Here is a 261638-nt window from a genome sequence, read left to right as displayed (position 1 = left end):
TATGTTCAATATTGAGAACTTGGCTGCAGAAATCGGGACTTCATCTCTGGCAGGCAGGCTTTTCTTGCTTGAAATCGAAGCCGGTTGCTCTGCTATTCGCGCAAGAGCAACTTTGAAAAGCCCACCCTCTTACTACCGTAGAACTCTAAACTGATTGGCTCACAGGTTCTTTATAGTATGCTGAGTTTCATTCACAAAACTCAGCAGCCAATCATCGCGTGTGAAAATTCTCAGCAGCCAATCAGAGCCAAGCTGGCTAGAAAAGCGGGGTCAGCGGGAAATCTGAAATTGCCAAGAGACATGCGCAAGTTTGCCACCTCCGTCTCTGGCTATCTCAATGCCACCCACTGGGGCAGGCTCCACCAGGTCTGGCAGAACAGATGACAGCCCGGGTGACTGCCATTGTTCTCCGGATCTTGGTACTTCGCCCTTCCCCGCTGCCCATTTGCTTTTCACACCTCTGGCATCCTCTGAAGGCTTTGAACTCCGATGTCCAGCAGACTTGCCGGCGGCGCCTATGGGTTAGCTCAGGCAGCCTGTCTGGACATGGGTTCCGAATGCAACAAGCACATTACATTATAGTACATTTAGTAAAGTATATTTTAATACACTAAGGTATCTGTTTTAATATACTCCTGAGTCTCTGGGTATGGGGGACAGAATAAGAAAGAAGTCTGTACTTTTATTCTTAGCTGCCTTATTCCCCAAACACTATCTTATAGACTCATGCTGGACTCTCAGAGTCCCCCCCAACCTTAAGTAATGGTGTTCCCCACCCCCTTCTGGGAGATTCTGCCATTACACAGTGTGGTGCATACCTGCTGCTCACAGTAGATCTGAGTCTCCTGCTGTGTTGTTGAGGAGAACAGGACAGGTTTCTGGGGTAGTAACTGATTCTCACGGTGACAGCGCCTCCATCTGTTGCAGGCCCCAGGGATGTGGGGACAATCCCTGCTGGAGAACTTACTTCCCCTCCCCCTGATAGATTGTAGTCTCAGGCAGGAAGATATCTTTAAACAGGATCACTTTATTCTGTACACTGGCAGATGGAACAGCATACACAGCATACATCACTTTGTGGGGCTTCACCCTCAGGATGTACCCTGGACCTCCACTCCTGGCCAAAGGGCCTGAAGCAGTCTTTGCACTTCCCTTACTCCCTGGTGGACTAGGCTGATTAGCTGATTTGCTGCACCTGCAACAAGCCTTTCCAGGGGAGGTTAACTCCCTGTAGGCTGGAAAGCACACTAGCTGCACCACTCCAGACCGTACAGAGACAGTGACTGAATCACAGGTCTTAGAGGGAGATTTACAGTTACTTCAACAGTCACAAAAACGTATTGTTGATGTAATGCAGGGATGGGCAACTCTAGTCCTCAAGGGCCATCAACAGGTCAGGATTTCAGGATATCCCTGCTTCAGTAAAGGTGGCCCAATCAGTGGCTCAGTCAAAGACTGAGCCACCTGTGCTGAATCAGGTATATCATGAAAACCTGACCTGTTGGTGGCCCTTGAAGACTGGAGTTGCCCACCCCTGACTTATACTGTAGTTTCAGGTAGTATTGAGAATTGATGGGTGACTGGAACGCACGTATTTAAAACAGAGCACATAATGGGGTGCGTAGTATTGTTCCATAAGTTATATAGAAAGTATCTAATTAATGAATGAGGAGATACTCCATAAATGTCTTTAGTTACAGTCTTTACGGGTGTCTGAAGATGCAAACTACATAAAATAGGGGAACCATTAACATTATCCTACGCTCTTGCTCTGCACCCAAACAGAACATTGTAAATTAATAATATGTTTATCTTGCATATGTTGTTAAAACTGAAATCCTTACATGACATACTTATCGCCTCCAGCCGCAAGTAATGAAAGAGCAATACAAGTCAGGCAAAGAATATGCAAAGGATGATTACAAACATGGCTGACTGGGTGATGGAATATTTGTTATTATTTAAATTGGAATATGTTATATGAGCCGGTTACTCGTTGGACAAACTAGGAAGGAACTGCAGGGAAATCTGCATAAAATAATTGATTAATGTATTGGTTTGCAGAAGTACCAGTGGGATGGGTTTAATACTTCCTCCTGAGACATGTATATCTAAAGTCCAAGCTGCTGTTTTAACCCACCCCCCCTTTAATATGTGCATCAATACAATCCACACAATGATAAATAATTAGCTAACTTGTCAATCGATCCGTCCTCCTGTGATCGATCGGCGAAGATTCTCCCATCCACTCCCCTAGGGGAGGGAATACAGATTGTCAGAGCCCTGCACAATTGTTATGGGTAGATCGGCCTCTCTCAAGGAGGTAGAGGTACTGACTAAAGTTAGCAGCGCAGCTCCTTAAATACAAGGGAAGTAGGTACCAGGTCTGAGTCCCTGATTGGACGCACACAGGCCTAGTCCCACCGCCTCCCTGTCAATCAAGAAGCTACAGGGAGTGGGGAAAACCCATGATAACTCCTGGCAGCCTGTTCTTACCAGGGCTTACTGCCAGGAGGGGCCAGACTGGTAGCCAAGGAAATCAGTCCTGGCTACAGAGGTAATAAACCTTTTCATTGGTGGCGATGCCACTTTGCAGTATGTTGGCAATGATGGGTTTAAAGCAGCAGAGTCCAAGCTGCCGGTTTATTTTTTTAATATGTGCATCAATAAAATCCACACAATGATAAGTAATTAGCTAAGTTGCTGATCGATCGGCGAAGATTCAACTCAGGGGCTCACTAAATGGCAGTGCAGCAGAAGAGGACCAAATATACAAAGTTCTGTGAGGAAGATCATGTGACCGGGCACTCACTAGATACAATTGGTGCACTGCTAGAGAGAGGGCAGGGTTCAAAAAGGGGTGTGCCAGAGCCTATTTCAGAAGAGGAAGGGGGTGTGACTTTGTAAATGGTTGCTATAGAAACAAAAAATGCTTGTTACATTATAATACATAAAAAATGTCATTCAGGGTTGTTTAAAAAAATGCTACAAGTATTTTCTCATAGTACAGAACTGATTTATTTAAAAAAAAAACACGTAGGCTATTGCTTGGTCTGCAGCTTTAAATGCTGATCATACTCAGGTAGGAGCCAGAATTACCAGCGCTTATAAAGGGAATATCAAGAGTTTACCTACAGAAGGTTGTTGGAAATACAGAGCACATAATGATCCAGATCTGCATAGTATCAGTCTGGTCCCATGTTACGGCTAGCCTGGATTAGTGAGATATTGTACAGCGGTAACACTAACCTGTGACTAGGGATGGCCGATTCCGCCCGAACCCGTTTCCCGGATTTTCGCTAATGTTACCCCCAAAATCCGTTATGCGGTGTAAAATCCGCAAACGGATTTGGGCGGTTTCGATCCGCGCGGATTCATCGAAAACACAACCCATGGGCGGATTTGTAGAATCCAATCCGTGGATTCAGCGGATTCTTAACAATCCACCAACAGACCGCTGAGTCCACGGATCGGATTCTACAAATCCGCCCACGGGTTGTGATTGGGATTGAATCCGCGCGGGTCGAACCCGCCCAAATCTGTCACCGGATCGCGGAATTCGCAGAGTATATTGGCAATAATAATAATAATAAATCCGCAAACCGCGAATCGCCCTTATTCAGATTGATCCGCTGAAACCCACGGACCAAAGGCTTATTTAAGAATAGTAACTTTCAATGTCCGACCTCATTTAAACGGGATTATGCCAATTGTTTAGGTTTACCATTTAGTGCAGGGGTGGACAACTCCAGTCCTCAAGGGCCACCAACCGGTGAGGTTTGAAGGAGATCCCTGCTTCAGCACAGGTAGCTCAATCAAAAAGACTGAGCCACTGGTTGCGCCATCTGTGCTGAAGCAGGGATATCCCTAATACCTGGCCTATTGGTGGCTCTTGAAGGCTGAATTTGGCCACCCCCGATGTCAGTGTGTGTAACAAGGCAGTGCGAGTGTAGCTCGTGAATTAGCTCGATTGAGGAAATCAGGCAAGAAATGTTGCCCACAATAGTTTATTTTAAAGCTAAAGTACAATTGTATATTTTCCCCAGAAGATATTATGTGTTAGAAAAAAAATAATCACACGTTTGAAGGTAATATTAAGCCAAGTGAACGCATTTTTTAATCCATGTGTCAGCTCTCCTTGAGCAAGTCATATTCCGGTATCTCTCTGTTACCCAGGCAGCGGATTGTAAGTTCTTCAGGGCAGGAGCAATGTGCCTGTCAAAAATGCACAGTAATGTGTACACTGCCAGCGCAATATAAGAAAAAATATATATAGTATTGTCATTACAATATGAATCATAGAGACTATCCTCACTCTTTCTTTGCTGCTTATGAAGCGGGACACAGTAATGTAAACAGATAAAAGCCCTCTGCTTTAAATAGATGTTACCGGGTGATCTTCTGTCTCCAGTGGATTAGCTCTATTTTTAAATTAACCCTTAGCTTTTCTTGTCCTTTCTTCCCCTAATGGGACGCTCCTTCCTCATAGAATCCTAAAGAATGTGCTTGGTCATTATCTAAAGAGAACCACGTACACACTGTGTGCAAAGTGCCACACTGTTACAGCCTCAGCATCACTCGTTGGTATCTTTGTTGATGGTGTTATAGTGATTGACTATTTACTTTTAATGTTTCGGTTCTTCAATCCTGCGTTTGGAATAGACCAGGAGTAGTCAACTCCAGTCCTCAACAGGTCAGGTTTTAAGGATATCCCTGCTTCAGCACAGGTGGCACAACCAGTGACTCAGTTGAGTCACCTGTGCTAAAGCAGGGATATCCTAAAACCCTGACCTGTTGGTAGCCCTTCAGGACTGGAGTTGCCCACCCCTGCCTTAGAATGTTGAATATGTCTAGTCATACACAGTGCTGCTATATGCTACTGCATGCTCCTTTCAAAGGGGGTGGATGTCCTGAAAACCTGACCTGTTGGTAGCTCTTGAGGACTGGAGTTGGCTGCCCCTGGAATAGATGGCTATTGCTATTTTGTGTGCCTTCTTCTCCCATCTCTGACATATGTTCATCTGATTGTGGTCCAATGACATTACATACTCTCCTTTCATTGATTCGAGGGGGGGGGGGGGGGGGAGTGTCACCTTTTCTAAGAACCCCAGTCCTGGAATGAAATACAGGTACGACAGAGCTCCCAGAAACGGGACGGCATTTAGAATGCGAATAGTACACACGCCGCATGTTTGATGTTTAGATAAATCAAAGCTCAATGTTTATATGGCTCCGAACATCTCATGTGTGTATAACATTCCTCTGAAGTGTGCAACCCCTGATATTATTCTAGGGCTCTTTATGCGTTACCTTGTAGGTGAAAAATCTTGTAGATCAAAGACTTCTATAAAACATCATTATTATTATAGCTACCCCTGGATTAAAGACAAACAAAACCTGTATGGGGTTGACTTCAATGGGAGTTTCTGTGCCACTGTGCCCTGATCGGCACTATCAAAGTTTAATGAATAACCACTCACTGTATCTCCGGAACTAAAATGGAGGAAGTACTAGACCTGAAGAACATGTGGTTGAATTAGCTGGATTATGTACAGTAGGTTCGGTGAAGCGTTGTGAGCCGCACTGCACATTCCAGTCAATACATGCCGTACTGTACAATATAAAAACACAACTGAGTATGACTATACATTTCTTGCAATCTGGCAATTTGTTTTCTAGGAAACAGCGCCTTGGAAAATACTATTAAGGGAACCTCCAATTATTACCATCCCTCATACGAACATACCTTTAATTAAAGATACCTCGTAGGGAAAACTGGTCAGTTCTGTGGGTTTAGGGATGGGCAACTCCAGTCCTAAGGGACAGGTCAAGTTGTCAGGATATCCCTGCTTCAGCACAGGTGGCTCTACCAGTGGCTCAGTCGTCGATGAGTCACTGGTTGAGCCACCTGTGCTTTAGCTGGGGGTATCCTAAAAACCTGACCTGTTAGTGGCCCTTGAGGGCTGGAGTTGCCCAACCCTGCTTTAGAACATTGAATTTGTCTTATACAGCGCTGCTATATACTACTGCATGCTCCTTTCGGGGGGGGGGGGGGATATCAAACTTGAAATCCTGCATCACACTTCCTCCTAAATATTCCCACCAGCCTCCGTTTGGTGCGACTGTCATACGTTTTTTCTTCACTTTTTGTCAGCGCTCGCCTCTGTTTCGCTTTATATTTAATACAAAGAAATCTCCGAGCAGAGGAAGCCCTTTCATGCATGTCATAAAAAACCGCGAACAAATGCAATCCCGGCTTCATCTGAAACACTCGTTCCTGACGTATCAGGTTTTATTTCGCCTTTTAAACGGGTTTTGGGAACTTTGTGAGACAGGACTCAAAGGATCAATTAATGCATGCAATTTTCTTTACAGAATCCCTCTTCAAAGCGATGTAGGAAGAAGCAGGATTTTATCATGCACACTGTGCAGTAAACGGTAATGACTATTTAAATGCTCTGTGCAGGACCCTGTGGGGGATGGGATTAGTAGGAAAATTACTCCAAACCAGTGATTCTGACAGTCATTTAAAGCTGCAGACAAAGCAATATCGTACATGTGCGTTTTAAAAAAAAAAAAATCAGTTCTGTACTATGAGAAAAAACAACAACTCTGAATGGCATTTCTAATGTATTATAATGTAACAAGCATTTTTTGTTTTTATAGCAACCATTTACAAAGTCACGTCCCCTTCCGAAACAGGCTCTGGAACGCCCCCTTTTGAGCCCTGCCCTCTCTCTAGCAGTGCACCAATTGTATCTAGTGACTGCCTGGTCACATGATCTTCCCCACAGAACTTTACATCTTTGGTCCTCATCTGCTGCACTGACTGCCATTTAGTGAACCCTCGGGAGTAAGGGAAGTGCAAAGACTGCTTCAGGCCCCTTGACTTGGAGTGGAGGTCCAGGGTACATCCTGAGGGTGAAGCCCCAAGAAGTGATCTCTGAGGTGCATGCTGTAAGAACTGAGTGTCAGAATAAAGTGATCCTGTTCAAAGATATCTTCCTGCCTGAGACTACAATCTATCAGGGGGAGGGGAAGGAAGTTCTCCTGCAGGGATTGTCCCCACATCCCGGGGGCCTGCAAGAGATGGAGGCGTTGTCACCGAGAGAGAGAATCAGTTACTACCCCAGAAGCCTGTCCTGTTCTCCTCCACAACACCGCAGGAGACTCAGATCTACTGTGAGCAGCAGGTATGCACCGCACCACACTGTGTAATGGCAGAATCTCCCAGAGAGGGGGGAAAAACCTCATTACAACTACAAGACTAGTATAATGTTCATATTAACAAGACAAAACACGTAATTTACCTACTGAAAATGTTCTATTTGGTGTTGTCACCATGGAAAAGCCATATTAACAAATGCAATGTCTTCCACCTAGAATAACGTGCTCTGTTTCCAGTAAACGGCAACACAAAGAATGAATTCTGAATGTCTGCTTCAGTAATCCATTCACTCATTACACTTCTCAGCACCAAAATGCAGCCCTGGTTCTAAACACACACACACACACACACACACACACACACACACACACACACACACACACACACACACACACACACACACACACACACACACACACACACACACACACACACACACACACACACACACACACACACACACACACACACACACACACACACACTAACACTAACACTAACACTCTGCAGCTTGCTTGCTCACTAGGAGGGGAAGTTTAGTATCTCCCATGGAGGATTGTGGTTTTAATTTAGGGGAACAACCACAACAACAAAATCTCTTTGTTTGGAGCAAGAGCAGAAAACATCTGCTTCGGTATATTTAATTAAATGGTCCTTTGTTCTTGTCCCTAATCCTCATAAACTCATTCAAATGATATGCAAACAGAAGTACCAAGGTAGCAGACAGGCATAAAACAGAGGGTGACTCTGAAACAATTTTCCAACTGAGAGGCCTAAGATTTTCTTGACAGTCGTGAAGGGGTTTAACTGTACAGGGGTTAAAGGGGATCTCCCATGTAGAACTAAATTACACTAATGGCAGTGATGTGATTGCTAGATAATAAGAAACAAAATCTACATGACCGATGTGCAGTTTTGCCAAACTAGCTTCATATTACCAGGACAGTTTGTCATTCTTTGTTCTGTATCAAGCTCCCTCACCATGCTGGTCCTCCGTTATTCTGTATTGTTGTTGAAAACTGAGAACTTGGACTCTATGAGCTCAGGATGATATTAGTAGGTTGATAATACTGTTGATATTTTCAGAGACAATTACACACTTCTATATTTTAAAGTTATTTGACAGATATTTATGAAGAGGAATGTGAGATTTGGGGAGCTGTTTTTTTTTTTTTTGCCTTATGTGAAGCACCTCATGTCTGCCATTCCCCTTTGTTAATCTGAATTTGGTGTGGAGCAAACTAGACGAACCCCCTCTTCATCTCAGGAAAATGTTCATGCTTCCAAAAATGAGTTTAAAATCCTATTTTTAAAGCATCAACCATCAGCCTTTAAATGTTAGGATGTGGTCTAAACCACTTACATTTCAGCCTTTCATCCAAAGCTTGGCTAGAGTTTATCCCCCTAAGCATTTTACTGGCACAATAAAAAGTGTGGTTGGGGTCTGCATTGTTTTATCATTTTAGTCACCCCTGCAAAAGTTATATACAGGCATAACCCGCACTAACGTACGCAATGGGTCAGGAGCATGTATGTAAAGCGAAAATGTACTTAAAGTGAAACACTACCTTTTTTCCACTTATCCAAGCTTCGGTACTGGAAGGAAGCCGATATTGCTGTTCAGGACGTGCTGACAGGCGCATGCGCGAGCTGCTGTTTGCCTATTGGGCGAGGGGAATCAGCGCATCACTACTACGGCGATTTGTAGGGCAGAATAAGTGTCCGTACTCGCGAAGCGAGTGTATGGACACAGGGGTATGGTGCTATTGAAAATATGACATTACTCACGAGTGTACTTAAAGTGAGTGTCCTTAAACCGGAGTATGCCTGTATGGGTGTGTAATGCTGAGCAATATTACCTAAATTAATCTAAAAGTTTTATTGAGGGTGCTTTTGAAAACAATTTTAATCATTCCAAATCAGCGATTCCAAAACTTTTTTACACTGTATACCCTGGCTAGAATAATATTTGTTCCGCAAACCTCTAATTAATTAATTTTGCTTACTCATCAGACTATTGCTAACAAAAGTGTTTCACAGATGTCAGGCAGTACAGGATTCTGATCTTGTGGGGGGAAACACACTTAAAAAGGTCTGTAAGGGAGTTGTCCTGGAACAGGATTATGTTTTTTCCCTGATCTCTGGATGCCAGCACACTTGCCCTGAAACTAGTTGTGCATTACTCGCGGCATGTGATTCCTGTGTAACATTACAACAAATGTATCCTTCCCTCCCTGGGTTGCCTGTTATCTAGCAACTACAGCACAGACCCCTGTAAGTTTCTCCCAGAAACGCTGGTTGTATAGTTAGTCCTACTATATCCTGTGTGTACAGACTAGCTCACTTCCTTTTGGATCCAGCAGTCTGTGAGAACACATCTCTTCTTGCCTCTCCCATACAAGGCATTCTTAATTTACCTCTCCCCCACATATGCCACTCACCCACAGTTCCCCATATCTGTTGTTATTGTTTGTTTTGCAATAAAAGTACAGAAAGAAAGATGGGCATCTAAAGGGAGTGAGTTAACCTGCCTGACCCTACCCCTTTGCTACAAGGGGCTTGAGGACCAGAGCAGGAGTGAAGGAGTTAACTCCCTTTATAAGGCAGGAAACTACACATTAGTGTCAGGTTTCCAATCTGAGCTAGGAGGTGTGTGGAATGAACTCCTGATTAAACAGGGTTTAAAAGACTGGAAGTGAGCACCTGTCAGTGTCCCTGTTGGAGGCTCTGTTAGACTTCCGGTTCCTAGTCTGCAGGAGAGGAGGGTCACAGAGGATAGCCTGTGACCCAGTTGGGATTTATACCCAGATATAACAGAGCTCCAGCCCACAGGGATCCAGGCTCGTTCACCAGAGGGATTTGCCTGCAAACAGTGGGGAACCCAAAGCCCCACCAAGCAGAGACGCCTGCACAGAGATAATGCAAGAGACTTCCTGGGAGCAGCAGGACAGCAACGCCTGCATCTGGAGAAACCGGAGATGCCGGACCAGCACAGTCAGATCAGACTTTCATATATATTGCTCCCTGATAAATTGTTATATGTTTTTGGGACTGGGAACTGGCCTATTCAGCCAGTAAGATAGTTGGAGACTTGTCAGTCTAGTAAGTCTCCAAAATGGAGTAGGCTTTGATTTTATGCTTTATGTTTTGGCTTAAAGGGATAGTACCCAATACTTTATATTGCTTGGTTGTAAATAAACTCTGCCGAGGGCTTATTTAAGCACAAGATCTACGTGTATGTGTTTCTCTGACCTCGCCTACTGGCCGCTCCATCACCAGGTCCCAAACTGCACCACAGTGTGTGCAGACAGCATGGGGGGTATAGCTGTCGGTTACTATAGTGCCTCCAAAAGTCACGCCCTACAATACGCTGCTGCTGTGGATACAACGCATTGTGGGGAGCAACTTTGGAACCTCCTGCTGTATTAGACAGCTACACCACACGCTAAGGTGCAGTTGACTTATCTTTTTTGAAGTTGCTCCTCCTCTCCCACACTGCCAGTGCCCCGCTTTCCCTCTCCCACACTGCCAGTGCCCCGCTTTCCCCTCTCCCTCACTGCCAGTGCCCCGCTTTCCCCTCTCCCTTACTGCCAGTGCCCCGCTTTCCCCTCTCCCACACTGCCAGTGCCCCGCTTTCCACTCTCCCTCACTGCCAGTGCCCTGCTTTCCCCTCTCCCACACTGCCAGTGCCCCGCTTTCCCCTCTCCCTCACTGCCAGTGCCCCGCTTTCCCCTCTCACTCACTGCCAGTGCCCCGCTTTCCCCTCTCACTCACTGCCAGTGCCCCGCTTTCCCCTCTCCCTCACTGCCAGTGCCCCACTTTCCCCTCTCCCTTACTGCCAGTGCCCCGCTTTCCCCTCTCCCTCACTGCCAGTGCCCCACTTTCCCCTCTCCCTCACTGCCAGTTCCCTGCTTTCCCCTCTCCCTCACTGCCAGTGCCCCGATTTCCCCTCTACCTTACTGCCAGTGCCCCGCTTTCCACCCTCTCTTACTGCCAGTGCCCCGCTTTCCCCTCTCCCTCACTGCCAGTGCCCCGCTTTCCCCTCTCCCTCACTGCCAGTGCCCCACTTTCCCCTCTCCCACACTGCCAGTTCCCTGCTTTCCCCTCTCCCTCACTGCCAGTGCCCCGCTTTCCCCTCTCCCACACTGCCAGTGCCCCGCTTTCCCCTCTCCCTCACTGCCAGTGCCCCGCTATCCCCTCTCCCTCACTGCCAGTGCCCTACTTTCCCCTCTCCCTCACTGCCAGTGCCCCACTTTCCCCTCTCCCTCACTGCCAGTGCCCGCTTTCCCCTCTCCCTCACTGCCAGTGCCCCACTTTCCCCTCTCCCTCACTGCCAGTGCCCCACTTTCCCCTCTCCCTCACTGCGAGTGCCCCACTTTCCCTCTCCCTTACTGGCAGTGCCCCGCTTTCCCCTCTCCCTCACTGCCAGTGCCCTACTTTCCCCTCTCCCTCACTGCCAATGCCCCGCTTTCCCTCTCCCTCACTGCCAGTGCCCCACTTTCCCCTCTCCCTCACTGCCAGTGCCCTGCTTTCCCCTCTCCCTTACTGCCAGTGCCCCACTTTCCCCTCTCACTCACTGCCAGTGCCCCGCTTTCCCCTCTCCCTCACTGCCAGTTCCCTGCTTTCCCCTCTCCCTCACTGCCAGTGCCCTGCTTTCGCCTCTCCCTCACTGCCAGTGCCCCGCTTTCCCCTCTCCCTCACTGCCAGTGCCCCACTTTCCCCTCTCCCTCACTGCCAGTGCCCCACTTTCCCCTCTACCTCACTGCGAGTGCCCCACTTTCCCTCTCCCTTACTGGCAGTGCCCCGCTTTCCCCTCTCCCTCACTGCCAGTGCCCTACTTTCCCCTCTCCCTCACTGCCAATGCCCCGCTTTCCCTCTCCCTCACTGCCAGTGCCCCACTTTCCCCTCTCCCTCACTGCCAGTGCCCTGCTTTCCCCTCTCCCTTACTGCCAGTGCCCCACTTTCCCCTCTCACTCACTGCCAGTGCCCCGCTTTCCCCTCTCCCTCACTGCCAGTTCCCTGCTTTCCCCTCTCCCTCACTGCCAGTGCCCTGCTTTCGCCTCTCCCTCACTGCCAGTGCCCCGCTTTCCCCTCTCCCTCACTGCCAGTGCCCCGCTTTCCACCCTCTCTTACTGCCAGTGCCCACTTTCCCCTCTCCCTCACTGCCAGTGCCCCGCTTTCCCCTCTCCCTCACTGCCAGTGCCCCACTTTCCCCTCTCCCTTACTGCCAGTGCCCCGCTTTCCCCTCTCCCTCACTGCCAGTGCCCCACTTTCCCCTCTCCCTCACTGCCAGTTCCCTGCTTTCCCCTCTCCCTCACTGCCAGTGCCCCGATTTCCCCTCTACCTTACTGCCAGTGCCCCGCTTTCCACCCTCTCTTACTGCCAGTGCCCACTTTCCCCTCTCCCTCACTGCCAGTGCCCCGCTTTCCCCTCTCCCTCACTGCCAGTGCCCCACTTTCCCCTCTCCCACACTGCCAGTTCCCTGCTTTCCCCTCTCCCTCACTGCCAGTGCCCCGCTTTCCCCTCTCCCACACTGCCAGTGCCCCGCTTTCCCCTCTCCCTCACTGCCAGTGCCCCGCTATCCCCTCTCCCTCACTGCCAGTGCCCTACTTTCCCCTCTCCCTCACTGCCAGTGCCCCACTTTCCCCTCTCCCTCACTGCCAGTGCCCGCTTTCCCCTCTCCCTCACTGCCAGTGCCCCACTTTCCCCTCTCCCTCACTGCCAGTGCCCCACTTTCCCCTCTACCTCACTGCGAGTGCCCCACTTTCCCTCTCCCTTACTGGCAGTGCCCCGCTTTCCCCTCTCCCTCACTGCCAGTGCCCTACTTTCCCCTCTCCCTCACTGCCAATGCCCCGCTTTCCCTCTCCCTCACTGCCAGTGCCCCACTTTCCCCTCTCCCTCACTGCCAGTGCCCTGCTTTCCCCTCTCCCTTACTGCCAGTGCCCCACTTTCCCCTCTCACTCACTGCCAGTGCCCCGCTTTCCCCTCTCCCTCACTGCCAGTTCCCTGCTTTCCCCTCTCCCTCACTGCCAGTGCCCTGCTTTCGCCTCTCCCTCACTGCCAGTGCCCCGCTTTCCCCTCTCCCTCACTGCCAGTGCCCCACTTTCCCCTCTCCCTCACTGCCAGTGCCCCACTTTCCCCTCTCCCTCACTGCCAGTGCCCCACTTTCCCCTCTCCCTCACTGCCAGTGCCCTGCTTTCCCCTCTCAGTCACTGCCAGTGCCCTGCTTTCCCCTCTCCCTCACTGCCAGTGCCCCACTTTCCCCTCTCCCTCACTGCTGGTGCCCTGCTTTCCCCTCTCCCTCACTGCCAGTGCCCTGCTTTCCCCTCTCCCTCACTGCCAGTGTCCTGCTTTCCCCTCTCACTCACTGCTGGTGCCCTGCTTTCCCCTCTCCCTCACTGCCAGTGCCCTGCTTTCCCCTCTCCCTCACTGCCAGTGCCCCACTTTCCCCTCTCACTCACTGCCAGTGCCCCGCTTTCCCCTCTCCCTCACTGCCCCAGTAACACGGTGAGCTTTCTACATTCTCCTTGCACCGCTCCTCTCTTGCTGATAGCATTTTCTCTACCCGCTCTCTCCCTAATTGAACCTACGGTGCACCATTACTTTTAATTATTTCCAAGGACTCGGTTTCAGCTTAGTCGATGATTTGAGCAAGTTACAATGTCTCCCTGGGAAAAAAGCATCGATCAGGCATTAGCATGATCACGTTTAAGAAAAGTACCACCCCCCTTTTTGCATTTACATCCATACCTGCAAAGCACTGCAAGCTCATTCTCCTGACAGTGCTTAGGAGGCACCTTGAAAATACAAGGGACTCAGGCCCATATTTAGTAAGTGTGCTATGGTGTCTTATAATGCCAGAAGACAACTTGTGGCCCATTCAGTTGAATGAACCGTGAGGGGTCTTGAGCATCCCTCAGTAAACATGGCTCTCACTCATTACCTAGAGCAGGGGTGGCCTACTCCAGTCCTCAAGGGCCACAAACAGATCAGGCTTTAAGGATATCCCTGCTTCAGCACAGGTGGCTCAAATCAATGGCTCAGTCTTCGACTGAGCCACTGATTGAGCCACCTGTGCTGAAGTAGGGATATCCTTACAACCTGATCTATTGGTGGCCCTTGAGGACTGGAGTAGGCCACTCCTGATCTACTGTAGAACCTGAGACACAGAACGTTGAATTCCCCTGTAAACTGGATCCTACTATCACTGTTCTTCAACATATCACTGACAGCGAGGGGTCCGGTAGAGAATTCACTGAGAAGAGAAGCGGATATGAGAGAGGTAAAAAAAACGTACGAATCCCACCAGGGTCATGAAATTTAATTTGAGGACTTCGACTTCAATGAGCCATTTATGTGACAGGTAATTTGTCCTGAAATATAATAGATATCCCAGCTTGGTGATTATTCATTTCTTTGGCAAAGCCTCAAAGTTGTCATTGCTAATATTAAAAGCCATTAACAAATATGTTGCACTTTGCAGTGTCCCATCTAATCCCTCAAATATATACATTTAGTGCTGTTATTCTCTATCAGTGTGTCATCAAAAGAAATTATAGAACGCGGACAAACTTTAGAAGGGTTTAAAACCTTCATTTTAAACAGACACATAAATATGTATCAAACGGAATAAAAGAACTGAGACTCCATGTTAACTCTTTGAATGCTGGATGGGCCAACAAAAAGGTCATGTTGCAGGGTCAATGCAACAACACGTGGGTTTCTTAGAATGGGCTTGTTTATTCAGCCTCAAAATATCGCATACAAAAATCATACAGCTTCTTTGCAGCATATGCAAACAAACAGAAAATAAGTCCTGAGCAGGGCTTTGCCGTTTTCCCCACAAGGGCTGTTTAAAGTCCAGAGTAGCAATGAGCAATAATATATCATAGGAAAATACAGACCTTGTAGCAAGCAGTTTTCCTCCAGCATTCCAGTCTCTCACTGTTCAGACAGCCAGGCATGTGTGTGCAGCCTGGGTTATTAAAGCCCCTTAATGAGGCAGCTGGGACCTGACCAATTAAACAAACCCTTTCCCAGCTGAAATTTAACGTGGTCACTGCAGACCTAAACGTAGGTCTGGTGTCTTATATTCACCCTATTACATTCCTCCCCTGTTAGTGTGTGGCTGGGGCCATGCATGGCTGAAGCCCGACCATCCAACCTTTCTCAAGAGAAGAAATCAGCATTTGCATTTTCCTTTCCAGGCCTGTGTTGAATCTCAAATGAGAAAGGTTGGAGGGCCATATACCACCTGGTCAACCTAGAATTGGAGTCTTTCATTGTATTAACCACTTTAATGGAGTATGGTCTGTCACCAAAGTAAAATGGACTCCTGCCAGGTAATGCCTCAAGGCCTCAATTGCCCACTTTACTGCAAGGCAAACCTTTTTCCAGCTGAAATTGAACCTGGTCACTGCTGCACTGCAGACATAAACATAGGTCTTCCAGGCATAGGTCTGGTGTCTTATATTCACCCTGTTACAGGTTACAAGGTGACAGAAATGTCACAAGTCATTGATTTAGTACAGGATTGGCAGACTCCAGTCCTCAAGGGCTACCAGGTTTTCAGGGTCAGGTTTTCAGGATATCCCTGCTTCAGCCCAGGTGGCTCAATCAGTCCCAGCTTCAGCACATGTGGCTCAATCAGTCCCTGCTTCAGCACAGGTGGCTCAATCAGTAGCTCAGTCTTTGACTGAACCACCTGTGCTGAAGCAGGGATATTCTGTAAACCTGACCTGTTGGTGACCCTTGAGAACAGGAGTTGCCTACCCCTGGTCTAGTAGACCTGCAGTAGCTACGTCATAGCAGATTCTGTACATTTCCAGTATGTCATTCACAGGCAGAGTGATATCTGGGTGAGAACCTCTTCCAATGTTTTTGTAATTGCTTTGATTTGATCACAGGACACACTGGTTGAATTAGCGAATGGGGGTCCGCGGAACAAGAAGATTGTTGATCACCCCCAGCACACAATAAGTGTATATCTACACATATACTTACACAGACACACATCAATACATGTGACCACTATGCATAATATTATTTATTTACCCTGTATATGATTAACATGTGCATAGATCATATTTGTAGAGTGTATGTGAAAATGTACATTGGAATATATGTGCACTGATTGTACAATGTGTGTCAGGACGAAGGGACACCCTGTGTGGTCTGAGTGTGAGCAGGAATGATGCCACCACGACTCACGAAGTGCTAGCGCTGACACATAGCGGGAAACTGCCAAGCTGCTTGCGGACTGAGCGCGGGAAGCAGCGCTCAACAGCAATGCCACGTCCGCGCTTGAGCCTGCCACGGGGCACTGCTACCCCCCTTGACCCCCTACCAAATTTGTAAGTTGGGCATTCCTGCGTTTTGTATTTGATCTAAAGCTGGGCCTGGCCGCTACAGCCTCAGTGCAGGGGTACGCGCTAGTGGGAACCTTATATAGGGTGACCAGACGTGCCGCTATTTTGGACCTTGTGCCGGGTCCCGACTTTTTTGAAAAATGGCCCAGCTTGTCACGGGGAAAATATGGCCACCCTGCCCTTGAAGGACCAATTCATGCGCTTTTTAAAAAAAATTATTTTTTTTAAACATGTGGTTGAAGCAGGGGGTCTCGGGAGCTGAACCCCGTTAATTTCAGCTCCGGGGTGCCTCTGCTTCCCGAGATAGAGACCTCCAAAGGGGACGCCGGTATCTCTGCAAAGTTTAAAGCTCCTGCATCATGTTGGCCAATAGGAAGCCGCACTGGATGACGTCACGACGGGGAAGATAGCAAGAAATGTGCTGCCAAGATTCCACCCCAGATGAGGCGACATGCATTGTGTGCCTATATTACTTTAACTATACAGCATACGTATGATTTATTGTTACACTGTCTTCCTACGCTGCCCTTTTGGTAAGAGCTCTTGGTCAAGTTTTCTGTACGATCAGGGATTTTGCTTCGCCAGGCTGACACTTAGCACTGCAGAAAAGCTTGACAGCAGGGGCGGCAACACCAGTCCTCAAGGGCCACCAACAGGTCAGGTTGTCAGTATATCCCTGCTTCAGCTCGACTGAGCCACTGATTGAGCCACCTGTGCTGAAGCAGGGATATCCTTAAAACCTGACCTCTTGGTGGCCCTTGAGGACTGGCGTTGGTCACTGCTGTCCAACAAGAATCTTTACATATGCACTAACTGCTCTTTAAATACATCTTCAAACAAACGTGCTAAATGCCAGTGGTCACTACCTATAATTGCTCCAGTTGGATCATGGCAATTGTAGGTAAAAGCAGCGATGTCCCGACAAGGAACATAACATACAATTTAGCCGGGCACATTGGCAATGACTGGATTTGTATGGTTTTCTAGTCTCCATAATGAATGGCCACATTTAAACATGGTTTGTGCGGTTAACGTGTGTTTGTGCAAATGGTCACTCAGTAAGAAAAGACGTGAATATTCAGGTAGCTATGAAGATGCCATCGTTAGGGCCTAACTTAAAAAAATTAGTAAGACTAATAACAGAACATGATTAAGTGTTTGGAAGGCGGTACCCTCAAAATGTACCTATGTACAGTAGCAAGTACGGCAACTATTTTTGGATCATGTACCTAATGAAGACTTACTGTACCTCTATTTTCCAATGTGTCACTGTCATTTTGGCATATTTGAAGTTTGGATGCTGCAGCTAATTAGATCAGCTATGGATTGGTGACATTGGTGACACCGTTTACTGGTAAAACGAGGAGAAAAAAAAGGAAAAAAAAGAAGATTGTTTGTATGCATGTATGTATATCTTTATTTATATAGCGCCATTAATGTATATAGCGCGTCACAGCAGTAATATACGTGACAATCATATAAATAACAAATAAAACAAATAACACATAATGGGAAGAGGCGCTTCAGATATAAAAGTGACATTTAGGAAAAGAAGTCCCTGCTCCGAAGAGCTTACAATCTAATTGGTTGGTAGGAAGAACGTGCAGAGACAGAAGTAAAAATAAATATTCGTTTTAAATAAATATTCCTGGGCTCAATATGTGTATATAAGTACATACAGATATATATTCAAACGTTTTATTGGTTAACTGCATACAGTATGTTAAGTGACCTCCACAGGACTCAGCGTCCTGGAAATATCTCTATCCCAGGTAAAACAAAGTAACTATTTTCCTGTGTAAAGTGTTGGAAAGCCTGTGTTTGGACGCAGTGAAACATGTTTACATTCACTAAACCCCATTATTGTATGATATGGTTCAGACAGCCAGTACTGAAGCTCTCGGACAATAAATAGGAGTGTATGACTGCGAAAAAGCGATATACTGTGTATATATATTGTATATCTCAGTCCAATGATGAGATGGAGGAGTACTGCGCTCTCCCGGCAGGCGGCGCTGGAGAGAACTCTGCCTTGCAGAGAGAACGTGCGCAGATCTCCGGGAGACGCTCAGTGCTCTCCGTGCAAACTGCAGCTTTACCCCGGGATCCCAGCACCGAAAACACCCTCTGCGACCTCCCAGCGGTAACACGGTAAGGGACATTGTCACTGAGTGCTCCCCCCCCCACACCTTTAACTCGCCGTGTCTGGGGGCACCCTCAGCATATCTGCACCTAGAAACACAGCACTACAACATATGTGCACCCCTCCACCCTCTCTCACTGCACGTTAGCACTACACCTCCCTCATTGTTACTGCTTCCTCGCCCCCTGCACCCTCAGTCACTGCTCCCTCTCCCCCTACTCCCTCTGTCACTGCTCCCTCTCCACCCTCATAGTTACTGCTCCCTCTCCCCCTGCACCCTCATAGTCACTGCTCCCTCTCCCCCTGCACCCTCTGTCACTGCTCTCTTCTCCCCTTGCACCCTCTGTCACTGCTCTCTTCTCCCCCTGCACCCTCTGTCACTGCTCTCTTCTCCCCCTGCACCCTCTGTCACTGCTCTTCTCCCCCTGCACCCTCTGTCACTGCTCTTCTCCCCCTGCACCCTCTGTCACTGCTCCCTTCTCCCCCTGCACCCTCTGTCACTGCTCCCTTCTCCCCCTGCACCCTCTGTCACTGCTCCCTTCTCCCCCTGCACCCTCTGTCACTGCACCCTCTGTCACTGCTCCCTCTCCCCTGCACCCTCTGTCCCTACACCCTCTGTCCCTGCATCCTCTGTCCCTGCACCCTCTGTCCCTGCACCCTCTGTCCCTGCACCCTCTGTCCCTGCACCCTCTGTCCCTGCACCCTCTGTCCCTGCTCTCTTCTGTCCCTGCTCTCTTCTGTCCCTGCACCCTCTGTCCCTGCTCTCTTCTCCCCCTGCACCCTCTGTCACTGCTCTTTTCTCCCCCTGCACCCTCTGTCACTGCTCTTTTCTCCCCCTGCACCCTCTGTCACTGCTCTCTTCTCCCCCTGCACCCTCTGTCACTGCTCTCTTCTCCCCCTGCACCCTCTGTCACTGCTCTCTTCTCCCCCTGCACCCTCTGTCACTGCTCTCTTCTCCCCCTGCACCCTCTGTCACTGCTCTCTTCTCCCCCTGCACCCTCTGTCACTGCTCTCTTCCCCCCCTGCACCCTCTGTCACTGCTCTCTTCTCCCCCTGCACCCTCTGTCACTGCTCTCTTCTCCCCCTGCACCCTCTGTCACTGCTCTCTTCTCCCCCTGCACCCTCTGTCACTGCTCTCTTCTCCCCCTGCACCCTCTGTCACTGCTCTCTTCTCCCCCTGCACCCTCTGTCACTGCTCTCTTCTCCCCCTGCACCCTCTGTCACTGCTCTCTTCTCCCCCTGCACCCTCTGTCACTGCTCTCTTCTTCCCCTGCACCCTCTGTCACTGCTCCCTTCTTCCCCTGCACCCTCTGTCACTGCTCCCTTCTCCCCCTGCACCCTCTGTCACTGCTATCTTCTCCCCCTGCACCCTCTGTCCCTGCTCCCTCTCCCCCTGCACCCTCTGTCACTGCTCCCTTCTCCCCCTGCACCCTCATTGTTACTGCTCACTTCTGCCCCCCCGCACCCTCATTGTTACTGCTCTCTTCTGCCCCCCCGCACCCTCATTTTTACTGCTCTCTTCTGTCCACCCGCACCCTCATTGTTACTGCTCTCTCTTCTCCCCCCTCCTCATTGTTACTGCTCTCTTCTCCCCCCCCTCCCTTCCTGCACTCTCATTGTTACTGCTCTCTGAATGGGGTGACTGTGCTCCCCTCTTAGGTACAGGAGAGCAGCTCAGATCCTGTAACAAACAGGAGGGAGGGGGGGGGGGGGGGAGAGGGGCAGGGATTTTCTGTTTGGTTTATGCTGCCTTTTCATGTTAATCCAGACAGGTTTGTGCTGTGCTCTGCAATCCCCTCCAGCATTACAGAGCCCGGATGTGTGCATATGTAACAGGTGTGCGTGCATGTGCATGCAAGAGGTAGATGTGTGCGTGTGTAAGAATTGTGGATGGTCAACATGCATACTAGAAATTATTGTGTTTTGACCTTTAATGATTTTTCTTAGTAACTAAACACTGATGTCTGTATATATCTTTGCAACTCGGGGTGACGAATATAGTTAGATCATAGACCATGGGTGGGCAATTCCAGTCCTCAAGGGGTCAGGTTTTCAGGATATCTCTGCTTCAGCACAGGTGGCTCAGTCTCTGAGCCACCTCTGCTGAAGCAGGGATATCCTGAAAACCTTACCCCTTGAGGACTGGACTTGCCCACCCCTGAGTTAGATCTTTCCCTCAATGGACACTTTCACCTATTTTGTATTATTCTTCACTGTATTTTGTCTTGTATAATATCTATGCCAAACACGGCATACAGACTGGGGCTCTATAAATACAATACAATATAATACAACACAAGCAGGCAGTGGTCGCTCGCTCCATGTGCTGCCAGCAGAGCAGCAGGGGGTGAGCTGCCAGTCACTGACCCAATATAACATGAAACAAAAGAAATACTGCAGGGCAACTTGTACTTCACTTCCATGTCCCAACAGGCCATATAATTAGAACCTGGAATTAAAAGCATAATTAGATTGGTGTAACTTGAAGGGCCCCCCCCCCCCCCCACCAAAGAAAAACTGAATGTTCTTTAGAAAATTACTGTCTTTGAAATCATTATCTTTTTTTTTTTTTTTTAATTAAGGGATAAAAAAAACTGTAAAACTTATTGTGTTGATAATATAGTGACTGGGTATTAGCACATCTATAGACACACACATACACACACACACACACACACACACACACACACACACACACACACACACACACACACACACACACACACATACGTGGGCTGATTTTTTCTTTTTTTAAATATATATTGTGTTCGTTTCTCATGATCACAACGGTCAATAATTTGCTTTTTCCCTTATGTCCATGAGCAGTGGTTGACAAATCACCAAAAAATCTACTCGCCACACAAAAAAATCTACTCGCCACCTAATACCAAACGTGTGCTGCTTGGGCCAATATTTACTCGCCCGGGGGTTAAATCCACTCGCCCGGGGCGAGCAAATGTATAGGTTTGTCGAACACTGTCCATGAGACATTGCTATTGAAGTCTCCCCCTCCTCTCTTTCAATGCAATACGCATCACTAACTGGAATCATGCTGCTTGGCATATCATTCAGGGACAATCCACATACAAGTAGAGGTACTAATGGCATTTAGACATCTTAGGCCTTGGCCATGTTTGGCGCTTGCTGGCGGAAGCGTGCTGATGCGCGCTCCCGCTCAGCACTGAGCCCCTACAGTCGCAATTAGAGTGGCTTTAGTAGGGGCTCACCTGCGCGTCCGCGCGCTTGAGGAAGCGTAGGTCTTAAGGGAATTTAAAATTCCCCCGCTTGCCGGCGAGACAGGCCGGTCACATGAGCGGTTCGCCCAATGAGGGCGAACCAGCTCCGTGACATCACTGGCCCGCCCCCGGCCAGTGACGCGCCCGCCCCCGGACCGCCCCCTGATGGCTGCTGAGAGCGCTTGCGGTAAGCAACCGCAAGGCCAGGGAAAGCACCCGCTTTCCCTGAGCCTCAGCGCGCCTCAGCACGCCAGCGGTAAGCGTGTCTGAGGCCTCACTTTTGCTGGCTTTGTTTGAAATGCTAACTACAGCATTTAGTGTATATGTTCTTTCTACAACACATGGTCACTTTTGTGCCAGTTTAAAACCCCTGCTGTTACTCATTCTAAGGCTGCATCTTTTCTGTTGATGGAGAGGGGAGATGTCAGATTTAAATCTCTGCTTATAGTAAGATAGTAACTAATTACATCTTTGGTTTTCCCATTCATTGAATTGTATGTAACAGATTGAATATCGCCTCCATGCATTTAGATTATGAAGGGCATATATATCCTATAAGAGAATATTTTAAAAGCCTCTGTAGCCCAGATTTACCCAACGTTACTAAGCTTTAGGACATGTAAAAGGCCACTCATTTGAAGTGACCATGCCAAAGTGTTCTAAGGCTGTGCACCATTTTTTGTGAATGTCAGAGTAACACCCTTGTCTAATATGGCAGTAGGTTGTTAACACCTAGTTAACAATGTAAATGGAAATAGGCACATAATTATCTATGTGTTATTGGCTTCTTGACATACTGTATATGGGTAAGAAAGGAGTGGCTCAGTGAGGTAAAGGCACAGACTCTGTTGAATTGGGTTCAATTCCGGTCTCAGCTCCTTGTGACCTTGGACAAGTCACTTTATCTCCCTGTGCCTCAGGCACCAAAACACAGATTGTAAGATCATCTGTCGGTAAAACTCCTAAGTGCTGCGTTCCACGCACAATACTGTAATTGTGAAGCACTTTGCGTTCCATTGGGAGAAAAGCGCTATATGAAATAAAGTTGTTGTTGTTATTATTATTAGAGACTAGTTTCTTGGGATGTCCATCCTGGCCAATGGTTAGTCCTTTCAGTAGAGGTATGTCGGACCTGGAGAATGGTGAATACTTTCACAGATATTGATTCCTTTCACATGTATAAGATGGCACATGGAAAATGCACAGGTATAGGTGTTCTACATGGGGACATTTTGAAATAAAAATGAATAACACTCACGTGGACTTGTGCAAAAGTGTTTAATACAATGGTTGATGGTTTCGGTCTTAACCTGGACTTTTCGTCAAGATGTATTTCATGTGTGCAGCATAGATTTGATCAATTTATGCATCTGTCTGCACCCGTGGCAGCAATCCTATGACGTGAGGGCTCCACTTTCTCTAAATAACACAGGGACATTGACATACTCGTCCATCAACTTCACATCAACCGTGTGTGTCCGGTTCAATAATCCCCAATGCTAGTCTATTAGAGACTTTGGTATAATAGACAAAGATCCCAAGAAAGACTAAACTTGATCATTATCATACATACTGTTGACCTTGGGTTAATTGGCAGGTAGTAGATAACTCAAGGTCCCTAGCAGCCAGGCTGCCATCTTTGTTTCCACGCACGATCATGGAAAACTTTTATCTCCAGGACCAAATCTCAGTTTAGAAAACAAATTGCACCTCCTGGGTCGCCGACGGTTAACATTGTAATCGGGTAAAATGCTTCAGTGGAAGGGACGGCCCAGACTGAAGAGCTCTTCATACAGTAGATGCAGTTGCAAGTCTCCTACTCAGGTTTATAGCAATTTAATTGAAGAATTCTCAAGTCTAGTCAATGAAACAGAAGTGTTAAAAGGATGATGCTCAAAAAGAAATGAAATGCACACAGGAGACTAAAATATGAGTTGCCTTCCATGTCAGACAAATGAGATTCTACATACTAACAGAGATAAAATGTTGGTACAAATTTCATAATTAGGCAAGTAATTCATTTGGTTTACTCCATTTTGGTAAATATTTTAGTCTTGCATTAAACGGGCATTCACTCATAATATATACATTTTTGCATGACAGATGCTCCAATAATAAGAGAATGGAAAATGTGTAGATGGTTATACTCCAAGATAATTAGTGGTAAAGATTAGGGGGGGAGGGGGGAGGAGTAATGATGGCGGATTTGACTCCGCAACCCCCTAGCAGATTTTCTGGGAGTTTATTTTATGTACTGCTGAACTTAACGTTTTGCCCACAGTGCAAATATGTCTTACTGCGGATCTTCGCGAAATAATCCAATTCAGTATTGTTCCATTTGAGAAGTTCCTGGTTTCTGCAAGTGGTATATTGAATGACTCCAGCTGATATAAAGCTGGGTCCAGCAGCACTCAGAACGGCTGAATCCGCGGATTGGATTCTACAAATCGGGCTGCGGAATGCAGAGTGTTTGGGTAATAATAATAAAAATCGCTCTTCTTGACATTGATCCGCTGAAATGTGCAGACCAAAGGAACGTCCGATTCGCTGCGGATCCAAATTCACAAAAAAAATGCGTCCATCTTTAGCTTTAACTGTGGTTTGGGATGAAAAAGCAGAGAATAGTCATTACCTAATTTCCATAAGAATCCAATAAGTGCGCGGAAAAAGGGCACAGGTACATTTTAAATGTAGAAAAAAAATTGTGTCGTGAATAGATATCTTTTATTACATGCAATGATATCATTTGTTTCAGAGCAGATACACTGTGGTGAGTAAAGTTCACCTGGGTATTGTTCGTCTATAAATCAGGATTGTATTAAAACCACTAATAAATGTTTGAAGCCAGAAGCCTTTAAATGCATATTGGCGCCGTATTGCATGTTTGACTATTTCGTCAGAACCCACTAAACAAACGGCCTTTGTATTTAAATGAGCTAGAACCCAGTTTTATAGGTATTGTTCATTTTGCAACGGGTTCCACAAGTACATGACACGTTGTAACCTATGAAAGTCGCAGTGGCATATACACATGCATTGCCACACTTGTACCGAGAATCTCCTGCGCTTGCAACATTGTGTACACCTTGAGTTACCTGGAAATGGATGTTTATTCTGATGTGTGATGGATCTCGCGATGTACCGCGGTTTGCTGTTAATTTCCTGAGGGAGACTTTGTGAGTAAGTAAGACACTGGTTGTTATGGACTGGTACTTCAGTCTGAGGATCCGGGCTATACAAAGAAGACCTTCTTCTGCAGTGACTGTGGCAGCCGGAACGAACCCCTTATGGTTTTTCTTACCATTTCTGTTGCCCAAACCTGTTTGATGTTAATAGGCTTTGACAGGCATATGCTGTACCTTGGCACCGGAAGCGTTATTGGAGTGCGCACTGTTCGATGAAGGACGTTTTGTACCCCCAAAATGAAGTGTATCGATTTGGTATGTGATGTATGGTATCCATTATTATTTGGTCCACAGTTATTCTGTAATTCCCTACTCCAATTGAAAATGCCGTTTGATTTGCTAATTTAACTCTTACACAAGTGTCTTTGTTGTGCAGTGATTATTTTTGCCTCCGGTGATATCATCTTTTTATATTCAGGTTTCTGAGTATGATAAATGCTGATCACTTGTTCTTTGTTGAGTTGGAGCTCCAGGCTGTAAGATACAGCTGGATCTCACATGATGAAAGAGAGAGATGGTGGTGCACTGCTGAAAAAACTCACCAAGGGTAGGTCGATAACAGCAAAAATAAACTTTATTGGCACATTGACAGGATTAAAAAAAACACTCTGAGTTTTGCTGTTATCGACCTACCCTTGGTGAGTTTTTTTAAGCAGTGCACCGCCGTCTTTTTCATCAAATCACCGGAATCCGGCTGGAGCTCGCCAACCATGGTTCATCTTGCAAGAGAACACTCCGTGAGTACGTTTTAAGTCCATCACTTCCCGTCGTTTGCTCGGTTACTCTACACACTGCAGAGACTGTTTTCCTTGGTGAAATTGTGACGAAGAGGCTTTACACAGACTGGGTCTTGCAACTTTTCAATTGGGCCTGTATTTCCCAAGTCACAGTGTATCTATATCTATCCATTGAATTATACATCAAATGCTACAAGGATACAACTCACTGAGAATTATGTATCAATCGCTACAGGTGAACTGACTTCTTTACATGTGTCTGGCTACACTTTATAGAATTGTTTGTCCTTTTATGCGGTTTAGAAGCGCTGTTCTCGCTTGGAATTTCCTAAGCACATTTTTTCTGGATCTCACATGAGATATGGTGAAAGGGGGAAGGTTGGTTCCTTGTGGAGCCATGTTCACTCATTTTAGTAAGTTATTGAATCCTATGTGCTACATAGTGACGGGAAGATGTAGGTTGTAATGTCGGTTTATGTGTTAGTCCTCTTCCAATTGAACAGGTTCTGCAACATATTCAATAATCTGAGATGGTGCCGATTGGGGCACGATGGCACAGAAACTCATTGACTTCACTGACTGAATAAATGATGATTATATTATTTTTTTGCGGATAATATTGAAAAAACTGTGGTGATTCATTTCAAAGCTGTCATGTTTTATTTCAGGACATATTTTTTCAGACATGTTGCTGCTTCATATACATTTTTTATATAATTTTGTATGAATTTTGGTAATTCTATAGACTGCATTTCTATAGAAAAAACTACTCAAAGAAAGCACATTTTAACCCAAATAATAAGATATGACCATTTGAAAGCTCTATCTAGTGAAGTTGGCTTAGATTTACTGAAATGCAACTTCACACAAAAGCTTTTGTTACCAAAACCAGTAATATTTAGTAATTGTTCCATCTGTTTTACGAATCAATTGCCAGCATCTAGTTTTAATGATAACAGCATGTTCTTGTATAGCGCTGCTAGTTTTAGCGCTTTACATTGATATTTTGCAGGCACAGGTCCTTGCCCCGTGGAGCTTACAATCTATGTTTTAGGTGCCTGAGGCACCAAAGGAGATAAAAGGGAGATAACGTGACTTGCCCATGGTCACAAGGAGCCGAAATTGGGAATTGGACCAGGTTCTCCTGCTTCAATCTCAGTGCCAGTCAGTGTCTTTACTCACTGAGCCGCTCCTTCTCTCATGTATTACCTTTTAGTATTATACTTGGTATCCACAACATTGCTCTATCCTGGTCAGAGCCAGCTTGATGTCGGTGCCACGGTGCCCCTGCACAGAGCCCCACGTGTAGAGGCCCCCGCGCTCTTTCCCAAAACAATTAAAATGATTGTCTGGGGAGAGCACGAGGCTTCTGTAAGTATCTCTTACCTGGTCCGCCGGCATCTCCCAGCATCTCCTCCTGCAGGGAGGTCATGATGCCGCGACGTCTGAGGAGATGTCGGACCAGGTAAGGTGCCCCGCAAAAGCCCTATAGCACCAAGCCTCACGCAATACCGAGCCGGCCCTGATCCTGGTTATCATCATACCTCTCCCATCGAGCATTTTCTGTCTCTGTTGCTAACATGTCTGTCTTCTGTTGGTGAACCTCAGGGCTCTATTCTGGGACCTCATCATTTCTCTCTACACACTATCATTTGGTGACCTCATCAACTCTTTTGGCCTTTGGTATCATCTCAATGCAGATGATACACAGATATTCACTGCTACCCTCACTCCTGAAATCTTGTTACAATCTCGGATTGCCTCCTGGCTATATCCTCGTGGGTGGTACTCAGTGGCCTTAAAATTAATGTCTAAAACTGAGCTCCTCATATTTCCCCAGAAACCTGGCCTAATTCCCATCACAGTAAACAGAACTACCATCTATCCTGTCACCAAAGCACGTTGCCTAGGAGTAACATTTGAGTCCACCCTCTCGTTCTTCTCCATTCACAGCATGGCTAAATTTGTCGCTTCTTCCTCTGTAATGCCAAGATCTGCTCTCTCCACTGTCAATCCACTGCTAAAACTCTATTGCATGCCCTTACCCTCTCCCATCTGGATTATTGTAACATGCTAATAACAGGCCTCCCCGTCTCACAACTTTCTCATTTGCAATCTATCCAAAATTCTGCTGCTAGAGCAATTTCACTTTCTCCCAAAACAGTCTCTGCTCATCTCCTCCTTAAATAACTCTCTTGGCTTCCCATCAAATTTCAGATCACCTACAAAGTTCTCCTCCTTACCTTTTTAAGGCTCTCCACTCATCTGCTCCTCCCAGCATATCAGCTTTGACCCCCTCTGCTAGTCTCCTGCACTCTACCCATAACGCTCTCCTCTCCCACCCTTTCACCTCTACTGCTCTCTCTCGCATTAAACCATTTTCCCTCACTGCCCCTTACCTGTGGAACTCCCCTGCACTCTGTATATGCCAAGCACCTTCTCTCCCCACCTTTAAGTCAAACCTTTAAAAAAAACCTCCTAAATTAAGCATGGTAGAGAAGGAGCGGCTCAGTGATTAAAGACACTGACTCTGTAAACCATGACACTGGGAATTGAATCAGGTTCCCCTGATTCAAACTCGTGTCAGCTCCTTATGCCCTTGGACATGTCACTTTTATCTCCCTGTGCCTCAGGCACCAAAAACATAGATTGGTAAATCACTTGGGCAGGGACGGTGTCTGTAACATTCCTATGTGCTCTGTACCGCGCACTATACTGTAATGGTGACGCGCTTTGAGTCCCATTGGGAGAAAAGCACTATATGAAATAAAGTTATTGTTATTTCAATAGCCTGGAGTCATGGCGACTGTCCCACACCCACAGTCACTCCTACTAAACATTGTGGCCAAGTACTGCCATCTCCTGCACTTATTCCCTCACCGGCTGTCTCTGTAAGCCCACGTCCATAGTTAGTGTGACATCGCGCTCGCAGCACACACAAGCCTGTATGGCAGTGCACACGGCCATAGAGCGGGCGCGACCGATTTTTCCTGAGTCAAATTCATTTGTTTGTGTCTCGCAATGGCCAGGTCACGTGCGCAGTTCAGCCAATGAGGGCGAAGCGCTCACGTGATGTCACGGGCACGCCCCCAAGAATTTAATTGGAGCTGCTCTTGGTCACGTCTCCTCCTCCAGACCCCACAAGCCATGGATCGCGTGATGTCACGCGCTCCGTCGAGTGCGCGCCTACAATTGTACATGGCCTTAGTCTCCCGACATACCACTTAGCGTGTAAGCTCTCTGGAGCAGGGATTTCCTTTCCTACTGTTTGTTTTAGTTTTCACTTATAGTATTATAATTTCCTGTACTACATTGTCTCTTTGTAAAGCGCTAAGTACATTAACGCTATATCTATATATATATATATATATATATATATATATATATTACTATAGAATACTAATATTAACAGTTGCTGCCTAATGTTCAGCTACACACAATAGCATATATATGGGGAAAGGGGGGAAACAACGGCGCAAATGACTGTTAACTGTATAATAATTTGAGCACAAGTAGAATGGGTGTATAGGTTAGGTTTGCCAATGATTCTGAAATGAAATGAAGAGAAACAAAATATAGTGAAGTACGTTTAGTTAAAATATATGCGCAAAAGTAGATCGCTACTTACAAAGTAGCAGATGTAAACAAGCATGTAGGATATTATAATCCTCTCCGTCCTGCTGCCTGGAGTTGCTGTATGAATCCTTCACGTGGAGCGCCAAGAAGCGCCGTGCTGGTTCTCCTCTGCCTGCAGCCCTTCTCCGTGACTTCCTGGTTGATCCTCTGGTCTCGCGGGACTAGCCCGCTGACGTCACTCCGCCGAGATTTTGGCCGAAATTTGGATATAGTCTCCAGTAATGAGCAGGGGGTTTTGCTGGAATGTAATGTTGGATAGGGATGCTGTCCTAGTTCCAGGACGAAACTAGTAGGGAGGAGGCTCTAAGACAAACTTTCAGCATCCCTATCCAACATTACATGCCAGCAGAACCCCCTGCTCATTACCGCAGGACGGAGAGGATTATAATATCCTACATGCTTGTTTACATCTGCTACTTTGTAAGTAGCGATCTACTTTTGCGCATATATTTTAACTAAACGTACTTCACTATATTTTGTTTCTCTTCATTTCATTTCAGAATCATTGGCAAACCATACCCCCATTCTACTTATGCTCAAATTATTATACAGTTAACAGTCATTTGCGCCGTTGTTTCCCCCCTTTCCCCATATATATATATTTATATCTATCAGCTTAATTGTAAAGTAAAGTATATTAATCAGCTATGCAAAAGAGAATTTTTTTTTTTTGTGGTAGAATAAAGTTCAGAAGAACCATTATTCAAACCTTTAGCTTATTTTCTGCTCAATTATAAAGCTGTGATAGTTGAAAGTGAAAGGTGATTGTTGATTGAATGGAACTATCAGAGCAGAAGCTTTTCTTATGGATGCCAAAGTGTCGTATAAAAACATTGGCGTGTCAAAGCCAGGATGCAAGAACAATGTTTTCTTTTCATTGGAGATGTGCATAAGAATCACAAAATATGGGTTTGATTTCATGTATAAAATAGAAAGTGACACATGAGCGAACTGTTTTAGTCCCAGTCTTTCCAAGGTTCTGGTATTCTTTTATATTGCATTCTGTCTCTTTCAGATAGTGATGTGGGTCTCATGGTCCCTCTATGAAATATATATATATGTATATATATATATATATATATATATATATATATTTGCAAATAAAATTATTATACGCATCTAACTATTGGGCACCCAAAATGCACTCCCCAAAATGTAAAAACCCAAATAAAGGCGCATACATCTGGAGTACTAAAGAATGAATCCTGAGCAATTTACTGCCCCACTGTAAAGGTTAAGAAGAATGGAAATACTCTTTTAAATAGTAGTTTTGCTTGCTTGGTTACTTTGAAGTAAGTGGCCAAGTAGGTAGATGAAGCCTTCCTAAACTACAAAACCTAGTGCAAGTTGTCTCTCCTGAGAGGAGCAGTAGGAGTTTCTCCCGTGCCCTTCCATTGGTAGAGTGGTCGGGGGAGAGAGCCTGCTATTATATGCATTCCTGAAGGGTATCAGAAACTAGATGTGTCACACTGCAGCTTTAACTTTAAAGTTTTACACAAGGATCACACGTACAATTGGCTAGTTGTTTAGTTACTGTAGTATTTAATAACCTGTAAAACATTGGATTTGGGATCAGTGAACCACAAACTGAAAGCAACCAAATTTCCCTTATTATTATTATTATGACACAGTGCTGCACAGACGCCGTGAAAACACTGTCTGCTATTTAATAGCCGGCATAACACGACTTGTAGCAGGTCTGGTTCATAGCCTCGTGTCTGCCATGTTCTGTGAAGCACGTTGGTAAATACTTTTGCTTAAAACAACCAATTACTACTGCTGTACATCAGCATTGTTACACTTCTTATATGATCTGCTGCTGCTGTTGTTTCTATCACAAGCCGCAGGTTCTGAGTTTGCACTAAAAAAAAAGAACGAGGAGCGAGTGTTTAATTAAAGCAGCAGTTACCCTCTCCCTCCCCCCCTCTCCCTCCCCCCCCCCCCCCCCCCCTCAACTTGATTTTTCATTTTTTTTTTGTTAAATAAAGCTTCCCCTGAACCAGGATGTCCCACAGAGCTAATCCCTGGTCCCCTAACCTCTGAGGATTCCTGGTTCCCTAGCAGCAAGACACAATGATTTTTGCATTTTCTAATAAAACTATGGCCACGTCTCAGGTAAAAGCAGCCTGGATTCGTGCTTTTCCAGAGAATACATTAGACGGTATTTTATAGAGCGAACCCCTGGGACACATATATATTATAACCTAGCTCCGAGGCATACTTACTCAGTACCAGAGTTAGATTTGTAGCTTTTACCTCTTATAGCTAATATATCTTATATCAGAGATAGTATAATACAGTGCAATGAGCTCTGGGACTTTTTAAAGTTTAATCTAACCACATAAAAAATGATGACCCCGGTACCGATAAATCCCACGTGTTTGAGAAACAGGGGACCCCACAGTAGGAGATTTGCTGTTCTTTGATCGGCTATGCACCTTTTGGGGAAGGAGGAGAGAGACATAAAGCTCCTACAAAGGAGGAGATGTTTAGACCAAGGGTGCACAATCTTTCCCCCCTGCATCCCCCTGCCTGCTGTCCTCCCCTGCTCATGGGGAAGATGGAGCCATTAATAGGATTCCTCCATGATACGCTAGGGAAAGTAACCAAAACATGGGAGCAAAGGTGTAAACCCTTCCCCCGACCTGAAAGCACTGGCAAACCTGCTGACAATATAAGACGATTGAGAAATGGCCTGTCACGATGCGAAGCGATGGTGTAATGTGTATGAACGAGAAGTTTTGTATGAAGAAATAGCCTCTGTCAAATCATATATCCAAGTGCCTCGTCACCCATCCCCCTCCCCCACAGCAAATAACATTGTTCACCCTTCCCTTCAATGTGCATGTTATTACCATGAAAGGAACCATACAACAATGGTTGGAAATATATATATTATCATAGATCTTGTACTGCTGTTTCTGCCATGGCTCACCACTGCGCTGGAACACGTTGCTCCAGGCAACGGTCCATACAAAAGGGACTTCCATTTTTAGCCTTGTTTTACCGTTTTTTATGGCGTTTTTTTTCTTTCCGAACAGATTTGATTTTCTTCCTTCTGAGCGACGATACAGAAATCATACGCTGTACTGGGCGGGTTACAGACCTCCCTGGCTTGTTATTGTTTTGATTAAGGCGTAGATTCACTAAGATCTCGGACAGGTAAAATAATGCGACTTAAATAAAACTGGTACGGATGTTATTTAGCGCCTTTTTATATACTAACATAATTACAAACAAAAATAATGTCCGTACATGACCTCCAGTCCTGGTATGTTATGATAATGCTACACTCTCCATTAAATAACGTGACGTTGCTACAGTCTTTGTGTTACTCCCAACCAGACCAGGAGAAAGGGCTTGGAGGGTAGAGAATACTAGATGATACAAGTTCATAAAATAACGGTTATGCACTTTTTTCATGTATTGACCACTTAGCAGCCCAAGTGGCCAGCTAGCAATGGGCAACCTAGTGAATTTAGGCCTAAATCTACCAGGGAATAAATCCCTCCATATGACCGTTTCCCAGATGTCCTGCTCTGCAGAGCAGGGATCTGGAGACGATATCACGATAAGGGTTGCTTGAGGACAGGGGCACCTAAATGAACTGGAAGACATGCATGCATTTTTGAGGATTACAATTTTAAGTTTCTAATGATATGAAACCTCTTTTTTTAAGTTTTGTGAATCTGTTGCTTAGATGGTTTATTGAAGCAGCCCTAAACCTAATAGGGTGCAGAGATATATAGTTACATAGTAAAACGATAAAAGCAGTGGAGGCGTATAATTAATGGGCAGCATATCGTGGTAATAATTCTTACATATTGGATGTCTAGAGGCAGATCAGAGTGGCAGTGCTTGGGGTTCACTTCTTGGGGACTGGAGTTGGGAACCACTGGTAGAGCATTGTGTTCAAAATTTGTATATCTTAATTCAATTGCCACAAGGGGGTTGGAAACCTCTCGGGGTCTGTGAGATGTCTCCAAGGGGTTTGGCAAAAAGAAAACTATACTTGCAGGTCCCATGCATTGTATTGTGTTCCAGAACCCGTGTGAGGCCTCCAAACTGCACCTTAACATGGGTGGTATAGCAATCAATTACAGCAGGAGCTTCCAAAGTTGCTACCCACAATGCTTTGCATCCACAGCAGCAAGGCCTTGTGGGGCGTGAGTTGGAAGCTCCCTCAGTAATTGACAGCTATACCCTACCATGCTGTCTGCACACTGAGGGACAGTTTTGGGCGTTAAGCGTATGTTCCTCCCATAAGCACAGGACACTATGCAGCAGTAAGATTAATCAATTGGGGATTCACTGAACAAACATTTTCTAGTAGGGTGGGAACTGCTCTTTAAGCAGCACTACATGCTGCATTGCGGGGGTGGGGGGGGGGGGTTCATTATTATTATTTTTTTTAATTGCAGGTTTTGAAGTAGGGAGTTTCTGGAGCTGAACTGTGTTAATTTCAGCTCCGGGGATCCCCTGCTTCCAGAGATACCTCCGTAGGTGTGCCGGTATCTATACAGCCAGGGAACTGGTGTGCCTAACGAAATGGTGGCATTTAAATGTCCCGCGTCACGGGGGGCCCAATAAGAAGCCGTGAGATCATCCGTTTCCTATTGGCCAGTGTGCCCGGGACAATTAAACTGCACAGGGATACCAACACCCCCTACCGAGGTAAGTATTTATGGAAGCATGGGGTCCCGGATCTGAAATTAACTCTGTTTAGCTCCGGAGACCCCCTGCTTAATATAATAATAATAATAAATGCAATGCAGCATGGTATGTGGCTTTAGTGCATAGAACTCTGCATGAAAGTCATCTCTCTAAATGTTGTGAAATATCACCTGTTTTTGTAGTCTGGCCTTGCAGCATAGATTGACAGAGTAGGGCGGATCAACATTACTTTGAGGTCATTGGCTCGTCGCTTTTTCACGTGGTAGAATATTTATTTGGTCTGTTTGGGGACAAGGAGCAACGCTAATCAAGTTCACAACTTACTGCGGCTTGTTCTATACTAAAATGGACATTTTCTCAGTGGCAAAGTGTGGCGATTCTGGGAAATTGCATGCAAATGAGCACCCATGCTGTAATATAAATTGCAGAACATTCTCTTACATTTTATGGTCCCACTCAAATAGGAGTAGAAGCAGAATTGCAAGACATAGCTATGTATATTAATAACATAATAGACAATAGATATAATACAAGGGTTTGGTAGACTTGGAAAATATTTTCAAAATATATGTATGTAACCCTCCATGTCCGGCTTCTAGTTAGATTACATCGGTATGCAATATTTAGCATAGATTATGGACGCATGTCTTCTTTTTCAACCTCATCTACTATGTCAGGGGTGCGCAACCTGGGGGGCACGGGATTTTGTTGGGGGGCGCAGCGCTTGCAGCAGCCCCGCGCTCTTCCCCGAGGCATTTAAGTTGAATGCTGGGGGTCCGCGTGAGGCCTCTGCAACCTCAATTTACCGGAGTTCTGTAGTCTTCTATAGCAACGCAGCGTCAAATGACGCTGGGTCACATGACCCGCAGCGTCATTTGACGCTGGGTCACAGAGAAGGGGCGCACGAGCGCTGGAGTTGTCATACGGGGAGCGCAGCTCCAAAACTTTGCGCACCCCTGTACTATGTAAGTATGTTAGCTTGATTCAGGATGCTGGACTCGGTGCTGTATTCAGGCGGCTGGGTGATGAGGTAGCAAGGATGAAAATAATGAGCGCCAGGAACTTTTGTAGTACAATATCAGTATTTATTCATGTCCTCAGGCACGGGGACACACCACACACACACACACACACACACACACACACACACACACACACACACACACACACACACACACACACACACACACACACACACACACACCTTTGTACTATTTTCTCGTGGTTATTCATGAATACTGTGCTTCCTTAAGTGCCCACTCTTAACACTCAGAGGGAGGTATATCTGCTTAGTTGCATTACTGGTATTGAACCCGGCGCCCCCCTTGTCTTTGAGTCACTTCTGTTATACCCCATTTAAGCTGGGCTCTTACTGGGATCCTGACCAGTCCTATGCAGGTGGATTATACCTTTGTCCTGTCTAGGAACTGCCACTTCCATACAGGCTGAACTGAATACTGGTATGGATCTGCCGGTAGGGCCGATCCGCCGACACCCGGAAACCCTCTGTCTGTGGTGTGTCATTTCCCCCTCTCTGGGACCTACTGGATTCCACCAGCCATTTTCTGGGATCCTAACCTAAAGGGCACTGTCCCTGTCTACAACATAATAAATAAGTGCGACCTGGTCTTTTCTATTACTTTATTAATACATCCCTATCTACTTCCCACGAGGCTCCTCTCATCTTGTCCTCCTAGAACCTGATTTTTCTAGAGCCTTCCTCCTATCCTAAATACCCCATTGTGACGTGAGGATCCCTATGGCAACACAGGGTGGCCCAGCATACACTAACCTGCTAGTAACCCCTTAGGAGGGGGGGTTGCACACAGTAATTTTACACACAGACTGTTCTGATTTAATGAAAGTATCCTAATTTCTAAATATATCTAGATACTTTTCCAAGATGCAATCATTTCTCATTCCTCCCTTCATGCTAACTGTGTTCATCTACACAACCACGAAACTGCTACGATGGTCAGATGCTGTGTGTTTGTGATCGGGGAAAAAAGGACAACACTGAATAGGAAGTCATCATAAGTGTAATCCTTAGACCATTTTATATTATGCGCAATCATTATTTAAAGTGTACTTCTTCTTTAGATTCTTATTTATAAAAAAATTTAAATGCATATTCTGTACAGTGATTTTGAAGTTGCTGCTTTATCTGCTCAAATAAATGCACATTTATTGTATTTTTATCATTTCCTTTATACCACTGGTACAAAAAGTTGATTGACTCTTTTCTTGGCACCATGGGCCAATAATCTTTTTCCCGGCCCCAGTTTTGGCACAGTTAGGAATGTTCGTTTATCCTGCTTGAACGTGTTTGCAGATATAATTAGTTTTCGGTTTCCTTTGCACAGTTATTAACAGTACAAGAATAGAGGCAGCCGTGCAGAAAAGAACAACGTTAGTTTCCTTAACATTGTTTGTTAAAACCAACCTCTGCCGTGCAGAAGGAAATGTTGAAATTGTTAACTTTTCCCATATGAACCACGAAATATATGCTATACATGCTGACATAAGAAAATAAGTTACTTCTTTTTGCGTGGTTAGAATAAGAAACAGAGTGAAGTAATTATTTTTAGAATCCATGTTCTTTGTGTTGGCTCTGGGTAATATATATATATATGTGTGTGTGTGTGTGTGTGTGTGTATATAAATATGTTTGAAGTAGGTGGTCATCTTAGCTGAATCGTGTTGATTTCAGCTTCAAGGACCCCTGCTTCCCGAGAAACTTACCTCGGAAGGGGCTGGTGGTACCAGCCCAGACGGGCTATCGAAATTTCGGCTTAAATGTCCCGCGTCCTGCAGGCCAATAGGAAGCCGTGATGTCAACCCTTGCGGCTTCCTATTGACTCACGTGATGAGGGAACCTTAAACAGCGCAGAGATACCGGCACTCCCTTCTGAGGCAAGTACTGTATCTTGGGAAGCAGGGGGTCAATGGAGCTGAAATTACAGCGATTCAGCTCAGAAGACCCCCTGCTTCATATCTCTATAGCTCTCTCTCACTCATCTTGATTGCTATTTCTTCTGGGTGAAAGCACGATTCATCAGTGGTGGGTTTTTTTTCTTCTCATTTTTCATCTGCTGGATTATGTCCTGTTTTCTTGTGCAATTTCTTGCAGAAATCCGCCACTCTCTTTATCAGTGCGCAATCTTTTATTGTTTATCCATCATCTCTTGAGTGAGATCATTTGTTTCTTCCCGATCATGTCACTACTTTGTCTTCTGTAAACTTTTGACATCAGCGATTGTCTTCTGCACCATATCACAGTTCCATTTTCTTGACATCTTTAGTTATACGCTTGCGGATCACCTTGCATAGCTCGGTATATTCCATTTTTCCCCCCTCCGTCTTGGGACTGCTTCACTTCTTGTGCTTGCCTCAGTAACTGCGTTGTCTCCTCTGACATTTTCACCTGTTTGTTGTTAGGGATTCTTCCAGTTCGTTTTCTGCGCTTTCAACTGCAATCTTCATAATTGTCTGTGAAACTGTCCCCATGCATTCTGAGCAAGCAGAAGCGATTTCCTAGGTGAAATTCTCTGCTGTTCTTTTTGAGGTTCTTGATGTTGATTGTTTCTGACTTCTTTATGCGTTTTCTTCCCCCTATCTTCGCATTAAGATGTCATTTGCAGCTAACAATCTGTGATCACTTCCTGTCAAAACAGTTAAGGTCGGCGCAGTCTTCAGTCACGTGTTTCTTAGCTAGGATATAGTCCATGTCTATCTTCATTCCATTGGGTTTACTTCATTCCATTTTCTATTGAAGCATAAATTCATAATGCAGACGTTTTCACATTTGGAAAATTCTACAAATCTGTCTCCACTTTCATTCCTGTTGCGCCAGCTCTGCTTATCTACTGATGCTTCGTCTTTCTGCTGGCCACCAATCTTTGCAGTGAAATTTCCCATAATGATTTTGAGGTGGCAATTTCTTTTGTTGTTAAGTTGATTGATTTCATGGTGGTCTTCCACTTCATTGTCGCCTGTGTGTCCTTGATGTTGAGGCGTGCACTTGGGTAATTTGAAGCTTGTATCTCCTTGTCAATGAAATTATTCTGGTTGCTCTTCTATACTCTGCAATGTTGTTTTTCTGTCTCTTGTTAACGATGATTGCCTGCCATTCGTATTGGACTATACATTTGGTCAGATCTATATATTTTCACCTTGGAGGCGCCGGTTCTTTGTATTTATTGTTAACAATGATGCCTACGCCACTGATTCTTCTTTTTTTCCCCATACTTCTGTAATATAGTAACTGTCCACTTTTAATCTTCAATGAGACCTTTATCCTCTTGCTTCATTAAGTGCAACAATATTCCATGTAATCTTTTAAAGCGTGTCTTCCAGTTCTTGCAGTGCTGTCTCACTGCGGTTGTAGGTAGTCAGTTTTGAGGTTTGAAGGAGAGCGGGTGTTTAACCCTAAGGCCCGTTCCATACTGCATGCGGCCGTGCGCATGCACGTGCCGCATGCTTTTCCCTGTTATAGAGCCGTGTGTGTGTGTGTGTGTGTGTGGGTGGGTGTGTGTGTGTGTGTTCCACTATACATCTTCTTGAACACCTGTTTCCATGCTCCTGCCACGTTGAGATAAGGGTTTGAGAGAAGGCGATATGTATATCATTCTCACATTGGGAATGAAACATATTGGAGACAATGAGAATCAACAAGTAAGATATGCTGCCAGCTTGAGAAAATTAGCAAGTTATATGTTTACTACAAACATGCCAAATATTGAATTGTCTGATTAGAAGAATTTTGTTGGTGCTATAAGATTAGCAAGTCATAAATGTTTCATTGACGTTCTGTAAGAAGCCCTGCTTTGTAAATACATTTAAATAGATACAAATTTATTAAGAAAACAGAGTATTAAAAAGAACATTACATGTTCAGTTGACAGCAGATCTCTACTTTATTCCAAAAATATATATCTCCAATTTCTACGGTTTATATTTCACTTTATACTACGCACTGGAGTGTGCAAGCTAATTCCCTATTCATGTATTCTCCTTGTTTACCCACTATAGAATCATGAGCTATAATACAGGCCTCTTATATGTTAATTTCCAGTTCAGATCTCTTACTGAAAAACAGTATTTTGTATTATTTAGGCCGCTAAAAACTCAATGTTGTTGACATTTATTTTTTAGAAGATTGAGATTCCTTGGTGCCTTATTACAGCGCTCGTTTGCAAAGATAAGTGTAAATATCATTTTTATTCTTTTAAACACATTTCAAATAGAAGTTCCCTAATAATTGCATTTACGGTAAGAATGGGCAGGTTCCCGGAATCGAAATATGAACTTTGCAAACATCAACATGTCCGAGTCGAACTCGGGAGCAAATTTTCTAATGTGAAACTCGAGCCAAAACATGAGACTTATCATTTTTGGACTAGTGATCAGTGAATGGAAAACTCACAAACATACACAAAATTGATGATGCCACTTGATACAGTAGAGATACAGTTGTGAGACCGCACCTAGAGATCATATCTTTGGAAGGACATAAATAAATTGGATATTTGTGTAAAGAAGGACTTACTAAGATGGTACAGTACATGGTCCCCTTTAAAAACAAAAATGGTATGAGGAAAGACTAAAGGTCCTTCATATGTACAGTTTGGATATGATTAGAAACTTTCAAATACATAAAGGACCAAGTAATATAGCCTGGCCTTCGGCAGCTATTGCTAATTCTGGGCCTTTCCTCTGTCAGTCCTGTTAGAACAGGCAGTGGAAAGGTTAATTCCTTCAGTTGGCCTGTTTTGCATTTCAGCTCTGAGTATTGTAGCAATATTCATGGGCAGGCCTAAGCTACCTTTGAGCATGTTATTCCAAAGGGTGGATATGGGTTGGAACACCCCCTGATGTGTGTGAGCCAATCGGTATCCAGCTTTGAGTTGTAATGATTCAAAGTTAGAGACACTCCCTGAGGATATTCAAATTGAGGCATGTTTACTAAATTTAGATTGTCAGTTAGTGAGTGTGAGTTAGGCCTGGGACATAGTGATTTTATGCGGGCGGAGGCGCGCTGAGGCTCAGGGAAAGCGGTGCTTTCCCTGGCCTTACACAGCACGCCGTCCGTGGGCGTGTCTGGGGGCGGGCCAGTGACGTCATGGAGCTGGTTCGCCCTCATTGGGCTAAAGCTGCTCTCATTGCGGCTGCAGGGGCTCAGTGCCGAGCAGTAGCACGGGTCAGCGCATAAGCGCTAACCATGTCCGAGGCCTTAGTCTTCAGAGAGAGCTGAGAGATAGGAAGACAGAAGAGTTCTCCCCCTCTTGCCCCACCTGGGTAAGGAGGGGGGCAATTCAAGCTGCCATGAGCAGAGAGGCAGAGATTACACCATGCCTGTGATGATATGCTGCATGCTGTCTGCACACCTATGCTGAATAAAGATCCACAGAAAAGAAGCTGCTGTGTGTGTCCCCTGTTCCTGTGTCTGGAGAATGGAGTGTCAGTGGGGGTCTCTCCTCTGGAGACCCCAGGGGATCCCTGCTGGCTGGAGGCGCTGTGCACCCTGATAGAACAAGGTAACCTGTCCCATACCACACCTCCTGTCCCTGTCCTGGGTTCTCCCCACAACACTGCGGAGCACTCAGCCCTCCTGTTTACCAGCAGGACACAGCACCAAGACCACTCAGAGTGACCAGAAGGAGTGTACCCCCCCAATCTCATGTCGGGTGGGGTACCATAGAAGGGTTACATAACATAACAAGTAACAAGGACATACAACCAAGTAAAGGAGGCATATTCCAGAGGAGCGATAAAAAAAGATGTCAATCTCTGAAGCTGGAGGATGGCCGGCTAAGGGGAAATGTGAAGAGGTGCTTCACAGAGTGGTGGATTGGTGGAATAACATCCCAGTAGAGGTGGTAAGGGCTAATACATTAAAGGAATTAAATGATTGAGGTAGACGTGGCTAAATCCTAAATATGACGAAGCCAAGGATAAAATAGTCTGTGGTTTTACAGCCGATGGGAAGACTAGGCGGCCCAAGTGGTTCTTACCTGCTGCCAAATTCTGTGTTTTACAGGTAAATTAATGATATGTTGTATTTGGGTTCCTTAAGAACAAGCCTTTTTAATATATCTTTATCTATATATCCTTAAAATACTACTGATAGATTTTTCTTTTGTGTGGTTCTTCCTTCCGCTCAACAACCACACACCTCTCTTGCTCGCCAATGCTGTCAAACGCCCTTCCAGCCCTCCTGAGCTCAACAGTTTGGCCTGGTCAAGACTTGAGTTCTGGGACTCATGGAACCTGTCTGCGGGCCTGGAGCCAAACAAAGTCAATGCTGGCAAATCAATGAACGACAAGAATGTTTTGATAACATGCAACATATCCATGGTTGATTGGCCCGGCTTTGTTACCGTCCCGGTGATGCTGGGTCCTGTGGAGGAAAAGCTGGAACTAGAGATTTCCCAAAGGATCCCAGTCCAAACCAGGGTAGCCAACTCCAGTCCTTTAAAAGCTACCAACAGGTCAGGTTTTCAGGATATCCCTGCTTCAGCACAGATTGAGCCAGCTATGCTGACGCAGGGATATCCAGAAAACCTGACCTGGTGGTAACTCTTGAGTACTGGAGTTAGGTATCCCTGCTCCAAATAGAGCCCCGAGCTGCTACAAAAATAAATAAACGTGGTTAATTGCTTTCTCAAAACCTCCAGTTTAGTAGAAATCAGTCTCCAGTTTATTCACATGGAAATTCAGAGCGAACTTTTTCGTGATGACATTCAGAAATATGTGTATGCTGGCGTGTAAACAAAAAGCCTCCACAAAATAACCAGTGCGAAAATGGAGTTGTAACGAGTGAAATAAGGAAGCCTGACACTCCCACGCCCAGCGCAGTTCAGCGTTAAACTCTTCAGTGTTTACTTACATTAATCTTATTCCAGATACACCAAGTGCAGATTAGACACAAAGGATTGTGGGTATAGCAATTTAATTGCATGTCTATATTATAGCTTCAGAATTCCCCTAAAAGGAATTTCCCTTGGCTTCAGCAAAAAAAACGATTTACTGTAATATTGACTTTATTCTTTTATTATAAATCTAAGTGCCAATGTTAACCAATGTTGTATCAAACCTGCCTACTGGTTCCAAGTCAGCTGTGTGATAGTCCAGCATAATAGATCTCTTTCTTCTAATCTTCGTGTGTGTGTGTGTGTGTGTGTGTGTGTGTGTGTGTGTGTGTGTGTGTGTGTGTGTGTGTGTGTGTGTGTATATTCTCTTCCCATGCATGCCATTCATATAATGAAACAATCACATTGGCCTATGAAGCAGTCACATCTCCCCATTCATTGCTGCAGCTTCTACTTGTATCGATCAAAATTCATGCACTTATTATTTTTTTTTTCCATTTAGTTCATTTTAGACCTTGCTTTCTAAGCTAAATTGGTCAGGGTGACCGACCCATTATGTTAAAAGCAACATTAATTGCAATATGTATTTTGCATGCACGAGACATCCTCTTATCACATAAGAATGAGGTCACCGTGACCTGTTAACGTTCTATACCTGATAATGAAAACACAGTGGCACTGTCGGCAGATATGTATTTTTTTTCCCGTTTCTTCATGCCTTGCTGCTTCCAGGATGGAGATTAGTTAGCAGCCCACAAAAAAATCTTATTCCTACTTCTGAAAGCCAACAAAGATGTGAATGCAACAAATCTTACATGGTATGGACCAGAAAATTCCATTCTTCATAATGTTACAATAAAAAGATAACGTTACAACAAGAATGTGTGTTAATTACAGTACAGTCAATGTATTTAATGTCCAGTATGTGGAGACGTGTTTCGGGTTGCAAACAATTGCAGGCTCGTTTAGCAGCGACGGAATTGAGTACTGTAGAAATGTTGACACTTTTTATATCCCTAGGAAAATATTCCATATCCAACATCTTTCAGAAGTTGCTAAAAGTACAGTTCATAATACATTGACCCCTATGCTTTTCTCCTCCTTGAGGCTGCGGTCCCAGTGCGTTCTGTAGCACACGTGCCCGGCGGGGGGGTGGCGCATGCACAGCGCTTTACCGCAGATCGCGGTCCTGGGAGAGGGCGTGGCCATGACCTCACGCAGCTGGTTTGCTCTCATTTGCTGAACCGCCAGCGGGGGCGTGGCCACGCCTCCGTCGCAAGTTCCACATAGAAAAAAATTGTATGTGTGAAAACTTGCAGTAGAGCGCGGCTGCTAAATGCGCCGACGCATGTACTGGGCCCTGATAGATTGGAGGGGGGGGGGGTGCTTCGCAAAGCGCACGCCGAGGGGTTCCAGCTCCATCAGTGTCACTGTGCGTACTGTGTGTGTCAGTGTACATCAGATGCATGCACATACGCTGGATGTAGGGATACTGCGGTGGGTGTAAGCCAGCACTGACAGTCAGTTGGAAGTCCAGGTAAGAGAAGATACAGCACTCACACTGGCTGCTAATTAAAGTGTTAATTCACAGATTCAAGTCTCGGTTACTCAAATATAGACCTTTCTATTGAGAAAATGAAACGTCGATCTGTGAATAAACACTTTTAATTAGAAGACCATGTGAGTGCTGCATCTTCTCTTATCTGGATGCACTCTCTCTCACGCACACACTCCATCTCTGCACTCTCAACTCCAACTCGCTTCACCCACTCCAACTACCTCTGCACATTCCGACTAGCCCTACCTCCAACCCTCGCGCACCTCTACCTCTTGCTCTCTGATCCCCCGATCTATCACTGGGCTGCGGTGATTTGACCTGTCAGTCTTCACGGTGCACAGTACAGGCACCAGGGGGGAAATTTTAGGTGACCAGGCGCCTGGGATGTATGTATGTATGTATGTATGTATGTATGTATGTGTATATACACACACACTTATAATTAAATAAATTATATAACATTTAAATCTTGATGAACACATTTTTTAAAATTATATTGAGACCAAATGAAATCCATATTTTCTTTATTGTCTACTTATTAAATCTATTAATACTTGGTAGCAGATTCTCTTTATCGGTGCATTCCACAGCTAGTACTCTGTCGGGCAGCCAAATCCATGGAATTAAGATAAGCTAATTGTCATCACAACATAGTGAGGGGGACTGTGGGTCTCTTGATTTATCTGTGTACTCTTTCCACAGAGACTGACCACTTATGGCAAGTTGAAATGTAATTATAGTTGCACAGATGTCTGAAATAATTACAAGTGGGTGACCCTCTTGGATGCAATATTAGGAGTGTTCATCGGTATGATGCTGTGAAAAGATGCCAGATCACTGCTGCAAATTAGACTTTGAGCTATAATGGCATTGACACCAAAGGTCATTGCCCAAGTAGTTGCCTTGAGTGACCATTATTGTCTGTGTAATGCTGTTAACTAGCCATAGTTTCATAAATATTTTCTAAACCGATTTAAAAAGAATTTCTGTCAGCCATTCTGAGATTTGATGGCATTAAGTACCAGGCGGGCAGGGTACGGTGTATGTATCGATTGCAGTTTACCCTCACGTAAGTTTATTTCAATGCATTGAGTTTGTGTTGCATTGACTGTGCCTGGTCCTTTTAGTAGTGGTTACTGAGGAGTTACGGGAGGTGTCACACTGCATCGTATCATCACGGGATGTATCAAAGTCTTCTACTTCCTACATGTCAGCCAGGGTCACAAGCACGTTTAAATGACTGGTGCATTCTTTCCTCCTTTAACTCGTGAGTCCCCTGTTTATTGAATGCAGTAGATGTGATTTATCTCAATATATTTGTTCTAGTGCTTTTCATAATTACGCTTTTGAACCGAAACCTGCAAAGCTATTACACGCACATTATGAAAAAATTAAACATGCCAATGACAGTGTTACATGATCACATTGTTCTCTTTATTACAACGTCAACATCATTTCTTAAGTGGGACATTTTGCATAAGGGCTTACTCATGGTAAAGTGTGTAAGAGGACTATAAAATTCAACCTACATTTATTAACAGCCTTTATTGTATTCTGTCTCCACCTACAAACTCATAATCAAATAATCTATAATTGGAATTTCAGCTTGTAAAATAACCACCAGTGGTACACCAGTTAATGTCTGTAAACTGTGAATGAATCAGACTTGGATGTGGACGTTGGAACTATTGGTAGCTGTAAGAGATGTGTGCGGAGGTACATTTAATGGAGACCGATGAGGGTGAAATTATATGTTGGGTTTATTGAGCCTGTTATTTTTATCCAGGCAAAACATACAAAAACAACAAAATAACAAACCCCTATCCCTTTGTAAGGGCTCACTTACTTCCCCAGACCCTATCTTCAGGACTGGAGGGATATTCCCATTACCAGCCTACCACCCCAAAGTCTCAGGAGGTACCTTAAGCAGGTGGCCCTCCAGGTCATTCTCTGGCAGGTTCCTGGGTCCTCTGTGTCCAGGAAATATAGGTGTCTGGGTGTCTTTGATCTCAGCACAGCCTTTGTCCTCAAGACAGTGTCTGTGTGCAGGCTTCTCTGCTCTCCTTCTGTCAGCCCAAATGTGAGCGAAGGAATCTCTCTCCTGTTTCCAACAGGAGGCTTTTCTTACAGACTTAATTGGCCAAATGGATTCTGGTTACTCGCTTGCTGCACTTAACCAGATCCCTGCTGGATTTTTAGAGAGTGTCTCTTCAACAGGGATAAGTCCCTGTTACAATAGCATAATATTAACTCTTAGGCTAAGGCCCCGCTCCCAGAGTCAGCGCACCCGCACTGCTGACAGGCGGTGCGCTGAGATACACAGACCGCGATATGCGGTCTGTAGGGAGCGGGAGCCGGAGCGGGAGGTGGGCGGGTGGTGGGCGGTTTGACAGGGAGGGGGGGCGTGGCTTGAGCGGAGGGACCCGCTACTCTCCCCCCCCCCATACACACACACACACACACACACAGGCAGGCACTCACGCACTCATACACACACACGCGCGCACACACAGGCAGGCACTCACGCACTCATACACACACACACACACACACAGACAGAGGCAGGCACTCACGCACTCGGGCACACACATACACACACAGACAGGCACGCACACACACAGACACACACACAGAGAAAGGCACTCACCTGCTTTCACTCCACACTCCTCCCCGCTCCCCGAAGCCTCTCCTCCTCCCGAAGCCTCTCCTCCTCCCGAAGCCTCCCCTCCCCATTGGCTCACAGCCACACACGTGACGCGTCGAAGCTAGGAAACACCATTCTGTTGTGTCTCCAGCGGCTGACGCGCGACAGCGTGTAGTCAGCTGTGCCGCCAGTGGGGACCGGGACCGGCTCGCGAGGATTCCCCTGCTGGTGGGGAACTCGCTACATTGCCGCCCGCGCCAACGAGCGCAGCGGGACCGAGGCCTTACCCAGCTGGACTGGTGATGCCGATTCTGACTTGAGGGGGGTTAGAGTCCAGTGATCTGTCACAATCTGGCATGATTTCGCTTTCAATCATATGTATACTTTGTAACTAGCTGCTAATGTATCCATGTGATACAAGTGCCCAGTACTCCAGGTTGCACTTATTTTTATATGTAGTTATAGGATTGAAGCAGGGGGTCTCCGGATCTGAGCGATGTTAATTTCAGCTTTGGGGACCCCCTGTGTACCGAGATACTTAAACTCCGTAGGGGGTTCCTGTAGCTCCGACGAGGCAGTGTGGCTAACATAATGGCAGCTTCAAATGTCCCAGGTCTTGCGGGCCAATAGGAAGCCGTGGCGTCATCATCCCTTGCAGCTTCCTATTGGCCCACATGACGAGGGACATTCAAACAAGCGGGAGATACCGGCACCCCTACAGAAGTACGTATCTCGGGAAGCAGGAGGTTTCGGGGGCAACAATTAACCTAGTTCAGCTCCGGAGACCTGGGGGGCTTATTGATGGTCCTATCAACCACACAGTTTCTAAATTAAACCAAATATCTAGTTTCTCTTAAATGACATCTTAGAATTTTAAACTATGACTTCTTAAAAGTTTTAAACCTTTGTATAAACTGCACAGATCATCATCGTGCTATTTCAGATCTTCTCAGTGCTCGGTGCGTTTGCTACCTGTGCAGGTAAGGGAATTTCCCACGTTTTGCTTACCTTTTAAGCAATATGTGATCACTCCCATCTGGCAGTTTTTCCTGTATTGGTGATCATCTTCCTGCATCTTCCTGCATCACAGTGATCGTATCCTTTATTTTACCATCCTTTTATTAGAGCCTTTCCAATATGGCGTTACACTGCAGTCGTCAATTAATGCCACAGTATTTACAGTATATGTTATTTGCTGGTATGCAATGAAAACAATATTAGCATATAAGATTTTTACCACTGCTTACACAATAATGATGCAAATCTTTAAATGGTACAGTTAAAACATTTGATTCTAAATAATAAACTTTTTTTTTTTAATGTCTCGATTGACCAAGAATAGACATGAATTATTTAGCGTGTACTGGTAAATGTTCACGATCAGAGCTGTTACACAGTAGAACCAACATATTATTAATACTGTTGTAGCAACCAACTGCACTGTCTCTCTGCTTTATGTAACCTCTTAGATATATGCCAAACTGTTACATGCTCTTTATTGGATGGAAAGCAATTTGTTTCTTGCAGAGGTTGTTACATCTCTCCGAAGTGTAATTTTTTTTTTTAAACCAATTTAAAAAGGATTATTTGAACAATTCTTTAATGCACCTTTTTTTGTTTTAGACTACATTTGATGCTGCTTTTGGATTGTTGTCTAAAATTCATCAATTAGAAATAGTCCTCAACTTTTCAGATCAAAAGTAAAAGTGCAGCTTATGAAGCAGGGCATCCGACAGTCATTGGTTTGTCTACTCGCCACTCTGGCATCGCAATCTTTTATTTTATTGGATAACCATGAAAACTATTAATGTTGTACGTCTACTTTCTTGTCACGCCATCATTTTAGTAATTTAAGAGAGTAAGCAAGTACTCCTCCACTCCCTCCCTTTAATAAAACGCTCGGAATAACTCCTGGAGACTAGTCAACCATCAGAAGGCCTTCTCGAAATATGCACTACTGCTGGAGTGGCCTATTCCGGTCCTCAAGGGCCGTCAGGTTTTAAAGGTATCCCTGCTTCAACACAGCCATGGATTGATCCACCTGTCCTGAAGCAGGGATATCCATAAAACCTGACCTGTTGGTGGCCCTTGAGGACTGGAGTTGGCCACCCTTGTATTGCTGCATTTACCATTGAAGATTAACATGTTGCAACATGAGAAAGTAATGCATATGACTTATAATTGGCAAATAACTTCTATTTAAATAAAGGGACACTGCAAATTATTTTATCTTTTGATTAAATTATAGCTGACACCCACCCCAATACCCGTTCTTTCCTCCACACACCAATGGAGATCCTCCTACTGTAAGCACACACTCCCTTTGGTTATTACAGGGGAGCTAGTTGAAGACAATAGGGATGGGTAAAAAAAAAAAAAAAAAAGGTTAAGGCTGTGTGATGCTGTGCAGATGTTGACTGCCCACGTTCTTTCTTTCATTTCTTTATTTATGTTTCCTCTCCGCTAAGTTCTTTGTTTTTATCGGGGGGGTTATGTGCCATTAAAGTTTTTTTCACAATTGGCATTGGCAGTCCAGGTCTGATTCTTCGTGCTGTGCCCCGCCATTCGATTAACAAAATAAATAAATAAATAAAAATGTTGTGGTTAAATTGAGCCATCTCTACCCCACAAAGAACAAAACGTACCATATCTTGTGACCCCATAGCATTGCAAGCTTCTTCAGCATTGAAAACGATAGGTATGTTTCAGCGGGAGAGATCAAACTCGTTGCAACCTTGCCTGATCAGAAAATATAATGCACAGGGTCTGCGTCACTGCCAACTAAGGCGGTGCTTATAGTGCTGGCAACGCGACGTCGCCCAAAAACAAACGCATTGGCGCCGTTGCGTGCGCTTATAGTAAGCACAACATGGTGTCGTGGCGATGCGAATTTCTGCAGCCGGGAATATTTGATTTTTATGGGGCTATCGCGTCACATGACAGCCCCTGAACCAATCAGTGGCCCGGTCGCCCTCGCCGCAAAGCGAAATGCAACTTTCGCTAGCGGCTACGGGTGACATCATGCGTTCGGTCGCGTCGCCCGTCGCGGGCACTATACGCGCGGCCTAATTCCTCTGGAAGAGAGAGACACATCCCGTTATTTGGAGTTATGAGAGAGAAACCCACTGTACATTGCGCTATTTATCTGCAAAACCATTTATCTGTACAACACATGGAGCAATACATGGGAAATAATATTTGCATATCCAAAATAGTGCATTTATATATTTAAATTAGCTTGCATCAATGAGTGTTTTTGGGAGGTATAAAAACCAGGGGTGCGCAAACTGGGGGGGAGGAGCGGCAGTTATAGAGGTCTCCCGCTCTCCCCCCAGGCATTTCAATTAAATGCCGGTGGACCACGCGAGGCCTCTATAACACACTTCCCTTCCCTTCCAGTGACATGTCGTCATGGTAAGTGTCAAATGACGCCGCGGGGTCACGTTACCATGGCAAGATGACGTCTCACATGACCCCGCATGTCATTTGACGCTGGGGCCGAGCAGGGGGGAGGGGGTGCGAGGTGCTGAGGAGAGCAGGCAGGGGTGCGGACAGGGAAAAGTTTGCGCACCCCTGATATTAACCAATGGGTACTCTACGAATCTCTCCCCTCCCTCTCCTCTCCGTCTCCCCCTCTCTCCATCCCTCCCTCTCCATCAAGACTTGACACTTTATTAAAAGTTGCCCGAAGTTCGCCAGATTCGTGAACGTAGGTAAAAATGTTGGACGTCCCTACTCTGAAATTGTTGAGTGAAATTAATGCTAATGGGACATTATATTGAATTATAGACATTGCTTTGTGTCCCAGGGTATGTGGCTTTGCTTCTTTATCCATGTATGCAGTTCTTAGATCCCAGATCACAAAATACTTATTAACTTAAAACCTTCTTTATTACAATCAGTGAGAGAGGCAAAGCGTCAATATCCCGAACACTATTTTTGGAAAAATGTTTTCAAGACGCTTTGCATTGACTTCACAGGTCCATATTGCCGCTCTTTCATGAAATCATGCCATGTTAGCTGTGCAGAATATCTGCAGAGAATATAAGTGCAGCCCCTGCTTACTGTTCCTTTTGTAGTGTTGTCCGGCTAGCGGTTTTTAAACGAAATAAATAAAGCACTTCTGCGTGTACTGAAATGATTGAATATTTTCCTAGTTGTGCAGATGCTGTTTGCTGCTCACAGACAAGGGGGCTTGAGAAGACGTGTAGGGGCAGCCGCAATGGTGATGCATGTAGACAGCAGATTCTGCTCCAGGGGAAGCCTTAAGTACCAAAGGGAGCATGCTGTTGCCATAGCAACCTGCATCCAATGAGTGACAGCGGTGTGATTCTATTTCAGGAATGCTGCGCGCACGTCACTTTCCTCTTGAGATTCCAGGCCCTTAAGTTGTCATTAATGCAGTGTAAAAATGAAATGTTAGCCTTTCCCCATTGTATATTGAAATAAAATGGGCCATGTCACATAAGCTGAACAGCTCGCTCCCATCACAGAGGGATGATGCAGGGATGGGCTTACAGTACGTCTGGGGTAGGCAACGCCAGTCCTCAAGGGCCACCACAGGTCAGGTTTTCAGGATATTCCTGCTTCAGCACAGGTGGCTCAATCAGTGGCTTAGTCTATAACTGAAGCCACCTGTGCTGAAGCAGGGATATCCTGAAGACCTGTGGGTGGCCCTTGAGGACTGGCGTTGCCCACAATTGCTTTACGTGAAGTTTGGTCTTACAATGTGCAGCAGGACTGCGAGGCAACTCTGCACCTGAAGGGAATAATGCCAAAATCATTCAACAGATCTGTCAATACATGTTGTTGAACTTTCTAGTTTTGTGTGTGTGTGTGTGTGTGCACATGCATACGCACTCCAGATCTTGTCTTTTTTTTTTAATGCTCCCTGGCGCGCGCTCTCTCTCTCCCTGGCGCTCTCTCTCTCTCCCTGGTGCTCTCTCTCCCTGGCGCTCTCTCCCTGGCGTGCGCTCTCTCTCGTGCTCTCTCCTCTCCTTCTCTCTCCTCTCCTTCTCTCTCCTCTCCTCTCTTCTTCCTCCCTTCTCTCCTTCTCTTCTCTCCTTCTCTTCTCTCCTTCTCTTCTCTCCTCTTCTCTCCTTCTCTTCTCTCCTTTTCTTCCCTCTCTTCTTCCCTCTCTTCTTTTCTCTCTTCTTTTCTCTCTTCTTCCCTCTCTTCTTTTCTCTCCTCTCTCCTCTTCTCTCTCATTACATTTTTCAGATGCAAGTTCCTGCTTCTTGGTGCCGACAGTCTTACAATTTTTGGTGCCTACGGCATAGAAAGTTAATCTTCCCGAACCCTTGGTCGGTGTAGATTTGTTTTGTTTTCTGATACCTTTTAATGGAATTATATGAGAGTGCTTTAGCGATATTTTTGTACACAAGCCTACACGCATTCACACGCTTCTTCAGATATTCATCTGAAAATATGATTATATGATTTGTAAGAGGGGATAAAAGGTTGACTAGGTATGGGCTTTGATTTAATCCTTTATCATGAGCACATGGTTCCTTTATATACAGAATTTCATTCAATCCTAATGTGCGTACTTCTAATATCTTTAGAACATATTATCGAGGGAAAGAATATATGTTTTAAATATAGAATTGAAGCAGGGGTTTTCTGGAGCTGAACCCATTTAATTTCAGCTCCAAGGACCCATACTTCCAGAGATACTTATCTCTGAAGTAGGTGCCGGTAACTTCTCCGACTCAGCAAAGCAGGGCTTTCAAGTTTTGGTGCTTCCACATCACATGGGCCAATAGGAAGCCACACTGATGACATCACGGCTTCCTATTGGCCCGCAGGCCAGGAAATAGCTGAAGAGCAGACATATTGTGAACCCTGGCAGACGAGGAGAGTGGCTACTGGCACCTAATTTGCAGATAAGTATCTCTGGAAGCAGGGGGTCACTGTAGTGGAAATTCCCTGCTTTATTTATATATCTATGTCTATCACAAAAATCAGCCGCCTTGGATTGCCTCTTTAAATAGAACAACACAGAGGTGGCAATTAATCCATTAGGTTCACCTATACTGCTGTTCAATGAATGGCATTCCAGGCTTGTTTTGTGTTCTAAGAAAATAAACCAATAACTAACAGTAAATATCCAGCGTGCTGAATGTATTTGGTATCGGGCAAATGTAAATATCCATTGGCGACTCTGTACGGTCAATCCTAGGACAACATTTACTAAGTGATGCTAAATCTTAAAAAAGATTAAGACTCGTTTATATAAAAAGGGGCTTTATTGTTTAGCACCATTTATTACAGCTGAGCCCATTTATCTAACATTTGACACAGATCTGTCAGTCAGGTTTACAATGGCACAGAAAAAAAGGAGAAAAATGATGGTACAGATACAAACATACATATATGGGAGTAAAATAACCACTATACAAACTGAGCCTTTTTTGCTACATTAATGTACAGTGTAGTAAACACTATATGACACGTTTCCTGTCTCTTTCTTTTGACTTTTGCATATAGATCTCACAGTATTTCTTCGACGTTTATTCCGAGCTCTGTATGGAGAATTCTGCAGACTGTGTGCTAGAGCTGCTGACCGTTATTCACAAGTTCAGAATCATTAACACATTCATTAATTCCACCTTTAAGACCCACCTTAAAACACATCTGCTTAAAGAAGCATACGAGTAGCTCCATGGCTGATAATGAACACATCATACATTAACCTTGGCCCCCTGCAGACGCACTTACCAGAACACCCTCCTACTGTCCCTGTACGTTCTTCCTACCTACCAATTATTGTAAGCTCTTCGGAGCAGGGACTCCTTTTCCTAAATGTCACTTTTATCTCTGAGGCACTTCTCACCTTTATGTTATGTATATTATTTGTTATTTATATGATTGTCACGTATATTACTGCTGTGAAGCGCTATGTACATTAATGGTGCTAGATACATACAGAGATGCAGACAGACATTATCAATCACATGACTAGAGACAGGCAAACAAATTTGTTGCGTATTTGGATCCTCCTCGGATCGGATGGTTACTTTGGTCCACGGATTTCCGCAAATCGGTCTCAAAAAGGGCAATTTGTCTTTTCCGGATTTTTTATTTTTTTTAATCACTGCCAATCCAATCTGCGGATTCTGCAATCGGGCGTTTTTTTTTTTTTAAATTAATCCACACGGATTAAAACTGGAACAATCCGTTGCCAGATTATATACCTCAGAACGGACTTTTAATGGAAAGCCCTGTAAATTCCGTGAAACTGATGGTTAGTTCCGCCCATCTCTAAAAATGACGCAATGATCTTATCTGGGCATTTTGGAATATTTGCGTTCCAATGTGAACGATTGAATTGCAGGTATGAGAGGTAACGTCACAAAGCAGACACGAACCGCCACTTAAACACGATGGATGGGATCTGCTTGGTATGTTGTGTATAAATTAATAACAAACGCGTTATATATTTATGATAAGTAACATTCTAATCACTCGCTGGAGAGCTTTTTGTTTTACCTCTGCAGCAGACTTGTATTAACATAATGCTCTCCATCCTTAAATCTCCCACTGTGTTATAGATCCGCTTCATACATGAGCAAATATCATCTGACTCTAACTGGTACTTATTGTTTCTGCTTTAGAAGGGGAGGTGAGAATAAGACTTTTCTGGCTAATCTTCTCCCCAGGATCATTCACTAATTAGATTATTTAAAAAACACTTGATTTTATAGTGATGAATTGAGCTGTGTTCCCTATTTTACAGTCTGCTTCCACCTGCGACTAAAAACAAACATACTTTTCCCTTGGAGTGTGCGTGTAGAGCAATGTTTCACTCGCTGAGGGCTAGATTCACTTAGTGGTGTTAAATCAAATCTTTCCCTGACTTGACTAAGTTCTCACTAAACTGGTTGTATGTAGAACTGATTCCTGAAAAACTTAGTGGAATATATGGTTTTGGGGAGAAATGTATTCATAGGGCAAAGGTGCGTGAATAATAGCTGTCATGTCGGGACATTACCTGATGACAAGTGAGAACCATTTCAGAAAGCCTAATTATTCTCATCCTCTGGCCACGCAGAGATATTGGTGCAGTGTATTTACTTACCTGACCTTTACCAACGTGATGACCTAGAAGAGCAGAGGTTCCCAACTCCAGTCCTCAAGAACCCCATCAGGTCAGGTTTTAAGGATATCCCGCTTCAGCACCAGTGGCTCAAAGAGTGCCTCAGTCATTTTGTGCTGAAGTAGGTATAGAATTAAAACCTGACCTGTTGGGGTTTCTTGATGACGGTAGTTTGGGAAGGGAACCAGTGACCTATAATATGGGTTGTGGCTTTGTACGGTGTATGTGGGTTTCTGAGATTTTAGGTGATTACTTTGAATTATTATTATTGTTTTTTGTTATGTCTTAACAATAGGTGATTGAAAGATGTATTGATTGCAGTGTAGCTTCTGAGTGCTCTTTGCAAGGGCCTTTTTACATGTAGTCCACCTTTTTAATGGACCAGCTTGACAGTTACATAGTTACATAGTAGATGAGGTTGAAAAAAGACATGTGTCCGTCAAGTGCAACCTATGCTAAATTAAGATGACAGATACTTTATCCTATATCTGTACTTACAGTATATTGATCCAGAGGAAGGCAAACAAAAAAACCCCAGTGACATATCATCCAATGATATCTCATAAGGGGGGAAATAAATTCCTTCCTGACTCCAAGAATTGGTAATTGGATTAATCCCTGGATCAACATCCTTCCCATGTATACTTATTTGGTATATCCCTGTATACCTTTCCTATCTAAAAAGATGTCCAACCTTTTTTTGAACAAATCTATTGTATCTGCCATCACATTCTCCATGTGTAATGAAGCCCATATTTTAGCTGCCCTTACTGTAAAGAACCCTTTCTTTTGTTGCTGGTGAAATCTCCTTTCCTCCAACCTAAAGGGATGCCCCCGAATCATTTGTACTGCCCTTGGGATGAATAGTTCTTTTGAAAGCTCCTTGTACTGTCCCCGGATATATTTGTATATAGTTATCATATCCCCTCTTAGACGCCTCTTTTCTAATGTAAATACATCTCCTTTAGCTAGCCTCTCCTCATGAGATAGATTGTCCATCCCCTTTATTCATTTTGTGCTCATAGGGTTTGCACGGCGGGGAGGTGTGGCGGACGTGTCACAAGGCTGGTTGGCCCTCACTGGCTGAACCGCTCAAGTAACGCGACCGTCGTGCGAAAAGACAAAATCGTCAAAGTCTTTTCAAAAATCTGCCGCGCGGTCGCTCTGCATCGCGCGATCTATAGGCGGCCTCATAGAGAAGAGGTCTGTTGTTTGCGCGTGCGCATGCGTGCGCCCACTATAATCGCAGCCTAAGACTTTGCAATATTCTGTTATATGAAGTAGAAGCAGGTGACATTGTCTCCTTTTTCAGAGACTTTTCTTACATTTCTAAATGTGCCTAGAATTCTTTTCTGTTTCAGTTACCCTAATGGAACATGTAATTTTAATTACTGTTTTTCAATTCTTTTCTTTATTTTGTGCTAACTAAATTGCTATATTAGCGCACGCAGCTTCTATTCTAGCAACACGTTTCCTTTGGTGCAGTTATCCGTGTAATACGTGTGTTTGCATCACATGAATGGAGGAGGCTCCTGCATGTGACAGACCGTGTGTTAGCCCGAGAGGTTTACACCACCTGACACATGTTTTTAATGCAAATAAAGTAATGCAGAGAAACAGTCATTTCTGATCTCCTGCGATTTACACCCCCCACCCCATCATAATCTGTTTTAGTTCAGAGTTTCCATTGGGGTACAGAAAATAAAAAGGGGGACACGGGAACATAGATTGATGGGGCTGAGACATTACCCCAGATAAAACTGTAGTGCAAAAAGAGTATGATGCATCATAATAGTGAGTTGGGTGCAAGGGAACGCACGGGGGGGAGGGAGGGGGGATGGCTGCCACCTTGTTCTGGTCATTTGAGAACGGTGAGAGAATGAACCCCCATATCAATCCCCAGTCCCCCGGCTCACGGGAGGGGGGTAGGGAGGAAGAGACCGCCTTGGGAGTATACCGTACAGGTGCACTTCCTCTATATTGCCATTACCCCGGCCCTCAAGCTCAAACCATGGGCTCAATATTTTGGTGAAGTGAGAGCAGGGTTCCCTAAGAGAGGCCGTAATCCTCTCCGTGGACATGGGGTGGCCATATTCTATTTTTGATCATATCAGGGGCGCTGGGTTTTCTCCAGCAGGCAGCTACACAGCATTTAGCTGCAATTCGTAGTTGTACGAAAAGTTTGGCTTTGTTTCCAGTGGGAATGTGGGACTTGTATGCCCAGGAGGACTGCCTAGGGCTCTGGTCTTAACTATGTGCCCAAGAGGGCATTGGCGAGATGAATTAGTTGTCTGTGAAATGGGATTATTATAGGGCAGGACCACCATATGTGAGATAGTGAACCATTTTGCCCACACCCTCTAAAGCAACTCACCGGGTATGGATTATTAATGACATGTAGCCGGACCGGTGTCCGGTGCCATCGGAACAATAATTTGTACGAGTTTTCCTTAATAACGGTACCAATGGTACGCAGAACCCTGAAGGATTTTTTAAATCTTGGGGCATCCCTGTTAATCGGACCTCACTCATCCCCCCCCCCCTTTCTGCTCACATGCACTCACCCACCTCACCCTGCCACCCCCCTCTTCTTGCATGCTCCACATCCATACTCGCCCTCTTATTCAACACACACTCTCAGTTTATGCTCCCCTTCTCAAACATACACTCCACATTTACCCCCCTCTTTTCTTACACCACACGTCTTTCCCCCTCTCCCCCTCCACACAAAGCAGTCACCTTCATCATCCCCCTCCCTCCACACACAGAGGCTCTTTTCCCACACACCTAAAACATGTCGGCTGCTCAGTGGGTACATCCCGTGTTGTCTGGAGATGGAGGGGCTTCTCTACTCTGTGCCGGGCTGAGAGGAGAGGGGGTTTGCAGCCCCTGTCTCCAGGCAACGAGAGTTTCACCCGGGGGGACCGTGGGACACTGGCAGAGGGTCACCGCACCCCTGTTGAGAAACACTGCCCTAAATTGAAGACTGCTGCACATGGGGCAGATGTTGTAGCCAAGATCTTGATGCATTGACGCATTTTGAAAATAGAGCAATTTGCATCAATTTGTTTCCATGTTTGTGTGGCTTGGTGCATCACCCATGATCAATCCAAAGATGCTTGGGACAGGCACAAGGAAATCCGATGGAGCGCAGAATTTGTGGAAAGTGATTACAGTACCTTCTGAATTTGTAACCGAAGGGAAAACAGGCAGACTTGCCAAGATTAAATTCCCCTTGTCTTCCATCATTTTCTGGGCTAATATGTTTCTATGCAGTGGCATAAGTAGAGCAATATGCTAAAAAATACATGTCTTTTGGGTGCAATTTTGTAATGTTAATGTCTTTAAATAGGGATCCTTCATGAGTCTGCAGTGTACAATTTTAAACAACATGCAAATTATGCAAAATAAGAGTTTTGGTTAATTTTGCTGTTGGGATCCATAAAAATAAAATGTGAGGATAGTAGATGAAATTCAAGTTTAAGGTGTACGCCAATCTACCCAGGATTTATAACATGTGTTCTGATAAAAGAGAGTCCCACAGTTGTAATTCTAAATAAAAACAAAGCTTACCTAAGGTAAGGGGTTATATGTATCAATGTCTCGTGAATGCACAATTCGGGAACTAGTAACAGATCTATCAATAATACAAAAAATTAAAAACACGCATTTTATGGTTTATTTTATTAAGCTGATGCACTTTTTGCCCCAGATTGCTGCCAGAAGAGATTGCAATTTTATTTCCCACTGTGTTAGAAAGTGCTACTTCTCAATCACATTGGAATACAAAAGATTATTGCGAATAAGTGAAACACAAGCTTGTGAAATTATACGGCTACCGTTTGCTCCTGTTCCTAGTAACAAGCTACTTTGGGTAGCTGTACTAAAAAAATGGAATAAACAATACCTAAGAGACAACGGAGGCCACGGAGGCCATCCCTGTCAGGATAAATAATAAAATAATATCCCACAATCTAATGACTCCAGCTTCAGCGTGTCTTATAACAGGAGTGGCCAACTCCGGTGCTCAAGGGCCACCAACAGGTCGGGTTTTACGGATATCCCTGCTAACGCACAGGTGGCTCAGTCATTGACAGCCACTGACTGAGCTACCTGTGCTGAAGCAGGGATATCCATAAAACCTGACCTGTTGGAGGTCCTTACTGGAGTTGTCCACCCCTGTCTTATAATATATACTTGCATTGCATTGCTTTAGTCTGTGATTTTGGAACTGGCAAATAAACTGCTGATTCTGCTGAATATACCAGGAAAGTACACTGGCGACACACTTTATTCGAGCTTGGCTAGTCCCACGAATTCGGGTATACCCGGGTGTATTGAGGTTTGTGACTGTTTTCTGCCCGAGTGCATTGAGGTATTTTCCATGCAGGGATTGAAGCATTTTATTCCCGCTGGCTGCAATACTGCACAGTATATATATATATATACTGCATTACAATTCATGAATTTATGCCATCTGGTAGACACGCGAAGCATTGCAGCCTATTAAATCCTAATCATTATCATTTAACAGATCAGCCGCCCGTCAGCCAGGCATGAACCCAGGCTGGGAAGGCAAACGCAACGGGGCTTGTCAGAGGTGAGGAGCGGCTCATTCCAGGTATCTGCCGGGTACATACTGGGTATTTGCTCGAATAAAGTGTGTCGGTGCAGTAATAAGTGTGCTTGTCTAACGAGGGCTTTTATCTCTGTGTGATAATAGCCGCGTGTCCACGTGCAAGGATGTGACATTGAGATTTTGGCAAGTAGCCAATTTAGCACTGAACATTGCTCATCATTAAACTCAACTCCACTAGCAAGTCCCCAGCAATCCTTAATATTCTGGAAATGCAACCTTTCAATAAACGTTCCCATATCCTGTGCAGTGCCGCTGGCTTTTCTTAGTCTGTGTTTATAGCTGTCTAGAGATGCACATTTTGATATATTTTTTTTATTCCCCTGGGGAAAACGTAAAACAACTGCAATTTTTCTGTACCGCGCATTGCTATATCTTTCTCAGATATGTTTCAGAGAGATTGTACTCTTACCAAAAATAAGTCTCAATCAGGAACGTCTCAGAGCAATGTGTCGCATTTCGCTCCAGCAAATAAAAAGTTACATAGTAGATGAGGTTGAAAAAAGATATACTGTATGTCCATCGAGTTCAACCTATGTGCAATGTAGACGACAGATACTTATCTTTTATTTGTATTTCCAATATATTGATCCAGAGGAAGGCAATCGAACCCCCCCCCCCCCTCCCACACATTTATCTAATTGTCTCCCAAGGGGGGGGAAATAAAAATTCCTTCCTGACTCCAATAATGCCAATCAGATTTCTCCCTGGATCGACATCCTTCTCATGTTAACAGGATGTCCTCTTCTCTTTTTCAGGAGGAAGGTTGTAGCCTTGGGCGGCACATAGTGTAACCTTCAGCGAGGCGGTGACCTGCTTGGAGAGAGCCTGCGCTAGTGGATCCCAGTTGCTGTGTTGACGATGAAGCGGAACTTGGCCAGTTACCTTGTAGCGCTGTATTCCATAGCAACAATTGGATATTCCTCAAAGAGGCCGTCTGTGGATTTGGATGCAACTCCGCGGATAACCGTGACCTATAATGGTAAAGTGTTTTTTATTTTACACGTGGCTCAGGTTGAGGTATGTTGAGAAGCGGTGAAATCCTGGCATTGTTCCTGCTGTGCAGACTACGAGCCAATGTGGTGATTATAGATGGGTCTCCGATCAGTGGAATTCATCAGACATTATTGACTGGTTAATGAGCGTCAGAGCAATAACACTTACTTAAAACAGCAGTTGGTTGGTGGGAAATGAGTTGTTACAGTGTAATGATGAGTGTCTCCCTGCACTATAACCAGGCCAAGCAAATCAGCGATGCTCAGGCGACACATAATGACAAGACGCTGAGGCTTTTTATCCAGGTTGGTAGTGAGGTGTTAAATATTTAGCTTGCTGTCCTCCTTTGGGAGAGAAACAATTAGCTCTTCTGACACAGATGAGTAAAGTCAGGTTAGGTTTATTACTCGTGTTCTGGTTGCTGAAATTATTCTGTCCCATGGATGCAGAGTTCAACATTGAGGTTATTCAAAGTTATTAATGATATCTTGCTCAGTACCAACTCCTAAATATTTGCCAGCAGTATATAGAAGTGACTTCTCTTCTCTGTCAGCTGTCTGATTGCTCTTCAAAACTGCACCAACCTGTGCAAGAACGCAGTGTTCCTCCTCCTCGTAAGGTGGCCGCAGATTGATACCGTCCTGGATTTTAATGCTGTTTTCTAAGTTAGGCGAACCATGCTGACGTATCAGAACGCTTTATTTTACGGAGGGGAATATCAATCAATTTATTCACATACTGTATTTACAACTTTGATTAAGGGAGGAGAGGTATTTCAGTTGCAAAGGATTGTAACATTTCTTTAACATTCAAAACTAACATGTCTACCAAAGGATTAAAACGAGGAGTATAATTTGTTCCCATGGGCCAGACCGTGTCTTCTGCCATAGCACTGAATACGTTGTGTGTGCAGTTGATCAAGGCCTACAGATTGCGATACTGTTGCTTTAATACCATAGAATTAATGTCAACCAATGGAAATGTAGACATCCATTAATTTGTATGTGAATCTGTGATGCTTTACATGATATTTTAATATTGTGGTCTATTGTTATTTGCATGTACAATAGAAGTCTGGAAGGCATCTTATAGATGTAATGCGGCTACAACACACCTAGCAGCTTTTTAAAATGCATTTTCATAAGACGTGGCAGGATTTCCCTAGGACGGTTTAATAACGGTAACCATACGAGGTACTGAAGAACTCTGGAGCCCGCTTAGTAAATCTCCCCTGTACTGCTTTAATTACAACGTCATTATATTCCTCATTACCACTGGATGTCTAATGTACTACACCTACGCAGGCTGCTTTCTGGGTAACATTATGTAGAGTAGCGATAGAACGGTTTTGCCTTTATCTAAACGCCTGGCACTTGTTGAGGGGTATAAATCAGAACGTACAGTAGGAAATGATCTTATCTTCAGTGCTCTTTCAGGAGCTGTATTGGGAGTCGTATCTATCATGGCTTCCTCTCTGGTTTTACTGCGGCACATGGTTCCCTACAAAATAAAAATGACATGGTTTTGCACTGCGATGTCTTCTAGGGATCTATTCCCGGGGTTGGGCAACATCCAGTCCTCAAGGGCCACCAACAAGTCAGGTTTTCGGGATATCCCTGCTTCAGCACAGGTGGCTCACTTTGACTGAGCCATTGATTGAGCCACCTGTGCTGAAGCAGGGATATCCTGAAAACCTGACCTGTTGGTGGCTCTTGTGGACTGGAGTTGCCCAGCCCTGATCTATTCTCAAATGTAGTTCAAGTGGTTACATTTGTACAGAAAAAGGGGAAAAAAAGCAATTTGCAACCAAGCTCATGTGGGAAAAAAGAATTGCAAAAAGAAATATATTTCAAATAAACTTATATTTTTCATATACTCTGTTACAATATTTTGATTGCTTCCCCTGAGAAACATCGTTAACGTATTCTTTCTTTCCAGCTGATGGTTTGACAGTTGTATATTTCAGTGAGTGAAGCATATGACATATGTATTGAGACTAATAAGCTGTGTTACTGTGTAATCTATAGCTAAATAAAACTACGCGTGGCAGCTGTGTATTAAAACTGAGTACGTTTGTTTGATGCTTCTAAAGGATAGAGATACAGTATAAACTCTTAATAAAAAGACCCTGGGCGCCAGAACAGCTATTGCTTCAAAACGTTGCTAAATCAAGATGCGGATCTGCATCAAGATATCTATCTGCCGTTAGCATTCAAATCAAGAAGCACATGGCGTGTGGTGACCTGCAGCAGACAGAGAGGGAGATGTGGCTTGATGTACATATAATGGGAATAGCGATTTAATGCACATATTGTAGGAATAGCAATATAATGCACACATAACGGGAATTTATTTTATTTTGTCCCTTTTTTCCCCCTTGTGATCACATTCTCCTATTCTTCGCAGCAGATCTGAGCAGGTGGTTGGCCTGAGATACTTGTGAGACAAATAGTGCTAAACATGTATTTTATTTGTAGAACATGACAGAGAATAGACCATTTAATAATGCATGGGCTACATGACATTACAGTTCTCCTCTTTGTATACACTGTAGCCCAATGGGAGGTGTTGTTTAGATACATGTAAATAAGTATATGAATTCTTGTAAAATAAATGTGCAGATGTACAGTATATCATATATTTGTATTGCTGGAAGGCCTGCAGTACAGTTCTATTTATGTTCTTAACATGATAATTTTGTACTTTTAAACATAGAGAGAACAATAGGGCAGCAGGATGGTGAAGGGGGGTTCAGGGGGCCTCAAGTTGCGAAGTGGGGGGAGGTGGGTTAGGGCCCTCAGGTTGTTAAGCAAGAGGGGAGGTGGGGAATTGTGGCTTTAAAGTTGTCTTCGCTTCCGTCTCCCCCCTGGGGCAATTCCCTACCCTCCCTGGCGCCTGGGATCCGGTCCGGGGAGGTCCCCAAGTGATGCCTCTTCCCCACCCCCCTTTGCCTCAGATGGTACTGGGGTGTACTCTACCCTGCACAGTGCTGAATGTTCAACCCCCCACCTCCCCTCCCACCCTTCCCCTCCCCGCCGGTCTCTGCTATGGTTCCAGCCTCTCCTTCAGAGGTCAGGGGCACTCCAGGTAGTTGGGGAGGGGAAGGCGAGCTCCACAGAGGGAAGGGCCCAGCCGGTGGATTGGAGGCTGGTTTCCACTTCCGGGATCACCAGGCAGGGCCCCCCTACGCTGCTGGGCCCAGCTGTCCTGGCGCTCCCCCCCCCCCTGTCGGCAACACTGAGACAAATATCAGCATAAACATTGTTAGACATAGAAATGTGTACTTCTAAGTAGTACAAGATGGCGGCAGTAGCAAAAATCAAATGGTTGGATAACTTTCGTGGCGTATTATTAGCTGATTCTTGTTTTTTTTCCCCCTACTGTCAAAACGTTGTTGTTCTTTATCATTACTGCTGGATAATTGGTAATGTCTCATCTTTTGTTATTAAATTCTTGCGCACTCGGTGACATCTTCACTTCTTTATTTAGATCAATATCTTGGGCACGTATTTCAGATTTCTGCCAAGCCGTCTTGCGGTAAACTCCAAAAACACAAAAGCGAAAAATGTCGATTTATAGCCAGGTTTTCAATTTGAGGGATGAGATGATTCATCGTTGTTGAACTTTATCATATTTCTGCCAGTGATGCATATAATTCGCATGATTGGTATAATACATTGGAACAGCATAATCACAAAAAAGATAACATTCCCCACTCTTATTATTCCAGCTCACTTGTGTGTCAGTGACACCTTGAGCCTTTTTAGAAAACTTTACTCCAGTTTTTTTTCTTGTTTGGGGTTACCATAACCCTAAAGAACTCCCATTTTAAGTCGTTAAATCCATTTTCCATTTCCATGTTTTCCATTCGCGCTGGATTGTACTTTTGGACTTGCTTAATATAAACAACCCAACGGGACCATTCATCAATAAGCAGAGGGTGCAGATTTCCTTTAACACTTACAAATGTGTGATACAATTTTGTGATGCAAACCCCAATTATAAATTCCTGCCCATACTTTTGCAGTCGGATGATTACAGCAAATACAGCCTGATTACTACATACTCCTAGCACTATTGTACTAGTACTTAATACTAAGTGGAAACTAGTGAAAAATATTGACACGATGTTAAAGGAAATTTATTTTCCTACTGCGAAAGTGTTCTAGACCAGGGAAGCACAATTTTTTCCCCTGCGCCCCCCTGCCCGCTGTCCTCCCCGCGCGCCCCTCCCTTCCTCCTCCTTACCTTGGTTCCCGGCGTTATGGCATCCTGTTGCCAGAGCATTTGACGCCAGCAACGCATCTACAGATGCCGACTGAACCACGGTAAGTGCAGTTTACAGAGGCCTTTGCCTTTAAGTGCCTTCGGGAAGCGCGCGGGGCCTCTGTAAACCCTGCGCCCCCCAGTTTGTGCACCGCTGTTAGACCAGCCTGCAAACAACCAATGCATTTGCATATTTTAGTTTCCTTGTAGTTCAGACTTGCGTTTTCTTGTCAGTGCTATATATCTATGTGATCCTCTTTACCCGGCCCTAAAGGAGGTTACATCAGATGGACTATATACATGGCATTACTCAGCCTCTCATATGTGTTCAGGGTGCTGGGTCCCTGCAGGCTGGCAGTGAATAGGCAGATAAAATAAGGATGGAGCCAGGAACTTTTGTAGTACAAAAAGAGCTTTATTCACAGCCATTGAGAATGCTCCACATACAACAAAACTTATTTCACTTCAGGCATTAACTGGTGGCCAATAATATGGTTATTCGGTGCTTCTTCCCTTGGTAGTTCTCTCTCCTACACTTGGGAGGTACTTGGGCTTCTTTAGGCTTCATTCCCTCTCAGCTCTCACTCATATGCTGGGGAGGTATTTATGCTTTTGTCCCTAAGTATTGGTTAGATTGTCAATCTCCTATATAGCATCAATAGTGCCCCAACTCAAGCGGGCTGCTGTGGTGGGAGTACACTGCTTCTCAGTATCCCGTCACTCTGTGTACTGCCCACCTCGTCCATGCATATTGAATCTGGAGTTTACTTTGGACCGTCAGGTGATCAGATTATGCGCCAGAGCCTCTACTCTGAGAAGGCCCTGCTGAGCGTACGCTCTTCCTGAATGAGAACAATCTTGGGCTATTACTATAGGCGCTAACTATATAGGGAACACATACCTAACTATATACACTTAAACCTATATACATGACTCAAAGGGAGGCCCCTCCAACTACCACTCTTGGGGAACCTGGTTCTAAAACATTTGGGGCAGCTATATATAACCCTCCCATCTCCTTATGACATAACTGGTGATAATACATACTGGGGAGTGGCTATCCTTTCTGCATAGTCATCCTACATCATATGATGGGAAGGGGAGTAACCTGAGTGATCCCACACAGTTAAACCATTAAGACTTTTAACCCCTTATACTAGTGTAGCAGGGGTCCCCCTTCTTACCTCCTGGGGGGAGATAAGCTCAGTGGCTGGGAGAAACGGTGCAGTTGTCAGCCATGTTGGTACCCAAATCGGGCTATGGGACTCCTATACAGATGCTGCGATGGCCATGTTGACACACCCAAACCGGATAGAAAGAGAGAGGACGTTCTGTGAAGCAGGATTTCCTCCACGGGACCAAGGTGACTTTGCTAGTTGATCCGGAGCCTGCAAGGAGTGAGGTAGTGTCCAGGGAGCCGGCAAGCACCCGGAGTAGGCCAGAGACACACACCCCTAGGCCCCAGGAAGTCCCCTCACTGTAGTGAAGAGTGCAGTTCCGGCCATATCATTAGGGACCTCCCTGTAGTGAGGGATCGCAGCGGAGCAGGATCCAAGCAGCAGAGGAGTTCTTCAGTAGTAGCGGCAGCATTGGGGTGTGAGGGGCTGCTGCCAGAGACCCCGCGCTGTGGGACCTCGTCGCTGACCGCAGCTTGTCTTGGTTTATCTGTGCACCAACGCAAGGGGGAGGGTAGCGCTGCCCGCAAACACATTGGTACAGGTTGTTTGCTGGACACCGGGTATAGGTGCCCAAGCATCCTCGGTATTATTGGGGCTGGCCACCCCAGGGCAGTTCATACTGTTATAATTGTTGTTATTGTGTTATTGTGTCTGTGGGTAATATTTGGTCTTACTGTGGGACCACAGAAGTAAAAGAAGTTATTATATAATCCTGTTGTGTTGTATTATTGGGGTATACCATAAATGTATGTGTTCCTATGAGGAGCCATCCCACTATCCGGGATCCTCATAGGTGGAGGCGCTGCACCGTAGAGGTATAGAGAACACACAGTCACCCCCAGGCTCCCCATGAGCGTTGGCCCAGGCCTTCTGTAAGTCAAACAGGTAGCACCAGTACCGTAATTACCGCTATTTCCCATAGGGAAAGGGTGTTACATTAACTAGTAGTCCCCAAAGGGGGTTACATCTAACTGCGTGTATTTTACTGAACAAACGGGTTAACATCACAATACTCATGTGTTTAAAGGAAGAAGGAATATTACAAATACACCAACTGCAATTAATCTCATGCGTGTCTTCAATATAATGGTTTTATGACTACAGCTGAACCCCATTATAACGCGGTGCTCGGGGGGTACAGAACGAGACCGCGTTATAACCGGGATCTCGATTTAAAAAAATGGCCGCCGCGATCAGGGGTTCCGTGTCCTCCGGAAGGGGAGAGCTGGGATAACTCTCCCAGCTCTCCCTGAACCCGGTGTCGCAGCGGTACCCCAAAACAGGACTTGCCCGCAGCAGCTGAAATGTGTGCTGTGCAGGAGAAGCTGGTGAGAGGGTGGGTGGGAGCGGGGGGAGGATCTCGCACAGTCTGGAGGAGCCGGGATGTCAGCTGTCTGTGTGAGTCCCCCAGCCCTGAACCAGCTCCCTTCTCTCTCCCCCCCCCCCCCACCCACGGCGGAGGTATAGGGTGTGTGTGTGTTAACATTACTTGGCCGATTTTTGGGCGCAAATTGAAAGGAACAAAAGTGACACACACAGAGGAGCACAATTTGACATCATCATCATTTGTGCAACAGGTAACTCCTCCCGAACTCCTTTTGGTATTCTCCAAAAAACAAGCTGATGCACATGGCACAAAAACTGGAGCAAAGCCCTCAACATTGGTGCTTCCAGCATTTCTATGTTGTATAAATGAAAACACACTGTAAATTATTGCCCAACAACTTCACAAAGGGCTCTTTTTTTTAATGTGCTCAGAGCTTTTTTCATTATCCTGTGTTTGTTAGCAGGTTCTGAAACACTGTTTGATAGAATGCAACTGAAAAAAAGCTTCCAAATACACAGGCACTGGCAAATGCTATAGTGATATAAGTCTAATTTAGCAGAAAGATACAGGAAAGATAACTAGATGAATAAATAGTTAGACCTTAAATAGATAGATGGTTGAAACAGGAAACTCTGAAATAAAAGATTGTGGTGAGAGAATTATTGATGGACTGCATGATTAATAGTTAAACTCTTTCCATGAACTTTGATCACTCCTACAAATTTCCTTTGTGGTTGCTGCTTGTCATTTATAACTGAAAAATAGTAAAGTTTCTTTTCCAACAGGTTTATACTTGGGTTTTATATGTTTTTTTTTTCTATTCTCTCAAAAATAAATTGATTTACCACAAAGCTGTCATATTTTGCAAGAAATGTATGTAAAACATAATTGAGTTATTTATTCAATGGTGCATGGTAGTTTATTCTATGTTTCTGTCAGTTTTGCGTTTCTTGTATTTTAGAACATTAGATGAGATAATTATAATTAATGAGAGAGAGAGTGAGAGAACACACACATTTAATCATTGACATTTAGGGTATTACTTCAATTAGAGCGGTGTTATCAAAGGTGCTGAAAATATGATTCCCTGTTATCCATAGTTTTAATCTACAAATGGATCAGTCTGCAGAGGGAAACTAGGTTTCTGTGAGATGTAAGAACTATACATTTTATAAACCAACAATATGACAACACTGTTTTTGTTAAAAGTAAGGATTTGGGTGTTCTCCTTACAGAAAAAAAACAACCCAGCTGAATGGGCTTTCTCCTACCATCTCTGTGACCTGTATTGTGACTCTTTTTAGCGGTCTTTTGTAGCAAAATCCAACAATGGGGCCTATTCCACTAACCATCTCACAGAAGGTACCCATGATGTTTTATTAAAGTTTGACAAAAAACGGGAGCCACGCTTAGACTGCGTTATATGCGGATGCGCGTTGTAGCGGATCGCGCTATAACGGGGTTGAGTTGTATTTTAATAACATGTAAAGCAATTATATGTTCTATCTGATGTCTTGGTAACAACATGTAAATATCTATATATCTATCCGGACTAGGTAGACAGACAAAAATGTCCAATTGATTTTTTTTTTTAATTTTTTTTTTTTTTACTGCAAAAGATATAACACAGCCAAGCAACCAATCAATCATGTTTTGATGGTTCTGTACAAATCTAATGACCAAACAAACAAATATTGGCATGCAAATGGGAATAATTCACTATTCTTTTCGTTTTGAAAAAGAGTAGGAAATTAATCCACCATTCACAACATGGTATAATATCTACAAATGGTAAATTGTGGTTTTATGATGGTTATTAATTTACATGTCATGAAATTGCAGATTCTGGGAGTTGGCTGCCATGTGTTTTTATCAGGTTTAGTAACATTTAGGTCACAGGTAAGACAGATAGCATTTTGTGAATTGTGAGACACCTACCTATTATTTATTATTATTACTAAGCATGGTGCCAACCATGTATGTAGGTCTTTACAGTGGGAGCATATAGACAATAAAGAAATACATCAAGTTACTTATACATTTCTTGATTAACGTATTAAATATGAGTGCAAACTCAAGGGGAAGGTAATTCCTTCTCCAGAGAGCTTACAATCTAATGGGGTGATGGGAGATATTCTGCAACAAGATTTGTGTAATAGGATCTCGGTACATGCACCCCACTGAACTGTGTCATGAAACAAAACAGATGGAAGTATTAATTAAGATACTGAGTTTGGTCATACTGCTGTCAATCATTCAATCTCTTTCCCCAGACAGACATTTATTGAAGAGGCCATTTCTGAACCCACTAATCAATTTATTACAAAGTAATTGTACAGTGAAATGATGTTGTAGTTTCACATTTTATGCAGTGACAAAGTATGTTTATAACCAGCTCTTTAAAACGCAGTCTTAGCTAAGCTCATATGAGGGTAAGCTTCCATTTGGGCCTAGATGTTGGCAAACCGCTTCACAGCCTTTCCAATAAAAAATGTTTGAATTCTTCCCTCCAGCAACTAAATATTTCCAGAGAAATGCTTCAGAAAATCAGCACTTTCGCAGATTCATGAATAGCTCTCAAGTGGGTGAAATGTTGCAGGTGGGTGCCTCCTTTGGAAACTAAAAAGGGTGTGGGGGGGAGGGAGGAGGAGAAAGAGGTGTCAGCTTTAGGTACTAGGACAGGAGGTCCTCTGGGTATTCCCTGGTGTCGGTTTGTATCTCCGGAGATTGGAGCCAACATGAGGGTGGTTTCTCTGGTCTCGTGTAGTTACCTCCCCTGAAGTTGAAATGGGGAGGACCCCTTTTTCAATCTATGCACCACATACAGTATAGTGTTTTTTCCCTAGTTGACATTTAAGATGGCTGGTGCTGGGGCAGGAGCCTATGTGAAGGCCCTACAAAGTTGTTTAACTTTGGGGATGGGTGAACGCCACTGTACTGCCCATTAACCCCTTAAATGCTGAAAGGGCACAAAATCCATTGCAAAGCAATAAACAAGATGGCTGTACCATAGAATACTACATAGGGACCTATACAATATTGACATTGACAGCAGCATGGCAACAGATGAAGCCAACATCTGCCTAGCAACCTTCCTCTATTTCTCTCCTTGGAAATGGGGCCCATTTAAACACAGCTCATCAGGAAACTGGCTACTGCAATCAAAAGCTCCGTATGAAATTGGAGACCCCTGCAAGTTCATGTGTAGCTCTTGAATTCATTGTCCAGCTTTTATTTTCTGCAGAATGAAAAATGGTGCTCAGTGTGTAAAAGAAAGCGTGACAAATTGACATTGAGAAATACCGCTGTTAGATATTGATTTAAATCATATAACACCAGCCCGTCCCGATGAAGACCTTGAAGTACTGTATAATGTAAAAACAGGAATGGATTCGAATGTGTGACCAGTAAACCAGCAAGTCACAATCGCACAACTGTGGATTACATCAGGGTCGCACAACTCCCCAGTCCTCAAGACCCCAACAGTTCAGGTTTTCAGGGTATCCCAGCTTCAGCCCAGGTGACTCAATCAGGGACTGAGCCAATGATTGAGCCACCTGTGCTGAAGCTGGGATATCCTGAATATCTGACTTGTTGGGGGATCTTGAGAACCGGAATTGAGCGACCCTGAGCTACATGATCAAAGTAAACAAAGCATTTCATAAATAGGAAAGATTTGTTTGCTCATGAAATGAATAACACACACACCCACCATCTTGTTGCTGCATGGATTGTTTATCTCGTGCCATGCAATCCTCCTACCATCTAAAAATGATTTTACTGAACTGTAGTACTTGTGCTTCTATACTGAAAAGTCCTACATAGAGGAAAAAAAAGATTAAGGTGCAGCAGACTCTATCTGCAGGGTGTCCTCAATTAACTCCGTAGTCCCCAATATTTTTAAACTTCTCACTCTTAAAAAAGCAGCAAACAGTTGTTTTGTTCTTGGGATCTCCATTCAGCGCTCAGAACTAGAGAAACGCAGTTCCACTAGGGAGTCGCAGAGATCTTAGCTTTTTTTACCCTTCAAATTTGATTCCCTTATAAACGTTTTGTCAATCCTCAGAGGGCCAAATTAGTGCGCTTTCAGCAAAATATCGACAGGCAGTGTCACGGTGACAGCGAAACGTGGTGTGTGACCCTATTTATAGTCTCTGCTTTATACAAATCTAGCAATTTTTAGGTAATTTCACTAATTGGCATATTAAATTAAATTTCAATGGACAATGACTTAATGCTCTGCGACTCACTTGCAAACCTGAACTCAAAGGGACAATTTCCCATTGCTTGTGACCACGTGGGAAAGGTTCATACGTCACTACTCATAGCAAGATAGCCAAAGTTTGGGGGCTAGGCCCTAAGACACAGGTAGCCAACTCTGACCAATTCCAGTCCTCAAGGGCCACCAACAGGTCAGGGTTTAAAGATATCCCTGCTTCACACAGGTAGCTCAAATAGTGGCTCAGTCAATGTTGGGGGCCCTTGAGCAATGGATTTGGCCACTCCTGCCCCAAGACATTGAATTGGAATTATTTCACATTGTGGAAATATATCAATTGAATTACTGATGTAAGACCTGCCTTCTTTCTCTCTGTCTATATGTTCGTAGGGCCCAGAAGGGGCAAGAATAGATTTATGAGAGTAAGTAAAAAGAAAGTAAAATGCCACCCCAAAATGGCGATCAGTGTACACTGCTGCTTGAACTATAAAATAAATGCTTAAGATAAAACACTCGTGCATGAACATGCCCGACATCGGTTTCTTGAGCTTTCTCCAGTCTTTATAAAGAATTTTTAAACTGCAGGAGTAGCAGATTCAATTGAGGCCACTGAGGTTGTGGCGTCTTCAATGTCATTTAGCAAGTCATTGAAACATTTGTTAAATATGGCCTAGAATTGGGGTGGCCAACTTCAGTCCTCAAGGGCCATCAACAGGTCAGTTTATCGGGACATCCTTGCATTAGCACAGATGGCTCAGTTGTTGACTGAGCCACCTGTGCTGAAGCAGGTATATCCTTAAACCTTGACCTGTTGGTGTTCTTTGAGGACTGGAGTTGGCCACTCCTGGCCTAGAAGGTGCTGCATGTCTTGTAACTTGTATTTCTATTGTCCTGTACGGCTGCACGTATGAGGAAGTTTTACAGGGCAAACACCACATATTCCCCAATAAGGAAATTCTAAAGTGCTGTCCTCATTTAATGAAGTTAGAGGAAGCCTATCTCGTATTGCCCCTGGGCACGTGGCTATCACTGCAAGAGGAAGTGACCCTTCACATCCACATAGGAAAACAAGGCAGGTTGAAGAGGTTATTAAAAGCTAATGTACAGAAATCTGGTCTTCGAAGCAACAGACAAATGACCACAAAAGGGTCTGGAATCTGAGGAATTTGTGATGCACAAAGGATTATGGGAGTGCGAGGTCTGTACTTTGACTATTACTCCTTTACTTACATATAGTTAGAGGGCCAATGTGTACGAGCCCTAATTAGAGACCTGCTAAGAAGAGCCGATACTGTGACAAACAATGACAGCAAGTAATGATAAGCTGACTGACATCATTGTGTGATATTTCATGTGATGTCTGCAGCTCTATGTAGCCTGCACAGCATGGAAATGTATACATGCATCTTCCAACTGAGATACAGCATCACTACATTTGTAAATATGGGTATCTTCTGTGCTTTCTTCATAGTAAGCATTCTAAACTGAGAGGTTAGTGGAAATGCAATCTCATAAACCTTGCAGGCAATTTTAGATGTTTAAAATATATTAGTTTCAGTACATTATTATGTAGTAACAAAGGAGGGAGAGGGAGTAGGGGTATGATACCTTTTATTGGACCAACAAGCAGTTGATACGTTACAAGCTTTCGAACTTCTCAGGGTCCTTCATCAGGTGTTGTCATACTCGATGAAGGACCCTGAGGTTCAAAAGCTTGTAACGTATCAACTGCTTGTTGGTCCATTAAAACAGGGGTGTGCAAACTTTCTGCACCCCCCTGCCTGCTCTCCCTATGTCTCGCGACCCCCCTTACCTATAATGCGCCGTCAAATGACGCTGTGGGGTCATGTGATGTCACGTCACATGACACCGCTGCGTCATTTGATGCAGCGTTGCCATGGAGACTCGTGGACTGAAGCTGGGTAAGTGAGCCGCCCCCCCCGAAAAAAGTCTTGCACACCCCTGCTTTAAAAGGTATCATACCCCTACTCCCTCTCACTCCTTTGTTACTACATGAAGAAAGGACCATCACGGCCCCCCACCCTTTTTTGCAGTAAATTATATGAGAAATTAAAGTTTGCCGTTTAAAGCAATAGAGAATCTTGAAAAACATCTACGTGGCTCTGTAAACTGGTATTATGTAAATGCCTGATGAGAACTGCCAATTAACAGAACAAACAATGCTGAATGTATATTACAAGAACACCTTTTGGCTCCCAAAATTGTGCAACTACAGGAAGAAGAAATTGTGCTGAGATTAGAGCAGGAATACCCAACACAATGCAACCGATTGTTTTCTGAGTGAAATGGGACAGTAATCTACAGTATATGGTCACAGTGAACATTGTACCTTTTATGGACATCATGCAGTGCTGATTAGTCATACAAGCATAGGAAACGTAAAAAAAATTATTCATTTATTTGTCTGCTTGTCCTATTTTGTAAAAGGTCGACAGCTCCTCTAAGAAGGACCCGCTGTGTGCTCCTTACCATGAAATTATTGTGGCATTGTCATTCTTAATGTTAAGCCTGCTCATGTTTGATAACACATCATTATTCAGGTAGCAACCGGGTTTCATCTGCTAGTTCTCTTATTTTGCCAAGCTTTTCATAGTATGTTTTCATAGTATGTTTTATGTACAATTTATATATTTATACAGGGATGACAGTGTGATAGTCACAGCCATTATGAGTCCCTGTGCCGCAGAGTTTACAATCTAATTTGGGAACTTGAGGCACAGGGAGATGGTGACCTGTCTAACATCACAACTAGGTGACACTGGGATTTGAACCAAGGTAATCTGCTTCAAAGGCAATGTTCTTACCACAACAATGTATGTCATAAGGGCTATCATAGTGCCCAACTTTGTGATGTGCACTGCGACCATATTTAGTATGTAGTGCTACACCTTCCAGCCCCTCTTGGTAAATATGGCCCCTTCTGGCTCGTTCAGCGGAATGGTCTGCATGGTCTTCCAGTACAGAAGGTGTCTTATGGAGTAACACTGCTTAGTAAATATGGCCAATTTTTGGTAAGGGCAGTCAGGTGATTGTAATAAACGTCTCCTTCACGTGCCCTATTTCCCACAGCAACAGCGGGAATATAAATGGGAAATGTTCAAATTTGTCGATTTGTTGTGTTGAAAGTAATGGAACTTATAATTAAAATAACACGCATGTCCAAGGCACAACCTAGGGAAGTGAGTGTCTTCGTACAAACTCAGAATGGCACGTTTTAACATAACCGCTATTCTAAACCTACAGCAACCCAACCTAAAACACAACCTCCTTTTCCAAGAGACGGGACAGGGGTTGTATTTGTTAACCACAAGGCTTGTGTTGTAATGGTTCAATGTTTCATTAAGTGGTAAGAATGGCAGATGTGCCGCAGAGCTCCGGCAGCATCACGCATGCGTTCGGACTTCTCATGCGATCTCATCTAGGAATTCACAATAGAATGATAATAAAGAGAACGTACTAGGCTCAATAACGCCATTTTTACTTTATTGTTTTAAATGTTTCTATACTAAATAAAGTAATTGTTTGAGCCATTCAGAGTTGGGCCTGGATGTCTTCTTCTGACGTGGAGAAAGCATGCCGCAACAATGTTTCAGCGCTCTGAAGTATGTATATTGCTGGCAGTGAAATGGGGTTAACACTGTATTATACTCGGTGATCACCTCGGAGGCTAAAATTCAATTCTAAAAATTCCCCGTGTTTTTTATTTAATGTTTTCACAACAAATATTCATTTATAGCAATAGAAAAACAGAGTTATGTAAAGAACGACACGAGAGCACAGGACCAGGATACACTAAAAATGGAAGATACATTTGTAAACACTCATTACATTTCAGACATGTCAGGTGTGACGTTACCTGTAAATATAGCACACATACTTCATAAGTGCGTAACAAATATGAAGAAAACAAACGGTGTCGTTTTAGCATCTGGGACATCCCAGTGACGATGAATATTAAAGCCTCTTTTCTTTCCTGCTGTTGTACATTTGCACATTTTGCGGGGTTAATCATCACCATACACGAGGATTTGCTGTGTAGCAAACAGAGACGGAGTGAAGCAGTTAAACATAAACCTATTAAAAAAGCAATGTTTTTTCTATGGACAGGAAAGGACTGGAGCATTTCCATGTGTAGAGGTTTTCTGTGGGACATAACCCGCCCCTCCCCCCCCCCCCCCCCCCGGCATCCATAATGGAGAGTGTTAAATTATTATGCAGAATGTATTCTGCACACACATGACACACGTTTCTCGGGGGAACAAAACTTCCATATCCCGCTATGCAAAATGACACGCTTGGTGCATTTCCCCAGCAAGGTGAGCAATCCGATTTGAGTTCACAATACTGTTCAGTGATTGCTATGCCCGTTGTGTGCGGTGCAGTGTTAACGCTGACAATAAGGGGAGAAGTGTTGGTGACGGGCATAATATACATGGATTATTCCATCATAAAATGTACTTTTCATGAGAGGTGCAATTGCATCCCATCATTGTCACTGCTTTCAAGGTCCAGTGACTGAAATGAGTGAATTTGTTGGCATTCTGGACCAAACTGTCCTATTCAGCAATTCAGGCTTCAAAGGGAGGAACTTCCCCCCACAAAAGGTCTTATATGTCTTATGCACAAGTCAGGTCTGGTCTCTTAAAGCTACAGACCAAGCAATATCCTACATGTGGGTTTTTTTTGTTTGTTTTTAAATAAATCAGTTCTGTACTATGAGAAAATACTTGTAGCATTTTTTTAGACAACTCTGAATTACATTTTTAATGTATTATAATGTAACAGGCATTTTTTGTTTCTATAGCAACCATTTACAAAGTCACATCCCCTTCCTCTTCTGAAACAGGCTCCAGCACACCCCTTTTGAGCCCTGCCCTCTCTGCACGAATTGTATCTAGTGACTGCCTGGTCACATGATCTTCCCGACAGAACTTTGCATCTTTGGTCCTCTACTGCTGCACTGACAGCCATTTAGTGAACCCCCTAGCCGAGTCTTTGCCGATCGATCACAGAAGAATGGATCAAGCAGTAACTTAGCTAATTACTTATTATTATGTGTATTGTATTGATGCCCATATTAAAGAGGGGGGGGGGAGGGGAGACGTAGAAGTTTACAGAAGCCCTGCAGCTCTCCCGGCATTAATTTAAATGTATTTGGGAAGTGTGCGGGAGCCTCTGTAAACCCCGCCCCCCCAACCGCAGCGTGTCTGGCGCCCCCCACCTTGCGCACCGCTGCTCTGCGCTGTACATATTAAGGTCCTGTGCTCTTTCCTGACCAGTCTTTTCTGTAGATCAGGGGAGCTCAATTCTAGTCCTTAAGCCCCCCCAACAGGGCAGGTTTTCAGGATATCCCAGCTTCAGCACGTGGCTCAATCTGAGCCGCTGATTGCGCCACCTGTGCTGAAGCAGGGGTATCCTGAAAACCAGACCTGTTGGGGAGGCTTAAGGACTGGAGTTGAGCACCCTGCTGTGGCTGATACAGGACATTAATAAATTGGAGTTTATATTCTTTTCAGTTATTTTTGAACAGTTTATCGTTTTCTACAGACTTCTGTAAAGCATGTTAAACAGGACGTTTTGTAGCTTTAAAATCAATCCCTTTTAAGGGCTTTCAGTTGGCTCACACGGTTTTAACTGGATCTTATTTCTTTATAGCCACTTTATAACATCACATAGATGAGAAATTGAAACAATAATTCTTGTTGTCTCAGGGAAGGGTAAAAAGTGCAAAACTAGTGTGAAGAGACGTGTATCTGGCATACTGTATGTGGAATAAAAGTGAAGCCAAACCAGTTCTTCCTGAATCTAATTTTCTATGCATGGGGAGTGACATATAATTAGAGTCAACGAAATGCCAGTAAAGGGATATCCTCCGTCACGGCAAGACTGCTTCAGACCAGGCACGACTAGGCTACAGCGGGTGACACAAACCAGTACAAAGTGGAGCACAAATACAATATCCATGAGTGTCTTACCCAGGTCCTCAAACATTATTATTGTCCCATGTTACACAGGGATTAGGAAGACCTGTGTAAACGTTGCACCAACATTTGCAAACCCTGCTCTAATTTAGTTTAACGTTTGCCAAATGATTATGCATGTGACCACATTGGAGATACATGGGAAATATGCTAATTACAATCATTTTAACAACGTTTGCATGTTCAAATGTACTCATAACGTCTGTATCTCGGTTGTGTTCACACCTCCTAGGCATGTCTCCCCGTGTTGTATATAGGAGCGTTTTGGGAGGTTTGCAAGTTTTTATTGGACTATAAGGAGTTACAATATACAAAAAGAACCCTGCAATTCATTCATTGTAAATGAGTTTCCTTTCAATCGCTTCTCGGCCTTTTGGCTAAGTTCAAGTGTAGGGTCTGTCCTGTGAAGGATGGACCTACTCGGATACACTTGATCCTCTGGTCTTGGCCGAGAATGAAGATACAAAGTAGCCTGGGCATTTTATTCTGGTTTATCCCAAGCCTAGTCAACCTGGTGGCGTCCATTTAACTGCACTTTCGGGTTGTGTTGGTTGAGGCGAAGCAACCTTCACTAGAGCACTTGGCACATGCATGGATAATTTTGCACGACTCTTATGTTTATCTGCACCGGCACCTCCCCTTGGCCTGCCTGGGAGGGAGCTAAATATTTTGGTACCTGCTTGGCCTTTTGGCCGGGGTGCACACTCCTGCACATTTGTTTGTTTGGAGCACTTCAGCATGGCATTGCACAGCGCACGGGAACACTCGCACCATGGATTTGTTTTGGTGTTGGGTTAACAGTCACCCTACCTTTCATTGGAGAGAGAGACAGAGTGCTGGTCAGTGGTCACCCCTCCTTCGGGACAAGACTGCAGTGGGTTAGTAGGTCATCAGGCTGAAGACTAGGACCCTCTTGTCTGGCATTTTGGCCAAGGAGGGAACAGGATGGTCGTCGGAATCTTAGGATGAAGACGTCAAGTGTAACGTCGGGACTCTTTCTGGCCTTTTGGCTGAAGAGGACTGATAGTCATGGGCTGGCCCGATCTCTGGAAAAGACAGTCACAAGTGGAGCGCACCTGGTACCCTTTGTGGACCATGAGCATGTTTTTTTAGGGTGAACAGTTTCACCGCCTGGGCTACATAACAAAAATTGTAAATGAGTTACAATTAGTTCCCCCCCCCCCTCCCCCCTTAGTGATTACAGTAAACATTGCTGGTCTCTAAAGTACTGAAAGGGTTACTTGGTATAATTTGTGGTTTTGCATGCACAGCCTATGATGTTCTATACACAGACGGTCCTGCTGTCTCAGGGTAGAGCATACAATCAACTGTGCAATCTTTTGCATTTCATTTAGGAAATTGATTGCCATAGCGACTGCAATGAATGCTGCTTCCCCCTGACCATCCTACAAACAGAACGCATAGTAATTTGCCAGGGGATGATTGCTGATCAGATACAGGTCGCACAGGCCTCTCGCAGTCACCATTCCCTGGAGCAAATAAAGCAGAATTATTTGGGAGGCCTTTCAGCTTTGGAGCAGGGCAGAGATAAATGCAATCACACCTCTCAATTTGCCCTTGTTCTTAGGGTGTCGCCCTCCTTTTCATCCCATTTACCTGCCCCCCTGAGGACAATGTAATAGTATTATCCTGTGGAATGTCTTCATTACCCTTTTACGCACATTAGCATCTTAACATATTTAACCAAAACCGTTGTCATTATCCTAACTAAAACCTTGTTTATATGCTTGGGTTGTAAAGCATTGGGTGTTTGGGATGGGCACATTGCAAGGACATGGAAATGTAGCTACAAAATGAGGGACTTGGGGGCTAGTTAACATTTAGGATTTTAGGATTGGTTAAAAAATGCAGGGTTTTCAATTGTATTAAATGAAGGATATATTTTGATTCATTTCTACAGTAGTCCTGCTATTTACTGTAGTATAATATTATATGCGTATGAACTAGCTCCGAGCACAAAGGCGGAGCTTGGAAAGAAGCTAGCTGCTCTATGTTGTAGTATTAGATACTGAAATTCTGAATTGCATATTCAGAGGGAAAGTATTGCAGAGCAGAATAAGTCTTTATAAATACTTCCTGAATGAATACAATGATAATAAAGTGTATGGAGTTAGCCCATTGCAAAGATGCAGAGCGCATTTTTTCTTTATTAAAGCCGTTATGGTTCTTGCGGGTAAAAAACCCAAACATTTTCGAAGGTAATTAAACGCACAAATCTGTTCCTTACTGGGCAGAGAGATCTGCCTTCGCGTGTCATTACAATGAAAGAGGGGAGGCTTGGGGAGAGAAGACATGTCATTTTTGCTGAAATAAGATTGTTGCTGCGTGGAAACGGGGTCTCCTGAAGGACGAGCATCGCATGGCAATGTGAAGTACAGTAAATTGTATTTCTGGCCAGAATCCAGAGCCGCGAAACACTGCAGAGATCTGTAACGTGCTTACTGCTCTGCTTTGTTATAACAGAACTAAACCCACCTAGCGGTTCCAAGAGCTTAATCAAGATGTAATGATGCCAATTTAAAACCATTGGGGAGGGGGAAACTGTTACACAGTGAGAGCGTGGCAAAGAATAAAATAATAAAAGGAAACCCATGGTGCTGGCTGCATGGAGACAGTATTCTGTAATATTACAGCTGCTGTTGAAGTGAGACATTAAATACATTTTAATGGTACATATAGAGGGGCTGGTGAATTTTAGCTTGGGGCCAAGCCCAACCAACTGGCCCAGGAACAAGGCGACCCACACACCATATATAGAACGACAGTACCCACACCATATACACGTGCACACACCATACAATAGGCAAGCTCGGTACACATGTACAATACACAATAAACAAACACACCAGGTATCTACTATATATTTCTGAAAGCACTGTATGTCTGCGTCCCTAGCGGCAATCTCATTGGTCCCTTGGCCCGCCCGCCCCCGCACACCTCTCATTGGCCTGAGGTGGAGTGACGGGCCAAAGGACACACAGGGAGACACAAACACACACACCGCTCTCTCTGTCCTCTCCCCCCCCCCCATCACACTCACCTCCCTCTCCACTCACCTCCCTCCACCTCCCGCTCCATTCACCTCCCTCTCCACTCACCTCCCTCTCCACTCACCTCCCTCCCGCTCAACTCCCTCCACTTCCCGCTCCACTCACCTCCCTCTCCACTCACCTCCCTCCCGCTCAACTCCCTCCCCGGCGCGGGGACAGGCAGTGGGCAGGGCAGCCTGCCGCTGCCTCCACTCACCTCCCGCTCCCTCTACTCACCTCTCGCTCCACTCACCTCCCCGGCACGGGGACAGGCAGTGGGCAGGGCAGCCTGCCGCTGCCTCCACTCACCTCCCGCTCCCTCCACTCACCTCCCCTCACCTCCCCTCACCTCCCGCTCACCTCCCCCTCACCTCCCCTCACCTCCCGCTCACCTCCCCTCACCTCCCCTCACCTCCCTCCCGCTCACCTCCCTGGCGCGGGGACAGGCATTGGCCAGGGCAGCCTACCGCTGCCACGCGGCACCTAAGATGGCGGCGGACAGAAAGACCCCTTCCTCCCTCGCGGACTAACTAACATGGCGGCGGCCAGAAGGAGAGGTGAGTGTGTGTGAGTGAGTGAGTGTGTGTGTGTGTGTGTGTCACAGCGTGACAGTGTGTGTGTGTGGGACACTGTGTGTGTGTCTGTGTGCGTGTGTGTGTTACACTGTGTCTCAGACACTGTAGAGTGGGGACCGGAGCTACACATGGGGGGGGGGGAGGGGGGTCAGGAGCGGAGAAAGATACAGGGGGAGTGGAGAGGAGGGACCCGTCAATTTAAAGAAAACCAACCCCCCTCCTGTCCACTGCCCCCCCCCCCCTCCTGTCCACTGCCCCCCCCTCCTGTCCACTGCCCCCCCTCCTGTCCACTGTCACCCCCCCTCCTGTCCACTCTCCCCCCTCCTGTCCACTGTCACCACCCCTCCTGTCCACTGTCACGCCCCCTCCTGTCCACTGTCACCCCCCCTCCTGTCCACTGTCACCACCCCTCCTGTCCACTCTCCCCCCTCCTGTCCACTCTCCCCCCCTCCTGTCCACTTTCCCCCCCTCCCATCCCCTCCTGTCCACTGTCCTTTCACCTGTCCCCCCCCTGTCCACTCTCCCCCCCTCCTGTCCACTCTCCCCCCCTCCCATACCCTCCTGTCCACTGTCCTTTCCTCTGTCCCCCTCTCCACCCGCCCACTGTCCCCCCCTCCACCCGCCCACTGTCCCCCCCTCCCCCCGGCCACTGTCCCCCCCTCCTGTCCACTGTCCGCCCCCCCTCCTGTCCACTGTCCCCCCCCTCCTTTTCCCCCGTCCCCCTCCCCTCCTTTTCCCCCCCTCCCCCCCGCTCCCCTTTCTCCCCTCCCCCCCGCTCCCCTTTCTCCCCTCCCCCCCGCTCCCCTTTCTCCCCTCCCCCCCGCTCCCCTTTCTCCCCTCCCCCCGCTCCCCTTTCTCCCCTCCCCCCCGCTCCCCTCCCCTCCCCCCCGCTCCCCTTTCTCCCCTCCCCCCCCTTTCTCCCCTCCCCCCCCTTTCTCCCCTCCCCCCCCGCTCCCCCTTATCCCCTTTCTCCCCTCCTCCCTTCTCCCCTCCCCCCTTCTCCCCTCCCCCTTCTCCCCTCCCCCCTCCCCCTCCCCCCTCCTCCCCTTTCCCTCCCCCTCCCCCCTCCCCTTTCTCTCCCCCCTCCCCTTTCCCTCCCCCTCCTCCCCTTTCCCTCCCCCTCCTCCCCTTTCCCTCCCCCCTCCTCCCCTTTCCCTCCCCCCTTCCCCCCTCCCACCCCCTTCCCCCCTCCCACACCCTTACCCTCTCCCACACCCTTCCCCTCCCCCACACCCTTGCCCCCCTCCCACACCCTTCCCCCCTCCCACACCCTTCCCCCCTTCCCACCAATCTTCGCCTTCCTGCCCGCCTTCCTGCCTCCCCGCCTCTGCTTTCGCGCCCACCCGCCTCTGCCTTTCACCCGCCCTTACTCCGCCCGCCTCTGCCTTTCACCCACCTCCTCACAGCCGCTGCATGCACTCAACAGACTCCCGCCACACTCGACACATACCTGCCGCCACACACACCTGCTGCCTCCCGCCCCTACGCACCGACATCACTGACCCACCGCCTCACACCCTAGCAGGACCCCCACTCACAGAGAGCACTCACAACCCACGCGACACCTGCCGCCTCACACCGTAGCAGGACCCCACTCACAGACAGCACTCACAACCCATGTGCCACCCGCCGCCTCACACCCTAGCAGGACCCCCACTCACAGACAGCACTCACAACCCACGCGCCACCCGCCGCCTCACACCCTAGCAGGACCCCCACTCACAGACAGCACTCACAACCCACGCGCCACCTGCCGCCTCACACCCTAGCAGGACACACGCCTCACATTTTTACATCTGTTATGTCACCAAAATATACATTGTACTGTGGTGTGTTTACAATAAACCATTTTTAAACAACATCGCATTACATTTTATTCCATCTTTCTTTTCAACATTATTATCCAACCTTTACGACAAATACTCACCTATTGTTCCACGATTTATAAATAATACTACCTATTACGCATTTACATCCCGGGCAACGCCGGGTCTCTCAGCTAGTACACACTATATACATCTGTGAATACATGAGAAACATACCACATGCAAATAGACCAAATACACACACCTGATGCACGCAGCATGCATGAACAAACACACTACGTACATACCATGCACCATGCACACCACATACACCCACTGTGTATACTACACATATATGTGCGCACAACATATATAACAGCATACATTCAGATGTAAATGTATTGTACCCAATGGCATGTTGCAGCAGGTGCGATAACGCATTGGTCCCACTGGAACATACCTGTGAGTAATAACGTGTGCTGCATCTGTACACACACTATACGTTCATTTTATATGTATTCTAATGTGCGTGCGTGTGTGCACATATACAGGGAATGTGCCTGTCTAATTCTACCTACAGCACTGCGTCTGCCACGCAATATTGTAATTGTGAAGCGCTTTGAGTCTCATTGGGAGAACAGTGCTATATGAAATAGAAAAGCTGAGGTGTACGTAAAACACCCAGGTTTATACTGTAAAAGGAAACATATACGTGTCTAAATACCACCATTATCTCCAAACCTCTGTGAATCATTCCTCTCTCTCTGTGTTCAGCAAAGCAGAGATTATATTGACTGAAAACATACGTATATCTACGTTTGACAGCACTGAACAAATGAGGAAAGTAATAGGGGTGACAGCTATTACTTAAAGATGCATCTTGGTCCTCCAGGTGCCTCCTATGACTGTAGTTATTTTGTTCTGCTCATTAAATCTGCGTTTTGCTGTACCTAAGCATCCTCTCCAATGAGTGCTTTACCCGATTTAGGCATTATTTATATCAATGGTTCCATCACCTTGAACAGACCTTTTTTCTTCTCAGTAATTGAATAGGGAGATGTGCGTTAGACCAGGGGTACACAACTCCAGTTCTCAAGCCTCCCCCCTCCCACCCCCAATATGCCAGCTTCTGTACAGCACTGTGCTGTAGCAGGGACTGATTGAGCCACCTGTGCTGAAGCAGGAATATCCTGAAAACCTGACCTGTTGGGGACTGAAGTTGAGCCCCCCTGCGTTAGACAACACTGCCTGGAACTGCATCCCCACAAAAGTCCCAGCCCCCTTGGTATATATATATATATAGATGTAGCCAGGTCCCCCTCGCGCACTCGCCCCCTCCTTTGTCCCCCTCGCACACTCGGCCCCCTCCTTCCCCGTTGCGAGCGCGCGGTGTTGCTGTGCGGCCGGTTGCCATGGTGGGATCGGGCGGTTGCCGGGGACGCGATCGGGCCGGTTGCCGAGGCCGCGATCGCGTCGTTAGGGTCCCGGCGGCTAGCGGAGCAGGGCGCCGCCATGACAGTTAGCTCGCGCATGCGCAGGAGGCCAGCTAGCGCGGGAGGCCCCAGATAGCTCGCGCATGCGCGAGAATAGACGGCCAGCCCCCAGGGTGCATAGGGGCAGAGACACCTGACGCCAGGGAGCCAATAGGGCTGAGGGATTTGCCCGGGAAAGAAGAGATACTTTTCGCGGGGTTTTGCAGTGACACAGGTAGTCAGGATCCGGACCAGCTAGGGGTAAGAGGTGGATGCAGGGGTCAGTGACCCTCTGCATAGGCCAGCAGCCCCCAAGGTCCCAGTTAGGTCCTGAGCCACCTAATAGCTTGTGGAGCTTAGGGACAGGCCCTAGATAGGGACACTGCCCCATTATTTGGTCAAGTAGTCAGGGACACAGTGCTGAAACCGTGCGGCCCTGCGAGGTGGGTTCTGGGCTCAGAACACCACCCAAGACCCTAAGCCTAGGAGAGACATTGTTCGCGCTGGACTTTCAACCCACGCGGTGTGGAGGACAACGTCGGATCGTGCGGATTGATATCGCGGTACCCGTGGCTGGAGCCCGGGCAGGTAACCTGCAACTCACGTGCACCAACCAGGCCTATCACCAAACATAGTGGCTGCGCAGTCACACACACATATGCACAGTGGTATTTGACTCTGGGAGTACGAGACATTTGGGTGGGGGTTACTGGACACAGGGTGGGGTCACATTGTGGGTGGTAGCGTCCGCCGTGACGCCTAGAGGTGGTAGCGTCCGCCGTGACGCCTAGAGGTGGTAGCGTCCGCCGTGACGCCTAGAGGTGGTAGCGTCCGCCGTGACGCCTAGCGTGGTTAGTGTCCGCCTTGACACCCAGTGTGGTTAGCGCCCGCCGTGGCTCAGGATGATGTTATGATGTTATTGTGTGATATATGTAGATATAGTTGGTTATGCAGTAAAGCCAGTCCTGTTTTACATTCGTTCGCTTTGTGTGGTTGTTTCCTGTGAGGGCCTCCTCCCACTCCGTTGGGATCCCTCCCAGGTGGAGGCGTTGCACCTAGAGATGTATAGGATGTATGTACCCCAGGTTCCCCGTGGCAGAAGCTCAGCCCTCCTGTGAGCCAACAGGTAATGCACCACACCTGTGTAACCTTGCATGTTTCTACACCTCCACAGTATTATCTACGAGTGGGTGGGGGAATACCCGTTACATTTGGAGGCGCAGCTGAGATCAAGTCCTGGGGTGCCCTGTTCCAATTTTTTTTCTAAATTGCCCGATTCATATTTTTATCATGTCCGTGCCGTCACCGCAGGATGTCTATGCCTGGGCCTTAGCGCACCAAGTATCCCCAAGACGCGCGGTTGCAGTGACCGGGGTAGCAATGGATACAGACTTATCTACAGTGCGCACGCAAGTAAGAAGTTGCCCGGGGTTGGCCACCGCCCGGGTGATAGACTATAAACTGGATATTGCTGCCCAGGGGATCACCTGTCTCCTGTACACCATGAGTGACATATGCTTAGAAACGGCCCCCCATGTATTAAACCTACCCGAGCCCTCCGCAGAGGACTGCCGCATGATCTACGCTGACTCGCAATCTCCTGAAGAAGCGTCCACTAGTACTGGATTACACCCGAGCCAACGAGTGACCAGTACGCCTCACCGAGTGGACCCCCCTAGGGTCTCTTTCACCCCAAGCGGATTAGGAGGTACCGCCAGCTGGGCAAGGAGCCCGCTCATCCCACCCAACCCTGATCAACGGTCTGGCGGGACCCCAACCATGCCTAGCATAGGAACGGGGAGCAGTAGTCAGGCCCTTAGTGGGAATCTTGACGTGAACACGATAGTCTCCCAACTAGCAGAAGCTGTAACCATTTCAACGCAAGCACAGAACTACCGGAAACTCAAGGCCTTCTCTGGGATTCTGCCGACGCCCACGGGAGAAGAGGGGATCGAGGCATGGAGGGACCATACGCTTCAAATCATAGAAGAGTGGTCGTGTTCTGAAGCCAGCAAGAGACAAAGACTGGTCGAGTGCCTCCGAGGCCCCGCCGCTCGGTTAGTGCGAGCGCACCGGAGCGTGGAAGGAGAAGTTACTGCCCAGGAACTAGTGGAAATGCTAATTAAATCCTTTGCCAGAAAAGACGACGAAGATGAGCTACTGGCTCAATTCAAAGCCCTCCGACAACGTGAAGGACAAGATTTATCTGCCTTCGTTTGTGACCTACAGCTGTCTCTGGGCACCCTCCTGGACAAAATGTTTAATAAAACGCTCATTTAATTGAAGACTGTAACTGACGCCCTGCTATCATTTTACCCCACGCATCCCCGTTTCCTGAATCGGGGAGGGGGGAGGATTGGAACGTGTGAGGGAAGGGGAACCGCCAGCAATTACTTTGCCCGCAAGCAGCTGATTATACGTTGCCACGGGAAGTACCACGGACGGGTCCATCAGACAACCCCACATTATTCTCTCCCAGGATAGAGCTTACACATGGCCGTGTAAGTAGTGTATTATTATTTTTTCTAAACCCCCCCCTTCCATCTGAACAACATTTGGGCTAAGAAGTGGATACCAGGAACAAGATACCCTTACACATATGTGCTCACACAGGGCCGTGTGAGTATTGGATTACCATATACTGTCATTTCGTCACCCCACCTTTATTAAACAGCTAGATATGCTATGAAGTCATCTTAGTAATGTTAATATAGGTCCATCTAATCCTTTGCTCCCCCTTTTTTCCTTTTCGTTCTCCTATACCTTGAGGGTTTGGATACCCCTCTCTGGGGTCGAGCAGAGGAATTCATCGCAAGCCACGGATTGCACTGTGAAAGACTACATCCATTGGTTTTGGGATAAGTATTTTACTTTATTCTCTACCCTGTACTAATACCTTAAGGTAAGCGCCCGGTTTTTTGCCTGCATTTCACCCTCCTGGACAAGCATATCATTTCCGCGGCCGAAGCAGACCGATACCGGTTCAAACAGCTACTCAAGGGGTCGTTGCCTGACCACAACATAGCTATAATGATGCGGGCCGCCCCGATCGCGGCAGTATCCCCTAAATACGGGGAACTAATGGATTACATAAGAGACCATGAAGTGCAGCGCCATTTCCATGAATCAAAGAAATCCAAAACTACCCCCAAGAATGACCCTGTGGCCCCCTCGGCCCCAAAGAGTAAGAAACCTTCCACACCAGAAGAGGAAACGACCCCCAAGTCGTCTATTCGGGAAAGTCGTAGTTCTGAGCGGTCCTCATCCACGTATAAGGGTCGTCCGGACCGCCGTGAGGTATCTTGCTACAACTGCGGGAAGAAGGGCCACATCTCGTACTATTGTCCGGAGAAGGAGGGCCAACCGGAAGAAAAACCTCCCGACCGACAAAGCACAGCCCGATCGATGGTATGCCGAGCCCAGACCGTTCGGCCTGAGGTGAACACCCCTCAGGGAACCACGGATTCTCCTGCTGACGCTGGCCCCAGTGAGGACGCCTCCCCCGGTGAAGCTTGCAGTCAAGTGGGCCCCGCGGCCATCGTGCCCGTGGTAATAGAAGGGGTATACGCCTCGGCCCTATTGGACACCGGGTCACAAGTGACCATAATATATCGCAAGTTCTATGACCAGCACCTTCAACACTGCCCTCTGAGGCCGGCCGAACATATGAAGGTTAGGGGATTGAGTAATGAAGACTACCCCATCGATGGGATTGCAAGGGTCCAGCTGGACATACTCCAACTGAACACTGGCAAGAAGCACCCTATGCAGGTAGCGGCCATGGTATGCCCGGAGCCCCACGACCATTGTAAATACCCCATCATCTTGGGAACCAATGCGGACATAGTGCAAGCTATAATTCGAGCTTACTTGAAAGAGACCAACGAGCTGCCGCTGGCCGATTCGCTCCTAGACCCCGTCTTACGAGAGGAGTGCCATCGGGTATATGCCTTGGAGCGTCATGGAGACCTCTACAATCGTCAACGAGGACTGACAACCATATTACCAGGGGGAGTGCAAAAGATGGCCGTCTGGTGTTGTTATCCTGACCGAGACCAGAACGACCAACTGTTCTCGCTGGAGAGTGAGCCTGAAGAAGAAGAGGTTCAGCGAGGGTATAGAGTACTACCCGAAGTAAGGGAATGGACGGCCAAGATCCCTATTAGAACCCACGTGTATGTGCAGAATCTCTCCCCCTTTCCGATGGAGTTTGATGTCGACCAGAAGTTGGGATGCATATACCCGGTCATCCCGGTGGGAGCCACGCCTCAGGTGAAGGCGGCGGCCGCGCATGAGCGGATAGTCGATCTGGACTTCAATTTCGGAGAGTCGACGCTGTCCACAGAGTGGAAAGAGCGGTTGACCACCCAGTTGCTGCAACGACGACATGTGTTCTCCACGAGCGAGATGGATGTGGGGTGCAGCCGCAGTGCCCAGCATACCATTCGGATGAGTGATGCCACTCCATTCCGGGAACGTTCTCGTCGCCTTGCCCCTCGGGATGTGGACGATGTGAGGAACGCCATACAAGACATGGAAACCGCTGGGATTGTGACGGAATCGCGAGGACCCTACGCGTCGCCCATAGTGGTGGTGCGGAAAAAGAACGGGTCCGTACGACTGTGTATCGACTACCGAACACTGAACAATCGCACGATCCCGGATCAATACAACCTTCCGCGCATTGAAGAGATCCTGAATGCGCTGAATGGGAGTCACTGGTTTAGCGTGCTTGATCTCCGATCAGGATACTATCAGGTGCCCATGACGCCAGAAGACCAGGAAAAAACAGCTTTCGTCTGCCCCCTGGGATTCTATCAATTCACCCGTATGCCCCAAGGTATATGTGGGGCGCCTGCTACGTTCCAAAGGCTGATGGAAAAGACTATCGGAGACATGATTCCCCGGGAGTGTCTGGTTTACCTGGACGACATTATTGTCTTCGGGAAGACCTTAGAAGAACACGAGGAGAGGCTGCTGAAGGTGATAGATCGTCTTGGTCAAGAAGGGTTGAAGCTATCACTCGACAAGTGTAGGTTTTGTCACACCTCGCTGACCTACGTGGGACACATCGTGTCTGCCCAGGGGATTGCTACTGATCCAGCCAAGGTAGAAGCTGTGGTGAACTGGCCACGTCCCGATAATGTCACGGAACTGCGGTCCTTCCTCGGTTTCTGTGGGTATTACCGTCGGTTCGTGGAAGGGTACTCTAGTCGAGCTAAACCCCTGAACAATTTGCTGAAGATATACCCTGAAGATACTGGGAGAAAGGCCACGTCGGCCCGTCAACCGTTTGGCGATAAGTGGACGCCTGAGTGTGAACGGGCCTTCCTGAACTTGAAGAAAAGTCTGACTGAAGCACCAGTGCTGGCCTATGCTGATCCAGAACAACCGTATGTCCTGCATGTGGATGCCAGCCTCAATGGGCTGGGTGCTGTCCTGCATCAGAAGCACCCCGAAGGTCTTCGGCCTGTAGCCTACGTCAGCCGCAGTCTGACACCCAGTGAGCAGAGATACCCCGTCCACAAGTTGGAGTTTCTGGCTCTCAAGTGGGCGATCACCGAGAAGCTCCACGATTACTTGTACGGTGTCACCTTCGAAGTAAGGACGGATAACAATCCCCTCACGTACATCAATACGTCGGCCAAATTAGATGCAGCCGGCCACAGATGGCAGGCCGCCCTCAGTAACTACCGCTTCTCCTTGAAGTATAAGCCGGGGCCATTGAATATTGGGGCGGACGCCCTCTCCAGAAGGCCAGGACTACTCGCTACCCCCGATGACGAGGAATGGGAAGAACTTCCCGGCCCCGGAGTGCGGGCTATGTGTAAAACTGCAGCCATAGTTAATGACCAAGTGGCCTTCTCCGAGTTACGAGTGGCTGACTGCTTGGGATGCCAGTCGCAGGCTGTCCCCGCCGCCTACTGCGACCCAAAAGGGATGCACCTAACGCATGACAAGGTGTTCCGGTGGAAAGATCTGGTAGACTACCAAATTCGAGATCCGGTCGCTAGTATCATCAGGCACGCCGTTGAAAAGAGGAACCCAGCCCTTCTGAAACGTGCGCCCAATGACTTGGTGGCATTGCTCATGCGAGAATGGGACAAATTTGAAATAGACAATGGCTTGCTCTATCGGGTGGTGCAATACCATAATCACCCGGATAGGAGACAACTAGTTCTACCTAAGAACTTACAATACCTGGTGTTGAAGTCCTTGCACGATGAACATGGGCATCTCGGTGTAGAGAAGACTTTTGGGCTAGTCCGAGACCGGTTCTTCTGGCCCAAGATGCGGGAAGCGGTGGAACAACACTGCCGCCGTTGTGTCCGGTGCGTTCAACGCAAGACGTTGCCTACCAGAGCAGCTCCCATGGCCCATCTGAAGAGTTCTGGTCCAATGGACTTGGTGTGTATGGACTTTTTATGTATCGAACCTGATAGCCGAGGTATCGGTAATGTGCTGGTCATCACGGACCATTACACCCGATATGCCCAGGCCTTCCCCACAAAAGACCAGAAGGCTATCACGGTCGCGAAAGTTCTATGGGAAAAGTTCTTCGTTCATTACGGTCTTCCAAACCGACTCCACTCTGACCAAGGGCGAGATTTTGAGAGTACTCTGATCCGAGAATTACTTAAAATGCTGAACGTCGCCAAATCCCGGACGACTCCGTATCACCCCGAAGGAGATGCTTTGCCTGAACGATTCAACAGGACCCTGTTGGACATGCTTGGAACTCTGAAGGGAACGCAGAAAACAGAATGGAGTCGTCACGTAGAAACGTTGGTACACGCGTACAACTGTACTCGCCATGAGTCCACTGGGTTCTCCCCGTACTTCCTCATGTTTGGGCGGGAGGCAAGACTCCCCGTGGATGTGCGTCTTCGAGTCTTAACGGATGGGATAACAATGCTACCCATTTCAAGTATGTGCAAAGGCTAAAGGACAGTTTGCAGCGAGCTTACCAACAGGCTGAGAAGTCTACAGCTAAACTGAATGCTGGCAATAAGAGACGATACGACAACAAAGTCAAGTATCGAGAGTTACGTCCTGGGGACGCTGTGTTACTTCGTAATTTGGGAGTCCCCGGAAAACATAAACTGGCAGACCGATGGAGAGATGGCGTATATGAGGTAGAGTCACAGATGCCCGGCCTCCCGGTCTATCGCATCAAAGACACAGACGGCCGGGTAAAGGTTTGGCATCGTAATCACCTTCTCCCTATCCCCCAAGTGGGAGACGAAGAAGAAGAAATACAGGCCACACCGCTCAACGGTGAGTCCGATCTACTGCACCGACACACTTTATTCGAGCAAATACCTGGTATGTACCTGGCAGATACCTGGAATAAGCCACTACTAACCTCTGACAAGCCCCGTTGCATTTGCCTTCCCAGCCTGGGTTCATGCCTGGCTGATGGGCGGCTGATCTGTTAAATGATAATGATTAGGATTTAATAGGCTGCAATGCTTCGCGTGTCTACCAGATGGCATAAATTCATGAATTGTAATGCAGTTTATATATATATACTGTGCAGTATTGCAGCCAGCGGGAATAAAATGATTCAATCCCTGCTTGGAAAATAACTCAATGTACTTGGGCAGAAAACAGTCACAAACCTCAATACACCCGGGTATACCCGAATTCGTGGGACTAGCCAAGCTCGAATAAAGTGTGTCGCCAGTGTATCAGAAGTGGGTCAAGAGACTGTAAATAACGAGACCCACTCTGAAACTCCTGAAGACCCTATGGAGGGACCCTCTCAAAGGGACTATTCCACAGAAGGGGCATCTCCCGGAGGAGCTACGGGTAAGGGGCCCCGTAGGCCAATGCCTACTAAGGTGGCACCAACAGGCCAGCCTTTGGATCCACAGAGCCCGTGCTTTGTGCCTAACAGAGACTGTTCAGAGACATTTCTCCCCTCAAGGGAAGAGGCTGAGCCTCAGGACTGTACTTATTACTCCCCAGAGGGAGTTGCTGAAGAACAACTCCGTAGGAGCCAAAGGGGCAGGTACCCTCCAACTCGGGTAACCTATGATCAAATGGGGGCACCCCATTATGAGGCTCAGCAGTGGTCTCGGAGCAAAATCCAATCCGTGATTGTGATGCTCACAGAGTTGTGTAACCTTGTTTAAAGTTGATGCAATGTGCTAAGTTGTATTCGTACCAGATGCATTTTTATTATATAACGTTTGTGTATAGTAGTAAGTTATGTGGTCCAAGCGGGGACGTTGGGGTTTTCACCAGGGGGAGGATGTAGCCAGGTCCCCCTCGCGCACTCGCCCCCTCCTTTGTCCCCCTCGCACACTCGGCCCCCTCCTTCCCCGTTGCGAGCGCGCGGTGTTGCTGTGCGGCCGGTTGCCATGGTGGGATCGGGCGGTTGCCGGGGACGCGATCGGGCCGGTTGCCGAGGCCGCGATCGCGTCGTTAGGGTCCCGGCGGCTAGCGGAGCAGGGCGCCGCCATGACAGTTAGCTCGCGCATGCGCAGGACTCCAGCTAGCGCGGGAGGCCCCAGATAGCTCGCGCATGCGCGAGAATAGACGGCCAGCCCCCAGGGTGCATAGGGGCAGAGACACCTGACGCCAGGGAGCCAATAGGGCTGAGGGATTTGCCCGGGAAAGAAGAGATACTTTTCGCGGGGTTTTGCAGTGACACAGGTAGTCAGGATCCGGACCAGCTAGGGGTAAGAGGTGGATGCAGGGGTCAGTGACCCTCTGCATAGGCCAGCAGCCCCCAAGGTCCCAGTTAGGTCCTGAGCCACCTAATAGCTTGTGGAGCTTAGGGACAGGCCCTAGATAGGGACACTGCCCCATTATTTGGTCAAGTAGTCAGGGACACAGTGCTGAAACCGTGCGGCCCTGCGAGGTGGGTTCTGGGCTCAGAACACCACCCAAGACCCTAAGCCTAGGAGAGACATTGTTCGCGCTGGACTTTCAACCCACGCGGTGTGGAGGACAACGTCGGATCGTGCGGATTGATATCGCGGTACCCGTGGCTGGAGCCCGGGCAGGTAACCTGCAACTCACGTGCACCAACCAGGCCTATCACCAAACATAGTGGCTGCGCAGTCACACACACATATGCACAGTGGTATTTGACTCTGGGAGTACGAGACATTTGGGTGGGGGTTACTGGACACAGGGTGGGGTCACATTGTGGGTGGTAGCGTCCGCCGTGACGCCTAGAGGTGGTAGCGTCCGCCGTGACGCCTAGAGGTGGTAGCGTCCGCCGTGACGCCTAGAGGTGGTAGCGTCCGCCGTGACGCCTAGAGGTGGTAGCGTCCGCCGTGACGCCTAGCGTGGTTAGTGTCCGCCTTGACACCCAGTGTGGTTAGCGCCCGCCGTGGCTCAGGATGATGTTATGATGTTATTGTGTGATATATGTAGATATAGTTGGTTATGCAGTAAAGCCAGTCCTGTTTTACATTCGTTCGCTTTGTGTGGTTGTTTCCTGTGAGGGCCTCCTCCCACTCCGTTGGGATCCCTCCCAGGTGGAGGCGTTGCACCTAGAGATGTATAAGATGTATGTACCCCAGGTTCCCCGTGGCGGAAGCTCAGCCCTCCTGTGAGCCAACAGGTAATGCACCACACCTGTGTAACCTTGCATGTTTCTACACCTCCACAGTATTATCTACGAGTGGGTGGGGGAATACCCGTTACATATATATATATATATATTGCTTTGATCTATATGAAAGGACGTTTCTGTGCAATTTTGTTATTTAGGGAAGAAGCAACTGCTTTGAGTTTTCCCCCCAAGGTGAAATGTGATTCACATCTTTAAAAATAGAAATTTGGTGTTTGTTTTTAAACATTCTGTGTCTGCTGCTTTGGCTGTGAATGTTTTTTTTTTTTTTTAATGTTTTACCAGGAATACCAAGAGGGTTACCTCTCATTTTCAAGTATGTCCTGGGCACAGAGTTTGGCTGTGTTTATAGTGCCGGCGACGCAACCAATGACGTCACCCATTGCGGACGCCATTGGCGAAAGTTGCACTTCAAGTTTGGGCGACGTCGCTGGCGACAAGGCCAGTGACGTCACCAAGGGGGAGGGCAGAGTGCAATAGGCGCTCTGTGATTGGTTTAGAGACAGTCACATGTGGAGACTGTCTCTAAGAAAATCAAATAACACTGACTACAAAATTTTTGGTTGCGGTGCCGCCCCGTCGCGCCGACTTTAAGCGCCTGCGACGGATTCAATGTATTTGTTTTGGAGCATCGCCGTCGCCAGGCACTATAAGCGCAACTGACAATGGTTATATAAAATGAACAGGGTTATATTATATTTAAAGACATTTCATGGACAGTTAGGGGCCTATGCTATAAGCGTTCATAGAAAAAATATCGCCTGGCCATTTAAATCGCCTGTTTTTTGAGCGTTGCTATCACGGTATGCAGAAAGCCCCGAATATCTGTGATAGCAACATTCCCAAAACAGGCGAGTAGCCGGCGACGTGATGATCGCCTCTCTGAAAAGGCCTTACCCGGCGATTTCTTGCAGCTGCAGAGAGAGCTGCTCAGAGAGAGACGCCTCATCTGCGCAAATCTAGCCCGAAATTAATGTTTTTTAATATACATTTTATTACTAGTGTAGATGAGCAGGGGGTCTCTGGAGCAGAAATGCGTTGATATGAGGTCCGGGGACCCCCTGCTTCCTGAGATACAGGCCCCGTTATGGGGTGCCAGCATCTCCTATGCATTTTATTCCCACGGTCACGTGATGCGGGTCATTTAAATTTATACGAGATACCAGCACCCCATAACGGGGTCTGTATCTCGGGATGCAGGGGGTCCACGGACCTCAAATCAACGCGGTTCTGCCCCAGAGACCCCCTGCTCATCTATACTAGTATTAAAATGTATATTAAAACAGCTGCTACCCACAATCAACATTAAAAACACAACACTAATACCCACCTCCTCTACCCCCACATGATTGATACCAGAGGCCGCGGGTGTCCAGGGGTCCCTGCAGATGTCGTGGGCGCTCAGGTGGTCCCTGCGGGGGTCCTCAAGTGGTCCCCATGGGTGTCTGGGGGCCCTCGGATGGTCCCCGCTTGTGTCTGTGGGCCCTCGGGTGGTGCTCACGTGCACACCTGTGGGGACCACCCGAGGGCCCACAGACATCCGCGGCGACCACTTGAGGACCCCCGCGGCGACCACTTGAGGACTCCCGCGGCGACCACTTGAGGACCACCGTGGCCTCTGGTATCAATCATGTGGGGGTAGAGGAGGTGGGTATTGGTGTTTATTGTGGATAGCAGGGGTGGGTGAAGGGGGTATCTGGCCCTTGGTGGGTAGTGGTGGTGGTGGTGGGGGTTAACCCCTTCATTGCCTTAGCGGTTAGCCACTAAGGTAATGAATTTGCCTGTAAATACATTTTTATTGCATGGGATTCATGCCGGGGGTCTTCGGTGCTGATATTAATGGGTATCGGCTTCTGAGACACCCGGCATCAATCCGATGCAGAAAAAATGCATTTTTAATTTTCTGTCCTGTATCGCCGCCTCTCAGCAGCTTCTCACCAGCCTCATGCTTTTCTTGGCGTGAGGATTGTGGGAGAAACTCGCCATTCTAGAGCTGCAATTAGTCTCGATAGGCCTTGATAACCTAATGGCGACTACTACAATTGCGCAAGTTTCAGAACCTGGCGATAAGTGGCTTATCGCTGCTCACCCGGCGATTTTTTTTTTTTTATGACGGCTGAAATTTTTGGCCTTTCATGCCTTTATCGCCCACTTATTGAGGCTTACTGAATAGCAGTAGGCATTTTGGCCGATAAGTGCTCGATAAGAAGCTTATCGACGCTTATAGCATAGGCCCTTTAGAGATAATATGATTATGGGAGTATATGTAATGGTTACAGACCAGATTAAAATTTGAGACATCTGAAGACTTGAAGTAATTTAGACTGGTAGCAGCTTTGAGAGTCTCTGGAAGGTTGTTCCAGACTTTGGGTGCACGGTAACAAGAGGAGCGACCGGATTCTTTGTTGAACCTTGGGGCCATGAACAGTCTTTTGGAGTTAGATCTCAGATGATAGGTGCTGCATGTGGTAGGGGTGAGGAGCTTGTTCAGATAGATGGGTAGCTTGCCCAGAAAGTATTTGAAGGCAAGACAGGAAAGGTGAACTTTGCGCCTAGACTTAAGTGATGACCAATCTAGTTCTTTGAGCATTTTGCAGTGATGTGTGTTGTAGTTGCATTGGAGGACTGTAACAGGGACTTATCACTGTTGGAGAAAACTTGCCTCTAATCCAGCAGTGTGCTGGTTAATTGCACACCAGCAATCAACCAGGCTCCACCTGGCTGATTAGGACTGTAGAAAAAGCCTGGTCTGAGTAACAAGAGAGGGATTCCTGAGCTCACAATTGAGGCTGACCCAGGAAGGACAGACCAGAGATTCCCTAGTCCACAACTGGGCTTACCTGGGGAACAACAGATGCCTTGAGCTACAGAGGGACAGCAGGCTGACAGCAAGACAAAGGGGACAAGACCGCTAAACCTGGACATGGACATTGCCATAACACACAAGGGTGCGGACCCAGGAGAGCAGAGAGGCCTCCCCTACAGCTACAAGAAACAGATAAGACTTTCTTATGGGACTGTTGTATATCTGTGTCTGTCTGTCTGTCTGTCTATCGATCTATCGGGGTGGTAATTGGCTTAGCTACTCACCCAGTTTAGAGAGGGCTGGACTAAATGTGTAGATATTCTCCAAAGCGGAGTAGGCCTTTCTTTTGTTTATTTTGAATGTTTTGCTGTGTTAAAGGAACAGGCGCAATAAAGCCTCATTTTAATTGCACTTGAAACGGTCTCCATTGCGTACCTCTGCACACGTCTCTTACAAGGAGAAAGCAGCATATTGAGTTGTAGAGAGTATCAAGTTTGCTATGGTGAGTTTGGGGTGCCGGGCCATATACTATGTCCCCATAGTCTATAATTGGCATCAGCATCTGCTGTGCTATACGCTTTCTGACCAGCAGACTTAGGGAGGATTTGTTCCTATAAAGTACACCTAGTTTGGCATAGTTTTTGGATGTCGTGGTATGAATGTGCAACCCACATGTTAAATGGGAGTCAAACTAGTGACAGTGGCTAGAATGGTGTTAGCGTTGGTTCTGATCTGAAGCTTCGTCATTGGTAGCTTTAGAAATGTAGCTTTGGGCAGAGATTATAGTCCGCTCTGGCGTGCATGCCTTCGCGCGCGTCTCTCGCCTGAACGATGGGTGAATTTAGCTTCCAGCGATTGGGGAGGTGTGGCGGAGCGGACGCGTCACCAGACTGGTTCGCCGTGATTGGCTGAACCGCTAACGTGACACAGCCATCGCTTTAAAAGACACATTTTTTTTGTCTTTTCAAGACGTGGACTAGGGGCGGCCTCATAGGGATTGTGCCTGTTGTTCTTGTCGCAAGCGAGTGCCATTGCACAGACTATAATCTCAGCCTTAGTCCCAAATACCATTGTTAGTGTTGTCATTGTTCAAAAAACAGTTTGATTGTAATGACAAAAAAAAACAAATCAAACAGAGTACTGATTAGGGCACTATTGCACTATTGCACTATTGCCATGAATTCATCACAGTTTAATGAATAACCCCATTGACTTTTATTACGTTGCTTTCCTAGTTTTGAGCTTTTAACAGCGATTCATAAAATATTATTGTTAGGTGCTATCTTAATTACCAACATGTATTGGAGTTGTAATAAATTAAAGCACAATACATTCCCCATATTTTTCCCCATTTGTTATTGTTTAACATACGATTGCAGCTGACAAAAGAAAAAAAAATATTTGTATCAATTTTTTTCTTGGGATTGATAAGTGCTAAGAATCAAACATAAAAACTACAGGTAATTCATAGAAAATAGAATGTGTAAAATATGTGAGCTACAGTAGCATGTTCGAGGAGATCTGAACTCCTCAAAACATTTGTGGGCCGTAGGTCATGTTTACTCCTGTATGCGGCAGTGTAAGAAACTGTCGTAGTACGTAGCATAGCTGGACGCATTGTGCAGTATGTCAGATGTCACACTTACTTGGTTACTAAAGATTCTAAGCCACATTCTATGGAAATTCATGTAAGCTGCAATAACGTGTGAGGTCCATCTAACACCTTCAGGGTGTCGTCTCTTCTGGCAGTATGTGCTACTGTATGTCTTTGCCCTAATGTCTCTGTGCAATTTAAGGTAATCATTCTCCTGCAGCCAATGTCAGAAAGGTTGTGAGCCTGAATTGCAGACTTTTTAAGGGTAAAGAAGTAAATATGACATGAATAGTCTCACACTGACTAAAGTGTTAGTTATAAAATCCTAATAAAATTACCCATATGAAGTACAAATACATGCTGTGTACAGGTATTGCATATTAACTGTTACATATGTGACCCTCAGAAGGTTAGACCTAGCCTCAACCTCCTGAGATGTTTATAAAAGAGGCTATCCCAGGTGACAGTGAAGTAATGACAATACATCTTGTAATGGTTTAAATGTATGCAAGTGCAGCATTTCCAATGGTTTTTTATACAGTTCTTTAGTGTCTAAACCCCTTTGCCACCAGATGCGAGACAGCCCTTCTACCGACAAAGGGATTAATATAATTGAACAGTGACCCATAATTCAACTATTAAACATAATGTGATTTACATAACTTTGGGCTAGGGCTCCAGCTTTAAAGAACATGTCCACGTTGAATAAAATGCTGACACCAGACATTCGAGAAGAGGTGTTACAGCTGTGGTTGTATGGTTCTCTCCATTACTAAATGTACAGGATTGACAAACACTCACCACTCTGCAATCTACCAGATTCCATTGAAGTCCGGGTGCTCTGGTCTGGGAATCCACACCTTCCCCGGGACCCAATTACATATGGGGTGACCGACACTCATGAAAAAGATTCCCAGAACTCGTGTCAGTGTTGCAATACCAGCATCAGCGATTTGATAATACAAGCATGGTGTATAGTAAGACAGCGCATTAGGAAAACAATAAGCGACATTTCAGGGCGTCCTGTCCCTTGTCGGCCCCTTCAGAAGTAGCCAAAATGTGTTATCGAGCCACTGGATGCAGTGCGATCTACAGTAAATCTGGACATTCCAGAAAATTGCCAGAGGAAGTTACGGTAGCAAAGAGTTTAAGCGACACATATATTGTAAGAAAAGCTCTATTCGGTCCAAGTCCTATGCTCACCCAGGCGAACAATTTGTGTCAACTGGAGCATGGGGTACTCAGCTCCAGTTCTCAAGATCCCCTAACAGGTCAGGTTTTAACCTTCAGCACAGGTTGCTCCATCAGTGGCTCAGACGAAAACCGACCACCTGTGCTGAAGCTGTGATATCCTTAAAACCTGACCTGTTGGGGGATTTTGAGGGCAGGCGTTGAGCACTACTAAGCTAGAGAGATATGCACATTTTTCACTGAAGTTTATGAATCGGGTACAATTTGCTGGTTTCTTTCGAGAAACATTTAGCACAAAAATGTCACAAAGCGTTAAGTCGATGCGCTGCCATTTTCTCTAAATTCTGCAAAATTGGGGAAACTATGAGCAATGGGAACATTTTGTGAGAATTTAGCAAAAATGTAACATTTAAGAGAACTGCAAAATCCTGCAAAGCAAATTTGAAAACATTTGCACATCCCTAATGTCACCTATGAGGACCTTTCCTAACAAGACTCTTCCATGTGACACAATTTGAAACACAGGATTATAAAACTACAACTCTAGTGACAGATCACGTTTGTGCCTTGACCCACTGATTTTGCTTTATTTCTTCAATCAGGTTTTAGATATGGTACTAATGGTGCAGCGATGTACACGTAGGTAAAAATGCCGTAGAGTCTTGCGTTAGAAATTGCCCAGTTAAGAGTAACTTGAGATGTAACATCAAGGTAAATAGAGCAGTGGACATCCGTTATTCATAAGCAGTGTAACTTCTGATCCCTAGATTACCTTGAGAAAGAATGTCCTTTGCAATGAGAGATGTAAATGTAAAGGAACCGTGGCCTTAGGCTTGTTGAGGTCCCACCCGTCAGTGGGCAGGAAGAATCTCTGTGTGTGCCTCAGACGTTCTCAGCCACAGCAGCTGGGTCAGGGAGCCTAAAGTGTTATGTATCCTTTCAATTTTGACTGATGGGGCACAAGATTACACAACTCGCTGTAATTCCAACAAGATGGCATAATACCTCTTTTAGGGCCTCATGCAGAGAGCATCGTTATTTCGAAATTCGCCATTTTTTGTTCAATTTCGCGCAGAAACCGGCATAAAATGGCGAGTTTCGAAAAACGCGCCATTTTGTTTTTTCTATTGCTAAAACTCGCCTCGCGGCTGGCGAGAACCTCCATCTCGCCATTTTTAAAACTCTCCGAATGCAGAGAGGTGCGAACGGCATGTAGCGGCTGTTCGCGCCAAGAAAATGGCGCGATTCTCGCATTTTTGCCGCGCCAGGAAAAGATGGCGCTCGCCGCCTATAGTAAAGGGGAAAAAAAAGGCGCGAATTTGTTTTTACACGTTTCTGAAGCGCGCATCTCGCCAATTTAAACTCGCCACACGCATCCATGTTAAACATAGCAGAATTTGCACTTTTCTGCACATGGAGAATAAAACTCTCCAAAAAAGCTACTTTTTATGAAATTCGCCAATTTTAAAATTCTATGCTCTCTGCATGAGGCCCTTAATGTGGCATTGTTTGTCAGCGTTGTCTTCCCTACTTTTTTGGCCTTGTTAATACCATAATAAGAAATTTCGAACAGATGTACTGTACAGTAAATCTTGAAACATTTATGGTTATAGATGTGTACATTTTTTGGGTGGGGAGGGGGTATATTTCCATTATAATTACATAGCGTTATAATTTTGGGAACATGGAAAATAGCAATGAAGGGCTTAAGAATTGCCTCTCTGTTATTTTTATAAATAAGAGAATATGGCGTTAAAAGACACATATATATAAATATAGATATATAGATTATTTTATTTTTTTTAGTTGTACAGTATGATCCATGAATAATGGGGCATTTCTGCATAGGATCAGATTGAACCAATGATACCGACCTATTTAATAGTTTAAAAATAGGTGATTTGACACAATTGCAAAAGATTAACATTGAAAAGTTTTCTTAAACTACTTATGAAAGTTCTCTTTCTCGGTTTGTGGCTGGTTATTTCACACTCCAAGGGTGGGCATCTAACTTCCTTATCATGGAGGTGGCGAGCAAGATTGGCACCTTTAGAATTTCCCTTGTTGAGGCGGGAAGAATACAGTAGTTTATATATGTATGTGTATGTTTGTATGTGCAAGTGAATGCATCTATGATGTGCCTAGGTAGTCAAGCGCCATCATACCTTGTTTGCCGCTTAGGGACGATACTGTGGCCCCTGATGAACCAGTTTGAGCTAAGAAATATTAATTCATACCTAACCTGTAGTATATATACAGGTATATGTAAAATGTGTGTGTGTGTGTGTGTATTTAATAATACCTTTGTGACCCCAGTTAATATTCCAGACACATTCTATCATTAGTAAAAGTTTATTGATGATCCCTTAAAGGTACAGACCATGCAATATCCTAGACATTTTTAAAAAAAAACTCTGAATGACGTTTTTAATGTATTATAATGTAGCAAGCATTTTTATTTCTATAGCAACCATTTTCAAAGTCACATCCCCTTCCTCTTCTGAACCAGGCTCTGGCACACTCCTTTTTTGAGCCCTGCCCTCTCCCTATTACTGCCCCAATTGTATCTAGTGACTGCCTGGTCACATGATCTTCCCCACAGAACTTTGCATCTTTGGTCCTCTTCTGCTGCACTGACAGACATTTAGTGAACCCCTGAACCAAATCTTTGCCGATCGATCACCGGAGAACGGATCAATCAGTAACTTAGCTAATTACTTAATATTATGTGGATTGTATTGATGCACATATTAAAGGGTGGGGGGGTGCAGCTTGGACTGCTGCGTTAAAATGTAATAAATGTAAAAACAAATGCTGGAACATAAGAAAAAGGTACATTTAATGAAGGAATAGGTGCCTGGACTCCGTTCCCTTGCATAAATAGCCCTGCCACAGGCCCCTCTGAAATGTTAATAATAAGCTAGATGTATATTCTGTTTTCAGAACCAAGGCCAAATCCTTTCCGAATGAAGAAGGAAGAAAGCCTTTGGCTCACCACAGAAAAACCCAAAAGACTATTAGGATTATATCCTTGATGAAAGCAGTGGATGGAACAGATAAGCAAAAGATTAATAACACATTTTGACAATGCCATAAAGTTGAACACATTTTAAAGGCTTCCAGGTAGTGAAGCATGTGAAAACTTTTTCAACAGGTCTTAATTTACCCCAATTACTGCAATCTGAAGCCCAGAGTCTGATTCCAAACATCACAGAGATGAAATATTGTTATGCTCATGCAAACTTGCACAGCGTTACTACTCTGGGTAATGACAGCTTTTTTTTTGAAGATTATTATAATACCAAAGCTTAGTGTATACATTTGGAAAGTCTACCATTACATTTTAACAACCAGATACATGCCTTTGAACAGGGAGGTTTCTATCATCACGCTTTTAACTAAGGCAAGAAAAGATCCAAGAGAATTTAACAGCTACAATCTTATTACATTACGGCTGGAGTAATCACACTGATACAAAATATATAAAAGTATTTAACCGTAATGACCCACTAGTTTACTTTATTTTAGAGTTGCACTTAAGCAACCATTGATAAAAGCTTTTACATATCTTGCGGCTCAAGAGATGTTCTCACAGAAAGCTTGTCCCCTTGTATTTAATACCGAGAAGTGACCATTTTTACACTGGATTAGTTATCCGTTTATATATCAGTAGCCATGCATTGTAACCAGTCGCAATATTCGTGAACATATACAGTATATCATTATTTTTTTTATTTTATATTAAAGTTTGAATTGCATCTAGTAGAGGCTCATACCAACTTTCAAGTCTTGATGTGTCGGAATTCACTTCTTAACCGTGATTTTCGTCTTATTGGCACAACATGAAGACCTACTATTGTGAAAGGCTTTATATCTTTCGTTGCCTTTCACAAACCTGGTGTTGCTGGTGCAAAATACTCGGACCCAGATTTACCAAACATTGAAGCCCATTTGGGTGTGTGTGATGTTCGTGTCTTTCATATAGTTGTGGATATGTTTTTCCAATAAATTAATTTTATAAACACTCGTGTTCTGTCTGGCGATATTGATCCCTGGTATTAGTCCTGGTCTCCCATGACAAACGGGTCGATCGGCAACTTGGCTAATTACTTATCATTGTATTGATTGTATTGATGCACATATTAAAGGGAGACTTAATTAAAAACATTTTTAAAGGCAGCTTGGACTGCTGCTTTAAACGTCATAGTGCATGAGATGTTCATCCAAAGTTATGATCTACGGAAGATTGTTCTTTACAGTTGAGTACCAAGTTACCAACATCGATGTCAATAATAGTGTGAGTGTACATTGAGATCCTAAAAGATAATATAAACATTCCCCACAATAACACTATTAACACTTATCATGATAATTATATTTATTATGATACATATCTGTTGAATTTGAAGCATAGAAGTGTTTACACGATAAAAACATCAATAACTAAAAAAAGGGAAAAGCATTTTTTTCAGAATGTTAACATTTTTAATAGATCTAAACACCTTCCACAATTTTTTTTTGTTTTGTTTTTAAATAAATATTTAAAAATAAATAAAATACCCTTATAAAGATAAATGTTGATCTTACCGCGTTCTTCTTTTTGGATGATTGTATACGATTGCATATGAGATGATGGTGTTGGCTTTGAAGAATGCCCGGGATCCCACTGCTGCCATAAGTACTAGTACCGGAGGAAAAAAATCTTCTAATGTCGCACTCTTCAAAGTATGTCTCCCTCACAAGACATCATATTAATAACTGCTTTATTAGCAGAAAGTTAGAACGCGTTCTGATTTTCAGCGAATAATACTATTTTGAATATGATGTCTTGTGATGAGACATACTTTGAATAGTGCGACATTAGAAGACTTTTCCCCCCTGGACTCCAGAGATAAGGAAGGAAATTAGAGTATAGGCTTCTACAGAAGGCATAGCAATCCTTGAGATAAGAGGGGAGCATTGCTAACCTCGGGGAAGGAGAAAGGCCGCGGTCCCAGTGTGCACTTTAGCACGAGCGCCCGGCACCGCGATCTGGGAGAAGATGCAAGAGATTGTAACCGGGGGGGGTGTGGCCATGACCTCACGCAGCTGGTTCGCCCGCATTGGCAGAACCACCGGCGGGGATGTGGTCACCCCTCCGTCGCAAATTGTAAATACAATTTGAATGTCTTTGGAAAAATTGGTAGTAGAGCGTGGCTGCACATTCCACGCATAAGCACATACTGGGCCCAGCCCCATTGAGGGGCGGTGCTTGTGCGCGCAGCATGTGCGGTAGAAGGCACTGGGGACGCAGCCTAAGGGAGGAGTGCTGCTAACCTCTGGGAGGAGATAAGGGAGGAGCGCTGCTAACCTCAGGAGAGGAGATAAGGGAGGAGCGCTGCTAACCTCAGGAGAGGAGATAAGGGAGGAGCGCTGCTAACCTCTGGGAGGAGATAAGGGAGGAGCGCTGCTAACCTCAGGGAGGAGATAAGGGAGGAGTGCTGCTAACCTCAGGGAGGAGATAAGGGAGGAGTGCTGCTAACCTCAGGGAGGAGATAAGGGAGGAGCGCTGCTAACCTCAGGAGAGGAGATAAGGGAGAAGCGCTGCTAACCTCGGAGGAGATAAGGGAGGAGCGCTGCTAACCTCGGAGGAGATAAGGGAGGAGCGCTGCTAACCTCAGGGAGGAGATAAGGGAGGAGGCTGCTAACCTCAGGAGAGGAGATAAGGGAGGAGGCTGCTAACCTCAGGGAGGAGATAAGGGAGGAGGCTGCTAACCTCAGGAGAGGAGATAAGGGAGGAGCGCTGCTAACCTCAGGGAGGAGATAAGGGAGGAGGCTGCTAACCTCAGGAGAGGAGATAAGGGAGGAGGCTGCTAACCTCAGGAGAGGAGATAAGGGAGGAGCACTGCGAATTTAGGGGAAAGAGATATGGCATGGTGCAGCTATCCCGTTTACACCGACAGCTCTGTCTTCTGTAAAGTTTCTGCATCTCAAACTGCATGTCCCATATAGTCTGATTTAACTTGTATGTGAGCTAACTTTTTCTGTTGCAGTATATGTTTCAATAGCAGAGTAATAGAATAAGAGGAATGTCCCCTATACAATGCTCACAGGGAAAGTCCATGCATGAATGTATCCTTATGTCATAATTGTCCTTCCAAATAAAACAGCACACTTAAATTAGACCTCCATAATCCACAATAGCCGCAGTCAGTAGTAACACTTTCAGACCCTTAATAGCCACTCCGTATGGACTCCCAATAGCCTTGAATAGGTATGTCTTATATGGGTGTCACAGGCTTAGGGTACAATGTAAACAGTGAAACTTAATGAACTGAATAGCAAAGAAGTGGAATAAACTCACATGATGATTCACTGGAGGTCCAGGTGCTGTTTGGCGTGCTCCTACCGAAGGAGTTTCAAGATGCAAGAGGTCGTGGATGGCGGTGCAGCTGCCTTGGAAAAAATGTTTGACCGGAGATTGCAGGGTACTGGGTACAAAAGTTTAATGGCACATAATAAACAACACAACAAGAACTCTGACGCGTTTCAGCCGCACGGGCCGTTGACAAAGTTTCAATAGCAAACTGAACTTATATGGAATAAATGTAGTGTCCATCGATTTGTATTTATAATTATGTATTTTACTTTCCAAAAAATACATGGTAATTATATATACAATCTTTTATACCGGCGTCTTACAAAATACATGAAATGACTTAAGAGCAAATGACACAATACGTAGAAAAATAACAAGCACTAAAGTAACCTAGTAAACACTTTTTCTTTGTATACTGTAAGTTTCACTAGTGTGTTCTAGTTTGTGCAAGGAATACTGTTCTTTCGGTACCTTGTCCCTCTTGTTGCATTGGCCGGAAAATACCCAAATCTAACTTCAGTTCAACTTGGTAACAATCTTTAAATTAGCACAGGTTATTTTAACCATTGGTCCTGACGCGTGCACCTTTGTGATACGAGCAATTCGTTTGTTTATCATGATTTTACAATGCGCCACACTGAATTTCTTGGAAGCACTTTAGCTCTGGGGAGTAATTTAAATGTAGTTCTTCTTACTCTGAGTCAGAAGATTATTGCACAGATATCCCATTGACTTAAGTGATCCTATCACAGCGACAATGCCCTGATCGGCACTATCGCAGTCTCATAAATATCATTCCATGACAGTTTGATGAGGGCTTTTGTGTAGTGTACCAGTTTATATGTACAGTAGATGCCAGCGTTTTTGTTACACAGCAAGGTTTACTCCCTGCATTTAAAATGAAAGGGACTTTTTTCCCGCTGGGTTTATTGTTTGTCAGAGACACAGATACGGGTTGTGAAGGTTAATCAGATAACGGCAGGATTTTGGAAGCCGTTGTGAGTGCACTTTTCTGTGGAAGAACAAGAACGAACAGGCTTAAAACTGTTTTGCTACATTGTGTCATATTTATTAAGCTGCTCTATAAGACATAGCTTTGTAAACACGGCCCCATGAGGTCTGTACAGGTGAATGGGAATTTTTATTTCCAGAATGGAAGGGGTCTTATGGAATAAAGTTTATGGCCCATATTGTGCTTCTTAGTATATAAAACCCTACGTATTTAAAGTATGTCTGAGGATTGTGAGGTCTAACTGACACCAAAATTACTTATATATTAAACATTTCAGGCATGACACGGTGTAATGTAAAGCGAGTACGATTTGAAGTTTTTTGCTCGAGTCAAGTGTAAGAGTTTCGTACATGTCACCCAAATTGTTGGCCAGAAGTTTACGTCCCTTTAGACATGACAGATTATTTATTTTTTTCATGCTAATTTATTATGAAAAATTGACACACAATTCGATACATCTCATTATAATCTGTGCGTTGGGTAACGCCTCCCTAACTCCTCCTACCGACGCCGCGAGCTCACGCACATGGCTGATAACTTGGAGCAAAGAGCTTGACACATTGACGCAAGGTGAAAGTGACGCAATTTGTGTCGGCTTCGCTCCAAATTTGCCTTCACACACCACCCCATAAGTGCTGTCAAGCCTTCTCGTCACCGGACGGTGCATAGGACACTTGGAATATGTAATATACGTCATGGTAACATGTAGTACGCTGATGGCTCCATTATGATTACACATTGGGTAAAGTAATAAATATCAACATGTTTCTATTACATCTTTATCATTACATATGATTACCAGTCCTGTCTTCAGGGGCCCGAGGTAGAACGTACTTGACCATCCAGAACCTATTTCATATGGAAGTGAAGGACATTCACGTGTATATTCTCGCTATCTGTAGGTGTTGATGTGGCGATGCTGCCCTGAAGTTGGGCTGAGAATCTCAACTACTATATGTTACAGGGGTGGCCAACTCCAGTCTGCAAGGGCCAGGTCAGGTTTTAAGGCTATCCCTGCTTCAGCACAGGTGGCTCTCGTTTCCGTACAAGCCCATTAAATATACATTTGAACAAACATACATTTGGCACAAATCAAAAGCCTGGTTAAACAAGTTCTGTTTGTCAAACTTGACTTTTTGGGGAAAACGACAGAAAACACCAGTCATTTTTATTATATCCTAATATACCCCAAATCTTGTCTTTACTTGTGGATTGCCAGGATAATGAGAAATAGAAGTGTTTATAAATCTGTTTTAGCTCATTTGGATGCGTATACATCTTCATAATTGCTTTATCCTGCGGTTATACAGCGTAATACACATTCACATTTAAGGAGCACGGAGCTTCGTTTGATACACTTCAGTTTTGCGGTGAATAGATTTCTTGCTGCATCAGCTATTTATTTGGCTCCCCTCCTGGTTATTGGGACCCTCCGCCCCCCCAACAAAAACAACACCGAGCATCACGGATCGCTGCAGGAACATTGTGGTTCTGGTCGGTCCTGGTTCTTAACCTCTGTCATTGTGTTCTATTACTTCTAATCCTGCCTTTAAGGACATGAAACCAAGGATTGTTTGGTTGAGTGGAAAGGGGCCTGTTAGTACCAGCTCACCTTAACAACAACAACAACCCAAATGAAACTGTGCATTTGGATACGTGTTACTAAAGCAGCGCAGTCTTAGAACCAAATATGTTTGAAGACAGCGACTCTCAAATTCAGTCCTCAACAGGTCAGGTTAAGGATATTCCTGGCTTGAGCATAGGTGGCTCAATCAGTGGTTCAGTCATTATGACTGAGCCACCTGCGCTGAAGCAGGGGTGTCCCTAAAACCTGAGCCGTTGGGGTTTCCTGCGGGCTGGAGTTGGGAACCACGGTTATGGGAGAATATAATGAGCACAGGATGGCACAGCATGCACAGGGTGGTCCGTATATCTGCGATTTTCTGGTGAAAATTGTCTTTCATCCTATTATTTAATCCATTGTGGGGATTTAATACGGAATCAGCAGGTGAAAGGAGGCGATGAGCCATCTTATTCCCCCAGGCTACACTGTGGCCACAGCCATAAAGAGCAGAGCTGTTATCCCTCTGGCTACGTGTCAGTAGAGGGATATTGCTTAGCAACCACCATTGTGCAAGGCATTGGGAAGTAACAGAGTGCAGCGCTCGGCTGCTGAACTCCCATTGGTAGAGAAATAAATACATTTAACGCCTTCAGTGTTGGTAAGGCCTCCAATGCACACCAATACCAAGTGTGCGGGTGGTGCAAATGGGATCCAAGAAGCACTCTGCACACAGCAAATGCTCGATCTCATACCTCTCTTATTATTCAGAAACCCCTAGTTCAGGGGCGGCCAACTCCAGTCCTCAGGGGCCACCAACAGACCAGGTTTTAAGGATATGCCTGCTTCAGCATAGGTGGCTCAGTCATTGACTGAGCCACTGATTGAGCCTCCTGTGCTGAAGCACCCTTGAGGACTGGAGTTGGCCACTCCTGTCCTAGTTACTTCTTGGCAAAAGGCCTGAACATTTCGTAAATGAAACATACAGATTTTCACCAATTTAGTTCCCTGATGTAAGAATCTTTGCAGAACATTGCTGAATGGAGATATATATATTTTTTCTCCTTGGTTTGCCTCATTCACAGGAAGGACGGTACCAGCAGCGCTTACAGTAAACTCAGCCAATGGACTTGATCTAGTTACCCCTCTTTAGTGAACGAGACCCTTTTTTTTAATTAATCTAGTACAAATATGTGCGCCCTTTTTACATTGTCACTGCATTTCCTGTTTATCAGTATTTAGGGGGACATTTTATATCACTATAAAAAATGTGCTCATTTTAAGTGTCTCTTTGTTTTTCTTCCACAGACCTCTCGGATGTAAAGCAGTTCAGTGCTAATGTAAAGAATTACAGCACCTTACTACTGGAGGATGAGAAGGGGATTCTCTATGTGGGAGCGAGAGGGGCGATCTTCTCCCTCAATTCAAGTGATATTTCCCATAGATCCCAGAAAGCCGTAAGTACCGCAGAAGGGTGTGAAATTCACCGCCGTGCTACATCTTGAGTTCAATTGATATGTTGCCTCATTAATCACAATTTAAAAGTTTTATGTAGGACCAACTATATGCAAAGATCAAATGTAAGCAGCACTAGTTGCTGCTCTTGGCTATTACAGCAGTGCGGCAGTGTATAATAATGCAGAGTATATGTAAAAGCTTCCTGGCACAGAACTGCCTTCTCCTTAAATAATGGAGCCCACAAAATGGAATATTGAGGCTCTTTGATATTACAACTGATGGCCCCAGAACTATAATACACATCTCTCTAACCCCTATCCATTATCAATAAGGAAGCAGCCAGGGTCACTTCAATGGGTTAATTCCGTGGAATAGAGATGGAAGATTGACAGAACCCACAGATTACACTTCCCATACCCGCTCATTGTCCATAAAGGGCAGTCTGTTTTGCAAGTTGAAGGACATTTGATGGTAAAGAAGGGTATAGAAATACTCATTATCATTATACACTGAGATAAGCAATCCTGTACCCCAGGAAATTGCAGAAATCTGTGCCACCTTTACTCCAAATTATTCTAGCCACAATAAAGTAAATTATGTTTACTACAGGTTTGGAAGTCCGAGCAGTCAAAAACATTTTAGTCTTTTGTACCCTTGGTTAAAAATCCAGTGAAGTTCCACCTGCTCAATTTCTTTTTTACTCATAATAATTTATATAATGTATGGTTGAAACCTATTCCAATATCACATTGCAAAGCCAGTATAACCAGCCTCACATCGAAGAGACTCCAAAGGTCGATACAGCTGCTGTCTGTGAGTAAGTGTTGCTGGCTCTGCACTTCTTTATCCAGGCTGTGCTGAAAAGTTGAGTAATGCAGCAGGCATAATCTTATAGGGGTCCATGTTAAAATGGGCAGGAAGTTAAGGTGTGATTGTGTGCTCATTTGCATGTCATTTCCCAGAATCCCTGGCTGTATTGGAAGCACTGTATGCTAAGAGATAATGGGGAATAGCAGGGTTGCAGACCTGTCTGAGACGTGTGATGTTTTTATTTCTTATATATGTAACTAATCAAGTAGTATTCTACTCCTGCTATGATTATCGGCCGTGTCTCATAATTGGACAGCTACATAAAAGGTCAACAACTGTTAATAAATAGTGCTAGCTGATATGACAACGAAATGACCTGTCTTGTTCTTGCCATTTCAAAAAGGATGTTTATTGTCTACATTGCAGCAGATTACAAGAAAACTGAGGTTTTGAGACCTCATGTGACTCTAAAGTTACTATAAGGAATTTATTATTTTAAACTCCAAATCTGCAATCGGCTGAGAAATCCCATTGATTTGAGAGGCTACAAATGGATAAAATCCACGTCTTGGAGCCGCAATCCGTGCTGCTCATGTATTTTGTTCACTAACCTGAACTGATCCGTGGTCCTTGATAGACACGGAATGGCCTCGGGGTAAGGGCTGACTCCCGTGGCCAATAGGAAGCCGCCGTGATTTTCTATCAGTGATGATTGCGGCAGCCTAGTCTGTGGTATCCGCTCTGGGAGATCCCTTGGGTCAGGAGAAGAAAATGCCACTTTGGGGGAGGATTGCTGCTTTAAAGTTTCATTATTCAAACATACCAACAAAGCCACTGTGTGCTGACAGGGGGTCTAGTGAAATAGTCTGTCAGCCTCTCTGGCGGTGCAAGTTTTAAGGGCTTAATTTAATTTCATTTTGCAGGAGCTATGCATTGGTTTATTCAAAGCTTGTCTGAGTTACGCCAAGATATCAAAATGCAACATGATGGGTATCATTAGTAATGATTAAAAGCATCTCAAAAGTAAATGCTCTATCAGGGGTTCTCATCTCCTGTCCTCAAGACCCCCAACAGGTCAGCTTTTCAGGATATCCCTGCTTCAGCACAGGTGGCTCATTCAGTGGCTCAAAGACTGAGCCCTTTGTGCTGAGGCTGGGAGCCACTGATTGAGCCACCTATGCTGAAGCAGGGATAGCCTTAAAACCTGACCTGTTGTGGTCCTTGAGGACTGGAGTTAAGAAACTCTGCTCTATATTAAAGTTCTGTTTGAGAATTCCATTTGAGTATTATTGACATGTGCATTTCGTTTATTCAGAGTGGCATCAAAGCAAGGAGACAATTGCATTAAGTTAAAAGCTGTGTTTTAATTTTTTTTTACCATAGTTTATTTTTTTTACAAAAGAGTTCAGATATTCTTGAATAATAGAAAGCATTTGGCCGTTTTTTTCTCCGTCGCTCAAAAACTAATTAACAGAAAAGTAATATCCAGCCTGCCTGCCATTTTTAGATTTTCAATCCTAATAATTCGTGTTGTTCTTATATAGCACGGACAGTATACACAGTGCTGCGCATAGAATTTTGCAGCAACATGAGCCCTTGCCCAGTAGAGCTCAGTATCTGAGGCACAGGGAGATGTCGGGACTTGCTCAAGGTCACAGGTAGGGTATACACTGGGATGCAAAGTGAACTCACCCAATACAAAGGCAATGCCATCACCACTGAGCTTCTCCTGCAGCCCTCCCCATCATACGCTATTAGTATTGAACGGGCTCCGTTTAATTTTGTTTTAGATCACCAGCATATTTTATTGGGTTTGGGAAATCTGTGTTGAACAGTATTATTAATATTATTAAATGCACTTTTGTGTGTTAAGATTTGGGGATATTCGTACTTTGCACAGGTGGCTCAATCAGTGGCTCAGTCATTCATGGCCACCCCCGTTTTATACTAAATGCAACTGTTGAACTCTGAAATGGCAAATGTGGGTTTTCGGCATATCATTCCCTGTGTAACCGTATACTATGGTTATGTCGGATATAAGGGTGTATTTACTGGCGATTGCCATTATTACATGTAATATCTCTGGCCTGGCCATTAAAGGTGTGATTTCCACCTACTAGTTTTTAGCACAGGCACGCGCGGCCGCACGCAGTATAGAACGGGCTTAGTCAGCAGCAGGGGTAGTGATACTGCTTGGTCAGCAGCAGGAGTAGTGATACTGATTGGTCAGTATGAGGAGTAGTGAGTAGTGATACTGCTTGGTCAGCAGCAGGAGTAGTGATACTGCTGGGTCAGTATGAGGAGTAGTGATACTGCTTGGTCAGCAGCAGGAGTAGTGATACTGCTTGGTCAGCAGCAGGAGTAGTGATACTGCTTGGTCAGCAGAAGTAGTGATACTGCTTGGTCAGCAGGAGTAGTGATACTGCTTGGTCAGCAGCAGGAGTAGTGATACTGCTTGGTCAGCAGGAGTAGTGATACTGCATGGTCAGCAGCAGGCGTAGTGATACTGCTTGGTCAGCAGGAGTAGTGATACTGCTTGGGCATGGGTGGTATTGTTGTCAGTCACATATTTGAACTACGACATCATTAATTACAAATCTTCATCCCTGACCCCACATGTTTGTGACTAAGCACATGATATTTGGACACACCTTATGTCCTCAGGGAAGAGGTAAAAACAAGACTTGTTTTAATCTGCCAAGTCATACAGTTCAATGGGTGACTCATACTGTAGCATTAGAAGCAGGCTTTAAACCGAGGGGTTTCTCCTGTGTGAATTACGTTGCTATAGCTCTGTGTAAATTAGTTTAGCTTTTTGTTGGAATGTTTTTTCTTGGACACGAACAAACCCAAATAGAAAGTAAATATTTTGAAAGGTTATAAATTGTTTAAAAATGTCAACATGGGTGTAATAGTTTATATATTATTTTGTTTAAGGTGCCCTTTTTACAGTGACACGTATATCTTACCAGGCTACACAAAATGTAAAAATTAATTAATTCAGCATTGGAAGCTTGGTTTTTGTTAGTGGTGTTGTCCAGCAGCCCATAAATAAACGAGGGAAGTTTTAAAATACCAGTTAAAGCCCAAGCACCCAAAGGAGTGAGATGCAGGGGTTGTGGACAAAATATAAAAATCGGTTTAAGGTAAATGTTTTGACAGTAAAACTCCTGCTGCATCGTGTGAGACACCGGTGAAGTCTGTGCAAGACCATTCTCAAACAAAGAGGGGGATTCACAAAGCTCAAATTATGGGTATTGGAGCTCGATCAGCGTTCACTTCCATTGATTCAGTTATTGGGTAGTGTTGGAACCAAGTGTCTAAATACCTTATTCTACGGAGAACATTTCCAGAATGCTCTTGGGCATGGGTAGGCAACTCTAGACAATCAGTGGCTTAGGCAAAGACTGAGCCACTGAAAACGTGAACACCTGTTTCTTTGTCCGCTTCCCAAACCATTAACCATATGATGTTACATGAAAAGTGACTGCAGAGAAGGATTTATCGGCCAGCCAAATCTGTATATTGCCTACGCGCTGCAGAGCCTCATTCCTCTTCTGATTCCTTTAGTCTTTATACTCACATGGCTACCCTGAGCAGTTCTGATGCCCTGCACAGTTTGAACTTTATTAATCTGTGCTGGCAGGCCCGTTCATCTCATCAGCACATGTATCCACGGAGTAACGAGAGAGAAGTCTGCACATGAATCCCAGAGAATAACAAAACCCCTAGAATCTAAAGAAAGGGGAAAGAAATGTAACACACTGTGCAGCTAGCCCAGTATGGAACGTAAAACAAAGCATTCAATGTCATTCCCATCTCCCAGAAGGACATCAATAAGTTCCATAGTTACCCTGGATTTCAATAAAATATCATCATTATACAGCTTTTTCAGAGAAAGGGAGAGGGGGTGACAACTCCTGACAGCAATTCCTTTCTTGCCAACACCTTTATCAACGACCCAAAGCTTCCTAACGTGTCCACAAGAAAAGCACTAAATTCACCTGGAAAAATAATTAAAAGCAAACTAGTTTTATTTCTATAAATGTGGGGCTATTTTTTGTCACCAGCTTTGCAGCTGGAATACTTTATACTTCATATCATTGTGGTCCACAGTATTGGACTCTGTCCCCAGCAGTGATGAAATGCTCTGCATATTTCAGTACAGTCAGGAGAATTGCAACACTGCTCCGCTGCCATTGGCTCTTTCTCCACTTGACGTGCAAGCAATATGTTCCTTGTCTATGTGGTGCGTTCTTGTACTATTTAATCTGGTTTACGACATATCTCTAGCTTTATTAGAAATGACACATCGTAGCAACATATGTTTAATGTAACAAGTTATTCTAGACCAAAAGTCAGCATTTTTCCAGGACTCGCTCTCCAGATTTGTCTTACTTGGCAATACGTAAAATACTGTTGCATCCTTTTGTGTTTGCAGAGCAACAACCATACATGGATCATTGTGGGGTTCTGGCTTGCTACCCGTTCGATTACAATGATCCCTTATCTGGTGTAGTAGCCTAGGACTCCCTGAAATGATATTCTGAAATTGAGGAAGGTATATGATGAAACATTTAGTTTACCAGCAAAACCATTAACCATCACTGCAGAGGGGCTGGAATGCATTGACGTGTGGGGTACGTAGAAACACGTTAGGGTTTAAAGGGGCGTCAAGAGTAATACAGGTAAGCAGTGGGTGTTAAATGTTCAGACAGAAAATAGTGAGTAGGTGACTCAAAAAAGACATTACAACTCAATGATTTTTCCAACACCTTTTTATAATGAGCAATTTGAATGTGGACGATTGTGATATTATTAAATTGTCTTTGTTACTGGTATTTTCCTTTTTGAAACGTCTGAAGTAATCTCTTTCTTTCTCAGATCCACTGGGAAGCCTCCCCTAAAAACCAAACCGATTGCATTACGAAAGGCAAAAATAATCAGGTATTTGGATAAAAGAATGTGCTTGTCAATGTATTGTGACTTGGGTGTTTTGTACAGTACTTGCCCCTCGTACGAATGTTTTCAAATGGGGTTTGCCACATTTTTCACAAATGTGGTGTTTTTGCAGAATGTCAGAACTTTTCACATTACTCACCAGTTTTGGAAAAGTTGCCACTTTTTGCCCAAATGTGGCTGAAATAGCAGTAAAAAAAAAAAGTGTTGCAGGACCGTGAGATTTTGTTTTGCAAATGTTTGGAATGTTTGTGAAACTGTCGCCCAAAAAGTGCAAATTGGAGTCGTTTGTGACAATGTCACCCGTCTCTACTCCTCGTAAGCAGATGTGCAAAGAAAGCTGCAAGATAAATACAGATATGAGAGCTATAAACTAGTCTCACTATCTCTGGTTTGCCTGAGCAACGCTAATGACTGTAATTCCAGTATTACGTAACCAACTTCTTATTCATGACAGCAGATTATGCTTTTATATCCTGCATCTGTGTTGTACGTATTTTGCTTGTTTAGGAAGTATTGGTAACGTAATAATCATATCCCCCTTAAGCCTTCTTTTATTCCGTAAAAAAGCCTTCCAAGTCCCTTTAAACATACCTCATAAGTCTTCTTTTCTAAGCCCCAGCTTAACTATTTCTGTGTTATCTATCATGGCTCTTATAATATGCCTAGTATGCCTATTCTCTCTTCTCTATAATGCCTGGTATTATATGGTGACAGAGTATATTCACATTTTCTTCACCAAAGCTTTACGGACGAACAGAAAGATCCCCCTTTTTCTTCTTAAGAACATTTAAGTGTGTTGACATTTCCACTGGCCTGTCTGACATTATGATTTTTAAATTTTTTGCATTTTATTTACAATAGCCAGATAGCCCCCCCCCCTACTGTTAACAGCTATTTTCTTTCTCTCTACAGTAGAAATTAAATTGGGATGAGAGATTTATTACCCAAATCCTTTTCCAAGTGCTGGTCCTCCTTACATGTAATCTCTGGTCAGTTCTGTATTCTGTCCTTGCAAAAGGCTCTGTTCCAAAGAGCCAGCATCTTATAATATTTTCCTTATCTTCTTATCTTTCCTGTAATATTGCTGTTTGACAAGTAGTTTAACCATTTCTGTGCCAAAGAAACCAAAAAACATTTAAAAAAGTGTATACGTTAAAAAAACAAACTATATATATTCCATATATATATAGTGCCCTGATACATTGAGAAGACAATGTGAATATATTTTATATTAAACCATAATGTGGTAACATTCTAGAAGACGGGGGAGGGGGGGAGGTCAGCTATGAAAATCAACAATGGACATGTTTTGTTGGTCATATGTCTTCAACGCTGATTAGGTTAGAACTACATTTTATTGTATTTCTGTAATGGCATTATTGAGGCTTTATATAATTATAAAACCTACTTTACTTTGAATATTCATTCAAGAGATCAGCAGGTTGTGGTGTAATAACATACCAAATGTATTGTCCAATAGTTCTATCTGTGAATTGTCTTAAAAACGTATTGACTCATATTTAGACGTCCAAACGACATGTTCAACGTGTATTGAGCAGCACTGTGACATGAACTGTTCTAAAGATAGCAAAATACATTTCTAAAGTGAATACATGGAACTTTACAAAGCCGTTGCCGTTTAATATGATTTGTTTTGTGTGCTAACCAGTAGGATTTCGTGTTTAAATGTTGGAACGTAATCATTTCGCCTTTCTTCTCTTACCAGACGGAGTGCTTCAACCATATAAGGCTGTTGCAGCGGTTTAACGAGACCCACCTGTATGTCTGTGGGACATATGCTTTCTTTCCTCTCTGCTCCTACATTGTGAGTAGCACATGGTGCCCCCCACTGCCACGCCTTTGTGTTTTACGCCATTCATTCAGGTTTCTGGTCTGCTGTTCATTGTGTAGCTTTTCATATAACATTGAAATAACTAATTTCAGCACAATACCAATAGCCACAAAAATAAAATTTTCCTACCTAACATTTATATATTTAGAACGTGATTTTGTGTTGTTTTGACACTTTTGCCGATGGATGTTTTCAGTGTGGAAATGCCGGGAATGTGCGGTTAAGATGGTAAAGCCTTGCGGATAAAGTAACTTTTTCTTTAAAACCTGGTTGATACCGGTTTGGAAATAATAGGCATTTCATTTCAGAACCGTCCCCCCATGGTGGTATCATCAGATCTATGCTGTCCTGTCATATCTTGCAGTCTTGCACAAGTGAAGTTGAAAATCTATGCTCAAATATGCAAAAATGATCATTGAAAAGATTGTGTGTCTTGCGAGACCCAGCACACTCCCCATGACTGTTATCTCCATTTCTTGTACATTTCTTGTGCAGCTTTTTGTTTACTGCTGAAACAGAAACTGACCGAGGAGAATGATAAATGATAGGATAGGTTGTCTTTAAATATATTCCACTCATGACTTGCACAGATTTAGCTCACTGTAAGAGTTAAGATACTCTTGAATGGGAAAACAGTGCATTTTGCCCCAGATCAAATGTTGAGATTTAATAGCCTTTGCAGAAGAATATCGTGCCAAACGCTTCATAGAAAGAGGTGAAGAAGCAAAGCTCATCACCCAATGATTTCAGTAATAATTGAGGAACATTAATTGGTTACAAACACCTAATAAGGTTACTAGTGTTTGTTAAATACGTTTATGGTATATACACCCCTCCCCTCTACCCCTCACTTCTTGGTTTTGCACCCCTTCACTCCATCCCTCCCCCCCATCTCTCCCCCTCCCTCCCCCCCATATTACCTTAGTAATTATTATGTATGGTATTGTGTTGTATGATCATTTTTATTAAGGTTTTCAAGGAAGAAAACATATATATATATAGTTGGTAACTCCACCCTGGAGTTCATATAACTCCCACATGGGACTCCTGCTGCAATTCCATAAGTCTCTTGCAGTGTCAATGTTGGCAGAGAACATGAAATAATCAGGGGCACGCGGCGGTAATAAGCACCAGTAGAACAAGATTGCACTAGTCCTGCATGCACTTTTTCACCATGAATAATCTTCTGTATCAGATGTTAGCACATATTTCCCTAGGTATCTACCCCTACACCAGGACCAATGAATTCCCAGCAAATAATGTGCATGTGTCAGTCTCGGGTGCATGAAGAATCCCTCATGTGACACACGTCCATATGTGGCAGAAGTAGATGGAAAGTTATCAGTGTTTTGTGTTATTTTGTTGTTGTTGCATGACCGATATGACACACTGTACAGTAGCATCGTAAGGTGAAGGTGTTTTATGACAATGCTGCAAGGGAGTATTACAAGAACGTGACAGGACCAGCCAAGCAGTACTGACTCGTGACCTGAGCATATTACAGTAGCATCAGGACGCTTTACATGATTGTAAGTCTTGCGGTTCATCAATGGCTATGTAATGTTTGTGCCAGTTTTGCTTTGCATTATTCTATGACCCAAATTCATTAAGCTCAATTAGACCATTTAACCTCAGTTAACATGGCATTAATTGTAACGCCGTAATTACTACTAAAAGTAACATGAGATCAACGTTACATTAGAAGCATACTGCTAGAAGTAATGCACGTTGCTGGAAATGAGATGCAAATGAGCTCTTATCATAAGCATGCTACATCCATTAAAGTTTAATCAGTGAAATAACGTTACGTTACTGAAGTCCTGCCTAAACCTGGCATTACTGCCGTGCAGACACGGAAATGGGGCAAAAGCCCTGATTTAGTGTCTGGGTGGTAGGAATACCAGGTTCAGGTAGGACTTAAATAACGTAACATTATTTCCCTGTGTTATTTTCCTCTCCTCCAAAATGTCCTATTCCGGTACCTGGCTGGGAGTAACAGAAATTTGTTTAATAATCCCGTTATTTTAGACAGTGTAGTGCTATCCTGAAATAACATGGCGTCAGGCCTATTTGAATTACTAATGAGCTCTAGCACCGCTGTTATTTTTGCATATTAGCTTGGCGCAGGGGTGTGCAAACTGGGGGGACGCAGCGGTGGCAGAGGTCCCGCGCTCTTCCCCAAGGCATTTAAATTAAATGTCGGGGGACCGCGCAAGGCCACCTCTACTTACCGAGATTGAGCCGGCTTCAGGACGCGTCATTTGACGCCGCACTAAAGGAGGGGTGGGAGCGCGGACACTGCGGGAGAGTAGGCAGGGGGGCTTAGAGGCTACAGCATTAACTCGGGGAAACGTCACGTTATGTGCTCACCTTTAACAGGAGCTTAATCTGGGCCTGGGGCGGCCAACTCCTGTTCTCCAGGGCCACCAATCCGTGATTTAGTCATTGTGACTGAGCTATCTGTGCTGAAGCAGGGATATCCTTAAAGCAACAAAATATTTGAAATCTTACATTGTTTAAAAAAAAAAAATCAGTTTTGTAGTTATAGATAATAGTGACTGTTTTTTTTATTATTCAACTTAATGCCATTTTTAATCAGTTTTAATATACTGAGCATCCTTTGATTTCTATAGCAAGCTTTAGCCCACCTCCCCAGCAGTGCAAGATCTTTGCAACACTTTCCTGTTGATGCTAATTTGTTGTCAATATTCGCAGCAGTTTGAGCTGCAAATTGTAACAATAATCAGTGTTACCTTCGTAATATCAGGATACATTGTAGCTGCAGGGTTACTCCGACTGAAGGATTGATTGGAACTGAAAGGTGGACATTATGTTAGGCACATCATCATTATTTTGGCAGATTTATAACGGGAGCACTAAACGATTGCCTCCCGGTAAGTGTAACAGGGACTTATCCCTGTTGAAGAAACTACCTCTAAAATCCAGCAGGGATCTGGTTAAGTGCAGCAGGCAATTAACCAGACTCCACCTGGCCAATTAAGTCTGTAAGAAAAGCCTCCTGTTGGAAACAGGAGAGAGATTCCTTAGCTCACATTTGGGCTGACAGGAAAGCAGAGAAGCCTGCACACAGACACTGTCTTGAGCACAAAGGCTGTGCTGAGATCTAGACACCCAGATACCTATATTTCCTGGACACAGGAACCTGCCAGAGACTGACATGGAGGGACACCTGGTTAAGGCACCTCCTGAGACTTCGGGGTAATAGGCTGGTAAAGGGAATATCCCTCCAGTCCTGCAGATAGGGTCTGGGGAAGTAAGTCAGCCCTTACAAAGGGATAGGGGGATTTGTTATTTAGTTTTCTTGTATGTTTTGCCTGGATAAAGGAACCGGCTCAATAAAGCCAAGATATAATTTCACCCTAAAACAGTCTCCATTTGCATACCTCTGCACACATCTCTTACAGTACGAATGTAGATTAAACATTGTCACATGCTCTACATATAAAAAGGGGGGAGGGGGTCTTGAGGACTGGAGTTGGCCTAATTTAAGGCAATATTCTTATTGATGTTCAAGCCCCCCTTTCTTCTTGTCCCTGATGTTCAAGTCAGACTGCATATGCCAGCAGATTAGTGTGTGTAATCACACTCGTATTAAATAAACCCACTATATGTATTGTGCATTTATATCAAGAGCATAAGCGACCATGTTTCAGAGTTGAGGTATAGTACCAGTCTTTCAGGGAATGGAGACCCACTGCCAGTTGATACATTTGTATGGTCTGTATCTTATTTTTTTTATTCATGTTTAGATGTCTGCAGTTTGTCATGTAAGATGAAAACAAACTGGATGGGTGATAGGAGACACTCTCCTTCTCTGTGTATAAACATGAGGCAAAGAGCTGAGATCCTAAACACAGCCTGACTCGTAGACTTACTGTGTGTTTATAGAAATAAAGTTCACATACACACAGAAAGGGGAAAGAGCAGTAACCCAGGCCCTGCTGCGTATTATGCAATGAGTATGGTAAATCAGTCTCTCACGTCCACATATATTGAGAAGTCTCTGGCGCACTTTAAAAGCCACCAGTCCTACAAATGCAGATTATGAACTGTTTCTTGATTTCCCCGTTCTAGGGTATAACCAGCCCCACATCTAGATGTCAGGGGCAATACATCTTTGCATAGCAACTTCATTCTAAGGCCCTGTGGCGCATCTTAGCTACTACTTTTACTTGAAGAATTGCACCTTATTTCTAGAGATACGTGATTAGTTATTACAATGATGATAGGGAAAGCAAAAATGTATCTAACCCAGGGGTGCGCAATCTTTCCCTGCTGCGCCCCCCTGCCTGCTGCCCTCCCTGCTCGCGCCCCCCCCGCCTGCTTCCCTCCCTGCTGGGCCCTTCTGCCTGCTTCCCTCCCTTCTCGTGCCCCCCCTGCCTGCTTCCCTCCCTTCTCGTGCCCCCCCTGCCTGCTTCCCTCCCTTCTCGCGCCCCCCCTGCCTGCTTCCCTCCCTTCTCGCGCCCCCCCTGCCTGCTTCCCTCCCTGCTCGCGCCCCCCTGCCTGCTTCCCTCCCTGCTCGCTCCCCCCCTGCCTGCTTCCCTCCCTGCTGGGCCCCCCTGCCTGCTTCCCTCCCTTCTCGCGCCCCCCCTGCCTGCTTCCCTCCCTTCTCGCGCCCCCCCTGTCTGCTTCTCTCCGGCGTCAAATGACGACGCAGGGTCACGTAATTACTAGTAGTTGGAAAAAAAGAAAAAAAAAGCAGAACAAAGTGTCTGTGTGTTTCCACTGCAAACAATGTCAGACAAGAACATGAACTGTCATAGTGTAGCAAAAACAGCAGCCGCCATGATACGTTTCAATGCAGTATTTTAAAGAAATTGTCATACTTCGGACATATCGCAAATAGAAGGTCAGCAGCACCTTCCGATGTTTCAGTCCCATCGGGACCTTTCTATAGGGAGAGGAGATGGGCAGTCCCAGTATATGGATGGCCATACACTAATATGCTGCATTGCAATTTATTATGGTGGCTGCTGTTTTCTCCGACACTAAATAAAGATTCCAGCCCATATTTACTAAGTGGCGCTCCTCCATAAGAGACCGTCCAAAAGCCCATTTACTGGAATAGGCTGTAAGGTGTCTTTAGAGATGGCTTCCATATTTAAATGTATATGTAGCGCAGTGTTTTTCAACCAGGGTTCTTAGGAACCCATAGGTTCCACGGGCACCCCTAAAAGGTTCCCTGCAATTTTTTGGTCATTAGAAAATGGTATCAAATACAGAAGAATTTACAATGCATCTGATCTCAGACGCGCTATTAGAGAGGGTTGAGGTTCCTTACAATGCATCTGATCTCAGACGCGCTATTAGAGAGGGTTGGGGTTCCTTACAATGTATCTAATATCAGATGCGCTATTAGAGAGGGTTGGGGTTCCTTACAATGTATCTAATATCAGATGCACTATTAGAGAGGGTTGGGGTTCCTTACAATGCATCTGATCTCAGACGCACTATTAGAGATGGTTTGGGGTTCCTCAGAATTTCACTTAGGGTTCATTAACCAAAAAAAGGTTGGAAACCACTGATCTAGAGCAACCAGGTGAAACTCGTTTGGACAACGTGATTGGACAACGTGTCCAATCGCGCGATTTCTGAAAAGACATTAGAAATTGTTCTAACTGCATCACGGCTGCGTCACGTGAGCGATTCAGCCAATGAGGGCGTGCCGCTCACGTGACGTCATGGCCCCGCCTCCCGATGCCCCCAGTGCAGCTTTTGCCGTCACGCGGTAACGCGCCTGCACCGATGCCACATCTATAAACGAAGGTAAGGGGGAAAATTCTATATACCTCAATGCAGCTGTTTTCAGCCAGAAATCCCCATTAATGTCAATAAGGGTTTGGGGCTGAAAACGGGCCGAACAGTTGCTTCAGGCTATTTAGAATTACCCCCTAAATTCAGTTGCTGAATGCATAGCTGGGTTTAATGTCCTTGGCTTTACAAGCTGCTTACTGCAGCAGGCTGAATCTATAAGGAGTTGGTTACATTGTTACTTGGCCACTCTGGACCTTAGGAGGCGCTTATAGAGCCGGCGACGTCACGCTGCGGTCGCTGGAAAAATGTAATTGAGATAACTTCCAGCGATCGCGACCAAGCCGTTGCACCATGTCGTCGCGCTTACTATAAGCGCACGTCACTGCGGCAATGCATTTGTTTTGACGCGCTGTCTCCATCGCCGGCACTGTAAGCGCAGCCTTAGTAACACTGTGAAGGTAGATACACAGCATGTGGTAAACATTAGGAATGTTTTACTTAATTGTTACATCTACATCTAATGCACTTTTGTGCATGTTCACTCATAAACTTAATATGCTCAAGTTAAACACTGTGTGATGTTTGCGATAATGGAACATGCTTTGTGAGCAGATGTGGGTGGCCTGTTTAGTAGTTTTTGTTCTTACTGCGCCTTGTGCATTCATTCACTTTGTGTACTTCAAAGAGGCAGCACATTGCACTAATCTGCTCATTCATTCATCGCTGCTCCCTATTGCTTTAAATGAATAAAGCCTTCATCCTTCTCAATTTCTGTAGGAAAACTGCCCATTGAATAACCTTAACATTCTTTGGTAATAGATATGGGCTGCTGTGTAAGTCGGCGTCCATGCTGCCGAAGACTGCGCGGAGGCGTCGGCGCGTGCCGCGATCACATTGCCTTAAGGTATTGATTGTGTCCATAGACTGCGCGCGCAACAGTAGGAGGGGACGCGAGGAATCAGTTGAAACTGATTTCTTGCCGCGACAGGCAGGTCATGTGAGCGGTTCGCCCAATGAGGGCGAATTAGTTCCGTGACATCAGACACGCCCCCCACGGCGCATCAATCATGTCCAAAAAACGCACCCGCTTCACGCGGGTAACGTCACGGACATGCACGCCTCCGCGCGGTCGAAGTCTGTATGGACGCAGCCTAAGGCTGAGTCCATAGAGGGGGTAGCAGGGCTGAGGCGCGCTGACGCTGAGGCTCGCCTGCTGAAATCTGCGCGATTTCATGCCCATGCAGGCGAGCCAGTGGGCGCGATCGGGAGGCGGGGGGAGACTGAGGGAGGCGGGGTGTGACGTCGCTGAGCCAATCGCCCGCGACGCACCGACGTCAACATCACGGCGCCGTGACGTTGACGCTGCTCCGCGCTGATTGGATGTTTTCAGCCGACAGCGCTCTGAAAAACAGCTTGACTGTCGGCTGAAAAATCCAGCGCCTCAGCACGCCCGCGGACCCTCGCGTGAGTCCCCTCTAAAGACATCCACATGGAGGATGCAGGGGCTCAGCGCGGAGCGTCAGCATAGCTCAGCGCGGCCACCCCTGCTATGGACTCGGCCTAAGGCTGTGCAAGTCAGCAGGCAAACGCTGTGGTTCTGTCACATGGTGAAATGCCACAGAGCTGTCACACACCATTATGCAAGTTTGAGATACAGCCATCTGATGCTGCAGTTCTGAGTCACCGCGGCCTCAGCAGTGGTGGCTGACCTCACTTTTTACATTTCTTGCTGAGTTAAGTAAAAAAAAAAATATATACATATTTTTTCAGGATATCCTCACCTAATCCAATAGAAAATGTGTGTTGCATATTGTGGAACAAACTTTGCTACAGATCTGGCCTAACGTATCTCAATATTGGTGTGAGAGCAGAGATTCCTGCATTGGAGCGGCCAAAAATAGTACTTTTATTGTACTTGGCAAATGATGTCTGTACTTGTCATCTTATCTAAACTGGCTGGTATAACAGCTGCTTTATGAGAGGCAGGGACGTATTATTATTTTTAAGGGTGGGCATTCTCAGTGGTGCTTTGGTTCTAAGAATAATTAATGGTTTTCATTTCGCCCGAACTCGGCGTTTTGGTTTTGTCAAAACAAAACTCATGGAAAAATAAGCAGGATTTGTATTTTTTGTTGAAATCTAAAATTGACACGTTTATTGTTTGCCAGCCCAAAGTTTGCCCAGTCTTAAAAAAAAAAAAAAAAAATTTAAAAAAAAAATCAAATTCCTCTGAGACTAAAAAAAATTCTTCCCAAAGTTCAACTGGGACGTCCGAACGAACTTTGTGAAGTTCAGGTTGGGAACCTGTCCATCTTTAAGTATTTTCACTCTCTCCGCTGTAGTACAGCCTGCGAGGTATTACTGTGCAGTGTTGCTGGCGTGTGGCTTTGATCACATGCTGGGGCTATAACCTGGTTATTTACAGTAGCAGCCCTTCCCCCAGTATGCTTTGCTTCTGAGCAACAGAAACGTGATGTGATCAGAATACTGATCACCAGTCCATGTTCAATCCTAATCTCATACTGTATGTGGCTGCTGACACTTTCTAATCTCACATCTTCAAACATTTCACACCGATCATATACCTTCTGGGTCATTTAATGATCCCCTGGCTGGCTGCTTTACCTTTCCCAATCCAAGTCAATGAGGCATTGAGAGGAAGGTTAAGTAAATCTCTGTAGTTGAGGCTTTATAGCAAGTGCCAGAGCTGCCAGTCTATCCACAGCTCACACCACCGTTTAACAACGGGTAAGATCAATGGCATGGCCAGTATGTTACCATTTCCAACAGCCAGCAAGTGTCCAGTGATTCCCACACGAACTAAAACACAACAGTGTGCTCATAATCAGCAGGGATCCCAAAGCGTTCTAGTCATCAGGAAACTGGAGGAAAACACGTTCATTTCACGTTTCAACATAAAACATCATCTTTTCAGAGATTGGCCTATTGTCAGCGCTGTTGTTATATAGGAGAGTGTAGTTCAAAATTACTATTCTGCATAAGCATTCCTTCACTGTAAGATCTGACCAATGCTAGCAATCACATCCTGAGTGCGCCCATTCAAAGCAGAAAAATAGCTGCCCCATGTGGGTTGGTTCATGTTTGGCTACTGGCCTCTATACTGTCTTGGGTATCCCCATGGAGTTAGATTAATAATGGTGTTATTTCTTGTCCATATTCCTTCTGCAAGGCTGTTGGATCTGCTGCCCCCTGCTTTCCGGGGTTGTATATATCTGTTCTCTGAGGGTCACAAAGAAGCTGTTTGCATGTTTTTCTATAGAACTATACATATGAAGCCCCCTATCCAGTAGTGACCAACAGGTGACACTGCTCTATACAAATGTATTGGAACAGTTTTGGCTTTAAAGAACATCATTTTATTAATAATGATTGTAGAAATCCTTTTGCATATATGTTACTTCAAGTAATTCAGAAATGTGTGTTAAGGGAACTAGTTAACATAAGACAAGAATACTATACTGATTGTGCAGTTGCAGTCATGAATTAGCAAAATGCCTTCTTTGTGACCTCCCCATCGCCAATTCAGGACTGAATCGGCACCAAAGAGAACGTCTCATTTTACAGTACAGGTTCAGATACAGTGCGTGGTAACAGCCACATATCAGCAGCATGCGTTCATTAATAATACAGGTCGGGAAGCCAAACATCTTAGCTGTATTGTGATGGCGTTACTTTCTGTAATGACAAAAAAAACCATGAAATAACCACACACACTGTCAACAGTTTTTAAAGCACTTAGGGCCATATTAACTAAGTAATGGTAATCCAAACTCCATAAGACTGTGTATGCTGCCGACTGCCGGAAGACACGTTATGGGCCAACAAGTGGAATAGGCCAGAAAGTGTATTATACAATGGCACTGCTTAGTTGTTCGAGTTAGATGGCAATAACAGCGAGATTACATTCACATAACTCATACTGTAGGTCCTTCATGCATGTTCTTGTGAACATACAGGGGTTTATGTAGCAACACAAAACTGGTGCAGTTAGGCAGCAAAAGAAAGTATAAAAAAAATCATGTTGCTTTCAATGGAACAAATGGGAACTGTACCCCTAAACACAAACATTATTTGTTATAATAGGAAGCTGGGTAGCTGCTTATACTTTGTTGTTTGTGTGCTCTGCTTACATATGGATTAAGCAGCACCAGCTGGTTTGCAGTGAGCGGCACCGTTGGCGTTAATGCAGGGAATGTTGCAGAGAGAGACCCTGAAATGTAGACATATCGACTGGTGTGTGCTGCCGAGATGAATGAAATAGCAAAGCGTTCCAGGGGGATGCAGACCTAATTAGCACAAGCAAAACTGAACGTTTCCATAAGCATCTGAGTCGTTGGGTTGATTGGATACGAGTGTGCACAGTTGTTTCTGTCTTTTAACACTGACACTTTAATTATCGTATTTTCTATATATTCATCTAATATGTAACCTAATGTAGTATGTGCTGCAGGATGCAATTGGTCATGAAGGGGCCTCACTCACACTGGCACACATCCCCCCCCGCCCCCCTGGCTCCTGACGCATTCAGCGGTGTGGCTGTCGATATTTCCTCATTGGGATTTAAAATGGCAGTCTGTGATAATTGCCCTTTGTTTTTCTTATTTTGATTTCTTCCTGCTCTTTCCAAAACTGTTTTTATTCTTAAAATCTGATGCTTTCTGCAGGTGATATAAGGGTTTCAAAACTTAGGCCAATGCAGTCTAAAAGTAGTAACCTGAGACACAAGATATAAAAGAATATTTGTAACAAACAACACATTGACAAATAAAAAGAAGGCAGATACTAACATTGCAGTGTATGAATAGAACCCATTTAGGCTACTCTGGGGGATTGCTGCTTTAAATGCCCACCAATAGGAGGCCCTGACCAATGACATCGTGGCTTCCTATTGGCCCACAAGACCCGCGATATTTGGCTGCTATTTTATTTTCCCTGCAGGGACATTTAACGGCAGTAACCACCCTCAGTACATTTTGTATCAGTTTGCATCCCTTTGTTCTCATTTGTGTCTCATTCCAGTTAAAGTAACTACTGTCCCCCCACTGTACCACGCTGTGGATTAAGTTGGGTCTTTATAAATGAATGATAATAATATGACGGCCGAGCTCTGGAGGACCTCTCCCGGTTCCCATGCTGTAAAAGATAGCAAGGTTAATAAAAATACGCCCCAGTGGGATTGCTGCCTTAAGTTGTATTTTCCTCAAGAAGGAGCTTCAGCATCCCTGAAGATATACTTTTGTAACTGTAACCACGTTTTTATTTGGGGAATGCCCCCAAACATATATTTTATCATTGAATCTTCTAGTTGCACCATTGAAGTGAGGCCAAGTCCCCGGTGGTGACGGCGGCGCGCGGCGCACACCAGCCACTAACCAGTTAGGCAGGCCTGATACTACTATTACTTATACGAGGGCAGATAGCTTGGACCAATGGGAGTGCAGTGCTTTGAGCTGCTGGGCTGCGCCATCCACCCCTCTGTTGGGGTCTTAAGCGCGCATTCACCAGCCGCCACCGGGGACTTAGCCTTAGGTTACCACTTGGTAATTACTTGATCGTAACCATGCACCAGTTGCATCAGTTTATATAATCAAGTAACAATACAAACAGCCTCTGATCTGCATGATTCAATATGTTTTGTTTGCTTTTATTGGTGTTGCCCTCGTAACAGTACGCTGTGTTTGATTTACGCCTAGCCAGCTTGTGTACATAGAACACCCTGTTTAGTTTTGTATGCAGATGCTTCTTGATTGTTGGGAATGATGTGTATAAATGCTTCTTTTTTTTACATTTATTTTTATTGTCCATTGGTAGTGATAATACAGGAGTGGCCAACTGTGTCCTCAAGGGCAACCAAAGGTCAGATTTTAAGGATATACCTGCTTAGCACAGGTGGCTCAATCAGAATGACTGAGCCACTGATTGAGCCTCCTGTGCTGACGCAGGGATATCCTTAAAACCTGACCTGTTGGTGGCCCTTGAGGACTGGGAGTTAGCCACCCCTGCTCTAAAGCTTCTGAAATTCCTTATCTAAACTCCACAGTACAGCTCGCTACTATTAAAGTGTTAGATCGCTATTCATGTGCATTATATTAAGAATTTAACGGAAAATTTACTTGAACTATAAACTTTAATCCTACTGCAAACATTACTCCATGTGTCATCTGGTCAAAGAGCAAACCATTTCATCAGAGTTCTAAAAATACATTGAGATTCCAGTGTAAGAGCTTTAAGACAAACATCTGAGCTCCCGTGTACTGCCTGACGGGTACTTTCTAGCTAAACAATTCGGAAAACCAAGAATATGATATGACATTAATTGAGCAGCTCTAGAAATTATGCCTTCTGTGAATTATATTCCCTTCACTAAATGACTTATTACGTTACCGATGAGAGATAATTGCCAACATTTCTTTAGCACCCAGGAGAAGGCTTTCCACATTTCTCTGTTCATTTGATGACATGCGGGGCTTAGTGAAAAGACGAGACCCTTTTCCATAGGTAGATAATTGGTTATTTCAAAGATGTCAACATCCAAGGACTAAAATCAGGGAGATTTAGGGGTTCTGGACTTAATAAAAAAAATACATTTTAATAAAAACTAAGCACTGGGTTTTATTAGTGACACTGCATCAGAGTCCATAGTATTAATTATACTAAAAATCAGGTAAGACTGACTCCAAATCAGTAAGAGACAGACAAATTTGTAATTTTCTTGTGGAATACGGTCCTTTTCACCTTTCACTTTCTGCCACTTCTGCTTCCTTTATTTCCATTTATTCTCTCTCGTTGCCTCGTCCCTTCCTCTCACTTGCACCTTCCTTCTCCCATTTCCTTGCTCATCCTACACAGTGTTCTTGCCTACTCCTTGTGTTCTCCTTCAGTTGCTCTCTCCTACCTCTCGCACTATTTCCCCTGCTTCTCGTGTCCTTTCTGGTGTGTTTATCCTATCCTGGATTGTATTGTATTGTATGTCTTTATTTATATAGCGCCATTAATGTACATAGGATAATCCCCTATGCATCATTAACGTTATATTCTCCTTTTTGCATCCCTAATTTGGATGGAGCTCCTCATACTTCCACCCAAGCCTGGTCGTACTGCCTCCTTCTACATTACTGTTGGCAATACTATCATACTTCAGTATCATGTCACATTTGACTCCACCCTCACATTCTCCTCTCACATTCACAATGTAGTTAAAACCTTTAGTTTTTTCCTCAGTAACAATGCAAAGGTATTGCCTTTCCTCTGTCGCTCTAGTGCTTAAACTATAACGCAGGCCCTCATTCTCCTGTCTCGACTATTGTAACCTTCTGCCGTCTGGCCTTCCTGCCTCTCACCTGTCTCCCCTTGAATTAATCCTAAATGCTGCTGCTAGAATCACTTTACATCTCCTAAATCTGTCCCAACGTCTATCCTGCTGAAATCCCTCTCCTGGCTTCATATGAATTCCCATATTTCACACAAAATTCTACTCACTCTTAAGGCTCTTCCTTACATCTCAGCCGTAATTTCTTGCTCTGCACCGTCCCAACTCCTGCGTTCTGCTCAAGGATATCTTTTGTCTTCCCCTTTTGTATATAAAGCCCTCTCCTGCCTAAAACCTTTCTCACTGACTGCCCCACACCTCTGGAATGTCCTTCCACTCAATATCCAACTAGCACACTCTCTATACACCTTTAAGACCCATCTTAAAACACACCTCCGTAATGAAACATATGAGTAGCTCCGTGGCTGATACTATACACCTCATACACCTTGGCCCCTTGCAGACACACTTGCCAAAAAGCCTTCATACTGTCTCTGTATGTTCATCCTACTTACCACTTAGATTGTAAGCTCTGTGGGGCAGGTACTCCTTGTCCCAATGTTTCTGTTATGTCTGAAGTGCTTATTCCCATTATGTGTTATATTTTTATGTCACGTGTATTACTGCTGTATGTGCACTATGTACATAGGTGACGCTATATAAATAAAGACATGCATACATGTATACAATCCCACCTGGATTACACTGCCTGCCCATCTCTGCTTTTGTTACTGGTGTCAGAGAGAAGATGTTTTGCTTTATTTTTATAGACCAAGCTTTATTATAGTGGCTGACACATTCAAATCCATTTGCTTTTGGAAATCTGGGGCCATTCCGCTCTTTATTTTTGTTTTCATATTTTGATCAAACTACATGCCATTAACAACAAACCAAAAGTACCTCTCCACTGTTGCTTTAGCAAGCACATATAGTCAAAGTTTAATTCGCACAATGCACCTCACATGGTGTTCTAGAACAGGGGTTCTCAACTTAAGTACTTAAGATCCCCCAACAGGTTAGGTTCAACTGAGTCAACCGAGCCTCTGAATGAGCCACCTGTGCTGAAGTTGGGATATCCTGAAACCTGACCTGTTGGTGGACCTTGGGGACTGGAGTTGAGAGCCCCTGTTCTAGGAGCTCAATTTTAAGAGCGGTTCTTGCAAAGATATATATTTTTTTCTCTCCCCTGAAAAACCCATTGTCTCCACACACTTCGGATCCATTAACTCCGACGGTGGGTTCCATGAAGTATGCTTTTATCTACCATGGGCCCAGCTGTGTTTGTTCTTCAACAGCCCTCTCTTGTTTTCTTTTCAGGATGTCAGGACTTTTATTTTGCCTACCTACTTTGAAGAAGGGAAAGAAAAATGCCCATACGATCCTGCCCGAGGATATACCGGTCTCATAGTAGGTGCGTGAAAAATATTGTTTATTTGCCTATCCTGGCTAATGTGCCTTATATATTGACACCCATGTGGCTGTATTGTTTTGCTATTATCCAGAAATGACATTGCCTTTAGTCTAACAACGCAGAGGTTCTCAAGTCTTCCCAACAGGGCAGGTTTTCAGCATATTCCTGCTTCAGCAGAGGTGGCGCAGTCTTCGAGTAAGCCACTGATTGAGCCACCTGGGCTGAAGCAGGGATATCCTGAAAACCTGACCTGTTGGTGGCCCTTTAGGACTGGAGTTGCCCAACCCCTGCCCTAACCTGTCCACGACAAAGCCAGTATGTTTGGCATTGATAGGGAAGGGGTGCCTGGACAAGCAAACAGATACTGAATGATGAAACAGAACGGGGAGAGAAGGTGTTACATGGCTCTCACTTTATGGCAAATCCAATAAATGTTCCTAACTGGGATTGCTCCTTGTAACGCTGTTAATCAGTCTTGATGCTTTATCTTCACAAATGGGTTTTCAGTAAAAAAAAAGGGGGGGGGGAAATGTAGCAATTTACAGAAAATTGTCTGCTTGTTGATTCCAGATGGAGGTTTATACACAGCCACTCGCTATGAATTCCGCGGCTTGTCAGACATAAGGAGGAACCTGTACCAGCGACCCCTGAGAACAGAGGAATCCCCCCTTTACTGGCTCAATGGTAAGATGTAGATGTTCAGTAGCAATGATCAGAGTGGCCTCTGATTATATTCCCACCTGCACTACATGCTGATGGTCAGACATTGCATTTTGGATCTCTTGCATGAATAAACATTGAACGGGAACACACAATGAGCAGATAATTTAGCTATAGTTAAATCTTGGCTTTATTGTGCCATACATGATAGTGAAAACCTCGCTCAACCTAGTATGATAGGTAAGTATAGTGGTGGGTACAACCTAGAAGGTAGTTTAGTTTAGAACACAACAGGTATACGCATTGGTTCTATAGGTGCTTGTCCTAGTACGTAGTTGGATACGAGCCTGTTAGAGCCCTGTTGCACCGGTTGGGTACATTTTTAGTTCACTGCTGGTGGAGCCTCTCTCTGGTTGCTTCAGCCGGGGCATCAGCTGATCTGCATTTGATCCCACATGGGGCATACAGTGCTAGCTCTGCTTGTTTCCCCCTTTCACTGAAGTGACCCACTCCACTTTTACTGAGAGTCCCTGCACGCAGGAATTTAGCAACCCACTGAATCTCTGGGTATAATTATAAGCATACATTCTGGGCAAATTTACTACCGTTAGGCTGCCTGGGATAATACTGTATATGTATCACACTGTGCTGCATCACCAGGCCCCACGCCAGCGCTCGCCGGATATCACTAGTATGAAGTGGTTAACAGCATTTGAGTCTGTTTCCTGAACACTGCTGTCAGGGCTCTCGCCTCATCCTGCTGAAGGAATTTACCAGCATTGGATGACCGGACCCGCAGGGGTTAACTTTTTAGTTTATGATGTGTTTAAATGTTGGTCACATGGTGGACCTATCCTATTTTAGGTACAATTATTAAGAGCCAGTGTTTTGATTAAACGTTAATATTAATATTATCATTTCACTCTACTGTGTGATGTTCACTGCATATATAGGACTTTTTCCTAGGCATACTTCTTTATTATACCCATATTGTTCTTTATTGTGCCATGTAATAGCGGAAATCCTTTACTAGAGGGATTTAACAGCATAAGAGTATGTTTTAAAAAACTGACATATTGTATCTCACTGAAATATTTTATAGGAGACATTTTCTTCAACCCATGGCTTTGCATAGAGTGTTGTGGTTGCGTCTTGTGCTTGTGGTTTTTGTGGTACTCTGATTTCCGACTGATCACTGAACACATGCCAACTTCCAGTAAACCCATCCAATGTAACAATCTGCACTTTTATTACGATTATTACAGTGGTAATATTTTTGACAGACTTAAGCCACTAACCATCTTTTGATTACTGCCAGCAAACGGCTGCCACTCAGACGCAGGCCTCGTGTAGTCAGCACGCAGGATTGTCCATGTGTTAATATTTTTTTCTTATTGTACACCCAGCCTGTGCCCAAGTGCTATTCATTTGGAAACAGATTGTAAGTAATTCATGGCAGACGTATGACGTTCCTTCTGCTTGTTGTCTGACTTTCAATGTTATGACATTCAATAAATAAAGCAGTGTACAAATGGCTTGGCACTTTGCAACAAAGCTGCCTGGTGGCATCTGGTGGACGGCTGTGATTCAAGGACCAGGCCGGCCCTGATGCCCTTGTAGTGTTCTGGTATAATCCCCATTGCTGCGGTAGAGGTTTCCAAACGGTGTGATGTAAGCCCCTCTGGCAGGAAAGCGGCTGTGTGCGTTGATCACGTCTAGTATGAAAGTGTTTTGGCAGACACAGTGAGCAGGCGTTATCGGATATATACCACATTCTGGGAAATGGCAATTAATGCTCAATTTATGTCCACCTTGGCAGTGTTTTAGTGATTCCAAGTATTCATCCACTAATTTACTCAGTATATTTCTGCCTGCTTATCTAACCCCTAGCAGCAGGATGTGATACACTGAGAAACCTACATTAATTCCTCTTTTCTTTTATAAAGTATACCTGAATGCCTTAAAAACTCTTCTGTTGGATGATTTGATGTATGAATCCTATTGTGATATGTTTCCTAGTGAACGTTTTAAACTGAGAATAAAAGATTGTATATATTTAGGTGTTAACAATGTGGAGAGAGAAAGCTCATTTAGTTATTTACCCCCAAATTGATTAATGTATCCTCTATATGGGGAGATACCTGGGAAATATGCACATTTTACATAATGTGAATATTATAATATTCAGTGGGCGCTCTGTCCCTCTCTCTGTGTCCCTCTCTCTCCCTCTCTCTCTGTCCCTCCCTCTCTCTCTGTCCCTCCCTCTCTCTCTGTCCCTCGCTCTCTCCTCTCTGTCCCTCGCTCTCTCCTCTCTGTCCCCCGCTCTCTCTATGTCCCTCGCTCTCTCTATGTCCCTCGCTCTCTCTATGTCCCTCGCTCTCTCTCTGTCCCTCACTCTCTCTCTGTCCCTCGCTCTCTCTCTGTCCTTCGCTCTCTCTCTCTGTCCCTCGCTCTCTCTCTCCGTCCCTCGCTCTCTCTCTCTGTCCCTCGCTCTCTCTCTCTGTCCCTCTCTCTCTCCCTCGCTCTCTCTCTCTGTCACTCGCTCTCTCTCTCTGTCCCTCGCTCTCTCTCTGTCCCTCGCTCTCTCTCTCTGTCCCTCGCTCTCTCCCCCTGTCCCTCGCTCTCTCTCCCTGTCCCTCGCTCTCTCTCCCTATCCCTCGCTCTCTCTCCCTGTCCCTCGCTCTCTGTTCCTCGCTCTCTGTCCCTCTCGCTGTCCCTCCCTCTCTCTGTCCCTCCCTCTCTCTGTCCCTCCCTCTCTCTGTCCCTCCCTCTCTGTATGTGGTGTAATACCTGTGAAAACACCTGAGATCACTGCTCATTTATATATAATTTAGAATGTCTGTTAAAAAATAACTCAATGCTTTCTTGGCTAACATCACATTATTTGCTTTAGTGAAAACTATGTTATGGTTAACATCACGTTCAAAAGGTTAACGGCGCTTAGTGAATGGGGCCTAAGGATTGCAACAATACGTCCGTGCTTCAGGGAGGTCATGCTTTGATGAACTTTGGTTCAGGGCTTTTCCTGTGAAACATTCGTTGCATACTGTACATTTCTTTTTTTACTTAGAAGTTTTAGCACTGATTGGTAATACAGAACAGTAATCTGTCACAATCCCTCAATGATTGATCATTAAACTGTGATTGGGCTAAACAACCCTTATTCTAGCTTTTGTGTTTTTTTCTATAGATGCTGAATTTGTGTCCTCTGCTCTGGTCCGGGAAAGCTTGAATGTTGCAGTGGGAGATGATGATAAGATGTATTACTTCTTCAATGAAAAAGCAGTGGAAGAGAGCTCCTCTTTCCTAGACAAGATCCAAGTGGCAAGAGTAGCCCGGGTGTGCAAGGTAATGATATAATGGTACCACTGTGTCTCTGCCGAGATTATGCACCTGGAGACATTTCTTTACACTGACAGATATAATCACCACATTACCAACAATTACAACTCCCCACAACAAGGTACAGTTGTTGAAAATGACATTCCCAACTCATTGTCATCAAACATACTGTACGGGTTATACGGTTATTGAAAGGAGTAGTTCCTCATTCCAGGTGTGAGAAAATGTTAAACCGTTATTGTCACACTTTGCTTCAATCATCATTACAGTGATACGTTTCATTGTCGGTGTGTGACAAATGACGGCATCATAATTACTGCGCAAGAAGAGGGCACAGCCATTTACAGACCAAAATATATTTCTGATTCAGCCCTGACCCCTGCGCTTTGGCATTCCTGCAGTATTTCCCCCCCGATTTTGGTATGTCCTTTATAGAAATATTTGGTGTTGGATACTCGAGCCCAGATACATGAAGCTGTGTTGAATCAGGGCCAATAACATTAGGTTACCTAAAATAATAGTGTATGTTGTTTTCCCAGAGTTTACAGTATACCCACAAAGGTAATTATATGCAAAAACAACAGCCATTGTTTATCTCATTGAGAGAAACCGCAAGCAACTCTTTGTAACGCACCAAGTGACTTCTATACCTCCCAAAATACTCTTCTATAGAACATGTGGAGAGATACCTGAGAACTCACCAGAGAAACCTGGGAAATAAACTCATTTGAATATGCAAAGTATATTCCCATGTCAAATTAGCATATTTCCCAGATATCACCAGTGTGTTTAGTTTTATTCCTGGGTGTCTCTCCATGTGTTGTATAAAGGAAGGTTTGGGGAGGTATTGCAGTCACCTGATACTCTTTCACCTTTTAGGTAAGACCTAAATAACCAAATGTCAATGCCCTGCACTAACCTGAGCCGCGTTAATTAATATGCAATGTTTTGCATGTCATTAACGGCCATAGGAATATAATGCTATGCTATTTGAAGAAGTTAAGCTGGGTTAGTGGCTAAGTGTTACTATTAACGGGATGTTAATTTCATTTATTGTTACACTTAAAAATATAAAATGGCTATTTAATACTGAAAAAAATAATTAAATATTGTAGAAAACAATCTATGTCTGAGTGAAGCTAGATTGTTACATTTTGGGGGGATTTAATCATTGTGAGCTGCAGAGAACACTGGAGGATATCTTCATTATTCATGATAGAAAGTGTGAAGTTTCTTCCTCCTTTGTTTTTAGCATAGCTGCAACATTTGATCTGGGAGTGAACACTTGATCTGCAATGGCTTGTTATGTATGTGCAGGGGAGTGGTGTAAGCAATTTATGGTCTCACACTCGTATTCTCGTATGAAAGAGCCTTCTGTACCACATTCATTACCAGACTCTGGCCCAGATTCACTATGCTAAGCTGGAGAAGAATTCATCTCCATTTAAATGAATGGGACAGAGATATTCTCCAGCATGGGGAAGACATCTTCATAGTATAATGAACAAGGACCTATGTACGGTATCTATTCACATCAATGCTTGTACTCTCAGCTTTGCTTTTTCTGCATGTGTTTCATGAGTCAAACATCCATCTGTTATTTGGATGAGTTTTCTGGCAATGGGTTACTGGCAGTTAACATACCATAAACCATTCTATATGTCTGCTGGCCAATCATTAACTGGTTTGCAAACACTATGAAATAGAGCACTTTGTAATGAGCTAAACCGAGATCAGCTTCTATGCAAAATACATGCAAAAAATGCAAATTTCCAACGTTTGCAACAAAAAAAAAAGGTGAATATTATTTATTTTCTTTTACAAAAGGAAAGGTCAAAGATGCTCTCTAATTAAGATATTCTCTGCTGGAAGCTTTTCACCAGCTCCAAATGCATGAACGTGCACATATCTAATGACGAGGACACTGCCGGTGACCGGGAGAACATAGCTTATATCCCAGTGCTATCTCTCTGCCTTTTCACAAGTCACATTACTCTCCCACATTCAGTCTCAAGTCGGCTCATGACTTACTCCCCTCCTCCCTCATTAGTTCCTCTCATTCCCGCCTCAAAGACTGCTCCAGAGCTTCCCCCCAGCTGTGAGACTCCCTACCCTGCTCCATCAGACTCTCCCCCACCATTTACACATTCCCTCAAACCCACCTCTATAAAGAGGCCTTTACAGTAATACCAATACGAGTAGCCGTATAACCCCCACCTGTACTTGTGTCCTCAGTCTCCCATGTATTTTTAGATTATAAGATTTTTGGAGCAGAGACCTCATTACCGATTCTTTCATTATGTTTTCAGTTGTATGTTCTGTTTTATCTGTGTCCCTACCCTCACATTGTACTGCGCTGGGGAATATGTTGGTGCCCAATAAATAAAATATATTAGTAAAGATAAACATTGTTCAACAAATAGGGTATCTACCCATCTAACAATACATCACACCCTTCAGAGCTTGGTTTAATTGCCCCCTCTGGCTCCCCTGCTCCCCTGACTCCCTGTCTGTCTCTTTCTCCTGTGACTGTCTCTCTGTCCTGTGTTTTCTGTGACCCTGTCCTGTTGTGGGTGTCTCATCACCTGAGCACTGTGGGTAGGGGTGCCCCGGGAGAAATAAGGTTGAAAACCACTGTTCCAAATGGTTGCTGTAGCAACCAGAAGATGATCAGTACATTAAAAAAATCATTAAAAATGACTTTAGTAGTTAAAGAAAAAAATACAGACTGTATTATCTAATATTACAGAACTGATTTATAAAACATATGATTTTTCACGTTTTGCTGCTTCAATGCTTTCTAACAGGAACTTCACTTTTTTACCAAGATACAGGGTGTCACTTTGGATAGTTATCCCTTGACTTTTTATCCTTTTTGTACATAAAAATACATAATTGACCTAGGTAATTATTTATGTAAAGATATTTTCCGGTGGTTATACAGATGTAACCATTTAGTAAGACGTTATTCTTATCATATGATTCTAACCTTCCTCTTCCATGCTGATTTCCAAAGATATTACTATTGTTGCGGCTTTTCAAGTATCCTGTTGGTTTGGCAGCCTCCTGCTTCCATGCATACAGTATCATGTGATTTCTACGGAGGTTTTGCAATTGTTTTTATGTAATGTGCAGAAATTTAGTGTTTTTTTGTATTTTTTTGTGTTTTTTCTTAAAGCCTGTTTTGGGGGGTTCTTTTGAAATAAAAACATATACAATTCATAATCAAATGCTTTAAATGTGGGGGGAAAATGCTCCTTATACATCCAGTTATTCTCCTATATTTGTCAGAGTACAAAATCATATCTCTTTACATGCACCAATGACCTGTCATATACAGTTAGATCAATAGAAAACCTAATTGATTGAAACTCTGCGGGGACCAAGTTTTGCATTAGAAATTGCCATAAATGAATAATTGATTCTAGAGCATACAGCTTTTTGGAAGGAATAATGTCATAAATTCAAAATAATTAAAATCCGTTTGAGTAGTTAGAACATGTATTTTGGGTATTCTCCACATCCAAAGTTCAGCAGAGAGCACATTTAGAGCATCTATTCAATTGGGTGGTTTTATCTAGTAATTTATTAAACTCCACGCTGTCTAACACCCCCGAACATCTGCAGCCCCAATATTAATGGGATCAGCTGTGGGGCTGGACCACACTCCGACCTGCGGCTTCTTAGGGTTGCCAGGTGGGTTCTCCAAACATGCTGGACACAATAGTCGGACGCGCTCGAGACACACACCCCTCTCACCTCTCTCTGCTCCATTCTGTTTCCTCCTCTGCTTGGCCCACTCTTATGCTTCTGACACTTCCTCCTGATTGGCTGCATTACCCAGCAGCAGCCAATCAGGATGGAGGAAGCTGCCAAGCCCCCTAGCAACAGCCTGCTTTCTTCCTGCTCGGGGAAATCCCGCGGCCCCCCTGGCCAACCAGGTCACTATGTCCAGTGAGTTAATACCAGACACATACATATCCAGTTTTACCTCTAATCTTTTACTGGACAGAGTGTCCAAATACAGGACCGTCCGGTTCAATACTGGACACCTGGCACCCTAGGCATTCTCCATCCCACAACAGGCAGCCACTTTACCTTTAGTTTGATCCCTGCCCTTTATTCCCTATAGACTGTAAGCTCCCAGGAGCGGGTCCCTCATTACCTTCTATCTGTTTGCGCTTGTTTGTCCATATTTGTATGTAATTGATGTCAATCTGTACCCCCGCTGTACCGCTCTATGGAATATGTTGGCGCTCTACACACAAACGATAATAAGAATAATCTTTGGATTCTTTCAGTACACACGACGAACCTCCTCCTCAGAACCACAATTAGGAACGTTATGCCTCATGGAAACTCTTCCAGTGCATGTTACTGAAGAGGCAGGAGGGCTCCTTTTTATGATTTACCTCTGAAATTCCCTGTTGAGCAGATTGATATTTTCCCTACCTTCAAAAATAAACGAAAAACACACTTGTGGGAGTCTTTTAGTAACCCTTCCACCAACGCTTTATCACTGCTATTCCATAGGCATTTACATGGAATTCCCAAAACACGATAACCCATTTAGGGATGGGGACTTACCTTTCCAATGGTTTCCAATGTATGCTCCATCTTCCAGCTTCACAGTCACCATGTATTATTATACAAAGTTGCTTATAGCTGCATACAAAACAGATATGCATTGAACATTATGCACTTAAATTTTTATATAGACCATTCAGCACAATGATCACGTGTACATGTTGAAAGATAGATTCAATGTGAAATAACGTTGATACTTGTTGTGGCCCTGAGTTTGAAGCAGGGGAACCTGGTTCAATTCCCTGTGCAGGCTCCTTGTGACTTTGGGCAAGTCACTTTATCTCTCTGTGCCTCAGGCACCAAAATCATAGATTTTAAGCTCCACGGGGCAGGGACTGTGCCTGCAAAATGTAAAACTAGCAGCGCTATAAAAGAACGCGCTATTATTATTATTACTGTTGTATCTAATTTTATGTACATTGCTTTTCCTGGAGTTTCATCTCTGTGTTTTAGGAAATTGAAGTAAGCAAAATTAATAATGAGAAGTTTAGCTTCAGAATTAATAATTTAGTAGGGCATTTATTTTATAGTCAATCGTTAGATTATATTCTTCTTTCAGTATTTGGCTGTTGCATTTGAGAAAGTTAGTTTGTTGTCTAACTATTAATTTATTCTTGCTTTTTCCTTATGTGAATTGAGAAAATGCAGCAGGTGAAACGCTATTGTCCAGCTCTATTGTATATCCTCCCTGTACTATTATATTATTGCAGACTACTCGTCATGTAGGACAGACAGAGGACAAGGCTCTGGACATAGGAGGTGCAACATGCATTAGTTAAAGGTGGGGAAAGGTAGTAAAATAGTCCAAGGAAAAAAACAAAATTCCTACTTTGACAAATATTGGAAGGGTGGTGGTGAATAACCCAAAGTCCATCCATTTATTTGCTATCAGCTTAACATGTTAAAATATATATATATTGGTTTTGTGATAGTGTTTTATGAGATCAACTATCTTAAAACTGATCTTAAAAATACCAACAATAATAAACTGCTCAATCTCTGGAACACAAAGAAGCCCTGAGTTGCATGTTGCAACAGGGTGTGTCTGGCATCGCACCTTGCGGCTGGGAGAGCCTGGCATCGCATGTCGCGGCTGGGAGAGTGGTGTGGCGCGCTGCGGCTGGGAGAGTCTGGCGTGGCGGCTGGGTGAGTCTGGCGTGGCACGTTGCGACTGGGAGAGTCTGGCGTGGCACGTTGCGGCGGGGGAGTCTGGCGTGGCATGTTGCGGCGGGGGAGTCTGGCGTGGCACGTTGCGGCGGGGGAGTCTGGCGTGGCACGTTGCGGCTGGGAGAGTCTGGCGTGGCACGCTGCGGCTGGGAGAGTCTGGCGTGGCATGTTGCGGCTGGGAGAGTGGCGTGGCTCGTTGCGGCTGGGAGAGTGGCGTGGCATGTTGCGGCTTGGAGAGTGGCATCGCACGTCGCGGCTGGGAGAGTCTCGCGTCACGCGTTGCGGCTGGAAGAGTCTGGCGTGGCATGTTGCGGCTGGGAGAGTGGCGTGGCTCGTTGCGGCTGGGAGAGTGGCGTGGCGCGTTGCGGCTGGGAGAGTGGTGTGGCGCGTTGCGGCTGGGAGGGTGGTGTGGCGCGTTGCGGCTGGGAGAGTGGTGTGGCGCGTTGCGGCTGGGAGAGTGGTGTGGCGCGTTGCGGCTGGGAGAGTGGTGTGGCGCGTTGCGGCTGGGAGAGTGGTGTGGCGCGTTGCGGCTGGGAGAGTGGAGTGGCGCGTTGCGGCTGGGAGAGTGGTGTGGCGCGTTGCGGCTGGGAGAGTGGTGTGGCGCGTTGCGGCTGGGAGAGTGGTGTGGCGCGTTGCGGCTGGGAGAGTGGTGTGGCGCGTTGCGGCTGGGAGAGTGGTGTGGCGCGTTGCGGCTGGGAGAGTGGTGTGGCGCGTTGCGGCTGGGAGAGTGGTGTGGCGCGTTGCGGCTGGGAGAGTGGTGTGGCGCGTTGCGGCTGGGAGAGTGGTGTGGCGCGTTGCGGCTGGGAGAGTGGTGTGGCGCGTTGCGGCTGGGAGAGTGGTGTGGCGCGTTGCGGCTGGGAGAGTGGTGTGGCGCGTTGCGGCTGGGAGAGTGGTGTGGCGCGTTGCGGCTGGGAGAGTGGTGTGGCGCGTTGCGGCTGGGAGAGTGGTGTGGCATGTTGCGGCTGGGAGAGTGGTGTGGCATGTTGCGGCTGGGAGAGTGGTGTGGTGCGTTGCGGCTGGGAGAGTGGTGTGGCGCGCTGCGGCTGGGAGAGTGGCGTGGCGCGCTGCGGCTGGGAGAGTGGTGTGGCACGCTGCGGCTGGGAGAGTGGCGTGGCACGTTGCGGATGGGAGAGCTTGGCGTGGCGCGCTGCGGCTGGGAGAGTCTGGCGTGGCACGTTGCGGCTGGGAGAGTCTGGCGTGGCACGCTGCGGCTGGGAGAGTCTGGCGTGGCACGCTGCGGCTGGGAGAGTCTGGCGTGGCGCGCTGCGGCTGGGAGAGTCTGGCGTTGCACGCTGCGGCTGGGAGAGTCTGGCGTGGCGCGTTGCGGCTGGGAGAGTGGTGTGGCGCGCTGCGGCTGGGAGAGTGGTGTGGCGCGTTGCGGCTGGGAGAGTGGTGTAGCGCGTTGCGGCTGGGAGAGTCTGGCGTGGCACGCTGCGGCTGGGAGAGTCTGGCGTGGCGCGCTGCGGCTGGGAGAGTCTGGCGTGGCGCGCTGCGGCTGGGAGAGTCTGGCGTGGCACGCTGCGGCTGGGAGAGTCTGGCGTGGCGCGTTGCGGCTGGGAGAGTGGTGTGGCGCGCTGCGGCTGGGAGAGTGGTGTGGCGCGTTGCGGCTGGGAGAGTGGTGTGGTGCGTTGCGGCTGGGAGAGTGGTGTGGTGCGTTGCGGCTGGGAGAGTGGTGTGGTGCGTTGCGGCTGGGAGAGTGGTGTGGCATGTTGCGGCTGGGAGAGTGGTGTGGTGCGTTGCGGCTGGGAGAGTGGTGTGGCGCGTTGCGGCTGGGAGAGCGGTGTGGCGTGTTGCGGCTGGGAGAGTGGTGTGGCGCGTTGCGGCTGGGAGAGTGGTGTGGCATGTTGCGGCTGGGAGAGTGGTGTGGCGCGTTGCGGCTGGGAGAGTGGTGTGGCGCGTTGCGGCTGGGAGAGTGGTGTGGTGCGTTGCGGCTGGGAGAGTGGTGTGGCGCGTTGCGGCTGGGAGAGTGGTGTGGCGCGTTGCGGCTGGGAGAGTGGTGTGGTGCGTTGCGGCTGGGAGAGTGGTGTGGTGCGTTGCGGCTGGGAGAGTCTGGCGTGGCACGCTGCGGCTGGGAGATTCTGGCGTGGCACGCTGCGGCTGGGAGAGTCTGGCGTGGCACGCTGCGGCTGGGAGAGTCTGGCGTACGGAGCTGGTAGAAGATCAATTGTAATAAACTCTGACACTCCCTATTTTCCTAGAATCGAAGGGATTTCATATAGAAGTTGCAGAATGGAGTCAGTGGCTGCTATTATTATTATTATTATTATTATTATTATTATTATTATTGCAGTTTACCTCCACAACAGCTGCAGCCGTATGTATAGCGGAGCTGAGAGTATTACTTTGCACACATTAGCAAACTGGCCGTTTGTGGAGGATTTTATTAAAAGCAAAATAAACGTAATAGTAGATTGACGTCACACACCTTCTCTAAGATTGTCCTGGTCCCTTACGCTTTATGCGCCATGCTTACTAAGTGGTGCTATGACGACTTCCAGTTCCAGAAGACACCTTATGTCCTATTAAAGTTTATTGGCCATAAGACATCTTCTGGCGTTAGGTGTCTTATGGCATAGCACTGCTGAATAAATATGGCCCTATATCCCCTTCCATACTAGAGAGGCCAGTGTCTTTAAACCGCTAGTAACACAATTCTGGTCATGTGCATGTTTATGAGAATACGAAGACCAAACTGATTACACCTCTCCAATGAATGTTATCAAGTGAACTTTAATGGAAGCGTTGGGTCTTTTTAGGCTTTTATCGCCTCCTTTTTCATACATATTCAGATTCTCTGGCACTGTGTTAAAACCCTGCACAGTTATGTTTGTGCAAAAGCAGTACGATACATAATTATGGACTCAGCCACATCTGCTGCAATGTTAAAGCAGCAGTTCTAACAATATCCTACATGTGTGTTTTTTTAATAAATCAGTTCTGTACTGTGAGAAAATACTTGTAGCATTAAACAAAGGGAAAAAAATGTTTTAAAGACATTTTGAATGTTTCTAATGTAGGAAGCATTTCCAAAGTAACAGCCCCTTCCCCGTCTGATAGGCTCTGGCTCCTGAGCCCCGCCCTCTCTCTAGCAGTGAACCAATTGTATCTAGTAACTGCCCAGTCAATCATACTCCAGGAATACATGGCCCAGAATGCTGTGCAAGAACTGAATTAAATAACCCTGAGCAAGCGATCAGGAGAACGGATCGATCTGCAGCTTAGTTAATCAGATTGTATTGATGCACATATTGGATGGGAAAAAAATATATATATATATATTTTTTTTTTTTTAAACGGCAGCTTTAAGTAGACTGCAAATAATGCACTATTAGATTATGCAATACGATAAAAAGCCTTCCAATGTACAAAAGGGTACACTTAAGCAACCCATGGAGTTGTACCTTGTCTTTCCTGTGTACTTTGGAGGGTTTGCGTTCCATTGTACACATCATTAACCTACTCTGAATTCATTTTCTTATGGTTCTTCTTAGTACACAGGTTCAGAACTGTTTAATCTCTGTATTAGGCCATATATATTGACGTTTAGAGTTGGAATCTTTTCTTCCCTCTGAGATCATTCCTAAATGTGTCGCACCAATGTTAGTTGGATTCGTTTTTGATGCATTTCTGTTAGCAGAGAATCAGCCTTGTTTAGCATTCTGTTTTTCTGCACTAATTCTGCCCATGTCTGTGTAGAGGTCTCAGATGTATCCGTAGACATTACCCCCATTGCAGAGAATGTGGGGAGAAGGTATTTGTCATGCTTTCATTCTTCACGTGCTTACAGATAAGATGATAAAAATGGTTTCACAATATCATTCTTGTCTGACTTACAATTCCGTGCTGGGGGAACATTTTGTTATGAAGGAAATTTGTTGCATATGCCAACAAACATTACAAAAGAAGAAATAAAATACTGATAATCTGATATTTATTGCTGGAATCTAGAGCGAAGGTATTGATAAAACTTCTCCGCATATTACATTAGCTAGTTACATGCAGGTCACTAAGAGGTCACATTAGAAAGTTTATTATTTTAGTAAAATATATTTCAATATTCCTTTCCATAATGTAATTTAATTAGCACAGTATTTTTCTTTGGGCTTAAGTTTTATACAAAGACATTCATGTTGCAGTTTATATTTGTATTGGTCCTTGATGTCTCTTGTGATATAAGCTCTATAGCATGTCTTGCACTTTCTCTTAGTAGGGAATGTGAGTATTGGACGATGTTTGCTTCCCACCACTGATATTACCACTTTACTGGACGCCTCCATTATTAGCACCAGTGGTTCTATAGGAAAACACTATTCTTATTCTACCCATATGAAAGTCAATGGACTCTTCGGGAGAGGTTATAGTCCAGGGATCTACAGTAACTGTTCGTTAAACCTCATCTGTTGAGTTGGAACATGGCCCTTTCTTCTAGATGCCTAATTTACACAAAATGTAGGTTTTGGTAAGTATCGCCAAAATACCAAAGATTGTTAAATATATTTATCAACACCCACTTATGGAAAGATTTGCAATAGAATCCAGTGCCTGACAAATAGTTTGTAGGTGGAGATAGAAAGTTCACTGTGTAGTGTAGCCATTTTAGGAATATTGTATGAGCGCCAAAATATGTATTGCTATAATTAACCAGATGGTAGGATTGGTTATGCATAACTGTAGTATCATCATCATGAAGACAAACGGTTTGATTTGTTAACCCAGTGTGCAGTCTAACAGAACTAAGTGTCTTCCGATCTGTTTTTTTAGAGTGACTTGGGAGGCAAGAAAATTCTGCAGAAGAAATGGACATCATTCCTAAAAGCCAGACTAGTCTGCTCCATCCCATATTATGAAACTCTCAAGAGTGTATATACTCTTGAAGGGGAGAGCTGGGATACAACCATTTTCTATGGGGCATTTGTCTTGCAGTGGTAAGTTAAACGTCTCTTACATTTCTGTGAAATATTTAATCGGGAAAAATATATTGACCGGATTTCTCCCCCCCCCCCCCATTTTTAAGAAGAAAAAGATGTTGGAATATTGCATTATTATCCATAGATTAAGTTGTCGGTGTGTGTTCAAAATGTACAAACTACAACAATGAATTGTCAATAAACAAGCATTCCAACATGCCAACATTGCATATTTGTTGGAAAATAACCCATATCAAGTCTGTAGAGAAATCTATGGGCTTATACGGTTAAGTCTCAACCAATGACCAGAAAGCCAAAATTTCTTACAGGCCCAATAGTTTTGAATAATAATAATAATAATAACTGGATCACAATACAACTGGTTGAAAAAGGCATTGAAAAAGTATGATGGAAAACCTTCATATATCACACAAGACCTCTTGGTACATATGTCTAGATGCCCAAGTTGCACACCTTGTGACACACTGCAGACATCGATGATTGTGTAGTAATAAAAACAATGACATAAATGTCACAAGTACATTCAAATGGTTAAATGTCTTCTGAACTCAATGGCATTAAATGTGAATGCCATGGGAAATAGATATCAGATTCCATCCTATGAAAGTTTTTTGCTAGACTAGTTTCCTCACAGTGGGACTCATGCCACCCAGCTGTTAATTTTAAGTACTCCAGATGTGCGACCCATCACACTGAAAACATTTTTCCAGGGTAATGTAGGAGAAAACAAATAGGATCTTAAAAATAAAAATATCTGCATCGTTCATCACAAATGCAGTACTGTACATTATCTCCCAGGCGAGTCTGCTATAAAATAGATAAGTATTGTACATGTTTTGTTTGATGTTTCATGTATTTCATGCCTAGGGGTTTAAACAATGTTAAAAGGGGGAAATGTAATCCAAGAAAAACCTAGAAATTGATCCAAACCATGATCTTATAAAATGGTTGGTCCAGTGTCGTCTTAACGCATGGGCACGCTGGGCAGTTGCCCGGGGGCCCCACGAGCATAGGGGCCCCATGCTAATCTATGCACAGACCAGAATTTAACACTAATTTTCCGGTCACCCGCCTCAACATTCAAATCTCCCGCTAACTCGGTAGAAGGAGAAAAATTACGACTTGTAGCGGTATGTTGGCAGGGCCCAGCGCACTGCTTTGCCCGGGGGCCTGTAATGCTGTTAAGACGGCCCTGGGTTGATCCCTCTTGGTCGCCATCTAACTTTTCAGGAGAACTTCCAGCCAAATCACTTGATGACACCGATAATAGAATTGGAAATATACAGACACAAACGGCTTCATATAGTGATGGATATCCTACATCCTATGGATATTCTATGAGCCCCACTAATGAACAAAGTGTAGATATGGTGAAAGGGAAGGCTGGGCAGGTACGTCTGTTCAAAATCCAAACTTCACGAATTTTAGTGTTTGCTCGAAGTCGAACACGTTTTCAAATGCAAGAGCAAAATAAGAGCCAAAGCTCGAGACAGGCCAGTATCTCAGAAAATCGGGCAAAAAGTGCATGCAAATCAGATGGCAAACCGTGGTATTTTTAATTAAAACCTTTTTATCACAAGAAAATGCATGTCCTTTTTGAGCGATTTTTGCTTTGACAACCTGTAGCGTCACCTCCAAGTTACTTTGGGAAAGTTGCTACTCCCTGCATTACATTCCGCAAAAAATAGATTGCAAGCTCTGTGAACTACTCCATGTACAATGCTGTGTATTCTGAATATTGAATTATTTTACTAGCTGTAGGGATAACAACTACATACATGGACATTTAAAAGCCCCCATTACTGCCAGGGGCCTAGTGAAAAAGAATTATCTAGGAGATAAGAACATGTAATTGGTAACTCCTTCAGGCTGACCTCTTCACCCATTAACAAGCTGAACAAGCAACCATTGAGGTCATCTGCCCACATTGTGACCCGGAGCCGACTGGCACAGAACGGAGCAAATAGTACAAACTGACTGAATAGGAGCTGTCACTGCTAGCAGATGCACATATTCACTGGCAAGAAAAACAACATGAAATATGTGGGCAAGCTATGCCAAGAACACTGAGGAAGCCGGCACAAGAAGGGGTTTGTTTGCCGATATGACATATGTTATCAAATAAATATTGCGGAAGAATAGGTTCCTGTCCTTCCCACTCCTCAGTCGCACAGCTTGCCATGAATGACTGTGGTACATCTCACGGTGCACCATCAATCAAACGGCAGCTACAGGGTTAACACCGCTCACGCACACATTGCCCAGTTACGCTGTTCCAAAGGGGTTAAAAGCTATAGTACGCGGCCCGGGATAGCCGTAATTTCCAGCAGCTTTTATTCACAATTTTTGTTTTTGTGAAATGTGGTTTTACCCGTTGGGTGTCGAGGAGCCACGGCACCCAGGAGTTACAGCCCCTCCGGCACATCGCGGTGGAGATGTCCCTGAAACTGGAAATGGAAGATGTCTTCCCCTTCCGTTTCCCTGCGTGCCACACCGCGCTCTGCACTTTATAGGAGTGCTGTAAAAGGCCATGACGTGGCCACTGTCATGGGGCGTCTCGAGTGCCAGACCCCATGACACAGTGGCTACATCTTGGGGCACCCAAAGGGTTAAAGTTATTGAATTGTTGTTCTATTCTTGGAAAAGTTGCAAATTGTAATGCCTGCTTCTTTAGGGAGATATGCCATGTATGCAGATGTGCAGCACTGCTTGCACCAGCGCAGGGCTCTGCAACCTGCAAGGAAGAAGAGACTTTTTTTGTTTTTTTTTATTTGACCAAAATATTTCGAGAGCCACAACACAAGCGTTAATTTGAATACACACAAACACACACACACACACACAGTACACACTAATACTGTATGTTAATGTTCATATATACCTATGACAAACATACTTCAATCACTATCTCTCTTTTTAGTTGTCATTTCTCAACCCTTGGACAAAAAAGGCTAAATAAATTAAAATATGCTTGTCCTGTGTATTTATTAACTCTCGTTCCTCCACCTTCCTCTCTTACACCACCCCTCCCACTCATGTCCATTGCACTCTCTCCCCCACTCAATCCCCTCCTACCCACACAACTCCTCCCTTCCCCCACACTCAATTATGACCCACACCACCCACATAATTATCCCACACAGAATTACCCCACTCCCACCCCCACAGAATTATCCCAAAAAATGATCCCCACAGAATTAGGTCACATAAAATGACCCCCCTTCCCCACTCCCACCCCCCACAGAATTATCCCACATTAAACGACCGCAACAGAAATATGCCACATAGAATGACCCCCCACAGAAATATGCCACATAAAATAACCCCCCTCCCCCACTCCCACAGTATAATCACACACAAAATGATTCCCCCACACACATACTTGCAGCACTAAGGAAATGAAGTGTAGGAAGACTGGGGCTGGCGCGGCACACTTCAGGAGCGGCAGTGCACCCTTCCGGCACGGCATACACTTTCGGAGCAAAGTCGCAGAGCGCCGACAACTGCAGGGGACGGCACTGAGGAACAATGGAGGAAGCGCCTCCAGAAATGAGCAGCAGGGACCGGCCAGAAGAGCCGCAGGTTGCCGACCCCTCTACTTGCACAACCCTTTTTGGCAGCTTTAGTCAAGAGCAGAGGTAGCCAACTCCAGTCCTCAAGTCCACGATTGAGCCACCTGTGCTGAAGCAGGGTTATCTTGAAAACCTGACCTGTGGGTAGCTCTTTGGAGTTGGCTACTCCTGGTCAAGAGAATGACAATGGTGGCAGGGATGCAGTAACCTAAAATTATACCATGCGCTGTGCTGGCCACTACCAGTAGGATCTATGAAGATAAGTTCCTTGGAGCGAGACTGGAGCTGCTACAGTTACAATAGATTGCATTGCTTCTGGAGGACGTCATGTTACAGAATGTTATGATCTATTTACTGCCAGCAGCACTGATCATACTGTGGGATTATTGAAAGAAGAAAAAAAATCGTTCTGCGTTCCTGCCCCTTATGCAGTGGAAGGAGTTAAATCATTACATTTCCCATATCCACCGGTGTAATAAACACAGAACGGACAGGCCTGAGCTGTAACTCATGGAGTTGAGTGGGAGTGCAATGTGTTGGTGCATTAACATAGTATTTTCCATGACAGGCAGGCTAGGATAAAGGAGATCTGCGTTATCAAGGTTCATCAGTGCCCGCTGTGTGGTCCTGTGGAAGACCATTTATTTCCCTTTTTCCAAATGCAATTCTCCATCTAATTCTCTCTGCATCATTTTTTCCATGAGGTTACATTGTAAACCGTTCAAGATGATTATCTGCTTTTGTGTTCCTTGCAGTCTGTATGTATCTGTAACCTTCACAAAACTAATACAAACCGTGCACTATCTGTGTGGTTGTGTTCGAAGTACATTCCGGGGCAGTACTGCATTATATTGGCACTATTTATGAGTACGGGCGTGATCGACGTAAAATAATGGTATTGGATACATTTCTATAGCCAGTTGACCATTTCTAGGGGATTCCTATTGCTTTTAAACTTGGTGCCTTTTTTTGCACTATGACTACCCCAGTTTTGCTAAAACAATGTGATAAATAGCCATCGTTGGCTGTTCAGTTTGAACTTTTTTTTTAAGCCTTAAAGTTTAAGGAGACTTTGGGGGATACTTATCAAATTGTAAGGCTATTTACCCAAGTCTTAAACTAGCCCCAAATATGCAGACTTCAGCACCAGATGCAGCAAGACAAACACACAAAAAGCAATGTTCAGTTGATAGTAATTGGATTTTGCTCTGATGCCTCAGTTCTGCAGGTGGGAGACTTGAAGTAACCTCATTTGGGGAGGTATATGAAGACACTGATGTGTTTTGCATATTTTGCATATTACACCATTTTTCTCTTGCGGTGGCGTCAAATATACAAAGCTTTTATGTTTTATACAGATTGTTACAGGAACCAGGAGACCTGCAGCACTCACAACAAGAAGACTGGCAAAAGCTGCCAGCAAGAATAAAGAATGTCATATGCAGAGCGATGTAATACAGAGAGAAAAGAGCACCACATTTCGGATTTAGCCTTGCGCCTGACGAAGGCAAACCCCCGAAACCTGGTGCTCTTTTCTCTCTGTATTACACCGCTCTGCATATTGCATTCTTTATTCTTGCTCACAGTTTTTGCCAGTCTTCTTGTTCTGAGTGCGGCAGGTCCCTTTGTTCCTGGATTCTTCTGGATGGACTTGCGGACCGTGCGTCCCACGTGCATTCGCACCGCTCCTAAATGTAACCACAAGGTGAGTGCCAACCAGATCCTAGTTTCTCTCTTACAGATTGTTAGCCAGGCAGTTTCCTTCTACTTCCACATGTAATTCCACCCGAACTCATATTGACATTCCCCGAATAACAAACTTATTTCATTTATAAAATGTGTTACCAGGAAGTAGTACATTGAGAGTTACCTCTCGTTTTCAAGTACGTCCTGGGCACAGAGTTATGATGACAGATACATGGTTACAATACATAGTTACATAAGGGAACAGGGTTATACATTATATTACGTTATAATATATCATTTTGCTTCTGGACCTGGTTTCTGTTTGGTAACCAGGCTGTAAAGTGAACATTCTCCCAACAGATGTTCAAATCTTAGCTTGGTATTCTAAAACGTGTTTATTCATTTTTTTAGGTGTTTTTACTAGACATTCTTACCATATGTAGCAAAACGTATTGTCATAGGTATTTATAATAGATGGCGCAGAGAGGAAAACTGGTCTCTGTAGGCTTTGGTTGGAAAACAACCACCGGTTCTGTCACTTTTTTTCCTCCCTGTGCCTCGCAAAGTTAGAATATAAGTTTATCTGGTCCCTATTTAGGCTGAGTTGATGCTGCCGGCGTCGCTACTTGTGCGCGCGCACGTCAGGCACAATGCAGAACTTGGCTATAGTAGTTAACCAGGTGCCTGCGCGCCTGCCGGCGAAGTAGCATGTTGATGCAGCAGCATTTGGAGAACACAATAAATGTTGTCTTCTCAGGCGACTGCTGCGTGACGTCAGTGTCACATGAGCTGGTTCAGCCAATGAGGGCGAACCAGCTTCGTGACGCACCTGCCACGCTACCAAATGCCTGCCACACTGTGAGCACAGATCGCCTGTTCTACAGCAGCACGGCACGGATGGAGCTCGCACTCGCGCAAGCAAGCGGAGTGTATGAGCTCGGCCTTTTCTATTTACATCACACTGCAAAGCTGGGCAGCATTATAGAAATAAGAACGATAATCAGCATTCTCAGCTCGGTACTTCCGCCTGGCTATGTGGGTCACTGTACAAATAGAGTAATATGTTTTTAATCCATTGTGTTGCAATGTTTTTCTGCGTTTGTTTAATGTAAACATCTTGCCCACTAGTGGAGGATTATTTAATCATCAAAACGTATTTTTCATGCAATTCCCAGGCGAAACATGGAAGCTTCGGCCATCTGTCAGTACAGCATAGCAGATATTCAGAAGGTGTTTGAAGGCCCATACATGGAATACCAACACACCTCTCGGAAATGGTCCCTATATGAAGGGGAGATTCCGAAGCCGAGGCCCGGCTCAGTAAGTGATGATCTATCTCGCTTAGGATTTCTCTGGCTATGATTTTGCCATGTCAGTAGAGATGGAGATTTTTTGCCATGTCAGTAGAGATGGAGATTTTTTGCCATGTCAGTAGAGGAGTACAACAGATTTATGGACAGACTCCCTTCCCTTTTGTCTAATGGTATCAGATATTTACCATGTTGATGCAAAAAATTGGATTGCTCTAAAATGTAATTTTTCATGGATAAACTTCAGTAGGAAATTGTTTGGAAATGGACAAAAAAAATGAAAAACTTCCTGTCAGACACTTTTTTTTGTTAGATATTTATATACACATAGCACGGCAAATGAAAATGCAACTTCTTCCACACGCAGCGGCAAATATGTACCAATCGCTTTTCTGCCAGAAGACAACAAGGTGGTGGAAGACACATTGTAACCTATTGTCTTGAATGAGGTGTAAAGTGTCTTTCGCACTCCAGAAAGTGTGTTTTTGCAGAAGACTGCTTATTAATACATATGGCCCCGTGTGTTTTTGGGGCCATAAAGATGCAGCCATGCTGAATATTGAATTTATTTTCCAATCGAATACTCTTCTTGCCTATGTTTAGTTGCAAAAAATATTGGATCCTCGGCCTACAGAGGGAAAGCAGAGTGAGATTGTATAATTGGGGTTTAAGCATGGAAGTCTGGTGTTGCTATCAATTATTATTTATCAGCTTGTATATAAGTGGGAGGTGACTAAGAGAATTGGATGTGGTAAGATTTTCTGCACCATGGTCCAGATCAGTGCATCCCTCATTATAAAAGCAAGTCATATGGACTTCAGCTTAATGCAGACAAATGCATTGCAAGTCCATCTTGTAGCATCACAGTTAAACTGGTGAATTCGTTGCTATCTAGTATCTGCTCGGTTCTGTTTTGCTTTTCTGTCTTTCACAACATTCCACAGTCTGAGACATTCATCTTGTACTTATTTTTTCTTTTGTTATCTTAAAGTATTTCCAAGTTACCCTTATAAGGACTACTTTGGATGTCTGGACAAAGGATTTGTTGATGAAAGGCACTCGGCATTTGCAGCACTGAAAAAGACCTGGAATAGCCTTGGTTTTGACAAACCTTAAAAAGAACCTTTTAGTAGTAACCCACGTATTTTCATTTCTATTTTTCCTCGCAGTGCATCACAAACGAATTCCGGAACAATGGTTTCAATTCTTCTCAAGATCTCCCAAATAATGTCCTAGACTTTGTGAAGCTTCATCCGCTCATGTTTGAGGAGGTGAAACCGGCTGGGGAGAGACCCCTTCTCATGAAGAAAAATGTCATCTATACCAGAATAGCTGTGGATAGGGTCACGGCTCTGAATGACAAGCAGTATGATGTACTGTTTTTAGGGACAGGTCTGTATACCATCTATACCGTTTCTCATCAAGTCTCCAGCTTTCCTGTATCCACGTCTTTTCAGAGGGCCTGTTTATGAAGCAATAAATGTTACATTTACTTTCTCTATGGTATTTCCCTCAAGACAGGACTTTTATCTGTAACGTTTGCTTGTGACATTTTGGTAGTATAGAATTACAGGGCAGCACTTGTCCTGCAAAGGCAGATTAGAACAAATATGTACTGTCACCTCCAAGAAATAGATTTACAACACTGTGCTTTTTTAGATGACCAGCAAAATAAAAAAAGTCCAGTGCCATCCAAAATATCAGGACGGATGATTTTATTAAAGGTGCATAACCAACGTTTCAGTTCTACACGGAATCTTTTAATAATACCCTATCAAATTATTTCGATATATTTGCATTTTATTTGTTACTCTTTCTTTTTCTACTCCTCTGTTCACCTTCTTAACACCCTAGAGGTGACCTTTCATTCCGACCCTTGACCAAACTAGTTGTTCTTTCATTGTGTAGATGATGGCTGGATTCACAAGGCAGTGGTCATCAAGTCTGCTGTCCACATAATAGAGGAGATACAAGTCTTCAGGAGGCCGCAGCCAGTGGAAAATTTGGAGATCTCAAAAATGCAGGTAAAACTTGTGTGTGTGTGTGTGTGTGTGTGTGTATATATATATATATAGCAACTGTAAATATTCCTGTATATTCATTTGCATGTCTTAGACAGGTCTGCAACCCTGTCTTTCACCATTATCACCCAGCAAACAGCACTTCCACTGCAGCAAGGGATTCTGGGAAATGACATGCAAATGAGCACACAGTGCCACTTTTTATCTCATGCTCACATTACATGAGCAACCCTTAGTCAATGCATGCTGCTTTAAACACAGCTTTTAAGCAAGGACTTGGGAGATGCAAAGTCAGTTAACCCACTCACAGACATGTTTCAACCTTGATGGGTATCATCAGTGTGAGGTTGGCTTGCTGACATTCTATATATATATATATATATATATATATATATATATATACACACACACACACACACCCCATCTTCGGCCTTTGTTGATCCTCTGCAGGATCTTTAGGTACTGCGGTTGCAAGCCTCTCTTTTGCATGTTGCTCCAACATATATTGAGTGATTTCATCCTCATCTAACTTTTGGTCGTCGTCTTGGTTTTTTTTTTTTTATATCCCATGGATTCCAGTTAAGTACCATCTTTGTCAAACGATGTTCGTTTTTTTCTTGCGATATGTCTGTGTCATAGTCTCAGATTTTTTGTGTTCTATAAGCACCGGAAGAAAGAAAATCAGTTGCTAGTGACATTTCCATTAAGTCCAAGCCTTCGTCATTTTGTTAGGCTCGAGAACAAGGTTGATGATACATTAAGTGAACATTTTAGTTTTTTTTTTCTCAAATGAACGTTGTATATAAAAGTTATCTTGAATAAGTCCTTATTCTGATATAGTATAAACCACACTACTGGGTGACCTTGACAGGGACGATCTGGTGTCTGTTAAGAAATGACATTGTGTTTACAGCATGTTTTGTTTTCAAGATTTTCTGTTTCCTTGTTAGTTTTTGCAGCGAAGATTTCCAACCATGTTTAGTTTGCAGGCTTATTCCTGTCATGTTGTGAGAGTCCATGGGAATGTGGTGGGGTTTTCTTCATGTGACTTTGGAAGCTGATGACACCTTTTGAAATTTCAGACCCAAAATGATACAAATAGTTGCTGTACAAAGGCTGACCTGTACAAAAGAAAATATTTAGGTAGCTCCGTGGCTGAGAGTATATAACTCCATACGTCGATCATGACCACTTGCAGACGCATTTACCAGAACACCCTCCTACTATTGCTGTACGTTCTTCCTACGCACCACTTAGATTGTAAGCTCTGTGGGGCCGGAGCTCCTTTTTCCTAATGTTACTTTTATGTCAAGCGCTTCCTCCCATTGGGGCCTATGCAGAGAGCTGCGAATTTTCGAAATTCGCCATTTTTTGGAGATAATCGCGCAGAAAACAGCAGAAAATGGAGATTTCCGAAAAACGCGCCAATTTTTCTTTTCTATTTGTAAAACTCGCCTCGCGGCTGGCGAGAACCGCAATCTCGCCAGTTTAAAAAATATCCGTATGCAGAGAGGCGCGAACGGCATCTAGCGGCTGTTCGCGCCAATAAAATGGCGCGATTGTCTCCGTTTTGCCTCGCCAAAAAAAACTGCCGCTCGCGGCCATTGCAAAGGGGAAAAAAAGGCGCGAATTTGTTTTAACACATTTCTGAAGCGCGCATCTCGCCAATTTAAACTCGCCAGACGCATCCATGTTAAACATAGCAGAATTCGCACTTTTCTGCATATGGAGATTAAAACTCTCCAAAAAAGCTCCTTTTTATTAAATTCGCCAATTTTAAAATTCGCTGCTCTCTGCATGAGGCCCTATATGTGTTATATTATGTCACGTGTATTACTGCTGAGAAGCGCTATGTACATAAATAGCGCTATATAAATAAAGATATACATACATTTAAGGAATGAAATCACCTATAATAACCGTTAGCTTCTGCTTCACTTGGCACAGCACAAACCGGTTCTCTCCCGTCCTAACTTAATCTTTCCTCTCTGCTGCCATCTCAAACACAAGGTAAAGGAGAATGAAATGAATGGGGAGGGTTTCTGCTGTTTTGAGACGCAGAAGCCAGTAAGATTAGCAGTGAAATGCAATACATGTCCCCATTAGTTTGTCGTAAAATACATCACGAATCAAAGACGATTGCCTGCTAAAAAGACTATTTGGCATTTTATTTATAGTTAGAATTGCATTGTGAAAATATTTTCGTTAAATAATTTAAAAAAAGGTGCAGTGCTGATTTGTAGAATGGATACACGAGGCGGTGTAACTATGATCAGAGCTTTGCAAGTAAAACTACAAAAGAATGTATAATTTAATTTTTAATTGGGATAAATTAATAAAACATCATCAATCTTAAGGACGTATGCCATTGTGCTCACACTTAAATTGATACAATCATATTTGATATTTGTGAAAATATAACAATTTGCAGCGTCTATAAATAGATCATTCTTCACGTCAGCAATTTCTTTGACATAGAGTAGAAATGTCTGAAAATCTTCTGAAAAGAGAAAAATGCTTGAATTTCATGCCTGGATTTGTTGTACTTCACACACAATATTTTCATCTAGCATAGAAAAACGTACCAGCAAATTGCATCATCGCACATATTAACATTAGACTTTCTCACTTATTCTTCTACATCTTTCAGCTGTAGTCATGTAATATTTATCAACTCCTGCCCCAGACTTCCCAGCGGGTTTTATAAATTAAATTGAGAGAGATGCACATATATTATCTACATATAATATATAAACACACATAAATATTGTGTGTGTGTGTATGGGCACTGATCTGAACTGTGCACCACATTCTTTAAATATATTTGCTAATTGAAGAAAACAAATTAGCAACAAAAGAAAGGTAATCATTGGAAGTCTGCATGGTAATCGTCTGGTGGCTGGAATTGGCATGCAGTGTAAACAGTCCCGGGCAATTGTGAATACTGATTGGGTTACAATGCAGGTTTTATCTTTACATTGAACCTTTGCACATTACCTAACCTTTCCACCTCGAAATTCCTTGATACTCAAACAGGTAAGAACTGAGATAAAAACCTCACCCAAGACATAGATGAGATTGAGAGATAACAAGGGCATTGTACATTTGGAATTTCAGGCCCAAGTATTTCCAACACCTTTTATGTACTGGTATAGATGTGCTGTAAACATGTAGGCACAAGACATCCAAAGGAATACATGAAATGAGGCATGTCAACTGTCACATACTGTAAGAGTATTTTATATGGAATGTGAAAATCTAAATTAAAGTATATATAGTTTTACAGCAAAGTAGAAACACTTTAAAAAAAAATCGACTGGAAAACCCGTAACAGATGAAGTCTTAACCAAGCTCTCAGACAGAACGATGAAAGTTACATACAGTAAACCCTGCGCAGTGCTAGGGCGAAAAAGGCAAAAACAAAAATGTATATATCTTTTGGGGGGGGAAAAACAATCTGTATTGCATTGTGCTTCGGTAATTAGAGCCAGATGAGTGGAATAAACCAAGGCATGTTCAAACCGTTAGCACTGTGTGAGAAACAGACCACTGGAGATTCTATTCCCAAAGCCGTGCCGTATCAAGTCAGTCCAAATATATCTTTCTGGGCTTTAACTTTCTTATTGTAGCCCTGTGCTTTAACGTGAAATACTGCAGTCATTTAATTTAGAGACAATGTAGGCGTCGTGTTCGGTGCTTGAGGTAACGTTATTGTGGATCTTTCAGATTTGCTATAATTTTATTTATTTATAAAAATGTTTTACCAGGAAGTAATTCATTGAGAGTTACCTCTCGTTTTCAAGTATGTCCTTTTCAAGTATGTCCTGGGCACAGAGTTATAACAATACATGGTCACATTAAAAGAACAGAGATTATACAGGCAATTCACAAACCTTTCATGGACAGCTAGAGATGGAAAATTGGGTACAGGGGATAAAAGGGCTGTTGTGTTTCAGATAGAAATAGAGCAGCTTTAACATCACCAAACATCGGCAAATGGCTTACACCCTTTGGTTGCGCCAAAGGCTGTCCGCCTTTGGGGTGACGCAAATGTACACTGAAGGGGTTCAGATTGAATGCAGCTGTGAATTCAAAGTTCTTTGTCCTCTTGGCTCATTAACATTCCAGTGTCTTGTTCCCATTTTTGTAATATATTTACCTCCTATTGTAATGTTGTAAGGCGCTGCGTACATGGTTGGCTCTATATAAATACAATAATACATACCTACATTGCTGCAACCTCAAAATTGCTACAGTACTCGGATACGTTTGCTTCCAAAAAAAGCTGTGTAGATGGTGTATTCCCTGATATAATTCCAGACTAATTGTATATAGCTAAAAGCAAAGCCCACTTAACTAAATTGTCACATGCCATATGGCCATTAAACTGCAGAAATACTTTCTAGGTAATGACATACAAATGAGCACTGCTTCCTGTCCATTTTACACATGGATGTTTCCGTTGAGCCTGTCTGCTGTATTATAACGTTCATACACAAAAACCTATGTTTCCATGTTTAGAAACAAGCACAGCATTGCCAGCTCCTTGGCATCAAAGTGGTTAAATGTGTCTTAGATGGCTGACTCGTGCATGTAATGCAGGGCTCAGGCCACACTAAGGCTGAGGCTAATACTAGGCGTGTGCGTAGTGTCGTGCGCGCCAGAGGCTATTTGTGGCTTAGGGGGAGACACGACGGGAGGCGTGACAGTGATGTCCTGGAGCTGGTTTGACCTCATTGGCTGAACCGCTCAAGTGACAGCCATCACGCGACAAATTCAAATTATTTTGTCTGCTGGGCAATCCCGCGCGCAGTTGCGCTTCATCGGTCGTGCTCACTATGGCCTGCCTCATGGAGTCACGGCCTTTTGCTCACGTCGCGCTAAGTATTGACGCATCCTTAGTCTTTACCCAGAATCCATTGCTGCAGTGGAAGCATTTTATGTTAAAAGATAATGGGGGAAAGCCGGGCTGCAGACCTGTCTGAGACGTGTGAATGTGCCCACTAGTAGTATTTGTATTTCCAGTTTAAGTGTAATTGAATTAATTGGTCACAGCTCTGAGAACACAGGGATTTCTTTAGCATTACTCTACCGTGATGGGGAGGTCATGGTACTGTAGTTGGTGTTATGGATGTTAGAGTAGGGATAGTATCAACTCCTTAGTAGATCTTAGTGGCCAGCTTCGGTTTACCATATCAAATATAATAACATATTTATGTCATGTAGTATTTATCACCTATTCCAGAGTGCCTAGAAATATATTGACTATATATGGCCATTATATACATAAACACGATATGCTTAATGCCAGCCTGGGGGAGGTGATACAAAATATCACCAATTGTTAGGGGGTTACTTGATTTTGCCAGGTAATGGACCTTGATGAATACCATGTGAATAAGTAATTTTGTGAAGGTTACTAATGAAAAATATTACCAAAATGTTGTTGTGTTAAAAAGCCTCTTTCTCAGTTTTACTGCTGGCGAATAAGTGAGTAGGTCGATATATATAAAAATGGCAATATTTACATATATCACCAATATTTTCAATTATCGAACTATTATCGTACGATTTAGGGGGGGGGGGGAAATCCCTCTCCCAAAAGACAACTAATAGATGTTGAATTCTGTAAAATATTGATGTTCATATGACAAGCAAAAGAGAAATGTTGGATCTAAATGTAACAATTTATTATAGACAGACAGTGTACATAAAAAATGCACTGAGGTATAAGTAGCGAGAAACCATCAATATTTTCAAAATTACATGCACCAGGGCTGTGGCGGAAGCAAATATTCAACGCTACCTATGCAAAGATTACTCTTCTCCGTATGTAAAACCCAATGTTCATCAACTAAGTCATTAACCAAGAGAATTACCTAAACAGAGCCAACAGTTTGTTTTTTTATATGCTATTTTTTTTTAACTTGTGAAACTTACACAAGACAAGTAAACCCAGTAATGGGCACTCTGATCCCCTAGTATATGTATTATGACATATATTAAAACTCATTTATTAACATAATCCATTAAAATATATGGTGTTAACCCCCCCCCCCCCCTCCCTCCCCCAGTTATTGCTACTTGAGAAAGTGTGGCGGCCCCGGTACATTCACGTGCACACGCAGGGCTTCCAACGATACAGCGCAGTTGTGAGAGATTGACTCACCAGCGCTTCCCTGCAGAGACAAAGACTCGGCAAAAATAGCCTCCAGGCAGCAAAGCAAGCTAGGGGGTGTTCTCTTAACACCTGCAGGTCTTCAGGATTCCTAGAGAGCCTTCACGCTATCTGCCATAGACAGCCACACTATTACCTCTGGCTACACTGTATTATATATTTAGTAACAGTGTAAGTCCATGGAAACACACTCTGGATACTTGTTTCAAAGGGAACTGCTACTCTTTATACCCAGGATATTTCAACCATTATATACAGTGTACTGCTATCTTACTACAGGTTCTCTGTCCATGTAGGAAGGTCTGTACTTTACCCTATTTATCCTATAGATAGGGAACTATTGGATGCAACTATACACATTACTACCTACTGTGTTGTTTTACCACTATCATATATAGGTGGTGCAAAATCCATTGGTTAATGATTCTATCCCAATAGGGTATTAAAGTTTCCTTTTTAGGCTACTGACCCGGAGTAACCTTACGATCAATATATGCTAGGGGTCAGTGACCTGAACTATTGATATAAGCAGCATCCCATGTTGCTAAGATTATCCTATATTCTTTGGCATCCTTCTCTGCTCTATGTCTAATGGATATGGTTTAACAGTATGGATAGACGAAGATTAATATTGCAACTATTATCAGCTCCTTTAATAGGTTCCCACCAAGGGACAATATTATATGATCATTTATTGCAGGATTTGGTGAGAAGTTCATACAGTAATACCTAAAAGCAGCTGTATCTGGTGTAAACAATTATTAAGTTTACTGACTACTAATGATTACTACTACTACTATACTGTACCTATAAACTCTTTATGCATATTCATGGTGAGATTACACGCTAACTCCTGTCTTCACTGATGGGATAATAGATTGGATTGGTTATCAAACCGAGGGAGATAGGGATTTATTTATTTACTACCTATACTCCTTTATTAATATTTAGATCCTAAGATCCTAACACCTACATGGGTGTTGAGGGATCCATTACTGCGTCGTTGTTTTAACCCCATATATTTTAATAGATGATGTTAATAAATGAGTTTTAATATATGTCATAATACAGTTACTAGGGGATCAGAGTGCCCATTACTGGGTTTACTTGTCTTGTGTAAGTTACACAAGTTAAAAAAAAAAATAGCATATAAAAAAACAAACTGTTGGCTCTGTTAAGGTAATTCTCTTGGTTAATGACTTAGTTGATGAACATTGGGTTTTACATACGAAGAAAGGGTAATCTTTGCATAGGTAGCGTTGAATATTTGCTTCCGCCACAGCCCTGGTGCATGTAATTTTGAAAATATTGATGGTTTCTCTCTTCTTATACCTCAGTGCAGTGCAGCGTTTTGGAAGCTGGGAGAACCCAGTCATGAATAGTTGGGTACACTCAGACTGAATATTTTGGGTTTCCAGGTAACAGTCCAGGAAAGAAAGGAACACACACTCTTGCTAGAGAGTTATTCCCGTCACTTTTTCATTAAGGCCTCATAGTGATTTAGAACATGTCAGGAATAGAACGTGCAGGGTGTAACTCGCCAAGCATGGTTTGCACTGCCCAGCCTGCTGAGCTGCATCTGGGTAATGCTGAAAGGAGCTTGCAAGCTCTTAGCTAATGCAGGGATGGCCGACTCCAGTCCTCATGGGCCACCAACTGATCCGGTTTTAACGATATCCCAGCTTCAGCACGAGTGACTGAGCCACCTGTGCTGAAGCAGTCGGCCATCACTGAGCTAATGCTATTCAGTGGTAGTGTCAGCCAGTTTGGGGTACAAAGCAGAAATAATTTAGTCTCGCTCCCCAATCTTGTCCTGCTTCAGTATGCATGCCATAAACACAGTGTAATAAAGTATGTTAATCTACTACCAAGTCCATACAATTGCAAATTGTGAACAATTCGTCATTTATCTGACTTTATCTTTCCATCACTCATGTTTACTCCTTTTCTTTGCTGACGCTGATATTGGGTAAGAGACCGTGCTTGGAAAATAACAGTTACGTTTGTGTGTGCCAACTCCTAATCAATTCTGCAGACAGATTACTCCGTGCCATGGTATCTGTAATGCATTAAATTGTGTTGCATGCACAGCAGAAGCATACAGCCACCATAACGCTGTTCCTCGGAGATTAGGCAGATGTAAAACACAATTAGACATTGCAAATTGCAAGCTTGTTGCAACAGGTTTGTTGTATAATGAGCAGGAAAAGCACATAGATATGAGGGACGTGATTTATGTTTGTGAAACATGTTCTGTTGTTTTTAACCTTTTTGCAGAATAGTTTATACATTGGAGCACAGAGTGGAGTGCTGCAGATCCCACTGTCCAGCTGTAACAGATACACTTCCTGCTACGACTGCATACTGGCCAGGAACCCATACTGTGGCTGGGACGGAGATACCTGTAGAAAAATTGTTACATCTGAAGATAGGTAAAACCCCAGTGCAGTATGTCCGTTATGCGTTGTAGCCAATCTGGCAGCAAATTGGGTAAATTTTTAGAACCAATCCGTATTGAGGGCACTTATGCTTCTGTACCCACATGTCCTTAAGAATGAAAACCCGCAATTTCTAAATCTTCCTCGGTGGAAGAAAGACTCCATAAAAAGAATTCCTAGAACACCATCAAATAGCTTGTGCCTTATAAACAATTGACAACGTGACAGTGTTTCTAGTGTTAATTTAAGCATTAAAAAAATTAAAATGTTGTTTTGACACAATGTAGGACTCTTACTTAACCTCTTATGATTAATGAGCTGGCCCCTATGACAACCAGTTCCACATATCATGTTAGTGGTTGTTAAGAGCCAACAAAAGTATTTCGGGTCAAGGGCACAGTTTTGTTTCTCACGGAATTGAAGTCACACAATTGTATGTTACTATTAAAAGACCAAAGAGGGAAATCACACTTGTTACTTAATACTGTACTAATAAAATAGAAAATATTAACTTTTGCTCTAGAAATAATTTTTTTCATTGGAAAATCTATTTTGTAGAATTGTAGCTCAGCTCTAAACTCTTGAATTTACAAAAGATGATGCATTCTAAGCGCGTATTTAATTGTAATTGAACATCTATTAATATTTCAATGGTTAGCAGTGTGTGTACAAAATAATTGGTTTGAAAACCACATACGTGTGTATTAAATCAACTAATTAAAAGTGTCCCAGTTCTTTGAATAAAATATGTAATAGGCAGATGTTTCATGCGTATTTTAATTGATTAAACATACTTTGTAATAATTACTGAAATCGGTTGAACAAAGAAGAAAATCTTAACTTGTCATCAGTGATTTATTTCGTTTTTTTATATGACTTCTTCTCCAACTCTCTTTCCATGTACTCTGTAATTGTCATCAGCTTTTACAGCCTGGGTTGTTTTTTTTGGCTGCTTGCAGGGCCCAGATGACGCAGGATATGCAGAATGGTAACGGAGGATGCTTAAACAACACAGCCGAGGGTAAAAGCTCTGTTTATTTTATAACATCAGTGTTGCAATTTTTTTTTTTTAAATGATCACGCTACTAAACTTGCTGGAGCGTATCACTTTGCTTTCCTTGAGCAGGAATTAAAAGTTCATGTGGGGTTCAATCATTTAAATTAAAAGGAGTTTGGTAGCAATGGGTTTTTCAAAACGATCTATCCAAATGTATTCAGTGGCGATCTGTGGAGACTTGGTACTTGGCAGACAGAGTATGTAACATATGAAAGGGCCGGCTGCTTCGCTCTAGGGAACGTGTTACCTGACACTTCCTGTCTCAGGAAGGCTAAATGTTGTCCAAATTTCTAATGAGCATCACAAACACAAAATGCAGAGAAACAGCCGTGCAAACATCCACTTTATACCCGATTTATAGAAAATATCGTAAAAGACCAGAACTAGCACGAACAATGAATGATACTGTAGGTCATCAGTCCATAATAGCCTGAAAAAAAGTCTTCCCTCACTTGAGCACATTACAAAAGAATAGGAAAGCAAGGTTCAGTAATCTCCAAATAGTGCTGTGAAAAGTCACTTTGGATTTGTTTGGATGTCCAAGTTGAACTTTAAAACGAATGTTCGAATCTGAGAAAAACCAAAGAGGGGCTCATCCTCCAATTCATTTTTTTTTTTGATGAACTTTTGGGCTCGGGAATAAAAAACTTAAGTTTTGCACAAAAATTCACAGCTAATAAAGATATCACCTGTGAGAACATTCACATTTCAGACACGTCAGCAGCCCTGTCTTTCTCCAATTTCTCCTAGCCTACCATGCCTCCACTGCAGCCAGGGATTCTGGGAAATCATATGCAAATGAGCACCCAGTGTCACCTTTTACTTCATTTCCACTGTGTACTTAATGTACTGTGTACATTTCCACTGTGTACTTAATGTACTGTATACATTTCCACTGTGTACTTTTGCATGTCATTTCCCAGAATCCCTGGCTGCTGTGGAAGCACTGTATGCTAGGAGATAATGGGGAAATACAGGGTTGCAAACCTGCCTGAAAATATGAATGTGCTCACGAGTGATATTTTTATTTGCTGTATGCTGTACGGTGGAGGGTTTTTGTCACTTTTTTACTTCCTATAACTTGTATAATGTGCGATTATGCACAAAAGTTCGAAATTTGAATTTAAAAAAATTTTGGCGTTATTTTCCTGATTATCTTGAGGTTTTTTTTGTACGAATCCAAAACTCGATATAGAAGTGCTCACGTGTTTGCAAATTCATTGTTTTGGATTTGCCATAACACCACATTTAAGAATACAAAGAATAAAACCCTTGACACCCTTCAGGCATTTAATTTGGGAAGGCTACCAGGTATTTCTATGTATTTTATTATTAATATTATTTATTCATGAGGTGCCAGTTTATTCAGAACAGAAGGGAAGCTGAGCACACCAAGAATTTATTCCACAGTACAAGGCAACCGGGCCTATTCTAGTAGCGTCGCTGAGTTTGCTGCTACCTCGCAAGGTTTGGCATGTTCCCGGCGAATGGTTTGTCATTTGTGTTGTCACGGTATTCAGAAAGCATCTGAACCCCTCTCTCAAACCGTGAGGCAGGAAAACACCAAAACCATTCGGTGTAGCAGCATAGTCATCTCAGATTTATTCAAAGTTCTCCCCCTGCGAGCTTCTCGCAATCTGAGCTGCCCAGGGAGAGCCGCCTCTCCCTGCACAGCTCTCACAGGCAATCACAGTGTTTTTATTTACATTTTTACACTGGTGTGCGTGAGCAGGGGGTCTCCCCGGAGCAGAACCGCATTAATTTCAGGTCCGGGGACCCCCTGCTTCCCGAGTTACGGGTGCCGGTATCTCCTATGCGTTTAAATGTCCTGGTCACGTGACGCGGGAGATTTAAACTTTGCATGGGGATACCAGCACCTCCTAACGGGGCCTGTAACTCGGAAAACTTGGGGTCCCGGGAGCTCATATTAATGTGTATCAGCTCCGGAGACTCCCGGCATCAATCCGATACAGGAAAAATGCTCTCAGATCCCATCTCACCACCCAAGGGCTGGCGAGATTACATTTTTGACAAACTCGTAGTTCCAGCACCAGGAGCCAGAAATCACGAAAAAATGCCTACCCCGTATGATTTGGCCAACTCACCGAGGCTTTCTGAATAGCTACTTAGCAAAATTTGATGAGAATTGCACAAAATCCTTGATGAGTTGGTTATCAAACCTACTAGAATAGGCCCCAGTATGTTTTAAGCCACGTATTACATGCTATTCTACAGTTTCCTGAATTTCTAACATTCTGATATGGGCATGAAATGGAATGACAGAAATGTACGCCCCTTTTCAATATAGCAAGAAGCAGGGTAACATATAGTAAATGATGCAGCAAATTATATTTAAGGGAATGGGAGTAACTCTATCAGATATTGCATTAACCTACACCTTGCAATATTGTCTAAGGCTTTTAGTCCTAATCTCTGACCTATTTATTACAAGCCAAAAACATTAACATAAAATCCAAAAACATTCAAATACAAAGACACAACAATAGAATACTTAGTGCCCAATATACTGTATATATATATATATATATATATATATATATATATATATATATATAATATATATATATATATATATATTAAAAAAAAAAAAAAGTTTCTTGCCCTGTATGCAGACAATATACTGCTGCTGATCTCCAAGCCTCTAACCTCCCTGCCGAACCTATTTGACCTGTTGGATAAATTCAATAGAATATCAGGATTCAAAATAAACCAAACCAAATCCGAGGCCCTGAATATCAGCCTCCCAAAAGAAACTGAAAAGCTACTGAGTCTGAACTTTAATTTTAATTGGCAACCAAAACACATTAAATATCTAGGAGTCTACATCACCAAAGATTACACGGGCATCTATGACGCTAATTACCCCAAGCTAATTAAGACACTAAAAGCAGATTTAAAAAAATGGATGCCCTATAAGATCTCCTGGATAGGTAGGATACATAGTGTCAAGATGAATCTCCTCCCTCGTATCCTATATCTGTTTCAGACTCTACCGGTGCCACTTAGACTGAAGGACATACTCTCACTTCAGTCTGATATCTCTGAGTTTATCTGGGGAGGGAAAAAAAATGAGAGTAAATAAGACAATTATGAAAAAAAACACACGGACAGGAGGCCTAGCGGTACCTTGCCTGGTCTCTTATTATAAGGCGGTGCAATTGTGTCAACTCACACAATGGCAGACCAACCCTGATCTGAAAAGATGGGTGGATCTTGAAAAGAGGGCTTGTGCCCCATTAGAGATAGATAATTTGCTATGGTTACCCAAAACAGCTATTAAATGGGCTGAACGGCCGCTCTCTTCGGTGGCCAACTTATTGTCGGTGTGGGAGACCGCAAAATATTAACATACCTTGACCTCAAGACGCTCCATGATGGCCCCTTTGTGGGGCAACCCTGACTTTGCACCGGGACTAGTGGCAAACGCCGCAGGGCATTGGAAAAGAAACGGATATCTTAGGCTAAGAGACCTGGAGGGTATACCGAACAGGGTTAAATCATTCGAACAAATTCGATCTGAAAAAAATGTCCCACATTCCGAATTCTTCCGCTACCTCCAGGTCAGAGCGTTCTTCGCCAAAAACTCCCCCTTCCCGCCACTAACCACATTTGAAAAGCTCTGTCTGACGAAAACAGACACACAGGGACTTAAATCGCAGATTTATAGAGAAGTGGTCGGTTCTAGGAGCTCACAGCAACGACAAAAACTGGTGTACCAAGTTAGATGGGAAACAGATTTAGGGGAGGAATTGGAGGAGGACGGCTGGACGGCTATTTTAGAGGCTACTGCTAGGAGCTCCATATGCACTACTTTGAAGGAGAATGCATATAAAGTTCTCATGAGGTGGTACCTTACCCCATTAAAATTATCAAAGTTCGTCACAGGATACTCACCGCTGTGTCCCAAACAGTGTGGAGAATCGGCGGACCTGTTACACATGCTGTGGTCTTGCCCGCGGATCTCACACCTATGGGATGAGATTAGACATTGGATCCAGAGGATTTTTGACCTCACAATTCCCCCTGATCCGTGGCTGTTCCTATTGAACAGACCATGGAAGGGCCTCTCAAAATCAGGCAATAAACTAGTTGCACATTTTGCAACAGCAACGAGGTGCGAGATCGCAGCTATGTGGAAACAACCAGAGATCCCAAATATCCCAAAAATTCGGAATCGATTATGGTACATATGTCAGATGGAAAAATTGACGAGTCTGGTCAATGACACTGGCAACAAATATCTAAAAGTCTGGGCGCCTTGGCTGGAACAGACAGACATCCCGGGGGTTGAGGTAGCCACGATTTGGCATTGATAATCCCAAGTGCATTCTCGTTCAAAGAGCGCGGACCTAGTTGAGGGCACACCTTGTGAACACTGTGGGCGGCCCAAGGGGTCGGCAAAAAAATTGTGCATAGCAAATCAACCAGCCACCTATGGGAAAGACGCAAAGCAGAGTGCCCATTTTTCTTGTGGTGTGGGGGGAAAAGGGTGATAAACCAGAAACTGTGTATAGTGATTATGAAATGATATGGGGTGGGTTTGGAATACTAAAAGGGATGGAATAACTGTTTTTTCTTCTGCCGCATTTCTTTATTCATAGCTCAATTATTTATTAAAGTAATTTTTTTTTGTAAATTCTTGATTACTTTTCATTGTTATAGACTGTTATTTGTTTTTCATTTCTTCTTATACATATAACATTCTTACATTACATCTTGCATATTACTACTGTGCAGTCTCTTTGTAGCCTATACATTGTTATTCTCGGTTGTATATAGTTATACTGTATTGACCTTAACACATCCTTCACAAAAATGCTCACATCAAACTAAAATTCAAACACAAATTCTCCAAATAATTCTAATAATAATAATAAAAATAGTACCTGTGTTGTATGAGTCTAATCATACACTTGAGTATAGTTATTTTTATGTACATTAAATCTTCTTTGCTCAGGGTTCACACACCTTTATTTGCATACATCTTTTAGAATCTAGAAAATACAACGTTTCATTTGCATCCTATATTAATAAATCCACTCCGCACTGTATGATGCGCCTACATTTAGACATTTGTTTTGAAGTTAGTCAGATATATAACTTTATAGCTAGTCTCTGCATATTTATCAATAGAACATCTGTGCTTCATTTCCTCTGGTAAACAAAACAAATGTTCATTCCTAATTATAAACCCCGGCATTAATTATAAGTCTGAGCTGCACTACAACTTGACATTGGGTTTCTTTTGCAATGGAGGTTACGGATAAATCCCTGTAAACAGGTGTTTGGGGTCCCAAAGAGTAACATCATTTGTGTATTCATCTATGTTTGCAAATTCATTGATGATTCTCAAAACCTGGTCCTCTTCAGTGTCTCGTAGGTTAGTTTTTAGGAAATCCTGTTTATTATTTGTATTTTTTTTTAAATCAAATGTATCCAGTCAGAGAATATTTGTGACCATTGGCAGGTATTTAAATTTGTACTTTGTAGGAATTTCTTAACTGCTGCATGTAACCATTCTTGGGTCAAATTTTGAGTTTCTCTGCAATTCTCAGTTACCTTTTGAAACATCTATTGGACTAAAGGTGTTTTAACTCCAGGGGGCTATTTAGGAGCCATAAAACAGGAATACAACTGCACTATGAAGTTGTAATAAGAGGAGTTATCAAAGCAAATTAGCTGTCTCTCAAAGTTGAAGGGTTTTCATTAAAATTGCATCTTGATAATGTCCTAGATTAAGAGCTAAGTTTACACTATGGTGTCTATAGATGTAGTAATGGGTCTGCATGAAATATTTGTGTCTATGAAAATTAGCATTTTTGTGTCTGTGTCGTGACATACTGTATTTATGAGGAGTATTTGTGCTGTTATAACATTAGGAGCATGCATACTGCTTTGCTACTATTCTGCACCAAAAACCAAACTTACGCCACCTTTGAGGAAAACCTGTGCAGAGAACCTTCAAGAAAAGTAATGCAACATGCACATTTCTCAATGCATATATCTGTGCAACGATGTAAATGTAGCTCCGCCATAAGTGCCTTCCACTTGCTACATAAATCCCGAACGTCATCACAGACTAAAGCAGACACATAATATATTGTACCAACAGCTTTCTTAGAAATGGTTACTTAATACAAATTATCAGTCCGTGTAACGCAGCAGCTACAATGTATCCTTTTATTACTATGGTAACATTATTATTTTATTATCGTTTATTTGTGAAGCGCCAACATATTCCGCAGCACGGTACAATGGGGTGCAGAGTTATTACAAAAACAAAGAGTTACATATAAGTGAGGACAAACCTGCACATACAGATACGAAGAGGTAATGAGGGCCCTGCTAGTGAGAGTGTGCCTATCGTTACAGTTTGCAGCTCAAACTGCTGTGACATTTGGCAACAAATTATCACAAACAGGAAAGTGTTGCAAAGATCTCGCACTGCTGGGGAGGTGTGCTTAAACCTGCTATAAAATCCAAAGATGCTTTAAAACTCATTAAAAATTGCATTAAGAGTTGAACAATAAAAAAAACATGCAGTTAGTATTATCAAATATTACAGATCTGATTTAGTTTTTGTTTTTTTAAACCATAATGTTTTAAGTTTTCTGGTTTTATCACCTTCCTTTAAAATGACTTCATAGTGCTGCAGCACAGCGTTCACATTATGGGATTTTCTGAATCAAGCTGACATCAATATTGGGCTAAGGAGGGATAAGGTGGGGAAGGGAGAGAGAATCACACATTTGTGCTTTACTTATCAACAGCAACTCTGGTTCTCCCATTAATTCCATTCTATGTAATTTCTGTTAGTACATAATGTATTTATATACTTTTTATAAAAAGTAGATTGACTGTGGCTGTCCGTTTTATAAAAGTTCATTTTTCCCCCCACTCTAGCTGTTCCAATAAAGAAATTGCGGATAGCTTTGGAAGGTGATGATGTTCTTCTGCAGTGTGATCTGAAATCGAATCTGGCCAAGGCTCAGTGGATGGTAAATGGTACAGATGGACTGGCAGACATGGGAGATCATTTCAGAGCGGGAAATGATGGACTTCTTATCACAGACACTCTTCTGGAACACAGCGGGGAGTACAGCTGCTATGCTGAAGAGAATGGATTGCAGTCTTTGATTGCAATTTACCCCCTTAATGTCCTGTCGGAACTGCCAAAAGAGAGAGTATATTCTGAGTCCACACCAATAGTCCAGTTGCCAACAGCAGCAGGTTCCATTGCCGATTCTAATCTGGAATTTATCTACATTTCCATCATTACTACTCTCGGTGGCCTGTGTCTTGTCCTGTCTATTGTTTTATTCTACGTTTCTTGCCAGCAGAAAAGGAAGGGCAAGTATGCCATGCGCAACTCCCGGAGCTCCAACGTTGAGCTCCATACCGTTTCATCCAATTTCAAAGAGAAGTTAGATGACACCAGGAACAACTACTCCGATGGGTGTTTGCAAATCATTCCTGGGGAGGCACAGACGGCATCTCCCAGCAAAGGCACCCCTCCGCCCCCACCACCACCCCCTCCTTTGCCGTCGGAGTTCACCAATGGGATCAGCACTCTGCCCAACATGTTAAGGAAAATGAATGGTAACAGTTACATGCTTCTGAGACAGAACGAGGAGTCCAGCTCTCCCTTGTACAATTCCTTTACTGAAGAGCTCAGCAAGATCCTAGAGAAAAGGAAGCACACACAGCTGGTGGACAAACTGGATGAAAGTTCTGTTTAAGATAAACTGGAGAAAGGAAGAAAAACAAAAAAAAAGACAATGGGGAAAAAAATACTTTTCCAACTACCTCAATTAACAAAACAAATACATTTTTTTAAACTGTTTTTATATGTTTTCACCTACAGTGTATATTAAGATTACTTTTAATTTTATTTATATGAAGACATCTTAGTAAATCAGCGATGTGGAGTTCTTTGGCTCCTACTCATAACACCTGTTTCTGTTGAGCTTCAGGGTTCAGACTTGAAATTAAACAACAAAAAGGACCAGTACAAGGGACAAGTCCTGCTGGTGGAGAGATCCTGTACCTTCTCTGTTTTGGAATAACTCTGTCCAAAATAACAAGAGGTAGGTAAGCATGTAAGATCAGAGCATTCTTTTTTTTTTTTTTTAAACTTAATTTTTATTAAAAATTTTTAGGGAGAGGGGAGGAATGAAGAAAATAAAAAATGGGGGGGGGGGGGGGAGGGAAGGCTACAGAAAATAGAGATGGGAGAAAGTTCACATTCATTTACAATTTTACCTAACAAGATTTCATAAAATATTCTATCACACAGTTCATATAAATATTCTTTTTTCATCAGATCAGAGCATTCTTGACTGCAATCAAACTATATTAGTAGCCAAGTACTGTGCTTCGTAACGGTGTCAGTAGGTTGTCCCTGTATTTGTCACCCGACTAAAATTGCCATATAGCACTGCAGGGTATAGCACAATAACACCGGCACAGTTTAAAGGAGCAATTCATGCATTTTTTTTAGTGTATATATATTTTTTTAATATAGGTTTGAAGCAGGGGGTCTCCAGAGCTGACCCCATTAATTTTAGCTCTTGGGACCCCCTGCTACCCGAGATACAGACCTCCAAAGGGGGTGCCGGTATCTCGGCAAAGTTTAAAGCTCCCGCGCCATGTGGACCAATAGGAAGCCAAACCCGATGATGTCACAGCTTCCTATTGGCCCACAGAGTGCAGGAGCTTTGAAACTTTGCCATTACTGGAACCCTGCTAGCCGTGCAGTGCGGTTACACCACCCACGTTGGAGGTAAGTATCTTGGGTGGCAGGGCATCCCCGGAGCTGAAATTAACATGGTGCAGCTCCGGAGACGCACTTGCTCAGTCCTTGTTAAAAAAAAAACAATCGCTTGCTTGTATTTCCTCTATAATCATGAGGAGCTCACAATAGTACGCAAGATACTGGGTAATAAAGACAATTTCCCAAGATAATAAATGGCTGGAACTGGGTCCAGAATTGAGATCACCAACTTTAGACGTTTTGTTCTCATTTGAAAGCCACTCCTCTCGCGCCTGCTCAAGAATATAGTTCTTTCAAATGCAGCCCAGTGTTTTCAGACTAAGGCGCCTTCATTGCTTACGTTTGACACTGAATTGATTTGTTCCCAACTGCCAGCTATAAGTTGTCTTTGTTAGCAGCCCAGCCAATAACAACTGACATGGGTGCAGGGTAAGAGGAGGAGGGTGGATTGATGGTAAAGATGAGCGGAAGAGAGTTTGACGGCAGGTTGGTGAGAACGGAGGATTGAGAATAGTGAGCAGAATAAAAGATTACAGAGAGATGGGGAAATGACAGAAAAAAGATAAACCAACATAGCCCATAAAAGTGTATCGTGTAAAAGCGAATCCCGTGATGAGTTTGATGACCGGACGCATTAAGCTCTGTTAAATCAGGGCAAATAACGTCCAGTTACTTAAATAGGTAACAGAAATTATTTTCCCTGCATTTAACAGGTATCCACTAAACTAATGCAAAAAGTCCGTCATTAAACTCATTAGCATAGGGTTAATTTAATTTAGCACTACCTTGCGTTAGCGTCAAATAACCCGATGTTAATTCATATCGTACTTAAAGGTGGCGCTTGCCAACATCCATACCAACCCTGAAATATGGGGTTTGCTGGAGACGAGTGAACGTTCCAAGTGCTATACATATCCCCTTAAACCCACCTTGAAGAACCTCGTGGAGAGACACCTGTGCTCACAAAGGATCACGCCTGAAATAGCTGAGATATATGCTAATAGGAGTCATTAAGTTGTACTTTGCATATTCTATTAACATATCTCCCAGGTGTGCTCCTTTCTGAGTAAAATAGGACTCACTCTCCCTTTCCCCCCCTGTCACTCTCCTCCTTTCTCTCTCCAGCAAGACCCAATTCAGGATTTGGACAGAGCCAACCCCATCTTTAGGTATGATCTCCATTACGTCAGGTTAAATCCCTGTGCTAAGCTGAACCGCCTTCAGTGGATATGCGATGTTAGGGGGAACACCTCTTTTGCACATCATTAGCACGAACGTCCGGAAACAAAATAACAATACGTTATTTAAAGCGCAGCACTAGGTTAACATTGGGTTATTTGTTTTAGTGAATAGGCGTTATAATCAACCTAATGTTAATTTAGGTTAACGTTGGGCTAATGGACTTTTAGTGCATCTGGGCCTTAAAGAACTAACAATCATTGCATATGCAGAACGTGAGGAGGAGCTACCCTAGACATGCCTGTCACTGATGTACTTACTGACTAAGCCAACTGCTTAAATCCACCTAATAAATGCCTCTTCCTTTGTCCAAAACTTAGAAAAGTATTTAAAACGACCTTTATCTTGACTCAATCGCTGTTAAATTGTTCATTAGTTTAAAGTACACATTTTAACTGAAACCGTATTTGCATTATGCATCACTGCAGTTCTGTTTGGCTATGTAGAATTGGATCTTTATACTAAAGTGCAATATCCATTATTCTTTGGAGATAATACTTAGAGTAATTGGCTGCTAGCCAGCAAGAATGGCTATTGGACTTTAAGAAATATACCCCGATAACTCCATTCTCATCTCTGCATTGTAGGAATAAATACAAGTTATTGACTCAGATGTTAGAGCTCCTCTGTTGTAGAAACCTTTATAGATCATAAGAGAACTATGTAGAATAGTATGACAATTCACTTATTGCCCAGAAAACAACACAATGGAATAATTGCTCATCCTGTTGTGTAATATTTCAGCCCTATATGAATCGTCAGTTTATTGTTATGGTTTATAATCCTCAAACTGATCCTTGAATATGTTTTAAATATACATGCTCCATTATAGACTATTTTCTAGCAACAATGGATCCAGTGTCTTAATTTCCTGGGGGACTTCACCATTTTAACAATGCAACTTGTTGTAAAACAAGAAAAGATTTTTCACGTTTGTCCATACCTAAGTCCTAGTTCACAGTTCTATCATCCAAAGAAAAAGTAATTTTATATATTGGCGATATATAAACCTGGGGCAGTTAATATACCAATGCCAACATCACACAAAATGGCACTGAAATGCTCTTTTAATGCCCCAGCCCCATTTAGCAAAATATATTGGATTTGCACGAAAGTCAAAGCATTCAACCACGTGACTCTTTCTGTACTATTTGTAAATAGCTGTGTTGAATAGTTTTGAAATGCAAGATTTATGCTTGCATTCAACATCCAATATCCCACAATATACAATTCCAATACCATTGGACACCCTCCCGTACCGGGACAAAACTTGCAATCCAGTAAGTTGCATAGGCTTGTAGGGGTCTTTTGGTGTTAGGTGTTCTGTTGAATAACACTGTTTAGTAAATATGGGTCACATGCTTACTGCTTTAATTAGAGGGAATAATGGACATAATTCTGCAGCTGCTCCAACGTTGGGGTGTGGCAGTTTTTAGAAAAATTACAAAAGAAAAGACCAATAATGATTGAAATCATTATTTCTCCAAACAAATAGATACATACTGAGTAAGGAATACTATGAAATATTATCAGGAAGAAGAAAGCAAAGTTATCATAATATCGCATAATTAGGATGGATTCTGACTTAATGGCAAATATCTGTGGAGGGGACCGAAGAGTGCGAGACCAGTCTGGCAAAGAGGAACCGCTTGGTCTTGCTAATGTTCGCTAGTTACGATGACAGCGGTAAGACCTAAAACTTCCAAAAAGGCTTATTTCCTCTTTTTATTTTACAAGAGTTGAGCATAAATTCAGATGTCAAAGTAGTTTTATCCGCCTTCCTGCTCCCTCGTGTATCCATGCCACAAAAAAGGATTTTTTCACCTTAATTATATGAATATACATAATATTTCAGGAACTATTTTGCAAGTTGAGTATGTAGGTAGTTGCTATTTAGGGGGCGTGAGCTATTTGCACTGCTAATCTTATCCAGAGCGCATTAGGCGGTATAAAATAACTAAATCCAATAAAGTCAACGTTTTTTAGCGACCCAGCCTCCGGTTTTGGGAACGCAGCGCACCGCCGTCACTCTACCTTTTGGGACATCACTTCCGGTATAAAATATTGAAACTTTTCAGTGGCCTCCTTTCTGATTTTAGAATGAAGATATGAGGTCAGTCTACATATACACAGATATTAGGAACATATAGACTAAGCGGTGAGGCACCTTACAGCCTATTCACTCGAATGGACCATAAGGAGTCTTAGCTGTCAGTAATATGTCAGTAATTAGATGTCAGTAATATTTCCCATAGTATACTATAGGCTCATTTTTGGAGCTTATTATGGTATCGATTTCAGTTATAATTGGTACGATGTACCATGTGAACTCACAATGAAATCATGACTGAAATGCCCTTATTGAGAGATGGGCACGTTCTTGGCATTGCTGAATTTCCATTAATTCCCAGTATAACCAGCCTCACACTGATGAGACCCAAAAGGTCAAAACGGCTGCCTGTGAGTAGGGTTACAGGCTGTGCTGAAAAGCTGTGTAATAACAGCACGCATAAGCTTATAGGGGTCCCATATTAAAATGGATAAGATGTTAAAGGTGACTCTGTGCGCTCATTTACATGTCATTACCCAGAATCCCTGGCTGCAGTGGAAGCATTGTATGCTAAGAGATAATGGGGAAAGACAGGGTTGCAGAGCTGTCTGAGATGTGAATGTGTTCACAAGTGGCATTTTTATTTGCTATTAATTCCCAAGGTGAGGTGGTTCAGGCATCTTCCATTTAATAGCACTTTTGTAGGTCTCTTGCTACATTAGAAAAAAATTGCGCATCAGCTCATATCCTGCCAAGATATAGAAGAATCTGAAGGGAAATGTTAATCATGAGTACAGTACCTTCCAGTTTGGACATTACCCAAATAAGTAACCCTCTCAGAAATGATATGTGGAATTAAATTAGCCATTCCAGTGGCTTCACTACTTCTATCTTGGCTATTCTTTGTTTCTTACCAACCCATGATTTATTCTTTGAATTATAATAGGCACTTTCCTCTGATAGGAGAAATTAATTTGCTTATTCATTAAAGCTGCAGTTCAGTCAATATCCTGCATGTGTGTTTTTTTTAATAAATCAGTTCTGTAGTAAGAAAAAATACTTTTAGCATTTTCTGTTTTAAAAAAAACAACTTTGAAAGACCAATTTTCTTGTATTCTATTTTAACAGCCATTTGCTAAGGCACTGCCCCTTCATGTCCTGTCACAAGCCCTGGCACATCCCTTTGTCAGCCCTGCCCTCCCTCTAGCACATGTCAGTGCAGGAGTGCTCATGAATATTCATGAGCTTCCACTGCCAGTCAAGCAGATTATAAACAAATCCCATCTTTTAATATGTCACCAAATTTTGACCTATCAATACATGGAGAACGAATTGACCTGCAGCTATACAGTTCTTTAGCTAATTAGAGATTGACCACATAAAACTATTGAAGTAAAAAAATAAATGTAAAAAAAAAAAAAAAGACTGAACTGCAGCTTTAAGACTATAACCAAGAATGAAGCAGCTGTGTTTATTTCTGGTAAGAAGTAAGAAAGTATCCCGCTCTGGGATAAGGTCTCTGAAGTATTTTGATACTTGTAGTATGAGTAAAATCCCCTCTCCCCCCTTGAGCCCTTCCTATTTGCTGTCAGGCTGATAAAAGATACACGGTGAAGCTGCTTCCCAGTGCTGGAGTAGAGATCAGCTCTATTCAAATGAGTGGGACACATCTCCAGCCCCAGCAACCCCACAACATATTGAATAAGGACCTTGGTCCTGAGGATACTTCTTTTTTGAAGATGGATCCTTCTTTCCTTTTTCTCCTTTTTTTCTTTTATAATCGATCTGAAGCAGAGGATCTCCAGAGCTGAACTGCGTTAGTTTCAGCTCTAAGGACCCCCTGCTTCCTGAGATACTTACCTCCATAGGGGTTGCCCGTAACAGCTCCAGTTGGGCTGTGTGTTGGGACCATAATGGCAGGTTTAAAGCTCCCGTGTAACGCGGACCAATAGGAAGCCGTGACGTCATCCATTGCAGATTCTTATTGGCCGACATGACCAGGACCTTTAAATTACTGGAGATACTGCCGGCATCACCTACGGAGGTAAGTGTCTTGGGGAGCAGGGGGTCCCCGGAGCTGAAATTAACGCGTCTTAGCTCCGGAGACCACTTGCTTCCAAACTATTAAAAAAAACTTACCATATAGAGGGAATGAGGAGCAAAGTTGAAACAAAAGGTAAAGTGGCTGCTCATTGAGGGAGGGAGTTATGCCTCGAGATGAGTTTTGGTCCAGCTGCACATCAGCTGGTTCCGTTTGGGTTAGGAGTTGTGTGTGTATGTTAGGGGGATGTCAGATAGGCTTCCTTAAAAAATAAATGAGTTTTCAGGGAGCTTTTAAAATCATAAATATATTTTATTATAAAAGTTTTAGTCCACACAATGGAGCTTCTGTACAATGTAACGTTTACCTCCTCTTGGCCTACTACAGAAATGTTCCACACGCAGTTAATGCTCCGCCAAATTGTGCAGCATTTCTTTGCGTTTCTGGTATGTGCTTCCCATCCCGATCCTTCACATTCCAGTGCCACCTCTTGCTTTTGAAGGGAGTAAAACAAATGACTAACCAATAAAAATGTTCTCGCTAAATTAACAGAACAGAGTAACACGGTTATGCTGAATCATAAATGCCAATTGTGCTAAATATTTTCTTTTACTGGTAGGTTTCATCTGAGCTTGAGAATTTCTAGTAAGAAATAAAGATATAATACAGTTGGCAAAGCTTTTTGTTTAAAGGGACGTTCCCATTTTTTGTTTTAATAAATGCAGTTCTATTGCTTTAAGGCAATGTCATTATCTAAGCTGCCAATCGATCCGTTCTCCCGTGATCGATGAGTAAAGATCCAGCTTCCCTGGGTTCGCAATATGGCCGCCTGTTTCAAAAGAGGAAGCGCTGTGCTTTTCTAAATAGCTGCTACGGCAACTCAAGCAAGCGTTAAAACTCGTTAACGGGTATAAAGAGTTGTGGGGGGGGGGGGGGAGGGAAATGCAGTAAAGTTTATCTAATACTACAAAACGAATGTATTTAAAAAAACAAAAAGTATGAAGAGGAGAGATTAGGGATTACATTCTTGCAATGTAAACTCAATGTCTTTAATGAGAACAGCATGAATCCCTGGATCAACATCCTTCCCATGTATACTTATTTGATATATCCCTGTATACCTTTCCCATCTAAAAAGATGTCCAACCTTTTTTTGAACAAATCTATTGTATCTGCCATCACAGTCTCCATGGGCAATGAATTCCACATTTTAACTGCCCTTACTGTAAAGAACCCTTTCCTTTGTTGCTGGTGAAATTTCCTTTCCTCCAACCTTAAGGGATGGCCCCGAGTCCTTTGTACTGCCCGTGGGATGAATAGTTATTTTGAAAGCTCCTTGTATTGTCCCTGAATATATTTGTATATAGTTATCATATCCCCTCTTAGACGCCTCTTTTCTAATGTAAATACATCTAATTTAGCTAGCCTCTCCTCATAAGTTAGAATGTCCATCCCCTTTATTAATTTGGTGGCTCTTCTCTGCACTCTCTCTAGTTCCATAATGTCTTTTCTTAGGATTGGTGCCCAAAATTGTACTCCATATTCAAGGTGTGGTCTTACTAATGCTTTGTAAAGGGGCATAATTATGTTTACTTCCCTTCCATCCATTGCCCGTTTGATGCAAGATAAGATCTTGTTTGCCTTTGCAGCTACTGCATGACATTGGGCACTATTGCTAAGCCTGCTGTCTACAAGCACTCCTAAATCCTTCTCCATGAAGGATTCCCCCAATATATCTCCATTTAATTTGTAAGTGGCCTTTTTATTCTTGCATCCCAAATGCATAACCTTACATTTATCTGTATTAAACATCATTTGCCATTTACCTGCCCACGTTTCCAGTCTCTCCAAGTCCTTCTGAAGAGAAATTACATCCTGCTCTGATTCTATTACCTTACACAATTTAGTATCATCAGCAAAGATGGAGACTTTGCTCTCGATCCCAACCTCAAGGTCATTAATAAACAAGTTTGGAGGGTTTCTGTATATGGAACAGCAGGTTGCAGTTGGTGGAGACACGTAAAGCTCGTAGCAATGGTGGAATGTATTAATGTTGGCATTCTATTCAGTCAATTAAAAATCGATCAGATCTGAGGTGACATAAACCTATACAAAGGAATGGAAGCAGGCACACGGTCTTTCTAAAGGTGCAGTTTATTGTGCCACCAAAGGTGCAACGTTTCGGCAATAGATTGCCTTTATCAAGGAGAGGGCAATCTATTGATAAAGGCAATCTATTGCCGAAACGTTGGACCTTTGGTGGCACAATAAACTGCACCTTTAGAAAGACCGTGTGCCTGCTTCCATTCCTTTGCTCAAGTACCTCTGGGATGTCTGGACCTCCCTGGACACAGCGCACCGGCAGATAAGTGCCCCCCTCCAGCACCTACCAGCGGTGTGCATGTGCTTCTATATGTGACATAGACCTATACCACATGACAAAGATATATCAGACTTTGAAGTGGGAGCGAGGTCCGTATGAAATAAACGTTCTAATACCATTAATAATGTATTTTTAAACAAATAAAATTCCAGGACAACAGGCCCTGTTCAGATTGTAGTTACATAGTAGATGAGGTTGAAATAAGAAATATGTCCATCAAGTTCAACCTTTGCTAAATTTAGACAACAGATACTTTATCCTATATCTATACTTCCTTATTGATCCAGAGGAAGGCAAACACAAAACCCCAGAGTCATATCATCCAATGATATCACATAACGGGAAAAATAAATTCCTTCCTGACTCCAAGAATTGGCAATCAGATTACTCCCTGGATCAACATCCTTCCCATGTTTATTTATTTGGTATATCCCTGTATACCTTCCCTTTCTAAAAAGATGTCCAACCTTTTTTTGAACAAATCTATTGTATCTGCCATCACAGTCTCCATGGGTAATGAATTCCACATTGTAACTGCCCTTACTGTAAAGAACCCTTTCCTTTGTTGCTTGTGAAATCTCCTTTCCTCCAACCTTAAGGGATGGCCCGAGTCCTTTGTACTGCCCGTGGGATGACTAGTTCTTTTGAAAGCTCCTTGTATTGTCCCTGAATATATTTGTATATAGTTATCATATCCCCTCTTAGACGCCTCTTTTCTAATGTAAATAAATCACATTTAGCTAGCCTCTCCTCATAAGTAAGATGGTCTATCCCCTTTATTAATTTGGTGGCTCTTCTCTGCACTCTCTATTTCCATACTGTCTTTTCTAAGGAGTGGTGCCCAAAATTGTACTCCATAGAGGGTAGAAGAGTTGTGGAGCTATGGGATAGGCTTATCGTAGACATGGTGGATGCAAATTCAGAGGCGTTGTGTCCTACAGGGTAACACGTACAGTATAAGATCTGGTAGTTTTTGATTTTGTAACAAGACCTGAAAGTAGAGCGTCTATGTGAGACTAGTATCCCTTACCTGCAGTCACTGCTAAACGACAATACCAAGTTGGAAAGTAATGACAGGAGCTTAGCGCATCCTTCTATACTCTCTATCCTCTCTGGTGCTAACATCAGCTTATAATTAGCTTTTAGAAGATATTATTGTGCCCACATAGCTGCTGTGTACTGCACAGTATACACTACCAGGGCTGCACAGTATGATGTAGTTACACTGTTTCTGTAACCTTTTGCCCTGGTGAGTAGACCTTCAGTCTGATATATCACAAATAATTCTCTCGTTTAGGGACCCTTTACCACCAACAGGATATATTTGCTAATTTCATGTTCTTTTGCTTCTTCCTAAAGGAAACATGCGCGCTGTTCAGCCGTTGGAGATGAGAAGGACACTGAAGAGCTTTGGTAGCAATTCAATGGAAACCACATGGAGTCAAAGCTTCTTTTTTATTTTTTTATTGCGGGTGATTATAAAACAATCTGGACTTTGCGACCTGAACTGCAAATGACTGCATCTGCCTGTTAGACACTAATTACTCAAGATGGTCGAATAATGGTAGCAGCTGTCCTGTAATACCCCTGGTGTGACTGTACAGAAAAGGAGAAAATGTTCTTCTAACAGTGGCACGCGAGAAGATGTACAGACGTAGGCGAGGTTCTGCGCACAGAAACCACATGGACTGCTGTGTATTTACTTCTACTTCTCTTTCAGATACACTCAGAAGCGTTACAGACATTGAGTAAAAGCACTTTACTTTTTGCTTGAGTGATGACTTTGTAAGGGATGATTGTGTCTTCCTTCAAAATAAAAATGGCAGGATGTCACAGGAACTAGTTTGATGGCACTGCTACTAGGGAAATGTGTGGTCCTCCCAATGACCGTGTCATAGCTGTGCTCCTAACCTATGCTTGATCATTTTATAAAACCGTAAGCCGTAATCCAAGGCCATTGCCACTTGTTCTAAAGTGAGATATTTTCTTGGCACCTGCCAGAAAATTGCAGTGACTTTGTGTTCACTGCTTTGACTCGTATGATCCATAAAATGTATTTCCAAAACATCGCAAGCTGTTTATTTCCTCATGTCTTTCCCTGGGTTATTGTATTATTCTCCATGTCCTGTGTTTGCCTCTCAGTTTGAAGACTTTATCTTAATGAATCCATACTGTTTGTTGGTATTCGCTGCAGTAATAATAATCCAGCATGCTTGGATCTCTTAACCCTGTGAATGCCAGAGGGGCCAGTGTTGCATTGCTGGCCTTGCTGACGCTCACGGGATTAGTGTATAATGCGAATCTGCCAGATATATACACTCGACTTCATTTTCACTTGAAGTCTTAGGGCACTCACATGTTCATGCAGGTCTGAGTACAATGCCAACATATTTCTATGCTGATATTTATTACTTGGATCACACAATATCCGCATCTTCACTCAATCGTTAACTTTTTCACTGAATCCATTTCAAAGTTTTGAAGCCACAGCATCCTTCGAACCTGTTATCACCATTGTCTGGTTGTCTCCATTTTGATTCTTTCAATTTTTTTTAAAGGCTGTTCTTCAGTAAAAACCAATGTTGGGTAAAAAAATTAAAATAAAGCATAATTTCTACTTTTATCTCTGAGTAAAAGTGCCCTCATCTTAATGCATGTAAGTAGAGAATCAAGAAACTCCTCCTTTGTCTCCCTGATTGTAGCTTTTATGTACCATTATTTGATGTATACAGATTACCTTGGTAGCCTCCAATGCAGGGGCGGCCAACTCCAGTTCTCAAGGGCCACCCAACCGGTCAGGTTATCCCTGCTCCAGCACAGGTGGCTCAATCAGTGGCTCATTTGAAGACTGAGCCACCTGTGCTGAAGCAGGGTCTGATTCGAGCCAGCTGTGTTGAAGCAGGGATATCCTTCAAACCTGGCCTGTTGGGTGGCCCTTGAGGACTGGAGTTGGCCACACCTCCTCCAACTCATCTTCAAATGAGTGTTCCAAGTTAAGTCCCATCTACTATGTTCGTGTCCACCGACAACATGTGTCCCAGCAGTGTCATCCAATGAAGCAGCAGCTGGCAGAGGGTATCAGTTGTCATCTTAAGATCCCCAATGCTATCAAATAAAATTTAAAAAAACTATCGCCCAAATGCTGTTCTCAAATGTGTTAAGAGGATGTTGGGGGAATTACATATTTACTGTACCCCATACAATAATTTTGAAAGACAAATGATTGGTGTTTTAAGGTATTTTCTCTGTGCCAAAGGCTGAGGCTGCATATTTTAGATCTAGAAATGGACTTTTAAGAATGTTCTTGTGTAAGCGTTTTGCACGCCATGTCTCACACATATCCAGCAGCACCAAATGCTAATCATCTATATAACTGTATTCTGATAGCAATATTATCCCCCATGTTATATTGTTCCAGCAGCACTGGATCACTCGGGCACTAGGTATTGTGTATGTTGTATGCCTGTGCTTCAGATGTTCCACTAGGACAAGATTAAAGGGGAAATCCAAGCATCCGTTTTTTTTCTATTGAAAAAAATGTGTTGCATAGGATTAAAGTAGGGGGCCTGTGGAGCTGAACCCCATTAATTTTTAGCTGCGGGGATCCCCTGCATTCAGAGCTGCTTACCTCCAAAGAGGGTGCCGGTATCTCATGTAACTTTAAAGCTCCCACGTCACATGGTCTCATTGGAAGCCGTGCTGAATTACATCACAGCTTCCTATTGGCTGGCAGGGTGTGGGAGCTTTGAAAATCACCCAGTACGTGAACCCCAGCTGGCGAGCACGAGCGGCTACTAACACCCCCTGCTGAGGTATCTCCGGAAGCAGGGGTTCCCCGGAGCTGAAATGAATGGGGTTCATCTCTGGAGACCCCCTGCTTCAATCCTATGTTAAAGGTGGGGGGAGGGAAACATTATGCTTGGATTGCTGCTTTACAGGAACGACTTCAGCCGCATCTGTTATATTATTCAGACAAAACATGTATGAGACCAAACGGCCCCCTGCTGTCCTAAACCCACACTGAAATATAAGAGCCAGCACTGGTTTGATCTGGTCCTATACATTAGAGCCAGAAGGCAAACCTATGTCCCACAGGACTCGCTTCATATAGACTATTCCAAGACTAAAGTGAACTATGGAGGCCACACAATTATCGTATTCTGTCTTCTGTCCTTGAAAGACATTTCTCTATAGATGAGCATCTGAACACGTGCAGAAGAAGAGACCTGTGCAGTTATGAAAGCTCATGTAAGTCAACAGCTATGGCTATTTTTCATATTGGTATAAAAAGGTACCATAACCTGCAATAACATTAAAATAAAGTGTTACCTTAAAAACAAACCAACAAAAAAAATGTATAAATAGTCACAGCTGATCTTTAATTTCCCACCTGTGTTGCTGCACCAGGTAAATGGCTCTCTTTAGAATGTGCGATTTATTAAACTAATTTGTTACTAATACAGAATGCATAATCTGTGAACAAATGTACGTTATGTATTGGATGTTTATATCTATATCCCTGGTATTCATTGTGCACTCGGCTGCATTCTGTGAACTGTTTTTAAAAGAGAAAACTAATGTCATTGTGATGTGGTATGTACAGTTTAATTGCTGAAAGCCTAAATATATTTATATTTTTATGTCACAATATAACCTCCGGTCTGTTTTTTGTTGTTGCTTTGAACATGCGTTTGCCAAGGTTCAGTAGTTATTCAGTTTAGAGACATGACCATTTGTTATATCTCAAAGACACACTGGGGGAAAACCCTTCAATATTATTTAAACCTTTTCAGGATTTAAACTGTTTATGGATTGAGAATTGACAGCATATACGTCTGGTCTAAACCTCAGAATGCTGTGTACCCCACGGTTCAGTCAAAATGTACAGAGACTCAGACAGGATCAAAGGCATTGTAAGTACAGGGAAATGTTTTACACTTTTGATAAGCAAAAGGGATTATTCACAAAACTGCTCGCTTTAGCTTGTTAAATAACAAAATTACATTTGAAAAATTACCATGAGTACTTACAATTAACATAGCTTTGTCTGGCTCCAGTTTCCATCCAGAATAGGTTTAATACAACAATGTTGAATGTTTCTCGATTATTTCTTGTTAATTAGTATGGCTTGTGGTTGATCACTCCCTATCACCACTCCCTTTTCTAATGTTGAATGTTCCCCCAAAATATTTAGTAAGTAATTATATACATATCATTGAACAAAAATAAGTGTCATCGGATGGCGGTTTAGTGAGACAGCAGCTATTTTACTAAACGAAACATAATATTTGATTTAACATCAAATGAGTGGACCAAATAATAGTGATATTCTTTGTTTTAAAAGTGGCTTGAGAAAAAATTAGACATATATTTTGCATTATAAAAGCAGAGTTTAATGCACATTTATAATACAACAAAGTTCTTTGTAAATTGTAACTGTCTGTGTTGTGTGTGTTGCGTGAGTCTGTGTATGTTTATATGTATAAAATGCATCATTTCTGTGGAACATGATTCTGACACTATTTTGTGTGAGAATTATTAGCAACTTATCTACTTGGTATTTATTTACTTAGACACAACTTTGTTCATGAATACAAAACTGCAGTTAACACAATTGAAACACTTTGTTCTCTCTACAAGCAGATGTGCTATTATGCGAGTGTACAAACATTGTAATTGCTTCATAGACAGTGAAATAATTGTCAAGATAATGTGGACAAATGAAAGTGTTAGAGCACTATAATGGTTCTGTAAACAAACCCATCTATATGGAGCCTGCCAAACAAAACAGCTTATTTACAAAGGTACGAAAGCTGTGGAGTATAAATTGAAATTAATTATTTATTTGTAGAAAAGTACTCCAGAGATGATTTCCACGGAAGCCACTAGATAATTAAAATCACTTAGTTATTACAAAGGACAGAAAAGTAATTTTTCTTCCTAGAGACAATTCTTATTTTATTTTCACATTCAGCAAATTAAACAAAAAAAAGATTGGAGGTATGTTATATTCTGTAACTGTCTAGTTCAGTGATGCTCAACTCCAGTCCTCAAGACCCCCCAACAGGTCAGGTTTTAAGGATATCCCTAAAACAAGAACAAACATTCCCAATATCACAAAAAAAATATATAGTTACTTAACGGTTTGTCTCCTCATAAGTAAGGGTCATTCTATGGAGATCATTCTCCCTCCAGTGCAGAGGTAAATGAGAATACTCACAGGTAGTGTTAGGACCTGCATACTGGTCATGCCGTGAAGGGGCTGCAGGATTATAACACTTTGGCCAAAGGGTTTAACTAAATGACCCTTATTTATGAGAAGACAAACTGTTACATATTTAACTATATATTTTTTGTCATATTGGCTGTAGCATTGGGAATGTTTGTCTTTGTTGTAGGGATATCCTTAAAACCTGACCTGTTGAGTCGGTCTTGAGGACTGAAGTTGAGCACCGCTGGTCTAGACGTATAACATACAAAATGAGAGAGCTTTTCTAAGTATATCAAACGGCACTAAGGGGGTCATATTATATACTCTGCAGTGGCTTCCGGGCGATTTTCATCCGTAAATCCCTATTGATGTCTATAGGGATTTACGGCAGAAATTGGCCTGACCGGCTGCCACGGAGAATATAGAATGATCCCCTATATCTGTGATTTTCAATCAGGGTTCCGCGAACACCCCTCAGGGGTTCCCCGGGTGGGGGGAGGGGAGAGGAGGAGAGCAGGGATAACTCTCCCATGCTGTCCCAGGCCTGGTGGCATGGCAGCACCCCACATACTGTAGCAGTGACCCGGAGCTCAGCAGCAGCTGCCCGGTGACTGCTATCCTTCCTCTTCCTGCTCCGGTTGGTGCCGGAAGTTGCGTCAACTTCCGGCTGACAGAAGGGAGAAGATGGATCGAGTTATCGGTGATTTGGGGCATGCGTCCCAATGACAGTGCTCAATCCAATTCTGAACTCCAGTGATATGAACAGTATGAGTCCATAGATATAGTGCAACCATGCAATGAGATATTGGACCCAGTGCTTGCTAAATGCTGCAGAACAATTGACACTAATCAATAAGATAGTCCATGTGTCAAAATGTAGAAGTAAGGGTTAACATACCATTGATTTGTAGGACTGCGCCATAAGGACCCTTGTGCTGCAGCACTGTTACCGGTCATCAAATCTCCAAGTGAGGGAGACATGCAATACTCACAGATGGCTGCTTCCTTGGTTGCGTGCATCACGCTCCATAATCAAAGTAGTGGTAGAAATCCTAGGATTCCAGCGGTGCACAGCCGAGTAGAATAGGAGACCAGCAAGGTGTGGGTTAAAAATTTATCTTTATTAACAAGCCATGGTATGGGGGACACACTCTGACGCGTTTTGGACTAACATAGTCCTTAATCATAGAGCTGACTCGCGGCGTTCATCTCCCCAGTCTTAAAGAGTACGCCCCGCCCACCTGCGTCATCGCGCTGCGTGAATTTGACAAGAAAATCGCCGAGATGCACCCTTATTGGTTGGTGCTCATACCCAATGGAAAGCAAGATGCTGTGGGTGTGTTTCAAGCAGGGGAATGACGCGCATATGCAGTAGCCGCACGTGCAACCCCTCCAGCAACACAAGCCGCGATGTTGCTAGGCCAACCATAGACAATAACAATGAGCTTCCCGTCTCGGTGTTATGTGGGAAGATGTGCATAGCTGTATGAACTAAGGAATCGGCGGGGGGGGGGGGGGGAAAGGAACAAAAAGACTTAAGGGAAGGAGACAGACATGAATAAAATTAGCATGATGAAACATGCCCAACTACAATAAAAACATGCATAACAAACAAAGACAATTAAACATTATAATGCGAATCTTAGAACTGCAACGGAGGTCATAGAGTCAGATAAAGGACAATGTGTATTCATTATTTGACCATATACTCATATTTAGTAACAATAACAATGCATTTGGCATAAGATATAAACCATTTGTCCGTTATGTATTATATGTGGAAACATATATATTACTCATGTCTGTGAGTATTTGTATATTACACCATATGGGGAGACTGATATTAGCCCCATATAACTTGTTGAATAAAAAACAAAAATTGTAATTATATATGGTGAATGGGCAGAAAGAGCAGGCTGTGCATAAGAACTGGAACCTGTATGACCTAGAGAAAACATTGGTGGAGAATAGATGGCCCTCCTAGAGGACTAATGTCTATATTAAGTGTTAATTTGGTTAATTGAACATGTATTCCCTCCATTTCATAGGGACCATGTTCTCAATTTTAGGTCTTTTTGCATAAGGCAGATCAAAGCTACATCAGTCGCTACATGCATCAAAAGTGAAAACGCATATTATCTTAGCTGTTTTTAGTTAAGGAAATGTTTCAACTCCCAGTCCTGATTCATGCCCCTGGGTGCCAATGTCCCAAGGGCATAAATCCAGAACATTTCCCTACGGTTCAGTGAAGCTTCCCTGTGTCCCCCTCTAGGATATATGGAGATATTCTCAATGGCGCTATATGTGAGCGTTTTAATAGATCCTGATGGGCATTTATTTAAATGGCGCGCTACAGGGAAGCGTTCGTCCCGATTTTTAATACTACGAATATGCTCTGTAATTCTCACCTTCAATGCTCTAATAGTCCTACCTATGTAGCCACTGCCGCATGCACATTTCAACAGATAAATTACAAAGTTGATATTACATGTCATGAAAGACTCAATCCTGTAGACATGACCGGTATGAATATCCTTCAGAGACTTTAGAGGTTACGCATATCTGCAAAGGTTTCATTGGCCACATTTAAAAAATCCCTTTGGTAGCCGTGTGGTGTTTTTATTCCTAGAGCTAAACAGACTAGGATGGATCGAGTTAGACTGCGCTGTCAGAGAGAGGTGTGTGTGTGTGTAGAATATATATAACACATTCCTGGGAATCCCTTAATACAGTATATCTGTACATATAAGCAGGCATCGATATCAGATACTGATCTAAGATAACTTGTCTTGTAGGACAATAACATCAATGATAGAGCAGGAAACTAGATAGGAAAAAATAAAATCAAATAACCAAAAAACATATGGTGTTGGACTTATGAATGACAACCAAACATGTCTGTACAATGATCCTGGATCTGTTATACACAAAACATAATTGTGTGTGTGTGTGTGTGTGTGTGTGTTTGTAAGTGAGAGGGGGAGTGTGTGTGTGAATTGTATTGTATGTCTTTATTTATATAGCGCCATTAATGTACATAGCGCTTTACAGTAGTAATACACATGGTAATCATATAAATAACAGGTCATGAGGATAAGTGCTTCAGACATAGAAGTAACATTAAGGAAGAGGAGTCCCTGCTCCGAGGAGCTTACAATCTAATTAGTAGGTAGGGAGAACGTACAGAGACAGTAGGAGGGAATTCTGGTAATTGTGTCTGCAGGGGGCCAAGCTTATGTATCATGTGTCCAGTGTGTGTGTGTGTGTGTGTGTGTGTGTGTGTGTGTGTGTGTGTGTGTGTGTGTGTGTGTGTGTGTGTGTGAAGGTGAGTATGTGTGTGCAGTGAGGGGGAGTGTGTGTGTGTGTGTGTGTGTGAGTGTGTGTGTGTGTGTGTAAGTGAGAAGGGGAGTATGTGTGTGTGTAAGTGAGCGGGAATGTGTGTGCACGCAAGGGGAAGAGAGGGGGAGAGGATTGGGCTGTCCCAGAATTTCACATCGAATTCTGGGGTGCCCTAACCAAAAAAAGGTTGAAAACCACTGCCCTATATAGATGCAGATCAAGTGTACAAATCGCTTTAAAACCAAAATCATGTTTCAGAAAACCTTTCAGATTCAGGCTCATTTTGGACTGACTTCTATAGTAAGTGATACGAGTGATGAAAGAACTGGGAATGTACAATCACACGTGTATTCTAAGACTAAAGACTATAGTTTGCATGCACATCCTACACCTCTCAGGCTTTATACTGTAGGCGTACAAGTTCTGTTGTTTGTAAATGTGAACATATAAGAATTCTTTTTAATACGAAGTAGAGTGTAGCCTGCGGGATGATCCACTTGTGTGTAACAAATGCCTTAATCCTGCGTTTAAGGAAATATCTACAGTTGTAACTAATTCACTCTCTAAATTAACCTTCTAAATGTTTCATAGTTTATTATTCAATAAGTATGAATGAATGAACTTAAAGACCATGTTGAGACTCCAACCTTCTGAATAATTACATTTCAGGCGCGAGTAGGGTCATACATCCACACTTCACTCTTTGCCCAGCATCATCGTTACATGAAATTCAGCTTTAATAACCAGTATGAATACTACGAGTACTATACTGTAAGGTGGTTTTATATACCTATCTATGGTAGAGGTAGCAAAATGGCAAGGATTCCACCATAGGACTTCACTGTAGACCTTTTTGGTCCTCAAAGTCTGTCCTATTCAATTTCTGCTCTGCATCCTTAGATGCTACTTGATTTTGGACTTTTGTGACTCTCCTAATAAGTATCACAAGCACTCGTTACTGTGCTTCGCTTTACCACCTTTGCTCGTTTATAGGCATCATCTTCCATAATGGAGAAGTCATTTGACCATTTCCCCCTAAATTCATTTTTCTCTACATTTTGAAGCATGGCCTCCTTGTTTTTAGTGCTACTTATTAGGATTCAGTGCTGCCTTGTACCGTTTCAATTGCCCTTTTGGCATACACTGAACACGTTTCAGTTTTAGTTTGGTTGGTGGTTTACTATGAACCATGTGCCTACTGGGTTTCCATTAGTATAGTTTTGCTAAATGCTTTTCCCTGATAAGGACAAACTCAAATGTTTCAACTCTAGGCCACTAGTGGGAGTGGATGGAAAAAAACAAGCGCTATATAAAAATCCATGTGGTAGCGAGGCTTTTAAACTCTACACAATGATGTATAATCTCCGACTTGGCAATCATGGCAAGATAAACACAGGGCAATGACCGCACAGTCTCACTGCGTACTCTGACATCTCTCGATTAGAATAAAAAAGGGACAGCTCTAAAAATAAACAGCAGCTTTACATGGCCATTTGTGATCCTAGTAATAAGCCTATGGCCGAATCCATGCTTCTTGCTTGTGCGAGAGAGAGCTGCGCAATGAATCACATTGGGGTAATGTGATTGTGTATGGCGCCAGCACATGAGCGCTGGCCGGAGAGCTGCTTGCCGAGACAAATCATTTTGTATTTGCGGCGCGACGGCCGGGTCACGTGAGTGGTTCACCCAATGACAGTGAACCTGCTCTGTGATGTCATGGCCACGCCCCCCCCCCCTCCCCGCGTGCAACAGCTCAGTCCTGGAATCGCCTCTGCTGCAAGTGAGCGCAAAGTCACGGCGCTCCGTCTCGCGCTCGCGAGCAGGCAGCATGGACGCGGCCTTTTTTACCCTTGTATCCAGCCAGTTTTAAAGGTGCAGTATTTTAAAATATTTTTACGTTTGGGTAAGAAACCCGTTTTTTTTTTTACAACAGGCATTCTGAATGAGTGGGAGATGAGTGTCCGTTTTCTACCATAATCAGATTTATTTATGCCCCATCCCCCAATCCGAGCAGCAGTTAGTCAAGGCGTTGGATAAGGAGATAATGGCAGTAAAACCATGGACATTACTATGTTTACAAACATTTCCAGCATAATCTTCCAACACAATGTAAAATATACTTACAATGATCCGGTTTGTCTGCATCACCTTGTTTTGACCTATTACTGCATTAGTTCTATTGGATTCATATGTCAATGTGTCAATGTGTCAATATGTCAATGTGTCAAAATAGGCTTCTATATCAGCACAGATCTTTTAAGAGTGACATGAACTGGAACTCTTATTTTATTACTGTGTACTTAAGACACTTGGTCCTGGACAGAACAAGATATTCTTTTGAGTCCTTTAGTGGTAACGAAAATGATTACACTGTATCTGCATCATTGCATCAGGAAAGCACAGGGTTCAACATCATCTATTAACTAAAGTTCGTGTTCACCTCCAAACGGGCCACATTTACTAAGTGATGCTACGTGAGCCACCTTCTGGCACCGGAGAATTCCCTGCAGCCTATTTACTTGAAGATGTCTTATGGCATAGCACTGCTTAGTAAATATGGACCACTATATCTTCGTACAATTTTGAGAAATATAGTTACTGTATTTCAAGTGAATTTTATTGAGTCAGTTCATGAACCCGGCTTCCTAGAAAATGTGTTAAAATGAGTGTAATCTTGCAATACCCCACTTATAAGTTCTAATACTTGTATTGGTCCTTTGCCTATAATAGACATTGCATTAATGTTGTTGAACAAGAATGCCTTCTAATGTCCTTGTATGTTTCATCAGAAAGATGGACCTCTCTGTCAAATGCTCAGATGCAACAGAATACATATAAATTGTTTGTGTTGCTCTAATACAAAGTGTTAAAACATACAGTGTATCCCATTTTCTAACTATCCAGATCAGTGATTTTCAATGTTTTTTTTTCTCTCAGGGCACCCCTAACTACAGTGCTCAGTTACTGAGGGACCCCCACAACAGGGCAGGGTCACAGAAAACACAGGACAGAGAGACTGTCACAAGAGAGAGAGAGACAGGAAGGGGAGTCGCAGGGGAGCCAAAGGGGCCAGGAGAGCCAAAGGGGCCAGGGGAGCCAAAGGGGCCAGGGGAGTCACAGGAATCAGAGGGGCAGAAAGTCACAGAAAACACACCCACCTCTCTACTGCCCATTCTGCTCTCTCCTCGGATTGGCCACACCCCACAGGCTCCTGACCTCCTCCTGATTGGCTGCTCTTGGATAATGCAGCCAATCAGGATAGAGGAACCTGCTCTGGGAGATCGGGGAAATCCCGTGGCACCTTTTCATGCTCTCACAGAACCCCGCCTGGGAAACACTGATCCAGAAAAGATCGGAGACTTTTTATATGCAGTGGGGGTATTGTTATATGCAGTGGTCGACAAATCACCAATAAATCTACTCGCCCAACAAAAAAATCTACTCGCCACCTAGTACCACATGTGTGCTGCTTGGGCCAATAGGAGCTCGCCACGATGTTAAATCAACTCGCCCGGGGCGTGCAAATGTATAGGTTTGTCGAACACTGGTTATATGTATTGGGGGTATTGTTATATGTATTGGGGGTATTGTTATATGTCAGAACTGTAGTCCTGGGCCCTAGGAAATCTGACTGCGGCCCTGATCCTAAACATACAAGCGGATCTAGAAAAGAATGGCTGCAGAAGAAGAAATTCCAAGTTTTAGAATGGCCAAGTCAAAGTTCGGACCTAAACCCATCGAAATGTTGCGGCAGGACCTGAAGCGAGATGTCCATGCAAGAAACCCTTTAATGTCACTGAGCTGAAGCCGTTCTGTAAGGAGGTATGGGCGAAACCGATGTGAGAGACTGACCAGCAGTTACAGGAAACGCTTAGTTGAAGTCATTGCGGCTCAAGGGGGCGCCAGCAGGTACTGAATCTAAAGGGTCACATACTTTCCCACACACGGATATTGAATGTTGAATCATTTGTTGATAAATGTTGACAAAGTACCATGTTTTTGTGTCATTTGTTTGATCAGGTTATCTTTATCTATTATTAGGATGTAGATTAAGATCTAATAACATTTTAGGTTTTAAATATTGAGAAAATCCTAAGGGGTTCACAAACTTTTTCTTGCCACTGTATATCATCATCCATCATATCAATATCATCATCCATCATCCATCATCCATCATCCATCATCCATCATCCATCATCCAATATTCATCATCCATCAATCATCACATGCTGTTTTAAAACAGATCGTATTGATTGTGAAGACAATCTTGCACTTTAATGTTCACAAGATGCTTTGAATCAGTTTGGGCAGCTGCAGTGTAACTTGTCAGAAAGCGATGTGGGAAGAGGTTGCTTAGATTAATAGAAATAGTTTGGAAAAAAGTTTTTTCTACACATTTTATGAGGTTTTATATGTTCTTGCATCAATGCTCATCCCCTTTTCAGGACATTTAAAATGACATTCATTGTGCTCACAAAAATCTCCCATAAAATGTTTAAATATAGTTTATAAAATAGAACAGAACAGAATACTGAATAAATAATTGTTCTGCTACAAATACAGACAACACTTTAAAAACAATCTCATTAATAACAAGCACCGCAAATGGAATCTTTTCTTACTTATATGCTACATTTTTGGGGGGAGATGTTCGACAAGTAATGAATCTTCAATCTCTCATATTCGCTTTAGACAGGCACAGGATTTATTTTAAAGGAAGAGCAATTGGAAAATCTATTAAACTTAAATGAAGCAAACGGTTCATATGATTTCCAGATTGTAACCTTGTCCAGGCCAAAACAGCCAAGCTATAACCTGAAACTGAGCTTCCTCAACTCAAAGCAGATGCTCATTTTTACTTTTAAGAAAAACATTGTGGCTAAATCAGCTGTCCATTCAATTTTCTTTTTCAGTTGGTGATCGTGTCTAATACACAGTTATATTTTGAAATGAACAGCTTTTAAAATACATAAGAGTTAACGTGATCTTGCTAAAGTACTTCACCGCACAAATTTAAAATGCTATTTGTGTGATGCACAGCAGCCCTGCTTTATAGAAACATGAAACTTCACATGTTTAATCGGACACTGGCCTAACAAACATAGTTGGGGTACATAAAGAAAATGTATCTGGTTACTTTGTTACTGTATGTAAAAAGGAGAGAGTGCAACCTCCATAGGTTGCATCAAATTGGGAAAAGGCGCATAAAATATTGCACTTAAATCAGTAAATGATGATCATTCATTTATTAAGCGCCAGTAAGTGTTTAGCAATATGAAGTCCTCGCCGGAGGCGTCCTCTGTCTCTTACTTTGTGCTCAGCGGGAATCCCCTGGTGGGTGGTGCTAGCATGACCAGACATCTGGGCGCTGATGCATGGTGTAATATTGGAAAATGTTGCAAACCAATAATCTAAATAAATATAAGATACTGATACGGTGCTCTATAACTCGATGAGGGAAGGCCCGCTGCAATCCAGGTACAGGATACACAGGGAAGGCCCGCTGCAATCCAGGTACAGGATGTACAGGATACACAGGGAAGGCCCGCTGCAATCCAGGTACAGGATACACAGGGAAGGCCCGCTGCAATCCAGGTACAGGATACACAGGGAAGGCCCATTGCAATCCAGGTACAGGATACACAGGGAAGGCCCGCTGCAATCCAGGAACAGGATACACAGGGAAGGCCCGCTGCAATCCAGGTACAGGATGTACAGGATACACAGGGAAGGCCCGCTGCAATCCAGGTACAGGATACACAGGGAAGGCCCGCTGCAATCCAGGTACAGGATACACAGGGAAGGCCCGCTGCAATCCAGGTACAGGATACACAGGGAAGGCCCACTGCAATCCAGGCACAGGATACGCAGGGAAGGCCCGCTGCAATCCAGGTACAGGATACACAGGGAAGGAAGAGTAGAGGCTCCACGGAGTTTATAAATGCAATAATTTATTGAAGCCAAATAAAGTGTCGAACGTTTCGGCTGTCACAGCAGCCTATGTCACTCCTTAAAAGGCTAAAAAAAAAAAAAAGAAAAAAGGTGATGTAGAATAGCGCTAATGAAAATAGACAATGGACCCTATATGGGGGTGAACCCTAGTGGAAAGCTAGGCAGCCTGATGGAAATCTGATGGTACAATCAGAACATAGAAAAAAACAAAGAGAGATACCGGCGCCTCCGGTATCTCTCTTTGTTTTTTCCTTGAAAAGGCTGCTGTGACAGCCGAAACGTTCGACACTTTATTTGGCTTCAATAAATTATTGTATATATAAAATCCGTGGAACCTCTACTCTTCCTTTTTTGTTTAAGCTGATGCACGGTGTCAGAAAGACTGGTGTAAGAGACAGAGGATTTTATCACATACTATACCAGTGGTTTTCAACATTTTTTTGGTTAAGGAACCTGTAACAGGGCCTTTGCCTGTCTAAAAGGCTTCCAAAATAAAGCCTGTCTTTTGCTAACGAGTGCAGCAGCTAGCTGTTTAATTTCAGCAGGAGTTAATTGACCAGTCTCCACCTGGCTCATCAAGCAGGCCTAAAATCCTGCTACACAGACTGCCTGGGATCTCTAGCACAGAAGAGTTTGTGCTGCTAGAGAGATCCCAGGGGAAGAGAGTTTCTCTGTTCCAGGCAACATTGGTCCTGGAACCCACCTGAGGAAACCACTACGGACCCTCGACTAACATGGAGAGCACCCTGCCTACGGGTACCTCTCTGTGGGACTGTGTCACAGGTTGGTAAGAGGCCTAGCCTTCCAGCCCTCAGATAGGGACTGCTGAATGTAAGTCACTCCCCTACATGGGGTTAGGCCTGGATATTGTTTTCGGTTCTAATTTGTTTTCAGTTTAAAGCTGTTGGCTAATAAAACCTACATTTAGTTTCACCTAAAAATGTCTCCGGTGTTTTACCCTCTGCGCACATCTCCTACAGAACCCTATAATTATGTTTAGGGATTACAGTTTTCAGTGTTTATTTCTTTTTTTAAATCGGTATTTATTCATTTTTTAAATATTTTTCCATATGGAAAAAAACGTATTTTTTAGTGTTTAAATAATATATAACAATAAAAAATAGTAAAACAAAAGTATAATTCTGTGTTTAGCTTTTTTCTTCTTCATTTTTTTGTGTGCCGGATTCAGGAGATCTGGTGGCAGGGGATTGGTGGGCTGGGGGATCTTACTGCCCGGGGCTGGGGGGATCTGTGGGCTGGGAGCGGGGGATCTGTGTGCTGGGAGCGGGGGATCTGTGTGCTGGGGGCAAGAGATCTGTCTGTCAGGGCTGGGGGAAAACACTGTACTAATCTATGGAGAATGTGCTCTCTATTTACTTTCACTTAGTCAAGAATTGGGATTCTTTTTCATGTGGAAGCAGCAATTCCAGAATGACTGAAGGAAATGTCACCCCAATACTGGGCACCTGCCCTGAATAAGGCTTTATTAATCTTATTTTTATATAATTTCATATAGTTTTAGTGCACATTTTCTGTTTGACTTTTTACATTTATACATATTTCACGTGCGGATTTTTGTTCTTGAATCTGTCTGACTAGCCACATCTCTTGTATTTTGCCTTTTTAGTTTTTACTTTGCTACTGGATCCTGAATATTACAAATAAACATGTTTCAGCCCCTTCCAGCCTGTAACGCATTGCTTTGCTTACCCGCTCCCTTTTTCTTCAGCAGAGAGAAGAAATCAACAGCTTAATTTATTTCACATTGTAATCCAGTGACTTGTCGGATTAAGAATATTAGAGATGCCAAATAGGTTTGCTTCCTTCAAGCTATTGATTTACAGCTTTCTGCTAAGGAAAACAGCAACACGGCATATGAAGACTTACATACAGTAGGTAGCTAGGTACTGGATAATGTAACGGTTATCATGCCAGGAACCTGTCCGCATATTTTCTGAACAGTAGCTTCTGGGCATAAATCCAATTGAATTTGGCAAAGTTTTTTGCACACCTACACAGATGTGCAGAGGCTGTTCTCCGAGGCATGGCTGGGATGATACTGCATTGCTTTCTCAGCTGTCCATTTCCAGATGTTCTATAAGGAGTATCTTAGTGCTAAGAACACGGTCTTTGAATTGGATGAATGTCAGTGCCAACTCTCCTTGGGACTTTGCCAGGTCCCTTTATCTCCTTGAGCCTTGGAAACCAATATTGGATTGTAAGTACTTCACGGAAGGGACTCACTGTGCACTGAAATTCTTGGTAATATAAAAGAAAAATGTATATCAAACATTATTACGGATAAACTGTCGTTTTTAAGCTACTAACACCCAGCAGAGCAAATTCTTTTTATTCTCAGCAGCCAAAATATACATAAAAAGAATGATTTGAAATAAAATTTTAAATGGGATATAAAACCATTATAATTACATTTGAGCAAAATAGTCTTTGGTATATTGGGTCCTATTTTCACTGGCAACAATTGTATAAGCCAACAAGTAACACACATTGTATGGGCCGCCCGATAGTCTTTTATTGCATCACACGGGGCTTTCAGAGGACCTAAGGCACTGCACAAGACTGATGGGCAACGAACGACCTCAATAAAAGTGAATCCCACTCTCAGCACATGGCAACCAAAAGTTAGAATTCAGTTACTTTATTTAATATAGAAAATAAAACCATTGGGGTGCGCTGGGTGAGAGATACCTGTAGGTATATATGTATCCCCATCTATAGTTGTGAAGGGATAGGATATGGAAATGCAATATATGCAAAGAGTAAGAAACAAATCGTATGCAATAAATGGCAATAAAAAGGATAATAGTAAAACCACTGATAGTGATACCTTCGTAGTGCAAATCAGTAGCAAATACAAAAATGGTCAAGTGTGGTACAAAGAAAGAAATTGTCTAATTGTATCCACACAAGGCCGGAGCAATGAGTGAGATTAGTTGGGAATAGATGGTAAATAAATATAACCGTATTCACTGTCCCACATTGAAGGGCAAAGTCTATGGGGCCTATTCTATAAGCCTTGATAACCAAGGCTATTCTCACAAGGTAGCTATTCAGAAAACCTCGATAAGTTGGTTAAATTGTGTGGCGAAAGCATTTTTTCGCGATTTCTGGCTCCTGGCCAAACACGCCGTGTGGTTGCCGGCGAGAAGCCCCAAATCGCAATTTTTATCAAATCGTGCAATTCTAGTAGCCTCCATTATCTTGGTCGAGAGGTTGACGATACGCCGGAATTCGGAGGGTGAAGACTTCGAAAGGTAAGAAAAATATTAGATGTATGTATTTTCTTATTTCGTGTTTTTTTATTGTATTTTTTTCTTTTTTGTGTTGGGGGTAGGGAGTGGGTATTTGGGTTGTTTTTTTAATGTTTATTGGGGTAGAGGGATTGAGTGAAGGGGGTAGTTGCCCCATGGCTGGGTGTTTAGGCCTATCAGGTGGGTAGCGGCACTGGTTAACCCCTTCATTACCATAGCCGTTTCCACCGCTATGGTAGTGAAGGGCTTAACTCCTCCCGCAACCTTCCTGGCTGGCCTAACCACCCACCCTGGGGCTACTACCCCTTTATTCACCCCCTCTGCCCCCAATAAACAGGCTATTGAAGTTGAACCCCTTCATTGCCTTAGCGGCTAGTGGCTAAGGTAATGAAGCGGTTTTAATAAAAATATTAATACTAGTGTATGTGAGCAGGGTGTCACGTAACCGGGACATTTAAACGCATAGCAGATACAGGCACCCCATATCTGGGCGTGTATCTCGGGAATCATGGGGTCCCCAGACCTGAAATCAATGCGGTTCTGCTCCGGAGACCCCCTGCTCACATTCACTAGTATTCAAATTTTTATTAAAACACTGTGATCGCTGGCGAGATATGCACAGGGAGAGGCGGCTCTCTCTGTGCAGCTCGCAGCCAGATCGCACGGGGAGAACTTTCAGTGAGATTAGTTTTTCTGCCTTGCCGTGCGGTTTAGGCATTTTCCTGCGAGAACATGCCAAACCTTGCGATGTAGCACCGAACTTATCGAGGCTACTAGCATAGGCCCCTATATATGCTTCCCCAGATGTCAGGATGACCACTCCTCTTCAGATGAATCTCAAGAACAAAAACAGAAGAGGGGGTACCCCTTAGTCTGTTTTTGTTCTCGACTTACTTGTTTTAGTCTGAAAATGTTCTTGCTATTTATTGAACTAAGGTATGGAACGTAAATAAAAAAAGACCCCCTTTCATGAGAAGATAAGCACTGGGGTATTGCACTATATGTTGTGTCATGTTGTATGATGCCCTGGCCTTTCTGTTTTTGTTTGTAAATAAAAAAGCAGACGCTTTGTGTAAAATTATGTTGTTACTAAAAATCAAAACAAGTCTCGTGGGTGAGATGTGGGTGTGCTTTCTTTAGAAGACGTGAGCTATTGTCGTGCTCTCCAACAGTAATACAGTATATGTCAGACGGTTAAATAAAATGAAGACTAGCAGCCAAATTTATGGAATAGACCAGGGATAGCCAACTCCAGCCCTCAAGGGCCACTGATAAGTTCAGTTTTAAAGATATCCCTGCTTTAGCACAGGTGGCTTGATCAGTAGCTCAGTCATTGAGCCACCTGTGCTGAAGCAGGGATATCCTTAAAACTGCACCTGTTGATGGCCCTTGAGGGCTGGAGTTGGCCACCCCTGATATAGACAGTTTTGATCTGGTACGATGATGGTAAAGAACAAAGAATGGTTGTAGCCATGAGAGATTTGATAAAAAAGATATCGGTTTCCTCACCTTTCCTGAAAATAGTCATGCAGATTGGGTGAACATCAGCCCCCTCTCAATTGTGGTCCAAAGAAGATAACGGCATCGGCAGAACCAATAAACTATTAACCATCGAATGTACTGCCTATACATGACAGTTTCAACAATATTGATTGGCGCATTCTCTTTATTCCATCCCTTATGTTTTGCGCTCCCCTATCCTATTCCTAGTATGACAGGTTATCTTTCAAGCTGACATATGTTTAATAAATGGGTTGGTACACCACACACCCAAAACTACAAGGAAAAGGGCAGGATGGACAATGTAAAATGTTGGCTTAAGTGTGATTTCACTAAAAACTTGAATGATGCACAAGAGTGCAAATTTCAACAAAAAGCACTACAAATTATCTTATCCTTGGTCCCTAAGTGAAAACTCATTGACCACTTTTTAGAACCTAAATGCGAGCGTCGGATTGTAAGGGAACGCGTTGGAGGCGCCCCTCGCAGGGAAAGTAGTTTGTAAGTCCACTCTAGCAGACACGAGGAAACCCGTTGACACATTTCTGCTTCCTTTGTCTTTAGCTGCCATAATTACATGGGACTGAACGGTTTTCCTCCCTCGAAATTCCTCTCTACTCTCCCATAAAAAAAGTAATTAGCTCTGGCAGAGTCAAAAGTCCAAAAATATTATGGAGATGGGAACAATCCCGTGTCACGTACATGGTCACACTGTGAGGACGTGGGGCAGCATTTCTTCTCTTGTTTTCTTTTGAGTTCTGCATTTTAGATGCCACAGATCTGAGGGATTATTAGAGTGCAACTAGAAATTAACCCTTTGCTTCCATAGAAGCTTACTTCTGCTTTATTACCTCCTCCTCAGACCCTAGTGGTTTCTAATGGGAACCAGAATGTTTTGGAATTGGATATTCAATTAAAATTTAATTAAAAAATGGATCACAATGACATAGCTCCCAATATTGCCAATCCACCAGGCTATGGGTTTTCTGACATTTTAAAAAGCATGTTCTCAAGCTGTAATGCGAAAGGAATATTGGGGTCTTGTGTGATGATTTCAAGTCATCACATTTCCTTAACCTCTTAGTTGCCCAATGTCAGCAATGCCATGTGGCAGCAAAGGGGTTAAACGTAAAAGCTTCAGTTACCACAATGAAGGGTACTATAACCTGACTTTTGTTTATTTGGTGTGGGTATGTGGCATGATGGGTATTATTCAGATGGCCAAAGTCAAGGCACTGCCCACCAGGTCATTTCATTGCACTGCTGCTGGCTACATAGGGACACATGGGAGGCACTTCTTAAAAAGAGAGTTAAATGCTTAATTAAAACAACTGGAGCAGGTCACCTGAGCTGGGTGACCAGCCCTACCTAATAATAATAGTTTGTTCTTGTATAGCGCTGTTGAATCCATGGAAGTAGCAGGTGGTTTCAAAGTTTGTTTGTTTGTTTTTTTGTCTGTAATCAATTGCCCTATAAACAGGGGAAGTTACTGTCCAGGCATCACTTCTGTAGTAACAGTTTGGACACAATACTCGGTTACTCAGACTGACTTGCTCACATATATGGAGCAGACCAAACACTGGTAATTGATATCCTATTCCATTACATCAGCGGATAACCTTTCATCCCTCTCTTTTTGTAAATGATCCCAGTCAAACAAAAAGACAAAGATAATTTTGTGTGGTAAGTCACAAAACTACAAAGCTAGCTAAGTTCTTGTTTTGTTGTAAAACCCTCTACCAATGAAAGCAGTGTCGCAGCTAGACATGCGCAGGTCCCCGGGCAAAAGATTTTCAGGGCCCCATTATAAGGGAACGTATTCCATAGATTCAAAATTAAATATACCGCGCACACATAAATATAAAATATAGATTACTCATGTACTCACCATCTATTTTTAAGTCAGAAGTTCCGTTTCCGCACATTTCACTCAGCAAACACGTCAATGATGTGATCCATTAGGCCCGAGAGTGCGGCAAATGTATATGGGGGTGGACATTTTTGCTGTCCCCCAATTAGCCGCCCTAGGCCCGGACCTAACGGGAAATCCGCCACTCGGTAAAGTAGAGGGTGGGACCCTTTCTGCACTCATCCGTCCATTCATTCTCTCTCCTTCTCCCTCTCGCTCCTCGTCATCACCAGCTCTTCCCCCTCATCATCACCATCATAAGCTCTCCACCCTCATCATCATCTCTCTCCCTCCACCATGCCTACCTGTGGGTGTTAATAGAGACAGGTCGGAGGGAGAGGGTATGCGGCGGCGGAAGTTAAACAGAGGATACGCCGGCAAAGGAATTAGCAGTTGCTGCAGAGGACGGCCGGGCAGGAGCGCACTCTGGCACAGACACCGGAAGTAAGAAAGACTTCCGGGTCAGACCGCTAGAGCGCGCTCCTCCCCGGCCGTGCTCTGCCTCCGTAGCAGCTGCTAACTCCTCCACTTACTTATCCTCCGTTTAACGCCGGGCGCCCGCCGCCACATACCATCTCCCTCCGACCTGTCTCTATCTGAAGAGCGATGGGTCACCGACAGGGGAGAGCGCCCCCTCCCCAGAGCGTGGGGCCACAGGCTTTGCCCGGGCTATAGCTACACCCCTGGGGGTAACTGTTTCCAGCGATATAGACCGAATTAAAATCATTAAACGCTAGTAACATCGGGTGGCCAACTCCAGTCCTCAAGGGCCACCAGCAGGGTAGGTTTTCAGGCTATCCCTGCTTCAGCACAGATGGCTCAATCAGTGGCTCAGTCAAAGACCAATAGCCTGAAAACCTGACCTGTTAGTGGCCCATTGAGGACTGGATTTGGTAACTCCTGCACTAGAAAATAATGATCTTGACAAAAAGATAAACAATTCTGCAGAAAAAAAACCTCACATGGTAACTGCTGACCATGTTATGTACCATACAAACTATGACTACAAATATATAATCAATGGAGCTGTCTTGCAGTTATTTACCAACCATTCCAATGCATGTACCTATGAATGCAACATTTATACATACTGCATTATACCCCAGTGCTGCCCCGAAAATACTCATCAATCCTAACCTGGTTCCATTCTCAGTGAAAGTACTACGATTTGCCTAGTTCCAATGTAATATAAACTACATAAATAATGGGCGAGAGAAAGCAAATAAAATGTAAATTGCTATATTTGGTTTAGTTCGTGTCTCCCTGAGAACAAGATTTGGTAGTGATGCTGCGACAGGGTAATTGCATACATTTTGTTAAGGCATCTTCCAAGGGATGGCGTAGCACATCGTTCTAGCATTGCAGTAAAGCTACCCATTGTGCATTTTCCTAATGAGGCTTATCTGTTTCGGATTTAAACAGTACGCCCTGGGCTTTTCAGAAAGCAACAAACATCCTGTTTTCATTTTACTGCCTATTAAAGGCCCCAAATGCATCTCTGTTCAGAACATTGTGCTGCTTTTAGTATACCTTGTAACCACTTTTTATAGAGGTTTACAGTTACAAGATCTCCAGATTAACATTTCACAAGCTTAAAATACATATTCCCATGTTTGTCTTTTCTTAGCCTTCCTGTTTATTTGAATAGTGCTAAACAAATCCTATTTTTGAATGTCTTCAGGTTTTAATAATAGTCTTTTGGTATATTGGGTCCTATTTTCACTGGTCTCAATTGTATAAGCCAACAGGTAATAGTTCGTCTCCCCCTTCCACTACAACCTTCATATAAGCTGAGGGACCACGTTTGTGTCATTTCAGTGAGGTATCATCAGGAGCTTGGATTGGCCCTGAAATTAGATGGGACCTCAAAGTCCAGGCTGGCCATGTTCCCCAGAACGACTCCAGAAATCTTGGGTACACTCTGTAGGTGTGCCTGCAGGGACAGCCGTTTGGTTCTATGTCTCTATGTCCGAGTGTATGCATGTGTCTGAGTCAGTTCTATTACTATATGTATGTGTGGATGTATTCCTGCATGAGTATTTGATTGCTTCAGCACAGGTGATGCAGTCTTCGACTGAGCCGCCTGTGCTGAAGCTGGGATATTCTTAAAACCTGACCTGTTGGTGGCCCTTGAGGACTGAAGTTGGCCACTCCTGCACTAGGGTATGTGTGTATGTATGTATACATACATACATATAGACACACACACAAGTGCAAGCCCTATTATACCTTTTTTCTGTCCATTATGGCCCTATAATGGGTTGTCCCTCTAATAACCCAGTACAGCTCTGTGTACCATGTCTTATCATCTGAAATACATTTAACCACTGCCAGAGGCGCCTTTAAACCCTCTCCAGTGAACTATTGCAAAAAGCCACGATCGCTCCTTAGGATCCATTCTCCTAACACATTGTGCCATTGGGGTGAGAAATGTGTGCCCCCCAGAACCACTAAATAGACTTCAGGTTAATTATACCGAGAACATCAAATCATTTCTGTTGTAAATGATTATCTCCAGTTGCTCTGCCAAGCATTGCTGGCCACTTTGGCAGTAAAGGGATTAATAGTAAGATGCAATTTCCTCTGGAATCTCCTTACATAAGGGTACTCGGGCATGGATTTACTAATCTGCGATCATATCGCTGTGCGTTAATAATAGTTATTTTTGCCGTCGCATATACTAAAGGTTTAACCCTTAAATAACGCAGTGATAACTCTCATATTATCATAGCGATAAGTGTGGGCAAAAATGATGTATGCATCACATCCTCCTTCTCTTACCGTGCACCCCACAACTGGAACAGTCTACCGGAGACCCTCTCACATTTGTATCTGGTCTGTAACTGTTACATACGCCTATAATATATTATCTTTACCTGTGCATACAAATTCTTGTATATAATGTACTATATAACCCTTTTCACTCATTGTAACTATGTATTTGTAACCATGTATTTGTCATTATAACTCTGTGCCCAGGACATACTTGAAAACGAGAGGCAACTCTCAATGTGTTACTTCCTGGTAAAATATTTTATAAATAAAGTAATACACTTTGTATTGGTCACCAAATAGTCTTATTGCATCTCATGGGGCTTTCAGATGACTAAGGCCGCAATTATAGTGGCGGCGACAGAGCGCGTGATGTCACTCACGAAACATTCACAGAGGCTGGAGGTGATAGGGAGGTGGTGGCGTCACCAGGCTGGTTTGCCCTCATTGGCTGAACCGCTCACGTGACGCAGCCGTCGCGCTGCAAAAACAATTTAATTTGTCTCCTCTGTTATATCGCTCCATAGAGCTTGATCGTTCGCGCTGTGTTTGCCTTCATTGGTCTACATTAATTTGTTCCGGCGTCGCGTGCATGCGCGCAACCACTATAATCACAGCCTAAGACTGATGAGCAGCAAACTACCTCTTGTACTGTATTGCAAGTGCTCTTGGTCAAACGAAAAAACTGGTCGGTTAAAGACATCAATGGTAAACATTCTCAAGTCCTATTTTTGTTTCTGTTCCAATAGTGCACAACTGTGGTCGTACAGCTTGGTCGTACAGCTGTAGGAGACGTAATTACCCCTTGATACTGCACTGTTCCAGCCCCTAGAAACAGTGATTGTAAGTGTGCTTTCCAGTCTGCAGAGAGTTAATCTCCCCTAGAGAAGATAGCAGCAGCTGCAAACTAATTGAGCAGGACTCCTGATTGCACATGCAGTCCCCTAGGCCTGCTGGACAGTTGTCGCGGAGCCTGCTGGGACTGACTAGGTCTTAATCCCAGAGAAAGAATGGAAGCGAGACCGCGCTAAAGCGGGGGATGTCCGGTCCATAGCAATGGAACTACAAAGGAGAGATTCTCTGAACTCTCGCAGGATCCAGAGGGAATTACCTGGATCCCCAACAGTCACAGACAATGAGCTAAGTGACATGTTAATGTACCCAAGACTGTGTTGTTGTATATGATAGGGCATGTTTTAAGCTGGGAACCAGTTTAGTTGGCCAGCGCCGTTAGAAAGGGCTAAAGCTATGGTGGAGTTAGTTTTCCCTAAAGGGAATAGGTGTTATTTTTATGTTTTGTTTTGACTCAAAGGGACGGTGGGCCTGTTTGTCTATAATTTAACCCTGTAAATACACCCCCTGTAGAGAAATACAATGTTTCCGGCCTTATTCTGGGACTTAGATACTACAACGTGATGTGGGCATGACACCCCGTTAATGCACAATATAAAAGGTGAAAAGTGTTCTTTCCTTAACCATCATTTTCAATAGACCTACTGTTAAATAACATGCCGGCGTTAACGCTTTGCAATGTTTGCTACATCTGTAGCACGGCTGATTTACTACTGATATCAATAGCAACTTGGCCTCAACCTTCAGTAGCTATTTAAGAAGATTAAAAGGTGTTGACAAAATATAAATTACATTTCATGCCGTACTTCTGAAAGCATTCCAAATAATAATTTTAAAAAGCCAACAGAACATTTATACTTCTTTTTTTTTTAATGATAAATCATTTAAACAGCAGAAAAACAGTGTACCCAGAGTAGGTCATTCATTTGACCAATATTTACTAAGTCAGGGCTGCTCATCTCCAGTCCTGAAGCCCCCCCCCCCCCCCCCAACTTTTCAGGTTTTCAGGATATCCCAGCTTCAGCAGATTTAGCTCATTGGCTCAGTTAGACTGAACCTCTAATTGAGCCACATGTGCTGAAGGGATATCCTGAAAACCTGACCAGTTGGGGGGCAGGGCTTGAGGACAGGAGCACCCCTGTGCTAAGAAATGCTATACCAGGTCCCAGAAGATCCCTTTGACCCATACATACAGGTGTCATATTGCATGGCATTGCTTAGCAAATATGGGCCAATATACTGATGCATTATTTGTAGGCTGAAACTGGCATATCTTGAAAACCTGACCTGTTGGGGCGGGGGGGCTGCTTGAGGATTGGAGTTGAGCCCACCTGTCTTAAATCTAGGAGGAGGAAGGCGTAGCACAGCTCTCTGGTAGGAAGATCAAAAACGGCAATTAATGAAAAGCGTAATTTATTGTAAAAGTAAGGACAGACACACGTCTGATGCATTTCGTACCAGACAGGGTACTTTATCAACCCGTTTTAAATGATGGTAAACAGAATGTCAACATTGTACAAGTCCGACTTAATTTACAAGTTTTATTTAATGCATGTAAATCAAAAACCAGTGACTACATTGCAAAGCACACGCTGATTTGCCCTTATGCTGTGGCCTTTGTCTGTTGGTTGACCGTCTCAAAGGTTTTTAAGGTAAGAGAGGGTGGCTTATTGGTGAATGGGTGCCACTGTCCCTGGATGCTTGGACTGTCTGTGTGGTAATTTTTGCGGATCCGGACAATGTCCAAACCAGACTGATTGGCCATTTTCTGCATGAGCTGAACAATTTCCTCTCCAGTTTTGTTGTTGAGCGCTTCTTCTCTCACCGTACCATTCACTGCAAAGAAAAGATGTCACATTCATGTTTTATAAACAGAATACTTTGAAAAGTCAAGACAAGTTAGGGTCTACCAATGTTCTCACAAATTTCATTCTGTATAAACATCAGCAAGACAGAAAATGCAGTATTTTTTTCCGTGCAGGAAGAGCAGCTAAATACTAGAACTAGCACGCACACTTTGGTAAAAAGACTCAGAACCATAAAGAAAAAAAAAAAAACTGTAAATACAGAAAATTGCCATCACGGTGTTACAAACTTCCCATGGAGAGAACACCACATTAGACAAGTTGTGAGAATGTATTACAAAAGCTGTGAATTACAATTTAAGTCACTGACTGACTAAGTCTCTCTGGAGTTAAACACTCCCTGAAAGCATACAAACATTACCACTGGCAATGCACACTCAACTGAACTTGTTTGCTCTTACCTTATTCCACCCACAGCTATCACCGTGCTCTGTTAGGACAGTGTATTTCTGCTCTTATCTGTAGTTTGTGGGTTTGTGTACGGATAACGGGTGATGGGTAATTTGTTGTAACCTAGGATTGTTAAATCCCCTTTATGGAATATGTAGTTTTACAGAATTACTTAGTTCCCTAAAATCCACAAAACCATGCTCGTCTTTCCTCTCTCCAGTAAGTGGAATTCAGCATCAATACAGACTGTACCTTCACAATCCACCCATGAGCAAGAATAAAAGAGAGAAGTTATTATTTTTTTTATTTTCAAATATTTGTTTTGCAAAATGCCAACAGTCTTGATTTCGGTTTGCTACTCTGTCTTATTACATCAGTCTTTTCCCCTTCCACAGGCAACATGCCTTCTTATGTACTTGGGCAAAAAGTGGGGGGGGGGGGAATAAATAATTTTTTAGCGGAAATACACTCATTTAAAAAAACCAAAAAAAATTCCAAACTGCTGCAGACATTTTTATTCAAGCAGTTCTGTTCTAACCAAAGACAAGTGTCAGCCAGGGTATGGCATCTATTTGAGCACACAGAACCCCCAACCCAAGGGTGGCCAAATCATGTCCTCAAGGGCTACCAACAGGTCAGGTTTTAAAGATATCCCTGCTTCAGCGGCTCAGTCAAAGACTGTCCACCTGTGCCGAAGCAGGGATATCCTTGAAACCTGACCTGGTGGTGGCCCTTGAGGACAGGAGTTGACCACCCCTGCCCATAACTGATAAAAGTACAGACTTCAATAATGTTGTACAGTACTCTGTAAACATTTCCCCCGATGGGAAGCTCATGAAATGTTAGAGCAAACAACACAGCCCGAGGCACTTTCACGCGTTCAGCAGCAGGATAGTGTCAAGCAGTTTTGTTGCCAGATATAGCTTTGTCCAGCTCTTTAGAAATCGTAATCCCCTTTACTGTGCTTTCCGAGGCAGACAGGAAGAGTTGCGCTCTTTGCCTTTGGGACATTCTTCCATCTGTATCTGTTTGAGAGCTTCCGTCGTTTATTGCAACTCCATCACCTTAATGATACCCTACACATGTGGTTTTGGTGTCATGCCATTATACAAACTATTTCAGATATCATTTTCAGGCTCAGACACCCCTGCAATTGAGGCCTTTATAAAACTGGCATTCACAACAATTGTATTGTGGCGGCTTCTGGTTTTGTGTGATGTGATGCATTGGAAGGTGCCATCACACAGCGCGAGAGCAATTCAATGTTTCCAAACAGGAGAAGAATGATAACACAGAAGTGAAATGTTGCTGGGGAAATGGGTCAAATTGACAGAAAGCAGCAACTGAAGAATAGTTTTCTTGCAATGCCTGGCAAGTCTTCCTCAGACTGGACAAGACACTGATTAGGGGAATGAAGATCCCGTTCTAACCCACAATACAACAGTCTACACTTCACATATCTGTGACTTGTGCAGTTTCAGGTTCCTGACACACAATGCAGATTTGGCTTCCGCGTATTCTGCCCAACTACCCAGTAATGAAGAGCAAAGAACTTTCACATGGCTGGAAAAGGCTTACTGCAGCTTCTGGTGTCTCCTCAAAGAGACTGCATCCATAAAGTTCAATTTGGGATTATGAACCGTTTGTTATGACGACAGAGGAATAAAGACCTCTATTAGAGCAAATTGCTGCAAGGCCAACAGTTTATCTTTGACGTCATATGGCTGATGCGCAGTAGTTATTTTTAAGAAGGAACAAGTATCCAAATAAAGCAGACATAACGATCCCAAATGTTTCACGGTCTTGTTTGCTGTGTTTACTACTATTTCTATACACTTAATGCCGTGATACCCAAAGCGGCCGGCACCACCGCATGGCTCAATCAAATTGCTGCAATCCAACGAACGTTTACTTACCAAGCTCAACGCGCGCGCAGACATGAACTGCAGGGCGGCAGACAGGAGAACATACCCGGGATTTAGTTCTCTTCAGGCGACGGCTGCGTCACGTGAGCGGTTCAGTCAGTGAGGGGGAACCGCTCACGGCCACGCTCCCGCCCCGCCTGTCTCCATGCTTCCTGCAGTGCACATGCCGCTCGGACGCATCGCAAGGATGACGTCACGAGATCGAGCGCACGCCCAGCCGGTATAATCGGAGCCCAACACACAGAGTGTTGCCCCTCTACTTCACTTCCTTCTACTGTGTCCGGAAGGCTCAGTGCATCCGTTTGTAAGCTCTAAATTATACTGTTTTGACTGTTTGAAGATTTAATGCAAATGTAATTTAAATGCCGTGGGGGAAGAGTGCGGGACCTCTGTAACCACCGCGCCCCACCTGGAAAATCTTGCGCCCCCCGGTCTAGAGTGGCGGCTCAGTGAGTAAAGCTTATAAACAGTGATACTGGTTCGATTCCCAGTGTCGGCTCCTTGTGACCTTGGGCAAGTCACTTTATCTCCGTGCCTCAGGCACCAGAAACACAGATTTTAAGCTCATCTGTGTCTGTAAAAATTCCCGTGCTGCGTACCGCGCACAATACTGTAACGCGCATATGAAAAAGTTATTCATCTAGAGAAGACCTACACTGTCTTGAAGATAATGACGATTTTTATCAGGCCCGTCTGAGTCTCTTGGCAGATGTGAACGAAAACTAGAATAGTTATTTTGCCTTTTTATTCTATTCTTAAAGCAACTCCAAATAGTTTTCTTCTGGTAAATTAACAGTATGATGGGCTTATTGGGACTTTTTTTGGTTTAGCATGTGATAACTGTGGATGCAGCACCCCCTTGTGGGACATTACCATCATTGCCACTATAGGTCATAAGATAGCAACGCACATCATTGTTTTTATGCCAAGAGGATTCATCTAGTTAATTCCCACACAAATTCCTGGATGTTAAAAAAACACAGGTGCACTGTAACTTACATAGGCACTGACATTGTATCTTGGACTAAACATCAACTTTAGGACTAAATTCTCTGTCACAAAATCGTCAAAAGCCATCATGTAGGTGTCCGAGTAACACACAACTTCAGATATTGAAAGTGCAAACAATTTGGGGGATGGTATACTAGTTTAAAACTAGTAAATAACTGCCCACATGGGTATGACCATGTTATCCCTTAGTACAAGGGTGGGCATCTCCAGTCCTCAAGGGCCACCCACAGGTGAGGTATTAAGGCTATCCCTGCTTCAGCACAGGTGGCTCAATCAGTGGCTCAGTTGAACACCTATGCTAAAGCAGGGATACCCTAAAAACCTGACCTGTTGGTGGCCCTTGAGAACTGGAGTTGCCCACCCCCTGCCTTAGCACATGCATGCCACACTTTTTAAAAGTTTAAGGCGACATAAAAATAAGTTTGTTATAGGATTATATGAAGGCGAAATCCCGGAAAGCAGAAAGTCATTCTGTGTCACCGCATCACACACTACTGGAGAGAAAAGAAATGTAAAAAGCATCTATTAACCATATTATGTCACCTCACACAGACATCACAGTACGGTTTGTTGGCGTTTCCTTGGGTACTTACAGTATTCTGCCACCAGTTTTGGGCCACTGTATCTCTTACAATTCACATACAGCACAATACTAGGGTTCTTTTTGGCAAAATCCAAGGCTTTATCTTCAATAAATTCTCTAAAGGGGGAAAAAATGTTTAAAAAAAAAAAGTCAAATATAAAACACTTCCAAAATAAAGACAAAACCAAACCAAGTTATGACGCAGGATTTGACAGTGCAGTTGCAATTCTTTATTTGCTTCAGTGTTTGTCCACGACTGTTCGAAGATGTAATTATGCAAATAGCTGCACTTGCAATACAAGCGCGGCTATAAAAAATTATAATTTGCAGTTTGACAACTTAGATTGTAAGCTCTTTGGGGCAGGGACACCTTTTCCTATTGCTACTTTTATGTCTGAAGCGCTTATTCCCACTATGTGTTATATTGTGATGTCATGCGTAGTACTGCTGTGAGGCGCTTTGTACATGAATGCCACTACTGGTATATAAAAGATATACATACAAAAACAACTTGTACTATAGGATAGAATTCCCTCATTACCAGGTCAGGTGGCATCTACATTTGTGAAAAAATAAGCTAAAACGGAATTTTACGGTTTTATTCATATTATATATTAACACAATTGTTTTGCATTTGAAAAAAAGTATTAAAACCAGAATCCCCAAGTACTTGCAATTTGATACGATGATATACCGTTACCATGAACCTCTTAAAAAAGTGCTATATTGCTATTAGGGTATATAACATATTCCTCATTCTTTGGCACCCTGAGGATGCATAACAATGGGAAGGTATTAGGGCCCACGCCATGACATCATTGTGCTAGCACGGAGAACTGTAGGATTATATGAAGCTCCATTTGCAGGATTTCTTGAGGTTATGGATTGTAAACGGTTTGCAGCTGAATACAGACAATTTTCCACTGCTCATTCACAGGCAATAAAGCCCAGGACATCTGCAATCTTAAAATCCTGTAGAATCCATCCTTGTTCTGCTCTGCAACCAATATTTTCTTTAAAGCATATGTACTACTCTGTACTTTTTCTAAAACTACACCCTTCTAAATACCATAATCTGGATTTGTTGACTAAAATTTCCCAGATACGTCACTGCCACATATCCTCTTGCAATTGAACAACATAGCTCTCAAAATATTTTGTCGGCAGAGCTTACCTTGAGGTCAATTCCCACCACCAGTGCTGTACAACGTGTACATTGTCGATAGCATACCCATTTGTACAATGAAGACATTTAATATAATTTTGTAAAAACACAGCAAGGATACAGACGAAGGGAAAATAATTAGAAGGCAGTCGTCTAGGAATTATCAGAAAGCAAAAAAAAAAGTATTTTCTTTACTACTCCATGTCAATGGCCAAAGAGACTATGCAATCCTCGCCTAATAAGGAGGGAGACAAAAAAAATGAAATAAAAGAAATAATTGAGGATTTGCTTAATCACTTAAATAGTGCAAAATGAAAGATGCAATGCAAGATTTCCAACAGAAACCCACATTCTCTTTTGCAGCAACAAACTGGTTGTAATGGGATCAAACAACCAAACATGCTGCTTGTGTTCTGGTGCGGAGCACTTTAACAGGTCGGAGGTATTCTTACTGGTACGGGAAAGCCTTGCACACAGGACCAAAGTAAATCTCAGCTTGTTCAGGAGGTGAGGGATCTTTTGCGTCTCCAAAGTAGAGGGTGCATACTGTAAAATGGTAACAGGTTTCCTAAAAACAGTCACCTTGACTCCGGGTACAACGTCATCTTGAAATAGTTGTAGAGATCTGTGCAGAGGACAATTTGTAGCTCTTGATTTTGATCAGCAGCATTTTATATAAGTGATGGTTTCAGCAGCTCCGATGGAAGTTGACTGTTGTATACCAGTTTTAAATACAAACAGGGTTATCCCCACTTCAGTTGTATTTTCAATACTTTACAAATGTGTATGAGTCAGAGTAGCTTTAGTGTCTTTAATACCGGAGAAACAATATTTAAGCGCCTTACATGAAGTAGCTTCACAGACATGATAGACACCAGGAATATGTAGACTTTACTACATGGTCTATCAAACAGTACAAACCTTAACATTCTCCTCTTAACAATTCTGAGAATCTGCAGCGTTGGATAATAATAATAATAATAATAATAATAATAATAATAGGTGAAGGAGAATTACTGTGAGGACTAGGAGTTAACACCCTTTACCTACACACACCATGTAAGTTCTTCAATGGTCTGTCTGGTGTGGACAGAATTTGTTTCATTGAGGATTCTGCCTTTCATTAGTACTGCATGTTACCAAGCGCATACCTCACACATTAAAATTATTAAACATGTAAACATGGCTGTTTGCCTGAGATTAGATGCTATGTTTCCTGTAAGACTCCTATTTGCGGAATTCAACGTTGAAATCAGTGAACACAAATGATCCAATATATTTTCATGCTATGTCCTTGACATTGCATAAGCAATCACTTGCTATTTTTTGATTGACCAAGAAACCTTGACTCACATACTGTAGAAATAAGGGAAGGCCCATATTTAGGCATAGGCCTAGGTGTTACGCCGGAGCTGCCCGCAGACCAGACTCGTCCCTTATACTGGAGGTGGGGACGTATATGTGCACGCACCCACAGCAGAAGGAGTGTCAGGAGTGTGGTGTTTTGGCGTTGCCAGGCCAGGTGGGAATAGGTGTAGCAATACTTGCCCGTACCGGTAAGGAAGAGACGTAGTCGTTGCCGTTAGCCAAGGTCAGGGAGAGAGAAGATCTGGGAGGTCGAGGTCCAAGCTGAGGTCGAGTGACGAGAGAATCAGCAAGGTCAAGTGGGAGCCGGGGTCCAGAGCCAGAGAGGGAAGTCCGCCAAGCCGGGTCGCAACCTGAATAAAGGGAGAGCCAGAATAGACGTCCGCAAGCAGAGACTATGTCGAGCAATGTGAGAGAGACAAGACAGGTACTATATATTGCGGCTGACCAATAGGGAACGGAGGAAGTCCTGGAAGAACACGAGGAGCTGTCCTGGATTGGTTCCTATGATAGACAGCCAGGTGGGGAGCTTTAGGGTTAAGTAGCTGCCTGTGTGAGAATTGGGGGCGTGGTTTCACTAGTGCAGTGAATCAATTATCCTTGCCCGGCACACGCTCTGTAAAGTCGGAGATCGCGCGCCTGGGACCAAAAGGGACCGCCAGAGCACTGAGAGACCGCGGGGCAGTGCATGTCCGTCGGGAACGAGGGGGGCGCCCCCGCACAGAGGGAGCAGGTTGGGAGAGATGAGGGAGCAGTCTCACGGCAGCGGGGGCATTCGGAGGTAAGGAGGGGTCGCGCTGTGAGCGCCGCGAGCCCCGCATCCTTACACTAGGGTGGCAAATTTCAAGGGTTCAGTACATTTTGGGGTGGCCGGTGCGGTGGTTACAAAGGCCCCGCTCTCATCCCTACAACAATTAAACTGATTGCCGGGAGAGTGTGGGGCCTCTGTAAATGTCTCCTACTTCCTCCTGCAGCGCTGCCGCGTCAAATGAAGTGGTGACGCGTTGCTATGACAACGTGACTCCCGTTGACATGGAAATGCGTCGGCACGTGATGTCAGGACACTGCAAGAGGCGGCGACCAGGGTGGCAAAAAGGTAAGTGCCTATGGGTGGCAAAATTCTAAAACCGGTCATGACTGAGGGGGGTTGCTTTTGGCAATGGTTCTACCATTAAAGCAGACAGTGTAAGTCTCAGTATACAAGACATGACATTTTGTGGAAAGGACCTTCCCCAGTTCTGCTGTGGTAACCGGCGGCAGTCACGTCAGTAACGTGACATCACATGACCCCGCTACGTCATTTGATGCCAAAGCCGTGGGGGTTGGGGGGGTAGGTAAGCAGGCAGGGCGAGCAAAAGAGTTAAAAACTTTGCGCACCCCTGCCTTATAACATCAAATGTACACTTCAACACTTTGTTCTCTTAATGCGTTTAAAACGGTTGAGGTGTACACAGAATTGAATGGATTTTAGTTGGTTACAAATCCTAAGCCAAGAGGTAGATGGTATTCACTACTTTGGGAAAACACTTGTATAACTTGGATGTGGTCCATTGTGTTGTTTCCACTGCAAATCCCTGCTTGTTCTCTAGGCTGGGCAGCAAAGTCCAGGGTCTATTGCAGCCGATTAGAGCGTATATTCGTAAAAATCTTGCAAGTGCTTGGAAGACCAATTGATCTGTAATTAAAGTCCCACATCTCCTTTCTTGTGGATGATGATAACTATGGTATTGCTCCATTGTTCAAGAAACAGGTAAAGAATTTCACCAGGATGTTCAACTTATTTCCCAGCTTCTTTCAATATTTCCGTTGCAATTCCATCTTCCCCAAGGACCTTCAAGCCATTCTTGTTGATTAGATTTGCCACTTGTTCTGGAAGGACGCATGCTACATCATTGGTAGTTTCTTCTCTCACTTCTTCTGCTAGATTATCTCCTGTTTTACTGTGTTCTCGTACAAATGTCTTGTAGGAGTCCTCAACTCTATCGTCAGTACGCAGACTTAAATGTTGATCCATCTTCTTGTTTGAGTGCAATGATTGGGAAGAGGCAAATCATAAGTCACAGCTTTATCTTTTTTTAACTTCTCTGATAGTCTTCATCATATTGCTATTACATTTTCATACATTCAGTGGAGAGTCTTGCACAGCTCTATATTTTGTACACTGCAAAAGTTTTGAAGACCATCAATATTATTTGTGAGCCCTGTAGCTCCAAAGAACCTTCCTGAATCAAAAAAGGATGATGTAATTTTATCTGATCACTCAGCCATTGCCAACACATTCAGTTAATACTTTGTTGGGTGTGCTACTTCCTTTTATTAAAAAGAACCCAAATGTGACCTTAATTCGGAATCCCAGACTGAGCGCGCTCGCCTATATCAGCACCCCCGCCTCATGTCAATTAATCCCAGTGTCTGAAGAGGACATTGTACAGGAGCTCCCAACACTAGAGAGTTAAAAAACTAATGTAGACCAGACCAATTGCAATCTAAATTTCTGTGTATTGGTGCTCCCATCACTGCTTAACCACAGCCTCTATAATGAAGTTTGTCTTCTGGCCAAATCACTATGGCCTGGAAAACCGCCAGTTATCCGTTTTAAAAAGTGGCGACAAAAACGCGACAGGCCAATCTTTATTCTACCACATCCAAAATCATGGGGAAATGTGTTCATTCCCAACTAAACAACTTTATAAGAAGCTTCATTTTCTTAATCCATTCTATTCTGGTTTCCGGAAAACAAAAACTCCTCAGTAAAGACCTTTTTTTTAAAAAATGTACAATGAAATTCAGTGTGGAGTGGAACATGGATAGTTGACTAGTGCAATATTCATAGCTTTTCTACAAGTCTTGGTACTGTTGCCCACGCAATTATGTTAAACAAGCTCTAGTATTCTGATATTGGACAACATGCATTAAACTGGTTTAGCTGTTATTGATCAGCAAGACCCCAATGTGTGTGTCAGGTTGCAACTCAAACCACTTGGATATTACCAGTGGAATTCCTCAAGGCTTTGTTCTGGGGCCCATACTTTTTTTGTCTTTATAAAAAAAACCTGTAAGTGTTTGTAATAATGTCATTGCTCATGTAGGATGATGATCCTATATGCACGCAGTCCAAGCCTCTGACCTTAAAAATGTATTGCAATCTGATTTTTCAAAGGTCGAAAACTGGATCACTCAAAACAAACCTTTTTTAAACACTGACAAAAAAACAGTAGCTATGGTACTTGAAACTAAAGCTTCCAAGACTAATCTGGCCTCTGTTAGTAACTAATAATATGATTTATTTATAAAATGTTTTACCAGGAAGTAATACATTGAGAGTTACCTCTCGTTTTCAAGTATATCCTGGGCATAGAGTTATGATGACAAATATATGGTTACAAATATATAGTTACATTAAATGAACAGGGTTATGCATTATATACAAGACATAGCATGCACTGCTAAAGATAATATAATATATTATATACGTATATAACAGTTACAGATCAGATTAAAATGTGAGACAGCTTTAGTTTTGAAAGAACTTAAGACTGGTGGCGGCTGTGAGACTCTCTGGTAGATTGTTCCAGTTTTGGGGTGCACGGTAACAGGAGGAGAGGCTGGATACTTTGTTGAACCTTGGGACCGTGAACAGTCTTTTGGAGTCAGATCTCAGATAAGTGCTGCATGTGGTAGGGGTGAGGAGCTTGTTCAGATTGGCGGTTAGCTTGCTCAGAAAGTATTTGAAGGCAAGAAAGGAGAGATGAACACTCTCTCTCCCTCTTCCTGATTAATTGCAGTCTCAGGAAGGGTATATAAAACTGGAACACTTTATTCTTCAACAGCAATGAAGGTTGGTCCCTTGAATCAACCCAAGAGGCTTGAGGCCTCCAGGGTGTATCCTCTGCTCTTCCCTCACCCCCTGGTGGGATGAGGGGCAGCTGTCCCATCAGAGCCCTGACTCCACACTCCCACCAATCACTTTCTCATGGGAGAGAACTCAATAAATTTGGTGGTGCAGCCCCTTATGTACCACAGGGGAGGGTCCCAGGTCTGAGCCCGATTGGGCAGAACACAGACGCTAGGCCCACCTCTCCCCTGTCCCTCACGGAGCAGCTTACTGCAGGGGAAAACCTGGATTAACCCCAAAACTGCCTGCAATGGTACCAGGGCTTGTGTTGGGCAGACTAGTAGCCAAAACGAATACATAGCTACACTTCTCTTACCGAACACCCCACTTCTGGAACAATTTTCTTCCAAATCTGCTTCCTGTCTTCGATCTTTCAATACTTCGGCAGTTTCCTACTTTAAACGGGTTTGTAACGTGCAGAAGTTTAGTGCCCAGCACATGCTTGAAAACGAGGTAACACTGTACTTTTTCCTGGTACAATGTTGTAAATAAAACAATATTTCATGTTTGATCTTGCGACAGCCTGCTTGCTTGTTGTGGTTTCCTCCTCTCCCTCACCCCCTATAGCTCTCCCCCCCCACCCATGCATGCGTGTCTCACCTGGCTCCCCGGGAAGAGGCCGCCTCCTTGCACAGGGTCAGTGAGAGCCTCTTTAGCTGGCAGACATACCTGCCCAGCCCGTTGCGTAGGACGCTCTGCAGGAAGCGGTTCGCTGTGCCCCGGGCGGTCATGACCGACACGGAGACCCTCACAGGGTGCAGAGAAACGATCTGCCAGCTGCAACACCCAGTATCTCCGCAAAGGAAGCGCCTCTCACACACCCGGAAACACTCCCTCACTTTTGTACCGTCGCCTAGCAACCACAGAGGCACTCTGCGGCCATATTTGGTTTGGGCAAAGGACGACTCCCGGGTATGCGGCCAAAGGGAAGAACGTGAGTAATTGCAGGGTCACTCCCAACAACATTTATATCATGTTATACTCACAGAAATGGTGTTGTGACCTTCAGAAGTCAAACCTGCACAACAAACACTTCCCACCTCAGCCGGCTCTGCACTAATGGGAGAGACGGTCTACACTTTCCCTTTTTATTCTAACTTATATACTATTTGTTATGCATTCTGTTTTTTTTGTCACTGCATCAATTAAGGAATTTTGCCCCCAACAAACATGGACGCTCCCTCCTCAGGTCCCTGCAGGTCACGTGACAAAAGCCTGCTCTATTCCTGTTTATCTTCCGGGGGTGAAGGACAATGGAGGGGGATTGGGCTGCCGGGAGCATCGCGCCCAGTGATGTCTGGGTCAGAGGTGTCATGGCGGCGCCCTGGTAGCACGTGTGATTATTACTATACAAGGAGCTGCTGCGATTACAGTTACTCTGCTCTTGTGGGAATTCAGCGGTTTAGCCCCGCATGGAGCCGAGGGATGCGCTGCAGCTGCTGCTCTTTTAGAGGATGATGCGGAAATCTGTCAAGTATCTGATGCCCTCAGTGACCCTGATCCCTGGGGGCTGCGGCTCTCTGCCCGGGCTGGTACCCGCCCGGGGGTACCGGCAGATCCCCTGCTTTATGAAGCAAGCCGGTCTGAAATATTCCGGGACCAGCAAAGCAGCGAATGTCTTCTCCTGCAGGCATTTCAAGAAGGATCTGCAGTCCGCCCTGGACAGCTCCTTACCCCAGGTAACCGTGGCCGAAATCCGCCAGTACCTACGGGCCAAGAACATCTCCTTCCATGATGGTTACAGCTGCCTGCATGCCCCCAGCCCCTTCACACCCAACAAGGACAACAGTCTCTTCATTGACAAGACCACGGGTCGCTTCCTGTGCAAAGTCACCTTGCTGGAAGGTAGCTGGGAAGACTTTCAGGACAGCATGGAGCTGCTGCAGAAGGAGGGGTGTCCCTACCTCAGCCCGGACACCTTGGCCAGCTTCCTAGGGGAGAGTGACACTGACTCTGGAGAGGAAGAGCTGAGTCAAATGGAGGTGCGCAGGGTCTGGAACAATGCTATCTGGTTCTCTGACCTCCAAGAGGAGGAGGCCCAGCTCTTCAAAGCCATGTTCAGCATTTCTAAGGTTTCTAACATCACCCTGAAGAAGTTTGGGGTGAGGTGCTTCCTACCTTCCAAAAGCCTGGTGTTTCCATGGCATAGCCCCACAGACTCCAACTTGAAGGGCTTAAAGTTGTTGTCTGCTGAATGCCAGGGGGAAAATGTTAAATACATTGAAACCACCTTCCCCAGGTCAGCTCGCTACTATAATCTGTTTGGGCTCTCCTTGATGGGTAAAAAGGACACAGAGGTGGTGATCACTAGCAGGGAAGTGGACAGTTTAGCACTTCACCAGGCCACTGGATTACCCACCATAGCCTTGCCCCGTGGAGTAAACTGTTTGCCCCCCGTCCTTTTGCCATACCTGGAGCAGTTTAAACGCATCACGTTGTGGCTAGGCGAAGACCTGCGGTCATGGGAAGCCTCCAAACTGTTTGCTCGGAAGCTGAATCCCAAGAGATGCTCACTGATTCGACCTGGTGACCAACAACCCAGCCCATTGCAGGCCATGAATGCAGGCATGAACCAGAATAAAATCCTCAAGACCTCGCTCCCTGCCAGCCACAAATCCATAATATCTTTCCGTCAGTTGCGGGAGGAGGTATTTGGTCAACTGGCAAATGCAGAGCAAGTTGCCGGGGTCAAATGGACCAGATTTCCTGATTTAAATAAACTGCTTAAAGGGCATCGTAAAGGGGAACTGACAGTATTTACAGGTATATACATGGATACTTACCCAATTGATATTGCACCGTATGTCACTCTAACCACACTTGGGGAAACAAATCTTTATTTCATTGTCGTAAATGTGAGGAATAATAATGATGCAGATCATCCAAAACAGTGTTTTGATGCAGCGCAGAAAAGCAAAGTATTTTCTGTATTTATCTTTTACATTAGGCCAATTCAGTTGATGGTGCCATATACAATCGGCATAAGTAATTGGAATAATTCTCTGTTTCATTACCAAGGATAGAGGCTACTTACTTGGTGAGACTGGTACATAATGCACATCTTCAGCCTTATTTAACGCAGCAGATATAGTGTTCAGCTTTACACTATGTGCCAGCCTAAGGCTGCGCTTATAGTGCCGTCGACGCGACCGCAGCAAAACAAAATGTATTGCCGCCGTCGTGTGCGCTTATAGTAAGCGTGACGCGATGGGAGCGATGTGGCTGTATGAAATTTGGAAACCGGTCAAATTTGATTTTTCAGAGGCTGTCGCCACATGTGACAGCCTCTGAACCAATCAATGGGCAGGTCGCTTGCGACGCGAAATACAACTTTTGCGGGTGGCAACGGGTGACGTCATCCGGTGCGTCGCCGTCGCACGGCCTTACTCAAACCAATGCTGTATGTGTCCTAATAACCCAGGAGAAAATAATCGCCTGCTAAATCAGGGTAATGGGAGGAGGTTATAGAGCAGGCTGCCCAGTAAATAGAAACTTTGTTAACCAAAATGTTAGCTCCATTTAGTTAAAGAAGTAAGCTGCAGAATAATAAAAAAAAAAAAAAATTCCATTTCTATTAAGTGCTGTCATAGTAACGCTCCGCATTAAAGCACTACTGCTCTCCATAACTTACAGGGCAGCTGCTTTTGATGGTGGACACTTTCAACATTATTTCCTCCTAGTTGAGGAAGTGTTCCATATGGAGCTATGTGTCTTTGCTCAAATATGAGTTCTTCATCACCTATAGAAAACCATTGGCTTGTAACCGCAGTCATTATTGGTTAAACATGTAACTTGTTTGTACTTGAGCAGAAGTGTAAACTTTGAATATAAAATAATACTATAACAAATCCGCATGCACTTTGCTGTATGTACATTTGAGTCAAAAGTCATTAAGAAAAATACTAACTTCAGAGCTGACCAACAAAACAGAACATTATATTAAATCCATATTTCATTTAACAAATTACCAAATAGGACAAAAACCCAGTTATGTTGGGTCATTGTGGCCCTGTGCTAATAAATTGTAACCAAGTTGTTATGGACAAGGTACTCGATGAATAAGGAGTGAACTTTTATGCTGATAGTGTATCCGTTTTAAATAGCCCATGGCCATTCCATTAGGGGGGAAACCTTTTGCTGAAGTTCACAAACTGGATTGTGGACATATACGTGGTTGGTGAAACTTTGCAAAAAAAAAAACACACACTGTCAATATCTTTGCGAAAGCCGCCACATATTTGAAAATATTTAGCAAAGAAAAGGTTTCGCGAATTTTTTGATCCAAATCTAAGGAACATTAGGGAAGGGAACCTTGATAGGTGTGACATCGGATTACCATTATTCAGGTGCAAAAATTGCTGTATTCTTCCGTTTCGTTCCGGTCCAATCATCTCCTAACTCGGGTGCTCAACTCCAGGCCTAAAGCCAGCCCCCACGCCCCCCAGTCTTTGATTGAGCCTCTGATTGACCCACCTGTGCTGAAGCAGGGATGTCCTGAAAACCTGACCTGTTGGGGGGGGGGGGGCTTGAGGATGGAGGTGAGCACCCATGTCTTAACTCAGCGGTGCGCAAAGTGGGGGGCGCGACCCCCAGGGGGGGCGGGAGATTGTGCTGGGGGGGCGCGGGCTGTTGCAGAGGCCCCGCGCTCTTCCCCCAGGCATTTAAATTAAATGCCGGGGGATCGCGTGAGGCCCCTGCAACTGTTTACTTACCGGGATTCAGCCGTCTGTGTTGCGTCGCCATGGCAACGCGGTGTCAATAGACGCCGCGGCACCATGTGACCTGACGTCACACGCCCACGCAGCGTCATCTGACGCGGCTGAAGGAAGGCAGGGGGGCGCGAGAGCCGAGGGCAGAGAGACAGGGGGGCGCAGCACAAAAAGTTTGCGCTCCCCTGTCTTAACTTGTGCTAAGGAGCACATAAATATTTTACCACTAGATGGCACCCCCAATGTAAGCATAGTACAGAATACTGTAAATGTTTCTAGTCCTGCACGAAGAATGGAATTTAATTGGATGCTTGGACTCTCAATATTGTGTATTGAATTGAACCTGTTTAATTTTAGCATTGAAGAACTTTCTAGCACTACATTTTTTTTTTCTTTACAGGCCCGACAGGTAGCGGAAAAACCACCTTCATCAGCGAGTACACTCTGGACTTGTGTATCCAGGGGATTAATACGTTGTGGGGGAGTTTTGAAATCAGCAATGTCCGTCTGGCAAAGATTATGCTGACCCAGTTCTCCCAGCAGCGCTTGGAAGAGCAGCTGGACAAGTATGATGAGTGGGCAGACCGATTTGAAGACCTGCCCCTCTGTTTCATGACTTTCCACGGACAGCAAAACATCAAGTAATACACCTTATTTTTCTTTTAATATCGTGATATTATTTTTTTAAAGGCAGAGTTGTTTTGTTAATTGTATAGCTATGTTTCGAAGCAGACTTAATAGGGCTTATCTAGTTAACTCAATAGCATGGAGCTTGACAGATCTCCTAAAAAGATATATATTTCTATTGGGTGTTTTCTGATGTGCTGATAAGTTTGAGTTTGAAAGATGATTTTGTTTCTAATGCAATCCATTGTATTTCCGTTCACAATCCAGGGGGAGCACATAAGGGAAATAAAACAAGAATACAATCTAAGTGTAGACAATATGACAATCGGTGAATATTATACTATGTCTTGGCTCTTTAGTCCAGCCTACTCATCACTTCCGGTCCCTGTGATCTGACTCTCAAGTTTCACACGGGAGACCTCACAAGACAGGTAGGGAACACCTCCCCTCCAGTATAGTACCTTGAGGGACTGCGGATCAGTGCCAGTTGCACGTGGTGATCTGCCAGAGTCAGTGACGTGTCGCGGCCAACCGGAGGTGAAGTGACGGCACAGCACGCCTCAGAGGGAGCCCCGGAGGTGGAGAGCTCAACCTAGCGGCGTCCTACACAGCGATTGCTGACCGGAGGCGGGGGGTGAGCCAGATGTCCAAAGCATTCTCTCTTCCATCACATTATCGTGATATATGCATTATTTGAATGGTTTTATTGTAAGTGTTCATTTTTTAACCTTATAAAAGCAACGTGTTTTATGATTGGTCTGCACTATGGATATCTTTCCTTCCTTATATACACCGCTGTTTTGCTGAGATTGGAGGTCTTCATCACAACTGAAATAGAGGTCTTCATGCAAAGAAAAGTGTTCCCTATTGCCCGTATTATATCTACATCTTGTGAGTAGGCTGGACTAAAGAGCCAAGACATAGTATAATATTCACCGATTGTCATATTGTCTACACTTAGATTGTATTCTTGTTTTATTTCCCTTATGTGCTCCCCCTGGATTGTGAACAGATTTCTACAAATTGGGGGACCAACGAAACCAGTCCCTACCAGCTGGGTTTCAGCAGGGGGTTTTAATTCATTTATCTTTTCACGTTATTATCACGTTTTTCACTGAATTATTTTGTATCACTTGATTTATTATATTCACTGTATATTAGGAGTGAACACTATTAGTGTTAGCGCCTTTTTTCTTCACCATCACACAGCATCCATTGTATTTCACCATCAGTTAAGCATCCTACAAAGTATTATTATTAAAATTACATAGCAAAGATCTTTTTGGGTTGTAAAATAACTGTAGGGTTTAGAGGTGCAATCCCTTGAGGACTGGAGTTGGCAACTCCTGCCTTAAAGCATAAAATGGCCCAGTCACTTGAGCGGCCTGTAAGGCACCTTCTAGTGCCAGAAGGTGTTTTACGGCATAGCACTGCTTGGTTAAAATGGGCTTCTGTGACTGCGGAGTCTGTGTTCCTGTGTTGGCAAATTTGCTATTTTTCAACGTGCTGCGCTTCCTTCCCGGGCGTTTCTCCACTCGTGTTCTCTCTCTGCAGGTCCGTGATCGACACCATGCAGCATGCAGTGTACATGTATGACATCAACCATGTGATCATTGATAATCTGCAGTTCATGATGGGACATGAACAACTCTCTTCTGATAAGTAAGCTTATGTACAGTTTACCTTATATTGTATTATTCTTTTATGTTATCTCACCTTTAAATCAGTTGTCATTCTATGCACAATATTTTATTTCGTCCTAAAAGCAAAAAAATAAGTGACAAATGTCACAGCAAATGCAATACGTTACTTTAGTTATATGCCGGCTGGAAGTTCACACTGTTTATTTTATTTTTTTACTATATTCAATTATCACAATAGGGGATCTTTACGAGTTCACATATTTTATTTTATTTTCCACCTCAATATGTCTCTAAAATAGAAAACTGTTGAATAGTTTTACTGTGACGTGAAAAGGGTAAAAAATGTATTCATATTCTTGTGATTGGATATGTGGGATTAAGAATCTGAAGTAAAGTATTGCCTCACCCCTTCAAAATAACCTTGGCATCAAACAATGCAGAATTTAGTTCCAGGAAGTGACTGTTAAAATGTTGCTTTTCGAACAGGTAAGGAAACCGTTATGGAAAATACGCGTATATCTAAAGACCTTACGTGAAACTGGTGCTTAATTATTCCTGATAGGATGTGAAATAAGTCATGTACCAGATCCAGTTTCCATGTCCCCTTTAATTTGATCTACCTACTGTCTATTCCACAAACTGTCCTACATACTAAAAACTGTTTGCAAAAGTAAATCAAACACACGTGAAATAATCTTGGGTTTCAATTCACACCATTAGCAGTGCGTGCTGACTGGATTACATTATCGATGCTAGCAGCAAGAGATGTGTATTCGTTCCACAACACCATATCTTAAAGTAATTATAGGTCGCATTACTGTAAAAGTAGACATAATGTGCATGAAAAGTGACTTCAATTTATAAAGTGCTTTTGGCTTTTCCCTAGTGACTTGGGTTACACATTTAATGCATTGAGTATCTGGGAGGCATATCCTAAGGAACACTGTTTACTACTTATTCAGTGTTGAAGTGTGTGCATTGTTTCTTGTCCCTGCTCTATTTCCTGTGCGGACTTTGCTTTCACTGCCTTGTCATGATATTTGGTTACAGATTTGCAGCTCAGGATTATATCGTTGGAGCCTTCAGGAAATTCGCTACACATAATAACTGCCATGTGACTCTGGTCATCCATCCCCGAAAAGAAGATGATGAGAAAGAGTTGCAAACATCGTCTATATTTGGCTCGGCGAAAGTAGGTTTCATCACGTACTGTATTCAAACTTTTGCTAATGCAGTGAAACTATTTAACTTCTTCCGTCCGTGATACATCTGCAGTGTAGCAAATAATATTGTCTTTTACGTCTTCTTGTAATTGACACGGTATCGATGGCTTTTGAGTATATTTTTGGACCATGTAGTCACTCAGGAGTGATCCTAGACATTACAAACACCCAGAGTAGTCACATCAGGTAATTTCATCACCACCAGTCATTTGAGTGTCAGGCACACAGGATTTCCGGTTACAAATGGTATATCTGGATTATTACTTAAGCTGTAATTAGGCTGTTTGTCTGAGTAAGCACGAAGGAGCAGAGATGTCGGCATAAAGTATCATTTAGAGGCATGTAATTGCCGAACACTACGGTACAACACGATGAGGGTGGATGCTGCTGGTTAATCCGACTCCTCTGGTAGGGACAGCGTTCATCTCGCTCATTTTATTTCTGTCACTGAAATTAATATGGTCGATTCACATTATATAGAACACTATAGCTGACCCATTTTGTCCCGGTTTTGGAAGTGGCAAGGGGAAGCTTGAAGACTGAAGGCCATATTTACTAAGCGTTGATACTCCATTCACTTGAAGCTATATAATTATTTAAACGTATTAATTAAACATGCTGTGCTGCAGCTCAGAAATGTTTCGACTTCCGTTAGACCAGGGGTTGGGCAACTCCAGTCCTCGAGGGCCACCAACAGGTCAGGTTTTAAGGATATCCCTGCTTCAGCATAAGTGGCTCAGTCTTCGATTGAGCCATGTGTGCTGAAGCAGGGATATCCTTAAAATCTGACCGGTTGGTGGGCCTTGAGGACTGGAGTTGGCCACTTCGGTGTTTATATGCTCCATTTTGTGTGATGTCCTAGTATGTTGAGCAGGACCCGGCCCCCTCTCCCAGATTCTGTGTCTTCTGCGTGGTTCTCTCGCCTGGGAGGTGCTGAGAAATTGTCTTTTTTGATAGAAACATAAAAGTCAAGATTGCCGGTTTCTTTTAAAGAGTTTCTGCTGCAAATACTTTTTATTTATTTTTACCAAAAGCTAATTGCGTTAAAACGTTATTTGGAACATGATTTTTTTTTTAAGTGGACTCCACCACCTCTGTGTGTTGCATGAATGCCTTCTTTCTCTTGATTCCAGGCTAGCCAGGAGGCTGACAACGTGCTCATACTGCAGGACAGGAAGCTGATCACAGGCCCAGGCAAACGATACCTGCAAGTAGCTAAAAACCGATTTGATGGAGACGTGGGCGTGTTTCCGATTGAGTTCAACAAGACCTCTCTCACTTTCTCTGCCACGAAGGGCAAGACAAAGCTGAAGAAACTTAATATAGACAATGGAGTGCAGCTTAAGAAATCTCCAGAGGAGACGCAAGTCAAAAATCAGAAGTAGCCACTGATTGTTCTATTGACTTTGTTACTGTTTGTACTTAATTGACGTTCAGTATGTCTGCTGCTATCTGTTAATATGAGGACAGCACTAGTAAATCATGGATCTAAGGTGCTGCTAGATCGGAAGCATTGGTTTTGAGGCAAATCTATTTTGCATATTGCACCACTTCAGATGCCCTCTACCTTGCCAACAACTGAGTAGCATAACATGTTAAGAGTCCCTGCTCAAGAAGTGAATACATTTCAAGTATCTCTTAGTCCTGCGGAAGAATTGAATGCTGCACCATGTCAAGTGTCGTCCTACTCTATTCAACACAATAATTCTGCAACATTTCAAGTGTCCTTCTACCTCTGAGAAGAAATGCATGGTGCACCAGGTCAAGTGGCCTCGAACGCTACTCGAGAATAATACTGCCACATTTCGGCTGTTCCCCTTCCCTGCTGAAGTTCCGGATAACATGATGTCGTGTGCCGCTTTTGCCTTCCATACCATGTCCTACTGTATGTCTCTTGGTCCTGCCTGTGTTGCCACAGGTCTTGGTATAAGATGTTAGGCCACGATTATAGTGAGCGCGACGGCGTGTGCGATTTTGCGTGCTGCGTGAACAAAGTGCAGCAGCTCTATCGGGCCGGCCATAGTGCGCGACGGCACAATGAAGAGCGACTCATGCGGAAGATGTTTCAAAAGACAACTTATTTTGCACGATGGCCGTGTAACGTGAGCGGTTCAGCCAATGAGGGCGAACCAGCCCGGTGAGGCGTCCGCTACGCCTCACCATCGCCTCCATCCCAAGAGCACACATCGCTTGGGCGGCGCCATGCGCTCTGTCGTGCTCGCCTACTGTGATCTCAGCCTAAGTCTGTGCATTTGAGTTAAGGATTTTTTCTAGTACATGATTTCTTTCTTTTTGTGCTGCTATGATAATTGTTTAACAATTGGTTTTCTTTATATACCATGGTAGGAAAGAGAAAGCTTTGTTAACATTATGACTGGTAAATTCCCAAGTGGGTAAATGAACACACAGCCCCTGTAAGCTCAAAACCCAAATACACCACATCATATTATTTGTGTCAAAATGAGTGTTACTAGGATTGTGACCTCATGTATAGAACAAGAGTAAAAAGGCCTAGTGCTACATCCAACTTGGCAAACAGAAGTACTTAGCTATATAATTTATCTTCTCATAACCGGCAGTCCTCCCCTGGGGGAGGAATGACACGGTGCACAGCATAGGAGGATGGCAAACTGAATCGCAGTGAAAACATGTTTATTGCTCAACCGAGCTGTGCACCGTGTCTTCCTCCCCCATTGAAGGACTTCCGGTATCGTTTTGTCGACAGTCGAGTGCACGCTAATGCCGGAGCAGTGGTGATCAAGGAGGTCGCGAGTAATACCCCCTCATAGATCACACATTTTACCTGTATGTCTTATGTCAATACTCCAGGAGATCCTACATTGTTACCCTTTAGCCATGACTGAATGTGTGCTTGTCCCTTCAGTGTGACGACATTTACTACCCCTCAAGGTGTTCATTTTAAGATGTGTGTTTCTCCTTCATAGGAGTTTCTATTCAGAACCAGTACATTTTGGACTCTTAAGAATCCAGAATTGTTTTCTATGTTCATATGCTGCATTCAATTTTCTATGGGTTATTCATACACAGAGATTTGTACCCTACATATGTGTGTGTTCTGAGCGCTGTTGTGTGGAGTTGTTCCAGTTTTCCATATTATCTTCTCATAAAGATTGGTAATTTAGTTCAATTCTTTGGCCAAAGTATTTTAAGCCTGCAACCACATCACTGCCCCATCTGCAGCTCCTAACACTGCGGTACCTGAAAAAGCCTCTCATAACTTCCCTAATGGAGGGAGAGCTGTCTTATTAGACTGGCCAAAGAATTGAACTAAATGACCCTTGCTTATGAGAAGATAAGCAGATAAGTATTTAACTATAATAATTTGTCAAGTTGGCACTGGGGCTTTTTATCCTTTGTTCTATACAAGTGGGTAAATGTGCAGATGTAGACACGTGGGTCATTTCTACTAACAAGTCCATAGGGAGGTGTAAATGAATAAACCACAACATGTAAAATGACAAATTACACACACCTGGGATTTATCTTCTAGATGTGACATTTTAATAAAAACAATTTTTATACATACTTATTTTTTATGGTCACTGGTCAGGGTACCATTTTCAGATAAGAGTATACAGAAGTGGGACCGCGTGTGAAGGACAGCAGGGATGCCTTTGCTAAGGGTTGAGTCTACAGCAGGAGTGGCCAACTCTAATCCTCCAGGACCACCAACAGGTGACGTTTACAGGATACACCTGCTTCACTGGCTCAGTCTTTGGCTGAAGGCCCTTGAGGACGAGTTGGCTACTCCTGGTCTAGAGTATACAGCACTTAAAGTATTCTCCTTCAATAAATGTCATGGACTGCTTTGTGTCACTGCACACATGGCATTACTAGTATGTGATGCCAAAGTGTGTAGGTTTGGTACCATCGCATCCTGTGTCAGAAACAAGGTTTTTAAAATGTAATATCAAAAAATCCTGGATGTTTACTCTACTGCTTTAGGATTCCTGACGTCATTGGCCGTCAAATGGAAGGAGTGTGCCTGTCCTGTTTTATGTGAACAGTGTTTACGACACTGGCAGATGTAACACCGTAATAACCCACAGGGAAAATAAATGGCATGCAGCATACGATGAAGGCCTGCAAGGTGATTCATGACTATCTGGAGAAGTTCTGAAGCCTGGGTTACACGGTTGTAATATATTTTGTAAAATGTCAACATTTGTTAAATATAATTTAATTTTAATTTAATATTGTGGGGTTTATAATACAAAAGTCCTGTTGTATATTAAAAAAAAACTGCATTTCAAAAACAGTGAAAAATACAATTAAAAAAATAGTTGTTAATGACAGACCAGCAGTACTGCATGCAGTAAAATCCATGCAAATGAGAATTCTTTGCACAGGTAGAAGAAATCCCTGCTGCCACTGTACACTTGCAACTCCTAGTTAGGACCCTTTTTTAAAAAGCATTCCAAGTTAAATGCCCCCCTTTTCTGGGCATGTGGAGGAATCGGGGGGTCTCCGCAGCTGAACTGTGTTCATTTTGGCTGTGAGGACCCCCTTTTTCCTGAGATGCTTACCAGAGAACGTGCTGCTTGCACTTGCTGGAGGTTTCAATCCCCTTGGTCACGCAGACCAATAGGAAGCTGCTGCAATGTTGAGGCTTCCTATAGGCTTGTGTGATGCGGGAGATTTAAACCTACATTTTGTTTCCCCTAGAGGGGAGGACTCAGCACCACTTTCCCCAGTAAGTATCTCGGGAATCGGGAGCTGAAATTAACGTGATTCAGCTCCGGAGACTTCCTGCTTCCTACACATGGGTAAAGGAAAGTGACGGAATGTAGGATGCAGGAATCTTATATCCAGAAGCCTGATTATGTAGGATTTTACTTCAGACACATTGCATGTTTCTGTGTTAACCCCTTGGCTACCATGAGGGGCTGGCCCCTCAGTCAATGAAATGGTTAGTAGTCAGTATTGCTTTAGATCTCTCCTGGAAAAGCAAGCAATGTGATGTCTCAGATCTCCTCAGGACGCCAGGAACATTGTATTGCTTGATAAGCGCTTCCATTCTCATTATTTCACTCGTACATTTCCCCTTCGGCTCTGTAACTCCGCTGCACAGTGCATGTGGCTTCCACATCGTTTGCCCAATCCCCGTTCTGTTGCACTAGCAATGCTGATATACTCAAATATTCCATTTCTTTCTTGAGCTTTTCATCTTGGAATTCATCGCGTAGCAATGGATTACACAGTATCATATGTAATCTAAGGAACGCAGGACATCATCCTTCAGAATAACACGGAACGCAGGGCATCATCCTTCAGAATAACACGGAACGCATGGCATCATCCTTCAGAATAACACAGAACGCAGGGCATCATCCTTCAGAATAACACGGAACGCATGAAATCATCCTTCAGAATAACACGGAACGCAGGGCATCATACTTCAGAATAACACGGAACGCATGACATCATCCTTCAGAATAACACAGAACGCAGGGCATCATCCTTCAGAATAACACGGAACGCATGAAATCATCCTTCAGAATAACACGGAACGCATGACATCATCCTTCAGAATAACACGGAACGCATGGCATCATCCTTCAGAATAACACGGAACGCATGGCATCATCCTTCAGAATAACACGGAACGCATGACACCATCCTTCAGAATAACACGGAACGCATGACATCATCCTTCAGAATAACACGTAACGCATGACATCATCCTTCAGAATAACACGGAATGCATGACATCATCCTTCAGAGTAACACGGAACGCAGGGCATCATCCTTCAGAATAACACGGAACGCATGGCATCATCCTTCAGAATAACACAGAACGCAGGGCATCATCCTTCAGAATAACACGGAACGCATGAAATCATCCTTCAGAATAACACGGAACGCAGGGCATCATACTTCAGAATAACACGGAACGCATGACATCATCCTTCAGAATAACACAGAACGCAGGGCATCATCCTTCAGAATAACACGGAACGCATGAAATCATCCTTCAGAATAACACGGAACGCATGACATCATCCTTCAGAATAACACGGAACGCATGGCATCATCCTTCAGAATAACACGGAACGCATGGCATCATCCTTCAGAATAACACGGAACGCATGACACCATCCTTCAGAATAACACGGAACGCATGACATCATCCTTCAGAATAACACGTAACGCATGACATCATCCTTCAGAATAACACGGAACGCAGGACATCATCCTTCAGAATAACACGGAACGCAGGGCATCATCCTTCAGAATAACACGGAACGCATGGCATCATCCTTCAGAATAACACAGAACGCAGGGCATCATCCTTCAGAATAACACGGAACGCATGAAATCATCCTTCAGAATAACACGGAACGCAGGGCATCATACTTCAGAATAACACGGAACGCATGACATCATCCTTCAGAATAACACAGAACGCAGGGCATCATCCTTCAGAATAACACGGAACGCATGAAATCATCCTTCAGAATAACACGGAACGCATGACATCATCCTTCAGAATAACACGGAACGCATGGCATCATCCTTCAGAATAACACGGAACGCATGGCATCATCCTTCAGAATAACACGGAACGCATGACACCATCCTTCAGAATAACACGGAACGCATGACATCATCCTTCAGAATAACACGGAATGCATGACATCATCCTTCAGAGTAACGCCGGGGGTTAGTGGAAAGAGGGTGACCCTTTGACTACATGTGTAGTTAAGATCCTGATATATTAAAAACAAAAAAAAACAAAGCAGAAATTATAAATAACAGTTGTATTAGTATTCAAAGTACAAGGCAAGGTGGTTAGCGATGCTAACCTCTTCTGGCATAACATGACCCCATATATATCAGAACTGAAGTGTGTGTGCACCTTTATACGTGAGTCGCTACATAATAGTTGTCTGACCACAACCGCTTTAAAGGATCAGTATGGAGTGTGCAAGGTTGCTTTTGTTTTCGGTGCTGCATGCAGACATGAGCCGAGTGTTTGCTTATTTTTACGCTTAGAAATAGCTCGGTGTAATTCTCCTTCCCACTAACTGCACCTGTGCAAACTCAGAACCCAGAGCCGGCTTTTAATGATTAGGTAAGGTGTAATATTGGTATGGTGTAGGTGGGATTTACTTCTAGCAATATAATATTTCCACCTATTTCATGGTACTTAAAGCATACCAGCAATCTAAAATAAATATACACTCCATCTTTATTATCTGAAATATCACAATATGGTTCAAGGAAACATTACTCGTCTCTATTTTCTGCAATAGACAGTACGTTTTACAGGGCAATGCTATGTACCAAACACATGCAAACATACATACATACGTGCATAAACAGAATGAATAAGCATGTATTGAGTTAGATAGCTTTGGTCATTTTCTTGTGTGCCATATTACATGTAGGGCTGTCAAAATGAAGACCCGTTAGAGGGAGAGCAGAGTGCTGGAGAGGGAGGGGGAGGGATGGTTTGTGGTCTCTGAAATTTGCTAGCTGTTGGGAAAGGGTCACTTGGACATTTATAGGAAGAGATCCAGCTGACAATCTTTCACTGCTGGACAGAGAGAAATTGACAACCTCTTATCTTTTATTTGTATTTAGATAGCTGGAGGGAGTTTGCAGTAACAAACAACGTTTGTCTTCTTTCTCAAGCTATGTTTGCCCAATGCATTCAGAAACGGTTAAATACGCAAATTCTAATATGCCAGGAATTATTCTCTAGATGACATCACCGTTTCTAAAATGGTTCACATATATTTTTCACGGTGCATCTGATTGTCATTACGTTGCTTTCAACTCTAGAAAGTTGAACATTTCATTTTCTTCAGCACTGCTATGTATGTGGCCAGGAAACTGTCACCTCTGCTTTAAACTGAGCAATGTATTTGGGGTAGGAGTGGGGGATAGTAATGTCTGCTGTGAGGCTGGAATCTTATTATTATTGTTTATTTATAATGTGCCAACATGTTCCACAGCGCAGTACCATAGGGGTAAAATACAGTAAAAAGCAAAACAAATAGTAAACATCAATATATGCACAATAACAGTATAAGTCGCTAGGTCCCTACTATCATTGATAAAGAATGCTAACACGTTCGAAACGCGTTGGATTTTAATGTCTTGATGACTCAATAAATTTATACTTTTGTTACCTGGGTCCTCCCTTTGCTCCTACCGGATCATGCGCTCCTTATACCATCTGCATACTGTATACTTCACTTTGGAAGCAGCATATCCATCCAGTCACACCAGGAATTGTGAGTAATTATTTTGTTTTTGCTACAGGGATACCCCCTAATGAGATTGATGATGGGGGCTCTTTCTTGCTTCCCACTACCCGTCTTCAGGGGGTGTTTACCCATAATTGTTGGCCATATTACTTACACGTTTTATTAATCCTGACATTATTTTCCTTGGATGGTGGTTTTTGGTGTTATTGAACATTCTACCTGGCATTGAGCGCTCCTCAACCTTCTATCTACCCTACTTCAAGGAGTCTACAGTTTAAGCATCTTCAAGCTTAGTATAGCGGTGGCCAACTCCAGTCCTCAAGGGCCACCAGTAGGTCGGGTTTTCAGGATATCTTTGCTTCAGAACAGGTGGCTCAATCAGTGGCTCAGTGACTGAAGCAGGGATATCCTGAAAGCCTGACCTGCTGGTGGCCCTTGAGGACTGGAGTTGGTTACCCCTGGCTTAGTAGATCAGTTGTGAAACAAAATCCAGGCCCTGCTCCTAAAAGAAAACCCCAGATAAAGTGGACATGGTAGTGGAGTCCAGCCAAGGCACATTCAGAGACAATGAGACATGACAGTATATAGGTACAAAAGTGCACAAAAGAAATGAATACCACTTGTAAATAATTAACTGACCTGTTTAGTTTCTGGTATCTGTTACAATTGTTTCTTATGTGATATGTGCTAAGACAGGGGGGCACAAACTTTTTTCCCTGCGCCCCCCTGCCGGCTGTCCCCTCATTCCCGCGCCCCCCCCCCCCAACCCCAACTTACCCGCGCTCCGGCGTAATGACGTCACGTTGCCATAGCAACGTGACGTCACATGACCTCGCAGCGTCATTTTGACGCCGCGTTGCCATGGCGACGCAGGGGGGAAGCCGCCGAAGCCACGGTAAGTAAGGTTTACAGAGGCCCTGCAGCTCCCCCGGCACTTAATTTAAGTGCCTTCGGGAAGCGCGCGGGGCCTCTGTAAACCCCGCGCCCCCCGTCGGCAGTGTCGCGCCCCCCCTGGGGGTGGCGCCCCACAGTTTGCGCACCGCTGTGCTAAGACATTGTTGGGTGATTTGCAATTCAAGAGACAGCAAATAAAAATACCACTTGTGAGCACATTCACATCTCTAAACAGATCTGCAACCCTGCTATCCCCCATTATCTCTTAGGATACAGTGCAGCCACTGCAGCCAGGCAGTCTGGGAAATGACATTAAATGAGCACACAGTGTCACCTTTTGCTTCTTGTCCATTTTAACATGGAGCCCTATAAGCTTATGCCTGCAAGACAAACATTCACTGTGTCATGGGGCACTGGCTTTACTTGGAAAAACTATGTACAGCCCAGTGTACTCTGCAGAGCTAACTGACAATATTATTATCGCTATTATTGTTATTATTATACTGCCATCATTCATCTACACCAGTGTTTCTCAAGGTAGGACGCAGCTGGTGCTGCGGGCCGGTGTTGCTGGTGATAGGACAATTGTCCCAGCGGCGGCCTGTGGCCAGCTCCCCATGCAGCAGCAGCAGCCACAGCAATTCTCTCCCTCCTGTCAGCACCTGAAGTTGGGTCCATCTTCTGCCCGACTGGAGGAGGGAGCTGAGTCCCCAGACTGGCGTATCACTGGAGGCCTCACCCCAAGGTAAGATTGTTGGGGGGAGACGGGTTGTTGGAGTGAGTGAAATAGAGTGAGTGAGTGGAATAGAGTGAGTGAGAGGTGGAGTGTGAGTGGAATAGAGTGAGTGAGAGGTGGAGTGAGGGGAATAGTGAGTGAGAGGTGGAATAGAGTGAGTGAGAGGTGGAGTGAGGGAAATAGAGTGAGTGAGAGGTGGAGGAGTGAGTGGAATAGAGTGAGTGAGAGGTGGAGTGTGAGGTGGAGTGAGGGAAATAGAGTGAGTGAGAGGTGGAGGAGTAAGGGGAAGAGAAGGGGTGGAAGAGGCGTGAGTGTAAGGGGGGAAGAGAGAGGGGGTAGTGTAAGTGATAATGTCCTTAAAATGTTAACGTTAAAAACACACTCCTTGAAAAAAGTTGTTTTTAATCATTGTGGGACGGGAGTTTTGACAAAATGGTTGATTGGACGTAAGATATAAAAGGTTGAGAACCGCTGATTTGCAGCACCTCTCCTGTTAATTCCCAGCTGCTATTTCTCATCACATTATAGATGCAGTTAACCCTGTATGTGCCACTGCATTTACCACTAGGTTTTGTTCACTGCTCACTGACTTTCAAATTGTGTCTTTAGTTCCTATAGAATTAGCTCAAGACTTAGGCTGTGATTATACCAAAAGTGTGCCACTGCCGCACAGCCAAAAAACAAATATCAGCAAGACAATGAAAATGTACAAACCCAGCGCGATGCGAGCGCAGCCTGGAACTGCAGGGCGGAAGACAGGAGAACAGACCAGGGAATTTGTTTTCTTCAGGCGACGGACGCGTCACGTGAGCGGTTCAGCCAATGAGAGAGAAACGCTCACGGCCACGCCTCCCTGTCTCCTCCGGCTGCCTCCTGCCTGCTCGAGGCAGTTCACATGCCGCTCTGACGCATCGCTATGATGACATCACGAGAATGCGCGCACGCCCAGCCGGAGCTGGTATAATCGTAGCCTAAGGCTGAGTCCCACTGCTCACGGCTGCGCGCGCTATGGCGTGCGTGGCGCGCACACACAGTACGACCCTCTATGGGGCCGGCCCCTGTAACTACCTGTGCCTGCAGGAAGCGTGATGCACGACCGCCTTTGCCAAAAGACAAGAAAATTGTCTTTTGGCTCAGCGGCCGAGCGTTGGCCACATCACGGCGGCGGTTCAGGCACTGAGGGCGAACCAGCCGGGTGACGTCATGTTCGCGCCCCCACCATGCCTCACCATCGCAAGTTGCCTGGAGTCCACCAGATTGCTCTGATGCAGGGAACGAGCACCGCCAGGCACCCCGTCCGCGCTGGGGCCACAGCCTATAGTTAGAATTGCTGCTGCCCTTCTCACTTCGTGATGTCTTTAAACTTCAAAGAACATTACCCAAGAAGCTGCGGATGAGACAGTTTATCTGGTAAGACCCTTTGTAGGCTGAGATAGTGCCCTGCGCCACTGACTGGCACTGTTGACGTGTCATAAATAAACCCCTTTGTGTGTGAGTGGAAAACAGCTGTCTGCTGGGATGGAATAAGTAAGAATCCACAGCAGATGTTTCCATGTGAACACTACAGCAGGATTGGGGACTTTTAAAATTAAAACATTTTTGGTGCATCTTTACTAGACAATTTGATACACTATAAAGTTGATACAAAGTCAAATAATTGTGAATTTACATTGCGACTTTTATAAATCATCCTTGAACATATTTCATGTAACAATGATAATACAAACTTGTTCTTAGAGCAGGGGTGCTCAACTCCAGTCCTCAACCACCCCCCCCCCCCCTCCAACAGGTCAGATTCGCAGGATATCCCAGCTTCAGCATATGTGGCTCAATCAGTCTCCGCTTCAACACAGGGGGCTCAATCAGTCTCCGCTTCAACACAGGGGGCTCAATCAGAGGGTCTTATTGAGTCACCTGTGCGGAAGCCGGGATCTCCTGCAAACCGGCGGTGCGTTGAAGAAAGGAGTTTCCCCTGTTTGCCTGTGCTAGGACTCTCGATTATTAGCACCCAGATTGTCTTGCCGGTTTATGTGGTGGAAGTAAGGGCTTTCCTATACCCCTAAGAAGACCACCTTTGCGGCCTGTGCTTCTGAACCCTTGTATCTGGTTGTGTTTACTTTTGGACGCTTTCCTGTGGAGCAGTGCCCTGATGCCCGGATGCTGCTGCCTGGTGATTATATCACACTTTTATGCGCTATGGAGTGTGATATACTGTATACATATACAGTTAGGTCCGGAAATAATTGGACACTGACACAATTTTCATAGTTTTGGCTCGGTACGCCACCACAATGGATTTGAAATGAAACAACCAAGATGCAATAGAAGTGCAGACTTTCAGCTTTAATTCAAGGGGTTGAACAAAAATATTGTATGAAACGTTTAGGAATTGCAACCATTTTCATACACAGTCCCCATATTTCAGGGGCTCAAATGTAATTGGACAAAGTAACATAATCATAAATAAAATGTTAATTTTTAATACTTTGTCGAGAATTCTTTGCAGGCAATGACTGCGTGAAGTCTGGTACGCATGGACATCACCAAACGCTGGGTTTTCCTCCTTTGTGATGCTTTGCCAGGCCTTTACTGCAGCTGTCTTCAGTTGTTTGTTCGTGGGTCTTTCTGCCTTAAGTTTTGTCTTCAGCAAGTGAAAAGCATGCTCGATCGGGTTGAGATCAGGTGATTGACTCGGCCATTGCAGAATATTCCACTTCTTTGCCTTAAAAAAAACTCCTGGGTTGCTTTTGCAGTATGTTTTGGGTCATTGTCCAATCAACTTCGCTGAATTTGGCTGAATCTGAGCAGACAATATATCCCTAAACACTTCAGAATTCATTCGGCTGCTTCTGTCTTCTGTCACATCATCGATAAACACTAGTGACCCAGTGCCATTGGAAGCCTTGCATGCCCATGCCATCACACTGCCTCCACCATGTTTTACAGATGATGTTGTATGCTTCGGATCATGAGCCGTTCCAAGCCTTCTCCATACTTTTTTCTTCCCATCATTCTGGTACAGGTTGATCTTAGTTTCATCTGTCCAAAGAATGCTGTTCCAGAACTGGGCTGGCTTTTTTAGATATTGTTTGGCAATGTCTAATCTGGCCTTTCTGTTCTTGAAGCTTATGAATGGTTTGCACCTTGTGGCGAACCCTCTGTATTTGCTCTCGTGAAGTCTTCTCTTTATGGTAGACTTGGATAATGATATGCCTACCTCCTGGAGAGTGTTCTTCATTTGGCTGGATGTTGTGAAGGGGTTTTTCTTTACCATGGAAAGGATCCTACGATCATCCACCACTGTTGTCTTCCGTGGACGTCAGGCCTTTTTGTGTTGCAGAGCTCACCAGTGCGTTCTTTTTTTCTCAGAATGTACCAAACTGTTGATTTGGCCACTCCTAATGTTCCTGCTATCTCTCTGATGGATTTTCTTTTTTTTTGCAGCCTAAGGATGCCCTGTTTCACTTGCATTGAGAGCTCCTTTGACCGCATGTTGTGGGTTCACAGCAACAGCTTCCAAATGCGAATGCCACATCTGGAATCAACTCCAGACCTTTTACCTTCTTAATTGATGATGAAATAACGAAGGAATAGCCCACACCTGTCCATGAAACAGCTTTTGAGTCAATTGTCCAATTACTTTTGGTCCCCTGAAAAAGAGGGGGCTTTCATATTAAAGAGATGTAATTCCTAAACCCTTCCTCCAATTTGGATGTGAATACCCTAAAATTAAAACTGATAGACTGCACTTTAAGCCCATATTCATTATTTAACTGTAGCTTGAATCTATTTTGGTACACAGCCGAAATAACAAAACTTGTATCAGTGTCCAATTATTTCCGGACCTAACTGTATAATATATATGTAGAGGTATCTGTACCATGTTAGCCGAGCTTAATAATCAAAAATGAATAGACGATATTGTTCTGTGTCTAACAAAATGCTTTTATTTGTGCGAGCTTTCAAGATACACTGATCTCTTCTTCCGGTGATGTTACAATGAATAAAGCAAAAGGTGGGGAGGGGTGAGCAATAGTGGCAGGAGTGGCAACAGTTGTTTGGAGGTAGGTGGCCCCTCCTCCCAGAGCTCACCCCTCCCCACCTTTATAACTTGGGAGGTTTTCTCATTTTGTTGTATGGACAGGATCTACTATGGTTGTTTCCCCTCATACCGAGGTAAAGGGGAACGTTCACAGTGTAGTTTTAGGACCTGCAAATGTGGTTACACCATGACGTTGGTATGCAGGCTTATGACGCTTTGGCCAAAGGGTTTAACTAAATAAAGGGCTCACTCCATAGCATCTTCCACACAGGGGAACTTGTTTGCTTGCAGGATGGTTGTGACATCTCTAATACAGTGTGCCTTTCCTGGTAATGTACAGGTTAATAAAGTCTTCAATCAGACTTAGAACTTTGCAACTAATATTGACAGATTTACTTTAAATCATTCTTCCTGTTATTACACAGGTTATTAAGAATTTATATTAGCGTTAGGGACCCCTGAATTGTGGTCTGCCGTGACGTTGGCTCAGGGGCTTACAACAATTTTGGCCAAAAATGTCAAACTAAAAGACCATTTTACTTAATAGATATTTATACATATTTATTTAGGCACTGTACCGTGTATGATTTTCACTGGATGTGCTAAAACTGAGCTTTGTCTGTGTTTTATGTGCTGTCTCTGGTTTTAAATATATATTGCCATGCTCAGTAGCACTCCTCTGTGACATTCATATGCTTATATATATGTTGTGGTTATTTTGGGGGTTCAATAGGAGCTTGTTAGGTGTCCAGTATATTTTACAATTGTGTTTCAGCTAGTCCTGGCTGATTGGAGGTTGGCAACCTCCTACTTAATTTAAGCTCACCCCCTCCCACATTTAAATGGTTAAGGGCTCACTCCATAGCATCTTCCACACAGAGGAACTTGTTTGCTTGCAGGATGGTTGTGACATCTCTAATACAGAGTGCCTTTCCTGGTAATGTACAGGTTAATAAAGGCTTCAATCAGACTTAGAACTTTGCAACTAATATTGACAGATTTACTATAAATCATTCTTCCTGTTATTACACAGGTTATTAAGAATTTATATTAGCGTTAGGGACCCCTGAATTGTGGTCTGCCGTGACGTTGGCTCAGGGGCTTACAACAATTTTGGCCAAAAATGTCAAACTAAAAGACCATTTTACTTAATAGATATTTATACATATTTATTTAGGCACTGTACCGTGTATGATTTTCACTGGATGTGCTAAAACTGAGCTTTGTCTGTGTTGTATGTGCTGTCTCTGGTTTTAAATATATATTGCCATGCTCAGTAGCACTCCTCTGTGACATTCATATGCTTATATATATGTTGTGGTTATTTTGGGGGTTCAATAGGAGCTTGTTAGGTGTCCAGTATATTTTACAATTGTGTTTCAGCTAGTCCTGGCTGATTGGAGGTTGGCAACCTCCTACTTAATTTAAGCTCACCCCCTCCCACATTTAAATGGTTAAGGGCTCACTCCATAGCATCTTCCACACAGGGGAACTTGTTTGCTTGCAGGATGGTTGTGACATCTCTAATACAGAGTGCCTTTCCTGGTAATGTACAGGTTAATAAAGGCTTCAATCAAAGTGAACAACCCGAAGCATCTCAAGGTTGATTGATCGAGAAGAGGCGATCTGCCCCTAGTATTTTGTAACCTCCTATGCATTTAGATTCTACTATGTAGATCCCGTCCGGGAGAATTAACAGTTTTAGGAGGATCTTAGATCAAACCCCTTATATTAGTACTGTAAAGGATAGGCAGAGAGAGAGAGGGGGAGAAGAGAGAAGAACAGAAGAAGGGGGGAGAGAGGGGATAGGAATGGGGAGAGCTAAGGGAAGGGGTGTAGTTGTCCTCCCCTCCACCTTGTCAAAAGACCCTGAGTAGACATGAACTCCCCCTTAGAGGGGTTAGTGGTCTAATGCAGAGTCCAACTGAAGCATCCATATCTCATTTTTAATCTCTTTAATTATAAGGCCACTGTGCCCAAAAATGTATATGTTAATTAAGTTTACTGTCTATAAACAACCATGTGATGTGAATGTACTCCTGTCAGAAAATAATAAAAATGTTTGAAACAAAAAAAAAAATAAAGGCTTCAATCAGACTTAGAACTTTGCAACTAATATTGACAGATTTACTATAAATCATTCTTCCTGTTATTACACAGGTTATTAAGAATTTATATTAGCGTTAGGGACCCCTGAATTGTGGTCTGCCGTGACGTTGGCTCAGGGGCTTACAACAATTTTGGCCAAAAATGTCAAACTAAAAGACCATTTTACTTAATAGATATTTATACATATTTATTTAGGCACTGTACCGTGTATGATTTTCACTGGATGTGCTAAAACTGAGCTTTGTCTGTGTTTTATGTGCTGTCTCTGGTTTTAAATATATATTGCCATGCTCAGTAGCACTCCTCTGTGACATTCATATGCTTATATATATGTTGTGGTTATTTTGGGGGTTCAATAGGAGCTTGTTAGGTGTCCAGTATATTTAACTAAATAACCAAGAAAATTTTCTTATTTAAGTATTTGTACTTTATACTTATTACCATACATGTTTTGTCAATTGGATGTAGCATTGGGCTCTCCTATCTTTTGTTGTGTGCGTGTATATGTATATATGTATATATGTATATGTATATGTAAATAAATATATATATATATATATATATTTATATATATAATGTGTGTGTGTGTGTGTGTATATATATATATATATATACTGTATATACACACATACGTCACATTGAATATTGGAGTATTGTATCATCTAATTTATTAGTATATTATGATAAATGACATAACGGTACAAGATAATCCTCAAGCAAGTATTATTTCCGTTCTTATCTTTGTTTTATGTCCCGGAGTAAGCTATAAGAGTTATAATGAGTGATAGAACATCAAATGAACAAGAACAAGCCCAAATCAGACTGATGACTTGAGGCTGAGCTGACAACCAATTCTCATGTATAAAGATGTCAAACACCGAATGTAACCAGGCTTACAATGACATGTCCTTGTTGCACTATAACTATTACTGATGCACATGATGTAATTTGAGTCGTTTTATCCTGGTTCCTATCTTTCTAGCTATTGCAGAGGGGGCCAACTCCAGTCCTCAAGGGCCACCAACAGGTCAGGTTTTAAGGATATTCCTGCTTCAGCACAGGTTGCTCAATCAGTAGCTAAGTCAAAGGCTCAGCTACCTGTGCTGGAGCATGAATATCCTTAAAACCTGGCCTGTCGGTGGCCCTTGAGACTGGAGTTGGCCACTCCTGGGCTATTGTCTTGCCTGGATTGGAAGATGGACTTTGGACTTCCTTGTCTGGCATGTCCATGTGATCTGGAAGAGAAAGCATTTCCAGGGATTTTATAGCACTAGTATTGCAGAAAGTAAGTGAACATATTTCTCTATTGTCTCTTACATACAGTAGATATCTGTCACAGGACATCTCATTGTGCTTGATTTCTTTAAAGGGGCCATAATGCCCCATGCGAGGGGCAAAAGTCTTGTTACTTCCACGTCAAGGGTTCCAAACTTCGCGGATTTGGTACTCAATTGAAAATCCAAGTCAAGCTATTTGAGAATTCTGCGTTCAAACTTCAAAATGTATTTTTTAATCTGAGAAAATAAGCAAAAAAATTCAGAAGGTTAATTTTCCGATTCATTTATTTTCTCTTAATTGATTTTTTTTTTCATGTAATGGTCTAACTTTTGGGAAAAACATGCACATTTTAAAAAAAATTTGACGGAAATGTGGATTTAAAAAAACCAAAAACAAAATCAAGTTTTGGCAAAACACAAACCGGTTTTAGAACCACAACCAAAGTAAAAAAATAAAACGGTTTAAAACGAAACAAAATACCAGTTATAATGCCCCCCTTATAGCCTAAAACGTTTACTTCCAAAGAGGCCAAAAAGATGTGGAATTGTTAGAGCAGATTTGGGGCAATCCTTTAATATAATATTGCTGGGGGTGATTTCTAAATGGAAGTAATTAAATAATATTAAATTAATTCAATTCACACTAAATTAGCTTTTGAGTCTATGAAGTCAATGTATTCATATTGCTTCTTCTTTGTATTATTATTAATAAAGGAGGAGTTCCCCTTTTCTTTCTTTATTTTACCCCCCCTTCTATTTACATGCTGGCAACTGGGGGTCTATGCCAAACGCTACTATTTTCAGTTCTACAGACTCCCTGATTTCCAAGATACTTATCAAGTTTAAATACCCCTCCAGGGCAAACAAAATGGCTGCCAAATGTTGAGCTAATAGGAAGCCGCAACATTGGTTGTGGCTTCCTATTGGGCAGTCATTTAAATCCCCCTTTAAAAAACAGAAAGTAATATTGTTATACTCAGTGGTTGACAAATCACCAAAAAATCGCCACACACAAAAATCTACTCGCCACCTAGTACCAAACGTGTGCTGCTTGGGCCAATATTTACTCGCCCGGGGGTTAAATCCACTCGCCCGGGGCGAGCAAATGTATAGGTTTGTCGAACACTGGTTATACTTAACCAGTACGTATCTTGGGGACATGGGAGTACCTCATACTCTCAAATGTCCACCACTGGCTTTTAGAAGTATGGAGTATCCTAGACACCAAAAACCAGATTGTAGACTTTATTTACTGGGTAGGGATTTGCCATGCCTGTAAAATGAAATCTCATCACATATACAGCTATCTTGGAAAGGATTATGTGTCTCTAAAACACATTGCATCTCCAGTCTGCTATTTTAGATGAAGCCCATTGGCTGAATGAGCAGACTTTACATTTGACAGCAATAGGAGAAAAACTGTGTGCTGCCATACCATAAGGCTGGGTTGGCAATTCTAAAACACCATTCATTCAACCTCATTCCCCATCAATTAGCATCTCTTTCAAGAGCATGCCTGGAAGAAAGTGGAGAGAATACTCTCTTGTTGACTGCTGAAAAGGCTCACCAGCCACGGAGTAGAGGTGAAGTGTAAAATAAATAAGGTATATGCCAGAAATCTCTGCTGCCTTTAGTCAAAACATAAGGGCTCGAGAGAGAGCAGTAACTACAGTGAACTTTCCCACAGAAAATTGGCAGAGAAGTGAGGATCACATTATCCCCAGGAGCCTAAGGCAGAATGGAGGAGAAGTTGAGGGATGAAGTTTATAAATACTGTACTCTGTTTAATATTCCATACAGCTGTTTCAGAGCTGTGCCGCTGGACTGTAATGAGGTTTCCTGATGCAGAAACTTGTTTTCACTTAATATTCTTTGTTCTACAGTCACAGGGGTCCCCAAAATCAAAGGCGACAATGACGTGAAGTGCAAGCAAATGATCTTACCCTGATGTTTCATGTCCCAGGAGAACATAATATACCTCCTTTAGGAACACGTTAGATCAGCGGTGTGCAAACTCCCTCCGCCTGCGTCCACCTATCTGCTCCCTCCTCGGTCGCCCTCCCTCGCATCTAATGATGCACCAAGTGATGTGACGTCGTGACCCGCGGCGTCATTTGATGTCACGTCTCCATGGCAATGGGCATCATTTGACACCACGTCATAGAGACGCGTGACCAGAGTCTGGAAAGTAAGTTTACAGAGGCCTCGCGCTCTCAGCGCGGGGCCTTTGTACAGAAAAGTCTGGGGCCCCCTCTTGGGGGTGCGCCCCCCAGTTTGCGCACCGCTGAATTAGATAATACACAAGAAACGATGTAAGAACAATGGCATGGTTTGAAAACTATTGAAATTACAATTTAAGGTTGTATGTATATCTTTATTTATATAGCGCCATTAATGTACATAGCGCGTCACAGCTGTAATACACGTGACAATCATATAAATAACAAATAATACAAATAACACATAATGGGAAGAAGCACTTCAGACATAAAAGTAACATTTAGGAAAAAGAGTCCCTGTCCCGAAGAGCTTACAATCTAATTGGTAGGTAGGAAGAACGTGCAGAAACAGTAGGAGGGCGTTCTGGTAAGTACGTCTGCAAGGGGCCAAGGTTTATGAATGAAGTGTAAAGTATCAGCCACGGAATTACTCATATGCTTCGTTAAGGAGATGTGTTTTAAGAGATTTTAAGGGGTCGAAGATTCGTCACTGCTGTGACTGCCATTTATTATTCCCAAGAGCGGAAGAGTTAAAAAAAAAAAAAAAAAATCAATGCTGATGGAATGGAAAGGGGTCTGTGGCTGAGTGATGGAGGGGAGGAACATAGAAGCACAGTGTAATAAGTGTCTTGCACATAATAACCCAAGCCCCAAATCAGCCCTGTTCTGCTGTGTGTTGCATGCTCAGAGACCTCTTAATTTACCCTTGTTATCACAACACAATGCTAAAGAAATGTTATACTTCTCTGTAACAGGGGAGGTATGTAACAGGGACTGTTTGAGAAAAACTGCCTGTAAATCCAGCAGTGTGCTGGTTAATTGCACACAGGCAATCAACCAGACTCCACCTGGCTGATTAGGACTCTTAGAAAAGAGAGAGAGATTTCTTAGCTCATATTTGGGCTGACATAAGGAGAAAGAGGACTGCAGAGATTTCCTTAGCCCACAACTGGGCTGACCTGAGGAAAATATGATGTCTTGATGCACACAGAAGGACTGTATGCTGACAGCAAGACAAGGAGACAAGACCTCTATAGCTGGACACAGACATTGCCATTGCACACAAGGATGCTGACCCAGGAGAACAGAGAGGCCTTCCCCTACGGCAACAACAACAGAAATAGATAAGAGACTTTCTTGTTGGACTGTTGTATATCTATATACTGTATATGTTTGCGGTGGTAATCAGCTTAGCTACCCACCACGTTACAGAGGGCTGGAGTAAAGGTTTAGATATCCTCCAAAGCGGAGTAGGCCTTTATTTTGTTTATTTTGAATGTTTTGCCTTGTTAAAAGGAACCGGCGCAATAAAGCTGGGATTTAATTTCACCTTAATCGGTCTCCATTAAATATACCTCTGCACCCATCTCGTACAGTCTCCTTCAAATGTTACAAAAGTTTGGAAATCAGAAATGAAAGGTTTCTGAGCCACAAAGCGGTCTCATGTTTAGCAATATGTTACAAATCACATCACAAAACTCTTGTGAAACCTCTGCCTGGGAACGTCTGTGCTGTATCATGAGTCTAGCAATTGTAAATAATTGTATTTGATGACAAAAACAAGCATGTGGGTATGATTTACATCTTAATAATGCACACAAGGGAGCACATTTATGTGTTTTAAACCCATAAGTCTAATTTCCAATCTTCTCGTACATTTGAACCAGACCCATAATATCCCTTTAGCAGTGGCAAGAATGATGGACTAGATTTGCGTTATCATTTTGCAAAAAAGGGTCCTTTATTATTAGCGGTAATAGAATGAATCATGCTGCTCGAAAACACACAGTTCACAGATAGAAAATTGTAGCAGGACCGAAACTGAATGTTGACTGAACCCGTTGCTGACCTACAGGTATCATTCCAAGCACGATGCTGGCTTGCCCGCTCTGACACAATTTGCGCATACTTGTATGGGGGCGTTCTCTGGCTCTCTAGAATTCTCTCATTACATCTGCTTTAATGCGCTGTGCACAAGCACTTCATTACAATTCTTTTATTATGCATTTTCTTTTCATTTCCCTGTTGTAATCAAATATAATTTAAGCCTAGAGACACCCTGTGTGGGTGGGATGGAGCTATACTGCCATTTTTTTAATGCGAATGCCATTCTTAATTTAATGATCTGTCCAACGTTGCTGCATCCGTTAAAACAGTGGTGCGCAAACTGGGGGGGCGTGCAAGATTTTTCAGGGGGGATGCAGCGGTTGCAGAGGCCCCGCGCTCTTTCCCCAAGGCATTTAAACTAAATGCCGGGGGATCGCGTGAGGTCTCTGTAACTTCCCTTACCTTGTCTTTGGCGATGCATCGCCATGGCAACCCGGGATCAAATGATGCTGCGGGGTCACGTGACCCCACAGTGTCATTTGACACCAAAGACAAGGTGAGGAGGAGGGCGTGAGCAGGGGGGAGAGCAGGCAGGGGGTCGCAGACTGAAAAGTTTGCACACCCCTGCGTTAAAACATCAATGTTGTGTAAATGAATGCTGGGCATCACAGGACTTTAGTGTGTCAACAATTATTTTTATGGCGCCACATCAATGGCTTGTTAAATGACGTGCCAGCTTTGGCATAGGGGTCGTGTTAATGGGTACAATAACCTTGGATATATCGGTATACAGCTGATAATAAAAAGCCCAAAAGACACAATAATTTAAAAAAAAACACAAGCACCTAAACACCACAATAAAATAAATAAAAACACTAGCCAACAAATTCTATTAATAAAAGCACTAATGTAAAAAATTTATTTTTTTGCAGGTTGTTGGATTGGATCTTGTTTGATTTATGTTTTTCATTGCCCATTGACTGATAATGTATTAATCTGTGCCCACACAGATAAATACAGTATTAGCCATTTTTTTTGGCCAATGCTTGCTTTATATTGTGGTTTTTTTTCCATTTCAGTTTTTTTTTTGGCTTTAATTATTTGTCATTTTGCTGGCTTATTATATGTTTGGATCGAATTGATTACCGTATTTAATTAATTATTGTGTATGTTGGGCTCCTGCTTTTAATTGATGTTGGCTAGTTGTTTTATTGATTAATTGATTTGTTGGTTACTACTTTAAATTCTTTAATTGTTTTGTTGTTTAGTGCTTTTATTAATAGAATTTGAATGTGTTTTTATTTATTTTATTGTGGAGTTTAGGTGCTTGTGTTTTTTTTATTGTGTCTTTTGGGCCTTCATGTCTTTTTATTAGGGTGACCATTGAATGGTATAGCGGCTTATCATGCCCATATTATATGGGTATGATGTATCACTATGCCAATCAATGGATACAGGGTGGGTATAGTGGGTCCGGGGTGGGTGCTTAGGACTCCCGGGTGGTGAGCGGGGGACGGGGGTAACCACTTAATTACTATAGCGGTTATTAACAGCTAAGGTGATTAAGAGGTTAGGGGCCATTAGATTGTATTTTTTATGTATTCTTTCTGGCAACGGTGGACATGGCCCTGCAGTATGCTATCCGCTAAGGTAATGAAGCTGCTTTAATGTAATTTTAAATCATAGTGTGCGGGAGCAGGGGGTCTCCTGACCTGAACCTCATTGATTTCAGCCTCAGGGACCCCTTGCTTCCTAAGATACCGGCCCCGTTATGGGGTGCCTGTATCTCCTATGCATTGAAATGTCCCGCGTCACGTGACCGTGGGAATCAACTGCATAGGAGATACCTGCACCCCATAACAGGGCCTGTATCTCAGGAAGCAGGTAGTACCCGGACCTCAAATTAACGCGGTTCTGCTCCGGAGACCCCCTGCTCATCTACACTAGTAATAATTTTTATTTTTAAATTCGGCCGAGATTTGCGCAGAGAGAGGCGTCTATTTCTCTCTCTGCAGCAGAAACAACTCGCCAGATGAGCCCTTTACACAGGAGCGATCTTCACGTCGCCGGCTACTCGCCATTTTTGCAAATGTTGCTATCACTGGTATTCGGGGATTGCTGCATACCGTGATAGCAACGCTGTAAAAATGGTGATTTTTTTATCGGACTTTAATGCATAACCCCTAAGTTAGAGAATAGATAATAGATGTAGCCAGGTACCCTCAGGTCTCCCCGTGCTCCCAGTTTCCCCGCCCCCTCTCCTTACCATCAGAGATGGCGGCAGGGTGACGAAGTCGCGGGCGGTTCCCTCCGCAGGGCGCCGCCATGTTGGTGTATGCGCGCCCACGCGCAGCGAGGTTGTGCATGAGCAGGGCACTCTGTAGCGGCCATTTCAGGGGGCGCACGAGTGCAAGCTGCAGAGCGGCAGCCATTGGAGGGAGAGCATGAGGCTCCCTATGTAAAGTCTGCAGATAGAACTACAATCCCCATGATGCTCAGGGGCAGTGACACCACCTGACACCAGGGAGCCAGTAGGGCTGCAGGATCCTGCTGAATAGCAGGAAAGAGTATTGCATGCTGGAACAGGAAGCAGTCAGTGAAGACCAGGAGCCTGAAGTTGCAGGTTAGATCCAAAGAGCAGTGCTGCAAGGATTAGGCCAGAGGCTAAACCCCAGGGCCCAGTTAATTCCCTGAGTCACTGTAGAGGTGCTGAGAGTGCTGTATAGGGAAAGTCTTATTGCAGGGACCTTTTCACATAGCTTGAGAGAGGTTCTGCTGCAGGACATTGCCTGATTGCCAGTGCAGCCTGAGGGCTGGCAGAGACTCTGATTGCATAACAGAGACTGTTTGCAAAGGGATAATCCGGCTGGGAATCCCTCCCCTGTGGAGTCAGCGTGTGCCTTCATTTCTGCAGAGAGCAGTGCAGTGCTACGTGGGATCACGTTGCGGTATTGCAGACTTATCAAGGATTCTCCTGGTTAGGACCATAACCAGGAAGGTATTATATTAAAGTGCACCAACGGGCCCCAACACAGGGAAGCGCTGTCCCTCACACACACTCCAATCTATAGCTGGTGGACACTAAGAGGTTAAGTGCCCTGGCACATTGGTACACCAAAGGACTAGGGTGATATAAAGACTGACACTAAAGTGGTGCAACCATTTACATGTGTGGGGTGATGTGATGATATTCATGCAGGGGAATGTCATGCTGTTTATGTAGGAAACGTTAAGCAAAGGTTATTATTATTATGCTAAGTAAATACTGTTTTATTCAACTGCGTGTGGTTACTGTATATGTTGGTTCTGATAAGGGAACACTCCCACCAAGTTGGGATCCCTCATCAGTGGAGGCGCTGCACCCAGTGTAAGTATACCCCAGGCTCCCAGTGGCGGAGGCTCAGGCCTCTTGTTAGCCTCACAGGTGACAGCAGCATCAGTAGTTACCGTACTCCAGGGGTACCAGGGCTACATTTGGGATTCAGACCTGGGGTGCCTAGTAAAATTGTGTATAATTACCCAAATTGCTCATCATGTTCTCCCTGTACAGCCAGGAAGTCCACGCGTGGGCCTTCAAGGTCAGCGAACTACCCAGTCATGTAGTAGCTGTAGGGAACGTCCCGGTCACAGCGTCCGCGAGCAAAATACGAGACTCATTAGGGAGACTGCTGGGTATTGAGACTTTGGACCGCATAGGGCCGCGGGAATATGACTTCAACTTTGAATGGAGCACCATACTATTTACGGCAGGACGGGAGATATGCCGGGAAAATGTGCCACAGACCTTACAAGGCCCGGAGGTCCCGCCCGGGGGCTATCCGGTAGTATTAGCAGCCCTACCCGAAATCAGAGAGGTATTCACCTCTCCACGCTCTCCAACCACTGAACTGGTCGCGGATTAACCCTCTTACAGTGACTGGCAGACGATAGCGCCCATCTCAAGTACCCCTGCCAGTACTTCTCGCCCATCCCAAGTGACGTTTTCTTCAAGTGCATTCCAGGGAGCCAGTAGCTGGGCCCAGAGGCAATCCCCGTCGTCCCCCGTCCCTGATGGGCCCTCAACAAGTGCTCCGGCCCCCCCTACTGACAATTTCGGGCCTGACAGTGGCCCCATCCCTGGAGGGTTCCCCCTGAATATGACTGTGCCTCAATTTATCGAAACAGTGACTCTCGCCTCTCAATCTCAAAGTTACAGGAAACTAAGGCCCTTTTCCGGAACACTACCGACACCTACCGGAGAAGAAGGGTTTTAGATATGGAGAGAACATACCATCAATATATGAGCTGAATGGTCGTGTCCAGAGGCCGTCAAGCAGCAAAGATTAGTGGAGAGTCTCCGACCCCCAGCTGCGCTACTGGTCCGAACGCATCGGGAAGTAGAGGGAGAGGTGACGGCTTATGAGTTGTTAGAAATGCTCACTCAGTCGTTTGCGTATGAAGACGATGAAGATGAGCTGATGGCAAAATTCAAAGCTCTTCGACAAAGGAAAGGAGAAGACTTGTCCAGGTTCGTCCGCAAGCTCCAGCTGTCCCTAGGGACTCTCCTGTCAAAGAAGATTGTGGTGGCCGCGGAAGTAGACCGGCATCGATTCAAGCAACTACTGAAAGGTTCGTTGCCTCTGGACACCATAGCTATGTTGATGCGAGGTGCCCCAGTCACTGCAATACCACCCAAGCTACATGGAATTAATGCAGCATATTCGGAGGCATAAGGTACAACTGCATTTTCACACCCCTAAGAAAGGAAAGAACAGCCGCAAGGAGGATGCCAAGGAAGCACCAGTACGTAAAGAAAAGGGAATCAAGAAAGAGAAAGAGGTGGAGGCTACTGAAGTGTCCCGATCGCCCCCCCGGTCCTCAGGCTGGGCACGATCGCGCCCGGACTTACGCAGTTACAACTGTGGGGAAGACGGACATATCGCAAGGTTCTGCTCAAATCCTCGAAAACCCCATACGGTCGCCAAGTCCTACACGTTACGGGCATAGCAAGCCCTCACTTCCTTCCCGGCATTACCCGAGGAGACAGAAGAAGAATCAAGGGGTGCTGTCCCAACAGAGAATCCACAACCAGACGCTTACTGCTGAGTAGGGCCCACCGCCATAATCAGAATCGTTGTGGAGGGAATCTATTCTTCAGCATTGATGGATACCGGGTCACAGGTGACCATCATCTACCGTCCATTTTATGACCAGCACCTCAGCCATCTGCCCTTGCAGTCCACCGAAAAGATGACTTTGTGGGGGCTGAGCAAAGATGATTACCCCATCGACGGAATAGTGGCGGTCAAGCTAGACATCCTGCAGTTGAACACCAACAAGTCGCACCCCATGTTGGTGGAAGCCCTGGTCTGCCCGGACGCTCGAGAACATCCCAGTGCCCCCATCATACTGGGCATGAATGCAGATATAGTGAGGTCGGTGATTCGCTCCTTCCTGCAAGAAGCCGGTGAGCTACCGTTGGCATCCCTGAATATAGCCCCTGGTCTACGGGAAGAATGCTATCGAGTGGCGTATGAAGAAGAGTATGGCGATATCTTTAATCTAGAGCAAGGGTTACTGGAGATTCCGCCAGGGGGAGTACAGTGTGTGACGGCGCTGATCGCGTACCCCAAACGGTATGAACAGGACCGATACTTTTCGCTAGAGACCCTTCCCGAGTCTGAACTCCATTGGGGATATCGGATGATACCTGAAGTACGAGAGTGGTCATCCAAAGTCCCCAGGAAGGTTAAGGTGGCTATCCAGAACATGTCGCTTCATACGGTGTCACTGGAACGAGGACAACGGCTGGGTAGAGTTTACCCGGTGGATCCTGTAGACGACACAGTAACAGTCCAGGCCGCCCGCGTGGGGGGAGAGCCTGAGGACCTACAATTTGACTTCGGAGAGTCTTCCCTGGAAGAGGAATGGAAGGAGAGGCTAAGTGCTCAGTTGAGAGAGAGGCGGGAAGTGTTCTCCACTAGCGAGATGGATGTGGGATGCAGTAGAAGCGCTCAGCACACCATTCGTCTGAATGATGAGACTCCGTTTAGAGAAAGGTCTCAGCGTATAGCCCCTCGAGACGTGGAAGATGTGCGAGGTGTCTTGAAAGAGATGGAAACAGCCGGTATAGTGACCGAATCTCGAAGTCCTTATGCCTCGCCGATTGTGGTGGTCCGCAAGAAGAATGGGTCCGTGCGATTATGCGTGGACTACAGAACTCTGAATAAATGTACGGTGCCTGACCAATACACGCTACCACGCATAGAAGAGATCCTCAGTGCATTATCCGGAAGCCAGTGGTTTAGTGTGTTGGACCTTCGATCAGGATACTACCAGGTTCCCATGAGTACGGCTGATCAAGAAAAGACGGCGTTCGCCTGTCCGTTGGGCTTCTATCAGTTCACCCGGATGCCCCAAGGTATCTGCGGTGCTCCCGCCACCTTCCAACGGCTTATGGAGAAGACGATTGGCGACATGTGTCCTCGTAAGTGTCTGGTATACTTAGACGACATAATTGTGTTCGGAACAACTCTCGAAGAACACGAGACTCGGCTGATGATGATGCTGGATCGATTAGGTCAAGAAGGATTGAAACTCTCCCTAGACAAGTGTCGTTTCTGCCGGACCTCAGTCACTTATGTGGGCCATATAGTATCGGCAGATGGAGTGGCCACTGACCCGGCCAAGGTAGAGGCGGTGGTGAATTGGCCGAGACCCGAGAATGTGAAAGTCTATCCAGAAGAACCCAAGCAGAAGAAGACCACTCCGAGAACACCCTTCGGGGATCGGTGGACACCAGCATGTGAAGAAGCATTTAAAGGGCTTAAGAAGCGTTTAACGGAAGCTCCAGTCCTGGCTTATGCTGACCCTGAGAAGCCTTACATCTTGCACGTGGATGCCAGCTTAACGGATTGGGAGTGGTACTACATCAGAAGTATCCCACTGGGCTGCAACCTGTGGCCTATGCAAGTAGAAGTCTGACCCCTAGTGAAAAGAACTACCCTGTCCACAAATAGAAGTTTCTTGCCCTCAAATGGGCCATATCTGAAAAACTACATGACTATCTCTACGGGGTTACCTTCGAAGTCAGAACGGATAACAATCCGCTGACCTATGTACAAACGACAGCCAAATTAGATGCGACCGGTCATAGATGGATGGCCACCCTCGCCAATTACCGTTTTTCTCTGAAATATAAGCCTGGGCCTCTCAATATAGGAGCCGATGCTCTATCTAGAAGATCGGGATTGAACAAGATCTCCGATGACGGGCCTTGGGAAGAAATCCCGGGACCAGGGATGAGAGCCATGTGTTCCACTGCTGCTATTGTAAATGATCGAGTGGCATTCTCAGAGTTAAGAGTTGCGGATTCTTTAGGGTGTCGACCTCAAGGCCTTCCTAAAGCTTACTGTCACCCTGATGGCATGGGTCTAACCCAAAAAGTTATCTTCACTTGGAAAGAATTGGTGATAGCACAGACACGTGATCCTGCGGCTAAGGCTGTCCGAGATGCGCTACACAACAATGATTCTTCCCTAGTGCAACGGGCTCCTTCCAATGATGTAAGCCTCCTCATGCAAGAATGGGACAAGTTTGAGATGGATAATGGGCTACTCTATAGGGTCGTTCAATTCCACAATCATCCTGACCGTTGACAACTTTTTCTACCCCGGCAACTGCAAGGCCTGGTTTTAAGATCACTACATGATGATCATGGACATTTGGGGGTGGATAAGACTCTGGGTTTAGTACGAGACCGGTTTTTCTGGCCAAGAATGAGGGAGTCAATTGAACAACACTGCCGGAAATGTTTACGATGCATTCATAAGAAGACCCTGCCCACTCGTGCTGCCCCAATGGGCCATCTCAAGAGCTCCGGGCCTATGGATGTAGTATGTATGGACTTTTTGTTATAAAGCCAGACTCAAAGGGTATAGGGAATGTACTAGTAGTGACAGATCATTACACTCGATATGCGCAAGCCTTTCCCACCAAAGATCAGAAAGCTACTACTGTGGCTAAAGTGCTGTGGGAGAAATATTTCGTGCATTATGGCCTGCCCAACCGGATGCATTCAGATCAGGGACGAGATTTTGAGAGCAAGTTGATTAAAGAATTGTTAACACTGTTGAACATTCAGAAATCAAGGACTACTCCTTATCATCCTGAGGGAGATGCGCTCCCGGAAAGATTTAATTGGACATTGCTGGATATGCTAGGCACTCTGAAGGATTCCCAAAAGGGGGAGTGGGGCAAGCATGTAGAGGCTTTGGTACATGCCTACAATTGCACTAGGCACGAGTCCACCGGATACACACCATACTTTATGATGTTTGGAAGAGAAGCCAGATTGCCAATTGACATACGCATGCGGGTATCTACCGATGGGGTACCCAATATGGCTCACTATAAATATGTAAAAAGACTCCAGGACAGTCTGCACCATGCTTATCAGTTAGCAGAAAGAGCTACCGTCAGACTGAACGCCAATAACAAAAGGAGGTACGATCACAAAGTACGGTACCGAGAACTTCAACCAGGAGACGTAGTTCTTCTACGCAACTTAGGGATCCCTGGCAAGCACAAATTAGCTGATCGCTGGAGAGAGGGACCCTTCCAAGTAGAGTCCCAAATGCCGGGTCTCCCTGTCTATCGCATACGTGACGTGAAGGTCAAGGTCTGGCACCGAAACCATCTGTTACCTATCCCACAACTGGGAGAAGGTGATCCAGAAACAGTAGTAGATGACAGTGAGCCCGAAGAGTCTACCGGAAATTCAGGGGCCACAGAGGAAATGGTTCAAGACCCTTTGGAGGGAACATCCAACAGAGATTGGTGGGCACCTCCCGAAGGAGCAACGGGTAATGGGCCTGCTATTCAAGTACCTTCATCAGGAATACACCAAGTAACCAACCGTTAGATCCTACCACTCCGAGTTTTGTGCCTCAAAGAGACAATGTTCAGTTACAAAGAGACTTTTCCCAAACTGGTTCACCCTCTGCCAGAGAGTCTAGGCCTCAAGTCTACGATGGTCTCTCTCAAGATGAAGACATGGAGACTGAGACTCGCAGGAGCCAGCGAGTGAGACGCCCTCCCACTAGAGTGGCTTATGATTCATTAGGGGCACCTCACTATGAGTCTCAGCCGCAAGCTAAAGCCAAGCTAGCCTCAGTTATAAATATGTTTGTTGAAATGTACAATCTCGTTTAGAGTAATCGTTAAGTTGTATTTTAACACTGTATTTTTATTATATAATATTGTTATGCATGGGTTAGTTCAAGCGGGGACGTTGATGTTTTTACCAGGGGGGAGGATGTAGCCATGTACCCTCCGGTATCCCCGTTCCACCCGGTTTCCCCCCTCCTCTCCTTACCATCAGAGATGTGCGGCAGGGTGACAAAGTCGCGGGCGATTCCCTCCGCAGGGCGCCGCCATGTTGGTGTATGCGTGCCCATGCGCAGCGAGGTTGCGCATGAGCAGGGCACTCCGCAGCGGACATTTCAGGGGGCGCACGAGTGCAAGCTGCAGAGCGGCAGCCATTAGAGGGAGAGCATGAGGCTCCCTATGTAAAGGCTGCAGATAGAACTACAATCCCCATGATGCTCAGGGGCAGTGACACCACCTGACACCAGGGAGCCAGTAGGGCTGCAGGATCCTGCTGAATAGCAGGAAAGACTATTGCATGCTGGAACAGGAAGCAGTCAGTGAAGACCAGGAGCCTGAAGCTGCAGGTTAGATCCAAAGTGCAGTGCTCCAAGGATTAGGCCAGAGGCTAAACCCCAGGGCCCAGTTAATTCCCTGAGTCACTGTAGAGGTGCTGAGAGTGCTTTATAGGGAAAGCCTTATTGCAGGGACCTTTTCACATAGCTTGAGAGAGGTTCTGCTGCAGGACATTGCCTGATTGCCAGTGCAGCCTGAGGGCTGGCAGAGACTCTGATTGCATAACAGAGACTGTTTGCAAAGGGATAATCCGGCTGGGAATCCCTCCCCTGTGGAGTCAGCGTGTGCCTTCATTTCTGCAGAGAGCAGTGCAGTGCTACGTGGGATCACGTTGCGGTATTGCAGACTTATCAAGGATTCTCCTGGTTAGGACCATAACCAGGAAGGTATTATATTAAAGTGCACCAACGGGCCCCAACACAGGAAAGCGCTGTCCCTCACACACACTCCAATCTATAGCTGGTGGACACTAAGAGGTTAAGTGCCCTGGCACATTGGTACACCAAAGGACTAGGGTGATATAAAGACTGACACTAAAGTGGTGCAACCATTTACATGTGTGGGGTGATGTGATGGTATTCATGCAAGGGAATGTCATGCTGTTTATGTAGGAAACGTTATGCAAAGGTTATTATTATTATGCTAAGTAAATACTTTTTTATCCAACTGCGTGTGGTTACTGTATATGTTGGTTCTGATAAGGGAACACTCCCACCAAGTTGGGATCCCTCATCAATGGAGGCGCTGCACCCAGTGTAAGTATACCCCAGGCTCCCAGTGGCGGAGGCTCAGGCCTCTTGTTAGCCTCACAGGTGACAGCAGCATCAGTAGTTACCGTACTCCAGGGGTACCAGGGCTACATAGATAACAAAATGTTATGAGAATGTGAAAAAGAGAGATTAAAGTAAATATGGACACAACGTTAAGGTTATGTATTTAGAAGATCCCTTTAAATGACATCCATTTCAGGGATCATTGTTTGATGTGTTTCTATATGGTACAAGACTGTAACAGTACCCCAAGTGATGGACATGATTTTGTCTCATGCCATCACGAATAGTGTTGACCAGATTACCTTGGGATCGCGATTACTTGGAAGAACATAGAGTTTAATAATAAAGAATAGTTTATGTGGCTGGAGGCACAAGAACAAGACAATAACTCCATAGCACAGAGACTTATTGCGGACTCCTAGCTCACTAGGTGCCGGACACTGCTGAAGCTAGCTTACCCTGGAGGTTTCCGCAATGATTTCAATTCCCCAGTAACAAGGAGAGACCCATCCAGGCCTGTAAAGTCCAGGGATAGGATGGTCTCTACTAGTCACCGAGATCAGGCTGCAACTTCTGTGGATCTCAGATCCCCATCAGCGTGTATAGTTTCCTGGCCTCCATTCAGAATCATGGACAACTGGGTACCGACACATCAGTGATGTCCCTTTAATTGCTGAGTCAATCACGAGTGAGGAGGTGATTTGGAGCGAACCATTTGGAGAGGGGTGGAGCCGGGTGCCGAAGGACGACCCCAAGGGGTTGGGCATTGAAGCTTGGGAAATTAGACCTGGTCAATGGAAACTGCGCTGACGGGGCTGGACCCAAATGTCGCTTTTCCAGAGATCAGCTCCAGACACCCTGCAGGGCCAGATGCCTTGCTGCCAGGGACAGAACAGTGCTCCGGCCTTGGAGTGTGTACTCTCTCAGCAGGCAGGCGCAGCCTACTCCAGTTCCCCATTGTCCCTTTGCAAAGCTCCTGGCCCACATAATGGCTAGCCCCCTGACTCGTATTCCTAATGCACAGCCATTGTCACTGGCTGAGGCACACAATCGTTCACACAGAAAGTGGCAGGGTCTGTCGTTGCGGCCGTTCCCCTTCGGCACCAACACATTTCTAAACGCCTTGCCTCCACCAAGATGTCCGACATCTGAGATCATTTTACCCTCACCCAAGATAGCTGAAGTGGCTTCATTCTACAACTTGGATGGAGGTTGTATTGGCTGCACCTGTTCCTGGCCTTTAAAAGGAAGCCATTTCCATTCAGCCAGTGCCTGAGCATGGTATCTTATCCCTTGTGCTCCTGGACCCTGTCCTGATATACTTTGCTGAACCTCTGCCTGTATTTGGACCCCGTTTGCCGCTCTCCTGCCTTGACCTTGGAACAGTGACCCCCACTACGCTGCCACACCCTGCCCTGCCCTGACCTAGGCTTGAGACCCAGATATTCTCCTCGATCAGGACTCAGTCACAAGCCTGTGGTCAGTTCCCATATCCTGCCTCAGCCCTGCGGGTCGGCCTCCTGGTTAGAGATGAGAACTGTGACAGGGCAGAACCCCTGTCTAAAAGGGCTTCAATAGAAAGCCTGTATTGGTCTGAGGAATCCAGCAGGGAGCTGGTTAATTGCAGCTACAGACAATTAACCAGTCTCCACCCTGGCTCATCAGAGAGGTAGGAAAGCCTCCTGCTTGAACTGCAGGCGATCTCTTGAGCACAGAAGAACTGTGCTGCCGGCAAGACACCCTGAAATCCGACTCTACATCCATGTCGCAGCGGGCCCTGGAATCTGCCAGAGGGCTCAGACTTTAATCCATGTAATTATACTATCACTTAAAGCAACCAAGATGAGCAAAAAATTTTTTTAACTTATATTTTTATTAGTTTACACAGATAAATGGGGGGGGGGGGGGTACAAAAATAAAAAGGGGGGGGGAGAAACAACCATTTTATATCAAATTACAAACAACATCAATCACATTACAAATCATACAATTTTTTGGTAAACACCATATTTTACGTTCAGCACTCCCATATCCTCTCTCACTCCGGGTGCGCCCCCCTATCCAGCATCCCAGGACTCCCAGACCCTATCATACTTCCTAGTGGTATGGTTCAGAAATTAGGTAAGTTTCTCCATCAATTGAACATCATTTACCATTCTGATAACCTCTCTTCTGGAGGGCGGCAGTGACTTTTTCCACGCCGCTGCTACAGCACAGCTAGCCACCGTTAATTAAAATATGCAGAATTAATTTTTGTGTATAGTGATTTACATCTTCTATAGGTTTGGCCAAAATAATAAAGACTGGATCAAGCGGTATTTTAATGTCAGTCACATATTTATTAGTTTCAAAACCATCCTCCAATACACCTGCATTACTGGGCAGAACCACCAAATATGTGCCAAATCTCCTAATTGTCCACAACCCTTCCAACATCTATCCGACGTCCCCGGAAACATCTGTTTTAATCTTTGGGGGTGTAGTAAAGTTGAGCAATTGTGATGCAAAGTGCTTTCATACATTGACTCAGAGAGAAACTTGCTCACTGATTCTTTTTAATTGTGTATTGTTTTTTTTTTTTAAATTAGCCCAAAACGTATTAATAGAC

The 261638-nt window shown here is 44.0% G+C and overlaps 3 protein-coding genes across 6 annotated transcripts; 2 read left to right on the top strand and 1 right to left on the bottom strand.

The window, feature by feature from the left end:
• The first annotated feature begins 18539 nt into the window (after positions 1–18539).
• Positions 18540–184139, top strand: SEMA4G (semaphorin 4G). 3 transcript variants are annotated; one of them, XM_075612469.1, is made up of 17 exons: positions 18540–18687; positions 59713–59936; positions 109264–109412; positions 115108–115170; positions 116912–117010; positions 131460–131553; positions 132124–132237; positions 135404–135561; positions 146071–146234; positions 152671–152815; positions 153975–154197; positions 154714–154829; positions 163282–163436; positions 164402–164463; positions 171424–172607; positions 176028–176218; positions 182366–184139. In XM_075612469.1, exons 2-15 carry the CDS (start codon positions 59816–59818, stop codon positions 172257–172259), a joined length of 2499 nt encoding a protein of 832 aa, XP_075468584.1. In that variant the 5' UTR covers positions 18540–18687; positions 59713–59815; the 3' UTR covers positions 172260–172607; positions 176028–176218; positions 182366–184139. The 3 variants fall into 3 exon arrangements, with proteins under 3 accessions (XP_075468584.1, XP_075468583.1, XP_075468585.1); XM_075612468.1 differs by lacking the exon at positions 176028–176218; XM_075612470.1 differs by lacking the exon at positions 176028–176218 and having other exon boundaries at positions 171424–172611.
• Positions 184140–208209: 24070 nt separating this feature from the next.
• Positions 208210–219843, bottom strand: MRPL43 (mitochondrial ribosomal protein L43). 2 transcript variants are annotated; one of them, XM_075612467.1, is made up of 3 exons: positions 219682–219843; positions 212598–212704; positions 208210–208649 (listed from the first exon to the last, which is right to left on the bottom strand). In XM_075612467.1, the coding sequence occupies exons 1-3, from the start codon at positions 219741–219743 to the stop codon at positions 208417–208419; spliced, it is 402 nt and encodes a 133-aa protein (XP_075468582.1). In that variant the 5' UTR covers positions 219744–219843; the 3' UTR covers positions 208210–208416. The 2 variants fall into 2 exon arrangements, with proteins under 2 accessions (XP_075468582.1, XP_075468581.1); XM_075612466.1 differs by having other exon boundaries at positions 219613–219842.
• Positions 219844–220108: 265 nt separating this feature from the next.
• Positions 220109–232932, top strand: TWNK (twinkle mtDNA helicase). Its single transcript, XM_075612465.1, has 5 exons — positions 220109–221775; positions 224122–224362; positions 225903–226010; positions 227042–227183; positions 228348–232932. Exons 1-5 carry the CDS (start codon positions 220467–220469, stop codon positions 228597–228599), a joined length of 2052 nt encoding a protein of 683 aa, XP_075468580.1. The 5' UTR covers positions 220109–220466; the 3' UTR covers positions 228600–232932.
• The last annotated feature ends 28706 nt before the right edge of the window (positions 232933–261638 follow it).

The sequence above is a fragment of the Ascaphus truei genome, chromosome 8 (genome assembly GCF_040206685.1).
Source record: "Ascaphus truei isolate aAscTru1 chromosome 8, aAscTru1.hap1, whole genome shotgun sequence".
NCBI lineage: Eukaryota > Metazoa > Chordata > Amphibia > Anura > Ascaphidae > Ascaphus > Ascaphus truei.
The sequence above is the reverse complement of the archived record's forward strand: the minus strand, read 5'-3'. Positions and strand labels throughout refer to the sequence as shown.

Excerpts from the sequence above, each read along its gene's own strand:
- MRPL43 (XM_075612466.1), bottom strand. The coding sequence starts at position 219,743 with ATGACCGCCCGGGGCACAGCGAACCGCTTCCTGCAGAGCGTCCTACGC. Across the intron at positions 212,705-219,612 it reads GCCTCTTCCCGGGGAGCCAG|AGAATTTATTGAAGATAAAG; the intron begins GTGAGACACGCA and ends TTCCCCCTTTAG. Across the intron at positions 208,650-212,597 it reads AAAACTGGTGGCAGAATACT|TGAATGGTACGGTGAGAGAA; the intron begins GTAAGTACCCAA and ends TTTTCTTTGCAG.
- SEMA4G (XM_075612468.1), top strand. The coding sequence starts at position 59,816 with ATGAAGCGGAACTTGGCCAGTTACCTTGTAGCGCTGTATTCCATAGCA. Across the intron at positions 59,937-109,263 it reads GATAACCGTGACCTATAATG|ACCTCTCGGATGTAAAGCAG; the intron begins GTAAAGTGTTTT and ends TTTCTTCCACAG. Across the intron at positions 146,235-152,670 it reads GGGGCATTTGTCTTGCAGTG|GCGAAACATGGAAGCTTCGG; the intron begins GTAAGTTAAACG and ends TGCAATTCCCAG.
- TWNK (XM_075612465.1), top strand. The coding sequence starts at position 220,467 with ATGATGCGGAAATCTGTCAAGTATCTGATGCCCTCAGTGACCCTGATC. Across the intron at positions 224,363-225,902 it reads CACGGACAGCAAAACATCAA|GTCCGTGATCGACACCATGC; the intron begins GTAATACACCTT and ends CTCTCTCTGCAG. Across the intron at positions 226,011-227,041 it reads GAACAACTCTCTTCTGATAA|ATTTGCAGCTCAGGATTATA; the intron begins GTAAGCTTATGT and ends ATTTGGTTACAG.